General features: G+C 26.7%; 13 protein-coding genes and 1 long non-coding RNA gene across 43 annotated transcripts; 7 read left to right on the top strand and 7 right to left on the bottom strand.

The window, feature by feature from the left end:
• The first annotated feature begins 4,855 nt into the window (after positions 1 to 4,855).
• On the top strand, positions 4,856 to 16,301 carry LOC113549347 (feline leukemia virus subgroup C receptor-related protein 2-like). The gene is made up of 9 exons (XM_026950605.1): positions 4,856 to 5,316; positions 5,407 to 5,532; positions 13,402 to 13,739; positions 14,106 to 14,330; positions 14,488 to 14,629; positions 15,066 to 15,277; positions 15,407 to 15,510; positions 15,592 to 15,702; positions 15,796 to 16,301. Exons 3-9 carry the CDS (start codon positions 13,461 to 13,463, stop codon positions 16,073 to 16,075), a joined length of 1,353 nt encoding a protein of 450 aa, XP_026806406.1. The 5' UTR covers positions 4,856 to 5,316; positions 5,407 to 5,532; positions 13,402 to 13,460; the 3' UTR covers positions 16,076 to 16,301.
• Positions 16,302 to 19,713: 3,412 nt separating this feature from the next.
• Positions 19,714 to 22,105, bottom strand: LOC113550629 (protein mago nashi homolog). Its single transcript, XM_026952581.1, has 2 exons — positions 21,829 to 22,105; positions 19,714 to 20,950 (listed from the first exon to the last, which is right to left on the bottom strand). The coding sequence occupies exons 1-2, from the start codon at positions 21,869 to 21,871 to the stop codon at positions 20,550 to 20,552; spliced, it is 444 nt and encodes a 147-aa protein (XP_026808382.1). The 5' UTR covers positions 21,872 to 22,105; the 3' UTR covers positions 19,714 to 20,549.
• Positions 22,106 to 22,343: 238 nt separating this feature from the next.
• Positions 22,344 to 42,854, top strand: LOC113550627 (histone-lysine N-methyltransferase, H3 lysine-79 specific). 4 transcript variants are annotated; one of them, XR_003405033.1, is made up of 17 exons: positions 22,344 to 22,882; positions 23,773 to 23,813; positions 32,974 to 33,048; positions 33,149 to 33,212; positions 34,530 to 34,664; positions 34,740 to 34,925; positions 35,003 to 35,270; positions 35,334 to 35,440; positions 36,375 to 36,422; positions 36,614 to 36,833; positions 36,902 to 37,416; positions 37,490 to 37,699; positions 37,779 to 38,408; positions 38,485 to 38,828; positions 38,902 to 39,104; positions 39,956 to 40,062; positions 41,375 to 41,505. XR_003405033.1 is itself a non-coding variant. In XM_026952579.1 (17 exons), exons 1-16 carry the CDS (start codon positions 22,805 to 22,807, stop codon positions 41,764 to 41,766), a joined length of 3,516 nt encoding a protein of 1,171 aa, XP_026808380.1. In that variant the 5' UTR covers positions 22,346 to 22,804; the 3' UTR covers position 41,767; positions 42,542 to 42,854. The 4 variants fall into 4 exon arrangements, 3 of the variants coding, with proteins under 3 accessions (XP_026808380.1, XP_026808381.1, XP_026808379.1); XM_026952579.1 differs by lacking the exon at positions 39,956 to 40,062 and adding an exon at positions 42,542 to 42,854 and having other exon boundaries at positions 22,346 to 22,882; positions 41,375 to 41,767; XM_026952580.1 differs by lacking the exon at positions 39,956 to 40,062 and adding an exon at positions 42,027 to 42,166 and having other exon boundaries at positions 22,346 to 22,882; positions 41,375 to 41,767.
• A 4,078-nt stretch (positions 42,855 to 46,932) lies between these two features.
• On the top strand, positions 46,933 to 60,056 carry LOC113557736 (tyrosine-protein kinase receptor torso-like). The gene is made up of 8 exons (XM_026963293.1): positions 46,933 to 47,070; positions 51,053 to 51,089; positions 51,682 to 51,830; positions 52,306 to 52,534; positions 53,738 to 53,998; positions 56,055 to 56,932; positions 58,323 to 58,544; positions 59,578 to 60,056. Exons 1-8 carry the CDS (start codon positions 46,933 to 46,935, stop codon positions 60,037 to 60,039), a joined length of 2,376 nt encoding a protein of 791 aa, XP_026819094.1. The 3' UTR covers positions 60,040 to 60,056.
• A 45-nt stretch (positions 60,057 to 60,101) lies between these two features.
• On the bottom strand, positions 60,102 to 68,141 carry LOC113557727 (trafficking protein particle complex subunit 8). The gene is made up of 17 exons (XM_026963287.1): positions 67,994 to 68,141; positions 67,763 to 67,924; positions 67,572 to 67,685; positions 67,330 to 67,495; positions 66,401 to 66,800; positions 66,240 to 66,340; positions 65,920 to 66,174; positions 65,572 to 65,851; positions 64,652 to 64,837; positions 64,330 to 64,594; positions 64,078 to 64,232; positions 63,829 to 64,011; positions 61,908 to 62,339; positions 61,507 to 61,839; positions 61,146 to 61,444; positions 60,955 to 61,047; positions 60,102 to 60,465 (listed from the first exon to the last, which is right to left on the bottom strand). The coding sequence occupies exons 1-17, from the start codon at positions 68,139 to 68,141 to the stop codon at positions 60,213 to 60,215; spliced, it is 3,825 nt and encodes a 1,274-aa protein (XP_026819088.1). The 3' UTR covers positions 60,102 to 60,212.
• A 3,802-nt stretch (positions 68,142 to 71,943) lies between these two features.
• LOC113548140 (mitogen-activated protein kinase p38b-like) lies at positions 71,944 to 77,127 on the top strand. Of its 6 annotated transcripts, XM_026948860.1 has the most exons (13): positions 71,954 to 72,016; positions 72,085 to 72,195; positions 72,320 to 72,429; positions 72,906 to 73,042; positions 73,123 to 73,252; positions 74,366 to 74,424; positions 74,484 to 74,625; positions 74,696 to 74,858; positions 75,610 to 75,681; positions 75,774 to 75,853; positions 76,086 to 76,164; positions 76,223 to 76,396; positions 76,914 to 77,119. In XM_026948860.1, exons 3-13 carry the CDS (start codon positions 72,427 to 72,429, stop codon positions 76,970 to 76,972), a joined length of 1,098 nt encoding a protein of 365 aa, XP_026804661.1. In that variant the 5' UTR covers positions 71,954 to 72,016; positions 72,085 to 72,195; positions 72,320 to 72,426; the 3' UTR covers positions 76,973 to 77,119. The 6 variants fall into 6 exon arrangements, with proteins under 6 accessions (XP_026804658.1, XP_026804657.1, XP_026804661.1 ...); XM_026948857.1 differs by lacking the exons at positions 72,085 to 72,195; positions 75,774 to 75,853 and adding an exon at positions 75,914 to 75,993 and having other exon boundaries at positions 71,944 to 72,016; positions 76,914 to 77,127; XM_026948856.1 differs by lacking the exon at positions 72,085 to 72,195 and having other exon boundaries at positions 71,944 to 72,016; positions 76,914 to 77,124.
• A 223-nt stretch (positions 77,128 to 77,350) lies between these two features.
• Positions 77,351 to 78,190, bottom strand: LOC113548141 (NADH dehydrogenase [ubiquinone] 1 alpha subcomplex subunit 5). The gene is made up of 3 exons (XM_026948863.1): positions 78,050 to 78,190; positions 77,698 to 77,859; positions 77,351 to 77,638 (listed from the first exon to the last, which is right to left on the bottom strand). The coding sequence occupies exons 1-3, from the start codon at positions 78,071 to 78,073 to the stop codon at positions 77,465 to 77,467; spliced, it is 360 nt and encodes a 119-aa protein (XP_026804664.1). The 5' UTR covers positions 78,074 to 78,190; the 3' UTR covers positions 77,351 to 77,464.
• A 6,270-nt stretch (positions 78,191 to 84,460) lies between these two features.
• Positions 84,461 to 100,513, top strand: LOC113548137. 18 transcript variants are annotated; one of them, XM_026948838.1, is made up of 25 exons: positions 84,461 to 84,714; positions 87,833 to 88,029; positions 88,220 to 88,528; positions 88,621 to 88,758; positions 88,881 to 88,981; positions 89,042 to 89,190; positions 89,266 to 89,478; positions 89,548 to 89,697; positions 90,401 to 90,565; positions 90,630 to 90,842; positions 90,902 to 91,052; positions 91,615 to 91,852; positions 91,980 to 92,017; positions 92,087 to 92,169; positions 92,398 to 92,547; positions 93,789 to 93,828; positions 96,314 to 96,334; positions 97,404 to 97,546; positions 97,637 to 97,642; positions 97,728 to 98,030; positions 98,475 to 98,657; positions 98,719 to 98,931; positions 99,010 to 99,129; positions 99,211 to 99,351; positions 99,517 to 100,513. In XM_026948838.1, the coding sequence occupies exons 2-25, from the start codon at positions 87,869 to 87,871 to the stop codon at positions 99,586 to 99,588; spliced, it is 3,501 nt and encodes a 1,166-aa protein (XP_026804639.1). In that variant the 5' UTR covers positions 84,461 to 84,714; positions 87,833 to 87,868; the 3' UTR covers positions 99,589 to 100,513. The 18 variants fall into 18 exon arrangements, with proteins under 18 accessions (XP_026804639.1, XP_026804641.1, XP_026804643.1 ...); XM_026948840.1 differs by lacking the exon at positions 84,461 to 84,714 and adding an exon at positions 85,364 to 85,931 and having other exon boundaries at positions 92,090 to 92,169; XM_026948842.1 differs by lacking the exon at positions 84,461 to 84,714 and adding an exon at positions 85,365 to 85,931 and having other exon boundaries at positions 89,048 to 89,190.
• On the bottom strand, positions 93,835 to 97,785 carry LOC113548142. The gene is made up of 3 exons (XR_003404876.1): positions 97,619 to 97,785; positions 97,419 to 97,535; positions 93,835 to 94,558 (listed from the first exon to the last, which is right to left on the bottom strand). It is a non-coding gene; the product is annotated as an uncharacterized LOC113548142 (long non-coding RNA).
• A 2,096-nt stretch (positions 100,514 to 102,609) lies between the features above and the next one.
• LOC113554606 (ubiquitin-conjugating enzyme E2 N) lies at positions 102,610 to 104,255 on the bottom strand. Its single transcript, XM_026958526.1, has 2 exons — positions 103,681 to 104,255; positions 102,610 to 103,505 (listed from the first exon to the last, which is right to left on the bottom strand). Exons 1-2 carry the CDS (start codon positions 103,776 to 103,778, stop codon positions 103,148 to 103,150), a joined length of 456 nt encoding a protein of 151 aa, XP_026814327.1. The 5' UTR covers positions 103,779 to 104,255; the 3' UTR covers positions 102,610 to 103,147.
• A 1,252-nt stretch (positions 104,256 to 105,507) lies between these two features.
• Positions 105,508 to 112,023, top strand: LOC113557913 (GPI ethanolamine phosphate transferase 2). Of its 2 annotated transcripts, XM_026963454.1 has the most exons (14): positions 105,508 to 105,732; positions 105,803 to 106,092; positions 106,707 to 106,905; positions 106,974 to 107,183; positions 107,254 to 107,436; positions 108,067 to 108,218; positions 108,300 to 108,496; positions 109,191 to 109,387; positions 109,488 to 109,718; positions 109,789 to 110,110; positions 110,194 to 110,368; positions 110,469 to 110,760; positions 111,503 to 111,651; positions 111,723 to 111,945. In XM_026963454.1, exons 2-14 carry the CDS (start codon positions 105,917 to 105,919, stop codon positions 111,943 to 111,945), a joined length of 2,706 nt encoding a protein of 901 aa, XP_026819255.1. In that variant the 5' UTR covers positions 105,508 to 105,732; positions 105,803 to 105,916. The 2 variants fall into 2 exon arrangements, with proteins under 2 accessions (XP_026819255.1, XP_026819261.1); XM_026963460.1 differs by lacking the exon at positions 105,508 to 105,732 and having other exon boundaries at positions 105,917 to 106,092; positions 111,723 to 112,023.
• Positions 112,024 to 115,796: 3,773 nt separating this feature from the next.
• Positions 115,797 to 184,401, bottom strand: LOC113555377 (pikachurin-like). The gene is made up of 14 exons (XM_026959745.1): positions 183,842 to 184,401; positions 167,986 to 168,102; positions 162,410 to 162,661; positions 151,654 to 151,855; positions 151,439 to 151,583; positions 147,129 to 147,318; positions 144,180 to 144,316; positions 129,721 to 129,944; positions 127,220 to 127,319; positions 126,628 to 126,756; positions 122,158 to 122,393; positions 120,113 to 120,343; positions 119,327 to 119,430; positions 115,797 to 117,106 (listed from the first exon to the last, which is right to left on the bottom strand). The coding sequence occupies exons 1-14, from the start codon at positions 183,987 to 183,989 to the stop codon at positions 116,964 to 116,966; spliced, it is 2,358 nt and encodes a 785-aa protein (XP_026815546.1). The 5' UTR covers positions 183,990 to 184,401; the 3' UTR covers positions 115,797 to 116,963.
• Positions 184,402 to 189,957: 5,556 nt separating this feature from the next.
• On the bottom strand, positions 189,958 to 215,662 carry LOC113550390 (guanine nucleotide-binding protein G(o) subunit alpha). 2 transcript variants are annotated; one of them, XM_026952181.1, is made up of 9 exons: positions 214,913 to 215,662; positions 212,633 to 212,675; positions 208,620 to 208,770; positions 200,270 to 200,430; positions 197,713 to 197,841; positions 197,510 to 197,639; positions 192,844 to 192,997; positions 191,725 to 191,954; positions 189,958 to 190,921 (listed from the first exon to the last, which is right to left on the bottom strand). In XM_026952181.1, exons 1-8 carry the CDS (start codon positions 215,028 to 215,030, stop codon positions 191,767 to 191,769), a joined length of 1,074 nt encoding a protein of 357 aa, XP_026807982.1. In that variant the 5' UTR covers positions 215,031 to 215,662; the 3' UTR covers positions 189,958 to 190,921; positions 191,725 to 191,766. The 2 variants fall into 2 exon arrangements, with proteins under 2 accessions (XP_026807982.1, XP_026807990.1); XM_026952189.1 differs by having other exon boundaries at positions 189,963 to 190,921; positions 208,629 to 208,770; positions 214,913 to 215,660.
• A 16,186-nt stretch (positions 215,663 to 231,848) lies between these two features.
• LOC113560816 (cAMP-dependent protein kinase type II regulatory subunit) lies at positions 231,849 to 244,115 on the top strand. 3 transcript variants are annotated; one of them, XR_003406134.1, is made up of 10 exons: positions 231,849 to 232,117; positions 232,480 to 232,711; positions 233,974 to 234,065; positions 234,124 to 234,207; positions 235,582 to 235,688; positions 235,773 to 236,031; positions 236,101 to 236,259; positions 236,507 to 236,609; positions 242,339 to 242,557; positions 242,631 to 244,115. XR_003406134.1 is itself a non-coding variant. In XM_026966907.1 (9 exons), the coding sequence occupies exons 2-9, from the start codon at positions 232,492 to 232,494 to the stop codon at positions 242,467 to 242,469; spliced, it is 1,155 nt and encodes a 384-aa protein (XP_026822708.1). In that variant the 5' UTR covers positions 231,849 to 232,117; positions 232,480 to 232,491; the 3' UTR covers positions 242,470 to 244,115. The 3 variants fall into 3 exon arrangements, 2 of the variants coding, with proteins under 2 accessions (XP_026822708.1, XP_026822709.1); XM_026966907.1 differs by having other exon boundaries at positions 242,339 to 244,115; XM_026966908.1 differs by lacking the exon at positions 231,849 to 232,117 and adding an exon at positions 232,153 to 232,315 and having other exon boundaries at positions 242,339 to 244,115.
• The last annotated feature ends 44,243 nt before the right edge of the window (positions 244,116 to 288,358 follow it).

Genomic DNA, 288,358 nt, shown 5'->3' on the forward strand with positions numbered 1-288,358 from the left:
TTAATTATCATCATTGACGGCAACATATCCACTAATATTTTTTCTAATTCCTTTTTTAACTTTTACATTGTACTTACGTAAAAATTAAAAACGAATTTAGTAGTGTTTTACATATATCAATTATAACATTCCATTAATTTAAAGGTCAGTTTTATAACCATAATAATGATTATTTTATAATATTTTGTTCAGAAAGCAAAAATGTTACTTAGCAATTGAGTTGTTTCTTTTTTATTATTATCATAAAATTCTTTATGCAATAATGCAACAAAAATGATGACAGTTTATATAAATAGTTGTTCTTAAAAATCGATTTTTTTAATGGCTGCCAAACTGCCAATTTGTTAATATGTTTTTGTAGTAGCATATCAGCATTCTATTTTAATTCATCCGTTGTTTAACCACTAGTTTAAAAAACGATAAAATTCTTGAGGTTTTGGCAACTTGTATTTTATACACAATATATAATAGGTACCTATTATATATTGTACCTAGCAATAGTGTCGTAATCATATGAACACATAGACATTACATATATATTCAATTTAATACGGCTCTTAATAGTCAAAATTATCGAAGTATAAAATCAATAAAGCAACTATAAATGTCATATTTATACATGTACCATTTTATCCAGTACATACTTATAGTACTTGCACGAATATTATTTATTTTAATATTTATAAAATGTAAAGGTGCCTAATTTTCTAATAATTTTTTTATTACTATTATCAGCAGTCTACATTTTGTTATTATTCATAGAAAACTATTCATTATTATAATTAAATAATGATTTTTATAGCTATATTGTATAAAAAAACATATCATGAAATATAAGAAAACAGTTCGTTTCCGTTCAGAATCATTTTTCTAATATAAATCATTGAATTCAAATAAAATAAAATTAATATATCCATAATAGTGACCACACTCTCGACACTTAATGTACAACAGAAGCGATATATCCACTTGCCTACGTGTTTTTATAAATTATAATATTAATAACATGCAACCAAATAAAAAATAACGTAATTTGTTTAATATATAGATAAAGACAATATAAAGTACCCAAAATTCATAAATCACAATTTAATAGGATTTGTTTGAATTATTTGTTATAAAGTATAAAATATACACTACAACTAATACTATACTTACATACAATTAATGTTATATGAGTACAGGTTAGTGCATGTATAGGTATTATACTGATTAGTGATTAATGATAATTAGACAATTACTGTTACTGCATAAACGCATAGTAATAACTGCATATTGAACAAATATCATGAACTCGTGAACCATGATATATTTCACTTTTATTTTAAGCTGATGTTAATCAAAATTGATCACTAAGTAAATATCTACGAGTATATCTATAATATAGTTACATATACATCTCTAAAATTCATACAATTGTTAGAATAGATGCTTTTTACATTATAAAAAAACGAGAAAACTATATTTTATTATGTATTTTCAATGTTATTATAATAATTTATTTTACTATAAACAACATGGTAGGCGTCAAATGTATGGTATAAATAGTCTAAACATTAATTTAAATAATATTTTTTAAATATGATTAAGTACAGTAAGATATAATATGTTGAAGTTTAAAGCCCCCGTGTATATTTTATGTAAAATTTTCATTATTTTCCTAAATTTATTTTTTTTTATTTTTCCCAACTGTTGAAAAAGTATTAAAAATGTTTAACCTTTGACACCACAAAATACCTATTTGATTCACTTTCATACCAAAAAATATATTAAAATTGAAAATCTAAGCTTCTTTTATTGTTACAAAAAGTAATAAGATGAACAAATAACATTTTTAAAAAATATTGTAAAATAAATACAATTATTGATCCAATCGGTGTATAAAGTTTAAAGGAAAAAAATGTTTACGCAATACCATTTTTTGTTAATATTGATTTTGTTTTTTTGTTGTTATTAAAAAATGAATAACTAATAACTATATAGAAACTTGAATTTTTCATCAAATAATAAAATTCAAATTTTCTACATATGGCATGAATTTAATAATAGGTATAAATAAAATCAATCCAGTGTCAACAATCCATGCACAAAATCGCGATATTATATGCTATAATTAAAAGTATATACTATATACTATATACTACATATATATATACTACACACACATTTTATTAAAATAATACCTACTTAATTTATATTCTTTATCCACTTTCAAATAAAAACTAATGAATTTATTAAATTTTCTATTAATATATTTAAAAACTAGGTGATAAACACTAAAACTGTGTTATTAGTCTAGAGTTGAAATGTGTTTTAAATAAATTATTTTAATCATGTATTTGAAAAAGTTTAACCAATGTTTAAAAAAAAAACATTAAATTATATCGTAATCTTTTCTATAAAATAGGTATATATTTTGTGTATTGGTTACGGTTTATAAAACTAATATATAGGACATATAGGTACACAATTTGCAAGCAATATTTTTAATTGTATTAATCTTTTATATTATAATTTGAGTTAAATTTGTTTTTGAGCTACTGCGTTATATACTTTGTATAGTGTGTAGGTACCAATAATACCTATAATATAAACAAATTATTGTTTTAATTTTTTTTTTTTAAAGTTTAAAACAAAAAACCCTGTTTTAAAGAAATAAAACTTTGTTTTGTGTTATTTGTTATTATTTAGTCTATTTTTTCCAAACTTGAATTATTGTATACCGTATGCCTACTAAATTAATACACGATCATTTTTACAGCGAAAAACAATTGTTATTATTGTATTCAAATAATATGTGCGCTATTTAGCAAGCGCTTATAATTAATAATTATTAAAGTTCTGCTTGGTCCACAGACCACAGTAATAAAACATGTGATTGTGATATGATGTATAAATAACTATATTATCGTAAAACTTTAACTGAGATTTATCAATATCATGCCTCACGGTTCATTGTATGTTTCTATCATCATCGGATATGATTCGTACATTTAAATTACATTTTTTTTTTGACGTGGCATTTCTTTGTTCTCAGATTCCTTTATATTTACTTCAGTAATAAAATAACACGTACATGTAGAGACTATTTTAATTCGTTATACTGCACTATATGCTGTCGTTTGTTAAATATAATAATAAATTATTACTAATAATATAATCGTGCATCTAATATGAGACGGACAAAGTTAAGCTACTTAGTGCCATAAAATCAGTTTTGATTTTGAACCGATGTATAATGTATAAACGCTAATATTATTTCAATTATCGGCAAAATTTGAGTCCGTGTATAGTATAATACAAACAAATAAATATTTATATATATATATATATCGGCTATAAATTATTGGTAGGGAAGATGCATCTATTTAGGCAGAACCCGATTTATACGATTATGCACGAGCATACAAACCCAAAATGTCAAAAGTTTCCTTACTACTATATAGCAAAAAAAAAAATACATTTTAATGTTATGCAAAAAATATTAATAATAAACGTTTATTTTCTATAAGAATTTAAAAGTATTTAAACATAATATTACCTAGGTATAAAAACTCGCGTTCGTTTCTTCTTTAACGTAAGAAAAATTAGACTCTGTCGTAATAATGAAAATCAACTATGATATTACAAAACAATGATACAACTTTGAAGACATTATTGCTGAATTCGTAACAAAAATAACAAGAAAATAAGAATTTTAGTTACTTTGAAAAAATCATCGCGATTTACGGATAAACTTGTATTTGGTAGTACTTAAACTATACCTAAAATAATTTTTTTTTTAAATGTTGCCCTGTTTTTAACTTTACTTATCTTCTCTGTAAAAATACCTTAAAGTAAAAAGTGAACAGGACCACCTCTATATTTCTGTAAATAGAAATTAAGTATGAACGCAGCCTGCAGGTTTCACTTATCATTTATTGTTGGACAGGAATTGTCGCGCGTGTAATGAACTCGCCCTCGGTCGTCTGGCACTAGACCAGACCAAAAAGTATACAATCTTATAACTTATAAGTTATAACATACTTACTCATTTATAAAATATAAGTAGTGAAGTACAGTTTACGGAACAGATACACTGTAGTGATGGCGTGCTATGGTCAATGTGTACTCGTATAACTATGTATAGCTGTGAATCTCCACTACGTGTCGAATGAAATGTAATATAATTTCATAACACGAAAATGCGTATCGCGTGGGTAACTTACCCAACAACGTGATTTCGTAACGGCATCGGAACTGCGTCCGTGTGAGACACGAACCCCTGCACAGCAGTCGCAATGCGTACTGCGTAGGTAGAAACATAATGATATACAGATATAATGGTATGAGTGTATGACGTCTTGTTATTATTATTATCTTTATTGTTACTTTATAATATATATATATATATTTATATCATCATAAAAGAATAAAATTCATTCAATTTATAACTTAGCTGCTCAGACACCACGAAAACGTGTCTTTTTATAATACATCATGTCGTTCTTTTCTACCCCTCCATATCGTGAAATTATCGAGGAACGGACGAAACGAAATGCGGTGTGCATTCAGTATTTCCGTATAATGTATAGAGTATGTTGTAGCATCGTTTTTGGTCGGTTCTGTGATACTGATTTCTACATATTAACATGTTATATCAATTTATTGACGTAAGTACGTAACTGTTATACACATTTGATTGCATTGCAGCGTACACCGTACGAGTTGGTACACTTACAACTACCGTCTATCATCATTATTCATTAGTGATGGGCCGTAATAGTTTTTCCAATATTTCCCAAACACAATTATTCGTATAATAATATAATCCTATTTTTTTAAAGCTCGATGACTGATGTCAACAATATAGTAATATTCCTCGTGAATTACGATACAATGTTAATAATGATTGTAACGTGTACACCGCGGAACGTTTCTTAATATTTTTTATCTATTTTAATCAACAAGTCGTGCGATTACGAGAACGAGTGCAGTGCACGGAGTGGCGTCGGTGGCGAGTTAATCGCTGCCGGGCGAGTGGACTGTCTACCTGAACGACCCGCGGCCGTCGAGTAGCGCGCGCATCCCGCCGAAGTCTGTCCAATCCCGAGACGCGGTGCCGATCGGCAGACGTGCGACGTCATCGATTCTGCCGCCACGCCGCCGCCGCCGAACCGGTTTCAGTGTCGCCGCCGTCGCCGGAGCCCGGGAGTCGGCAAACGCACGCCGCTAGTGGAGCACCTTCAGCCCGAGTCGGTTACGTCGTCGTCGCCGCCACAATCACAACCACTGCAGGTCTGGTCTGCAGCGTCCGCGGAGTGCAACGAAGAACCGGTATTTTTTTTATAATATTATAATTTTTAATAATAATAATATATTTTATAATATTAACATTATTGTTGTTATTATATCATAATAATATAGTCCACGTGCATTACGCCGGTCATTCATCGATTGACTACCTATTCAGTATTCCCCGTCGCACACACCTGTACGCCACCGGGACCTGGACTAGACACATACAGCACATAGGTGTTTAATTATAACGAGGTAAACAAATATTTAAAACTAACACCTTAAATTATTTTCATTCTTGTGTACATAATATTATACACAGCACCTTCCATACCCCAATGTCCCCTATATCGCCTTAAATATTACCACAATTCATTGCGAGGTATGTATCAATAATGTTATATTTTATTGGTTTTTATTCGTTTTTATATCTATAACAATTTAAATTTTTAATTCTAATAGCATACATTGTTTATGGGTTAATGATGAAAATCCGTTTTTATCACGACACCGAACTTAGTACACGCTGTATATTATTATATTGTACTTACGTTTAATAAATTATAATTCTAGTGTATTGCGTACTGCCTGTAGGTAACTATTCAATAAACAAACGGTTTGTAACAAATAGGTAACGTATTTGGCGTCTAAAAAGAACACGTGATTGCATAGATAATGATAATGAATTATCAACAGTAAACATACAAAATAGCTATAATGCTTGCTTGATTGTGGCAGCCACAGATTTCGGACGAGACGCTGTGCCGTGCAGCGGGCGCATAATTATTTTTAGCGCTTCGAGTACGACTTACTGTGTCATATACCTACAGCGCCACCGCACTGCTCTCGGTGGGCATAATAATATAATATATTGTTATGCTTGTGTATGATATTATTTTGTTCGCTGTGCGCACGCACGGAGATTTTTGAAACGCCACGAGAATTTTCGTCTAAAATATGTATCCGTCTCAACATTAACATTATATTCGTGCAATCGTGCTCCTTATACCTCTAATATTATATAATAACGATTTATTGTAATTTTCAACGGTTTTATAAATATTGTTGTCTGTTGTCTGCTTGTCGCGATGAAAGTGCTGTAAATATCACTAGCGTAATTTTCGTCTTCCATCGTTGTCTTTAGTCCGTGAATGTGCTTGTTGTACGTGCGAAATATTCAAATTTTTATTTCCCGCCGAAAGATGAACTGTATAAACTATTTACAAATCGAACACAGTTGTGATACTGCATAGCAACACGGAGGGCTCAGTAGACGACGTCTTTCATCGCCACCAGTGTCATACCTAGTACCCTTTGATGAATAATTGAAAAAAAAAAATTACTTCTTAAAAAAAAGTTCGTATTAATAACACGAAAAAATCTAATAAATGATTATTTTATGACCGTAAAACGGTCGTATCATTCGTATCTTATATTATACATCAACTTACTGGCCTCTATAAACATAATATATTATGATGATTAGACACGATTATACGTAATAGTAGGTTTTACCTATGACTCGCGTGTTTTAATTGGTAGTTTGATTATATATTTTAAATTTGAATCTCGTACAGTATATTAAACTGTACATTTAACGATAGTCGTTCAGCGTTTTACAGTGATGGCGGTGATATAAAGTATTAATATTAATGTTGATCTTCGTAAGTAATTTGTTGAGTATTACATTTCTTCGATGATTTTGAATGTTTTGATTATGAAAATTATTTGACTATCGTTTCCTTAATCCTTTGGATTTTGAATTGTTTTCCGCAGGTAGATAAAAAACCAAGAAATAAACTTCATTGATATGCAGGTTTTCTTTTGATTTTAAATTATCGCGGGACAAAAAATACTTTTTATAATAAATATGCGTGTATTATATATATATATATATATATATATAATATTATTATCAATAAAATATAAAGCTTATCTATTGGGATGACAAGATCAACAAGCCACAAAAACATAAACGAATAACATATTTTTACAGTATTCAATCGCAATTTGGTTATTGTATTTAATTTATTATCTATAAAAATAAAATTCCTATATAGTATGATTTACTAATAATTTATCTTCCACGTATAATAGTACTGGACGTGGTAATTAAATAAAAGATAATATAAATTATTATTTAACTTATTTTTTCATTCTCTCCAAGATAATGGTGTACAACTTATAAATTCAGTCCTCATCATATTATAAAAATGTATTAAACATTAATAACGTATTAATAAATGTAATTCATTTTAAAGAATAAAATATTAAATAATTTATATTTTATCAAAAGTTTCACTATTATTATCTATATATAATATTATTTTATTGATAATTTAAATATTTTTGAACAATATGTATATACATTACGACATTCATTTTATTTCATATTTTATATTATTAAATCAATATAGTGACATTTAATGAATAATGAACTATAATTTATAAATTTATATCAACGACAACCCTGTTAACTATAATTTATAACAATAATCATGAATCGCAAAATAAACAATTTGTTCATAATTACCATGAAAAATGTTATTTTTAATTTTTAAATGCTATTATTTATAACAGACATTTTTCTGTTTCTTAATGGTCTATGTATACTGACTTCACAGCCTACTTTCTTCAAAATCGTATGATCTTATACATATATATGTAATGTCTAAGGTATGCAAATAAAAAAAACTATATACTTGAATTATAGTTTTCAATATAATAATACAACATTTAATAGATTACTGTCATCACAATATTCCATGTAATTATTGTAGGTTAATAGTTGAAAATTTAAATTAATTACATGTATTTTTACTACAAAAGTGATAAATTTAGAATTTTAGAATAATTGATAGAGCCAATTTGAAAAGAAACCCGTCAAAACTTAGAACTGAAAATATTTAGATGATTACTCGTAGATATAAAACAGGTCACTCATAAACACATGAGATTATAGAATCATGTGATGGAATATAATATTTTGTTTCGTGCACAATATAATAGTCATGGAGATTTATCTACATCGTAGTTACGTGCATTATCTAAATGATAGTTTTTATTTATTTTAATTTTTAATCATCAATTTAATATACGAGACATTTAATATATTTCGTATACCTACTATATGTCACCATAAACCCGCTTTTTCATCTTAGTAAATAATAAATAAGTAGTTTTAAATATTTTTCAAATATATGTTTGATATATTACCTAAACATTATAAACAAAATATATATTTTTTATTTTTCATTAAGTATAAATTTTATTACTAATTTACTATTTTACTAAATCTGTAAGAATTTTAATTGATGTGCTTAAATCATATCAACTTTTAATACTACTTGTGCAGTTATATATCTATGCACTATCCAAATTCATTCAAAATCATTATCAATGTATGTAAATATTTATTTATAATATGTTTCGTAAAAATTATTAAATATTACAATTTTTATTTCACGCATTATATACATATACTAGAAATTAATATTAATTTAATAATTGGAAGTTCATGGTTTAGTCTCCTGATTATTCATCCTGATAATTTTACAGTAAATAATAAATGGTATTGCAAATTAACTGCACGGAAACTCCTCCCATAAAAATTGAATTAGATGAAGGTCTTTTTTATAATGTGTATGATAATAATTCATAAATTGTTCACGTTTTACCATAACCCACATTCAAATTTGAAGTGTTTGCATCCGTCAAAATTTAAATTTCAATTTAAAATTTTCAACTCGACATACGAGTGTTGACCGTATTTCCGTCTATTTGAAAAATAAAATAATATATATATATATGTATATATCTTTTGAAAACATAAATTGCTTTTTATAGTTTGTCAGAGCTATATGTATGCCTACTACTCATTGCAATCAGTCATGTATATTTTTTGAACCTATTTTTAATTATTTATTAAATACTATACTTAATAATTTTTTTTCTTTTAATTGAAAAGTTAATTCATTTATAAATTTGTTAGAAATTAAGACGACAGAGGAGATGAAACGCACTTTTAAAATCAATTAAATAAACTACTCTAAATGTTAAAGTATATTATGCACTCCAATATATCAAAATACATGATGTATCATGTACGAACAACTAAATATTATCAGCTAAACGCCTAAACATCACACATAACATTAATTGAAAGACGCTAATTCTTATAAGTCAATAAAGTAATCTCAATATGGATTTGAACTTCGAGGTCAACAGCTTAAAATTGAAAATTATAGGAGTCATTCATCGCTCAAAGTTTTTGTTTACAAGTGGCCGTTGGCCGTTGCAATTGGCTCAGTTATGTATGTTTCAACATTGCACAAAATTATCTAAATGTTTTTTATTCTCTACGCACTTATAAAATTATAAATTAAGTATTAAACATTTAAAGATCCTAAATTTTACATTGAATAAAAAATAAAAATACCTATTCAGGTTACGTAAATTATTTCAATGATGGTTAAAAATTTTAAATGTATATGTGCATAAGTTAACGAGTGTACAATGCGCGTGATGCAGCGCATACCCGTGTGCAATATATTATTATTATACATTAAAATATTATATCATTAGATATTGAGACTTAAGTACTTACATAAAATGCACTTAATATACATTTTTTTCAAGCAATTAATAAATAACATGTAGTATGTTGTCGTTTGTTATACAAATTTAAATCAGTGATTGATGCCTATTATGAAAGCTATAGAAATTTAGTCATAGAATATAAAATGTATATTATAAACTGAAAATAGCTCCAACTACCTTTCAGCTATAAGCCTGACTAAAAATTAACATTAATTCAGTATAATTAATGGTTTCGATTTTTTTAAATTATTCAAACATAAAAATTAAACAAAAACATTGTTAATGATTTTTATTAATATACACACATATATATATTTATATTATAAAATTTCCAAATTCCAATGCTAATTTTTATATTTTAAAATCTAGTATTATCAATAACTGGTATGTTTGGTAGGCATATACGAGTTTTAGATATATTTTCTTTATACCAAGAAAAAAAAACATCACCAAATATCTTCTTTTTAACATATTATATAAGCGATAAATATAAAAAAAAACTGGACAAGCTTTATAGAAGTGCAAACTACATAGTATTGTATAAATCAGTTTAATCATTTAATTAATATGTGTCGTTGTATCAGAAGTGGTATGTATTTGAATACTCATAGACTATAATAACTTATATGTCTTTAATAATAATACGATTGATACGTATAAATTTTTCAGCTAATAAACTATTTAAAAAAAAAAAAATGTAAATAAAACATATTTTGAAACTGCCAACAATATTGTTACATTAAAAAATAAATATATTTAAATTCGGCATCATCTTAAAACTAGTAAATACTAAACTACTTAGAAACAATTTATTAAGCCTACTAAAGTATTAATATTTTCTTGAGTACCGTCAATGGTTGATTTTCTTCACTCGTTTTGTTTCACGAATGTATGTCTCAATTTGTTATTTTTTTATTTATCACACAAATTTATATACTCGTATATGTATATACTTAAATACATACATTATTTTTATTATTATAAAACTTTTAGAATGTTTAGATTGTATGGTTTTTTCTAAAGTATATTTATATAATATTATTATATATTTTATCTAAAGAAAATAATTAGAAACTTGTAAAGTACTTCTTCTGTAAAAATATTGTTATTTGCTCTATTTTATTACCGATATGATAAATAAACGAAAACAGTGCAACACAATATTAGGGGTGTAAGACGATGGTTTTCACTGTATCGCCAAGGCGGCTATTGTTATCCAATTAGCACTTAATACCTTTATTATTAAATTTTGTGAAATATTTTTGTTAATCGTAAATAGAAAAATTATTTTATTGACTGATTCTCTGTTTACAATGATTATGATAACAGAATAAATAATATTATATGTATAATATTGGTCATAACTCATAAGTTTAACACTAACATCAATGACTGACCATTTAACCATTGTGGTCAAAAATCTGCAAAATGCCCTCTTCTATAGTTCTATTAACTTATTGAAATGTATATAAAGATATAATCGAGGATATAACAAGCAATTTAATAATAAAACTTGTGTATTAAATCTCGTATGTTCGTATGCTTAATAACAAGAAACGTTTACAAAACAATAATGCTAACATAAAACATGCAGGCGTATAATATTATAATATATAGGTCTGTTATTAATATTATTTTTATGTTTTCGCAGTTTTAACTTTACATTGGTGTACTTTAATTGATTCAATCAGTTTCTTATTTAATATTATTAATTTTTTCTCAACGCTCTTATTTAAATATTTCATTTTTATTCTTTTCATTGCAATTAATTTTTTATTAGAGATACACCTGCTGATTTTAAATACAAAACGATATTTTATAGATAAATTAATAACTTACTGCTTAGTATTTGTTTTGGCATTTTCTAAAATATTCATTAAAATATATTATACATATTGTTAAGTATTATATTTAAACTAACGGTACTAAAACCGTTAACCTAATATCTTCATTCTAATTATTAATTATTCGTAATTTGTAAATATCGTATATAATTTTTTTTAACAAAAGTTATTCTTATACATAGCTTAGCAGTTGCATGATGAAAATAAAATATAAATAATAAAGTAAGTTTAGCTTAATACTTACAGATTATATTTAACATAATAAATGGAATAGAAAGATAAGCTAATTATACAATGTTACATAAGAAAGTTATTAGTGACTGTGGAATAATATGAGTACTAAATACAATTGTGAAAATGGTTTGAATAATATATGTATGTTTTAGATATTAGGTCAGAAAGGCATTTTGATAATACTAATTCGATGATCGGATTTATAGGTAAACTAGGTATTTGTCTTAAAGATTAAAAGAAAAGGATTGGTCTAATCAGTAGCGGATTTGATTTATATTCTAGGAGGGGGCAATATCCTTTTAGTCTAAAAACCACAGGGGAATGGGCCCTTAAACTTTGCATCTGGGTCTGATATAAGGAGTATTTGAGAATACACTAGAAAATGTTTTTCTTTTTGAATTAGGGATATGTTTGTGACCGTGGAAAATATTATTTTTCAAGTAGATAATTGATTTGAATACTAGATATCCTTTAAAATTGAACGTGCGTTAATTAGCGCAGATGGCATATTTGGTAGGGCTATTGTAAATTGTGATCAATTTTTTCATACAATAAAACTAAATTAAAAAAAAAAAAAATTTAATCATTAAGTCAAGAGCCACTAATGGGTGGCTGCTTAAATCATACCTATCACGTAATGTTTTTGTTTTTTTGTTGTTACTCTTATCACATAAGCTCATTGAACTAAACTGTATAGATTGCTTATACCAAATAAAAAAAAAAAATATTTAAATATAATAAAATAATTAAAAATAATAATAATAATATAATATAATTTTGAAAACGATAGTCACGAGCAACACACAAACTCAGTTCTAAGAATACCTATTAATATAACAATTTAAGGTATAATTATTATTTTTATTTTTTATTGACATACTAAATAAGTTTAAAAATATAATTATAAAATAAAATAATATAGCTTATGAATATATATATATACGACTCGTGGTTTATAAGGTTATATATTATATCATATTAAATTGTTAATTATATATTTGATTTTTACTACATCTTATTATTTTAATACATAACGGTAAAATACACTTAAACAATTTATTAATCTCTATATTCATATAATATAAACATTGAACCAATTTTTAAAATAAACGAAAGTCAAATAATTACAGTGAAAAAATAATTTCTATAATGTTGACAAATAATAATGTTGTAAATTGTAATACATAGAGTGGGAGAGATGTCAACCCTCCCTCTCTAAATTTTTTGGGAAATTACTATGTATATTTTTATAGAATAAAAATTGGTTCCTTCAATGAACTTTTTATTACGTAAGTATGAAAATCTACATCTTTGATCCTCTCTTCGCCCCCCCCCAAAAAAAAAAAATGTTTATGTATACACAGTACGCACCTGATATACAAGTAAATTACTATAAAATGTCAAGTACAAAATATCTAAAACATGATTTTGAAAAATTTGTTAACAGTAATATATATTGTAATCAAATTATGACATCGAGGTGAACGGTTTTAAAGAACAGAAATCATGTCCGGCGGCACGATGGATTGCGGTGTCACCGGAAATAATAACATACAGCCAATAATCACAGAATGTAAACTTTACAAAAGACGATGGCTAATGTTGATGCTATTTGTCCTCTGTTCGATGATCAATGCTGTTCAATGGATACAGTACAGCATCATATCTAACGTGATTATTAAATTTTATAATGTGTCAAGTTTTGCTGTGGATTTCACATCCATTATATACATGGTTACCTACATACCACTCATATTCCCGGCATCGTGGATACTAGAAAAAATGGTAAATATAATCTATAATTATTTTAAGTTTAATTGATAATATAATCAACGCCAATGATTCATTGGTATTAATAATAATGAGTACATCCTTAAAACATTTAAAATTTTTAAAAACTTTTACCACTTATTATCGAAGCATCCGGACAAGATACAGAGTTTTGCATTTTTTTACTCACTATTTGCTTAACTTAGCGGATTTTATCACTTACCAGGGTGGGAGTTGGTTGAAATTAAAAAAAATAAAATTTGACTTTGTATACAATATGTTTATCTGTTTTTGTGTTTTTTTCTTTCATTCGACAAGCATTTTTAAACGCGTTTTGACTTGATATAATTAATTTTCTAATATTATGTCTGCGTTGTATAGGGTCTTCGTGTTGCTATGGTAGCCGGCTCATTCGGCACGATGATCGGTGCCTGGTTTAAAGTCGCGTCTTCCAGTCCAGACAGATTTTATATGACCATGATCGGTCAAACGATTGCGGCTAGTTCACAAGTTTTCATATTGAACTTGCCGGCACGTCTGGCAGCAGTATGGTTTGGCCCATCTGAAGTATCTACGGCGTGTTCAATCGGAGTGTTTGGAAATCAGGTAAACGCCTAAATTATGTAATATTAAGTACAGCCAATAAGTCTTAGTTTATATACCTAGTATCATTTAACAACTGTAACTCTGTAAACGTAAAAGACGATGTACCTATATTATGTACACCGTAATTGATTAATAAACATGTAATTTTTTTTTTCAGTTCGGTATAGCTCTGGGCTTCTTGCTACCACCACTGCTGGTTGAAGATAACGATGATTTGTACGAGATATCTTCGGGCTTGTCAAAAATGTTTTACGCTACGGCTATAATTTCGACACTAGTATTTTTATTAATATACTTGTGTAAGTATAAAAAAACTATTGATAATATTTATTACGTCTCAATCCGCCGTCCTTTTTAAACGGTTTTTTCGCATTATTTTTAAACTTTAATTCGATATTATATTTTAAAAAATATTATGTTATTTTGTATTGGTGTAGACAGTGTGAGTATTTATAAATTCTATTATAATATGACATAATGTCTTTGTCTACACATAGCGTGAATCAAAGAAACGTGACAATTTATTGTACTTTTGCTTATTTTAAACTCAGATGGTACGAAAAATACTTTTTTTAATTAAAAAAAAAATATATAGTCATTTATATATGTCATTCATTTTCTAAGACCCTATTTGGCACCATTATACCATATATTACTTAACAATTAGCTATTATCATAAAATATTTTCATTAACTCCAACATAATATCTCATATAATCATCTCATCTGTTGACAGTCGTCAAGCCGTCACCCCCATTACCACCAAGTTTGGCACAAGCGAATCAGAGGGCAACTAATAATAACGACCCAAAAAACTTCATTAAGTCTTTGTGGAGACTAATATACAACTATGGATTCCTTTTATTATTATTGTCGTACGGCATGAACGTCGGTTCATTTTATGCCATTTCCACTCTGCTCAATCAAATTATATTAGAACATTTTCCTGTAAGTATTCAAGACACTTTTGTTCGATTTCGCTTAAGAAATAATTATCGATTATTAATATTATCAATTCGATAAATACTTATTATAAGATATGTATGTGTGTAACAAATAATTATTACCCTGTTGTAGGACAATGCGGTGGACGCCGGCAGGATAGGTCTAACGATCGTCCTTGCAGGAATGGTGGGTTCAGTATTGTGTGGTTTTGTTTTGGACAAAACTCATCTTTTCAAGTATGTTTATAAAGACGTTTATTTCTTTACTTATGATATCGCTATGAAATCATGCTAATATAAAATATTCTAAACATTTAGAGAAACGACTTTGGTGGTGTATGCTTGTTCGTTGTTCGGCATGATAGTCTACACATTCACACTGTCTTGCGGGCACATATCAGTTGTGTATCTGTCAGCAACCTTACTCGGGTACATGAGTGAAAAAAATAAATATTCATCATATTTGTATTATTAATGTGTAAACAAATAACAAACTATAACTTCGTGTTTATACATTCTCAGGTTTTTTATGAACGGTTATTTAGCGGTCGGATACGAATTAGCGGCCGAACTAACCTATCCAGAGTCCGAAGGAACATCAAGTGGAATGTTAAATGCAGTGGTGCAAGTATTTGGCATAATTTTCACGTGTCTTTATGGATGGATATTTAACGCAGTTGGAGACAAGAAAGCCAATTTATTTTTGTCCGGAACACTAGTCGTAGGAACATTTCTCACAGCCTTGATACCGTCGGACTTGCGGCGACAAGCAGCTCAACAAAAAAAATCTTTGGTTAATTAATTAATGATAATTTTACAATCATAAGTAATATATAATTTGGCTCAAGTATTTGTAATTTATTAACACCACACCAATATATTATAAATATAAATTATTTAAGTATGTTATATTGATATATTTTAAGGATCTGATGATATTCCATTTTCGCCTAGAAAGGAATTAAAGTGTAAGGTTTAAACCTATAAATATTCCGTATTTTATTAAAATATAAAGTATTTATTTTTCATTATTGAATTTTTTAAATATTATAGAACTACTATTATTACTTATTATATTGTACTGTTATTTATCATTGTAATAATTAAAAATGTATACCTCTTACAATTTTACCGTATTTATAAAAATATGTTTTTAAATTAAAATATAATTTTTTTACCTATTAACAGAATGACATAGGTAGGTAGTTATCAATATGTCTTAGTCGGACTCTATATTAAGTCAGCCTGATTATTGAAGGATATAACTTCAAGTCTTAAGTCTCCGAAAAAAAAAATGTTACACCACTCAGATATATTATTATTTATTTGTTGGTTTATTATTATTATTGATGTTAAGTAAATTAGTTAACAGGTTGATATATTTAGAGTCAAAATTACGATTTTGAGGACTTGAATAATTTAAAGTTGATATGTATAAGCGTGAATTGAATTTGGCTAATTGTAAAATATTACAATTTAAAATAATCGATATTAATTAATGTAATTTAAATTTTTTTTGTGGATTCATAAAAAAAAATTATTTTTATTTGTACTTTTGGCTGTACTGGTTATAAAGTTAGGAAAATTATAGATAGTTAAAAATGTTAATAAAACTTTTTAAGGTGCCTATATTTAAATTAAAATTAGGTATCGCTATAATAAGAAAAAATAAATAAGTAACTTTATAATCATATTTTATAGAAATGTATGCTAATACTAAGTTAATAAAAATGAACACATTTTTCTTAATACTAAAATCTGACATATTATTATGAAGAATAAAAATTGCAAATAATTAATAATGAACAAATTTAAGTCAATCAGGAATTTTTCTTGTCTTTTCTAGTTGCAAAACAAAAGCTATTTTTCTTATTTACGCCGTTCAATTGAAATCTAATGTATAAATACGTGTGCCAAAACTTAATATCGGGAAAGGACAATTATTCTGCTATGATTTTGTGTATAAATTAATTTTAATTTGTCCAAACTATATTCATACAATTTATAAATCCTAACATAGGTATACATAACATTTTAAATTCATAAAATTATTTATTCATTATATATTTACCTAATAATAATAATATTATAGAATTGATCGGAAATATTTATGAAATGCACAATGTTTACAAATTAAAATTTACTATTCTTGTTGTTGATTAGGTATATATTTTTTAAATGTATAAGATAAAAGCCGACAGTAGTTGCGGCACTGACAACAACAATGCGTATAATCAGTGGCTTACTTCAACAATATACAGCAAAGGTAAATAATGGGAATAGTAATAAACTAATAATAGTATGATGTATTTATTTAAAAAGTAAATATATTTATTTTACATTGATAGCAGGTTTAATGACTTTTATTTCCAGTAGATAGATGTGATTTTTTTTATCACATTATTAGCTGCCTGGCAGTACCTAATAAAACCTAATACTAGATTTCAGTATATCGTATACATATATAGATCAAAATATAAACACAATTGAACATTTTATATCAATTATTGTAATTATTTTTAATTAGAATGTTTATATATATATAAGCACATAATAGTTCTTACATTATTATTATTCCGTTTTCCGTGAACCGTTTCCCAGAAAATCTATATATAAATAAGAATGGAAATATTTTAGGTGAGATTTCTAAGCAATTAAAAACACATATTAATCTTATTTTGTATCCAGTCCAAATTACTGATTAGGTCCAAGTAATTTTTTATTGTCTATAATCAATGGCAACATTTTATTTAAGCAAAACAAATATTCGATTTTCGTTGACCGAAACACATTCATGTATGAGAGTCTAGGTATACAGCGATTTAAATGAGCTAAAAATGAAGCTACAAAAAGTCTCAAACAATCTATTAATATAACTTTAATTGAAAAAGGTCCAATACTACAATAGTTTTAGTCTGTAGAAGATAAAGAATGAAAGAATAGAGCATAAGTTTTTTTTACAATATAGATTGGTTTTTTTAAACATTTTCGATTTTTAATATAATATTGATAACATTTTCACTTGATTAAAATTTTAAAAATATAATTTAATACAAGGCACTTCCTTAATTTTATCAAAGCTAAAAGAACAACCGGTTTAATGCAAATAATAAATTTGTAAAGCAATTGATTTTTAAAAAATGTTAATGTTTCTAGCTAGGTACATAAAAATTTAAACAAGTACCTAGTTTCTGAGTTACTAAAATGTATAGGTACCTAAGGACTAAGGAATAAGAACTTACATAATTATATTTATGTATTAAGGATAATATAAATTATAGATTATAGTCTTCATCATAGCACTCTAATAGCAAATTTTCCACTTATTATATGTTCAGTAAGTTAAATAACTCAAAAACTACTCATTTAAATTTTATTTTAAATATACGTATTATCCTTAGCCGCATGCTAAATTCGATACATAACAATAAAACTAAATTTTGAAATTAATTTAATAAGTAAATATTATATTCATCACTATAAGAAAAAAATAAGTGAATTATATTAACTTTCAAGTATGCAATGCAGATTCAAAATTTAGAATTATAATTTATAACTAAACTAATTACTAGCTTATACTTTTACAAATTAATTCTACAAATCAATAAATGCACTTTAAGATTATTTAGCCACATTGGAATGATTTGAGGAACAAATATTATTACTACATAATATAATATGTAGAATGGTTTGTATTACTGTAGGGTGGAGCCCAGACAGCACATTAAAATATACACTCAAAATGTCAAAATTATAAAATTATATTTTAAATCTCAAAATGTAACATTAATAAACAGATACCCAAAATTAAGTATTACAATTTGTGAGCCTAAAATATTGAAACAGGATTAATTGAGCATCCATAATATATTAAAAAAAAAATTCCAAAAAGTTGAAAAATGTTTTTTTTAAACACAATCACTAGAAAATAGAAAATTAAAACTTATACTATAGTCTATAATATAGATGAGACATTTTCAACCATTTTCAAAATATAATTTTTAAAAATACAGCATATTTTAATATTGTGTTCAAATAATTATTAAGATTTTGAATTATTTCAATCCAATTTTATTTTTTTCATGCCCAAGCAGTGATAAATACTATACATATACATATTTTAAATTTTGTGAATAACATTATTTGTAATACATTATTTAAGTCATCATTATTCTTATTCATTAAGGTGAAAACTATATTTAAGTTTCTTACTTATGAGTAGCTTAAGCCTAAAATGGCTATTTTATTGCTGAATAAAAAATAATTTTTTTTTAATACCTAATAGTCCTAACTTAATAATTTTTATAAGATATAATATTAACATATAATTTTTAGAAAAATCTTCAATATTTATTTTTAATAAACTGTTTCAACACGGTGTTAGTTGTTTTGGGTGAGGCAAAATAAAGGTATATTAATCAAAGAATAAATATAAATAAATAACAGAGATAATTTTATATTATTATATAAAAATATAATATGATATATATGTTATCTCGACATATGATTTTTTTAACATATATACAAACTTGCTATGTACACTGACTGTACAGACGTTTACATAAACAATAGAACATAGGTACAATATTGCCAACATATTGAATACAAATTTTAGTCAAATACATACATAATTTTTTATATTAAGTTCCTAGCTAACCAAATATTTTATACTTTGTACAAATCACTATTTGCTGGTTGTTAATTTAAAATTAATTAAAATCCAGTTACAATTTGTGTTTTTAAATATGATCAAAAAATATCTGGCTAGTGTACGTATAAATAATATAATAAATAGTCCTAATACTATTTTTGTATTTCAATACTTAAAACTTTACAACCTACAAATCTGACAATGTCAAATATGTATAATATTATGTTAATAGGTAATCATAAAAATTAAGATTTTTATTCTGTTTTAAAATTGTTGTTTTATTTAATTTGTGGTGAATATAAAATGGAAAATATATCAAAATAAGTCAGTATTTATAAATAATAACTTACAAGTCAACTTAGATTACAAGCATTTTTTAAAATAATAATATATATAAACTATTAAATCAGTATAAATGATTCCTAGTGTTGTGATTTCTTTAATTTGTTAACAGTTTCAAAAACTTAAAATAATTAATATATAAAAGTTGAAAAAGGCTAAATAATCAAAACTTATACTATAATTAAACTGAAAATTAGGTCATATTTTTTAAGAACATTTAGATTTTTCTTTTTTATTGTAGAGCATTAAGTTAAATATTTAATTTATTTATCAAAAAATTGCTTTATGAAATTGGTTTAATCTTGAAATGCAATGATATTAACGAAAATACGAAACATTTTAGATCTTGAACTAAATAGTAAAATGTTCTAAGGCCTTCTGGGTCCTTGGATGTGTTTACATCCAATAATGATCCAGTTTTAGAAGTGGTAAATGATATATGTTCATCGTCAATAACAATCTCCAACTCCTGTCTGCCAACTCTATCTGGTGGTGGCCAAAGGGCATCATCTTCGTGCATTATCTCAGAATCGGATACAATCCGTTTGAGCTCATCAATTACTGGCTGGTGAACATATACTTCTTTACGGATCATTGTGTCATTTTTGTAGTTAGAATTGTTGGCATATCGGAGTTTACCATCGGGACGAAACTCAAACTCCAAAAATTCATGACCAAACTTTCCTAAAAAATTAAAATATTGATTTACTTAAATAAAACTATAATATTGGTTATTAGAAAATAATATACATAATAATAGTTTTAACACTTTTTTTAAAACATTATTATTTTATTTGTCAAGTAACAGTGCATTAAATACAATTATAAAATTAAAAAGTAACAATGCAAGTTAATAAATGTAAATGTATAGAAAAATAGGTACTATATTTTATGTCGCATACGTTTTTAAAATACACAAGGCAAGAGTTATTATGAAACTTATAGAAAAACAAAATTAATAAATACAACTGTTTTAAGAACCATTGTTTTTCTTAAAAAATAATTATTTTATTATTAATTGATATCTTTGTAGAAAAGTATATAGTATGTACCGACAATTTACGAACATATTAGAACTTACACGTATTTCATATGGCCATTAAGTTATTAGTACACACTTATAAAATGCAAAACTATAATGTTTAATGAAGTTGTGATTTTATGAACAATGTTATAATCGTTTTTAATCTATCACTACATGTCTACATATAATTGAATGCATGGGTATCAAGCATCAGATGAAAAAAAACCCACACATTTATAACAGTTTTATTGTAGTCATATTATCATCATGTGAATTATTAACATTCCACTATTTACTAACAAACCAACTTTTTTTCACAAAAAAAATTGGTAAAACATTATAACATGTTTAATCTCAGATCCAAACAGCATGATTGATTAGTATAAATTCAAGACAAGTTGCTTTACGACAATGGAGAAATTAAAATAAACAAATTAACAACAATATAATAATAGCTAATCGAACACGATCATTATTTTTTCGGTATCAGTCTTTTATAAGAAGTCTGCCGACAAAAATGCGGAGTAGTCTTTATTACCTTTATGTCCTATGTAATAACGCAAATAGAATTCTCCTGCCATTCTTAGCGCTGGGTACGTTAAAGTTTGGATTCTACAAGTTCTTCAGGTCTTCAGCACTCCTCGCATAAAAGTGGAAAGATTTAAACACGAGTTTATGTCTTCATCTAGGTAGTATTTGTTTGATATAATCGATAATGTATCGCCAGTTGGACTGTTGAATAATAAGATCCGTATGCCGAAAACACCGAATGCCGTAAACGAGGAAAACCGTAAATAAAGCGGCCGTAGAGATATGGAGGCTAGCAGTGCTGCCGGCCGATAAAACGCTTGATTTCCCACGGCGCCATTTGCCCGCGCAACGATATAACATCCCGCACGGAGTAATCAATACGGCGGGCTCGTGTTTCCTCCATGCCAGCACACGGCCGACCATTGGTGGCACCGTAAACGGGCTCGCACACTCACGCACATGTACACACACACAAACACATGACTACACATCGAGACGCACACCGTCAGACCGAAACGCCATCTTATGGCCAAAGTGCGTTTATTTGTGTTGGGCCGACGTACGTGACGGATACGGTCAGCGTGATGGTGGCGGAAGCGTTCGGGAAAGTAGCGTAAAATCGTCTTCGGGCCAGTCGGTGCACCATCGTCCATCACGGTCGCATCTCCTCGATATAGTCTTGCTCGTCGCGCGTTGTTTGTTGTGTCGTAGTCGTTTTCAATCATCTACCGTTCGTTTTATTCGTCCTCCCACCGAAAAATGTCGCGATCGCTGCCGTCCGTGTTCCAATCATCTCCGTTCCGATCGTCGGTTCGGTAGAGAGCGTCGCAATTTTAATATATCATCGGCCGTCGCTCGCCGCGGTGTGGTAGTGCGCGATAGCCTAGTGCGACCGTGTCCGTCGTTGGTGCAGTTTTAGTGCGTTATTAGTGGTGGTAGTTTTGGTGCGCGTTTCGTGTACCAGTATATCGAGCAGGGCCATCATGGAACTGCGGTTGCACAGCCCCGTGGGTGCCGATCCCGTCGTGTACAAATGGCCTATGATCATAGGCAGAGGATCGGTAAGTAACGATTGTGATAACATTGCACGCGCGGTATGATGATGGTGTAACGCTCTTCTGGGACGGCGGGGCTATGCCGCAGACGGATAAATAACAAGTTAACCACTCGTCGTGGGGAAGGGTACGCAAAATGATAACCGTTGTCGTTTTCCAAACATCAATATTTGTGGTCAGCGATACGCCGTAATGATGAAGACACGACCGATCCGTGATAATGTAATTTTGTGTATTGTGTTATGATGGCGGTTCAATGAACTCTGTCGTACACGTCCCGATAGAACAGCTTTGCTGTATTGTGTGTGTGTGTGTGTGTATGTATGTATATATGTAATTTTCTATTCGATATGATAGCATCATAATCGCTCGTTCGAATATTGTTTGAGGTATTCGATATTTGATTTTTTTCAAATCGATTTTGACGTTATGTGTTTAGAACAATATATTGTTGTTACATATTAGTTAAGAAAAACTTCCGCTAACGAGAGAACTTTTGGGGATAATAATTAGTAATGCTAACCGTGATAGGTAGGTATTGTGAACGATTCTACTGTCGAAACGCACATGAAGAAAGTATCCATCAATAACAATTATTGATTATAATGACTATTTTTGGTCAGCTTGATCATTATTAATACTACATTCTAGATAATATTATCGTAACGTAATAGGTATGACCTTTTTGGCGTTATTTGTTGTATCACGGATCGTTAGTACTTAATGTTAGCATAACAATTAACAGGTAACTCGTGTATGAATGGGTTTTTATATTTTGTAGGGGGAGGATATCTGGCTTCTGTAAGTTTGTCATTATGATTTCAGAAACCAATAGTGTAGTAATAGGTACTAAAATTACTATCGAATATAAACGATGGCATTATTTTATGTTTTAGGACAAACACGATGGTGCACTGGGAATTATAGAAACAATAAAGTGAGTAACAAAGTAACAATTCATTTTTACCTATATAACTTGCGATTTTAATTGCATACGTGAGTAAACATATTTTCAACTGTGATATTTTTAATAGTAAGCATACGCTGTGGTGTGTAAAGCAATTCATTTTGATTACCGTCAAGATAAAATCATTTATTTTTGCAATAGAGTAATAGAATTATTTATACAGTATTTCACTAAAATGTTCCCTTTTTAATTATAAAATAATCAATGTATTATTTTTAAATTTTAAATATGTGATGTTGGTTCAAATACTAATCATCTATATCTTATTTTAAAGTTTATTTCCATCTTAATTAATTTATTACTCATTAATAACCATCGTTTATCATTTATTTAAATACATATTTAAATATTTATATTATAAAATTAATAATGATAAAGAATAATATTTCCAAATTATATTATGTATTTATTACAACTATAATACACTAAGACTAAGGCCTATGAATACAACCCACTCAAGGCTATGTTTATACAACAGATTAAATATTTACTGGTTCAAGTAATTTAAATATGAAAAGATGTCTAATATTGACTGTTCTAGACATTTTATTAACAATAATGCATCATTTAGCATGTACTACAGAATTTAGCAGAATATCATTATCTACATTATCTGCTATATTTGGTACGTGCAGTTTCTCATAAGTCATAATTGTTGTCGTTTTTGTACATACTCATTTCTGCTGTAATATTTTCACAATTTTCTTCGTCGCGATATTTAATAAAAACAAATAGTTATATAATTATTATGTTGTTATTTTAAAATTATCACGTAATTTTAAGTATATTGATTATACTAAGTATCATATATTATCTATTATATTTAAATACTTTGATACATTGCCTACCAAAGCTGTTGAATATATAAAAACCAGGAAAAACCGTCGAATTTAGACGCGCGTTTATTGGATTGTATAATTATTTTAATTGATGGTCATAAACGCGGGAACGGGTTATTCACAGATTTCCGATACGTTGACCTTGGGCATGATTTTTCTACACTCTAAAAATAGTTTTTGTGTAATCATACTTCCTGTCGAATTCTTTTCGTGTGATTTGTAAAATTTTGAAAAATTACGCTTACAAGGATGATAATTTTTCCCATGTCCCCGGCCACTGCGTGTAATTGTCTGTATAGGAATGGTATGGAGAAGGAGATCATTACCGATTTATTATAGACACAGACTAGCAGTTTAGGAGGCCACAAACCGGTTGTATCATCGGTTTAACGAACTCTGCCATAGCTATTGCTATTATGATCTATCTCATGTGGTGATGGCATTTATATTTTCGCCGATCACCATCGTTAAAATATTATAATATATTAATTATTTTTATCATATGTTTCTAACCGTAATAAACTAATAACAAATGTATGTATAGATACGTAATTGACAATTGTTGATAATAGAGTAGGGTAACATAATATTATATGCCATTTTGGAATTTCTTTAGGACACTACAATTTTTTTTTCATTTTCTTCTGTGACAGCTGGGGATCAACATTTTGTAATATTTACGACCCTTTACTTTACTCCCACCCCTAGTCAGAGTCGTTTCTATCAACTATATCTATAACAATTCGCATTCCAATTATTGTGTGTTTACCTTATATCTACTACAAATACTACAATATATTTACTGTCCAGAAAAAAGATTATACTATTGAACACGTTTGTGGAGCTATATTATGTTATAAAATATATAATAATATACAAGGTACGAACAAAAATTACATGCTGGTTGCTGGACACGCTGTGGGTGAAAAAGGAGAAAGATGTACAAGGCACAACAATAGCACAGCGCGTACATTATTCGGTATAACAAAAGAGGAAGAAGACCAAAAAAAATTCAAAACGAAGAAGAAACCTTGGTCGGAAACAACCGGTGCTGTTGCATTTTGATATTATTTTACTCCGCCCCGTTCACTTTTTAACTGGTACAACGAAATTGTATGTACTATGTTATTTTTTACCTCCCGTTTTTCGGAGCATACGACAGACGTTTTTTTCGTTGTCGTTGCGCGCGCGTTCGTGTTTCCTTCTTGGCGCACATCGTTCAATCGTTTTGCCAGCCGGCCGGGCAGGAGAGCGATGACCGTGGTTGCTCGGGGCCAATAACACTGCTGGCATCTTTCAAGGACACGGTTTGGCGGTAACCCCCCTGATCAACCGGATTCGTGAATAAAAATACAAGATTCCTATTGTCTGGTCGACAAAAAAAAAAATTATCCTTTTATATATTATTATATTACAGTGGGTGGTTTTGCATTTTGACTGGTTTTTTGTTTTGGCGGGCGCACTTTATACCAGAAGAGTTCGTCCCGCGTGCTTTTACGTATTTTTCGTCTGCATTCGAATTATATCATTTTCGCTACGACTGTAACGATTGTCTCATGAACGTAGGTAGCAGGTGTAATTTTTGTTTTGTTATTATTTTTGACCCGTTGGAATTATTTACTATTTCATTAACCAAATTGTTATTAAAATAACTATTACGTTAGTGAAATAACTATTTAAAAAATAATAACGAACGTCCTTTCAAATAAACGTATGGCGAAGAACCTGGCTAAAATGTATACAATTATAAACTAAACATTCTACACGAAACGAACTAGATAATAATACTTCCTCAGACGTAATTATTACGAATAACCTCGTACACCTACGTGCTCAACAGTCGTCACGTGCAATTTTACTTTATTAGGTTTATTCTTATTTTGTTTGGAAAATTAAATATTCAATGAATACAAGAATGAATATTAATGAAGTTCATAAAATACTTATTTATTTTATATTAAATAACTGTATAACTTAATATTTATAATTATAATAAATAAATTATTTATTAAAATATTAGTTATCTTAAGGTTAGTCGTATATTCACGTTGATCAACTTGTTTTCTTGTTGCAAAAATGTTTTTAAAAAAAAATAATAATTTCTTTATTTAGATATACATAATTTATAACATAGATGCATTGATTTATTATTGCCTATCAAATTAATATGTACAATTTTGTTTTATAATAATTTTACAATATAATTATTTAAAAAAATAAAATAACATACAATTAATTGTAACTAATTAAAATATAAAATATAGTAAGTTTATTATAATGTTAAGTCAAAACTATACAAAATAATTTATCTTAAACGTCTATTCAATTTAGTATTTTATAACCCTTAACTGATTTATAAAAATAGTAGTTATCGTTCTATTTGATTAAATTTGCATTCTAACTTAGAATTGTTGCCTCAAATAGACAATAGTATAATTTCCAATAATAAATAGGTGCTTTTCAAAAACTTAAGTTAATTTAATCCCACAAATATTTGTTTTATTACTATGACCTACTCGTATATTAGCTATAGACTATTGCAAATTATATTATAAAACTAACAACTTAAAAATTTGATAAAATACTATACTATTTGCAATGAATCCCATTTCGAGTGTATCTGAATGTGACAAGATAAAAATTGATACTTTCGTCAACTTATTTTAGTATTATTTGTTTTTATGTTTCCGCTTTGAAATTGTATAATATTCAATTTATAACATTCAAACTTCAAACATCACATATTCAAGATTTTCTAACAATTCAGCATAATAATAAGAATGTAATTAGTAATTAACAAAATTAAACTTTTTACATTCACGTAAATTAATAGTTTATTTGTTTATTTTTCTAGGCAATTTCTAAAAACATAATTATTTGAACAATAATGCTATTGTATTTAATGAGATTTAATTACTTTTTTGTTTAATACAATTACTGATAACGATATATAATTTAATACCAGTTATTATAAAAAATAAAAAAATTATAAGAAATATAAATTAATACCTATAGTTTAAAATAAACACGAGCGTTGTATAGAAACTTTTAAATGTAGTATTATGCAAGCTTATAATTTTATATTTCAATACATACCTTCTTTTTTACTAAATCCTAATGAATGTTTCTAATTTTCTATTAACATAATATCATTTCACATAATAATAACAAAACCAAATAACTAATAAAATTATTATAACTTAAGTATAGATATTGTGTTTAGTTAAATTTTTTTTCTAATGTAATTTTAGATTTAAAACAAATGTAGAAGTGTATAGTTGGTACATACAGAACTTATTTAAATTTTTCATATTTAATGTGCATTTTAAAAATTTGGAATTTTGTAATTTATATATTTTATATATTATTTAACATTTTAATGCATACCTAATATGTATACATATTTTTATCGCAATTTATTAACATTTCCTTTTTTTTGTTTTCTTTTGATTAGATTGTTTAAAGCAAATAAAGTAAATATATAGAATTTGTTAGTTGAAACCAAGAACATTTCTAAAAAACTGTATATTAAATTTGAACACATTTTTACATTAATCAATTTTGTCTTGATACTTTCAATAATTTAGTCATTTTATGTAGATATCTATCTATAACTTTTACTGGTCTAGTCTTCGTATTCAAATTAAATGAATACATTTGTATTCCTTTTTTGCTAAACTATAATTTTTTTTTATCACGTCAACAATAATTGTAAATGTAGGTCAATTGATAAATATGTATGTATATTTAAAATAATGAAAAGATAAACTATTATTATTTCATATGTATACAATTCACGTATGTACTATGATTTGGGCTAGGCAAGGAAAGATTACCTAATAAAATTACTTGATATTATAATCTTATGTTTAATATTTATTTATTGGTAGGTATTTAAATCATTATTTATTTTTTATTAGGTATACCTATAATTATTACCAGTGTTCTTTTAGATTATTAAATATCAACATACCATTAGGATATTACAGATTACATATGTAAATTAAATGAAATAAAAGTCTATGAAAGGTGAAATCTTTTTTTTTTACAGCAAAAGACATTGTGTGTAGTTCTCAGGTCTTCTCTTCGGTTAATTTTTCTTCGTCTCGTTTGGTTTTTAATAAAATATAAGAATATTAGTATCATGTTATCAAATAACATTGAATGTCGTTTACTGTTAAACATGTTTAGTGTCGGTTCACATTCAGTTATAAAAAACGAGTATTTTCAACTAAGTATATTAAAAGTTTCGTAATATAATCACGTGAATAGACCGTTGATTTAATTAATATTTTCTTAAGTTTAGTAATGAATTTATAATATATAATTGTATATTAATCACATTCACTAGTATTGCAGTTTTTTGAACCAAATATTACATATTATTACGATTGTACTAGACGTTTTTAAAATAAAACTAGTTTTAAGTTGGACAATTATCTTTTCAAACCCTGTGGAAGCTGTCGATAATATTACGGTGTTTTCCGCGTAATAAAAAAGAGGTTACATTATTGCCATACGTTTTCATTTTGTGAACAATATGATATTATTTTTATCATTGTAAGCTAACTGCGTTCACTGTTGCGAATTATTATTGTTGTTGTTGTTTTCTTCGTCGTCGTCGGTGAAATGTCCTAGAAAACTTCTCTCCAACGTCGTGGTTTATAACGGTTTTTTCTTTTTTTTTCCGTGCAATGAACGCATTATTATTATATAGAAGAGAGTGCAGTGGCACCTGTGCTAATGGTGGTGGTGGCTAAGGCACTATGCGTAGTTCGAACCGGTTTTCTATGTTTCGTTACATAACGGTTCGTGGTCACAACTAACAATATATATGTATAATAATAATGGTAGTTATTATGGTATTAAGAATAGTAATACTAATAGTTATATGTATAATATTATACTTGTCCGCATCAGCGACAGGTATTATCCACTACCACTGCGGACAGTGATTACCACAGTTTCGATGATTACAACAATACTCTTATTTATTATCAATAATAACATATCGACGTTCATCTCGTCGCAAGCATGGAGGGGTCGTTCCACTCCGTCGTCACCTCAAACAGTCAAACCGTGTACGAATTGAAATATTATGACGTATATGAATCGATTTATCATAATTATTTTATAATATTGATAATAAACAATGTGTTCACCAGTATCATTACCTGCCCAGCCAGGCAGGAAACAGTGAAACCGTTGAATTGTGTGTGCGCGGGCCGGCCAAGAGAAAGGAAATCACGAGGTCACGCGCCGAGCCCGCGGGGCCGTAGTCGCGGGATGAGCACTGGCACACCACCACCGGCAGCAGCCCGATTACGCATATATTTGTATGTTATTTTACATTATCGATCGGCTACGAGGCCCTCGACCTCGGCGCTCGGAAGTGTCTGCGGACTGCCGCCAACAACCCCGGACGGTTGCGAGTATGTACAACGACAATACCGTGGCCGCATTCTCGGGTGACGTCACGAAAGTGTATGCCATTCTGTCGGCGAGGGTTAAAATTCCCCTCCTGTCCCCAACCCCCTTTCTACGTGATTGTTCGTTTAGTCGGGGTGCGAGCGTGGTGGTGCTCCATTTCGGTGATCACCCGAGTATTTTCGTCTTGTATAAGGGAAGTAACATTTTGTTGTTTTTATGCGTTTTGTGTATTTTCCAAGTCGAAATTTTCGGTTGTTTATTATAATTATTATATTTCTAGACGAATTTGTTCTAAATATCTTACCCTCCTCATTGATCGTATTTTATTGACGACAGATGGCAAAAATCAAGAAGAGATCCTTGTGATTTCCAGCGCCTGCGCTTCCCCTGCATTAACTGCATTATGTTTATTGTAAACTATCCCGTCGACAATGTTGTATGTATGCGCCTATACTTTAACGCAGACACGCAGTGCATATCAAAACGGCACGATCAATATCGATTCATGTGAACGATGAATAAAACTCGTTCATTGATTATCGCTTAAAACTCCATATTATCTGTATTCGCTAATAACTATTAAATAATTATTATATGTATCTAATACTAATATTATAATTAGATTTTATACTACGTTTAAAACTGTTTTCGTATAGTAGAATAATTGATAATATTGTTTTATGGATAATTTAAAGTATCCATTTTCACATTAACGCGAATAGAACATTATAAATTATAATATAAGACTATTATTATTGCCTAGTGACTAGTGTTAACTGTTTCATGTTTTTTTTTTGTTTTTAGTGTATTTATTAAACTCATTCTTATCACAAAAGTATTCCTAAACATCTTGTAACACATCAGTTTTTACTGGTGAATTAGCTAAAATTCTTAAGAAGACCTTGTGTACAAACATTATAAACTTTAAACTTCAAAATGTTATTAATTTAAATATTCTATTTTTTGGTTATGGAAACTTTTATATAAGGATTAAAGATTACAGTTTATTTTTAAAACGAATTTCCTGGTTGAAATGTAAAAATAAATATTTACGTTTTTATCTCTATTTTATATTCAGGGTTATCATTCTCTATACTTATTAGTTATTACAATAACTTATAATTTAATATTATGATGTACTAAAAACAAAGTTTTAATCATGTATGTTATTACTTATTATAATTACTATCCAAGATTATTTTAAATTGCTTTTCAATGTGATGAATGGAGGGTGACAATGGCAATTACAAATTATCTACTAAAAACTATTTCGTATGACCCACACTAACTCAAAAATCTATGACCAATATTGATACTTTGTGCACGTCATAATATAATGCATTGTATTCCTTCTTAATATTTTGTCACATTAAGTTTAATTACATAATGAAATAAAATAGCTCACCGACGAAATTATTTTATTTAACTAAACCATAAAACGTACCACGTGTCTCGATAGTGTGCTTAGCAAGTTAATTAGATATATTTAGTAGTTACTTGCCTTCCGGGTTTTTAATATATTATATTTTGTTCAATGTCACATGTAACACACCTGTTGCTGCGGTTTATAGCTGGATACAATTCTCGTGAATAGGAATTATGTTTCAGAAAATTATTTGCTGAATTCGTGTTTTCAAAATTATCATCTTGTGCAGACTATATTTTAACATTTTATATAGAGCGTCCTTGTAGCTATAATTTTTGTTATATGCGTAAATTATAGATACTTACAGTTTAGTGTATTATAATCACCATAAACTACAAAAACGTCATATTTTGAATATTTTACGTAAACCTAGACACTAGTCAATAAATATATCAAGATTTGTTTACTAGTTATTTGAAACTTGTATTTGTTTTATTAGAACATTCTAAAAAAAAATTTTAATGAGCATGATGGGACACGGTGGAAAAAAGTATTTTTTACTATTTTGCGGTTTATTGATGATAACATTTTTTTTTAAATATACTGCGCAAATCACTGTTGCAACTTTGCAAGGACAACTTAACGTTATCAGCGTCGTAATAGTCACCAATATTAATACTATGGAAAGAGGAAAAAATCTCATATTAACCTTGGCCTCGATTTTATGTTATTATTATGCATTTTGTGCACCAAGTTTACAAACTGCAGTAAATTATAAGCAAAAATAACAGTTACCATAATATTGTACTGTTATCACAATATGTTAATTCATACATTAATGAAAATAATACAGGCTTGTTTAACAATAGATACAATATTTTGAAGAATATTCAAGTGTATGATAATTGTTTCTATAATCTTAGTCATAATCACAAATCAAAAATTTAAAAATGAAAACTATAATTTTATTATTTTCTATATTTATTGAAAATAATTTGTACATAAATATGTACAGGTTAAAAGGAATTACTTTATAGTAATAGTTTTTGGCATGATTTTTCTTTCTTCGATTATTGTATGTATACTCTAAATACTAAATAACCAATTAACTACTAATTTGAAATTGTATTTTTATTTATTGAAGCTCACAAAAAAACTATTCTGCTTCAAATATTTTTATTTATTTTTTAACTTTAATTATATTAAAGTATAATATTATATTACAATCTATACATCATTTTATAATAAGCATGTTTGAGGGTTTACAATAGCTTCAAATATGAATGGAAACTAGTTTGTCATGATTCACAAAAATAAAATACATACAAAATTTAAGAAATATAAAAATTGCTTTCTGCTTATTGAATTAATAATTGTTGAAGAATGAAATCGATATACTTTGTAAAAGTTTGTTATTTTGGAGAAGTATTCTTTGCGTCTGTGATAACTTAATCCCTTAATCCTATAATTTATTTATTATTATTTTTTCTTATAGATTGGTGTCTGATGACTTCCCTGACATGAAGATTCCTCTAGAAAACAACATACTTTGCAACTACGACACAAAATCGTAAGTTATTGACTCATCTTGTGTTTATAACCATAACAATTAATGTCATTATATCAATTATCCAAAACGAATCATTTATTTATGTATTTTCTTGTTGTAGATATGACAGCATGAAGTCTTTGTGCGACAGGTTCAACAAGGCTATTGACAGCATGGTTCAAATGGTAAATAGAAAATTGAAAAAATATCGATTTTTTTCCCTGCGATTTGTATTCAAAGGGTTGTATTTTAAATGGGTGCCATTTGTTGTGGGGTGACAAAAATGTAGGGTGTTCGTATTCATCGAAAATGCAATGCCTACGTGACCTTATCCTTCTAATAATAAGCGATGCTGGTGTTCCACAATACCTAACTATAATAAATTTATAGTGTTTTTACAGTGTTGCCAAATTTGAGGGAAAAATCAAACTACATATCTGTTTGATATTCGAAAAATAAAATAATATATAATTCTATAGGTATCTATTTATAAAAAAAAAACGTAACTGATGTAATATTTGCTATTCCTAAGTAACCTAAGCCACTTCATTTTAATAGTTTTAGTAATAATTATTCACTGGTTATTACGAGACCCAACTTCTTCCTATACAGTTTTAATCGACGACAAAATATTTTATATAAAATTAATATGATAGTGATCATGAACGGCAGCAGCAAGCAGCTGTTCCCTTCTATTTCGTCTCTGGTAGACCCAGCAATCCCTACATTACATTGTAACGTAATTTACAACCTGCGTATTTGGCAGCCCCACCTGCCTTGCCAGATGTATGTTAGGCTATGGTATTTATATTTCTCCTTATTGTATATTTTGCTGTAAAAGTATACACAATATAATAATATGTAGAATGTTGGCTTATAAAATATTATATTTTAATTTTTTTCTAGAATGTTGGTAATATTAAAATGCGATTTTCTATTTGTGTGTAATACACTTGGATTACGGTTGTTAGAGAGTACACTTAACAGTTCCCAATGATTTTTCTTTTTTTAAATATAAGCCATTTTGGAAAATAAAAATGTGGTAGCCTTTACTGTGTATAACTAAAAAATAATAACTCACTTCATTACTACGCATCACTTAATTAAATATTTTTATGATCATTATAGCTTGTGTTAAAAAACTTAAAAAAATACTAATATAATTAAAAAAGGCTTATAAATTCTTTAAAATGAGATATTAAAAATCAGTAATTACTAATCTGTTATAAAAGCATTTAGTATAAAATTATTTTATAAGACCGAGGGGGGGAATAAACTATGTAAAAGTAATTCACTTTTATGTAAAATCTAGAGAATTTGTAAATGAAATATTCAGAGTAAAGTCCTCCAACTTTCTATTTCTATTATTTTTTTTTCAACTTAAAATGTTAATGCTTCCCAGTTAACAATTTTAACATCAATAATTATTAATATTAATATTTATAAATTTATAATCAATGTTAAAATAATTAAATCTTGATCAGAGCATATCATTTTTTCAGAATAAAGGAACTTCTTTACAAAAATTCAGTAAAAAAGCATCTAAAAATCTTCTCAGACACATAATTCAACAAGTTTATAATGTTTCTGTCACTGACCCTGATAAACTAAATCAATATGAACCATTTTCACCTGAAGTATGTATAATACATGTTAATGCTAAACTCTTAATGTTTAACTTTGTTGAATATACCTAATTGTTTACCTTTTAGGTATATGGAGAAACATCCTTTGATCTCATTTGTCAAATGATTGATCTGATTAACATTACGGAAGATGATATATTTATAGACCTTGGATCTGGTGTGGGGCAAATTGTTTTACAGATGGCAGCAGCCACTCAATGTAAAATATGCTGGGGTGTTGAAAAAGCTGATGTCCCTTCATCATACTCAAAAGTAATGATATACCATTACATTTTTCTTATATTAATTTTTATTTAAATTAATTGTGTTGATTATGTGTTTCTTATTAGTTTATGCATTTAAATTTTCAAAAATGGATGTCTTGGTATGGCAAAGAATGTGGTCAATATCAACTTGTGAAGGGCGACTTTTTGAGTGAAGAACATAGGGAAAAGATAACAAATGCAACAATTGTATTTGTGAATAATTATGCATTTGGGCCACAAGTAGACCATATGTTAAAACAACGATTTGCTGATCTTAAAGATGGAGCCAGAATAGTTTCTTCAAGATCGTTTTGTCCACTTAATTTTAGAATGTCTGAACGCAATTTAAGTGGTAAATAAATAAAATTAAAAAAAAAATTTTTCTATTATTAATTTATACTTGTTATTTTATAAGATATTGGGACCATAATGCATGTATCAGCAATGGAGCCTATAACTGGTTCAGTTTCTTGGACTTGTAACCCTGTAAAGTATTATTTACATGTTATTGATCGAACAAAGGTAATTAACATTTTTAATTTTCATGTTGTAATCTATGCCTTAATGATTTTATACTTATATTAACCATGAATATAATATAACTATACATTGTTGTTATACTCGCACTCCAACAAGCTATACTATTTTTAATCCTATAAAACTAATACAATTTTTTATAGTTCATATTTATTTCATAACTTTTTATTACTATAGTTCATGTTGTGTTAAACTGATATGAATTTTATACGATACTTGTGTTCATAAATTTAATTTAATACCGTAAATAATAATATGCCCATTTGAAAGATGAAACCTTAATCTTAAATATGTACTTAAATAATTTGTTTATTCAAATAACTTTAATTCAGCTGAAGAGAACTTATAGAAAAATACTTGTTGATATCAATACCAATTTTACTAACTTTTTACAAATTTTTATAAATATTATCAGATGATAAATAATTAATTTAATGATATTTTAAGAAATCCAACTAGGTTTTATAGTTTAAGATAAATTTTATTTATATCTTGATAAAATCATTTTTTCTCCATTTAATTAATTTGATCTCTTTTTAAGGTTTTAAAATTATAGTAAATTGTATTATATTAATGCTTAAATTTTGCTATGCACTACATGTTTTGACTAGTAAGGCATTAGTAAACTATTGTTTTGATAAACTTTAATTAATGATAAATATTTCATCAGTTGTATAAAATATATATTTGTTTATGTATATTAAATATGTATTAATCTAATTTTAATGCTATTTAATCTTTACTTAAAACTGTATTATTCTTATATTTAACTAGGTGGTGAATATTTTCATTATTTATTTTTAGTTTGTTTATTATTTCAAAGTTTACCAATGATTTATTTCATATTTTTTTTTTTTTTTTTTTTAAATGGTATTTAGTTGTTTGTATAAAGTTTTTTTTTGTTTTTTAATGTCAACAGCTCGAGCGGTATTTTACTCAAAATAAGCCTCCCGTTCCAAAATCAAGGGTAATTAAACAATAAAATGTCTCTAATGATTAAAATGAATGCTTATATTTTTAATAAACTTAAGAAACATTTATTTTACTCATTCAACTTTTTATTTTTTCAATCTGCAGTATTGTCCACTCACGAACAGCATTTACGAAAGGACATGCAGTTTTATTTTTTATATATTTCTAAAGTATTATTAATTTTAGGTGAATGGAGATAAACAAAAATTAACAACTACCATTTCTGTTAATAATTGTTCATCTGATGATACAGACTCATTGTTTAGTACTTTAAATGGTGATAGTGTAGATGGAAGTGCTACCAATGGATTGACATCGGATAAAACTATAACAAACACTAATGGACAATGCACATGGTCAGATATAGGTGGACAAAATAGTGAGGAAGAAAATGAGAATAACACAGGTACTTTTTTTGTGGTATAATCAAAAACATAATTGCATATTTTTAATGAATTTAACTCATATTTACAGACAATCATAGTAGAACTACTCGTAAAGTAATGAAGCGTAACACACCACGGCGGAGTCGTAGTTTCAAAATTGCTCCTACTTCGTATTTAAATAGATCACATTCTGAGACAACTGTTCCTGAAAAAAAGACTGTAGAAAAAATTGCAAAAGGAAAACGAGTTGTTTCTACTAATCGCAAACAAAAGGCTAAACGAAAGCCACCAAAACGTAACGTTAAAATATCAGCATCTTTAAATTTATTACATAGTGAGACAGTATTAAGTACCACACCGGAAGTATCGATGAGTATCAAGGAACCTCCAAAAGGTTGTGTTGATCACACTTTGACTTCAATTACGGGAGTGGGAGCTGGATATGCAGCTACTCATACTGAACTTCCTCCGCCCACTGGAGATATTCCATACTCATTGCAATTGCTTTTAGATGATTATAAAGAAGGATTTATGAACATGATTAATATGTTTAAGACCCAGAAATTCCGTGAAGATGTTGAAGCACAAATAAAAGCTGAAAGGGTAAGAAAAATAAAACATTTATTACTATCATATTATATATACAAATACACTTACAAATCAATTATTATTTTAGGAAAAAAAACAAAATTCAAACATGAAAATAAATCAAATAAAAAAACAAATTGACCATCTAATTAAAGATAGCTGTAGTCTATTAAAAACCCGTATGAAGGAACTTGATATTTATCCTACTAATACTACAGGCGATGTTTTGACAGCAGCTAAAGTAATAGTATTGCGCCATAAAGATCTACAAACGAAAGTGGCTAAAATTAAAAATGAAGTAAGTTGAAATTTTAAAACTAAACCTATTTAAAAAAAAAAAAATAGGTAAAATAATTTATATAATACTTATTTTATAGACAAATGTATTGGAGAATCAACATTGGGACTATTACTGTAAACGAGCTGCTGAAGTGAATGCTGTTGGTACTCCTGGACATTTATTACTACATCAAACTGATAATTCATCAGATCAAGAAATAAACACCCAACGTTTATTAATGACAGAACTTATGGCCAATCGAAAAAGAAAGCATGCTTTGTCTACAAATATTGAAGGAGTCAAAACTGAGATTGATAACTTAGAAAAACAAAACACAACAAGTAAGTTCAATAATTCTTTAGTAAATCAAATGTGTAACAACAAAAAATCAAGAATTCGTTCCCAAGACTGGCCAGAAGTGCCAGATATAGCTAGAATTGATGAAAAAAATCCAGAAATTCTGGCACAAAAAATATTAGAAACTGGTAGACAAATTGAAGCCAGAAAAATAATTGAAAATGGCAGACAAGTTGAATTATCGACACGGTATCAACGCTCAAATAAAATCTTTAATAGAAATTCATCAGATACCCCACTTAAAGTGCCTTTTTATGATGAACATGTCAAAGATCTCATTACAAATGCTTTAAATGAACCATCGTCTAAAGGACCAGACTATTCTGTTGTATCACCTGCTAAAGTTGCTTTACGAAGGCATCTATCACAGGTAAAGTAAAACAATTATAATATTATGTGCCATGTTAAATTGTATATTTACAACTAATCTGTAATATTGTTTTTAGGAAAAAATTTCACCTAGTCCACCAATACAACAACAAAATGTCATAACAAGAACAATTGGTGATGTACTAAATAATGAAATTGAAAGATGTTTGGAAATGGACAGACATAATCGAACACTAGAAATAAGCAATCAGTCTATAATTAATGCTGTTGTACCATTATCCATGCATAATAGAAACAATGATACCACCCAAGCTATAAATCAGACTTTACCTTCAGAAAAACGTTCATTTATGTACATACCATTACCAAAAGCTGAACTTAAACCATACCAAGAATCTTTATTTAGTGATGATACCCCTCCTCCTCATTTAACCACTCTCAAAGAGGAACCTGTTGAAGGGTAATTGTGTTAAATGTTAATTAAAGTATATTATTTTAGTGATATTTTCTAAAAATTATATTTTGTTTATTAGACTGGCTGCATCATTGCACGATCGACTATTAGATAATGATGGAGACGATAGTAATGGTGATGAAGGCTTGTCATTTAAAGAAGAAAAGACTGAATCCGACACTCAATCACCACATAGAACACTCAAACGCAGTTCTGAATCACCTGGCCCACTGAATGCTAAAAAAATGACACCTATGTCTGACAGACTTCCCTCAGAAGAAGGTATTTGATTTTAAGTATTTCATCCAAACTTGTTTTAGATTTTGGTTTTGGCGTGTAATTTGAATTCGTTTTCACATTCAACTTCCAAATAGATGTTTTATTTTTCTTTCAGACAATCGCCTGATTGTTTTAATATTGTATTTAGCTTGGCTTAACCTACACTTAAACATTTTCACAGACATAATTTTTATAGTCTTGTAAACTGTATTTGTTTTAATAATTTAAAAATATTAAACAGTGGTGGTGGCCATGTGCAATTATAAAAATAATTTTTATATGAGAAAATTAGATATTTATAATTTGATCTAGTACTATTTTTTTTATTATTATTATATTATCAATATTATTTTTATAATTATTATTATTAATATTACTATTGTGATTATTGTTACTATTATGAATATTTTATAGTTATTGTTATTATTATTACTACTACAACTACTACTACTATTACTACTACTACTAAACTACTGCAGCTACTGTTATTATTATCATTGATGTTATTTATAGAATAAATTTAAAAACTATATCAATTCAATAGTTTTATCTCAAGTGCTCAAGAGCCAAACTTTTAAAAACTCATTATCCTCTTGTTTTTAATACTCCCAAATATATGTAGTCTATTTTATAATGTATTATTTTAAAAATACTTTTGATCATTCTTACTGCTACAATGATTGTAATTAAAATATTTTATTAAATTTATTTTACTTTTTTTTTTTACTATTATCAATACAAAAAAAACAATGTTCAACCAAATACTAATGATTCTTATGGAGTAATTTATTTACACTCATTGCATGTTTTGCTGGTTTTTTGTTGCTTGTCACGCTTATTAATTTCTATTTTAGGACTTAATACTCGTACTCTAAAGTATGCTGCAAGAAGTATTATTTAGCTGTATAAATAGAGACTTTAGCTGGCCTAATGGAATTGGATTACATAGTAAAATATTAAGGTGAGTGCACTGCATTGCGTTGTACAATACACAATATTATATTTTGGCATGTTTATGTTGTTTGTACAAAGTAATTGTTTTATAAAATCGTATTCCTTTTTTTTTTTTGGTTTGGTGCACGTAAAATATTACAATAAAAATATATTTTTTTTAAGGTACATCCGCATTTTTTTGTTTTACAAGTGTGTAACAGCAATTTTCCTTAAGCTTTATTAGTTTTAACATTAGTGTGAAATGACCTATTATTAAACTGAGATAAAAAACATATATATATATATTTGAACATACATTTTCATAATACTTGAATTTTTAAGCGAGTTATCAATGAAAAATATTTCAATTTATTGTTTTTGCTTGAAAATTAAATATTGTAAAAATACTGAAAATGTTTGGTATCTTAAAGTTAGAAGGTATCAATTTACAATAATATTATAACTAACAAAGCTGAATGTAAATTATAGATGCACTTGTAAGACTTAGATAATAAATGCAAGTATGGTGTCCTCTTAAATATAAATAATATTTTATAATTTTGAAATTTGTTTGTTTTTTTTTTTTAACAAATAACTTTCAATGGTTTTTAATAATTAGTAGTTAATTAATTGTTTAAAATCACAATATTTTGTTCAACACATTTTAAGACATTTTTTGTAAACACAATTTTCTTATTTTACTTTACTTGTTTATCCATTTTTCAAATGTATACAGAACAAGTTACCTTATATTTATTTTTATACTGACACCTTCAACATACAATATTTAGTTTATAAAATTATAAAATCAGTTGAGGAGCAATTTAATTTTTTTTGATTAAATTTTAATTTGTTGAAAGTTCTGGTAGTTTATGCTGTATAAATTAAATATTTTTAAAAACAGTACCTCTTAAATTTGTATCTACTATACAACCATATTTTAAGTTATAAATGTATAATTTGTTTTCTTAACAAATTGATTTAGAAAAAAAAAATAATACTTTTTACAAATTTGTACTAATATGATTTAATATTTGTATTTATTCCTATAATAAAACAATATATTTGTTTATTTGTGAATCAATAAATGTCTAGTGTTTAGCATTATTGCATGCTTCTGGCTAAAATCTATCTAAACTTTCCATTTATAATATTTTCTATTTATTTATAAAAACCATTAAACTTACCATATTTAACAATATTAATTTTAAAATTATTAAAAAAACTAATTATTTGCCTGGATAAATCAATAATCTGAATATTTTAATCACAATACTGTAACTATTGGTTTTTACTTTATTGTTTAATCTTTATTTTACTAAAAATATGTCTACTTTTAGATGAAAAATGGAATGATCGCATCCGTGAAAGATTTGATAGCTTGGTAACATTTGCATCACTAGAGTTGGATAAACGGCGCCGTAATAGTTCAGATGCTGCTGCCGCTAATACTAGTCCTGATAGTGGTATTGGTCATGGTGATCCACCACCTGCCTTACAGCCACCACCATCACCTTCACCCCCATTTTCACCAGCTCCATTAGATGGACCATACAGCCCTGTACCTGCTCCTACAGTGACTGCTCCAAACATACCATTAAGATATCAACGACATACTAACCACAAAAAGAAATCTTTTCGTGATAAATATCGGTCCACTGGGCCTAAAGCAAAAACTTGGGCTGCCAAATGGATGGATGCAGAAATTCAAAGCACAAGCAATTTTTTTTAATGCAAGTATTTATTTTGCTTAAATTCCTTTTCCATAACCCTATTAGTTCAAATTTAAATGATTAAAAATTGTTAAAATAACTTTTTCTCACCAGTAACAAATTTCAATTAATCTATTATTATTAGTTCATCAATTAAAAAAATTAAAAATCCGAATTATGTGATAATTTTCTTTTTTAATACAAAGTGGGACAATGTTATTTATCATTCACTCAATATAATTAATATTCTTGACTTGAATCTAGATTTTTTTTAATACAGGTTCCTTGTTATTGTATTTTTCAACAGTACACATTTTTATTGAAGAAAAGTTAATAAATTATAATTATTATACTTTTAATGAATTTATGTTTAAGCAATATTTTTAACTGCCTTATAGTTTGATTTGTTTACCGATTGTTTGATATCATTAACTAGTATTTATTAATATTATTATTTATTCTTTTCTTTTCTTTTTTTTGTTATCCTATATTGATTTTAGAATAATAATTAATCAAATAAATAATCTATTCAAAATAAATATTCTGAATAGAAATTAAGTACTTAACATTGTAAATAATTTAAAAATGTGTACAGTAAATAAAATATTAATTAGGCATCCCAATACCATAGAAATAATGTGTTCTTTATTGTTTATTTTAATTTTTTTTTTTTTTTTTTTTTAATATTGTTATTAGTATAGGTACTTATAAATATATTTTTGTCATAATCTGTGTCTCCTCTATTTTATTTATTTATTTATTTATTATTTTTTTTTTTTTTTTTTGTCCGTATAGCTCATCACTGCCTTTATATGGAGGCCCCCATATTTATAAATATGTACCTATAGTTCTATAAATTAACAATTAGTATAAACAATTTATTTTTTTTTTTTTGTAAATGGGGGAACTTAGACTTTTTTCAGACATCTTTTTATAATCAATTTTTCAAACTGCCACTCGTTAAAAGTGTTCAAATTTAAATTGTAAACCATTTCTTTTTTTATTTATTGCAATTTGCATAATGTTTTGTTCCTAAGTTATTATATAGTTCTCCAATTTTGTACAGAATATTTTAGTGGACTTTTTGACAGATGTTATTTATTTCTTTTTATAATATTATTAAGAATATTGTACTTGAAGTACAAAATTATGTTACATACTAATAAAGTATTGTAAATACATGTTAAATATTATATTGTTTTGATGGTACATATTTTTGTTTTTTAGTTTGTTCTATCACATAATTTATATATATTCATTAAATTTAATTTAATGAATAATTTTTATATTCCTATAAGTGAAAAAAATATCCTTAATACAGTAGTTCTTGAACCGTTTTGATTATAGAACTTATACCTAGTACTTTAATTACTTAATTATAAGTGGGATGCAAAAGTGTAAAAAATAATATGCATACTCAAATATTTAAATGTCTTATTGCTATATAACTAGAAGGGGCATGTATAAATATTTATTAAAAAGAAGAGGAACTTGATTCTTCCCGTAGCCCCCTAAATTTAAGCGTTTCATGGTGATCAAGCTATTCTTTGACCTTCACAAGAATTACAAGACATATTGTAATTTGTTGCACTGATAATTATGTATAAAGTTTTTTTGTAAATTATATACCATTTTTAATTTGATTGTTTTCATTTCATTCAAGAAATGACTGAGCGAATTTACCACCTTCAAAGCATTATTATACAGTACATATGTAATGTACCCAGCTAGTGCAGTTATCGATTAATAAATCATTAATTAAAAATTTATCAAAAAGTGGTTCTGTAATAAAAGCTGTTAGAAATTATCAAAATATTAGTTTTACCTATGATACTATCACAAATTATATAAAAATATAATTCTGTGATACTACGATCATTATAACCGCGACAAACTCATTTAAATGTATAGCACTAGTCAAACATTTGCAATGACCATTTAAAACTAAAATTGTTAAAATTTAATTCTTAAGTAAGTCCTAAATTATTATAAAAAATAATTTAGTACTGAATTGTTGACTGTCTAATAACTGTCTAGATAGGTAGTGACCTAGCTGGATTATATAAAATTATTATCAAAAGGTCTTCAATATTATACTTTTTGTATAATTTATTTCAGAATTCACATAGTAAATTGTAACATTTTTGAATTGTTTATACTCAATGAGAAGATTTTCTTTAAGAATTCTATAGCTTCTAATACGCCAACAAATTTACTCAATTTTGTCGTAGAATAAGCGTTTATATTCATAGTTTAACTGTGTAATACTGTTGTTTGTTTTTTCGTATTTATTATAATGCTTTGACAGCTTTTTATAAATTAACAAGTGTAATTATTATAATAATATTAAAGATTCTAAGGGTACCAATAAATATTGATTTCATAATATTTTGGGATTTTTTTATATGTATATATAATTTTATGTTTATTGTTAAATGACACTTTTTAAATAAAATAAACTCTACTGATCTTCAACTGAGAGAATTTTCTAACAAATTAGATATTTTTTTTTCAAAATAAGGAAAAACAAATAATTACGAGAAAACTTTTCAATTTTCTAATTTTGTTTTACTTGAAAAATGAATAATTAAGAAAAATATTTATACTTGCATTTTCTAGACATGAATACATAAAACCAATATTTTGAGTTTTTTCAAAGTATTTCTAGATATTTTTTATTGGGATATTTGTTATTTATTAATTTTATAAAAATGATCTTTGTAACAGTATATAAGTTATTTAAATGGTTTACATTGACTTTGAGAATTGTATTTATGTATAGTCATAATATCACTTACCTGTTAATATATTAAATTAACTCTATGACCTGGTTAAGTTTTTTGAATACAAAATTATGGTTTTACCTATTTTTAGTTTTAATATTTTCTTTTTTTTAAGTTTTGCTCCTTTCCATATACTTTAGCCTATATTATACTTATACAAATCTTGATAATAAATTACTTATATTTAATTCAATCATTACACTAGCATAGCAGTATGACATAATACATATAATATTATGTTACAGTAAAATATGTTAAATTTATATTAACGTTATTAACCAGCAATTAACATTAATAGATAATAATGAATATTCTGCTAGGTTTATTATGTTAATTACTAAAGATTTACGTTAATTCTAAACAATATTAGTCAATTATATTAATTGTATTTGTATTTTTGTGTTATAGTTATTTATTTTCACATGATAATGAACTTATAGAATTTTGAATTGCATAATTTCCCAAACACTTGACAGGTGCATTTATTCATTTTACACTTAGGCTTATAGTGACATCTTTGATAGCCTTGTGAGCCCATAAGGTGCCCAATAACTAAGTGGTTGTAGTCACAGACACGAGACTAACTTATAGTAAATATTAGATATCTAGTCCGTGGTTCTATCTACTGCGACTTTAATGCTTTCTTATACCATTAAGATAACATTTTAATTTTTAACAACATTTTTCATCGCATATAGAGATATTGATGATTAAACCAAAAAAATAATAAACCACGATAATTACTGGTTTGTTATGTAACTTGTTATTTACTAAAAAATAACGTAATTTTGATATATCACATTATTTATTGTAACATATTTACTATATGATATTTAATTTTCAAGGCTCCGTATAACTTAAAATAATAATAGCAATCAATGTTGAGAAACATTGATTGTTGTGGATCATACCAGTATTTCATGATTATAATTACTGTACCATGTTTCCGTTAATCAAAAAATATAGCCCTCCATAACAAACGGTGAAGTAATTTGTTCAAAGTAACTGGTACAAATGATTTCATTCTATATAATTCAACTACACTTAAAAATATGTTCTTCCTCACATTATCACAAAATATTCGTCGCCGATTAAAAATGTTAGTAAGGGTTAGAAAACTTACAAAATAAAATATAAAAAATAGGGATTTGTTGCTGATTAATCTCTACGTGTGTTTTATTTTATTAATTGTTATAATTTGTGTTACTTATTATTTATTTATAGCACGAATAGGCAGTAATATATATTTTTCTATTAAATTGTTGAGGTGTAGTTCAACCATAGGTTCTATTAATAATAATGATTATTAATTATTACTCTATGATTTATGTATTACAGACTGTAATAATATAATAATCAATATTGAATATTGTGATATAGGTGTATTTTAATAATAATAATAAAAAAAACATTTTACTAATTCTATTTTAGCTTGAGCTTTTAATTCTGGGTTTAATTTATGATGTCCAATCTTAATTATATATAGTTATTACAATAAATAAGTGTGTAAATGAGTTAAATTTAAAGATAATGATCTAGACTTAACAAGTAAAATTTTGAACATATATTTGTATTCGTCATGAATTCATCGCAATGAAATTATGCAGTTAGTTTTAACAAAACTTATAAAAAAATTTATATAACTATATAAAATAAATAATAATATAGCTAAATTATAACGAGTTAACAACTAATAACTAGCTACCTAAACTTATAGCATTAAATCAGTTATTTTCAGATATTAATGTGCAGGTATTTTATATCTTATAAATTGATAATACAATATTTTCAAAGGAAATATGAAATAACTAAATAAGTAAACACATAAACATAATAAAATAATTAAATAAGTTAAAATATAAACTAAAATAAGTAATATTTTATTGTACTCAATATTATTGCATAAAAAAATTAAAAAATTTTATTATATAAAAAAAAAAGCTGAGCATGCTTGGTGAATCACTGTATAATGTAAATATCTACCCATATTATAAAATTTTAATAATATTCAATCTTACCCAAAAATTGTTTGCACTTATAAGACAAAGAAAAGAAGCATAATACATATTATATACCTATTATGTTGACTATATTTATACATATATAGCTATACTTGTTAAATTATGAAAATCAAATAAATTATTATGTACATACTGTATTTGAGTATACCTATATATAACATATTATAATATATCGATCTACAAGAGTTTTTTATTTCCATAATCTAAAAACATTACCCTTATTATGTACCCATTATTTTAAATAAATTCTTGTGTGCATTGTCGTATTTCATTATTGTGTAGATACACACTCGCATAGATATTTGAATATCGCTAAATTTACATAATATGAGAGATCAGCAGCATAGTTTAGGATTTTTAATGTCAGATTTTTCCATTCGGTATGTATGCTTTGATGTGTCTATACTTATATTGCGTAGCCCTACCTGCGGCTGCTGCAATCCAGCATTTTTGGAACGAAGATGAATTTTGTCAAAATCTGAACACAAAATATATCGATAATAACCGTGTTATTAAAATTGTAAGTACCTATCCTATGAATTATAATTTATAATTGACATTTTTATGACCAATGTATTAGATAAGTAATAACACTAATAACCGTAGTAAAGAATAAGTACCTATATCGTAATCACCCAATTTAATAATACTTATAGGTACTACTACATAAATGCTTATAAATACATTATTGCAATTATTTAATTTATTATATGAACTATATAGTATAACTCGTAAGTACACGTATTTTATTATAAATGTAATTATTTTTAAAACTATTTTTATTAGAATCCATGTGTTGATATCTTAAAACGCTTAAAATATGAATTATACACCAAAAAACTTATTTTCATATATTCCACCTAATATATTATTATGTTTTTTAAAAATCTTAAAACATGCAAAATAAATGGTGTCTATAATAGTACTGTTATCCCATCAAGATAATAATAAGTACACGGAATGACTATTTTAATTACATAATTAATAAATGCACTTAAAAGATTCATTAAAAATTAAAAATAATACAAAACATTATAGCAATTATATAGACAAATTTTCTGAATATTAGTCAAATGCCTTCTACATAAATTAATGTTCGTTCCATTAATATTTATTAATATCTATTATAAATTGAATAAAATAAATTAATATTATCAGTTTAGAAACCTTAAGTTTAGGCCAAAATGTACCCTTCTCTTTCCGACCAGTGTCGCTTTTCGGCCAAGACTTACAGTTCCTTTCAATTGATACAGTTTTCTTTCAAATTTATAATAATAATAACAAATAAACTTGAAAATGTTTATACTTAATTTTAAATTAATATTATACCAATCTATATTAACTTTTATGGTGTATCTTTATTTCCATAAAAAACCAACTATAAACGAAATTAAACTTATTGCATTAAAGACTATAAATTTATTTTTAATTTGACTAGGGTATAATATATTACTTAAAACATTTTATTTTAAATTATTATTATTTATTATTTTTTTCAGACAAAATTTGTCAAACAAATATCGTATAGTTATAAAAAATAAAACTTAATCTTAATTTTTGACATATTCATGAAGGCATATTTTTTCCCACAATTGTATGTAATAATTTTGATAATTAAAAATCACATTTATGAATATAAACATGTTTAATTAAATATAAAATTGTCAAATTCACTTACTGTTATAGGTAAAATTGTAAATTTTAAAGAAAACTTTACTGACCAAAACTCACCTTCCTTAAGTATAATACCGATTAAACCGCTCTGTTGTTACTAATGTTGTAAATATGATGTTTTTCTTTATTATACTTCAATTATTACACAACCTAGGTACCTATATTTCTACAAAAAATGGATCGCAAGTGTCAGATTTCCACGACCCACGATATCCAATTCAATTATTAGCTATATAGGTACTAAGATACCAGGCACGAGGCATCACATTATAATTTATAATCGTCACCTGCTATGTATATAAATATAAAATGTAATACATGATGCAGTATAGGGTAGTAAATATTTCTTTAAAACAAAGAAACATGTAATTCGGTATCATTTATTAATTATCTACCAGGAAATTTCCAGAATTAAGTGTTGGGTCGAGCTTAACTTTTAGCCACGACACATTAGTCAACAAATGAAATAGCTGAGAACTCGACTTTAGCGTACATCGCTACTACATTTGCGAGTAGATAGTGTAGGGCTTACAATTAGATCATGATTGAAGTATAAATTAGTCGTACCCTCGTATGAAGCTAAGTACTCTGCATGTATATATTATATAATATACTTTAAGTCGATAGGTACGTTGCAAGGCTTTTTGTCGTCATAACATTGTTTAAGAACGGCATGTACAAATACAAAATATACAATGATATTATATACAGTAACAGTATACGTCTATAACTATATGTGCATATTTCAATATCACTACATACATAGAAATATTTTGATGGATAATTAAAAGAGATACCTTATAAGTAATAGTTAAAGAGAACTTATACTTATTTTTTCATAATTTATAATAATTTTTATGGAAAATAACGACAAATTTACCAATTTGTCATTCATGTTATTTGTAAAAATATTTTTTATTGTAATGATTTAAAAACAATGTTATAATATATTAAGTATACTTTTATAAAACATAAATATTATTAATAATTTTTATGATTAATTGTTGCTCATTTTACAACATTAATAGGTACGAAAACCTATAGATATATTTTAATAATTGTTTTCAATTTATTAAAAAATTATCAAATCCTCAATATTGAATGTAATATGTATCCCATCATAAAGATTATAGTGTATACACTAAATACAAATACACTGTATGACTCTGTATCTTTATATATTGTGTAGATAAGTACTGTTCGTTTGGTACATACAGCAGACCGTGCATATATTAGGTATACATGGATATATTGGTATACGAGTAAATATACGTTCACTTATTATATTTATTTACACGCTTTTATGAGTAGGTATTTTATTATTGGAAAAATTGGCATGCTATCAGTTGGCCTCGAACTTCAAAGTATAGAAAACAATATTGCTCCTTGACGTATTTATATACGCCTTAGCTTTTATTGCTATGCCTATACTGCTTGGCGTAGGAAAACTGTTCACTTATTTAAAGACATAATATGTTTATATCTACATTATCATTTTTTTACAAATAGTTTTATGTATACTTATAAGTTATATATTATATAATACATGTATACCTGTGTACTCTATAGTTCATCGTAGCTTATAAGTTATAATATATATTATACTAAAAAGCATAATGTTAATCCAATTTTCTTTGAATTGGCTCTTACTAAATTTGAATTTCAAATAAATAAATTTAAAATTTATATTTGTATTACACAATATACCTTGTTGACATACGCTTATTGTAATATAAAAAAATTAAACCAAATATTTAACATTATATAAGCAAGATTTAGTAATAGTGTGTTTGCTGAACTGTTTATCCGTACATCAGCCATCATAAATCACATATTAATATATTATATCTATCCAATCAATATTTTTATAAATTCATAATAGAATTACTTCACTGACACATTTATCTACACATTGTAGATATATGCAATGCATAATAAATAAATATCTATTAAAGTCTACAATATTTTGTATTTTGTCTTAGACCATTGAAACGATTAACCGATATTAAAAGATGTATTATTTATTTATAGTTATTATTTAGTTATGAATTGATCAAATTGTTGTCCAAATGAACTTATGCTCTTTTAAATTGGTATAGAAACATAATCTAATACTATATAATCGTTATTTATCGGGATTTATAAAATTAAACATTAGGTAGGTATCTACCTCATTAAAGTAAACATATAAGATATGACTGTATGACAAATCGATACAAAATTAAGTACGATAAAATAAATGAAGACTAAACATTTCGATATTTTTAATCGTTCAAACATGAACTTTTGATATTCCGTGACAGACAAATGTAAATCATTCGGAAAAAATCAATATATTATTTATTTATTAGGAATGTCAAAACATGCATGTCATACAGCACAAACTTCTGCTCAACGTTACCCAGCATTTTTTTTTTTTTTTTTTATAGTGGACATTAAAGTTTTATTTTAAATGTTCATTATGCAAGAACAAAAAATTAACAAATAGATTTTTGTTGTTTAAAAAAAGTATAAGTGGTTAAAAAATTGAGGTCAAGACTCGTTTTTCCAAGATTATTTTAGTATTTAATTACTTACTCGTATATTATACTATAGTTTATAAATGCACGTATTATTTTTTATTTTCTGTAATATACCTTAATACCTAATACTATTATACAAAATAATTAAAATGCAAAGTAAATAAAATAAAATAGATGGATTTTAATTGTTTACACCGGTATACCATGTAATTAAAATGTGTATGAATATTATGACAGCTAGGTATATATAGATTATTGTGGAAAATAAAAATATAATGCAAAAGGTATTTTATTTCTTTTTTTCAGGCAAATATCACATGTAATGATACACAGCCAATAAGAGGTATTTATAATAATTAATAAATTTAATTTGATAAAATGTATGAACTTAATTATAATACTTAAGCAGATTTAATCATTGAAAGTTCAAACAAATAAAGCAGCGGAACACAAGTTATGCAAATTATCCCATGCGTTACTCTTTATTCCACTATAATTTTCAACTATTCATTAATCGTTAGTATACAATGAATAATAAACCTATGTCCTATACCTTTAACACACATACTTAGGTACCTATATTATGATTGAGATCATGAAAAAAAATATAGGTTACCATTAAAAAGTTTATTTAATATTATAGTACGTAGCACGCAATTTCATTAAAAATCTTATGGTTTATTATTGTGAAAATAATATGTTAGAATTGTATATTTACATATATTCAATTTTTTAAAAGGGAAAGTAAGTTCATAAAAGTGTAATATTTCTTGAAATAAAGAGTGTTTATTATTTTTAAATAACCACTCCAACTCAGTGGCGTATATAGGAATTAATTTCGGAGGTGGAAGTTTACTTTAATACGCCGCTGCTCCGACTATGTTTAATATTTTATATACCTAACTATAATTTAAAATGTATATTTAAATTTTTAGATGACATAAATATGTTAGATAATGTGCAGTTTTTGTGCCGTGAATTTGATTCACTAACCTACATTTGGATGTCGAAGAATAAAATTGACGGTACACAAATAATTGTGGAATTGATATCACATGATAAACTGGACATGCATTTTATAGAGGTATTTTAAAAATGATTAAGTTTTTTAACTTTTGAATTCAATACAATATTCTACTTTTAAGTATAGCAGTTAGGTACATAGCAAATATGGACATATATTTATGCATCACTATTTATATTTGTTAATTAGTTATAAAAAAAAAATATAAAATAAGAAATATCATAAATCATTAAAGTACAAAAATAATAGAAGGAAAAGATAAATGAACTATATACCTATATTATGATAATATGATGAATTTTTTGTATAAAGTTTAATTTTGTTTTTTTAAGTATATTTTTTAAACAGTGTAGTATAATATCAATATACCATATACGATATACATTTACATAACATTTTGGTAAAAAGCTTGTTCATATAAAGTTATACTACTTTTTAGATTTTGAACAAGTACCTATACTTTAAAAATATCTGGTTTGGTTTCTGATGGCTGCGTATGCCTATGTATTTACTATTTATACTATGCATTTACTAGGTGAATTCGTCGTACATTCGTCTTAACAATCTAAAGCCAAACACCGAATACGCTGCTAGATTCCGGAAGTTGGTCAACGGCACTACATATCATATAATAGATATGCCAATCTGCAAGACGTTGGATAAAAAACAAACTTTAGGCTTGGTGCACACGATTAACATTTCCAATTTTACCGTGGCGGCCAATTCTGCATTAAACACGTCACTCACCTGGACGCCATCGAATGGTATATTATGCACTACATAAATACTTAAAACACGCTTAATATTTAAACTATATACAGGTTATATGTACAAAAATTTACTGCGAGACCTAATAATAGCTACTGTCCGCGAGTATAATATTTAATAGTAGTTATTAGTAGGACTAGGATTTACGCAGTACAATATGCATTTTATTTACAAAAATATGCAAAAATAATTTTTTTTAAATATTTGTTAATATTAAAACATGCTATTATTAATTAATTATGTTTTTTTTTATTAAATTTTCAAATGTGAACAACCGGCGATTAAATCGAAGATTTATATTAGCTGAAACTCTTTTCTCCATCACACAATGTTATTGGAGCATATTTAACGGGACGTGATTTGTCCCGTATTTAAAGTAATATTAACATATTTTTCTTCCGTTTTATATTCACCATAAAAAATGTAATACATTTTTTAGAAATGTTTTAAAATTAACTGACAAATTGAATACACATTTACAAATTGTCTAGTTGTATTTGTATTACCTTACCAAAGTAACTTCACCAGTGACACTTTAGATAGCGTCACTAGTGTATTCCTATTTCACCGTTCAATATTCCAGAAATAGAAGTTATAACAATAAAATTATACTTATAAGTAATCTCAATAATCTGTATATTCTTCAAATTAAAAAAATCTTCGTTCGAATTTGTCCGGTAGTTTCCGAGATTTTTCTGAACATAAGAATAAAGCTTTGTTTTATATATTACATAAAAAAATAATATAGTAACAGGTATTTAGGTACCTATGTGGCTATATATTATAATCTAAAACATACAGACAACAGGTTATTAGGTTATAGTCGAAAAATGTCATCTACAAGTATAATTTCTAATATAATGTCATATAAATATTGTCTCTTTGATATACAATAAAAAGTGGTAACATATATTATATTAATAAAAATACAATTGTCTGGAGAAACAATTATTGTTATCTACATTCAGATATTCCTGTATAAATAGTTAATAAAATAGGTACCTAACTCCTGAACCTCGCATAGTTTTCTTTTCTTTCGTGTTCTATAAACAATTATAAAAGTACCCAAATGATGGATGTTTTACCAAACTCGGCCCTTGAGCAAAAAAATATAAAAATTCATTTTTGCAGTGAAGGTTAAATTTCACAAATATGCATAAATGTTTATATACGAGTTAGGTATTATTGAAAAATTATAGATATGAACTGTCGCTACAAAATCGTTTACCACGCGGGCCGTATAGAAGAAGGATTGAAAACTCATTTTGTGGACGTCATCAGAGAGCCGAATTCTGTAAACTTAAGCGGTTTGATTCCGGACAGGGAATACACGATCGCAGTACAGTCGTACTACAGAAACAAGTCGTTGATCATCACTGGTGATCCAGTGGAATTCAAATTCACGACGCCGTCATGTCCGGAAATCAACCAATTCAACTTGAATTTATTGGACTTGTGCCGTAAGTATATAGATACAATTATGTATTAGAAAAGTAATTATAGTAATTTATGGATTTACACAACATAAAAAACAGGACGATTTCTCGTGACGATGCACTTAGCCGTCTAAAAATATGTTTCATTGCAGCACATAATATTACATAATATGGTATCGCAATTGATATGTCACTATATTAATCAGTAATGGGGACGCAAAGCTCAATTTTGGAACAAAATATACTCGATCCATAGCTATACATATATTATATACGTATTAGGATTGTCATTTCCGCAATGTTATATAATCACCGTAGTCTGATGTCATCTCACGAACCATTACTGTATATATATATATTGAATAATTATTCTAGATTAGAATAAAAACTTGCCGCAAGTTAGTCAATTAAAAAAAAAAAACTTTCGGTTCGAGACTAAAAAAATCTTGCTATCCTTTAACAAAACTTTAAATTTTAGAGCGACGACTTTCTTTTGTTATAGTTTTTATTATTTTAAAGTTCTAGACAGTATTTTTTTTTCATAGTAAATAATTTAAGAATATAAAATTGTTTATTTTTGTCCAGCCCGCAAACTCTTTTTAATATTCGTGAATGTGGCCCTTGAAACCAAAAAGGTTGCAGCCGACAACTGCTATAACATCATATCACTTATATTATTATCAGAGCTCGGGACTTATAGCACTTAAAATCATTAAAATAAGCGCTTAAAAACATCATTATAAGCACTCAAATAAGCATTTAAAAAATTTAAATTCAAGCAAAATATTTAATAAAAAAAAAAAACTATATTTTTTTACGTGATAAAATATTAAAGTAGGTACTAGACATAATTTGTAACTGTGCTAAAAATAATATAATTAAAGATTACAAAAAATATTAAAACAAAATGATTAGGAAAAGTTTTCTACTAAAAAGATAAAAACTATACTTTCAAGCATTGGTGGTGATCGGGGGGGGGGATTAAACCTCTCAAACATTTTTGTAAACATAAAAATTTTGTAATTTCATTATCATATATTATATTCTTAAAAAACAAGAAATATAACACATAATAATTTTTATATTATAAATTTATTTGTATTATATTTTATACGAAAATTAAAATTATAAGTTGGAACACTGTCCTATAGTGATTTGTTTTATCGTCTGTCGAATAAAACAAAATATATAAAATTATATTAATTTGGAAATACAATGTATAATAATTGTTCACAGTTAAAAAAATAGTTATTTTTTGCTAAATTTTTATTTAGAGTGGTAGATTAGCGAAACTGGAGAACGGGTTTTGTTATTTAGGGTGTTGTTAGATTCACATAGTCTAGGAGAAGTGCTGTGAAGATTTTCAGAACTTTATCTTCAATCGTTAACTCATTGCAAAGCTATGAAGCTGAAAAACATAAAAAACTCGTTTTCGATAAAAAAAATTAGTGAATTAATTATAAAATTTAAAGTCCTGAAAATCTTTGTGAATCAATGTGAATCTAACAAGACCCCAAACAACAAAATCCACGCTCAGGTTTCAGTGATTTATCTCACTAAATGAAAATTAAAATAAAATCAATTATACATACATATTTAATACATTTTTAACGACTTTGGTTTATAAGAAAAATCGTAGTTCCCCAACTTTTTCAATGGATTTCCGCCTATGCTTTCGAGACATTCTGCCTTATTGTTTGTAGATGTTCCGAGGGATTTTCTGAAAAAAAACCATAAAAAGTAGAAAAACAATTCAAAAAAGCAAAAATAATCAGAAAAATTGGAAATAAGCACCTTTTTAAAAACTCGATGAAAAAAGCAAAAAAAAGCACTTTCAAATTTCATAATTTAACGTGTTGTAACATGACATACACTTCCATGACATTGTTATATTATAAGTCAATCCATAAAAATAAGCAAATGCTTTAAGTCCCGAGCCCTGATTATTATATAGATAGGTAACTATTTCATTAGATATTACACATATTACAGTTATGCATCGATACTGATAAAGACCGTTCGCGCGTACACACTACGCATAATATTAGGTATAATATCGTTATCGTACCTATATATATAGCCCCGGGGAAACCGTACGACATAAAGCTGTCAGAGGCGCTATCGGCGGGCAGCGTTTACGAGGGCAGATACGACGTGCGAGTGCACTGGAAGAGCCCGAACACGGACGGCCGGGGAGTGGACTACTTCGTGGTGAAGTTGGACAAGGAGGCGAAGAAAGTGTCGGGCAAGGACTACGTGGCAGCACTCGAGCAGCAGAGCAACGAGGATGAGGCGAAGAACGGGTCGTCGTCGGGCGCCGAGGTGTACGTGACGTCGTTCGAGAACGTGTCGCTGAGCGACCGGTACTTCGCTAGCGTGCAAGCGTTTTCGCAATTCGGCAACAGCAGCGAGACGATCGTGGAACGGAAGCCGCGCGCCGACAACGCGGCCACCGAGCTACACCAATCGCACTATCCGCCGTGGATGACCGTGACGCTGTTCGCCTCGTTGGCGTTGTGCGCGGCGCTGGCCGTCGGCCAGGTGTTGCACCGGCGCGCGGCGGCCGGATCGGACACGGGCGCCGATAAGGGCGGCGCGTCGGCGGAAGGTTACGACTTGGCCGTGCTCAAGGTGCTGGACGACGTGGACGTGCTGCTGGACGACGACGTGGTCACCGTGTCCGACGTGTTCCTGGGACACGGCCACTTTGGCGTGGTCAAGAAGGGCGCGCTGAAGATGGCCGACGGCCGGGTGTGCTCAGTGGCCGTCAAGTCGCTGCGGGACCGACCCAGCGGCCGGGACCTGGACGAGTTCCTGCGCGAGATACTGCTCATGCAGAAGGTCGGCAAGCATCCAAACATCGTGTCCATGATCGGATGTTGTCTGGATGCCAACAAGCGGTGCATGCTGGTCGTCGAATACTGTCCGCTGGGCGATTTGCAGACTTACCTGAGAAAGGTGAGATTATGCACGACGCGCATCGTAAACGCGCGGATCGGCGCTGACCTCTCGCGCACAAACGCACGTCGTCCGCCAGCGAATGACATTGCTGTCATCGTTAGGATTCAGGATGGATAGGTGTCATATGGTATACGTACACAGCCGCGGACGCCCGGTATAATGGGAGTTTCCCCGAGTGCATCCTGGGTTGTTTAGAATTAGGAGCCAAAAACAGAATTTGAACTGATTTGACTGACAAAAATATTTGATTATTATTGTTTATAAAATTATTTTGACCTACGACCGTTTTTTAAACGTTGAGATGAGTTCATTGATATTTTATAATATTTATATTTTTCTATTATTTATTTAATTATGGTTGATTTTTCAATGCGCATAATTCCACATAACCGATTCTAGAGATACGTACAGTTTGGTATTTTTGTCACATTTACCGATCTATTCTTTTATAACTATCTATATGATTAGAAGTTTATTGAATAAAAATAGTTGGTTGTTTCTATTTTAATTTCTTTTTTCTTTATATATATTTCTAATATTATTCACCAATAAAATAGATACTAGGGGACAAGTGTCGATAAAAATGTTAAAAAAAATAAACATTTTTTATACATGGTGTAATAATTTCAAAATAATTTAAATCTGCTTGACCTATTTATTGATACTTGAAATTTTCGATTTCATTACGGATATTAGACAAAAATGTGTATTTGAGCTTTTTATTAAGATTAGAATTTTAACGAATTTCAAAATGAAATAATATTTACCTACCTATAAGATTAAAAAAATGTAATATAGCGTTCCTTACAAGTTGTTTTTAAAGATACATAGGCACATTTTTTTTAAATAATAGATAAAATATATTTTAAATATAGATTTTTAAACGAAGAATAACAATTTTAATTGTGATGTTGAAATTCAAATGGGAATTTAAAACTTTTAAGAGCCTATGTAATTTTATTTTAATCATAATGGCATTTTCTAATATATTCTAATATTTATACCGTGAACTTTTTTTACGTTCTACGAAAATTAACAATAATATAAACATATATAATATTGTAATACTAATATAATAATTAATTATTAAAAATTTAATAAATGCAATGTTTTCCGCAAAAGTTCAATCAACCTACATTACGTTTATACAGGTAGTTGCTGATTAGTATACAATATACATATAATAAATTACAAATAGCCTATAACAATTTCTATGTAAAATATCTTAGGCTGATAAATAGTTCCTCTCTAAATCGTTTTTCGTAAATGAATACGAAATTAGTTTGTTCATTATAATGATCCACCGCCCCACTCACACTGTTCAGTGGAACGGTACCGCATTACCAACATTTTTATGCATTATTATTATGATAAATATTTTGGGTAGGTCAGCATCAAATCGTGGTACGCCAACGACTTTTACGTTGGTCGGACGGATCCGTCAGAGCTGACGGCTGTGTCGAACAGCAAGGGAGTCGAATCACTGCAGGACGTGTCAGGTCCGCCGCCGATGGTCTTCAACAACTGTTACTTGTATCACGGTGATGAAAACGTATTCCTCACGGTCGACGACTTGTTACGTTTCGCCAGCCAAGCGGCCAACGGCATGGTAAGGAATCAGCTTCTATTGTAATACATGTACCTATTTATTATTATTTGTGTCGTTTCGATACCTACTAAAACAACGTGATTTTTACAGCACACTTTACTCGTACACGAGTCCATGGACAGGCATTTAATATACTATCTACAATATTATTGTTCGAGCATAGGCGTAGTGTTCGTAATTTGAGGTGGTTAAAGCTCAGGTCTATATCAAACTCTTATGAGGCTTTTTATTTGGCAATATAAAACCTAAAGATCCCTAAAGAAAGTCTTAAGCCGGTAAAATCTTCAGGTTTCTCTTCTGGAGGGATGGAGGGAGGTAACTTTTCACTACTTGCGCCCATGTAACAATATTAGGTGCGAGATGAGAAACGACAGAAACTGTAATAATAAAATGTCTTTATTTAATAACCATCACAGTCTCTCTTTTTCTCTGTCTCCTGCGCGTGTATATAGATACAGTTTACACCATACATAGACTATAGTTTAGTAGATATCTAGTTTATTAATACTGATTCATTGTGTATAGATAAAGTCTATTTTAAATTTTTCCAACTACCCAACCACCAAATTTTACATACTGAACTGTCCTAACTAGCCACTTAATTTCTAATTCCTCAACTTCATTTCAAAATTGTTATCATCACTTCATACTAGGTAGGTAGTAGGTATATATTTGATATACAGAGTTCATACAATTTTCGATATAACCAACACCTGTGAAATTTTTAAACAGAACCTAGACGGCTAGATAAAAAACGTCGTTCATAAACCCATCGATATGCTACTTTATTAAATATTAATTATTAGTGGTTATTGAGTTCAGTACAATATAAACGGTAACATTGTAAACCCAGCAACAAAATATACGTAGTACATGATGGTGAATGGTGATATTGAGATGCTAAGGTCACGAAACTGCGAAACGCGAGTATCGTGATTAATCCCACAATACTAGCATATAACGGCTAACGTTCAATCTAAATAGATTATAAATAATAATATCTCACGGAATAATATTTTAATGCGATTTCTAGATGTTTTTGGAAAGTAACCGAGTAGTACACAGGGACTTGGCCGCTCGGAACGTATTACTCAGCGACCACCGCACAATAAAAATTTGCGATTTCGGCCTTAGTCGGGACGTATACGAACAGAACCTTTACCAGAAGTCAAACCGTGGCGACCCATTACCAGTAAAGTGGATGGCCCTGGAGTCACTCAAGTATCAGCTGTACACCACCCAGAGTGACGTGTGGTCTTTTGGCGTACTTCTCTGGGAAATCATGATGTTGGGAGGGTCTCCATACCCGACGATCAGTTCGTCCAGGATATACGAAGTATTGCGTAGGGGATACCGTATGCCTAGGCCCACTTTATGCTGTTACAGTTTGTACGAAGTTATGATAGCGTGCTGGCATTCCAACCCTGCCAACCGGCCGAAATTCGGTGCGATCAAAGACAAAATCGACGGTATAATAGAAAACCAATGCTCATAAAGTCATAATCACACATTTTTTACCAACTTTTAATTTTTTTTTTTTATTATTATATAATATAATATATGATTTTTTTTTTATTATTATATAATATAATATATGATTTTTTTTTTATTATAACTTTTTTTTAAAAATATAACATATAGATTAAGACCTAAGTGAAGTAGTAACAATTAACTCGCTACCTCAGATTTAGGGTCTTTAATTACTAATAGAGAAGAAGACGAAACAATTTGGGATAGGAATGCGTGTTGAGCGGGTGGATATGGTCGTGCCAGTATATCAAGTTTTGATGTCATTTTAAAACAACCTTGAGAAGCAACTGCAGCATATAAACAAATAGAGTGAGTCGCTGATACTGGCAATAAAAACGGCTTTGGGTTAATAACTCCGATCCAACAGAAATGTTCTTCATCGATATCTGACCTGAAAACAAAGAAAAAATGAATTAAATATGAATAATTCCATTAAAATGATAAAAACAACAATATTAAAATGTCAACAATAAATATAGGAACCTATATTTTTTCTTCATTATCATACCCCAAACTGCTGTCTATCTTGATGAACATTGTTTAACATTATGATTATTTATTATACAACTTGTAAATGTAAATTTCACATTAAAATTGTATTATCATTTTTTAAGAAGCACATTTAAATATTTAATAGATAAATTAAATTATGCATCAATTTTAATACTTGTAATCATTAAAAAAGAAATACCATCACATCACTAATTTTTCAAAAACAAAATCTATAATTTATATTTTTGTTTAAATTTTATGATACTAAAGTTATAATAAATCAACAAGTCAAGAGATATTTTTGTGAATTAACCTGACCAATTCGATTTTTTATTTTATTTGAAAAATTGATAAATATATAAGAAAAAATAACAAATATTTTACTTACTTTGAATAACTAGCTGTATTAGTATCAATTTTAACTTCAATTGAATGTTCAACACAATTCTTAAGTATTATAAGTACAGGTACAATACACATTCTAAAGTAATAAAAAGATAATTTTAATAAATTGTTATGACTTAACATTATTACTTAAAAGTTATAAGTAATAAAAAAAATTAAATACAAAAAACTTACTTTTTATCAATAAAGGAATGTAAAACAGTACTAGGATGTGAAAAAGCAATATTGAGCAACCGATTCATGGGTGACTCTAACAATCCTGTTACATCATTAGGTAGAGGTGTCCCATCATATGGATGTATATTCCGATCAGGTCCAAATATTTTTAATCTCCCTATTGGCTTGGCAATATTTTTTGATGCATCTAAACATCCAAATTCAGGCCATGCAACACTTAAATTTAATTTTGTCAAAGAAACCCTGTGAATGCCACATATAATTCTCAATTGATTTGAATGATCTTTGATTATTACCTGAGAATAGAATAATTGATAAAAAAAAATGAAACATAATAAAAATAAAAATATCACATTACCTGCCATAAAATGGCTAATACGAGATCAATACATTTCAACACCTCTGTCTGAACTTTATGTCTATCAAACTTCGGCATTTTGATTTCTTTTGATAATGATTTTGTTATTGAGACAAATTTTTCACACATATCATTGTGCGGAAATTGTTCATTATCAAAATTAATTTTAGAGATACCACTTTTATTTGTTCGACAAGCTTGTAAGAATAAATGACATGACTGTTGTTGATCCAAATCCTTTATACTTCCTTGAGGATATATTTTTTTAGATAGTGTCCATTCTGGACTGTACAAAAATACTTGTTTTAGTTTTACCTGTTCCACTTCATTTCCCTGAAATTATGGTGAAATAAAAACCTAAATTCAATTGAAAGACAAAAAAAATAATTAAAAAAAAATACCTTATACAAATTATGAACAATTGTTTTTAGATTAAGCGTTTCACTGTTTTGGTTTGCAAGTAATGCTGAAGCAGATAACCTAACACAAGGTTTTGCCGTCATAAACCAGCTGGCCCTGCATAATTTGTACTCTTGCTTTTTAGTTTCGATTTGAGATTCATAATAAAATAACAAGTCGAGACTAAATTTTTCTGTGTCTGGACTATTGAAGCAGAATTCAACAGATTTTTTTGAATTTGGAGGAATTTGAATTGATAAGCTTCGAATTTTTTTGTTTTTGCAAGACTGATTTGATTCTGAGAAAAATGAATCTTCAATTGAAGTTGATACATAAATTTTGTGCAATGGTACTACACCAGTATTTTCTAATGTTAATCGAATTATATTAATTTCACCAATTAACGTGTTAATTTGATTTCCAATAAAATCAACCTAAAAAAAAAATATATACCTATATACACTATTAAATTAAATTAAATTTTAACACTATATAATATACTTATAACAGTTTTGTTTTAAACATTGATTAATAATTTGGATTTATAACATTGATTGTATTTAATCAATAATTTAATAAATACTGAAAGATTAATAGACATATTTATTTAACTTTATGGTAGCCATACAATTATATTAGAGTAGTACAGGGATAAACAACTCAAATGATCTTGCAATCATTCTTTGGAAATGAATTATAATCCCATGGGCTGCATATATATATATATATATATATGCATATGCCTTACATATTCCTATATTAGATTTGGACCCAACACAAACAAATTAAAACAAACATATTTTGTAAAAGTTTGATAAATATCCTGGGCCATAAAATTATCCAAGGTAAGTTGTGTGTTGGCCACCCTTGATAAAGAACAATGTTTGAATGTGAATGATTTTAAACAACATTTGTCTTATTTATAAAACTAAACAAAATATTACATATTAAGTAGGATACTTAACCATCTAAACATACACTGTTTAATCACATTTACATGCATAGAATAAATATTTACCCCACAATTGTTTTTTTTTATTATTTTAAGATCACAACATAGTGGCTTATTTTGTGTGTAATTTTATTTTATTTATAAACTTAGAAAAAAAAATTGAGAACAGATAACCACAATGTAAATAACTAAATTATTCATTAATACTGATATTTATGACTTAGTACCTAGAATAATAAAAAATCTGGATCTGTTTATTATTTCAAACTTTGAAAACAAAAGAAGAATTATCTACTTGCTTAACTTAATTATAAAAGGTTTAAAGTAATAACTGGGTCTTGATTTGATTTGCGTAATTAAAATATGCACATATTTATGCTTCAAAAATGTATAATCATAGATATTAACAGAGTTTCAGGTCAGGCACTCAAAAACATTTTTACTAAAATTGTTTGAAAATTTTAAATTATATATTATATTATTATCATAATTATTAATATTTAATTCATAGTTTCTAATTATTAAAATTGATAATGAATAAATAATTATCATGGCTTGAAAGTTAATATTTAAACAAAAAATTGGAAAATTTAACAATTTAACATTTTTGAATATAATTGAAGAATTATTCTGAATTGTACACATACATTTACTAAAAATTTGTCATTATTATAATTCTTAACTTTGCTCCTCTTCTTCCCCTTTTTAATAATTATAAATCAACTGTTTTTGGGGCATCACTTTTTATATTTGTGTATTAGCCATGCCCATAAAACAATAATATTTAATTTATTATTTCTCATTTTTGAAATATGTTCCTAGTAAAATGTGTATTTTTATACATTTATTGACTATTTCAATATGAATAATCAAAAATAAACACATATTTTAGATTTTTAAAATTTTATAGAACACAAGTTCCAAGCCTTGGTTATAACTAATTTATAATGAACAGTTTATTTATAATCTACCTTCATTAAAGAAGTTTGTGGTTGAACATTGAACTGTATAGGACTCAACATCTCAAAACGTTGCCAACCATTTATTACTCTCTTGACTATGTCATCACTCATAATTGATGGAATCAATAAGCTAAACTGGACACCAGTTATAGTTAGAATTCCAGTACTTTTAGTTTTCAGTCCAAGAATAACCTGATAATACATAAGAAAATGTTTAAGAATGTCATTTAACACTTATTATTTGTAAGTGTAAGCTACTTGTGTTGTGCTGGAAGGTGCTAAAAGTAGTTCATCTAGCACTTGAGGTTCTACCAAATTTAACTCTTTATCAAAAGAATATGTCAATAATAAGTTTTCAATGCATAAGGATATGTTTAATGGATTTGATAATGTCATTTGTACTTGCACTAATTCTGTTGATACAAATACACATTGTACATTATAATATAAGTTAAATCCAATTTATCAAATTACCATCTTTAACTCAATAAAAAAGAAAAATTATCTTACCATCCACGTATAATATTTGTCTTATCATATCATTGCTACCATAGAAAGCAAAAGTTGGCTTAAATATTAATGGTGGTATTCCACGAGCTTCTGTAATTAAATCTTCTTCCATTTTATGCCACCTAGTGTCCAACAAGTCTTCATCAAAACTATGTTCTTTAGTTATTATACTGTCAGCATTCAACAATATTTTGATTTTTTTCTGATCAATGAGAGGTAGGGCTAAATCAATGACCGACGAGTCATTTTTCTCTGCTGCATATTCCTATAAAGGTTAATCCATTTGAGATAATGTATAAGTGGAAAATACCAATTATTATACCAATTTGATGTTCAAATAATCTCTAAGAATAGTGGACTGTTGTTCTGGTGGTTGACTTGAAGCTCTTGCCAGTAATTTGGAATATGCTTCAGAAGCTTGTTTCATATGTTTTAAAAACGTGGCTTGTCTACCAATAGCTGTTTGTATATGGTCTTCGGCTAATATCCAATGTGTATCTTCAAAGACCTATACAATATATAACAATAATTAGTACTTCACAGAAAAAATAAACGATTAAAATTAAAATTATATATATATATATATATATATATATATTAGATTTTAAGCTGTTTAATGAAATAGTTTTACAAAGATGCATTTTTGTTTGTGTAAGCATTAACTTTAATCTCCTATTAGAATTATAAAAATGCTTCAATCTTCAACTTTGAGGGTTATTGGTAACAAATTAGATCTGAAGGTACTTTAAAGGGTCAAATATTCACATGCTTTTCTTTACATATTCACGGTGTATGACACTAAATGGCATTATTTAACATTGTTCAAAAATGCTAATATTTACTCAGTATTACAATGAAACTATTAATTTTTTGTTAACGCCTCATTTTTGTAATTCAAAAAATATTAAATGTAAAGACTTGAATCTTTTTGCAATGACACAATATGATATTATTTAATATTTTTCATACATGACATTATAATATTTAGACAAATTTTCGTTTATTTATTCCATGATCTTATTTACACTATTCTCTATACATCAGTTTTGACTTGTATATAACTTATGCAACATATTTTGATGAAAATAGCTTCAACCTACTTTATCAGTTGTAAAGAAAAATATAGACAGGCACCATGCCTCCGCTCAGAATCTTTTTGTGTGCAATGATTAATCAATGAAGATAACATTTACCTAAAATCTAATTATGAAATAATTATATTAATTTATAATTAAAATCTACCTGATAAGCTTGTTGGTAACAGCTTAGTGACTGTTTTCTTTGTGCTGCTTTAGAATATCGGTGTCCAGCCAGAACCATATGAAAAGCATACTTTCTCAACATTGGAGGTTTTTGTGATTTCAGAAAAGCATATGCTGCCTGTTCTAAAAGTAGAGCACTGCGTAAATCTGAGTCTTCATTTGTCATCTGAATAAACATTTTGGCAGCCTCTCCATACATTTCCCGTCTGACTAGTAATTCACAAAATAGTATTGTAGCTCTTGTTGCAAATTGTGGAACCCTGTTTTGTATAAACAACAAATTAATTATTAAAAGTACATAAACAAAACTTTTTATTATACTTTAGACCTGCAAGTGTTCAAATATGTTAATACACTCTCATTGGCATATTCTATGGCTTTCCGATTGTCACATACACTAGGGCACATCAAAGCACAAATGGCAGCCATTTCAATGGCACCACTATACAACATCCAAGCGTTATCTGCACTAAAATCTCTTTTGGCAGCCTGGTATAGTGGAAAAGCGAGAGACCAGGCACCCAAAATCATATATAAATCTGCTAAACGTCGTGTTTGAAGTTCTGGTGAATCATTAGTGTAGCTAAATAAATAATAACACATTAAAATATTATTATGGTAAAATATGTCAAGTTTTTTTTTACTGACATAACTGTAGCTGGTACAGCTGCTGCAGTAGGTTTATTTGTGCTAAACCATCGTTTGGTAGCACTCAAAAGTGATCGACTAACACCTTTTTTGTTTGTTACCTATACAAATAAAAATAAATATAATAATTATCATATTGGATCAAAAATATTTGTATATACCGATTCATTTAAAGATTGTATTTGAGATTCAATGTAAGGTATTAGTGATCTTGAAACAAAATGTTTAGTCAAATCTCGTATATTGTTATGATCATTTTCATCTAAATAAGCACCATATATTTTTTGAATGTGCGTTTTTGATTCACCATTCAAACTTTTGTTATATTCTTGTGGACTTAATGGATGTATTAAAGAATTATCTACAGAATTCAAACTGTTTTCAAATTCTCCACTCTGATCTTGAGACTCTATACTATCATTTAAATTAAATGAATTATTCAAGTAATCCCATATTCCTTCAGTTAACTCAGTTTTAGGATATTTACACGAGTTTAATCTAAGAAGATGGCAACTACTGTGACCATATGCTGACTGTAATGTTTCAATAATTTTATTAGCTCTGAAATAAAAATGATAAATATTAATCTTATTTTCAAAAGTGTCAATAAATTACATAAAATGAAATTTCTTTAAAGTTACTGATATTACCAGTTCAGAATATAAATATCACTAAACATGTATGATAAATACATGTAAATATGCAAAGCAAAACTTAGAAATTTATTTCACTGCCTTAAAAAAAAAAAATTATCTTTGAATATCGACAAAAAATGTGCAAAAACAAAAGGTTTTTAACTATTATTATTATATAGTATAAACTATACAGCGATCTGCTGATTATACAGCAGAGGGTATGAGAACCCAGCCACACCATGCAATTTTTTTTTTTCATAGCTATATAAATTTAATTTATATACTATGCATACATTTGCAAATAATATATTACAAAATAAATGTACATACAATTTAATTTTTAATTTAAAAATTTACAATAAAAATATTTATTTATTAATTATATACATATTTTTATGAAACCCGCCCCCATTTTTTTTCTGTATCTGTGCTGATTCTTATGTATAATAACTTACATGGTCAAATCAGGATTAAGACTTTCATGTAAAACAACATAATATCTTAATATAGTGGTGTGAAACCATTTTGGTGATTGATTTTGATTTGGTAAAATTGATTGTTGAACTTGCTGTGTCAATATTGATACTTGTTCTTCATCAGAAGAGCTTATTACTATAACACCTGATTTATATAAGTTAAGAAATTATTTGGTCAAAAATGTATAGAATTAATATTAACTAAATTCTGTAAAGGATACATCCTAAGAAATGTTTAGTATATTCATGGTCTGAGACATTTTGAATTTGTAAAAATGTCCTTCTCCACTTAGTAAACCATGGCGTATTTTCAGGTATTGTGATTTCCCGTCCACCTGTCAAATAAGTTTTTAAATAAGTAGCAAATTACAGATATTTAAATTAAAATAATATTTAATGCATCAGTCATTACCAATTTTAACAGCAATGTTACTTGGTTCAGTTGTTACATTAACAGAATCGTGTAAGCGACTTCTTTCTTTGGTGACCGACAAGGGTTGACTGTTCATGTTTGAAAACTTTATTTGAAGATTTGGGACGTTTATTGTACTACCATTGGTGTCTTTGAAATTAACTATAAGTACGATATTTTAAGTAGGTACTGTAGTGGAAGTATGTGTGGGTATTTCATGGGTGTACTTACCGTCTGTTAGCCGAGCAAATGGATTGAGCAGATCACTAAAGCTCAGATTGTTTTTGCGACACATTTCTTGAGCCTTGTCCGAACACAAGACTGCTACGTGTGGGCAAAATATGCCACGAACAAAATCGTCGTCATCGTCGCAAGCCATTTTTACAGGATTGGCCGACGTAAATCAAAAGTTGAGACACACCAAATGTGTCCACATAAAATATGATAGAACTATAACCGGTCACTGATGTTGCCACCACCCGGGCTTCACAGTGTTAAACTTCAGTAACGATTCAGTCGACTCAACTACTCAAGAGTAGAGGATTTCGACTGCATCGGCAGTTCGGTAAGCCGAAACAGTTAACACAATGCCATATCGGAGATCGCGATGAGAAACGATCCGGTGACGGCTAAAGCTAATGGATAAGGATAATATTAAGCTTAGCTACTGACATTATTCAATATTATTGTGATATAGATCCACGGTGTGACGTCATATGCAGTTATGGATAATATCCTAATCATGGTTTTCAGATACCGTAGTAGAATTCGTAAAACATATGATACTCAATCGTATATTATCTACAACCATGGTTCCGATCAGTGGCAACCACACATTATCATCTTACTATTATTGTTATAATATATTTATTTATTTATTTATTTATTATTATTATTATTAATGTCAATAGATGATTAATTAAGCTGCAGCTCTGATCTATAAACTTATTACTTATATTACAAATATATACCGTGCATACTATAATAATTATTATTTTCAATTTCAAAAATCACCACTGTCTACCTTTTCGATTATTAACTTACAATTTATGACTGTGCAGCGTGCACAGTAGTACAGTACACGATGTTAAATTTGTCATGGTTTTCGTCATTCTGTATTGATACGTGGTAGTTGGCACTCACTAAATTAATGTAGGACAATCCCCTGTACATTTTAAAATCTGATTCGATCCTGTCTGCGTATTCTACCAAAATTATCTGCCTTATGTCAATTGTACCGACTATCTAAACCATCAGTTGAACTCCCGAAAAGATAATTGAATTTGTCTAAAAGTTTACTTGAAAACAACTTTTTCCACTATTTTTTTTTTATTATTTATTAAAATTAAAATATTTCAGCATATTACATGCTATTACAAGTTTGATTACCTACAAATTACAATTTTTAATTACAGTAAGTTATTGATCTTCATCTTCGCTTGATTCTGAAAGAAAGAGATCTTGCGGTAGACGTCGTTTTAAACAATGATTTTTTGTTTTGTTACCCAGATTGTAGAATCGTAAGCCATTGGATGTGTTTAGATTTGAGAGAAAATGTTTGAATTAGATTTTTATCCAGTCTCGAATTAAAAGGATTCCTGTATCATGAATTTGTCTATTCTTCATAAACTAAGGGGCTTTTAGACTAGACATATTCTCAAGAATTTGTTTTGAAGAATTTTAATTTTGTTGGTTTTAGTAGAAGAACACTATTTTTAAAATAGAACTCCTGACCCTTACAAAATTAGATTTCTTTATTTTGAATATTAAAAATTTTAAAATGTTTATGGACCATAAGTTATGGTTATGATTTATAAAATATCTAAAATAGAAATGTAAGAAAGTCATTTTCAAGTAAATTTTTAAACGAATTAAAATATCAGAAATTTTTTTGGATAAATATAGGCTAATTAATACAATTGGCAAAAGACTTAGGATTGATACTAAAAAACGAAACAATAACAATCAATGTAATTTACAGAATTATTAACGGTAATCACTAATTGGTATAAAACGACCCGGGAAAAAAAAGTTAATTTTGATAAAAAGTTATTGAAATAATAAATTTGCCGTCATAAATAAAATCATTTTTAAATGTATCTATATAGAAATTCGAAAACACACTTGTTGAAATAAACTTAGACTTTACATACAGAGTGATTCTTTTATCATAAAACACTTATTATTTCAAAAAGTCTTCATGTTTTTGAAAATATTTTTAACGTTTTTATTAAAAAATTATATTTTTAAATATTTTTTTTAAGTTTTTTACTTTTTAGAATGACAACATAGAGTTTTAATTTCATATTCCAAAGCACAATAATTTTCTGAGTATTTTGATACATAAAAATCGAATTTAGGGCGAATAGTTTATGAGTTATAAGTATTTATAGTTTTGATACGTGGTGGTACAGCGGGTTACCCCGCAAAATGTTTGTCCACTACTCCGCTTGTCTAAACCTTAAATACATATATATATGTATTTTTTCATGTTAAATATGTAATAAATAATAATATTTAAGTTGTATTTATTAATACAATGATACCTGTGGGCTGCGATAAACCAAATTGTATCATTAAAAATGTAATCGCAAGACGTTCACTGGGTATATTACGAAAAAAAAAAAATATATATGTTGAATTACAGAATATAAATTCAAACCATTATGTGAAGAATATTTAAGTAGGGAAAGAGATTATTTATCTATTTTTTTAATAGCCATAGCTTATACTATTCAATATCTATGATTCATGTTTATTATTATTTACTCATTTAACTTAACAATTGACTTATAATATAGGTACTTTAGTACTTATACTTAAATTAATATTTGGAATTTTGAAGTAAAATGCATTTAATGTTTTTTTCTTAGAATCATTATTAACTACACGCCGACTGCTGGAGTACTTCACTATGGCGCTATATTTCTTTTACTTACAATCACTGAATCATCTGAATCGCACATACACACACATACATTCATAATGATCACTGATTAATCGTTTGAGTTTCTGAGCATTTAGCCAAACACTAATAAGTACACATTTCCACGAGTACATTTAGAAAATTGCATAATATATGCATTATACATCTTTAAAAAAGACAATATTGAGCTTTTTTACTAATTATTAATTTATACCATTACTTAATAAAATAAAGAATGTGTTGTTCAATGTGAGCTATAAAAGTCATCTTTCAAATAAAAAATTGATTATCAAAATCCAACAACTCTAAAAGATCTGATAATTTTTCCGGTGAAGTTATTATTATTAATGTAATTTGCTTTTATTATACGCCATATTCATCCCTTAACAGGTATCAAGGTATAGATTAGTAAAAAACTATTTTATTTAAAATGGAAACATAATATATAATATATTATAAAATGCCTATAATTTTTAAATTGTTACAGAACTATGAAAAACTTGAAAAATCAACACAATTTTACATTTTACAATTCATTTAAATTTGAAATTGGCAGAAGTAGTAGTAGTGGTGGTATTATAGGTATTACTAAATTACTAAAATATAAAATTTATCCAAAACCCAATCAATGATTTCATAATTTAAACATGAAAAGGAAACAAAATGTTTGTCTTAAACAATGGATAAGATTTACTACACGGCCGAAACTAGTCAAGGGGTAACGAACAACAGTTACCACTCATTAATAGTGCCGATATCGGTAATTCCAACATAAAATTGATGTTCAATAATTAAACATATTAAATTGTAACGTCTACCTAACACAAAAAATCGACTGTTTAGTATTTTTTACTCTCCTTAAGTATTTAAATAAATAAGGTTTAAACATGTATGGAAAGTGACAAGTGTGAATGTGAAACGGTGTAGTCACCGAAATTTCATTTGTTCTGTATTTTTTCGTACTGCATAGGTAATTTAGCGCGTGTGTAATAACGATATGACGTTATTATTATATATAATATAGTTTTTCACAGATTTTAGACGATTACGATATATCGGTTGACGGTTTTCGAATAATAAATATAGACTAATTTTAGTAATAAACTTTGTAATAACAGTAAAACCACAGACTTTTCCATAGCAGTATTGAAGTCTGCGAGTAATAATAATGATAATTGACCTTCGAAATTGGTGATAGCTGATAACGTTGGTTGTGTACACGATTAAAAAACAGAGATAATATAATATCTTCAATAGTTCAATCGTGGTTATGTACTCGTCTAATATAAATACTGACGTATTTCGACATACGTACTATTATAACCCGAGTAAGGACAAATTAAAATAACAGTAACACTAACACTTACACACTAACACTCAAACACTGTAATAACAGGTATTCTACAAAGATAGTACTATATTTCCGCAATATCCTATAGCCGCCGAGAGTTGTTGTACCTACGATACCCGCCTACTTAATATTATAGCTATTGATAAACGATTATTGGTAATTACAAATTAATTAGTACTTATTTAATCACACGTGTTTATGGTGTATCATTTGTCTTAACGACCCTGTTTTATGAAATAAATAGTAAATGGCGTTTTAGAAATTTTTCAATTTGTTGTAGATGCCAGTTATACCACAACTCACTTCACTGTCCATGCCGTCCACGGGTCCCACGTCGATTCGTCAAAACAAGAGCGAAGCCTGAAGAAGTCAAGACTCTCAAGTGTTATGGTAATAGCAATTACTAATTATCAATTATTATTAATTAATAATATTATCGTTTTCTGATATTTTGTGGACATAACGCGCGTTATCAGCTGCAGGTTATCAATTTATCATAATGTTATATTGTAATATATCTTGATATTAGTAGCGAAGCGAAAGCCCACATTCAAACTGCGTTTTGCACCAATCACAGTCGACAATTCAGAAACATAATCTTGAACTTTTCTTTTTTCGAATAAAAAATTATTAGACCCACTAGCTATTCACTAAATAGGTAGGTGTTTAGGCGGCACAGAATTGCAGAAGCAGTCCGCACTCCCGAAGCTCTCCATCTTACAACTCAAAATAAACAAAGATGATTCAATAATATTCATTCGTATCTTGAGAGTCACGTTTATTTGATAAGCTTCGAAATTCAGTAGTACACTAAAATATTATTTCGGTACACTTTTTATGTTATGTTATAATATTATAATTTATAGTCAGGTCCATCTCAGACTACAAACCAGCGTTTCACGATGAAATATTACAAAATCGAAATTAACAAGACCGAATGGGAAGTACCCGATAGATACCAAATGCTCACTCCTGTTGGTCTTGGTGCCTACGGACAAGTTTGGTATTGAATATCACCAATTTTTTTTTTCTAATTTTCAACAAACCACATGATCTATTTTTTTTTTTACTTGTATTTTTTAGTTCAGCTGTTGATAATCAGACTGGGTTGAAAGTTGCCATCAAAAAGCTTGCCAGACCATTCCAGTCAGCAGTTCATGCTAAACGTACCTATCGAGAGCTTCGCATGTTAAAACATATGAACCATGAAAATGTATGTCCTTTTTCAATATTAATTTATAAATTGTTAAGATTATATTTAACGTAAATATACTTAAGTCATAGGCAATTTTTTTGATTTCAGGGCATGGGACTTGAAATGTATTATTGTAAAGAACCATGCTTTGATTATTTTAGTAACCAGTTAACCCCGATATCTGCTATCTGCTTATGATTTCGTTATTATTTTATACACTATGCATTTGTTGTCAAGTATATTCATTGAGTATTATAACTTTAAAATACTATACAATTGGATAACTTTATTACATAGTTTAAATATTTCATGTTTTTCTTTGTAATTATTATCTTGAGACACCCAATATTTAACTGGAACACCAAGTATTTAATATTAATTATAAACACAAGCTTTTTTTTTCCAGCAGGATTTGGGATTTAAAGCATTTGCTTTTTTTTTGCTTTAGTAGAATGCATAAAAGTTATGTCATATTATTACAATTTCAAACATAAAATCTTTTTTTTGCTTATTTTGGTACTAAAAAAAAAATGCTTTGATTTTACAATGATGTTTTTTTTTTATTTTTTTTTTTTTTATGCCTGTAATTATTTATAGTAAAACTCAATGTTATGAGTGGTTTCTGGTAGTAAATTATATCTAGTTACTTTAATTATTTTTATTTATTTTTGCTATCTATTTTGTCTGCTTATGGAACAATAAAAGTATTCATCATTTCTAACAAAAACTATAAGGGATTTCTAGTATATTAATTATTTTGAGCTTTAATGTCAATGTAATGAATACAATAACATAGATTAGTCAATTTATGTTGCGTTGTTTGTTTCTTTTTTGATTTTTCATATTCATAATCAGTAAAGTTGAGTTATTTGGAAATGCAGTTACATAACTGAAGTAATTTATAAAGATAAAAAGAAAGATTTTGAATTTGCTTTTTTTTCTTATCTTCATGTTTAAAAATTCTTTTTTAAAGTGCTTATAATGAAGTTTTTATGTACTTTTTTAAACACTTATTTTGATTATTTTAGGTGCTTTAAGTCCTGAACTCTGTTTATTAGTAAGGGAATATTATGTCATTAAAAAAATATTTAACCAAAATATTAAAATTAATTGTATATTCTTAATGTTTAGGTAATTGGATTATTAGATGTTTTCACACCTGCAAATACTATAAATAATTTTAATCAATTGTAAGTTTATGTATAATTTAAAACGTATGTATTCTTTATATTTAATTTTTTTCTTATAGGTATATGGTCACTCATTTAATGGGAGCTGACTTAAACAATATCATACGTACACAAAAATTGTCTGATGATCATGTTCAGTTTCTTGTTTACCAAATTTTACGAGGTTTGAAGTACATCCATTCTGCTGGAATAATCCATAGAGTATGTAAAATTGGTTTATATGTTATATACAATTGGTTATATCATTACTGATAGTATAAAATTTATTTAGGATTTAAAACCATCAAATATTGGCGTAAATGAAGATTGCGAGCTAAAAATATTAGATTTTGGATTAGCAAGACCAACTGAAAGTGAAATGACTGGATATGTGGCTACCAGATGGTACAGAGCACCTGAGATAATGTTAAATTGGATGCATTATAATCAGACAGGTTAAATTTATATACATATATATTATATATAATATATATATTAAAGCACATAATTATATGTATTATCAACTTATTAAGTTTAAATTGAAATGTATGTCTTATCTAATAATAAAAAGTATGCGTATGCATATAATTTTGGGCAAAAAGAGGAAGTCATACCCACATATATTGTCTCTGTCTTACAAACGTAAGACATAGCAAATTTGCGTTCAGCAGATTTAATTTTATGCTGTTAGCTTTAATATTAGAGTCAATTTACTTATCATCAAACTTAAAGGTAATAATATTATTCAGGGCATCTCATAAGCTTTTATTGATATTTTAATATTTAAGCGAGTTACGAACATTTTAAAGTTTTAATATTTTACATAACTATAATTCACTTAAAAATTAAAATATCAATAAAAGTCTATGGGATGCCCTAGATAATATTATTACCTTTAAGTTTAATAATAGGTAAATTGACTAATATTAAAGCTTATAACATAAACTTGATTCTGCTGAACGCAAATTTGCTATGTTTTACGTTTGTAAGACGGAAACAACACATGACGTCCTTTTAATTATAATAATAACAATGATATCATATGATAAAGATATATAAACACATTATCTTGTTAATCATTAATTTAATAAGTTTTTCTTGATACTAATAAGTCAAAAGTGCAAATATAATTTAATTTTAAAAATAAATATTTATGCTTCTTGTATAAATTATTAATTTTATATAATTGTTTATTTTTAATTTTAGTTGATATTTGGTCAGTAGGCTGTATTATGGCTGAACTTTTAACAGGAAGGACATTATTTCCTGGTACAGATCGTATCCTTTTTAAATAAGTTTAAATCTTCTTTACTAATTTACTATTAAAGAAAATCTAACATAGAATATATTTTTCTTATAAGATATTAAAGACATACAACAATTAAATTTGATTTTGGAAATATTAGGCACTCCATCAAATGAACTGATGCAAAAGATATCCAGTGAATCGGTAAGTGTCACACAATATCATATAAATAAGCTTATAATCCTTAACAGCATATAAAATTAGATGTGGATCATTTAACACGTGTATTAGTTTTGTGTGGAACACCGTCCCTTGAATATTTAAATAAAATTAAAAGCTCAGAGGTTTGTGTGTCTTATATTTGTTATTTATTTGGTTGTGGTAGTGTTTGTTTAAATCAATATGTTGTATTGTAAGTTTTTATATGGTATTTTAGGCAAAAAAATATATACAGTCTTTACCAGTAATGCTGAAAAAAGATTTTGCTGAAGTATTCAAAGGAGCTAATCCATTAGGTAAAATTTTTATTTAAAAATGATTGTACAAATTCTTAATAAATTACTTTGCGAACAGCAATTAAATTGTTAGAAGAAATGTTGGAATTGGACGCTGATAAAAGAATGACTGCTGAAAAAGCACTTGCACACCCATACCTGGCACAATATGCTGATCCAACTGATGAACCAAATTCACCTCCATATGATCAAAGCTTTGAAGATATGGAATTAAATGTAGAAAAATGGAAAGGTGAAATATTAATTCTTAATATTTAGTATTATTCATTATTTGAGTTTATTTAAATACAAAATTATTAATTTTGTCGTACTGACATCAAAACACCTAAAAAATACAGATTTTCAACAAAAATGATAAATTATTTTATTTTTAAATGTTTATGTATAGCCGCTTAACGAATTTTGTAATTAAAATAATACAATATGTACTAACTTATATTCTAAGAATAAGGTGTATGAATTAGATAATTTAATGGTCATCAAAAGTTATTATATACCTTATACATCTCTCTACATATTTTAATTAATATTTTTTTTATTGCATAACCTGAAATTCCTATTATTCCTTTATTAGCTTTTAGTTTATATATATTATTTTTTTAACTTTAATTATTGAATGTTAATTTATGAATGACATTTTTGTGTATACTTGAACATGTACTCATTTAAATTTGCCTATTGAAAGATTTTCACAAAAATTATATTTCAGATTAATAAAATAAATAAATGTTTTAACATTTATGTTATAGAACTTGTTTGGGAAGAAGTTGTAAGTTATGTTCCGTCCACACAATTAGAATCAACATAAGTCACTTCAGCACATTTTTGATGTCTTGTATAATTATTTTTGCAAACTATTGTGAAAAGAATGCTCAGCTTTATTAAAGTTTTATTAATGTTTATAATAATTATATTTGTAGATTAATATTTTGATTATTGTTATTGTTAAATAAATTCATATGTATATGAATTTAATTAAGATAGTTTAGTATGTAATTATTTACCATTAATTATATTTTATATATAAAATATTTTCTAACATATTTTTAACACGCATTGTTTTATTCTATGCAATAATTATATTTTTGTTTTCATTTTTTAAATAATACATGTTTTTTATTTCACATTATATTGTTAAATATATTTAAGTACACTTTACACATAGGTTATTTATTAATTATCCAAATAAAAAGCAATACTTTATGTTTCACTTTATTAATAAAAATCCCAAATTTCGCAGAATACATATTTAAAGTATCTAACAAATTGAAATCAAACTATTTTACAATATTTAAACAAATCACTTTGATGGAGGCCAGGTCCATTGGTCAGCATTTGGTTTGACAATTAACGATTCCCATGGTTTAAATGCCAACATCTGTCTAGACAAAACCAATTCATTTTCAGCCTGTACAATAAGTTCTTCAGCTTGTCCACAGTCAATTTTCTTTTCAAAATCTTCTACTGCTACAGTCTAAATGAAAAATGAGTAAGTTATAAACTTTATTTACAATTATGCAATAATTGCAATACTTCTTGAACGATTTTGGCTCTATTGCTAATTATTTGCTCAGTATATTTTCGATACGCCGCGTCCTCTGGCATCTTACGCAAAGTTCGCAGAATCTTCCCGTATAACACTCCCAGAGTGTAGTGTGGACTTTTTGCTACATTAAGTCTCGTGAGACCGGTTGTCTAAAAAAAATATTGACATTCATTAATAACATGAAATACGACTAATCTACATGGGCACATTGCTGATATAAGCATTATAGTATTATTAATAATTGTAATATTGCATATTTTTATAAACCACTTTAAAGCAGGTTCGAATGCTAATAATTATTAAAACGCAATTGTTTTTAAAAACAATTTAAACGCTTACCTTTTTTAAGTATTTATAAGACATTTTGAAGGACAATGAAAAAATGTTCAACGAGTTAGTTTTACAATTTACCTTAACAGTTAACACTTTATGGGAGTAAAAAAAAAAGCAAGTAAATCAGTGTATTATCACTTAGTATTATCACTTATCAATTTAAAAAACTGATAAAAAAAATACAAGACCAGAGAATCAGCTGCTATTTCAAATTTCAATATGCTATTATCATTATTATTAATTCTGATAGTAACCCGTAACAACTACAGTTTAAGTGTGGTTTTTAAGAGTAATTAATAATTATTACTCTATGATGTGGTTTAACTGTTTAAGTTATGACTTATGTACAGTGTTGTGATACGATTTAAAATATACTATATATATACCTAACGTAAGATCACATATTTATTAATTAATAAATTGGTTTGATTAATATTATTTATAACGTTCTTCACTCTACTTATTTTATCTGCACATTTTTGCATAATTTCAAAATTAATTTTGTTCAAGATTCATATAAAATCATTAATATTTTGCTTGTTATTGAAACTTATTAAATCATGTTTATTATAAATGGTTAAAGTAATCTTAGTATCTTACTAAATTGTTCATAAATAATATAATTATTAAATTATTACATAAATCATATCTCGCCGCTTATCGTAACGAGTATAAATAAATTGATTGATAAATCTATCCTAAATAGATCCATCTTGCAACCAGCAAAATTTTAAATAAATTATTGTATTCATCATAATATCGTTCGGCCGTTTGGGACTTAAGGATTTAACTACAAAGCATAGGTTTTTACCATAATTAATAATTAATATATTTCTCACCACTTGCCAATTATAATGATTAATGAATTTATCGGCATTAATACGTATTTTTTTCTGATTTTAATATCAACAATTAGCTTATAGATTTAATCCTATTTTAACTATTTGTAAATATATGTAATTATATTTATAAGTTATTTTTAAAAGTTGTATATCGTTTAAAAAATCTTTAGTCCGACTTGTACAGTTGTACTTATTATTTAATATTATGGATCATTTGGACCAAAGATCACAATTGGACGATTCAGACTTTACTACTATTGTGAATTCAATTCGTTTTCAGTAATAAAATAATAAAACAGACCTATTCAAATATTTTTGGTAATTTTTTTTATAAAATTAAAATCATTGCATTGTAGTTACTATTTTTTTTACACATACAGTTGTATATATGACAGAATAGTGTATAATTTGCTGATTATATAATCTAATAATATTATATAGAAATCTCGTGTCACAATGGAAAATGTATGTCGCTAAACTCCTCCGAAACGGCTTAACCAATTTTCATGAAATTTTGTGTGTATAATCAATAGGTCTGAGAGAGTTATGTAAACTATTTTTCATACCCCTAGACAATAGGTGTAAAGGGTGGCTCTACACAAATATTTTTTAATATTGGTTAATTGATTATAAAAATGCAACTCTAAGCAGGACAGTTATGTAAAATTGATATGCCAGAGATATCATCTATATACCAAAAATAGATTTTATCCTTACGCTAAATGTTAGCATTGTTATTTGTTAGCATTTTAGTCTATAGGCAACCAAATTTAACACGGGTGCATTTTGTACGGGCAACGAAGTGCATGGGAACAGCTAGTATTAAATTAAAAATCACGTGAGTGGCAAAGTGGTATTTGCAAAGTCTTCTGCATTTGCTATACAGCAACAGCAATAAATTGCTAAGTGAATTACATAACTTGTGGCCAAACCGTGTAGTATTACCTATTACCTAAATATTTATATGCGGCTATGTAATATACTATAGGTGGCTAACCATAGCCGCGTGAACTGAAGGACTTGGTAGACAAATGCCCTTTTGCGGGCCAATTCTTTTTTTCCGAATATAGTAGGTACCTATATGTAAGTAGTTAATTATATTTTGATTGACTTGATTCATGAGTCATGACTGATGTCTGATATTAATAAATTATCATTTAAAATACAATAACATTTGACACGAACCGTGTTATCATCAATCACGCCCTCTCACTAGTCCCACCGTGGATCCTATAACTAAATAACTACCACGATCAAAATTATAATATATACCTAATCGTACTTCTACTTCTTCTGGAATGTCTACTCTTTAAGAGTTTTAATTAGTTTTACTACACTGTCTCTATTTAGGACTGTGTCTCTCCAGTCTTTAACTCCTCTGTAGGTTTTTAGATCTATTCTTATTCCACTGCGTCAATCAATCTTTTCCTAGATCTTCCTTTAGGTCTTTTTTCTTGTAGTTTCCATCCCTGTACTACTTTGTTTCGTTTTATTTTCTTCTCATTATGTGACCTAATCACCTACCCATTATATTCTTTGTTATTGATATAGTTTGTTACTGGTACTAGTTTCAACATATCGTACAACTCTTTGTTATATCTCTTCCACCAGTTCCCCATTGTTTTACCGGTGATAGATCCACATATTTTTCTCCATACTCTCTTTTCGAAAGTCCTCAAGCTTATCGCTGTTTGACCGTCGTTAAAATATTAAATTTCGCAATCATTCTTGAGCGTTGGTCTAATAATAGCTATACATCTATAATAGCTATACAGAATCTTACTTTCATTTTTCTAGATATCACTTTGGACAGTGGCGGATTTTCAAAAAAATGGGGGGAGGGGTCCTAAAAAAATATGTGAAAATTTATTTTATAAATTTTATAACATATAAATATCTGGGTGGCGGGGTTCAGAATATACATTTCTATTGCTCCGGAAATGTTATAAATTCTGTTCTATACGTATTAATTTTTGATTCCTGCTCCCTGCTTTAATGGAATTCCGAATTAATAGCATTTTTTAAATGATATAGTTTTGATGTTTTGTTCTATTTATAGACATTTGAAATTTAATAGTTTTATTCATTTTTTTCTCAATTTATGTATAATATTTTTGTTTATGAATAAAATGTTTGATAATTTGATACGGGATTTTTCATGAAGAATTTAAGTCTATATGTATGTTTGTATTGTTTGAATTTAAATTAATATACTTAGAGTCACATTCATTTGTATTAGGGTTTGAAATTTAAATTTTATAATTATTTTCAAATATTGTACGTGTACAAATAGAACATCGTATACTTAAATAGGAAGTACTAAATATCTACTTAATATTTTCAATTTCGTATATTAAGTACTTATATTTTATTTATGAGACAACTGCAGCCTACAAGGTTAGACGAGTTACAATACATAACGTAATAACGTTACTCTAATTTATATATATATATAATATATAGTATAGTTAATAGTTATCTATATAGCTACAAACTGTAGGATGAATTATTTAGTGTAATACGGTTACAAATAGGTACACTAACTAATGTAAAATAATTGGAATAAGTCCAATTAAGGAATCTGCATTTAAATGATTGCCAAATTTATACAAACACATTTAACATCTTCATACATTCAATAAATAGGTAATATAATATAAATATGACAATGAAAATCGGAAATACAAAGTAAATAATGATGTGTAAGATAATATGAAATAAATATAATGCTATATATATAATATTTAGCCATGCAGTAGCCAATTGCAGACTACAATAATACATTAATATTTAATACATATATCTCACTGTAATTATTGGAAGGAGAACTTATTGTATGCTTTAACTACGTTTAATATTCAAAGTTCCTACCAACTTCACGTGCTATATTAATATATTATACACATAATAAAGATAATTCGTACATATACTATACAAATACAATTATACTTTCAAACATTTTAAAAGGGTTTAAAGCTATCATAAATCCATGAGTACTATTAATTATCTTTCTTCACAACTGTTCTCGATCGTCTACAATCCAAATTTTTTTAATTAATTCGACACTCAATTAGCTTAGGTACTTATTTTCTTATGAAACGTAAACAGATTATAGAACCATAAAAATAAATACCTATCAGTTATCACTATCGCAAATAAAAGAATAGTTATATTCTATACTAAAGACTGTCGACGAATAAGGCATTGGGTCCAATTAATTTATGGGGCTTTTTACTGAATTAAAACCTTGAGTTCAATACATTGACCATTTAATATAGCTATTATACATTTATACATAACTCGAGCTTCATTTATAGACACATACACCCATACAGATTTCCCATTTAATACTATTATGCTTCAAAAACTCATTAGGGATCTTATAATAAGTCTTTAGTCATTGTATTTTTAAATTAGACATGTGAATATACTTTATCAGAGCCGTGCCGTGGGGGGAGGCTAAGGGGCATGCGCCAATGCATAATGATAAATAAAATAGGGGCAAATATTTTTGATTTTTTTAATTTTGCCCTGGGCACCAAATCTTAACGGCACGGCTCTGTACTATATTATATTTACTCCACGCATCCCTAAGGGAGATGCATTCCGCATCACATTTGAAACTGTTGTCCCATAGCTCATTGATGACTCATTAAAGTGTTTGGGTTACTTTTTTCCATGTCCCCGTATGGCGTATGTATACAATATTATTTCAGTCTGTTTATGCAAATATTTTTTTACTATAAAAAATGTATATTTTAATCAATAATTTTTTTTTAATTTATTTAAATATATTCCATCTGTTTACAAAATAAAACAATACGTAATAGGGGTAACAATAAAATAAACGCGAATCACATGAAGAGGAGACCATTCATTAACAAAACCCCAGACGGCCAGACATACTATATAAATAAATTTGAAAAAAAATATTAAGTGATTGCCGACTGTCACTTACGTTTGATGATTTTTTTTTTATTCTAAATATTTACTTATTTACCATAAGGAAATATTGTATATCATTGGCATGAGTATAGGCCTTTTTTACGATAAATATGCAGTACGCTGATATAGTATTAGTATAGCCGTATAGGTAATACCACGCCCAGCTAGTTTAGCTTGTCTTAAAGACTTAAAAACTTTAAGAAGAATTAAATTCTTATAAAAATAAATATACACTTAGACTGTATATTAAGTTGGTAAAATTATTGACATGTGTTATCTACCTAAAATATGTAAGTATAATATAGGTTCTATATTACTATAATACATTGATATCTATACCTAACCTATACCGGCTATACTTATAAACGGGCTATATTAAATAGGTATAATTTACGCATCTATGTGTTTTTATTATGGTTAAGACTTATGACAACAGCGACAATTGAAAAATCGTTAAAAGAACGTTAAAAAACCTCCATAATCCGCATCCTCGTTTACCTACTGTGTGATGTCTTACAATATATGCGTATAAAATATATTATATAAATTGTGAAAAAAATTATTAGAAGGTGTTCGCGGTAATTAGGCCATTGCTTCTATTATAAAATACAAAAATTGTTTAGTTTATTCAGTAGTGATTGTGATTTGGCTCGTTGGTAATCAATATTAATTGTAGTCGTTCGTATAATAAATAGTGAAATAGAAAATAAGTGAAAATAAAATGTCCTTAAAATGTCGGACAGAGTTCATGTAATTGAAAAGAGAGACTGTAAAAAATGTAAAATCGCCAATGAATTCAATAGTCTACCAAATACATTATCGTCAACTATCGAACAGAAAGATAACATTTTGAAGTTCAACTTGTGAAAATATGAAAAAAAAAATGAGGATGACTCCTTGTTTTGTCGATAATGTTTATTAAAATGGTTTTTTCAGTGCCGAGATAAAAATATACCATTAAATGGAATAATTTTGCTTAAAAAAAAAAAAAACGAATATGCACAACAGCTAGGACACACTAATTTTAAAGTTAATATAGTGGTTGGCTTACAAATTGGAAAAAAGAAATGATTATTATCGTTAACGTATTTCGTCGATATAATATGTCTGCATTCAAATAATGATTCATCGATTTCAATTTTTTTTTAAAAATTCTAATAAAACCCGATATCTCAACTTTTTCCCGTTCCCCTTAAGATTCGACATAACGAGAATCTACTGTATATATATAGATACATATATTGTACGATTTATAGTGCCTTTTGCGTTTCGCCGTTTGTGCGAAACAAACTTCCTGGGAAATATATATACGCATAGTCGGACCTTGGGGCGATTTCTCTGTGCGCGCGCACAATATATACGTTCTCACAGATGATGATACGTACACACGGCCGCCGGTTAGCGCGAAGACCGCAAGACAGCGTCATCATCCCTCTGAGCGCGGCTGCCGCTGTTGACCCTCTCGGTACGCCGCCGCAGCATCCGATAATCACAAAAATTTGTCTCGCACATGCGCCCCACCGGAGTCAACAACACTACACGCACACGCACGCACATCTTACGTGCACATATATAATATCTAACGCGAATATATAAATAGCGTAATGCATTATCATGTATAATAACGCGGACAGCGATCTCTCCGAACGGCGTCGCGCGACGTGGCGTTGTTCCGCGTACACATGAGTACTGCACCATTTAAATATAACAAGTAATAACACATGACGTACGTTTTATTCGGTTTTAGTGACAATATTATGGTCGTACGTAATAACATTATAACGATACGCCACCGCCGACAACGCCGCCTCCTGCAGACGACTCACTACGCGCGGAATACCATCACATCGCAACACGTCAACGCGTCAACACGTCTAAGACGCGGTATATACCTATAATAAATTATATAATATACTATATACACGCACGCACACTTGTATTTATGTTATTATAAACACGACACTGTACATAGCTACTACACATAACGTCAAAACGTTAATTTACATACGCGTAGTAGGTATTATGTAATATCATATTGTGTGTGTGTGTGTGTGTGTAAACGATAAAAATATTATTGTATACATCGCGCTGAACATAACAATATAATATATACAAACTACGGCCACTACGCGATTGCCTTCCCGAGCGTACCGAGTTGTGTACAGAGCTATTACATTACGCGCCGGACAGCGGCCCTATACCGCGAGCTACACCGTCCCGCAGGGACCATAGGGTATATCTATGTATATGTTTATTATTAATCGTACGGCAGTGTTGGCCCTCTCCGGCCTCGTTCCGCGGAGACCGTTTAGCCGGCGTGACGCGTGTAATAAATAATAATAATATTACGAACGCGCGCGCCCGACGATCCCTGCAGGCGTGGTCCTCCCTCTTCACACCCCCCCACCCACAAATAGTTAGATCGATTCGTACAGCGTCCGCGGTCCCGTTGCCGCGCCGGGACGACGGGACGCGCGCTGTCCGTCTGTCGCGCGCGGTCCACGTCTGCCGGGCGCTCGACACGCACCGCCGCCACCACACGTCATACGTTATTATATCGCGCGACGTCCGTCTGTCGTGTCCGACCACTGCGCCGCCGTCCCCACCGACGATCGCGGCGGCGGCGGCGGCGACGTACCCGTGAGTCACGTTTTCCCTCGTTCCGCGGCGCGCGAGTGACGGACAATCAATAACCTTATCACAAGCAGAGCGGTACAACACACGGCGCTCTCACACACACGTACACACGCATACACGCGCGCGCGCCCGTTGACGAGCAGTACACGCAAACACACATACACGCACGTTCTGTAGTGTCGCGTACACGCGTATGCCGTGCTCGCTGGTCGTTTCACTGTCGTGTAGTTCGGTGCTGGCGGTACGACTGTCGCGCGACGACGACGACGACGACGACGACGACCCGACGGCCACGAACGCGCGCGACGGCGGCGTCCGCTGCTCCGATTTCTGCTGCTGCCCGTCACCGCCGCCGGGCCGGACTCGCCACTGCCAGTAGTCCGTCAACAGCGCCGTCGGCCGAGACCTCCGTGCTTGCCGTTAAGTTTAATGTCGGCAAAATATAAATCCATCTGTTTAGGAAGGTGAGCCCACTCATAGATTTCCGTTAGCGCGTACACGCCGCGTTCGTGTCACGTCGTTCAGCTCTCGCCGGCGGTAGTCGCGCGCGTGTCCGGTGACGACGGATTGCCACTGCTGCTGCTGTTTCTTCTTCTTCTTCTTCCTCTTATTCCTCGACCAGACGTGGACGACGCCGGACAGCCGCTCTGGCCATCCAAAGTGTTTGGCCTTAACGCTCTGTCCTGCTGTCACCGTTGGTGTTCTAGTTTCTAGCAGCTCTCACCGCGCTGGGCTGTTCATCGCCAGTGTCCGCTCCAGTGGCCGGTCACGTTAACCATTTCTGTTGTAACCCTCTAGTCGAAAAGTATTGTTCAACTTTTTATTCATCACAGTAGACCTTATGACATATCTTTGAGTTTGATATTTTAAAATTGATTTTACACTTAAAACAACGGATACATTTCAAGTCTTTTGATGCATTTTAGCATGATCAACGACATTATATGTTTCTAGTAAGAACGTTACAATGTTGTTACTTCTGACACATGTAGTGTATACCTAACTAATTTTCAAAACATTTTTGGACTTATTTAAAATGTGAGGTGTCATTTTATAGCACATTCATCACTATTTCTTATCGAAAGCATACCATTTTTCAATAGCTATTCGTTTGTCCAACAATTTATCAGTAATTACTGCCAAAGTGTATTAATTATTTTGTTGTATAATCATTTGCAAAGATAATATTTAATGTTAGGTATAATTGTTTTGTAGACCAATATAATCATTCATATTAAATATGAATATAAATATTTTTTAATGCTTATGTTATGATATATTGGTGTGGACATTCAACCATATTGAATATTTCGTAATTCAATAATTAACTTTTAGCCCATATCAATTATTATACATTGTACACATTATAATCTGTTTTTCATAATAATTAATAGGTGTAATCTACATTTTACACAGTTCAAAATAACTAGTGTTATAGCAATTTTATTAATTAAACAATCTGTATAATTTTATGAATAGAAGAATTATAAATAAACATAGGTATAATGGGTATGCATGTGCATATGGTTATTAATGCACCTACATGGCTATATCATACACGAGAATTTAATTTTTTTCATGAAATATTTCTGTCTTATCATACTTCTCTTATAACAAATATAAAAAATACAGTTCAATATCTAACTAAAAATAAAATGTAGAAATAAAAAAGTTTTGCCTTTAAATGGCTGTTTTTATTCATATTTTTTAAGTTATATACTGTAAAATATATTCATACGCTTATTGTAAACAGTAACTATAAAAAAAAAAAAAAAAACATTGGTTATATAGTTAGAATGATAATTTATTAATATTTATTAAAACAGAAAATATTATTTATTTAATGGTATATTATTTAATAGGTCTTGGATATAGTTGTAGTTAGATTATATATATATTACATAAACTAATATTGTTATTGAAATGACATCAATCCTATTGGTCCAGTAGTGAAATATTTCCATTTAAAATACTTATTTTGTACTCCAAACATGTACTCTAATGTATACAGTATTTGACTAAAAATATTGAAACACAATAGTGTCTGTTGGGTTTGCCGTATAAACGAATTACTAATTGATCTTTTCTTGAACTTCTAATGTTAGTTGTTAGTTGCCATAACAACTACAATGTAGCCAAATTGCATATGTTTCTAATAATGGCTGTTTTTGTTAGAAAAACAAATTTTAACATCCACCCAATATTGTTTTCAAATATTCTAGGTAATATTTATTTAACTCCAGTAAAATTCATAGGTAGTTGTTATATATTTTAGGACATTATAATAATTTATTATTCAAGTGCTGACAATAGTTTATTATTTTGTAAACTAAATTATATGTATATATTTTTTGTTTTGTTTTAGATTTCAGAAACGGTGGGACCCGTATTTTGAAAAGCTATGATAGGCTTGAAACTGGACAATGATGATTTATCAAAGATTTTCCCTAAGTGTCGCCCATCTACTGTACGATCTACAGACTTAAATTTAAATCCCCTTTGTGACGACGACACAGACCATGATATGGATTTGACTCAGTCAAATGAACGGCAAAGAAATAGGTACTAATTATGAATATACAAATAAGCTTAATAGATTTTATACTTAATACCCCATATTTTCCTGAGTCTCTTTATGAAAAATGTCCAGTTTAACACATTTTTCAATTATTCCCTTTGATGTTGTTTTAAATTAATTATTCTGTATTTAAATTTGAAGGTTAATTATAAATGACCCTGCATTATTCAATAGGTGTGATAACATACGTGGAAATGGTACTAGAAAACGTAGCATCCGTGGAATAAGAAAATTTCGAACTCGTAGAAGAAGTGACAGTGATGCTAGTCAAGATTCATCATTAGAAACTAGTATTGAAGACGATGAGGAAGAAATTAATGAAAACATGGACGAAGACGAAGATGATGAATCCGATATCAAAAACGCATCCAGTGAATCTGGAGGCATGTGTAATGTTGACATTGGGGCTGCTAACCGAACAAGAAACTCAAATAAAATCAACTCAGCATCACATCAATCTACATATAAATTGAGAGATTCAAGGTTTGTTAATATTATTTTAGTAAACTTTCTGAGAAAGTTGAAAATTTATGTGATTTGAGCTGTATTTATTCATATTTATGGTTAACTTATAGAATTATAGAAATAGCTGGAGGTCGAGAAGTCTATAGTCAAAGTCGAAGTAAACCTGGACGAAAAACCCGTCAATTGCCTTTGCCTGCAGAAGTCGATTGGATCAAATCACCTGGCCGGGTTTGGGAACTTCGCAATAGGTAAGTTATAGATTTAATTTGGTTTTTATTGAAGATTTTATGGTACCTTACTTTATTATTCATAGTTAAATATTATTATTTTTATTTTAAACTTAAACTTAATAATTAATTGTATTTTGTAGGGGACTCGATGTTTCAAGTACTGAATCTTCACGGGACATTTCTGAAGCCGTATTTTCTACTGATGTTAAACCTACCAAACATCAACGACCATTATCCTTAGGTATGTAAATAAATGTAAGAATAAAATGTACTTTATTATTTTTATTTACTATTCATTTAGAATTAGATGATCCAGTTTTGTTTGATGATATACATAATGATATGTGGGATAAAGTTCAACATGATGCTTCAATTGGGCACTATGGGATGCATCATCATAAAAATACATACCAAACTATTGATCCGTGTCAACATCATTTAAATTATAAAGTATGTATGGATTTTTTCTTTAAATTTTAATGATGATTAATATTAATTACTATATTTTTTTTATATTTTTTATAGACTAGTCAAAATGGCGATATAAATATGATTGCAAATAGTAATCGATCAGAAATATCAAGCACTGAAAACACTGATGGATTAGTTAGGTCTCAATGCGAAATTCAGACTAATGATTTTAATGGATCACCAAAACAATACAGGGAGGAAGAACAATCAATGCCATCTTTATTATCATCTCCTACACTCTATATGCCTCGACCAGGATTTCCTCAAGTATATTTGTAGTATACATAGTATTAATATTATTGTGTTTATAATCCTAATAATTTTAATTTTTCTTAGAGAGTGATTCAAGATGATTCTAGGTCTTCCAGTCCATCTCCAACAATGAATTTCGATTATTTGTATGAATTTTCAGAGACTAGAAAAGTTTTAGAGGAATTCTTCAAATCTGGAGCCGAAAATCAGGATAATCAACAGTTACAATTCCAGGTATATAGTAATATATATATATTTTTATGATATAAATTATAATGTTTTTAACTTGAGTGTATATTTAAATTTTTATTGAAAGAGTTAAATTATTTTGGGTGATTCACAAATCATGCTCACTCCCATTTTGTTCTAAAAATTTGATTTAATAATGAATTTTTTAAATTTAAATTTTTGGAATTATTAAGTATATCTATTCTAATTGTTGATATGTTTATGTCCACATTCCTAGTTGTAAGCACATTAGTGACTTGACCCTCATCCCTCTCCTATTACTATATAATTATTTATAATACTGTCTTGGTATATAGTACTAGGTCTAAGGTACAAATGGGAGGCAATAAATGCTCATACTGGAATCATATTGACTGTACATTTATGAAATTAAAGTATATTCAAGGACTGATAAAAACATTTAGTGTAGTCATAGGCACAATTAAAGAGCGTTTAGGGTGTATTTTGCATCCCCAAATACTTTTTTTAATATCACATTCAGTAGCGATTCAACACTATGTATGAAAAATGAAGAGCTTTAGCACCCTCAGTTTTTTTTTATTGAAATTACGTCAATGAGCGTAGTAATTAATACTTAACAGACTTAATTCTTAATAATTAGGATTTATTTTTACATTTTATTGTTAATTATTGATAATATTATATTCATGTGATGATTTGATGTTAAATTGATATATTTCTTATTTAGGATTTGGAGTATGAATTGCGACGAAGAATACCAGTTTCTGAACAAGGTAATACATATGTTGGTATGCATCTATCAAATGAAGATGTACACAAAAATTCACAGTTATCCCCACATAAGCATGATTCGTCATCAGATGGTTCTCGATGTTTAGCTGGAGTTCATCAAGTATGTATAATTATTAAATGACCGAGTTTGTTAATAATATGTTGTATGATTAATATTTCTTTAGAGCTGTGTTGGAAGGTATAGTCGTAATGTGACTTTATCACCTGAAGTAACAGACTGTGAAGATGCTGGTATGGGTAGTGATGGAGAATCATCTTCTATGGTAGATGGTCAACACTTAATTCCATTATGTGGTGTAACGTGTATCACCATGCCAGTCTTAGAAGATGGATTGTCTAGTGGTCATACTAGTGATACAGATAATAACAATCCAACTGTATGTAATATATATTTTATGTTTTATTGATTAATAACATATATTGTTCATGTACTCAGGTATTGTTAATGAAAAGACAAATTAGTGAGATTGAAAGAGAAATAATAGAACGTACAAATAGAGCCAGTAAATGTGATAGCGTTGATGCAAATGCAAGTGAGGTACATTCCAATAGCCAAGAAACAGGAATTCAGTTATTAGATTCACTAGGTTTGTTTTTCAAATAATCTTATAAAATTAATATACTAGCATTTTGATATTTCCAAGACAAATTTAAGTTGTATGTGGGGTTCTACCTAATTTAAGTTATTGAAAATAAAATACTAATTTGATAATATAAGAAATACAAAGAAAAAACAACTACATCAAGGTTGTAACTTAATAATAATGGATGGGTCAACTGATGTTTAAATTAAAACTATTTAAACTTGAATATTAATTAATTCTTTTTTTGAACTATCAAATTTTATAAGTTTAAACAAAATGTGAACTTAAATAATAGTAAAACAGTGTTAACACATAACAAAAATAATTTAAATTTAATTTCTGTCATATTCGAATATTTCAAGCTGATTATGTTTGAACTATTAAAATTATTTGGAATGTTTATAAATTCAAACTTAATATTAATGTGTTAGGGGAGTTCAAAGAGTTTGAGATTCCACCCCTAATGATAATATAATACAAACAGAATAATCAATTGTTTTTTTGGAATATATCCCGTTGTTATAAAAACAAATAACTTAGTAAAAAGCATATTTTTGGTTTTTAGTAAGACCTGATGAGAGTAGAACACCTCCTCCGCCAGCACCCACAGCACATCGTAGTGCCAATGAATCTGCTGATTTAGTTGAAGCTGCTATTCATGAAATAAGATCTAGTCTTAGACAGGCGAAACCATTAAAGACTACTAATGTGGATGATGATATATCTCCAGGATGCAGTCCTAGTAAAGATAGTACGAACTCAAATACTGCCAAAACTGAAGATTTGCCTATCTGGGTACCAAGGTAAAATTATAGTTTACTAATATTTGTTATCAATGATTCCAAATAAAATTGACTATTGCTGTGAAATATCAATAACATTTTTTTAAGATTTAAAATAATTTACTTATTACACACCTTTTTTTTTAAGGCATAGAGGTACTGGATCTGGACCTAGTGGCGACGAAGGTATTTATCTATTTATTATTTTCTTTGGATCATTATTTTTAGTTTTATTTCAACATGTTTAATTACTAGAAGAAGCTGATACAGACTTAGAAACTGATAGACTTTTAGGACAGCAAAGAACTGATGACACTGGATTCTTTGATGAAAAAACTGTAAGTTTTTAAATAAACTATAAAATGTATTTCCCTAACACTTTGATAACCCCTAGTGGTTTTATAGTATTTACTCAAGTGGCGTATATTGTTTGAGCAATTGTGACATGTGTTACTAACCCAGTCGGTCAATTATTTTAATTTTTGAAAAATAATTAAATAAATAAGCATTTAAGTTACAAAAAATTAAAAGAAAACAAATTAGTTTTGTATAAAATATCACCACAGGACTGGAAGAAGTCAAAAACACGGTCTTTGTTACCGTTTAGTTTGACGACATCATCAAGCAATACGTCCACACATCCTACACCCGTAGAACCGGCTGCTATAATTGAAAAACCATTCATCGTAACCCAAACCCTTAATCCTGCAAAAAAGGTTTGCCTATGTGCTTTCGACTTCAATTTTAGACATTTTAATAGTTTATTGATTTAATTAATTTTATTAATTGTTTGGTCATAGTTCTCTGTTAGATACTATGTAAGACACTATGATGGATTTTTATTTGCATTACACAGTTTTTATTTTGGCTTTTAGTTAGTATCTATATTTCTTACAACAGGTGATGTTTTTACAGTATGAGCTAGATACTAGAACTCTCCATTACTGATTACATACAATTAATTTTTTTGAAATTCATTTATTATTTCAAATATTTCTTCTTTTGTAATCACTGTAACTAGTTAATTATCTTAGAATTATGATAATAAGTATTATCATTTATATTATTGTAACTATTTAAAGTTCTACTCTTGTGTTATTAGTTGTTTTTTTTTTTAACTACTTTTGAAGTGACGTTAAAAAATCATTGAAATTAATCCTTATAAACTGTTGCTAAAAATAAAACAAAGAAAAGTACCTATATAAGCAAATATTTTTAGTTTCTAGAAATTATCATCTCAATTTTATTAAGTATATTTTACATTTTAACTTTTGTTAAATTAATGTGAAATACTTTATTATTTTTCAGTTTTAAGTATATTTCAAATGTATATGACAGAATGACAGATTCGTATTTTGATGTATGTTTTTTTTTTATTAAATTAATTAATTAAAAAAAAGAAAATAAACTATTATGCAATAGCTTAAAAATAATATCTTAATGTTATGTTGTTAATTGGACAATTCATAATTTGCTTTATCATTTTTGTTGATCAATATTTTATTGTTTTACAAACATAAAGATACTTTATACTTCAATATAGATAAGTTTATTTTATTATGATTACAGAAAAGGGTAAATTTTTGAAAATTCTAGAATAAATACGCATTGTTATACATTTGAAATATTTAAACCAAATTTCATAATATGTATTTTATATACAAATGAAAATATTTTTAAATGCATTCTAAAATATATTATTCATATTTCAAATTAATATTATAAACTCAATTTTATAATCACTTGTTGTTGGGATTTTTATTTTTATAGTATCTGCTTAATTCCATATGAATAAATGCTTTAAAAATGTTGTAATCCTTTAATTATTTATGTAGTATTATTTTTATGTATTGAATGAAGTGTTATTAAATTAAATTTTTGCTGGATTGTTCAAATTTCAAAGTAAAATTATATGAATTATTGATTTTAATGATAAAAAATACATTTTTTTTCATAGGAGAAAGATGGAACGAAGAAAAAAGCACGAAATAAAGAAGGTCAGTAAAATTGAAATGATTTAATAATATTTTTAATAAATTGTAAAAAACAATGAATAACCGCTAATATATTATGCCGCATGGAAAATTGAGAAGCAATTTTCAGCAGTATTCAATAATGATTTTGTTTCAATGCTTTTATTGCTAGTCAACACTTAAAAGGCAATATAATATTATTTAAACAATAATTATGCTTAACTAAAAAATTAACTAAACTTGAGGTTATGAATAATGATGCTTTTTTACACTTGCTATCAGCTTGCCTGTCAACAGCAAAGTACTTTGAGTTAATTAGTTAAAGTCTTTACAAATATCTTGTATTATACAAACATTATAACTATCATCAAATTATAAACTTAATTATATAATATTTATTTTTAGTTTCTGAGTGAAACTAGATGCAGTATATTAGTTATTCAATTAATTATGAATATATATTAACAATTTTGTGGGTAGAAAAACTACTTAAAAAGTTTTATCTTACTTAATTATACATTTAAAAATTTGTTATCTTTCTAAGACAACTGTTGAAATCCATAGTAATTCTTATGAGATTATAAAAATTCTACTTTTCAATTAAATATGTAGTCAAAAATAATACAATTAAATATAGATTGCTTATTGGCTATAAGTAAGGTGAAGAGCTGGGACAAGTGGTTTATCAAGTTCTGTACAATTAGGGTGTTTGGACGTCCTGGTTTTTAAAAGTTTCTTCCGTCATCCCGTAAACCTTTAAAATATATTTTTTATGATATGTATTACATTATATTAAAATTTATATAACTTATGGTAAGTTTTAAAATCAAATTCCAAATACAATTAACAATAAATTTAAAAATATATATCTTAAAATTACATAATTCATATTGTAAATTAAAATTCTTATCTAAATCATATATTTGTTTTATTCAAAATAATTTTTTCTTTATGAAACATATTTTATCTGTCCCGGTTTTCTCTTTAATTATCTGTTTACCCTATGTTCAATAGAAAAATATGATTTAACTAAAAGTTACATTGTATTATATACATTGATTAATTTTTAGATAAGTATTTTATAAGAAACTTGTCCTTCTAAATTGAGTAAATATATGTTATTTTATTTGTATTTTATTTATGGTATAATATAAAAAATTACTTTTTTGTAATTTTCTGATATAATTGATTAATTATTCACTTTTCCCACAAGACAGAGTAATAGAGAAAATTAATCAATCTATGTGGGAAAGTGTATAATGATGTGTATCACATGCCCCACGATGGAAATATTTTAAAACTTGATTAAGACTGTTTTTAAATGGTCTAAAATAGATAAAATAGTGTATAATTATTGAAAAATTAAATGTTAAAAGTACTGTAATTTTTTATCACAAGTCTTAATTGTATTCTAAACATATAATTTGGTAGTTTGAAGAAATACCATTTTGTATATTTGCCCCATAAATTGAAATATATATGTTAGCCACTAGTATATTTCTGGTATTTTTTCTTATAATATATATTATAAACATTAATTTATTTACTGAGGTTATCAATATCAATATATTAATATAGTAATCAGATAAAGTTAAACTTGTGCATTAAGTATTTTGCTTATCTCATTTGATATTACACATTAATTTAATCCTTGAGATTAAGAGGACGTTGCACCCGCATGTGTTGTCTCCGTCTTACACATGTATAATATTGAAAATATTAAATAATTGAAAATGCCAACAAGAGAACACAGATAATGTTCTTACCTAAAAGTTTAATAATAGCTCAATTAATTCACTTTCATATTAAAACTAAAAGCACACTATTGAAACTGGTGAATGAAAATTTACTATGTCTCATGTGTGTAAAACAAAGACAACACATACGGGTGAGACATCCTCTTAATTATTTCCACTGATTTTTTATTTCAATGTTTATATACAGGATAAAATATTTGAAAATACTTCTTTATTTTGATAATATACATAATTTTAGAAATGTACTTTTATAAAATGTATCATTTTAATTTTGAAAATATAAACATCTAAAATATTAGTAAACTCATATTTATCCTAACTATAGTAAATAATATAATAACAGAAGAATCAATTAATATTTTGTTTTTTAAATTTCGATTCCTAAAATTAGAATTTATAGTAAAAATCTTTTAATATAAAATATGATAATTTTTAACTAATGAATATTTTAAAGTAAAATTTTCAATAAATGGCTTAAAATGTTTCATTTATATTTTTATACGGATATTAAATAACAAAAAAAAATACACGTAATATACAAAAATTCATTCAATATCATTTTTAAATATTCTTTTTTTTTAAAAATATTTAATATGACATTGAAGATTTATTGATAGTCAAAATGAGTGAAGCAAGACAAATTCCTAAAACACCCAATATCATATCAGAACACTTTTAATTGTGTGTAAATATACTTTAATATATTATGTATGTATCTTAACAGCTTTGTTTTGTTTTTTTTATTCCGTTAGGAATACCTCAACACCAAACAGGTATGCTTTGATAAGAATGTATAATTATTTTCTTATAATTTATAATTTTATCTGCACGGTTTTAACAATATTTCACACTAAAGTTAACATGTATATGTATATATACCTGTATACATTATTATTATGACTAATATTAAATTAATTTCTTTTAACATTTTTATAATCTTTCATTTTTATAAAGTTATTTTATTATTGATTTTAATATTTACATTTTAAACACTTCTTTGGCCAATAATTGTTCTGCTTTTAATTTAAAGATCTTACTATTTCATTCTTAAATAATTTATTTTCCTGTTATTATACAACATACCATTTAGTTTACTGTGCAATTATGTTCAATTTTTGTCTTGAGATAGATTTGGATTTATCTATTTAATTTATTTATTTTTACTACTATGAGTGCATGTTTAATATGATAGCATTATAACTGTGAAGTTGTGTGTTGAGTAATTAATATATATTATTTAAACTATAATATTGTGAATGAACATAGTATATATTTTAGTTCTTAGATCTGTATAGTTGTGTTAAAAATAAAATTAACAATTGTTAATACTTACTATTAAAAAAGAAATTAATAATTGTTGTTCAATTGACCTAGAATGTACCGTATATTAAAAAAAAATTATTTCCATTTTGTTCTTTTGTTTTTTTTTTTATTTCATTATTCTAACACTAACAATTTTGCTTTTTTTTTATCAACTGCACAACATGGAATTAACACAATATTGCACTTGATTGCACGGTAAGTCCAATGAAACACACAACTTTTATATTCAATAAACACTTGCTTTAAATATGTTATCGTTGTGAAATCGTCAGCGATTAAATTTTAATTATAATATATAAATGCAAAATATTAGAAAAAAATAGTAATATCTAATTTTACATTACAAATTTTTAAATTTATTATATTTTAATATTATATTACCCTATATTAAAACCTTAAAAGACTAGTGTCTGAAATTGTATGAATGTGAAATTAAATTTACAACATTCAAAAAATACTTTAAGTATAAGTATCTAAAATTTGTTCTCATATACTTTTAAATTTTTACTTGGTATTTAGTTATGATTCACGAACCTGCAGTATTAATTGAAGGTGTTTTATTTCGAGCACGTTACTTGGGTTCTACGCAGTTGGCTTGTGAAGGACAACCGACAAAAAGTACCAGGATGATGCAAGCTGAAGAAGCAGTGTCTAGAATAAAAGTAATATAATAAATAATATTTTTTTATTTTTAATCTTTTATGTATTCAATTTATCTTATTTCGCTTCCTTACATTTGGATTGTAAAATAGGCTTTGGTAAGTTGGATGAGTAAAATAAATCATCTTTGTTGTATTAATAAAATAATAGTATTGAAATAAAAAATGTAATTTGTTTTGACAGGCTCCTGATGGTGAAACTCAACCAAGTACAGAAGTGGATCTTTTCATATCAACTGAAAAAATTATGGTTCTTAACACTGACTTGAAAGAAATCATGATGGACCATGCTCTTAGAACAATTTCATATATAGCTGATATTGGTGAACTGGTTGTGTTAATGGCCCGAAGACGTTGTTTTCTTACACACCAACCCTCCGAGTCCACCACAGAAACTGCATTAGTGCCTTCAAGTATAAATGGCGTTGACAAAACAGCCAACAACAGAACTCCCAAAATGATATGCCACGTTTTTGAAAGTGATGAAGTAAGATATCTAATATATCTGAATTAAAATTATAACTAAAATTTGATATAATACTAGTGATAATGAAATTTACCAATCATTTTTCGTCAGTTTTCTTTTTATTTATTCAAGTGTAAATTGACTGACACATGTCATGTACTATTGATATTAACTATGTAGTTTTCAAAAATAATTAAGACATAATTTCATCATTAATGTTGTATTTAATAAGCATATTATATTCTACTGAATATTTTTATGATTTTAATGGTGTATGTGTAGACATTCAATTTTCGTATCTATAAATATGTATGTATATTCAAAAATATTTAATACATATTAGTACATTTCTTTACTTATACTTATATTTCTAACAATTTTCATTAATAATTGACAATGATATATTGAGTTAGTAAACATGTTATTTTAGATCGGTACTTATTAAATTTTATTTATTATGTATAGGCACAATTTATTGCCCAATCTATTGGCCAGGCCTTTCAAGTGGCATACATGGAATTCTTAAAAGCAAATGGTATAGAGGACCACAGTTTTGTCAAAGAAATGGACTATCAAGAAGTTTTGAATTCACAAGAAATATTTGGTGATGAATTACAAATGTTTGCGAAAAAAGAGTTGCAAAAAGAAGTATGTTATAATTTGTTTGATTAATATCAGTTTACTAATTTTGTTTTTATTTTTCTGTCAGGTTGTAGTGCCAAAATCTAAAGGTGAAATACTCGGTGTTGTGATTGTGGAGTCGGGTTGGGGTTCCATGTTACCTACGGTTGTGATAGCCAACTTGGCTCCAGCTGGAGCAGCTGCACGCTGTGGCCAGTTAAATATTGGTGATCAAATTATTGCTATTAATGGTGTATCACTAGTTGGTCTACCTTTGTCGACCTGCCAAAATTATATTAAGGTACTGCTGAATTTATTTATAATACTGGCTTGCAACTTAATTTTAATAAACTGTTTTTCTTTTTTTTTATTTCTAAAGAATTCCAAACCTCAAACAGTGATCAAATTAACTGTTGTTCCATGTGCTCCTGTAGTTGAAGTGAAAATAAAAAGACCAGATACAAAATATCAACTTGGTTTTAGTGTTCAAAACGGTGTGGTAAGTGATAAAAGTTATTAATCTTATTATTTGTATTTTATTTTAATTAAATTATAAAGTATATTTTATTTTATGTTATAGATATGCAGTCTACTTCGTGGTGGAATTGCAGAACGTGGGGGTGTGCGAGTTGGTCATAGAATTATTGAAATAAACAATCAAAGTGTGGTAGCAGTACCACATGAAAAAATTGTGAACCTGTTGGCAACTTCAGTTGGAGAAGTAATTAGATAATGTTTAATAATTATTACAAATTTAATATTTTTAGAAATTTATAATATACTTTTGAAACGGATTTCTGAAAACTACAATTGTATTTTATGAAAATATATAAAATAATAATTTCAACATTGATTAAATATATTATATAATGTTTTTATTTTACAGATTTTGATGAAAACAATGCCAACATCAATGTTTCGTCTTCTGACTGGTCAAGAGACACCTGTATTCATCTAGTCTTAAAACATAAATAGTCTATACAATGAATGTAAAAATAATTTGCCATTATGAGTTTAATTTAAACTTCGAGAGGAAAAGTATATTTGTGAGATGTTGCAGTATAACTAAGTATAATGTAAACATTAGGTCTTGTATCACGCTGAACAATTGATACTAAGCCTGGTCAGTTTGTGGATTAGTTAAGGGTTTTTGCACAATTTCACAGGTATCTTCTCCTCCCATTTCCTTTTTATCATAATATTATTAAAGATTGAAAAAATGAAAGAATTAAATATGGAAATAACAATTTTCCAAGCATTATTTAATTTGAACTTTCAACTTATGTTTTCTGTTATAATTTTGAGCATCTTGATATTCAAAAACTCTAAATAATAAGAGATAACATCTACATGATGATTTTAATATATGTTGCATACACATTTAAAACACAATTTATCAAATATTGCCATATCACAAAAAAATATTATATTATTGTACTATACATTGAATTGTTTTTCTAAGTCTTATCAATCTAATTAAGGCCCTAATTTTTATTTTTTCATACATTATGTTTGTTTTTTTTATATATACTTTTATTTGGTATTTTTTTATTATTATTTTTTTAATGTTGTTATTGTTATTTTATTTGTGATAATTACCTTATTGCTAATGTATATGACATTGCTGTAGCATTGTATTAATTTATACTTTGACCAACAACATTGTAAGCACAACAGCATTGTCATCATTTGAACAACTCAAATTTATGTATAATACATAAAATGTGTCTACGGATGCATTAGCTGTGACAATTCTAATTCCTAATTATTCTAGTCATTTTCGTGAATGAACATGTTATGATGTAATTTTTAATCCTAATATTTATTGTGGTCATTAGACTTAAATATTATGTATTATAATAAAAATAAAATGAATATTTAAATTATATATATCTATATATAATGAAGTATTATATGTATAATGTTTATAAAATGTGTTTCTATTGGTTTAAATCTAAAGTATATATATACAACATTTTAGACTTGATGGTTAGTTCATCACTGTTTTTTTTTAGTTTTTTAATTTTGCAGGCATTCAAGTATTTAAGGTTAATAATATATAATAATTATAGAATTATATATTTTTACTTCAGGAGTATTGTAAAAAATAAATACCACAAGGTACTGTTACTTAAAATGTATATTCTAAATAATATTGATTTGGGCACGGTTCAATCTTTAGGCAGATAGAATGTGAGAATAATTTTAAAAAATCATACAATTTAACTGTAAATTGTTATTTGTTCCTAAGATATTATGAAAACTTAAAAAAATAATTAAGATTTCGATTTGTTTGATATGATGCAATCAATCAAATTTTAAAATTAAATTCATAAAAAATACTAATATAGGTAAGTGCAGTTAAACATATTACTACAATTATTATACATTAAGCTATCTGCTATAGAGGGGTTATCCTTCTCACCATATGTAATTGCACTTTCATCACAGCTGTGTAAACGCTAATAGCAACTATTTTGAATTGATATTAGATTCATTATAATATATGAAATTAAAATAGAATATTTATACTTGGTTATTTATTTAAATTAAATCAGAAAAAGTATAGTTTAAATTATATGTAATGAACAGGGCTAATATACAGTATTTATGCATTTTTTTTTTTTGTCAGAACATTTAATTCAATTCTTATTACTGGTAGTTGAAAATAAAAATTAATGACTAAAAAAAAAATAATAAATTTAAGTAATACATACCTGAACCATTAAATGATTTTTCCAGTCACTAATAATGTCAACGATATACAGCAACTGACTTGATATTTTGTAAATAATGTCAATATTATTGTATGCTGTCTTGTATAGGTTCTTTTAAAACTCTTTATCGACTAAATTATTTAAACTCTCTGTCTTTAGAATAATTAATAAACTTAATTCAAATACATTCCTTCTTATGAAAAAATAACTAATTCCTTTGAACATGTCTATGAATCCACCTATCTCATCACTTAGAATTAATATGTAAATTAAAATATTATGAGTCGTAACTCAAAAAATCAGATTATAATTTTAGTCAGTTCATCCTAAACTCACATGATATGGGTCTTGATGGCAAGGCTTCACAAGAGAATACTCAGAATCACCATGTTCTTTCACTAGACAGAGTACAGTGTTGTGCAGGGTGAGACCACCTTCAACACTAAAATATCATAAATGTGGAACACATGAATAGTTTATTATTCAAAAGCTAAATTCTTCTATTTTAGGTTTATTTCAGTAATTATGTAGTCTATTTTAGTCCTTGTTAAAACTTGATAAATGAGTTAATTATATTTTTTAAGTTCTGGTTTAAGAATCATGATGAGTTTTTTTCTTATATTTCACAAATATATATATATTTTTTTAAATAATCATATTTTAATTGTATACAAGTATGTTTTAAGTATACAACAATTATAGTACAAGCAATATGTAAACATGTTCACTGACAAGATTTTAACTCATATCAGGTTTACATAAAATATATTTAAAACATAAGTATTGTGAACTAATAATTAATTGTAATTTTAAAACCACAAGGTATTACAAATACTATATAAATTTTGATTAGAATAATTTAGACTCAAACAAAGTGAAGTGGATGTTATTAATTCTTATAGGCTTAAATCATAATAAATAACAATGTATTGTTCAGTAAAACCAATGATATAAAAATTGCGTCTTACAATCTAAAACCAATTATTTATATATTCTAACAATAAAATTATTTTACTGATATCCTCTTATAATGATAAGACTGTTAGATTTGCTTAGTCATTGTAGTTAATAAAGATTTAATACATCCAATTTATCAATTTTATTTTATTCTAGAAAAAATGAGCAAATGTAAGGTTAACGAAAAAAAATATTATATTTGAAGGACAAACAAAAATATATTTTTAACGGTAAAAAAAAACTAGTGTTTAGGATAGTGATTTAAACATTTCATTGGGTGCATAATAGTTTACTCAAAGGCTAAATAAGTCTTAAATAAATGTTTTATTCACACAAGAATGATGAATCTCAGCAATATAATAATAATAATAATAATAATAATAATAATCATAAAAAAAAATTGAATAGTAAAAGATTATGAACAAGTTTAAATTAAGATATAACTGATGAAAAGCATTACAACATTAAAATGAAAATACATGTTTTACATATATATTATATATATAAGTATATTACTAGTATTCACTGATGACTTAACAGTTCTATATTTCATTCAGTAGAATAGGCTAGTAAAACTTCCTACCCTTTTAAGTTATCATTGTAATTACATATCAAAGGCATAATAATACAATTTGAGGGAACAACAATATGTTAACAATTATATTCCATCATTACCATTTTCTATAATTCTTAATAAATTTCCATTAGTTAAAAGACAACTGTTGGAAAAAAAATGTATAGTATATTGCTCGATTTAGAATGGTTTTCATTCAGAGTATTTTATATTATTATAATTATTAACTTTTAACTTTATTATTATACTCCTCACTTAAAGCGTACTGTTTAGTTTTCTGTGGCATACATGCGTGTCCATTCCTTAGCATTACGTATGGCTTCGATTTCATTAACTTTCCATAGTTCAGCTACGTCGTTTGCTAATGGATCGTCTGGATTTGGTGCGCTCAACAACGCTTGTATAGACAAAAGAACGGTACGTATCTGCAATGCTGGTGACCATTTGTCCTTAAGTATGTCCAAACATATTCTTCCAAGTCTGTCAATATTTGGATGGTAAATTTTAGTGATGAAACGGACCTTTGGCGCTGACATTGGATAGTCTTCGGGCAAAAATAGTTCCAACTTAAATAGTCCCCCTTCAAACGGAGAGTCTTCCGGTCCCGTGACTTTGACGTGAAAATACCTGCGACATTAAAGAGAAAATATAAAAATAAAAATTTAAGTGGTATCGCGATACATTTTGTTTGCATTGATGGACGATCTATCGTAACATTGTAACAATGAAAAACGCGCACGTTTACATACACAATAAAAGTACATGGACAATTTTTAATAGACGAGAGGAAAACATATCTCACCTAGCATTGCCTTCGTCCGGCTTGGCACTTATGCCGGGCACAGGTTCCTGCATCAGACGTTGCGTCTCCTTGAGTATTCTCCGCGGTAACACAGACATAATAAAATTGCGCTAAAATAGGAGTGATGATCGAGTATGTATACCGTACTGTAACCGTACAAAATGTGGAATCGGCGGCGTCGATTTGTTGTAGCTGTACACTGGTGGCACAACCTTCTGTAGTTCCGTATGTAATAATGTACTATTATTTTCTTTCCTTACCGGTTGCGATGCGCGCGTGTGTGTGTGACGTGTGTTTGTTGTATAATAGTATTTTTAAATTATTATCATCAATAAAGTCGCGTGTGTTGGTTGGTGTTATAGACGACTACGACTGCAGTAACTGCACTAATGCACTATAGTCGACTATACGTCTATACTGCTGGTTGCTATTATTCACGAATAATCACAATTCACTATTCAGTATACAACAGCTAGAGAATATTATTATCACGAAATGAAAACATGTCGGCGGGGTTGATGGGATACCACGACGTACATCTCGCATACGAATGTTTAATGTTTAATACCGCGTCGACGATGGTAATAATAGTAATAGTAATAATAATAATAAATACTATTTTTTTTTTTTATAGTGTAGAGAGAGCTGCACAGTGCATCGGTAGAAGTGCGGAACGTGTGTCGTGTACACACACGCGCGATTAATGATGATAAAGAGAGAAAAAGTACACCAATAAAATAATAAATATACGACGTTATTAAAACATTTGAAGACTGGCGTTTACTTTAGTTCATATTAGCGAGTACCAAATGACCACTGGCGACTAGTACAGTAGTACCGTACCGTACTAATTAACTATACTGCGGTCTGCGGCGTTAAGCGATTAAACGTTTAAGACGATTATTTCGTGGCCTGCGATTCGGTAGTTACTAGTTTACTAGTTTAATCGCAACTTAAGTTAGAAAATGAATACTTTTATTGTCAGCGAATCGAAAAATCACAAATTCTCGAATCAGTCGAATCCCGCAAAAGGAAAAAGAAAAATTGTACCAAAATGGCGCGTGCGTGTAAAATTGGTTCCTAAACCATCTTGCGTGTGATGTTTGTTTGACGATAAAATATAAAACCATATATATTCAGTGCTTTATTTGGAAAAAATGTAGTAGAGGAATAGAGAGTAGAGGTACTAGAGCGTCTCTAGAATTTTAATACAACTCACATAACCACGGGAGGTTCATCCTAGGAAGAAAGGGTACGCTAGTGTATCCAAAAAATTAGTAGAGGTACTCAGCCCGCCTTCCCCAATACTAGCGTTAAGTACGATATGTACGGTATATTAATGTTTTGTATTAGAACTTTAACTAAATGTCTGAATAGACGTATACGTGAACGTAGTACGTAGTTGTAGTACTGCTAGCGCCTAGGATATGCGATTCTCTTGGTCTAGTACTCTGGTCGGTCAGGACTCACTGACTATTGACAGTAGATTGGAGTACTGGACTTTAGAGCGTAAAATATGTCAACTTTTTACTTTTTAAGGGATGACAGTCGACTAGTAATCATCAATCGGTTGTATGATCTATGAGTCATGACTATAAATTATAAAATATAAATTATGACTATTTGAGGTCAACAGACAAATATTTTCAATTTTGGTCTCAAAACCTTATAGGATTTTTTTACAGACCCTCAGGCCTATAACAATATAAATAGTATTCAAATCTTATTCTTAAATCCATCAACGGTTACGTATGGCGTATCTAACTTCATGGCAGTTAATCTGTGACCGGTGTAGTTTTCAGGTTATGTAAATAATTTTTGTTTTCATTTTTTGTTTTGCTTCGTCTACACTGCATAGTGCATTTACATTTTACGCTTTTTTGCACTTTGTGGCTCGTCTGGCTGGCGGCTGCGGTTTTGAAATTTGCAGTCGTTGTGACATATGTGAAGTTTTTTTGAATTTTACGTGCCGGCTGCTGAGTGCTGCAGTTGTGGTGCATAGCTATAATATTTTGGTGTGAACGATCGATGCATAGAATAGAGAAAACTATGGTATGAGTGTTCGGCGAACGTAAATTTTGTATGAACAGAAATGATTACATGTAACTAAAATACATTGTAGCAACAATTGGTGTTCATATTCTCCGCCGTCGCTGCTACAAGTCTTGTGAGAATCTGAGATCGATAGAAAAATGGTTACAAACAACGATTAACCTGTTCGTTTTCCGGTCACATTATGCGGTTGACAAAGCAGTCTGTCACTCTGCTATACCTATCGTCGTGCATAATTTTTGCCAATTTGCTGTTCCTCTATGGGTTCTTTTCGTTTGGCTACAACGACAGCCGTACGTCAACGCCAAATGATATCCCATCGACTATATGGCCGAACAAAAATGACTCCGAGCCTTGGCGGTAATTACACTACAGTTACCAACTACCAAGGCCGTGCCCATGAGGATTTAAGAATCCACCATTTCCCAAATTTTTTCCGAATTGAGCAATTAAGGGATAAAAAGTTTTTAAAATTTTTTTATAATATTTCTTAACTCTCTTGAAAATTTGTTTTGAGTACAATCTTGTCTATTTCTACCTAACCACTGATAATAGTGTCATTCCAAAAATGTGCACTTTCCTAGTTATACCACATTTCCAGTTTGTCAGTCCTTTCTTGAATTTCTAGATTTAAATTATTGAGATAAACATGAAAATCTAAAAACTTACCATCTGTAGTCTCCCACAAAATTGAGTTTAAAATGGGAGAGTACTTGAATAAATAATTTTTGTAAGATCCAGTAATATATATTGGTCAATTTAATGCAATAGTTAGATAACTTAAATGAAAACTAATAAATAATATTTAATAATAATCAGTGATTGTGACCTATGTTATAGTGTTTTAATTAAGATAGTATTGAAATTTTTTGGTGGAATTTTTCATTCCTTTTTGTGCTTCAAAAAAAGGAGATATGAGAAAAAATATTTAAAGTTAATTATATTATTTTTAATAATATGGACATTTTTTTTAGTTTTGACACTCGGCGCTTGTATCACAAGTCAGTGAATAAAGTTGTGTTGATGGTGATTGATGGAATTCGTTATGATTTTTTCACGGAAAGTGAATATAATGTATACATGCCATTTTCTACTGATCTCATAAAGCAAAACCGAAGTTGTTTATTTCGTACTAGAGTGAACGCACCTACAGTTACAATGCCACGTATAAAAGTATAGTTATAGTCATGTAGTGATTTATAGAACAATTTTAAATAAGCCAGTACATGTTTTATTATCAGGCTTTAACTACGGGTACAGTGCCAAATTTTATTGATCTCGTGCTAAATCTAGATAGTTCAGCTGTGCAACAAGACAGTATTATTTATCAAGCCCGTGCAGCTAATAAACGAGTTATATTTTATGGAGATGAAACATGGTTAAAATTATTTCCAAATTCATTTGTCAGACATGATGGAACTACATCCTTTTACATATCTGATTACACTGAAGTAATTCTATTTTCTGTAGCTTAATTTTATTAGACAAATGTAAACATACTAAGTGATATGTTTTCTTTAGGTTGATAATAATGTCACTCGTCATCTAGAAAATGAATTGAAACCAACAGCCGACTGGGATATTATGATCCTTCATTATTTAGGCCTTGATCATATTGGCCATATGGGTGGACCACGAAGTACATTGATGCCGAATAAATTATCTGAGATGGATAATATTATTCAGCGTATTGTAAATTACATGGTAAATTAATTGTAATAATTAATTGAAAGAGTGAATTGCTGAATAAAAATCTCCAGAATACCCTCAGCATTTTTTAATGAAAATGATTGAATAAATATTTTTTTAAATCTTTACAACATTATTAATTTAATTTAAATTAATTAATTTAATTAGGTATAAGTAATTATTATTTAATGAATATATCGTGTTTAAATATTATATTAATGATAAATTACTAAAAATTAAAATTTAAGTATTAAAAAATTATCAAATTAAAAAAATCAAGCTATATTTAATGTTCTAAATTAATATTGAATATGTTTTAATTTACTTTTATGATTATAATTTTCAAACATCAACTAATATTTTGTTTTATATTACTATATGTATAATTCTGTTTACGGAATGAAATTGAGTTGTTATTTTTTTTTAAATTGTAATAATTTATAAATAGAATAATTATTAGGAGGTATTTTTAAAAGCAAATTTAATTTATTGACTATTATTAATTATTTCATAATTTTATTTTAAATATTTTATGTTATTTATCAAATTATTTTTGGAGATTTTTTTTCGTAGGGTTTGATTTTATTCTGATATCCAAAAAAATATATAAAGTTGGTATTATATTAACTATTTCCAAATAACTAGGATTCTGAAAATTCTGAATTGCCATCTGTTTTAATTGTTTGTGGTGATCATGGAATGCGTGACAATGGTGGCCATGGTGGTTCCTCAACTGGTGAAGTAATGGTTCCTTTATTTGTTTATTTTAAAAATAAGATATGTGGCGGATCTATAAAGTAAGTTCAATCTTAAAAAAATTACTTTTTGGAAATATATAATTTTCTAATGTTTAAATATTACCCTTTAAAAAATACTAGAGAAGAAATAATGCAAACGGATTTTGTTCCATCAATTTCTGTCATTATGGGACTCCCAATACCTTCAAGCAGCACAGGAAAACTTATAAATAAAATTTTGCAAATTCTTAATATTAATGAAATTCTTTTTGCATATCATTATAACTCACAGCAAATGTATACAAATTACATTTCAAAAAAAGGACTAATGAATAAAGGTGTTTTTAATTAGACTCCTTATTATAACTATGTTTATAATCTTTATACGATGGCATTAAAATGGTTGAGATCGACGGATACTTGCTTTCTTACTGATTTTTTATGTTATTTTGTTAGTTTTTATAAACCAAGTATCTGTGGATCTAAAACTGTTTCCTATCACGTAAACATACTAATAGTACATAACTGAGTAGGGTTAAGGTTTATATGCATTATATTTTTTACAGTGTCCATAAATAACTTAATTTTTGTATATTTCAACTATAAACAAAAAAGTGCAAATTTATGGTATATTTAAATGAGAAAATGAGTTCATTTATCTTTGATGAAAAAATATATTGAAAGTACTTTAGATTTAATTAAAAAGTAGACTAAAAGTAATGATTAAGCTTTTTTTAAGAGTAATTTCATTCAAATTGTTCAAAATTAAATAATGAAATAAGATTCTTTTTAGTATAAAAATTATTGGTAAATTTAATAATTTAATATATTATATTTATTGCATAATATATCAAAATAAAATACATATTTTATTATTGATATTGCATATAAATTTTAGCCGTACTAATGAGCTGTTTCTTAACTCTTGCTATATACTTTGTACTATTATGAATGAATAAAAGTAATTTTATGAAAAATAATTTTTTGTACAAATATATAGGTATTATATATCTATAATTTGTTATCATTTAGCATTTATGAAGGATTATGATCATGCTATACTCTATTATTATGATTGGTTAAAGAGAGAAACCGCTTCGATTAATCAGGCACACCGTGTTATTTCATTATATGAATCTGCGTTGAGTGGTATGAGTAACTTTGTAATTGGATCAATAGCTAAATTTGACATATTTCTCATTATTGTCTCAATTATATTATCTCTACAGGTAAAAAATAAATATTTGTTTAACTAAGTTCATAAGTTTTTTATTCTTACTACTCTTAAATGACAAGTTTATTTTAATGATTAATATTTAATAATTTAAGGTATGGTTGTTGCTCATAGACTTTGACGCTGTAAATATAAAGTATATTAAAGTCAGCCGTTTAGTGTACTTAATGCTAATTCGTTGGGCTGTTTGTGTATGGTTACAATGTGATAGTGTACTTTGTGAATTTACTGCTACATTTAATTTATTGGTCTGTGTTATAATTACAATGTTTATTATAAACCTTGGTAGTTTTGATTGGCCACTTTCTACATTTCATAGATTAGAGGTACTGAATATTTTTATTAATTTTTTTTATTTTAGAATATCTTAATAAAAAAAACCATTACTATTTTCAGATGAGTGATTTTGATAATAATTTATTTTATGTTTTACCGGGTATATTAATACATTTATTAAGTCTATTTTCATCAAGTTATATCGAAGAAGAGCATCAATTGTTGTATCACCTTTGGACCGGTTTTTCTGCTATCCAAGTATTCAAAACTTTTGTAACACATAGTTACACAACAACTGCTAAATGGATAGTATCTATGATTTTGCATCGATTTTGTAAAAATCTAAATACTATTGGTAATCAATGGTCAGGTGTTTATAGTTTAGGAGATTGGTTTCATGAGTCTCAAAATAAAATTTATTTGACAACTCTAATGGTTGTAGGTAAGTTGTATAGACTATTTTTATAATATTATATCAAAATCAAGAAAATTTATTTAAAATTATTATCTTTGAAAAAATTTCAGGTCTCTGCAGTATATTCTATGCTTGTATCAATATTTACCGAGTCGCTAAGAACAATAAGCAATTTCATAGATTAAGTGCAATTATTTTAGTTTTATATTTTTGGACTTTATGCAGTGTTTATATGTATAGAGTTGAAACTAAAGAAGTGTCTGCACCATATGGGTATAATATATTGTAAGGATCATTAAAATGTATTATATTAATAATTTATATATTAATATATTATTAAAACAATAAATTACTATACATATAATTAATATATTATTTTTTTTAGAAAGTTACTATTTTGTTTGCATTCGTGGACCATAGCATGGTATTTATTGATTGGATGCCATATTTTTCTTGTTATCAAACAAACTAATCGAAATAGCAACAAGTTTAATAGTGCTGTTTGTTCAATGATAATCTTGTTAATGCTACGTTTGTCACTATTACTAAGACCTCATAATATTTTGATACCGGCAGTCTTAGTATATACATGTAAACTTCTTCAATTTAAAAGCTGGAATACTTTGACTACAACTATACTTTATTATTGGTTGTCGTTAATGTTTTTTTTTTATCAGGTAAATCACTTGTGTCTTAGAACTATATTCTTAACAATTTTGGTATAATATATGCAATTATTAAATAGAAAGTATTTGAAAATACTTCAGAACTATTTAATGTTCCACATTGTGTAGCTTTTAAAATATTATATATGTAAATTCACTTTACTCTTGTGTCTGCAAGAGAAATAACTTATGTTTATCTATTTATGCTTCAGAGAAGATTATTCATGAACTTTTGATTAAAAATACACTGTTGCTCTTTCATTTTGGCACTACGTGCTTATTTTCAATCTTTTATTATACAGAATTTGCATAAAATTTTTAGTAAAGCATTATTAGATCTTCAGTATTAATTGAAATTTTTCTTCCCATGTTTAAGTCTTGTACGTATCGTTGTATATTGCTATAGTAGTGCTGTTAGTAGTTATAGACTGTTGTGCTTTTGTTTCTCTCAGTTTTTATCATAACTATAGTTTCAAATTTTAATTTCAATAAAATGTAACATATTTTTATTTTCAAATTCTACGTTCAATAATTTTAGTTAAGTTAATTAAGTGTACTAAGTTGTTTAAATGATAAATGTTATTGGGTTGATCTTAAAAGCTTACTCATATTACTTTTCATTTAAATAATTAGTTATATATTATATTATTTTATATTATATGTATATGTACTGTAATATGTACAGTATGGCTAGTGTAAGCACTAAAACATTACTTATGCCTTATGAATAATATATACATTTGATAATTTATAGGGTAATTCAAACAGTGTTGGGACATTAGACATAGTACCCGGTTACATTGGCCAAACCACTTATGATCCTGTTGTTGCAGGAATCCATATTTTTACCCATACGTATGGTTTTCCAGTGCTGGTTTACTTATTTCTTGTTTTCGATCAAAAGTAAAACTCATAATATTTTTATTATAATCATATGTTTAAATTTTAAACTAATTAGATTTTTTTCAAATTAGGTTTTCAGGACTTCAGAAACTTTGTATGCTTAACGTTACTCAATCATGTGTATACAACCTTGTTATTTTATTATTTCGTAATCATTTATTTATATGGTCAGTATTTTCTCCAAAACTTTTGTATATTATAATATCTACATCTACAACATACATTTTTTCTGCACTCATTGTTATTCTATTAACTTTATGTAGAACTTCTATAAAAAAAGATTTAGAAATTTAAATTTGTGCATTTGTGAGATACTATATTACTTGTTATATTTTATTATTTATAACTATGTGTATTATTCTAATTATGATTGATGGCTCAAAATGCTAATTATAAATTATTTTTTTAATTAATTTTATTGTTGTTAGATCATTCTAATAAACATTGTATATTAAAATTGTAAGACTACCAATATAATATTATACTTTATTATAATTACTTTTTATACCACATTTGTCTTCAATTAAAGTACCTATTACACTGTCTAGGATTATTAATATATAAATAATTATTTATTGATAATTTTAAATGTGTTAAATTGACTGTTACATTATTAAAACATTCCAAAGAACTATCTAGTGTTATTCAATATTCATCTATTATAATAAAATTTGGTTGTTTATTATTAAGTAATATTTATTAAATATGTTTTTTTTTAAATTTTGTGTGTATTATTTTTTTTTTAATCTTATAAATGTAATTATTATTTTATTTGTATTAGTTAATAATTAATTAAAATACTAAATATGAATGTTACATTGTAACTATATTATTCATTTGTTATGTGATCATTTCAAAACAATATGAGACAAAATATTATTATTTACAGTGAACTTCCACATAATAGACTTATTTAACTAGATACATTTTCTATTTGAAGAAATGTTTTTAAGAACCATAATCAAATTTGAACTAAATTTATTCAGTTATATTTAAGTTTAACAAATTTCTTTATAGTGTAAATTAATTTTGTTGCCCTTTGACACTTTTTTCTATGAAAATCTCATTGAAGATAATGGTGGATTATAAAAAAAAAATGTATTTTTCTAAATTATATTAAAAATATCCTAGTATCCTAAACATGGTAGAAATACCTATCTATCATATTTGAATATTTTTTTAAATATTTCAAAAATCATCTATTAATATTATTAGGTAAGGTACATTAAAATCATAAATTAAATCATTAAAAATAACTGAATCTGATTTTATAGTATTTTTAAGAAAAATGCATAGGAAACAATTTAGTAAGATTATTATGATGAATTTATAATAATGATGTTGATGTACAGTTTAAAATTGTCAACATTTTCTCGGAAAAATAATTTAATATATACAAACTTTTTATATACATAAATAATAATAGTAAATTTACATTGAGAATACATTTTAATTGTAAAGTATATAATTTCTGAGCAACTTGTTGATATTTACATTACCTAATCACTCATTAATTACCGAATGATAAACCATTTTTTTGGGGGGGGGGGGGGCTTAGCCCCACTAAAATTGCGTTTATGTTATACAGGGTTTTGAGGTTACATAAATCAACAGTATAGTAATTCTTATACCCAATGTCCAACAGTAATTGTACATATAGTTGATATATTTATTCAATAAAATATCAAAATATTAATTCAATTATACAATGAAATTCTCATATTACAAGTTTCAATGGGTAATGAAATACATTTGTATTATACTCGTAGAAAAATGGAATTAAATAAATTTTGTAGTTCTCAAAAATATTTTGTTAAATAAAAACTGTTGTCAAATGGAAGTTTGTTTTAAAGAAATTTCACTAAATTATTAGAAGAAATTAAAAAAATAAAATAAAATCAATAAATAGAACAAGTAACGACTATAAAAATGTTGAAAAAACCCAATAATAAAGAAATAAGTCTAGATTATGGAGATTTAAATAATCTAGGTATAATCTGATTTAGACTTAATTAAACTTAAATGTTTATTGTTCAACTAGTTATTACTCACTACCTACTGAGAAAAAATATCAATAATACCACAACTATTCATCATATATAATATTAATCGATAAAATATTATCACTCTCATTTAATTCAAAATAAAATACCATTATAATTATAATAAGGTTTATTTTTTACACATACGTATTATAATATTTATTAGATTGAACGCTTTGTTACTAATGTTAGGTACTGTAACATTTAATGCTATTACGAAAAATATTATTCAAGTACAGAAGTACTAGTATAATGTTAGTGAATAGATAAGTAATAAGTATACCTATTTAGGTATAGTAAAAACATAGAACTTACTCTAAAAAAAGGTTATCGAACTTGGTTATATGTTTGATGAGTGGGGTACAGTGATAAAATAAAAGTTCTTACCTCATACAGTGACACACGAATATTCTTGAAATTCCTCTTGGACGTTTCTTAAACATTCCTATTCCTCACTACTTAATAGTAGGTAATTTAGTATTAGTACTATGGTAGCAGGCACATATAAATATATAATATAATGAAGTGTATACTTACTACTTAGGTACCTACCTACTAATTATTAATTATAAAGAACATTTTGTACAATAGTATTTTAATTTTTAACATATAACGTTTCTACTTTTTAGTCAGGTATTGACGAGTGTCAGCGAGTAAAGTATACTTATATATTGCTAACCTTTTATATTGTAGAACTCGGATAGTCGGACCAAAATATCTTTGGCGAATAAATGATTTTCTCATTATTTTTAAATAGGTAATTACTACCTAAATACCTACTGTTAAAATAAAAATAAAATATCTATAGATATATCTGTAAAAATAATTACGCTGTTTGCCACTTAAAAAAAAGTTATTGTCCTTTCTTCGCACAATATGAGTTATAGTTAATAACGAAGTAAATCGCTTTCAATGCTCAGGAGTGAAAGTTTTGATAGACGGTTTTGTGCCATCGTGGTTCGAAGCCTATTTTTTATAATCTTCATTTTTGAAAGTGACAAAACTTCACGGAATTATACCCATCGGCAATCAGAGTTAAATTTATTTTTATTCTATTGGCCACTTTCGACGAGACGGCGGGATGACAGTGCATTTGTAATTTTAAAGATTTTTTTTCTGAAGTCACTATTGTGGAGACCCCGGGGCTATCGCCCCGATTGCTCTCCCCTAAATCCGTCATTGGACTCTCGTCTCATTTATAAAATAATATACTTATATTATTATAAAGAATTAATTTTCTAGGTAAATATTTATAAAAATTTATCAAATCATATAAAATGTATCTATAAACATTTTCGCTTTTGGTATAATCATATGTATAAAATATATACCTAACCATGTGGCCCGCGAACCTATTTATGTTGGACACTACTGGTATAGACTGTTTAATAGGTTAGTAGTGTTATACGTAAACCCGTTAATGTCTAAGTCTAACTAGTCTAAATGTCACATTATTAACAATTTGTCTTTTCTCAAAGTACTCATCTTACTCTCTTTAATTTAAGCTACTCTGTATATTATATACATTTGAATTAGTGTTAATTAGGTAGGTACCCAAATGTTGGGAAGTTGAGTAAAGCTCATAAAGGTTACCCTTATGTACGTATATATTACGGATATTGTTATGTCCAATCTACACTGATCTAAAGTGTGTGAAATAAAACGTAGGTATACATTACTATAATATATAATATTTAACATTTTGTGGAAAGTTTATTTCAATTATTCAGTCGCTAATAAATAAATAATGTACACGGTGATAATCAGATACACAAGAAGTTCTTATCAATATTAATCTTTTGCTAAATAATAGACTATGTGATATTTTCAAATTAACACGTAGAATTTTTCCCTACATATATTTCTAATTCATAAATTATTTAATATTTTTTGGACATTTTAATTGACAAGTACGTTTGTGTTCATATATTGTACGAGTTACTTGTTTTTTAACATATAACATGTTGTTTTTTTTTTAGTTTTGTACAAAGTATAGTAATATATATAATTATTGTTAACAAGTGCCAATTTTATTTAATACACAGTTAAAAAATTAAAACAGTGTTTTTTTATTTTAAAAATTATTTTGTTCGATGTCTTAGCAAATTGAATACAATATTTTACTAATAATCATAAATATTTTTATATTATAATTGCACGATTCTATATAAAAAAAAAACACCAATATGATTTTAAGGGTTATTGTCTACAATTTTTATTTTCTAACTTTAAGATATGTACGTAAAAACCTTGTAATTTATGTTTTTGAAATATCTAAAATATATGCAACGCACGCAACAGTGATGTTGTGTATGATGTATGAAGATAGGAAAATGGATACCTACTAAAAAGTCGTCGATAGATATATTAGTGGCGTTACACCGGTGTAGAAAAATATTTTAAAAATTTCATCGTCCAAAATTGTTTAAAAAAAAAAAAAAAAAATAATAATAATAATATTAATTATTAAATAATAAATATTATCACTAGCTGTACGACTTAAAAACATATTATATTAAACATTGAATCATTTTTCGTATAGAAAAAATTCTTTTTCCAGAAATGTTCTACGGAATTTCGTTGTTTTTGCCCAGAAATTCTATATTGGCTGATATTGTTCTCGATATACAGTATTATTTACAATAGTAAGCTTTAAAGTGTAGGTATCAGTGTACAGAAAATGCGAAGGAGCGTTCGAATGATGATTACGAATAATATTGTTCGTGTTTGTTTCAAAACATAATATGATAATAACAATTATAATTATTATGCAGTTACTCGAGTCAAACGATGCGAAACAATTCGCGTGCGGGCGGTAGGTAGGTGAGTTTAGCCTACACGGAATATATAGGTCTTTTCGATAAACATCGATACATGGGTAATAAAGATGCCTACATAATAATTACCCGTGTTATTAAAACGATTATGATAAGTATTATGTTTTAAGACCGAACATTCGAACTTTTGAAGCTAGTCAAATAGTGGTTCTTCAATTTAACTCGTATTACAAATAACAATAATAATATTAATAATAATAATGATGATAATCTAAAACAGAATTTCCTTTAACTACAATACAAGACTAGATATCAAACGTTAGGAAAACACATTATAGTTAATATTTTTTACTTCAGTTGAAAACTGCGATAGGTATTAAAGTTTTTTTGTTTATGTTTTGTTGTCATTTTTACACGTTTATACGTAAGCTCAGTGTGTACACGCGCGCACGAGTGCTGGAGGAAGGAAATAATTGCGTACGACGCTCACGCTCTATGATATGCAAACACGTTCTCTGCCTGTGGACCAAGACAGTTTCACTTGGTAGTCCGTGTTTAGGATAAAGTCCGAAATGCAACCAACAAATCCTTTTCTGTATCTCTTTCCCGTAGATTTCTCCACGTCTTCCGTACCTCCTGCGAATTCGAATAAATCACAAACGTTACAAATGTATAAATATATAAATGTATAACATATCGTGTAAGTTGAGTTGTTTTATTTTATTTTTTTATAGCCAATTTTATTTATCAACAATTATAGTATATTGTTATATTATAAAATAAAGTACTTTATAAATTAATGTTAATTATATCTTTTATGTGTTATTATAATATAAAATACCAATACCTATCTATATACATTGCATCTATTAAAACAAACATTAGGTATACCTAAGTATTTACATATATTTTTTAATTTTATTGAAATGGCTATACTAAGGAAAATACTATTAGTTTTATTTTTTTCAACTAAAAATTTGTACATTTTAAATATATTATACACGTGCTTTGTGTCAATGATTATTTTTTTTATTTTTGGCACAAAGATGGTTGTCAAGAAATTTACAATATCATTAAAACACCACTACTTTCCTAACCAATTAATTGTTAGAAAAAAGTGGTGCTAAAAAGTTATTAGAATTTGAAGAAAGTTTAAGAACAAACAATAACACGAATTGAAATTACGTACCTAATTAATTATTTTTGCAAAACTTCTGATTTGAATATTAAGTTAACAGCTTTCATTTTATGTTTGTTTTAGTATAATAATAAAAAAAAATAGAATTTATATTTAAACAAATATATTTAAATATTAACACTAAATTATAATTATTGCACACAGATAAAAGAGAAAACTTTTGAGTTTTCGACACTAATAAAAATTTAAATTATATTTTATGTATGTATACTTTGAAGTATTTTTTATTCATTATATTTTATATAATGGGAGTTTTGAGTTATACATAATAGTTGGTACATAATTTATTTATAAGGCAATCTTTTATTGTAAGTAATAATTTTTGAATTGTGAAAGAAAATTATTATTAATTTAAAGTTATATTATAGTGATGAAAAATTGTAAATGTGAAAAAAGTCATCTACTATATCTACTACATTTTACTTATATTTTAAATAGTAAATACTACAATATAGTCTCTGTTTCACAAGTCATATCACATATTTGATTAATTAATTAAATACATAAATTATGTGTCCTAAAAAGTAAATAGTTATTTGTTTTGAAGAAAATTAAATTAATTTAATGATGTAAAATGTTGTTGAATCCAAAAATTGTACTACGTATTCATCACAATAGTTACAATAAAATTCTTTATGTTTTAACATGTTACAATAACTTTTTTATCTTATTTGTAAATACAAGTCAATTTTTTTATTTTGAGTGGTAAGAAATAAAAATATCACAATTTAAAACAAAATTTAGTGTTTGTACCAAACTTTTTAGTGAACTTAGTAAAAGTTTTTGATGTTTGGAATACATCTGGTCTGTAGAGTGTAGATTATAGATTAAAAATAATGGGTAGAATTTTGTTACACATTGAGCCGATAAAGTGTGTGGTTTTTACATGTAACTTAAATGTATATAATATGCTGACACTACAATGATATTGTGGCTCAACATTCAAAATATTTTATCGGTAAAGTAAATCAAGAGTTTTCTTGAAAATGTCTTGATAAAAAATAAGCATTTGTTGAAGGTCTGTATAGAGATTTCGAATAAGGTTCTAAATTGCATGATATTACTGGAGTTGTTGGCATATTTATAAATTAAAACTAATTCGTATTTATATTAAAATTATGTAACTATGTATGGTTTCACAATATTTCAAATGAATAGAAGAGTATTGTGATAAATGAGAATAAAAACTTAATAACAGGACAATATCGTAGAAATATTTTTATAGATTATTTACAAAGTAATTTTAATAGTATAATATATTGCTATTGAATATATTTTATTTGAATATATGAATAATGTTATACAGATAAGGGTGGCAAGGTTTAAAACTGTGACTAACACTGTAATATTTAGTGCAAAATTCAATTAGCGTATTACAAAATGTAATATTATTTCAGCTAATATTTTATTTTGGTGTATAACTAATAAATCTATCAAAAAAGTTCTTAAAAGTAATATGTACTATAAAATATAAATAAAACTATACAATTTTAAGACTAAATTATTTCAGTAATTTATTTAGGTTATTTATACTTAATAATATTAATATACTTAATAATATTCAGTATAGATGCTGAATTAAATTATTAATTCAGTATCTACACGACAAATTTTAGTTAATTTATTTTTAAAATGATATTGAATAGAACAAGACTTACCTAAATACAATCCTGTATTTGTGTTGAGTTGTTTTAGTCGTCCTGTTGAAATTGTTATCATTTTCGTACCATTATCTATAGTCAAAGCACTCAATCTCTCATCTCTAAAAAAAGTATTGTATTTTATTACATTATTTATGATATTAATTTTTAAATGAGTATTCTGAAAATGTGGATATAATATACACTTAATTTGCTTTTAATTATGAATTAATTTATTTTTATGTTTTATTTCGATTTAAAAAATAAATGTTGTAGTTAATCCAGGGACGTACGCAGGAAAAAGTTTTGGGGGGTGTTTTTGAAAATCAATTGTTGAAAAGTAGAACTTTTTTAATAAATATACAAAAAAAAATGAAAATATGAAAATTAGGTATACTTAAAATACTTTTTTTAAATACAAATATTGATATAACAAAATGAACATTAAAATTGAATAAGTAAATAATCATGCAAAAATCTAAGTATTTCGGGGGGTGTTTGAACACACCCAAAACACCCCCCCTCCCTTGTGTACGTCCCAGAGTTAATCAATTTTATATTATTATTATTATTAATATTGAATATTAAGTATCCACAAAAAAAAAATAAAATATGTATATAAATGAATATATATTTAAAATAATTATTTTATAATTTATAGTGTGCGTAATTTGTATTTATAATTATAGTTATAAGTAGAGGAAAGTTTTGTTTAATTATTTATAGATGAAAATAAATCACTTTATTCTATATTTTTATTAGCTGACATGTATGATGTATGTATTTAAAAATATTTCTACAAACCTAGTAAACTTCATTCTGTGCCAGTGTCCGTCGTTTATAGGTAATCCAGTAGTATTATATCTAATTACCGTTTCACCACTCCCTAAATCGTAAGTCACTTCAATACGACCATCTTGTAATCCTAATGCTAAAAAGTCAGCGGACCTGTCTGTCCGCCCGGTCCATAATATGAGTCCGGTGAGTGCAGTGGTTCGAAAGCGCATATTAATATCCAAATGTCCGTCAGTGATCCTAAAAATAATATATACAAATAAATCCATGTCCATGAATAATAATAAATGTATTTTAGAATTAAGTAAAGAGATAATATTCTCAGACATTAAAAAAAATATATAAATGATATATTATTTTGTATGGATAATGAATTTATATTTATTTTTTAGTCTTACGAGAGTACTTAAAAATTATTAATAATAGTTTTACTATTATAATACTAATTTATCATCAGTGGCGGCTCGTAGTAGTTTAGCACAGTAGTGCAATAAAAAAATTTAAGAACTATAATACATCACACAAAAAATTAAAATGATAAAATAATAATACAAAATTAAACACGTCGCGCGTCGTTGCCGTCCGATTTGAGCGACAAAATTCACCGCACATCATAAGCTTCTATAGCCGCCGCGCCATCGTGATAATATTATTATTTCTCATATATTAATATTATACCTATAGTTTATATGGGAAACCGGTATTTTTGTGTGCTATTCAAAATGTCGCACAAGCTGCAGCGTTGCATTGGCCTATATAGTTATCCATATACCCGTATAATAACATCTCGAGTTCGTAACGATATCGGATATTATAATAAATTATGTAAATAATTTTAATAATAATTAAAAATATATTTAATTGTTAATTTGTTAATGTATAATATACTATGCACTAAAATATGTACCTATTTATTTTGTAAATAATATATTTGTACTATAAATTGTTAATTTCTGTAGGGAGAGTGACATGCACATATGAGCCGCCACTGTTTATCATCATGCCATAGGTTGGTCGTGTTTAAGTTTTACATTTTTAAACTTTATTATAATATGATCCATCTAAAATGTTGAATGTTACATTAAGTGTGATATATGTTTTTAATTTTAATTTGATTAATAATATTTAATATCTATAGGATACACGGTGCGTAGTTTTCCATTAAGGGGATTTTAGACATGTCCGTCCTTAAACAAATCTAGGTGGAATAGTATTTAATAATATGAATTATTAAAATCAAATTATTGACAAAAATTAGACTCATTAAGTCATTAATTGTTGTTAGGTTTAAAAATGGATAATATTCTATATACCATTGAGTATAAAAATACAATTATAAGTTATTTAATTAACAATATAATTAATCAATAATACTTATATTTAATGGTAATATGATTCATTATGATTTGGGTATGTATGTTTTTTTTATTTTAAACGTTAAATGACTTAAGTGGTATATAAGTATGATACATGGTCGTAGGTATAGTAATTGTCAAGTGCGCACTGCACATATGAAACTCAAATGGTATTACTACTACATATCTTACATATTGTCATAGTACATAGGTGTGGTATACCGTATACCTAATGTTACTTTTAGAAGCTGTTGACATTATTGAGGTAAATTTGTATTTAAAGTGCGTTACTTATACAACTATGCAAAATAAACAAATTATCTACCTGGAATTTTCACAGGTTAGGTATTTATTTTATTGTGTCGTAATTTCTTTCCCCTTGCCTGTAGTTAAAATTAAGTTGTAATCACAGTTAAAAAATATTTTTTAGCCATTTAAATTAAAAATTGAAATAATTGGTTTTTATAAAATATGGCATGTTATTACAACAAATAAATACATAGAATATGAAAATATTTATATTTTCCGTTATTTTCTTAAAATTTTGTAAATTATGTATATAAATACCACACTATTAAAAAACACACACCTTTAAATGTGCTCCCCACCATTACTATTATCACGGTTTGACATATGCGATAAATGATAACATTATATAACTGTTATATTTTATCATAATAATGAAAATGTATAATGAACCTTTGTTGTACTTCGTGACCGGTGTAATGTACGAAAGACGTGCCGTCGAACGACACCTGATCGCTGTCGGACGAGTTACATCGTCTGTCGCATACACACTTGTACTTGTCAAATATCGGTACGCACTGCACGTCGTCGCCGCATGGTTTGGCCACGCACGGATGCGGGCAGTTGGCTACGTTTGCTCCAGACAAGGCTCCACGGACGATTTGTAATGGTTTATCATTGACAGTTACCTGCGTCAATACAAATTCGAAATTATTACAAATAACTACAACAATGAAAATGTTATCACGATGTAAAGCGGGCGAGCGATTATTATTATTAACAATATAATATAGGTATATATTATAATATATATAGGTAGGTAGTTAACTTACCTAACTTGACCAAACCTATTACTATTTTAGTACTTACATAAAGTTATTACTTATTAAAATTCAAAAGTTACTCGTTTGAATTTCAGTTTAGATATAGTAATATTTTTACAAATTCATCTGCTGAACAATTTATAAGAAAAGAGAAAATTAAGAAATATACAAAGTGTAACATTTTTCTATATTTAATTGTTTAAAATATTATAATTTTTTGGATGGGGTTTATCATAATATTTTATTAATTAACACAAAATATAAAGATGGGCTTTAACATGTTCAATTTTTAGAGAGCAATTAATTGCCTCACAGTTTACAACTTAGGAGGGAATGGTCATTCACAGAGTAAACATACCTAATTTGTAATGATTTAAAGTGAAAGCACTGACTTTTTTCACTAAGAGAAGTTATCAAAAAATTTTTATCTATCGACTCTTGATTCAAATATTTCATTAGCAACAGAGAAAATAGATCATTTTTTTTAACAGGTAACGAATATTAAACATCACCAAACCAAAATCCAATACCACTATTATTGCTTTATTGGCTCGATGGAAGAATAATGTATTTTTTTGTATAACATCCTTAATTTACACGAAAATTAAAATTGAAGAATCACTTAAAAAATGTTAAATTATTTTGTACTTAAGAAAATAGCAATCTTATGGTCACACCAAAAGCTATTGATAATAATATTATACATCTCACACTATATATTAGTTGCTGTTTTAAATATAGTGAAAGACATCTTACAACAACATGTATTAATTCATGTGAGTCTCGTGTTATTTGTATACTATGCAAAAGTAACATTTATGCAGTAAACCATAGGGTATTATAATGTGGATAAATAATTTTAACAACGAGACTTTGACATTTTAGTATTTTATTAGTATAGTATACAAGTATACTAAACTATTAAAGTTATAAACATGCCCACATGCAACATAAACAATAGTTTCAACACCTCCAGGCCTAGTTCAATTGTCAACCAGAAAATACTGTGTACACTACAAAAATATACTCAATCCAACACTAATGTAATAGATAATAATGATATACATAGAATAAAACAGCTGATGCACTTTTAGTCAATATACTCGACACTCGTAAATTAAATATTATTTTTAAACTAATTTAAATCTATAATAATTGATCCTCTACTCGTTATATTTTGATCATTGTTGTTTCTTAACTATCTAAAAATTATAAAATCATACTCCTCTAACACTCTCCTCATCGTATTACGAAATGTTAAAAGAAATTTCAAAATAGGTTTAAAAAGATAGTGGTGTTGTGACTCGTTTATATATATAAAAAAATAATTTAAAAAAAATATAATGTTCAAAACAATTAAAACAGACGTTAATTAATTATTTCGAATATAAGTTATCGTTCTTGTATAATAGAACTTTTGTAAATCAAAGTATAAAATAAATTACATAATCAAGAATATAACTAAATACTTACATGTTACATATTTCATAACATTTTTATTTTCATAGAAAAATTCTATTGTTAATTATTTATAAATTAATTTATATACTCACAAAAGATAAAAAACATTGATTATAATACCTACTTAAGATTTTAATTTAGTTATGTAGTCATTTGCTATAGATTAAAGTGATGAAATATTCAAAAAATAATGTAAGAGTACTTTTTAAATTATTGTAAACTTTAACTTAGTAAATTATTGATCGAACAAGTTATTTATCTAATTAAAAATTAGTACACAATTTGTACTACTAGTCGTGTAAATTTTTTAAGCAGTAAAATAATGTGATATTAAATTCATAGAGCTCAAAATTATATTATAAAATAAATACAATTTATTGAAGTAGGTAACACTAAACTGAAAATAAAATTGTTTTTAAAGTATCCTATGCATAATAAATCGAATGTATATGTTTATTCTATATAATTAAATATTCTATTGAATACTCGGTTAATAATACTTAACACTGATAATGTGAATAATTAAAAATATATAAATATATAAGTCATTATAAAATAAACATATTTATATTGATATGATAAAATCCATAAGTAACCAGTAATACGAAAAATAATTCAGCAATTATTTACCTGATACCTTTTCTGTAATATTATATAATGTATATATGTAACACAAGAAAAAATTATATTTGGTTTTAATTCACGGTACTTGTTGAAATGTAAATTGATTCAATTTAATATATTTTATTAATATAAATATTTCATTTATCAATCGCTTCAAAATGACAAAATGGTCGGCGGTAACATCTGGAATTACATTATTTGAAGTATACCTACTAGAAAATTATACAATTCACAAAACGAAAATAAACCAAAATCATGTGACCGTATTATATATTATTATTTATTTATGGCCAATACAAATTCAATTTTTAATCAAGCGTGAACCACAAGAATTATTTGTGCACTAAAATTACGGACATAATTAGCATTTATTTTGTTTACAGTTTTGTTTTAAATAAAAAAAAAATGTAATGGTATAAATATTAATATAGAAAAATAGTTGAAATTTTAAACATATCATACGTAATTTAATCAATCATTTATTATGCATTCATATTTTTGATTAGCAAGGAAAGAATGCGAAAAAGAACAACGTGTTAGTGCTAGTTCAAAGTTAGTCTATGATACTTCATACATACTAATGCTTTTATTAAGTGGTATAATTATATAATAAGTTCAAAATCCGGCATCTATTTTCATGGTGTAAGATTGATAAAGATATGAAGTTTAGACGTGGAGCTTATGAATATTATCGGCATTGTTAGATTTTATTGATATTTTATAAAAAGTAAGTGGACATTACGCGTGGTATGTTTTGTGTTTGATATAGCAATATGTAACAGTTGGAATTTTTAAAGATACAAAAACGCTAAGAATTTGCAAAAAAAAAACCATGAATATTTAAGTTTTCTCATGACATTAGGTTTAGAGTTAAGTTTTATGAAAAAAGTATTAATAAAAATTTCACTTAAAAAAAAGGATATCCATCAAGTTCATCATCTCTAGTTGCTCAAAATAAATATTTTTCCGTCATAACCTTAAAATATTAGACTTTTGGATAGATGCATCAGTATAACATAAGGAAAGAGTCTGCTGGGTACAAATATAAAAGAACATAAAAACACTTTATTATGCTGCATTACTGTAGAAAGTGTAACGTTTACTTGTGTTATACAGCAAAGTCATATTATATTGGAAAATATTATCATTAATTTATAACTTATTTTATTGTACTTATCATATGATCTTTATATTTTATCGTATCGCTTATATCTTTATTATAAATATTATAAAATAACATTGACGACTGTTTACAATATACAACGATTTAAATCATATGTAATTTTACTATAAATACAATTTCTGAGTTTAAAATTAACCAGTTGCAATATATTTTAGTATTGCATTTTTACATCAGTAAGTACTAGTATACAATACTCTGTACATTGCTAACGCTTGTGAATATTTTGAAACTCGTTTTTTGGCAAAAGAAAGTCGGGTTGAAAGCCGAAAAGAAATTATTATGTTAAATTGTAAATTATAAATTATATCCGTATTATTGGTCCGTGAAACATTTCATCTTTACTAATGGATAATTCAGTTTAAATTTAAGGGTTGAGTATATAATTTTAATATACCTACAAAAAATAATAGTGGAATTTATAAATGTGCTTTGTTAAAGTCTACGACGTACGTTATCTATCAATGAATCTTTAAATAAGATAGAAAATGTAATAACATCATTATCTTGATACTGATACTAAAACTTAGCGAGTTATTTGTTAAATAAAAAAATTTTAAACTATACATTTTTTCAAATAATTTTTTACTTTAAATAATGTTAATAGATCTAAAAAATGTATTTATGATATGTGTCAGACTTTTATTTTGATGAGATACATTTACAGTCTATATACATAATAATATTATAATACATACAAATTTACCATATATATTTTTATATTGTCATGTTTGTAATGTATTTTTAATAAATTCTTAAGGTTACTAGTTGTGTGAATATTATAACTAATAAAATACTAATAAATAATAATATTTTTGTCGAAAAAGTACAAACTTTTTGTATGCAGCCTCTGAACGATGTCCGAACCTTGATTTGTGTAGGTACTGTATCGAAGTCGGGTACACCTCCAATATACATACTTAACGGTAATGATAGTTGCGTAAATGCTCCTGATGATAATATCTGAATCAAAGTAATAAATTAATATCGGTTTAGGTATGAACTTATTAAAATATTTGTTTTTTAAATTATAGTAATGTGTATTTTTTTGTTTGTTGTATTTATGTTTGAATAATTGATTGTCCATTTATAATAATATATGCCTATGGATTTTTTGATGAATATTTCACAGTATTTTTTATCATGTATATATTTATTTATTGCTATTTTATGAAGAGAACACTCGTGGTGATTGTATAACTTTTTTTTATTAAACCCAAATTGTCGAATAGATAATAAAAATAAATTACTTCTCGTATATATAAATACCACAGACAATTGAATTTGAAAACACCTGCTATTTAGTGTTTAAATTTCAATCTAAAGTTTTTTATGCTTTTTATACAACATCCATACTTTTAAGTTTCCGTATTTATATTTAATAACCATAAATTTATAAGCTTATAAATATTCAAGAAGTTCTTACTTGAACTTCTGGTTGATTGTCCACACGCATAACTGCTAATTTTCCCGTTCGTGATATCCATAGTCTATGCCATTCTCCTAAAGAAACACTCCATGGACTCCTGTTCAAAGCATACAATTAAATTAGCCATTTTTATTTTTTGAAATAGTAATTAATTTAATAATAGTGTATCTTTTATTTCGTCTTTCTAAGTTCTGACTAGTGGTAAATATTGTACATGGCAATATTAATTGCCTATCCATGGTTAGTAAACCATAAATTCATGTACAAAAATAGGTCCTATTTATAATATCCTCAAAAAAGTCATAAGTGAAAAATAATTATAAATAAGACTCAAGATTCTCAAATTCATGAAAAATCTCATGGACGTTTGATAGTGTATAATATTATAATAATATACCTACTATATTATACTATATAAAATTTGTATATTAACGATATCTTCTAAATGAAGAAAATATTAACTTCTATATATTATTTTAAAAAATAACCTACAAATTAGACGCATGGTCTTATATCTTTTAGTATATACAAATCTGAAACCCCATCTAAAATTAAAATTTTGTCAAATTTGTGTTTTATGATGTATTATGAACTGAAATAATATAGTTTAAATCAATGTAGATCCTGTCCTGTATAAATAATTAAGGTTGTTTGTGTAAAACAGTGAGTATGTAATATAGTTTATGTTATTACGGTTTATGTTTATAATCCGTTCAGTTAGTTAGCCACCCAAATATATGCATGAACAAACATTTCTAAAGATTATACTATAGATAAATATAGTCATATAAACTTAATACTTCGACGATCCAACTATGACGTATACATATATGTTTTATAAAAAATATATTAATTCTATTCAATTAAAATATTAATTCCAAAAATTTGTGTACCTACTCAAAATGTATGTACACACACATAAATAATACATTTTTTTGTTTTAGAAAATAAGCTTTGCACGATCAAAATATAAAATAATAATTAAATCAAAGCTTATAATATAGTTATAAATGTGTAAAGAGATTTTGCGATATTAAAATTTAATTATCATAAAATAACAAGTTGTACAAGAACTTAAATTTTATCATAAATATTTTAACTTATTTTTTTCAATCATAATTTTTCATGATTTTTCATACTTTTGTTATTAGAATTATATTAGCATAATGTACTTAAGGATGAAAAAGAAAGCTCATCACAAAGTATCAATGAAAAATAATGTTAATAAACACATGTATTAACTGATAGTTTGTTGTATATGAATAAGAATTTTTAAATATTAAAAGCTTTTAGGGAATAAAATTTTCTATTCTACTAAATAAAATGATGTAGCTAAGTGTTTATGAGTTTTAGTCAATGAGTTCATAACATTATTTGATAGTTGAATAATATAATTATTCTATTGTTTACTCTATAGTATAAATTAAACATTTCTATTCTTTCAAAAAAATAAAAACAAGATTAATGTCTTTTATAATATAATTAAAAACCCTATTACGTTTTTATCAAATCTATAGCTATAAGAAACTAACCAAAATAAATGTTTTAAAAAATATTCAATAACTCAAGTTTTGAAACTTTTACCTTTTAAAAAAAATGTATTGAAGGGTGTTTAATTAGAGCTCCTTAGTGTCATAGTTTAATACAATACAAATACAATATATATATTTTATATTATATCTTATTTTATAAAGTCTCGTTATTGTATGATGTTCGTATAACAATATAATATACAATTATGGGATATGAATTACGTTTAAATCTATTGAGCAACAAAATGTAAATATAAATAATCAAAACGTAATTAATATGTAACAAGTAAATTATAATTAATTTTCTCTTTATGTTATTTATGCTAATCAAAAACCAGTTGAGTATTTATGTATTTCATTAAAATATTATCAAATACATATTGTGTAAAAATTGTAGTATCTAATAGTAATAAAAATAAATTGTTAATGATATTTTATCATACATTCCGATTAAATTCTATTTTATTAATTTGTGGGAATTTTCGCTATTATAAAATTAATCTTGAAATATCTATGTAATTATCAAATCGGCGGTAATTATATATAATTATGTTGATATGCTCGAGTAAATTATAGTTTATTATTACCCTTGATTTCTTCTGAAATGTTATAATAATGCAAGTTAGTTACTTACTTGGAAAATAATTTTTTTTTTTTAAATTAATTCGAGTGTAATGAAAATAACTGATGTATGTTCAAGAGCTGTATTTGGAAATAAATAATTTATTGCTTATCACTTTAAATTTGTATTATACAAATATTGTTTTATAATATACCATAATAATACCATAAAAAATGTTTTAATGATTACACGGCGTAGTAGATAGGCTATTTGACTACATTTCTGCGTTGGTACATTTTATATTACTTTTATTTTTTTAACATTATTTTAAATTTTACATCGAATACTTCTTACTATAGATTAATAAATGTATAAACTCTAATAAATTGTAATTTATACTATACCTTAATGATGCTGTTCCCGTGCCGAGATCGAATGTAAACTCTACATGACCATCAATCATATAAACACTTATGAAATCAGCAGAACCATACTTTTGGTACCCTTCGTAGAGTATTAGGCCGTCTATTGATTGAGTTTTGAAAACAATGTCTAAATCCAACCATGACAGAGCTGAGTCACCCAAAGCGGGATGTCTCAAGTAACTGGAACCATTAAATGATGGTACCTGAAACATTGACAAAGTTAAATATGAATTGTCATATTTTTGTTACTTACTAATACAGTTGAGTATTTTGTTTTTTTAATAATAATAAATCTGCTTTTACTTTTCTCATCCTAATTATCGTTAATATAGTAATATTATGTTTTTTTTATTGTTTTTACGTTATGTATTTGTTTTGAATATTATGTGGTATAAAATATATACATCGTATTTATATTTTTAAGGATCTCAATATAGGTAATGTCATAACAACATGTAATATCGATTAATTGTCATATAAAGTTTATTGTAATAAATAATATTACGGCATTCATAGATAGTATCATTTTTAATTAACAATTATTTATAATGGTAATTCATAATGGGGCAAAAAATAACCTCTGAAGGAAAATTTCATTATCTCTTTTCATAATCACGCCACTACAAAGTAAACATTACTTAGTTTCTATTAACAGGATGAATTGCTAACTATAAGAACCCAACAAATTCTATCATTCTTGATTAATGATTACTATCAATAGGTACGCAGTTTTCATGTATTCTAAAATGAATTAAAACAACATACTTCATTATATTATACAGATGGACATACACAATATATATTATCATACAGTTCTAGATTATAGTATTACACACTCCAATTGATTATCTTATATTATATCAATCATACTAGATAGTTTTATTAAATTTAGCAATTAACAAAATTACAATTAATATAAAAATTATTGAATTGTCATTTAGGTTATTGACTACTTGTTGAATTTTTGTTTTATGCGTAAACGATTACATATGCTTATGATTATTACGTTTTATTATTTTCATTGAGAAATGATATTTTATATGTAGTTAATAAGTGTAATGCATATAATTATACTCATTAAATGAACCACTAACGTTTGATGTTTGATAGAAAGAGTGGTTAGTAAATTGTAAAATGAACGAATATTGGTAAAAAAACTGTATTATATTTCGATTCCTCCCGAATAGTTGTAATAAAATTTAAGTTTAAAGTTGAATACATATTTAATTTATGTCTGCCCTGCCAATTATGTGTTCGTAATCTTGTAAGTCTTGCGAGTCTGATGATGATTTGTTGTTAGTTAAAAAAATATTGAATTATATGTGATCCTCAAAATTAATAAAAGTTAAAGAAAATCAAAGTAAATCAAAAAGTTTTAAGTGCACTGTTCGCGAAACAGTTGATTATAATATGAACAATTTTTCAGTATGATATAATTTTTAGAATATTTTAATGACCAAATATTTTGAGAACTTGATAGTGGATTAGTATAAATAGTAACTTTATTTAACTAAAGTTTAAAAGTATTGATGAACAAAATAAATAAAAATATGTATCTACATATTCTCGGTTACAATATGAATACTTTTTAGTATTTACTGAAGCAGAATAAAGTGCAATAATATTTATATTATATGCATAGTATGCATTGCGTACGAGATGAAAATGTAGGTATTAACCACCGACTATACATACTTCAAATATTTTGTTAACTATTTGCTTTTTAAACCTAAAGTATTCGTCGCTTTTCTAGTCAAAAAGGTTAGTAAAGTAAATACCAAGAATATAATTATTGCAGTTAATTAAAATTTACTCGGTTGAGTATAAAACCTAGTTACAACCGAAGAATTATATAAAGTGAAGTTATTATAACTATGCCATGTATTGTAGTCACTACCGACTACCGAGAACTGAGTAAATTTTGTTTGTTTTACAGTCGGTAATATTTATTCAGTACTTTAACTGGAATGTGACAATATAATAGAATTCGGTCATGTTATTCAGATCGATAGATCAAATAACAAAAATAACAAAACATTTAAGATACAGCTATAAATTATAGTAAATAGTTAGTGTATAATGTATATATAAATATTTGTACACTTGAAAGTATTTTTTTTTATAGAATCGAGGTTTTCATCTTAAACTTTTCACTTGGCCTTTCTTTCTCAGAGCGCGGTGTTGTTATGTGATACACACACACACACACACACACACACACACACACACACACTCGTACAGTTTATTATTATCTTATATTTTACGGTTATTTATTGAAATGCATTATTGAGTTGTAGGGTTAGACAAACGAAAAACGAGTAATAATAATAAAATAACAATAGTAAAATGGTATTACAATATATCATGATAATATATAAATTCTGCACATAGAGATGGCCACTTGCCTCGAGATATGGCGATATAACATTATCATATCTGTATACTCTGGGAAATATGCATCAGTCGCGGTTGCAGAAGGAACGCGTTTATACACATTTATTTTAAATCGTTGAGTGGTTGTACGCCGATCGTGTAGGAGAGAAGAAACAATTTACAACGAAAACAGTTGTCAGTATACTTCGTGAATTTACGCCCGGAGACTAATAAACATGTGGCACTTTCGAGGCGCAAATTTGTATCGTGTAAACACGAATAATAATATCTAAATTAATCTTTTTTCACAACGTAAGGCAATCTCTTTTTTGAAGGACTAGTGATTTCTAAAATGTCCTATTTACTATTTTTTTAAGTTTGCATTATAAATTTTCGCATGTTATAATTTTATTATTATTCGTTTCGATGATAAGTTTTGATTTTCTACCCAAGTTTTTATTATTATTAATATTTCAGTATTTCAGTATTTAAAATTTAAGTATGGACATTTTTTAAAACAATTTTAATTTAGTGAATTCACAATTAAAATACATTTTTTAAATGTTTTTTAAGAATTAGATAATTACCAATAAACGTTATTCATTTTTTTCAAAGATGTCAGAGTTTTAAAAAAATAATATAAAACAAGACTGATCTAGTAAAAACAAAAATTTATCACAATATAGTATGACATGGTATTTTGATGAATATTAAATATCGGCGCATACGAAAATCAGTATATAATTGTGTAAAATATTATGAATCTGTGTTATATTATAATAATATCAGGAAATAGCGCGTGAGCAAGCGGAGAGGATTCACGTGAGTTAGGATTGAACGGGACCGCTATACATCTCGCTATAGTTGGCAGACTTGGGGAAAATTCGTGAAAATACACCAGACCGCATGGCTTCACAGCCACCCTTTCCACCAAACGCCCACTGACCTCTGCCGCGTAACCGCGATGCCACCAGCACCAATGTTATTTATTGTTGTCATATATTATAATAAAATACAAACGTGCAGGTATTATATGCGTACCTATACTGGTGCGGTGGCATTTCCGTCCTCGTGCAGACACGTATATACAACGATTAACTGCGACACAGTACGGAAAATGTTTGTTGGATATGATTTACCTAAGTATATAATACTGGTGACTCGAAAATAGAATTATTTCGGATGTAATATTATTTACGACATAATATATACACATAGGAACTAAAAATTTGTACAATTTATCTTTTCAATCTTAATTTTTATCACGGAAATCTGAAATTTACAAAAAGATTCCGTGACTTTTATTCAAGAATTTATTTCATTAATTTATATTTCATTGAATTTATGTTATTTTACCGATGTAACACATTTGCGTGTTTGGCCTCCTAATCAAATTATACTTCGGAAACATATATTTTGAGAATGTAACATAAAATTGTGTAGCAACAAGTAAACATGATGGGTGTTAGGAATTGGTGTATTGGTATCTTGTTGATAATATTTATGCTTTATACGCTTCTTTGATGCCTATTGGACAGAATTATTTTTATTATTTTGCATCGTTTCAAAATTATTGTAAAATAACATATTAACCTACGATGGTCACAATGCTAGAATTTAAGTAACCAGGAAATACCACATAGGTAATAGGTATGATGAGTAAAATTTCGGAACTTATTATACATTGTTATAAAATATGCACATAATCTTATCAATATTTAATCATTTTAGATTTTTTAATATTTCCATCACAAATTAAGAAAGAGCAAAGTTTGTGGGTACAAAAAACTGTTTTATTGAAATACTGCACAAAAGATATAGTAAAAGCATCATTTGTCTCGTTTTTCTAATGTTTGCAAAACCACTTTGTGTGTTGAGAAAATGTATTCAATAGGTACCGATGAAAAATATATGGTTGTTCATCTTAAACTTTATATTATGTATCATAATAATATTTTATTCAAATTATCACACTAGAAGATTCTTCTGTTTTGTAAAAACAGTTATTAAAAAAGAAAATAAATTATGTAAAGCGCAACGCCCAACTTAGTATCATAGGTAAACATAACCACAGATTTTGTACTATAGGCAACATTATATTTGTACTCTTTTCAAAAAATATTGTTTTAATCTATAGTAAAACATATAAATTATACTAAGTATTTTTAAATTAAAAATAAATATGGTGTAATACTTGCGTATTGAATTCAATTTAATATTTTTCGCTTACTTCGTTGTACAATACTGATTTTACTTAAAATACAGATGTACACTCTACGAGGCGTTTTCGGACTACGTGTTAGGCATTACTGATCTCGAACACGGAAAATTGTGTGCTTTTCGTTGATAGCACGACGGCTGCAGCTGCGTCTTGTTTGGGCAGCACGTCGGCACTAAAATGGGTCTGTGTCATAATAGGAAAACGTCTAAACCGCGGGCACGTCATCACGGTTGTCGTCTTCTACGGGCATCGTTAATCTCCACGAAGACGCGACGGGTTTTTGAGTAATCTATACCTCACTACAACACATTGCGATGGCGAGCGAAAGCTCTCATCGAGTAAAAAAAAAACTTATTCAATTTCTAAAAGTTATGTTAATAGTTTTGTCGTGCTGGTAACGACAACATGACAAGTTGTATTTCGCCTTTCTCCAGAGTCCCCACCGCGGTGTAACCTATACACGATTACGACAAATCAAATTATGAAAATACTAAGATTTTTTGGAAATTATAATTTTTATTTAATCGGTATTTTTGTTATTCACTCCACAATAGCAGAGTACTCTATAAGGTTCCAATGATGGCATTTTTATAATCACATTCACAGTTATTTTTTAACATGTTCAAATCCTTCGTATACTTGAATTATTCATTTATTAAATTATATTTATATGATACTTAATTTCACTGAAAACAATCAGTCAATGCTTTACACACTTATTCCAACGAGTTTAATTTAGATCTTAAAATACTATTAAGTTATATACAATAGAATACGTTAATAACTGTTAGAGAACCATGTATAAAACGGTTGTATACGCGTCACTACACCGTCTTATTCCCAACAAATGTTCATAATACTCGCGTGTCGTATCGTATAAAATACTCTTTTATGATTGGCTTATTTAGCCACAGTAGTATAATTTGATCGTGTCCATGACAAATAAACATGATCATGATAATATAATATATAGTAACTATATATACCTAGTTGAATATATTTAACTTTTAATTGTGTATAGTAACATTCTGTTTAAACCGTTAAGGTACTGATTAGTTATTAGGAATTTAATATTCATTATATGAAAAAAAAAAAAATGATAATAGTGATCGCGTTGTAATACATCGTACTACACAACACTATTATTTGTGAGAACCCCATCTAAAAAGAAAAACATTGCTATTTTGACACTACACGTCGAGCTGTGAACCTATTACCTACTAGTCGAATAGAAAATATAATATTGTACACAGTTTATTATGATCACAAGGGATGGTAACCGTGTTAATTTCGTTCGTTGTTTAGTCAGTTTCAGAAATAGTACGTTTAAACAGTTTTTGTGGCGTATATTGCAAATGCTAAATTTGAAATACTTTATGAAGTGTTATAATGTTTAACACTAACCAGACATATCAGCAAGTGAGATTTGAAGTTTGAACACGTGTGTGTGTACGTTTGCGAGTATCAATATTTTTTTAGTCCAATGAAACGGTCATTCGAAAAATTATGTATTATGACACTATTATGACTCGTTTACGTACAATGTATTTATGAGTTTGTAAGATCCAAGCTCATTATCAAAGTTGATTAAGAAGTGGCTGTACAAATTTGAAATTGAATACGTTTGTAGTATTATAAAATAACATATAATTATTACTATATTATAGCATCGTCTAGGTTGTGCCTTATGCAGTAACGATTTGCGGCTAATTGTATAGTCTGACGGTAACTTTTGCAAGAGACGGCGCAGTACCGTTTGAAATAGACCTTTAATAAACGATTTTTTCTCCAATTTGTCCCACCATTAAGTTTTTCCAAATTTTTTTTGAGAATATTTAGTACGCAATAAGTTTGAATTTGTTCACTCATATTAAGAATTTGTTTGATATCAGTTTGAACTTAACATTTTCAGTTGGGGGGGGGGGTTAGAGATAGGTGGAGTAACGTTTGCTCAATATCTGAAGATTTTGTTTTTCGGTTTTTATAAATTCACGGTATGTATTAATAGACATGGACATTATTTTCATTGTATTTTAAATAAGTTTAAATGTTTAGAGAATTTTTGTTAGAACCAAATTAATATGTATGTTCGAAGAAATGATTTCACGTCAAAAACTTGTATCAGTTAAGAGATATAATCAAAAATTTAATATACACGACATAGGTTTGAAGTCATTTTCAGTAAAATGTGACATATAGCATGAACTGTTAAAAAAAATGTTACCTTCTTTAGGAATAGCTCATTTCTAACCTTTCACTTTTATTTACTTGAAACCATTTATAAAAATAATTTAAATAAAGTGGTTATAGTGAATATATTTATATACTTAGTTCTCTATGAAATAAAGTTTTAAAAATATTATTTAGTATTTATAAATGACCAATGAAACCCTGGTCATGGAAACAAATAAATAAATATATATTATAATTTAAATATTTTATATATTTTATAATTATCGCCATGGCAGCTAAAATCTGAATTATCATAAAATTATATCATCTATTAGAAAATGTTAATATTATAAATGCTTGGTGAAAATACCAAGTATATACACTTGTTTGTTTTTGAATTATTATGATACTAAAAAAAAACAAAACTGGTTTTGTGTAAAATTTCTCATTTTTTCAGTTTTCTCAATTATTAAAAAAAGTACTTAGAAGTTTTTATTTTTGACCCCCTCGTCCCAAATAACTAATTAGAAATACTTTCTTGTAAAAAAAGATATTGAAGTTGAAAATCTAAGCATTTTTACTGTTCAAAAATATGCTGCTAACAAAGAAAAAAATCAATATAAAATTAATAAAAAGTAAAATCATTTCGCTCAGAATCTAAAATAAAAGTAGGTAGTTGGTATATCTTTTTACCTATGTATAATTCAATCAATACTTTTCCACTACTAAAATCTAAAATATTGGGCCTCGAGAGATTCTCTCCCCTTACCATTTAATACAGCACAGCGTAGGTTTCGTTTGTATGTTGGTTGTCAAAGATTATGAAATAGTGTAGAATGTCGACGTATCGTACGTACTCTTCAGAACATAAAAAAAAGTGATTCGATATTCTCATGGTCGGGAAACTCAATAATAAAAAAAATAGTGACTTGCCGGCATTAAAATAGTGACATGCCGGTTTATATTACACAGACAAAGATGAAAAACTCTTTATCTTCAAATTTCTTAAAAAATCTGTAGGATAATTAAATATTATTGTATATAATACATGCATAGGGACGATAAATCGTCAATATTTGTAGTAGGAATTTCGGTTCAAGATTTAAAATCTTATACCTATATTAAAGTAGGCATATAGTATTTTATACACTATTTAGAGGTGACGGTAAACGAACGTTTTCAAACGTCACTAGTCTATTTGTATATACAGATGAATCGCTTCCTGTTTAAATAACAAATATATACTACTGCTATATATAAACTTTGTTTTATTTGTTTTTTGTTCAGTTCGAATCTCTACGATAGCGTATCGGATAAAATGTAAAGATACGCGAGAAAATCAACGAAAAAACTACGAAGTCTTTAATATTTAAAGACTTAGTTATATATAAAACTTTTTACGCTTTCATATGTGTAGCAGTAGGTGCTACTATATTATTTTTTTGCAATAATATGAGTAAATTAATAGACGTTTGAGACTGATGATTTTTGTATTTCTCTGTACTCATTTTTTCGTGTAAATTACGTATTTTTATAGTAATAAACCATATTCATTATGTGAACTGAGTGCAGTGTTCTGGGTATATGGTCATATGGACATCGTGTTCGTATATAATAATATATTTTATGATGGATTCATGAAATAAATAACATCATTGCTGAATACGTGAAATCGGCAATTTGGTTAACAACTTGACAAATCGGTGAAATTTATTTGCTGATTTCTTGAATTAGACAGACTTTTTTGTGGCAAATGCACAATTTTTGCAATACTTTATTCGATGTATTGTATGATGTATCAATCATTTTACATGATAAACACATATTTAAAATAATCAAATTATAAAAAAAATATCAGCCAAGAAATGTTTTATATAGAAATACGTATTTTATTTTGTATTAATTAATATAATAATCAGACTGCTCATAATTTAATCATCAACATACGAGAGAGAGTAATATTATTCGTAAATTTTTTTTCGTTTTCTGTTGATTCAATTTTCGTCACATAAACTAAAAACTTCATAAAAATGTTTCTCAAACTATGTTTATCTTAAAAGTATAATACTAAGTTCATAAAAATATACAAATTTTATTTTATAGTTAAATTAAAAATGTATAAAACTATCTTCGTAAATTATATGCTATTACATAAATAATATATTATAATACACAATTAAATTAAAAAAAATATTTATTCTAAATTTAAGGTATTTTCACATTATTCAACTAACCACTAACCTATTCACACAATTCTATGGTACATCAAAGTTATAAATTAAAAGTTAATAACATACATTTAGTACGATAATCCTCCATAATTTATTTAAAAAATTTGTATCGCCCTTGATAATTAGTAAATTGTAGAAAATACCCAAATATTTAAAAATATGATCCTTAAGTATACCTACTTAAAAAGTTTAAAATACTAAAGATCAGAATTTGAAAAATGTGTTATTAAATTGAGAGCATGCTTGATTAGTCACACTGTATAGTGTTTGATGTCAAATATTTTCGACATCTAAAGGATATTATTTTTTTTTTTATATTACAATACACTTATACCTATCTAGTTTATATTCTTCCATGCTATACGTTTTACATTGTTCAAGCTATCGCCGTATGAGATGATATACCTACCTAGCACCTAAGATAGGTGATATTTTTTTCCTTTGACGCCCTTCAATATGTTATTGTATTTCGAGGAAGTGCAAGATATATACTCGTTAAAAACGTTACTGATTTGATGTGTCATTAACGTGGTCTCTTAATTAAATTTTTTTTCCACAAAAATTGAGTTTCGTGCGATGAGATTTCGACGTAATTTAAAGTGTTTCCATGGAAATATAAAATGTATGATGGTTGTTGGCAGTGGGTGGGGTTAAAGGTCGTGTAAATCCTTTACACGATAAATCATATATATTATGTTCCCATGGAGACCTATTTAGTCGAGATGGGTTAATCTTTTGTGTTTGTGTAAATCAAACATTAAGTCAACGTTTTCATTGAAAATTAAAATATTTAACTTGTATCTATAAAATCTGAACTTTGGTATGTCTCACTTATCTATTGATGTTTTATGTTTATTTGTTTATTTTATGCTTGGTTAAATAATTTATTAACAATTCACTAGAATATGTATTGATACTGGTTATAATATTTGTTTGTTTAAATTATATATTTCATAGCTAGATTTTTTTTTAGATATAACACCAATCTTTAACATATAAACATTTTTACGAACATAAACTTATATATAGAATATAGATATATTAGAGTATAGCCAGAACAAGTTCTTAATCAAAATATTTATAAATGTCATCGTACTTTTTCAATGTATTAAAAATGTAAAATTCGTGATATTATAATATTTTAGAGGTACGGAAATAAGAAGTTTTGTTGTTTAAAAGTTTCTTATTTATTATAAGATAAAGAAATGATTTCAACAAATATATTTTGTACACTGAATAAACGAATAATGTTATGTCTTATTTACACCATAATATCATGCTTTATTATTTGTCAAAGTGTAGAAACACTAGACAATTATTTTGTAGTATTAATTTATATTCAACATTTTTTCTAGACCCGACAATTAGTTAAAAATAAATTTGTATAAGTATTTTTTGTATCGGTGCCCTTTAATATAGTATAAAAGGGTTAATGACAATAATAGGAGTTGCGTGTGGTATAAATGCGGTTTCGGGATTGCATTTATACGGTTATATAATAATAATATGTCCAATGCAGATTTACGTGCAACGGCGTCTTTGATAGGCAATTTGGTTATGTAATAGCATACGAGGACATACGTGCGTGCGTGGTATAACCGGGCCGGTTATGTAGGGGCCCTTTTCACTCGTTAGAATATCCTAATGTTATATGCTGTCATTTCATGCCCCACCGGTCGTTAAATGACAATAATGTAATTTAATAGCCATTTGGTATTAATTAAGCCATAGTGCCCGAATAGCGTTTTTGCTGTTTCACTCGCCATTATATAAATTAAAAACCATATTTTAAAATCAATTTTTAATTTGAACACAATAGTGGTTGTGTAAATGTCGATTGTATATTATATTATTATACAATAATACCTATAGGGACTATGTATCTATACTTATACCTACTATATTATTTTTAAATCTACAATTGATAAAACAAGTATATTTATTGTAAATATTACATTACCGAAGGTAGTATATAGCAAATAACATATTATCTACCTACATGTTATATTCTCCAATTGAAATGCTCGCTATTTAATTATATATTTATACAGAGTGATTCTTTTATCATTAAAAACTATTTACTATTTACTATTTACTCATTATTTCGTCGAGTATTGAATTTTTTTCATTATTTTTTTTTCATGCTTTTTTTCAAACTATATGAAATTTTTATTTGTTCACCCTTTTATTTAATAGTGTTTAATAGTGAAATCACTATAAACTTTTGATTTTCAAACGGTAACCTTTATTTAAAATGTACTAAATTAATAGAGCTATTTTTTGTTAATTTTTTAACGAGATATACCTTTTCAAAGTTGGGCGATTTTCGGTTTTTATAATACATCTTGTTTCATATCTCATATATGTAATAAACTTGTTATCGGCTATCGACGCAGTGATGAACTTTTTACCTGTAATTGCCGACGCCTCACAGCCATAATAACCTGTAGAAAAAACACCTGAAAACCTCAAATCACCCAACTTTGAGCAGTTATAACTCACTAAGGGTTAAATGAAAAATAATAATGTTAATGTTAAAATTTACAAAAAAAATAGTTCTTCTATTTTATGACATTTAAAATATAGGTTGCCATTTGAAAATTAAAAGTTGATAGTGATTTTACTTTATTATAAGGGTGAAAAAATAAAAATGTTACCTATATAGTTTTAGAAAAGCATGAAACTTAAAATTTTGGAACAGTCAACACTTTTTTTAATACTGAGTGTTTAATGATAAAAGGATCACTCTACAGTCTACATATATATATATATATATATATATATATATATATATATATGTTTAAGCCGTTTAAGATTATTTAGGTTATGTATTATAATATTATCGATTATGTAGAAGTTAAAAAGTTTTAATTATAAATAAATTGTGAGAATATGTTAACGAACAGCACTTTGAAAATATATTTATATTATTTTAGTCTAAAAATTAGACCAATGATTATTTTATATAATAAATCTATATTATATGGCTTAAATAAAATTAAAAATAATGTATATTTTATATTCATTAATAAGTATGCATTTTATAAAGTATTTTTAAGAGTAAGAGTTTATTAAATACTTTTTATTAAAAATACATTTTTAAATATTTTATTCTCTTGTATAAAAATAATATATTTCTTTCTGGTGCTAAAGTTAAATATTTATGAAGTCCACTATATGAAAGTAGTTAAACTGGTGATTACTAAAAAACATAATATAGATTTATGTGCATAATATTTAATGTCAAATAATCAAAAATGTTGCGTTTTTTTAATATAATCTACTTTTATAGTCTTAAAGTAATAATATTCTAAAATGGATATAACTATTAAATATTTCAATTTTGTAAAAATGCAAAAAAATAAATAATCTTTACAATTTGTAAATCATAAACATTAAAAATTGGGATGACGTTTTGATATACGGTTTTGACAATAACGATGGTGCGTAAATAATACTCGTATTCATTTGAGACCGGAAACTAAGAAATGGAGAAACTCATGAAATTCTCATATCCACAAAAGATTTCTTGTTAGGTTTTATCTTTGATACAAAAAAATCTTAGAAATGTTTTTTTATGATTTATGTTCAATAAAGATTTTTTCTTTCTTTAAGTTGGCTAAATATTGCAGCTCATGCGTCTTATAGAAATAAATACCTCATTAAGAATTTTTTAAGATAATGAATTTACGTGGCTGTTTTTTGTATTATAAATTTAATATGTAAATCGAAATTTTAATAAATAAAATTTATTAGTAGGCTGTTAGGATATTGGTAAGCATAGAGTTGCATAACAATATTATTTACCTATATTGTTATAATATATAATCAAGTACTAACTATAACACAACTTACAAACCTAACCTAACCACGACTAGGTATATAATATATTGTTCATGTTGAAGTCCATTAGAAAAGGTATGTGTTGAATTGCATAAAATTCACTACGATTGCCATAAATAAGACCAAAATACAATATAGCATATCACATTGCATAGGCAATTTTGTAAGCTTCTTATGTTCTTTCAATCTATTTGGTAACCCTTTTCAGACGAGTAAGCTTTTGATTTCCATACTATCCCACATAAAATTATTAAGAAGGATTAAAACTGGGTTACAATTCAATTGTTCAATCTTTAAATCTATAAAATCCAAATGCTTAATTTATATATGCCTTAATTTTCTCTCTCTATGTTAATAATAAGAGCATCACAGTTTCAATTACATTCCTTTGTCACTATTGATGTATAATACTGATAATAATGTTATATTATAATAAGTCATATGTTTTCAAATGTTCTACGATGCATAATTCATTATCATAATATGTTATTTACTTTTTTGTTAAAATAGTTTTTTGTATTTATAAAAGAAATTTACAATTTGCAGTATACACAAAATACCACAATAAGTAAATAAGTTAACAATTAGTGAACTAGACTTGAAAACGCGGGGAAGGGAACATCCATCGATACTACTTCCAAATTATGAACTTAGGGAAAGTAAATTAATTTAGACTATTTAATAGGTCATGTGGCCATTTAGGTTTGAAAAATAGATAGTTTTAAAGTAATGTGTGAGAGGAGTTTTGAATATGAGTGGATTTGCGTGGTTAAAGTTTGTGTGAAATTTATTATAGTGGTAGCAAACAAGTGTGGGTATTGTTGGTATGTTGAAATCATGATGTAAGTTAGAAATATTTAGAGTTGTAATATATAGTTTAGTATATACTCATAATAATATACTCAGACTTTACTATCTATTAAATAATTTGTTTTTTTCCAAAGTATTCGATTGAATGTATGGATAAATTAAAATTATTTTTATTATTAATTTATTCAGGTTTTGTAACTTTTTTTTTGGACTTTGTAAATAAATACAAAACTCGTATATTAAATTAACTGATATCGCTCATAAATAGTATACTTAAGATACAGAAAATCTTGTAACTAAAAATAAATATTAATCAAAAATATTAATTTGTACATACCTTGTTTGTATTTAAAGTTATTTCTTAAATAAATAAATAGTATATTATTGTAATAGTTAGGTATTTTTTTTTTTTTTTTTTTTTAAATGAATTTGATAAAAATATATGGTAATAATACACAATTATATATCGAATTTTTTTTATTATTATTAGAAGGAACTTAGAATCTTATCATAATATATTTTTGTCTCCTATCAGTGACGATTTATTTATAAAATGAATTGTCTAAATATTTAATATCTATTTTAAAATATTTAGTTTAATAAGGTATTTTTTATTTATGAATTTTGTTCACTATTTTAATAAAACAGTATTTATATTTTTAATATGTTGTAGATATGAAAGAAAAAACTTAATATTGTAAACAAAATTACATGTACGATGTACATATACAATCGGATATAGTTATATATATAATGAACACACGTGGTATTATTTTTGTGATATTTACCTGTAAGTCTAATATTGTTTCACATAAATCTCCAGTGTAACCAAGAGGGCATAGACATAGTGATGAATTGGTAGTTGTTACGCACTTGCCACCGTGTTGACAAGGAGATCTTGTACACTTGTCCGTAGAGCATTCCTCTGTAAAATTAAATTATTATTGAAATTGTTTAATTTTACTCATATATATTTCTGGCTTAGTGATATGAGTTATAAAGTTTAAATAAAACAAGTTCAGAAAATCAATATTTTTTTATTCGGTTGTATTCTATTTGAGAAAATGCAACCCTACTGCGTCTCGGCCAGTCCCATGTGTACTAAATTACAGTGCCATTTATCAAAGACAAATTACAAGGCGAGGTTTTCGATCAGAAACCAATACTTCAATGTCGTTGTTCAAGATACATGTAGCTATCGTAAGAACAGTGCTCTGCCTGAGGTTAATCGATCTGATTTCAAAAAAAAGTAGTAGTGCTAGACTTAAAAGTTGTACACTTTGTTTAGATGAAAAGTATTACAATTATTATATAATTATTATAATAAATTTAACACAGTTTTTTTAATAAAATTATTATTAAAAACAATAATTTTTATTTAATCACTGACATAATTATTATGTTTCATGTAGTTTATAGCCCATGCAAAATTAAATTAAAATGCTTATGCTATTTTTAAATTACACGAATAATGAATATACAAAGTGTAAGATAAAATATTATGTTAATGGTATAGTACTATGGTATGCTAAACGAGCGTAAATTTTTTTTTTAATTTTAATAATGATGATGAAATTGTATAAGTATTATAATTTTAATTTTAATTTAATGCAATTTGTAAAAATAAAAACCATTATTCTTAATTCTTAAATATTATATTATATGTTATTTAAAAATGTTCCGGTATAATTTAAGTGTTAAAAGCGATTATCATTTCGTTTGACTTACTAGGATTTAGATTTATGGAAATACCGCAAACATACAACAAAAGTTTTATATCAACTAGAACTATTGAATAACACAATTTACGGAGAGCGGAGTTAGCCGTGTTATGACTATAAATATAGCCATTTTCTCTCTTATCGCAAATTAATGGGAATTTGAAACTTTGACAAGCATCTTTACCCAATATCCTATAGGTTGCATATAATTTATTATTATGTAATCTATATAAAAAACTCATAGAGAATATTTGTTGCCCTATGAATATATTTATTGGATGATTTATAATATTAGGTATACGAATATATTTTACATTTTTCTTTAGTGTCATAAAAAATTAACTCAATTATTAATCAATATCGCAATTCGAAATAATAAAAACAAAAATAAAAATGTCATATTAAAATTATTCTCGTTAAGTAATTAATAAAATAAGACATTAAGCATTTTCTATTAGAATTTTTAAAAAGATTAAAAAAGAGGAAGTGAATTATGCCTTTTTTCGTCATTTGCCATGCCTTCCAGCCGATTAAATTTATAATAAGACACGGACTAACATCGAACAACGTCGACGCTGAAGTGGTTGACTAGAAAATTAATTAACGCGGTTGCACTAAAAGAAAGGTGGGAGTACACTGCTGTCCTCGACTTTCACCTCAAAAGCTTCTAGCTAATGTTTACTCAAAGACTTTTAGTAGCTTTTTTCCCTTTCTTTTATTGTTGTCACTTTTAGTTTAATATAAACTATATACAATATACATTAATAAACATGTACTACACGACATTTGGTTTAATCATATTTCGTTTTTCATCAACCGTCTATACTTCAAATACACTTATATTTCATTAAATCTCATATTCTTCATTTTACAACTTCAAATTTTATTAGAAGACCATTAACTTTAAATATTTTTTAAGAAACCAGAATTATAGGTTTAAGAGTAAAGCTCTTAACTATAATATACTTGCACCTCACAAGCCATAACTAAATTGCAATAATGTGTATGATAGTTATTTAATATACGTTATTCCTTAAGTTATATATAATTAAGTTTTACTGTAAAATTAACTGATCAAATAAGTCACATACTCGCTTGATTCTACTAGGATAAATATAAATAAAATTTGAAATTTTATAATTATTTATATGATACATATGATTAGTATTGAGATTAATATTAATTATTTTATATTATCAAATATATTTTAATTATATGATTTTTATAATTTTGAAGACAATACACATTAATGTATTATATATAAAAAAAAAAAAATTACAGCACCAAAATGTATCCATTACATATTTTTACGGTTATATTAAAAAAAAAATAAATAAATATGTACACGTTCAAAATGTAAATAAATTGTTAACCTTGTTGTTAAATTCAGCAATTAATTCCTGAAGACATTTTTATAATATGATACTTAGGTCTAAATACGTATAATTATAATTTTAAATAAAATCTTTAGTATTTATCAATTTTAACGTTCGTGATTACAATAATAGCCTAAACTGGTTTACTCAAAACTGATTTTATAATTTTGCTAAACATTAAAAAAATTATAAGCTGTTATTTTATACGAACAAAAATAATTAATGACATCAGCAAGTAACCCATATGTTTTATCCGGTATAATTTGCGAAGTTAGTGAACAAGAAGACGTAGATTAAGGAGAATGAAAAGTTTTCACTGTCCACAAATTAAACAGTTTTGGCAGTTTGTTTAAAGTTTTGTTAGAGGACCTTTCCCATTATATTATTTCCTTTATTTATATTTAGAACTGCTAAAAAGAGAACATCTATATGTATTTTTTTCATCGTTGGATTTCAAAAGTTCGGTCACGTTTTCCGACGTCGTTTTGAATATATAAAATTGCGTTTTTAATACCAATAAATAAAAAAATGAATAAATATTTTGTCGACGGTTATGAATGGATCGATATTTTTCATATTATGTTTTTTGGAGGTGGATGAGAGGTGGTTTAAGAAAGCTAAATGTGTAGTTAACACTTACCAACTTCTTGAGATTTGACTGTATCACCAGCAGGTGTTTCACCAAAATCGTATCTGTGGTCATTGGCTTGTAAGAGCCGAACACAACCAACAAATCCACGGTCTGTTGGAAAACGTTCAGCCAATCCAGATGTGTTACCTCGACCGCCAATAAAGACAGGCTCTCGAAACGTAATTCTCGAGAATAAACCCTAAGTTTACACATAAAATGTATTATTAGAAAGATGAAATTAGACTTATCATTTTTAACTACATTTAAATTAATTTTGTATTCATTTTTAATATATGTATAACGTTTGTAATGTTATTAATGTCTTTGAAAATTGTAAATACAATTTCAGTTGGGTTCGTCTCATGTAAATAAATGTAAATAATATATCATTGAAATATCTTTATTTTGGGAAAATTGTTTATTATTTTAAGTGCTTTGTAGAAGCTCGAGAAAGGTGTATTTGAATCAACTAATTAAAAAAAAAAAATATTGTACGGTGTTTGTATTGGTGTTAACTAGATAATTATTTTGAAATTTGCATTATAAAAAAGCTATAATTTAAAGTTGATTTAATTGTGTATGGAAACCTATAACATGGTTATAGATAATTGTAAGTAATAAGTTAAATATCTAAATAATAATAATATATTAGTAAATACTTATTAACGGATATACGGATAAATTGCACGAAATAAAAGCTTATTATCTTGATAACATTTTAAAATATAAAATACCATTTTAAAAACTAATTTTGTACTTATATTATATCTTATTTAATATTATATGTTCCAATGTATAAAACAAGTAAAATTATTTTAATATTTAAATATTAAATTTCTATTCAAGACCAGAATAAGGAGAAATGCGCCTAAAGCAATGATTTTATCTGCGTTCCAGTACCCACATTTTTTGTGGAGTAAAAGGAAAAAATAGAATTATTGTTAATGTATTTACATTACCGTCATAATAATTCGTCTGTGGTCCGTATACAATAATAATAATAATAATAATAAGAAGAATAGTAATAAATAATAATTTATAAAATGAAGTTACTAGGTACATAACATATAATACGCGACATATTAATATAAGTACTATGTAATCACACTTAGGTACTCTATATTCAATCCACTTATTATTATTAAAGATAATAAAAAAAAAAGAAGAAAGTATGATGTTTTGATTGAGAATATTATAGTCGATAGACAAAAATATTTAACGTTCTAAGTAATTAATTTGGTACTTATGGCGCCTTAACGCTAATCCGGTCCAGCCAATATTTATTGCACACGAGTTATAATATTTATATTTCTTAAAATAAACTATGGTTTGCAGTTAAATATTACAAAATTACAAAAAATAAAAGTACCAATAATAATATTTTAATTATGTTTATATTAATATCCATCCATATTGACCAACCAATAATAGGTCTATTAAATAAAATCGGATACTTTTGAAGTGTTGTGTGAAATTTATATCTATAAGATTATGTAAACAAGTAAATATTAATATTATTAATATAACAAATATATAAAATAGAAAAAACACCTTATTTTATTTTGTTGACAAATACTTGAAATTTACTGCCAGTCAAATACCACTTTACACTATTTTATACTCTATAATTTATGATATTACAGATTCCATAAAAGAACATAATAACTTTAAATAATTTGAATACCATTAAACGACAAATAAAACATAAAGATGTGCATTGTTCTAACTTATAAATTTATAATGCTTAAGTATTCAACTCTTGATTTATAGTTTTGAATAAGAATTTTTGTATTTAGTATTTTACAAATATTTTTAATGTAGATAACCATTATTTTTTGGTTATTAACCAAGTTAAAATAAGTAAATAAAAAAGAAAATTATTTGTTTTGTTTCGTTGTGTTTCTTTGTTATCAAATCAATGATATATTTTATAAAATAGGTACCTAATATAATTTTTAGATTCTTTGTGAAGTTGATTAAAGAATATTTATATATTATTTGTATTGGTTTTACAACGAAGTGCGTTTAGATATTTGTTTATTTGTTATAAAGCTTAAGAATAGAAAATTTGATGAAACCCATCAAGATCTGATTTTGAATTATTAGATGACGTATTTGTTAAGTATTTATTAGGTATCATAAAATTTTCAAAATATTTTGCCTCTATTTGAATTGTTTTGATATTTGTTTTTTAGTTTATTTTTGATTTGTTCATTTCTAGGTAAAAAATGTTTAAAAATGTAATAGAAGGTTTTTATAGAAGGTTCCTCATAAGTTTTTCTTAAAAAAATTTAAAAATATCGAAAATATATAGTCACAATTCTTTTTAAAAGTTTATTTGAAAATAATATATTGACGAAATTGAATAGGAACTTAAACAAAAAATACAAAAAGGGCCTTAATTGATTTTAGTTTTTTTTTCTGGTTCTTGTTTTAAATAAATTTTAAATAAATAATTATATTTAGATAAATCTTGGATAGTTTTATAAAAAAGGGGTGAAAATAGATTAATACTCTGCTGTACTGAAAATGTATACCTCTTTATTGAATAGGCACATTATTCAACGGAAAATAATTGTGAAGATGGTCTAACTTTTCGGTAACCAAAGTTACAAAGCAGTTATTTTAATAATAAAATTACAATTTTAACTGATGTTCATTTATATTGTTTTAGGTTTTGCCGATTATTTTAAAAAGTACTGAGAATTTTAAATTTTTACTTCCTAATGTACCAACTAGATCCACTTTTTTACAAAAAATCTTCATCAAAGTTGTTGATAGCAATTTTTATAGAAAAAGCTTTAGACACAAAAAAATAAAATAAAATCAACAGAAATACACGTTATCAATGTAAAATCAACACATTCATCGCATCGCTACGCTTAAAATCTAAAATGTTGTTAAAAAATTAAATAAATTGAATAGTAAATTAAATAATTAAAAATAAATAATAATAAATAATAAAATAAAAAATAAATAATAATAATTTAATTTTTTTAATTTATTAAATTCAATAGTTTAGCTATAATTTCGATTTTAAATTTATTGATTTACAATACAAAATAAATATATTACTGGATTATCATGATTTACAAAAAAACTAACAATTAGGTAATAATGGCGTGTATTAATTTTAAATATTATATATTTTTTCTTATTTTTGTAAGTATTAATTAGGTGCCAAATATTTTACGTCAGGTAGTTACGATAACTCAGGAGTATTAAAATTAATTAAATCTCGATTAATCTTTATTAGGTTTTGTATATTTATACTAAATAAAATGCATATTTCTACACTGATGAATAGTTGATAAATTATTCTACTTTATAATATAAGTATCTTTCTTTCTCAGTTTATAAAAAGTAATTTATACAATAAATATTTTGCCTAATTTAAGTAAATATAATTTTTGATATTGTTTACATATTAATTAAAACTCTAAAGTTTAAAATAATCAATTTTACTTTATACTACATCTAAAGAAAATATTCCTGGTAAACAAATACTTAAAGTTTTCTTATATATTTTTAGTCGATTTAAAATTTTAGATAATTTTGATAGAAAATAATTAAAAGATAAATTATTTATTGAGGTACATTATTATTTATTACATAGTTATGGAATTAAGCATATTAAATATTATATAATACGTTGTAATTTTGTTTAAAAATAATTAAATTAAAATAAATTTTTAATTCACAATCTTATGAAAATTTCGTGTAAATTAGTATAATGATTTCTATATTTTTAAATTGAAACTAAGTTGGAAATGTACACCCTTTTGGGCGATTAACATTTTTAAATACACAACACAAACTGATTATGTATTTTAATTATTAGGTTGTATAATTAAAGACGTATGTAAGTAATAATTTTCTTGTAGGCCTCAAAATTTCAACTGTTTAGGGATCGAAAAATGTTTAATCCGGATTATTTAGACACAATAAGACATAAATGTTTATTGCATATATTTAAAATATTTAAGGTATTATTAGCTTACAACACTAGTATATTACATTTAAGGACAAATTATAATTAAATTGTTAAACGAATGGACAATGTTATTCTATAGAGTATAGGAATGACACACCGACTCGGTACTCAAATAATTGATGTATTTATAGTTCTTTACATTTTATTATACTTGAAATAAAATTAAAAATATATTATAACCTTTTTGAAACGACCAATTTAAAAAAATGTATTTAAACTATTTTCTTTAGTTTATTTTTACAGGAAAAGGTTAAACGCGAATTCAAATAACAATCATTACAATATTTGTAATTTTACTTTAATTAAAATGTATAAATGTACTTACTTTTGATCTCCCAGCAATGCGTTTTCCACGATTTAATTGGATCCACGCATCCCATCTATGTCTATATACAGACAGCGTGTTCCATTGATTTAAAATAACTGTTTCTTCAGATTTAACTACTCCTAAACCAGATCCACAATCAAACCTGTAAAGAAACATTTCGCTTTTATTTATAATGTTACAACCACATTGTTATTGGCTTAATTTTGAATTACCTAAATTCCAAAAAGCCATTGTGAAGCAGAATAGCCATGAAATCTCCAACTAAATCATCTCTTTCAGCAGCTAAAAACAATATACCATCCCAGCTTTCTGGCCTGAATTCTAAACTTATTTGCACGTGTTTGTAAGCTCCTCGTAGTGGTGGAAATGATAACCAACTACGTCCATTGAATCTTGGATATCTAATTGGATTTGCTTATAAGAAAATTAAAAATAAATAATTATTATGGTAATGTAAAAAGTATGCATATAAATGCAAATTAAAATAATTAATTTTATTTCTTATAAAAATATTATATTAAACTAAACATGATATAAGCAAGTATTTTTATGATTGCATTATTATATTAATATTTTACACATTGAATTATTAATACCTACTCATTTAATCACTGAATCGCATTATTTAATTTTTAAATTGAAAATGAATAATGTGTTTAAAATCATAATGAATTCCAGAACAAACAAAATGAAAATATTGTATTACACCAAATGAACTTCTTCATAAACCTAAATGATTTTCAAACTCTTATAAATTCACTCATCTCATTTTTACCGCTAATCAACAAAATATTATAAAAAATATAAACTAATATTGACCCATACTCTCACTTATCAAATAATATACTCAATCAAGTTATATTAACTCACCAACTAGATTATCTGAAGTATCCGCTCATTAATATTAATAATAATAATAATAAACTATAAACATATTATATTTAAAATAGGAAGTGCTGTTGATAAACAGTTTCTCCATTCATGCCCGATAGTTTAATTGCATCATTATCTCGTATGAAATGTACTCATTGTGTACGCTACGCTAGTATTTATATTAGTATATTAAAAATATCTTTAAATAAATTATCGAAAAAAAATAATATTATTTGTGTTTATAAATGAATAAGACGTAGTATACACTGTGTAATGGGGGCATTTTTTTGAACCGGTTAGAAAATGATTACTATTTAGTAGGATATTTTAAAATAAAAGATTAAAAAATTACTAAAAAAGTTTTTAATTTAAATTTAAGTTATAATTGACTATTTAGAAGTTTTATTTAATATTTTCGATTATATTTAAAACTATTTTCTTTAATTAAATCGTTTCATCAATTTCATTAGATAGTGACGATTAATTAGTATATCTTACGAGATACCGAGACAGGCAATATTAATTGGTATAAAACTAAATATTAGTCGTTAAACAGTGATTAGATGATTTTTAATCGTTCTCAAAAAATAATTGTTATCGAGGGTATAAATATATTAATGTTACGTTAATGATATACATACATATTCTATGTGTTATAAATTATAAATTGTTATAGATATTTGTTACAATATAAGGTATAGGTAATATAATTTAAATTTATCCATAGTTTAAGTTATAATTAATACTGTTTTTATTTTGCCAAAATAGTTATTATTATCAATATTCAAATTTTAATGAATAATCTACAAAACAACATCGATTTTACTGTTTTCTTTACACGTAAAAAGCTACGCTGTTATTATCGCATGAATAACTATAGATTGCCCATCCACCTACCTATGTGTGTAGGACGGGTAGCGCACATATAAAATATCAGTAAGCCCTAATGGGTTTATTTTTGCAAAGCGCCTTTGTCCGGTCACCGGTGCGGTCGACACAAACATCCGGGGCGAATTATTGGGCGCGGTCACGCAACAATCCAGTAAGATGGTCACGCGAACCCCGAGCAAGCCAAAAAAATATTTGACACGCATCCAAAACGTTACCTGCAGTTGTTATTAGCATACAGTGCACGCCCCCAACTGAATAGACGAAATAGCAATACATATATACATAATACATATTTAAGTACTAGGGTATACGCACTTGTTATCCTGTGTAAGATTGTTTAATACGTGGTTAGTTATTAATGATTTATATTGTATATTTTTAAATGCAAATACATTTAAAACATAGAACTAGTAACGTTGAGTGTAAATAATATGCGTGTATTATTTTATGTAAACAAAATACACAGTATAAAACTGTATAATGACGATAAGAAAATATTTAAAATTAAAAGTATGTATATAGAGTATATGAACTGTTTGAAAAAAAAACTAAAAATGTGATCGACTTAAAAACTCTGTTACAAGTTTATGAGTATACATAGGTTTTTTATCTGTTCAGCTTTTAAAATTCTTTTATTTTTTTAAATATAATTAATAATAATCACAATAATTTTCGTTTAAACTATGTACGTTAAGAGCACTTTATATATATAACATCATAAATTATCATGTGTAGCTTTTATAAATTAAGACATAATCTTGAGATTTTTACTACGTTGTTAAAACAATGCATATGACAGAATACAAATTACAAGGCTTTGAATATAATATTACATTTAACGTACAAGACAACCCGTTGTTTTTATGACGTATATAGGTATCACATTATTATAACAAATACACGCACCTACAAGCTTCTTCCGTATCACGTCTTTGCTATATTCCATCAATTTCAATAATGTTGCAAGTTAAAGCTGACTATCTAAATCGTGCGATTATCGTACATTTTCCATACAATTTACTATAACGGTTATCAAATGTAAATTATTTTTAAAATCTGTCCAGGATACAGCTAGAGATATTGTAAGCAATAGTACTTTGTGATCTTGTCGTATTTATAATATATGTATACAAAGTCTTTAAAAATATTTTATGAAATCTAATTTAGGTTAATAAGTAATTAAAATAAGTCGAATGGTCGAACTGATAAAGTAAGATGTGCTGATATGGCAACACATTTACTATTTAAGACAACCACACGCCGCACGCGTGTAGTCCCTCGTTGTTGTGTGTACGGCAAACGCGGGGGTCTCGATAATACGTGAGTGTGTCATTTTCGTGGCTTAAATATTAACTAGTATACATTTGTGTTTGTTTGTTTCATAATAAAAGAGTTTCCGAAAACTATGTTTTATGTAATATGTTATACTGCTGTTAATTTTTTGGCGTCTTTACCTTTAAAAGTTCTTATAGCACAGGGATAAATATATCATATGGTCATAAGTTCTAAAAGACCCTTTGTAAATAATAAAAGTATTTCATTATGCCTCATTATAAGATGACAGTACCGGCTGAACTGTTTTCAGATATGGCCATAGTCTTAGAGCGTACGAAGGTAAGAAGTTTCAATTGTTCAAGCATATTTACTTGTGTGAATGATACGACTAAGCGGCGCCCAAATGTTAAATTATATATTTGATGTATTTATTACAGTGCATATTCAATGAAATAGTTTTTAATGAAGTTCAACCCTAAACCTTAAATAATTTAATACGTTAATAACATGGTAGTTGTAGACTGTAGTACTAACGTGCTACGTTTGATTAAAATTCATCCTAATTCATAATTTATAGAATATATATAAAAAAAAAGGAAAGAATATTTCTAGATATATTAGATATTTATACGTGAATAATATAAGTAGTACCAGATTTTTGAAGGGGGGCTAATCACAGAGGGGCGAATATTTCAAATTTCAAACTAATACAATTTCATTACATTTTAATATTTTTCAAAACAAATTTAATCTTTTGTAGTTTGTTTATTATTACACAAGTATTTACAAATTGAATAGTTTTAATAATTCAATATAGTTACATTAGCAATGATCGCATTTTTTTTTTTAGAGGATAACTGGTACATAAGTATAACAATGACATAATAGAGAGGAAACTAATTTTATACTTTTGCATGGGTAAAAAATATATTAAATCCAGTACTGATAATATGTACCTAAGTATTTCTAGGTTAAACTATTCTAATATAAGGACTAAGAAAATTTTAAAATTAATGAAATTGTACTAAGCTACAAGTATGTTAAAAAAAAACAGAGTAAAATATCATGGTGTACCTATATAATTATTCTACAATATTGTTAAAATTATCATTATTATTACGATTAATAAAATAAAATATGTATTTACATAAATAAATATTTTTGATACCCTTAGTTAGATTTTATATAAATATCATATTTTAAATTTAAATTTTATTTAACTGTCGTCGTTTTTCTAAACTAAAATTCATGAAAAATGATCATACGTCAAACTGATCCATTAAACTTTAGCATTATTGAACCATACCCGCGCCATACACACTATGTAATTTTTTTCACGTGATAATGCACTACTGCAGTTTTTATGTAAATCTTTTTTTTTAATTGCATTGGTTCACTAAGCTGGACATCAATGGGATTAAATTCTCATTTTTCATCACTTAAATAATTTTGGCCTGTAAAGAGGCTATTATAAACTAAATACATGGATTAACCAGGTCTGTTTTGTTTAGTATTTTTTTTATCTTACCAAAATTTACTATGATATTTACAATAACTATGTTACGATTTTTTGGTTTCATTTAACGAGTTAGATTAAAGAGAATTTACAGTTTGATCGAAAATTCTTATACCTATTTAAAAACATTAAATTTGATATTTTCCATTATATGTCAATAAATATTATTTCAAAAATTTAAAGACAAATTATTTTTATGCATAATTAATATTATTATATGCTAAACGTATATTCCTAATTGTGTAAAAAACGAGACTTATATGAAGATCTTAATATTATAAAATAAGTAATATAATTATTTTGTCATGAAATAATATACTAGGTCAGTCAAAAATAATAATAATAAAAAAAAATAAAGAAAATTACACGTCAAAAATTATGCATATTATTAATATTATATATTGCACGATATACATACATTTGATTAATATATTAATATTGTGGTACCATATATACTGACAGTTATTTTAGACCCCTCTAAAATTTGATGAATAACAATAATATAGGCGTCCATCTTTTATTATACAAAATAAAACTAATATTCAAATTTTGATTTTCAGTATTATTAAGCATACGTTTTACCAGGGCCGTATTACCACATAGGCTGTTTAGGCTAATGCCTTGGGCAGCAAATATTAAAGGGTGGAAAATTTTAACGGTCGAAACGAAATAGCTTTATTTTTTTTAAGTGGTAAATTTATTTCAGCCTATGGGCGGCAAAATCCTTAATCCGGCTCTACGTCTTAGGAACTATATTTTATATGTGTATTACAGTAATTTTTGGATCAACAATTTTATGTTTAAATCTTTTTGTAATAATGGTTAAATTCCAAGGGATTGATGATTTAAGATGAGAGGATAAATTATGGACTAAACAAATCGGAAGACAAATTAGCACACCTCTAGATTTACATACCGTAAATTCAAATGAACCTTAGTAGAGATTTGTTTATTATTGATGATTTTGTATGAATTGATTTAAATACGAAATAGATGTAAGAAGTTATTAAATATTTTTTGTTTAGATTTAATCGTTGAATAAAATGTCTATAATTTAATAACTTTCTATTAAAAATATAAAATGTTATTAAGATATTTGTTTTCACTTATATATTAACAACTCAAAATTATGTTAACGAAAAGATTAAAGACATAATAAACCGCTAAGTACATACATAAAATGATAAATTATCTAAAAGCAATAATTTTAAATCCGTTAACTATAAAAAAAAATCCACCATAATTTTAATATTGTATTATGCTATAATTAAGGTTAGGATGTTTATGACTTAGAAAATTCTAAAGATACATACTTTATTAAAGTATACCTTTTAAACAACTAAATACAATATTATAATAAATTGTATTATTTATTATTTATTTAATACATTATACTATATATTTTTAATTTTTAATATTATATAAATACAAAATATTTTGAGTTTCATGTTGGTGCGTTTGTAGAAATTGTGACACCAAAAATAAGACCAGTATATATCTATAATTATTGCATATATTATATTTTATTTATGACTATAAAAACATGTATAGCATACTCGAGGCTCATGTTTCAATTTAAGAAAAATGGCCTTTAATGTATAACATTAAAATTAAAAAAAAATTACTTGCAATAATAAAAACTGATAATAAAATAGTTTAGAATAAAAAAATTCTAACCAGCTCATAATTGTATATACTTACATATACACCCTACATATCGAATGTTATGTTACAACCATAACAATTAATAGGTATATTATTTTATGTTATACGATAATTTATATGTAATTTAGATGACATTTGGCTGTTTGGAATACATTTTTGCATATTGTACATAAGCAAAATCATGAGAAAAAGAAAAGCTATTGTGTTAACAACAAAATAATAACATAGTACAACTTTTGTGAAGTGTGGGTGTATTCATAAGAATGCGTGCTGCAATAGGTTTATTTGGAATAATAATAATATAAATATGTACCTACATAGAATATACATATGCTATATTATATAGATACTAATGATACTATTATATACTATTACACTACATATTTATATATCTGATGGCATTTAATAAACTTATTATCTATGAATGTTAATGTTACTACTGTTCGAGAAAGATATACATAAATGATAGTCATAGCTTATTACTGTTAAACGTTTTCAACTGTTTCATATTAAAATAGTATCGATTATATTTTGAATAAAGTAAGGGAGGAATTAGTCTTATATTTATTTTTCTAACCAAACTTTTTGTGGCAGTTAAAGTTTTTAATATTAGTTATATATAGCACAACTCTTAAGTAGAAATTGATAACACAGATGTTAGCAAAAGGAGTTTAGAAAAATTATTTTTTAATGTTATCGTAAGAATATCTGTTAAGTATCATCAGAAAGCTCTCATGTTCAGTCAAAACTTGATAATATTTGTAGCAAGTATAACTTAAAAACTTTTTTCGAATGCGTTCACTCTTTATTGTATTATTATTAATAATATAATTTAATATCGTATAATATTTTTATAGGTATAATACTAAAGGGAATTGTCAACGTTCTTTTGAGAAGAGAATTCTTTAATTTTGCTTATTTGGGCAAAGGTTATCTAATTGTATGCTTATTTTATAAACCTATTTACATCTTGTAAATTAAGATGATCGTAATTTTTTATTAATGCTATTTATTGCCATCTGAAACTTGCCATTTACATGATTAGTGACCATATGTGAATTATCTTGTTGTTGCATTTTATATTGTATTCTCCATATTAAAGGAGTCGCATTATATATTATATATTAAATTCAATTATTTAATTGCATCTCATTATTATGTCCTCAACACTATTATGGCAGTATATACGCGGTAATAAATACTTAAAATTTCTTCTCGTAAGAATATTGTGAAAGCTATTAAATAACTCTACACTTCCCCGTCATAAGGGACTCCAAAATAGTAGTTCAGACTTAACTTCTCAAGTGACAGATAATGTTACCAAAAATGCTATGCTTATGACTTATGAGAGTCATGTGGAGTCTATTGATCAAGCTTCGTTGTCTAATGAATTTAATATAAGTTTTGTTTGTGGTGACTTCAACATGTCTGATATAAATTAGACCAATAGTGATCGAGCCTTATCTATATTGGTAACATTACTGATGAAGTCCGAATCATTGTTGATTAGAGTTTAGTTTTCTTCGCTTCATGTAAAAGAACTAAATTCCCTATAGCACTGCGTCCCTTCTCGACTTGATTTTCACCAGTAGAGGATCTACTCAAGATTTTCAGGCTGTTGACACCTCAGTTCCATGTGACATATACCACCCAGCCATTATTATCTTCTAATCGTATTCTTTAGTCATCTTTATGCTTGATACCCAACACACCTATTATGACTTTAAAAATTCTAACCACGAGAGAATTATTTATAATTTAGAGAACATCGGTTATTGGTATTACGCCTTTAACTCTAGATCGACTGATCGATTAACTGTTTTTCTTCAGAAATCACTACTTGATAGTATTCATAAGTGGGTTCCATTACGTACTTTCTGCAATTCCACTTACCCTCAAAGGGTCTCAAACAGTCTAAAAGATATTTTCGCAAAGAAAATCCAAACTCATAAATTATTTAAAAGACTAGGTGGTTATACATAAATCAAAAATTTTCTTTCCTTTCATCAAATCTATCCATATCTAACGAAGCGCTAAACTCTCTATCAAATACTTGTGGTTTTGGTTTGGGTAGTATTTTTAACCTTCTACTGTACCACTGCGGTGCCACTCTCGAATTACCATACAAGTCACTTTAATTTTAAATAAGTCATTTGTTGAAGATGTCTTCTCTTCTGCCTGGAAAATTAATTGTGTTACGCCTATCTCAAAATATGTAAGTCCGACCGATGTTTCCAATTACAGACCCATCTCCGGCCTACTTTTCCTTGGTAAGTTATTTGAGTTTATTGTACTTAAAAAAACTCGAGCGCACTTTTTTATCAACTATATAATTTGATCGATATAGGTTTTTTTCAATAACATATTAGTATCAATAACCTTCAACCAGATCACGAATACAAGCCTATTAATTAAGCTCTACAACTCAATTCCCTTTCAGTTAGGCGTGATAAATTCAGTTTAAATTTCATTCGTGTTCTTGAAGGCCGAGTCGATGCTTCTAGGTTTCCTAAATTCCTTTGTTTTCGTATTTCTAGTAATACTAGGCTTAAGGGTTTTTTTTACCTCTCTATTAATAAATCTAACTTCTCCAAGAATGCCCCACTATCAAAAATGATGTGCAATGCTAACTTATTTTAATATTATAACTTAAAGAGATTCTATTTCTCCCATCCCTACAACAAATAATGTAATATATTTTATTTTTATTATCATTCAAGTTGACTAATTTTAGTCTTAATAGTCTTAAGTTAAACAATTATTATTTTCTTATTATATTGTATTTAAATATTAAACATATAATGCTATATTGTAAAAATCCGTTTGTAATTCTAATAAAATAAAATAAAATATTGAATATTTGGGGATTTCACTTTAAAATTTGTAAAATGTAAGTAGGTATTTTTATAAACATAATATTTTAATTAAAATAGATTTATTTTATTAATAATCATATTATTTAAGAATAATGAATATATAATATGTATATCATAAAAATAACTTTATCACTCTAGTATTAAATAAGTCTTGTAGCATTATTTAATGGTGGACAAATTTGGAAACGAATATGATAATTTCGTAGCATATTATAACATCACATTTTCATTAATGATTAATTAATTTATAATTAACTAAATTCGATTTAAAATTTTAATTTACAATATAAATAATGATATAACAATTAACTCATCTAAAATCATTTATTTTATTTAATATTTTTAATGATAAAACAATGTATTGCTTAAATCATAAAAAATCTCAAAAAAAGCTTATAAAATATAGTTACAGATGAAAAAAAAAACTACCATAAGAATCAATAGTAAATTATTTAATTGTACTCAATTTTAATACGTAAACGAATACGAAATGTGTAATTGAACACATAAATATTATGTATCTTTTAAAGAAGACTTTCAAAACCATTTTTTTTATTTCAAGTATAAATTTTCTATAAGAATTCGTATTGAAAATTTATTAAGTCATATAACTCTTAACAATTATTATATATTTATAAAAACACATTTTCAAAATATTATAATTTACGAAAGTTAACCTTTTTATTATGATAATAAATACAAAGTATGGTAAATAGAATATAGTGTATATATATATATTTATTGTGGGGTATCAAATTCTCATTTAATGTTTATAAATAGTAAGTTATACAACGTTATTAAATTATAATAAAAAAAATTACATATTTTATATACATTTTATTTATCTTATTTAATACTAGAATATTATTTTAAAAATATAATTGTGATAAAATAGGTCAATATTTTATAAGGATTAATAAAAAATATTTATTATTATACTTCCATTCATTAGTTTGATACGTGTAAAAGTTTTTTAATTAAAAATACAGCTTGAAAAATGTATTAACAATATTTTAAGATTTCTGTGATATACTATGTTTTAGTGTGTCTATTTTCATCAGTAATGTGATAATTTGTCATGTAATATGATTCTATTGAAGAAATAATATAGTAAGGAAAAACATTGTATAAAACTTTCAAAAATCAGATTTCACAAAAAAAAAATTCAATTTATAGTAATTTTATAACTAGAATGTGAAAATAAAAGTTTTCCAATCAGATTACTTTTATTTATGAATTTATTTAAGTAGCAGAATGCTCCGAAGAATTTAATACAGAATTATGTTATCAGTAAAATTATTCAATATATATTTTACAAAAAGTAAAAGAAAACTATAGGAATTTAAGCACGACCGCGACACTATAAAATTCAACACGTTTTTAACTATATAATTTTTCGATTTTTTTGGAATATTAAAAACTTTATACTCCTATTTTCAATAGTAAAAATTTGTTATTTTAATTGTTATGTTAATTTAAAAATATATTGATTAACTATGGCTGTCCGTTTGTACTCTATTCATATAATAAATTATTATGAAAATGATTTTTTTTTTGTTATGTTTTTAATTTTAATTTAGTTAACCTGAAAGTTTAATACATTATTACGAAAATATACCCAAACGATTTTACTTTATTTTTTTCATAACACTTAAAAATAGTTGTGTGGAATATATCGGAAAACTACAAAACACTATTTACCAGTAGGTAGGTAAAGAAATGTATAAAGTCACGGTTGCGATGGTTAGTGACTCAAACGGACTTCATATGTAATCTTTTTTTTTTTGAATGCAATACGTATGATTTGGTGGTACTTACTAGCATACATTTTTTAATATATAATATTTAGTTTTTTAGTTTTTTAATACTTACTGATCTGGCAGCTGGATCCAGTTTTACCAAACGGACATTGGCAAGTTTGTTTGTTTTGGCTATCGAATATGCATGTGCCTTCGCCGCAATTTCGAACGCACAAAGCCGGGGAGCCTGTCGCAGCGGATGTCTGAGTTTCGACATGTTTTACAAACCGTACGCTATCTTCGGAATCTACTTCATTGGAATCGACAAACGTCAGTCCGATATCTCTTTCGAACTCTTTGATCTTATCCGTTACTGAATCGTTTCCTATGAAATACATATAAATATATAATAATACGTGACAATATAGAACAGATATTATAATAGAATGATTCATCAAGCATGCTTCATTTTTTATTTTCAATAACGCAGTTATTTAAAATTTTATATTTGAATTTTTAAATATGGGTACTTATACACCTATAATATTTATAACTTAATACGTGAAACTCTTAAGATTTTTTTATACACTAAAGAAGTGTCCTGTGGAGATACAAACTTTTTTTTTTGAATAAACCCTTTTTAAACAGAAAATTATTAATTACATAATATTATGAACATTTTGACGTATTAAAATCAAAATATGAATGGATAGCTTAATTGTTTGTACTATAAGAAATAATATTAATAATATGTAGAGGTATTAATGGTTAAAAACTATGATTGTTTAAATATTTTAGTAATTTATATAAATTCATTACTTATGTATTAATATTTATTATTTATAAAAATATTATCAATTTTATATGTGTTATGTTACTCTGACAGTATTTAAGTAATGTACAATATACACATTTAAAAGTAGTCAGGATCTATGTTTAATAGAATAATAGGTATATAAATTATGTTAAATGTTTCGTGGAAGAAATAAAATAGAACCAAGGATAGAATGGTGAACTTGAAGTTTAACATTGTAAAGTTCACAATTCTCAGTAAATAAATGCTTAAAAATATAAATAGTAATTTATTTATTTGATCAAATAAATAACTCATGTATATTTTACTTTTTATACAAAAAATAAAAAATAATTTGACCTATTCTACCTCAACCTTGGTATAGAATGGGGTATGAATATGCATATTAACATTTAAACATCTTATAATTTTGAAATAGAATTTTTCTATTTTTATTTATTAATTATTTTTTGAACAATATTTACACATATATGCAATTCTTCCTCAACACTTTCAACTCCTGCACAGGAGTCATATATGTATGTTCTCTTTCTCCATTCCAAAAAACTAATTCATATTTCAGTGGACTTTGAGTATAATTTTCTACAGTACAGAAACTTAGCATCCGAATCATCTTCACTGAAGGTCGAATCTTTTCTCGATTTTTTTATGACTGTAAACTTTTATTTAATTTTTTGACGCGGTGTTAAATAGCTGTCTCTTTGCTGTTTTGTTTTTTCGATTTTCTTTCCTTTTAATTCATTATATTTTCAAAGACGTTTGCAATTCATTCTTATGGAACTATTCCGTTAAAATTGCTCTTTTGCTTTTTTTTCTTTTATGAATTTCTTTTTTCTGTTTGTTTCATTTTAGAATAGGTAATATATTTTCAGGTGATTCAATTGAAAATGTATTTAGTTGATTATGAAGCGACCAGGAACATTGTGGCTCATTCAAACAACTGTAGCTTGTGCTTCTGTGTTTCCGCGTTCAAATGTTGATCAATTACTTTTTTATTTACTTCAGTATCTTTTTCAACTGAAGAAGTACTTGGTATAATGTAAATTACAATCGATGGCAACAAATTTATATTCAGGTGCTTCAAAACCTTTCATTGCTGTTTTCATATTTACCGTATGTTTGAAAGCTACACTAAATAACAATGATATATTTCCTACAGTAACAATGTTTTTTGGATTACAATGGAACGATTTTGTAATTTAATTTTTATAATATATGTTTAATGGTTTCAAGAAAAAGTCGTTATAATATGCTTATGCATATAGTACATAAAGTTTACAGTGGGATAGAGAATATAGTAAAATAACTCTATTTTCTCTAGCTACATCAATTACGGGTGGATTTTTAGTGTGTGAAGAATAATCATCAAAAATTAATAGAACTGGATCTTCTTTTTTTACCTTCAAAAATTCAATAAATTTTATTCATCATTTTAAAAACAGTTTAGAATTAATAATCCTGTTTCATAACATTCATTCCACAATCCAAGATGAAGTCTAGTAAAATAATGGGGTTGATTTATTTTTCTAGGGAAAATTAACATTAGAGGGACATATCCATATGTATGTACCATTTTTCAAAAAGCATATTATTGTAGTAACCGTTTCTCAGCATACACCGAAAAATAAAACGGTAACCTACTTTTTCCTTTTAGTAGCTAACATTTTTGATTGTTCTTTTGGATTTAATGTGATACCAGTATCATCGCAGTTTTACATTATTTTCACATTCAGTTTATATTTATCAATATACCTAATTAATAAATTGAAGAATTGAGTACATAAATTATTTTATTTAAGTCCATAACATGAGTACCAGAAGTTTCTTTAAGTTTTCTTAATTTTGAATCTGGTTGTTTGAATAGAAATACCTTTCATCTAGTCCTGACCAATCATTCCATCTGTCTAATTAAACCAGTGTGAACAATCATTTTGTTTGGCAAGTCGGAACGCCAATTTGCGAATATCTAACATTATTAATTTAAAGTCTTTTTTCTATTGACTTCAAATAGCCTACCAAGTACCAATTCTAATTCTTGTTGTTTATTAAAACACATTTACATTTTTCATTGGTTTTATTTATCACGAAATTAGCATTTTCTTTTTTCTTTACACACCATTTAAATGTTGTGTGAGAAACTGCAAATCACTAAGCAGCTTTTTTGTAACCTATTTATTTTTTTTAGAGTAACAGAAATGCGTTAGTCTATATTTTCAGTTAATTATGTTTGCTACTATGTCTTTCGATCGTAATGACGTACCATTTTACTAAAATGACAAAACTTATTAAGAATAAAGCAATTATTTATATAAAAGAATATATATATAAGCAATTACTTTGAATATTTTAAAAACGCACAAAAAAAAATAAGCGGGATAGGATACCACATGCCTTCATAATAACCCACACTCTCAAGTTGCTTCAAATATATAGATACATTATATATCTTTAATCAATCTATTAAAAAATAAATATTTGTAATAAATTACGACAATCAATTATTAAAAATTTTACTATACTAATTTTGTATTGAACAAATATAACAAATTATTATAATTATTTATATCAATATTATAATAACAAAAAAACGTTATAAAGTGTAAAATAAATAAATTTATATATTATTTTACCAAAAATTATTGTTAAATAAATTAATTTATGTAATTTTGAAAGTAGAAAATAATAGCTAAACTCAGTATAGATATTATATTATATTAAGTAAGATTAAGTTGGTTTGTTATTTATTAAAAAACTAAAAGACAATAATAATTGTTAATTAAATATACTATTTTTTTTTTTATCTAAATAGATTTTTGATAAGACAAATTTAATTTAAATTTGTATGTTTATAATATATTTTATCTCCTTGCTTTGTCTGTTGAATAATTATTAATATATTTTATTTAATTTTCATACTATCTTTGAGGGTAATATAGTTTTAATTCGAAGTATCAAATGTCTATCATTTCTTTTATTTTTTATACTTGTTTTAAAAGCATAAGTGATGATCGAATTACCAATGTTCAACAAATATCACTTGCTCGTAAAACAATTGCAATTTAAGAAATGTAAGCAATCTCAATTTTCACAAAAACTTGACCATTCTTTTAAAACTCATGTTTGACTAAGAATTTATTATTAAAATACAGGTTTTTTTTAATGATTTAAAATATAACTAACTTTAATGGCCTTATAACAATCAAGTAACAATTCAAGTAGATATATAAGCATTTTTATAGTTATTGATATTATATATATTATATATAATTTTTTTGTGAAATTGATTGTGTATATAATCAAAATCACCACGTATACATTAATTCAAACGCGAAGTTGAGTTTATTTTTTCTTAGTTAATTTGAAAATAAAATTATTTTTAGTCCATTATTTAATTATGAGACAAAGAGAAAATTCTGATAAGGCCTAATTTGAATAATATTCACATTTTAAATAATTGAATACTTTACAATCATTTGAATTTACATTTTTACATAAAACCATTAAAAGCAATAAATTTACAAATTTTTTCTTTTAGATAATATTAGAATGTGCTTACAAGAAGAGAGAGGCATTTGATGAAGAGGTTATTAATCACTATTTTGTTGATAATTTGCAAATTAAATATACAGAGCTATAGGAAATTTATAACAAAATAATTACCGAAGGAAAAATTATATTATTATAAAAAATAAACATTCAAATCAGACAGTTAAATAATATAATAAGTGAATTTCGAGAAATAAATTGACATAATACAATATAAAATAACGAATATAAACATAAATCTAAACAAATAAAAATATTGAAAATATTACTAATATTACTTTTTATGATTAAAATATTAAAATGAGTAAATAATATTGGTTTCATAGTTAAATGTTGGCTTCTACTAAAATAATGTTTGAGTTAAGTAATATTAAAAATTCAAAAAATTGTATTTGATTGACAATAAATAAAACAGGTTGTATGGAAAGTGTAAAGATGATTTTTTCTTCAGAAAACAATTTTATTTCAACGACAATTGTTTTTTTTTTTTTTTTTTAAAAGAAAGTATTTCGTTGTTGCTAAGGTAGATAACGATTTTTTTTCAGAGTACCATGTTTTTGTGTCCGGAAATACTTTTTGTTACAGACGTTAAACATTAATAACAAGAGATTTTTTTTTCGTAAGGTTCCTCGTAAAATAAAACTCTAAGCTCACAAATATGAACAACATCATGTTTGATGAAATATGACACAGAATGTAATCTTTATTTTGATGAATATAGATATTTATAATAAATATGATTTTAAGTTATATTACATTACAAAATATATCATCTAATAGTATTTAAGTACCTTTTTGTAAGTAAGTAATTATCTGATTTTTAAATATATATTATCAAAAGAAGTTATTAATTAAAGATTGAAAACAGTGTCTCATAATTATTGTCTTTAAAGTTAACTTTTTTTGTAATTAGTCAGTATTAGACATACCTAATTTTGGATAATTATTGATCTACTTGATTATAGTTTATCGTAGTTTCAGTGTTATTAAAATATTTCTTTCTTTCTTAAAAATCCATAATAACTGACATATCAAATTAAAGTAGATACATATTTAAAATAATTAGTTCATTCAAATATTTTAAATGTTGAATTACTTATTTAAATTCAAATGCATCCAGAAATCTGATTTAGAGTAATATCTAAATAGTATATATTAGGCAAGCATGTATGTAGGTACTTGTAAGATAAAAACATGGTGATACATTTTGTTTGGATTTAGGTTACTGCATAATATATAGATTATAATATTACCTATTGTGCGAGAAAAAAAGTTGTAATTTAGATTATGAAATAATATTAATTATCACGATTAAGCTATTTATTGTATATTAAATTAAGTAAGCATACTTGTGCAAGTATAACCATCTTCGTGTAATGCAAATCCTGTTTTACAATCACATTCGAACATGCCGTCGTGAAGCTCGTAGCATAGTTGTTGACATGGACTATCGTGGCCACAACGTCCTAAAAAAAAAAAAAATGATATTATTCTATACAGTGATTTTAGTTTATTTACATAAATAATATTTATATATTACATTATAAAATGATTAATCGTCAAATGAAAAATTTGATTATACCATTAATATAATAATAAAATATAAATAGCGATTTACATTAACTTCATGTTAAATGCATATAATACTAGCATAAAATAATTTTAAAGTTGTTAAAAATCTTTAATTTGTACTCATTTCATGAAAAAAGAACTGCGTTGGTACCTATGTAAAAAGTTAATATTATTAATTATTTTTTTAAAGTATAAATTTAGATAATTAAGATAGAATTTTGTTTGAGTTTATTCATCAAAATAGAAAATAGAAACAAACCAAAATCTTTTTGCTAAGAAAAAAAATACACTTAATTATTTATTAAGTTTTCTAAAATAAAAATATGAAATTTGGAAATCAAACACAAGCTATTGAGGTGAGTGTCATCATATTTGAAAAAATTATAAATCAGGTTTAGAAAAAAAAAACTTTTCCAAGCTTATAGTTTTACTTACCTAAAAATAATCAAAAGAGTTCGTATAGGAATATGTGAAATAAAAGAATAAACTAAAAAAAAATACTGGACTATGAATATAAAATAAAATTTAAAAAATAATATGATAAAATATTATTCATATAATAAGTGGATAACTATTGTTAATATTTAAATAAAATAATAATAATTATATTTCTGGCTCAAGTTTTATACAATTATCAAGTTTACAAATAAAAGTTATTTATTTTAAATGAATATCTGCACAAGCCAATTGTTATATTTTTAGATTTTATACAGTGGAAGTCGAATGAAAACGTATGTCTATAAACTAAATTATATCTTCAATTTCATTGAACCAACAAAAACTATAAATTTTGAATAAAAATATAAATATTTATTATTATTTATTCAATCAATACAATTAAACCTATATAGTATATTTTAATATAATATTACATTAAAACATTATTTACAATATGATAAATTTCGCGTAATCTCATAAATAAAATATACTAGAAAGAATTAATTTATTGATCATACAGTTATTTTCACATGATAACTGTATTTCAATCACAAAATAAAAACCTTAAGAAATCAAACAAATATAGGCAAGTATACAATTTTCTAAAAATATAATACTGATAAATTGGTTACCTAAGTTTATTTTATTATTTTATTTTATCATACTATCCATTAAATATGCTAATATTGATTAAATCAATTAAGACCTTAAATAAATTAATCAAGTTTAAAAATAATTTAAAAATTTGAAAGTATAACTATTGTTAGTTTAACAACAAACGAGTATAGGCACCTATTGTATCTACGAGTATTGAATTCTATATAATTGACTTAAAATAATATGTTATTCTAATTAATATATATATATTTAAATGTATGACAAATAATAAAAACTCGACTATTAAATACCCTTCATTATTCACATTTTTTTTTTCTAGAATTTATGTACGTTTTGAAAGCTTACCAAATCAATAAAAGTATGAACTTTATTATTACGTTAAAATATAATCAACATTGAACCATAAATAAAGAAATTCATTTTTATATATTTTTTATCTGGTAATATATGCGAAGTAAAAACCATGAATATTTAAAAAAAAAAAAAAAAATAAAAATGAGAAAGTTTAAAAGTATTACATAGAGATATCAAAATGTAGAGATACATAATGTACTTAAGACTCTCTGTCGTAGTTTTTTTTTTAGTAAACAATTATAAATTATGGCTGTTTGAAATTTAACACATATTTTTAAAACTTCATTTTTAACTAAAAATATACGGCTATAGACGTTATAAATTTATGATGTACCTAAGTTAAATGTACACTTGGTTGGTGTAACATGCATATAGCTAACTGAATAATAAAGAAATGTAATTATATTTTGTTTGGATTATAAATTATAACAGCATCCTTGCAGTATAAGAATACAAAATTCTAATAGAATCGCATAAGTAATTTGTATACGTAAATTTTTATAAAAAAATGTAAAACGAATTTTAAAAATATATCAATTTATATACCTACAGTTATTTAACTAAAATCTCAAAAAGATCACACACATTTCAGTTAATGTGTGTCACCCTTTAAACTGCTTTTTTAATTCTTTTTTTTTTTGTTTTAAATCTAGTGGGATAAGCCTTTCCCCTTCAGGATTAAGTATTATTTTTACGTAAACAAAAAGCATTAGATTCATATAGGTGAATTGTGTATTTAAATTATAATCCTCCAAAAAAAATATTTAAAATAAAAATTTATGTTTAAAACTCTAGATTTTTTTTAACTACACGAAAATATAATCAACTTATATATTTTATGAAGTAGTTTATTATAATTAAACTAACTTAATATATTAATCTATTTAAAATAAATTTTCTTTGTTGAATAAGTTATTTTTTTTTTTATTTATAATTTTAAAATCAAAACATAAATGTTGTGTACTTTGTCATGAAGTAACTAAGTCACTGAAATTATTTTGTTAAATTTTAATTCAATGATAAATCATTGCATATGAAAACAATTCTGAGCAGAGATGATCTGTTAGTCTATATTATTAAGTATATTTTGTTATAGTTATTTATTTTACTATAAGTAATAAGTATTAAGTTGGTATGTTAGATTGAATTAGTTATTGATCTAAACATAGCATTTATTATATCATGAATTATTTAAATAGTATATACTTATATCAGTCGCATAATCACTTAGATGCGGTAATATCCGGACTATTGGACATTTGGACTATTTTTTTTAGTAAATACACAAGCAAAAACAATTGTCAACAGTATTTTATTATTATTTAAATTTGAGTATTTTACAATAGAATAGGATATGCAATGGAGAATTTTCAGATTGAAACTTTTTCCCTTAACCAATACAGAATTTTTATTTTTACCTCTCAAAAGTACAAGTAAGATTCTATTTTTTACTAGAAGTTATCTTCAAAGTGTACACAGATATAAAAAAAATGGCTGTATACGAATTGTGTCCCAGTTTTTCAATACGACTATACTAATTTGCGTCTTGATTATCTGATATCAGTATATTATATGAATATTTAAATCAATAATCGATATGAGAATTATGACTATTATCTATCGAATAATACTTTGAAACTTATAAAATAAATGTATACAATAGTAAGTATATTATGTTTTGATTATATGTCGTAAACCATCGTGTGATATTTTGTTTAAAAAGAATTAAAAATTATTAAAAAAAGGATATAGGTATATTTGTCAGAAGTTATTAAGTTAAAAAATAAAAACGAAATATTAAGCTAGTGAGCATAAACCTGTAAGTTATACTGTTAAAATATTAAATAGACAAAAGTTAAGCAATCATTTAAAACACAAAGCAATAGACGATCTTTATGATAAGCCATAAAATCAAATTCATAGGAAATTATTAAATGACATATCAACATTGAAATCTAATGCAATTAGTGTAGTTGTTAAATATTATCGGGACCCAATTCGTATGAAAAAGGAATCTTAGGACGCGATAATTCGTTTGTTGCGAAAAAATACACCTCATTGTTAAATTATTAATACATTCATCGCTCCACTCATTATCTAAGATTAACATATAAAGGTATTATAATATGCGGAAAATTGTTTATTTTATTCAGTGAAGTATTATAGAATATAATTCATATAGATGAAATTTGAATTTTATACCTAAAGTATTGTATAATACTTACTATCTACACGCCCTAACGGTTAACATGTCATTGGGAGCGTACTAAGCGCTTACCCGCATGGACGATCGATCTACTTACAAGTATAAAAATAATGTATCGTTCTTCGCATCGTTATATGACCAAAGAAAAATAAATAAAAATAAAGTCAAAAATAGATTCAACTTACATTTATTTTGTTGGCCAACAAGTTCAAGTCTTTGACTTATGAAATATTTCTGTTTAAATTGAATGGAGGTTTTATTCCTTTAATTGTATTTGAAAAAAATAGTGATATAACTATAGGGGTGGAAGAATATTTTACTGCTCGTCCGCCAATGGTCATATATCCGGACGTTAATGTATTGCCAACGTATAGCATAGTCACTCATACGCAATTTATTTGTAGTCTTGAAACATGAGATGAAATCACGAATCTAATAAATAATACATTTATTATCTAGTTTTAATACTATTACAATTTATTATTTATACTTGTCACTTCAATTATTAAGTAAAATTAACTAGGTAGTTAAATTAATATTTTATATTATTTAAATTACAATAATACAGTTATATATTTACAATTATTATATTCCTTATTTATTTATTTTATTTATTAAATAAATAATTTTATTTTAATTATTATTATTGTTATATCTACGTTTAAAATTATATTTACTTAACAAAAACATTTCTACGCTTCTTATATGATATCACGCAGGTATACGAGTTATCAAATTTAAAATATTTGTTAATATTCATTTATTAAAAACATTTTTACGACCGAAGTCCAACATTTCTATATACTACAAAAGAAAGTTTCTTGGATTCGATATTATAACAAGTCGCCAACATCGTCCGAGAAAAATAGTTAATTATTGCATTTAATATAACAATTTGTCTACCATATTTTTGTTACAAAAGAAGTTTGAATTGAAATAGTTATATTAAAACCTTTATAAAATCACCCGATAATCCTTTATCACATAAATTAAAGTTACCCTTAAATTTGTCACTCCTAAAGATAACTTTAACGTCTTAATTAACTTTAAGATAACTCTAACATCACTTAAGCTTGTATAAAAATGTTGTAAATCGTTTTATACAAATATATACGTAAATAAATAAAAGTATACATTCAATTCAATTAGATTAGAATTTATATTAGACTAATTCCATATAAATTAATGTAAAATTTTGTTTTTGAATAATGACCTAGATATCACATAAAATATTGAAGTTAAAAGTAATAAGTTCATTTATTTTCAGATCATTTTTCAGGTTAATTTTGAGCAAAGTAATAATTGGTGTTACAATGACGCATTTTTTAAATTGTACTATAATTTTTTTTTAGTATAAAGAGTGCTCTGAAATTTTGTGCGATTATAATAATTTTGGTTATAAATTTTATTTTAAGTTTATAGAAATAAGTAAGGTCGAATTTAAATTTCTTCATTAATTTTTATGATCTGACAAATTCACTTAAGCTCGTTCTTACCAATTTCGATTAACTAATAGTATTAATGAAAAAAAACGAGTGTCTAATACTTAGTAATTGTATCTTTAAGATTAATTTCTATGATATCGAATACCAATATTATAATTTAATAGTTATTATTTATTATAATAACTTATTCTATACATATACATATTGATCGATATTAAAATATGTTATACTTGTTTTCATATTTATACTATAGTATTATTAATATTAACGTATGTAAATACTGATAATAATAATTTGATTTATTCATTTTTTTAGCAGTGTATCATAGATTTGGTATTTAATAAATGTATACAGTTATCTGGGCCCAAGGGTAAAATTAAAACCGTGAGTTTACAATAGTTTCAAAGGGTAATAATTGATGTACCAACTGTTAAACAATACATTATTTATTATAAGCACAGCAGTTAGTAGTTACCCACAATGATAATAATTTACACGAACTAATATAATCGGTTATCAAAGACAAAATATGTAATATTAGGTATACTAGATGTTTAATTCCATTGTCAACAAAAGATTTATATGGATAAATAGATTACAATTGTTGATTCTAACTAAAGCAAATATTGTATAATGGATAAAGCATTACATTGGTTTTCTGATAATAGATTATTGTTTTGAATTTTTTGTCCATCAATTTTTAATTTAGAAGAAAAGTTTCAATAACTGTACTTATATGCTAAATATTTCTAAATATAGATTATACATTTAACACAAATAGTAGGTAGAAGGAGTTTTTTTTTTTACAAATGAGTAGTTTAGGTTTCCAGAATATTGTAAAATTATTAATAAAAGATGTATAGTAAAATCATTTTAACCAGTCATAAGTTCTTACTTACTTGATCTTGATAATTTTGTTATAATTTGTGAATAAATAATCAAATTAATCGCACGTATATAAATATAATAAGAGGTTATGATTTTTATAAACATTTTTACTATTTTTAATTAGGAGGACATCATCATGTGCAGTTAATGTGATTATGGAAGGGGGTCTATTAATTTCTTACGAACGTAGAAAAAACTATATAATTTGATGTTAAAATAAAAATTCATGTTTTCAATATAGATTTCTCATATGCCATCAACATTTGTAGTTTTATTCTAATTTTAGTAGATTATTGTATTAATATATACATTCACTCATATTATATTTCTTACTATAGTTAATATATAATTTTATTTTTTTTATTATGTCTATACATTTTTTTACGATTACTTTATAATCTAAAAATGCTTCATAAACAGAATAATAAAAAACGAACTCTACTCCATTGTTCTTTCAAACAATATGATTTGAATAAAATTTCATTAAAATGTATAATAGTAACTAGTAATACATACTAATATATATCATACAATTTATTATATTGTATTTATATAATTGAGTAAAATTGAACGCTTTAACTCTTTGCTAGGTATCTTGTCCATATTTAATTTTTAATTTTAAATATGTAGGTTATTAAATAATATACGTGTTCAATCCAGAATTTAAACCTTATTTATTCTTTAGTCGTTAACTTATTCAGTATAATTTTATTCCCTACCGTAAGGTAGAGTATAAATAAAAATGATATTTCTAAAATAATAACTGTTTATAACTTATAAAAAGATAGTATAAATAGGTAATTTATTTTGTTTTCCAAAATAATTATATACACTGTACAGTTTATATACATAAATAGCTCAGTGTGTATTACGATAATCTGAAAACTGTGTTTTATTAATTTATTACTCTATGCTAGTAAATTTATTGAATACTCAAATAACATAATAATATTGAATTATGATAAATTATGTGCCCAACATGATTAATAATGCAAGAATTCATAGTGACAATGTTTAGACAATGAAAACTCAGTTCAGAAACCAAATAGATTTTTGAGAACGTTTTAATATTCGCGCAAAATAATGTATCCAAATATTACCATATCTCATTTTCTCTAGGTAAGAATAGGATATAAATAAGTAAAATACTGTTTGAGTGTGAGTATTCAAAATAAATACTTGAAAACTTTTTACAAATTGTACTCAGAATATCAAACAAAAAATACGAAATATTTTCACTATTATTTTATAATATATTGTTATCTTAATACCGGGAATCCTTGACTAAAACTTATACCTACCTAAATAAATTCAGAATATATAACGTTCTTATACTAAATGCCGATCACTTTACGAGCGGAAGTCTATAATACACCAAATAGTAAAAGTAAAGTATAAAAATAAATTTTTCCTAATTAATAAAACACTAAAAAAAAAAATATTTGGATAGTATTTTATTAAACTTACAATACTTAATTAGAAAAATTATTTAAAATGTATACAGATAATAACTGTACAATTGTTATTCGTCATACTATAACATTGTATTGTACATACTATTTACATTATGAAAATTGACGATATTAGTTTAAAAAAAAAAATTCATTTATAGTAACATTTACACTAAACCTGATCTCATAAGTCCTGGTAGAACCACTGCGAGTGTATATTTATACTGACATTTAAGTTGGCCATTAAGTTAGGTTAAGAATTATAATACATCTAGTAAATCAAAGTATTTATACCAAATAAATAATTTCGTGTATAATTTTGAGTATTATAAATTTAATTCAAAGATAGTTAAATCACAAATTAGTAAATAAGGATAAAGTAACTATATAGAGTTTATTCAATTGTGTAAATTGTACTCTTCCTAATTAGGATAATGAGTTTATGTAGAAGAAAAGAGAATACCTGAACAAATCAAGCAGGTTTACAATATTTCATTCAAATATTTTTTTAAATATTTAATTTCTGTGGCTCTAATAGTTCTATTGGAAAACACATAACAATAAAAATAAAATATGTAAATTGAAAGTAGAAACATGTTATTGAGTTGAAATCGTAAAATTAAACGAGAAATATATTTTAAAGAAAGGTTTAAAAAAAACAGAAAATAGTACATTGTTTTTTCTAAAAATTGAAACATGGAGATTTATTCTTTGTGAGTTTTAAATAATTCAATTGACGACAAAACGTGTGTCTTGGCACAAGTCTTTAACTCGTACAAACAAATGAGTTCAAATTGAAAGATCGTAAAATAACGGTGGTGGCGGCAATGATGACGGAAATTAAATGCTTTTGGACCAAATCCATTTTCATTAATACCTCTTTGTTCCCAGCCTCGGCCAAAATATCTAACTTATATATCTTCTTTATCTCGTTCCATCTACCACTACTACCGTTGTCAGTAACCAATCGAATTCAATTATTCCTCATCCCCCTTCCCCTAATCGTAAACGGGTACGGCCTAGTTCTCTGTAAATCGGTATCATATTGTTCCCTATAAATCGGTATGTGTCGTATATCGACTGGCGGTACTGCGTTTTATATCAATAATATTGTGTTATATTTTTCCTTGTAATTTCAAGATAAATTTTCGAAACAAAAGTATGATGTACACAATGTTATTAAATATGCATATAATATATTGAGTAATATTTCACATGCAACTATAGGCTACAAAGATAAGCATAAGTGTGACCAAAGTGGAGACCGTAATTGTGTATAGATGTGTTCGGAGCGTTCTACGGCCGCCGCGCCGTTGAGCAATTGTTGTTAATCAATACACAAGTTGCCGCTGCCGCCGCCGCCGCCGCCGCCCTTTGTCACCCACCGCCATTGCTTTACCGCTGTTGATAGTATCCACGAAACTGCGGAAGGGTGTCAAATATCTGTATATATATTACGTTGAGCACACACCACTGAGTTTGCAGGCGACCTTCTGCCCGAGTCGTGTATTACTGCCGCCTCTAAGGGCATATTTTCTGTAACCCCCTACTGCAACAATACTCTTATCTTGTTCACCACCTACAAATTTTTTTAGATGTGTATAATTTATACGGACCTGTTGCACAAACGTAGCGTTTTATCCGGACACACAACTTTTCCCTATCCTTATGTTCCCAGAAATAGATTCAGAGTTTGCAGCGAATAACCATCATATTATCCAACATTACATATTATCCAACTAATTCTACAATTCTACAAATTATACAGTACGAAAAAAAACATCGAGAAAAAATAAGTTAACTACATATGTTTATAAAATATATTAGATTCCTAACAAAAATGAAATATTTTATATAATAAAAAATAAGAATATATCATAAAATAATTTGATCTTAAACATTTAAGGAATTTAGAATATTTATACCTATGCTCAAATATTTAACATTAAATATTAATATCACCTTAAATGTAAAAGAAAATCAGAAAATACTACAGTATATTTTAAACTATATGCACATTCCAGGTGATTTATTTTATTGTTCGAACATTCGTCAATTATCTCTTGATTATCCAATGATTTCAGATAATAAATATTTTATTTAGATAGTTTAAATAGAATTTACGTCAGGTATTTGAGTACCCGGTACTTGGGTAGTTAAATACTCATATCTAAGTATAAAATTTAAAAGTAAATCCGTATGAATTATTTAAAATGTATATAACTAGTATTACGTAAACTGTTATTAAATAGCATTGTTAAATTTTAAAAAAATTAACAAACTAACGTAATAATACTTTTGTATATAATGAATTACCAACCCATAACTATTTCGTTGAAAAAAACTTTAAGAGCCCTCTCATAAATCATTTCTATTATAATTTAAATGTATTGAACCTAACGGTCATTAAATAACACATTCTGACCATTAACCAATTGTAGAGTTAATGGTAGTATAATGTATTAAAATAATATTAATGAAAAATGTATTTTTTACTTTAAATAAAAATCATTAAATAAATCTGATTCTGTTATATTATGATATAAATTTTGAAGTGATAATAATCATATGAAATCAAGTTATTTTTTTAAAGACGTTTTAATATTTTAGTTACAAAATAAATTCATGAAACTCGTTTTTTTTATTAGCAGAATAAAATTTATGATGTTAGATTTACAATTTGATTGAATTGATTCATTTTCAACCCAAAGTCAAGAATTTTGTCTTAGTTTATACTTTTATTTTTATAATATTTTAATTTTTAAGTAACATTAGTTGTATTAATAATATAAAATTCTATATTGACCCGTAATAATATCTAGAATCAAATAATTTATATAGCTAATCCAATATAATAATATAATGCGTTATTGTTTCCATTTATATAGTACGAATATTATTAATAATAAATTAATATGACAAAGTAGTAGTTACAAATTCAAAATAATAAAAAGTTTTGCCTTATAATAAATTATTCAATATAATATTATACCAATATTTATTTTAGTTATGTATTTGTTTTAAAAGAATAATTTATTTGAAAGTTTTAAAAGTTAGTTGAATATCACAGTATTTTTTATTAAATTTTAGATAATATAGCGATGTACCATGTAAATTATAATTATTTAATTCTAAATTAAATTTACACATTTTTTAATAAAATATTGTCTTTGAAAACAATTACCATAATAGATTTAGGAATCTAAGTATAGCAAGTACCGATATTAAATACACAATTAATGCACAATAATTATAATGATGGTAAATTGATGAGTTTGAAAAAACTTCCTTCTCGAAATATGAGTCCAATGAAATGTATTAAAATGAGTTATTCGCATATTTATGATAATTATTTTTTTGAAATTAAATTTCTCAGTGGATGTAAAGTTTATTTAATATAGTATTACACTAATTAAAAATGCTCATAATCCAGATATCTAACACACTTTAAAACGTATTATTGCATAATACTTATTACTTTGTAATAAACTATAAAAATTTAAGTATTCATTTATTAGCAGACTTATTATAAAGTTATGTGTCAAATATTAAATATATTTCAAATAAATTATTATAAAAATAAAATAACTTAAAATACTTTTATAATAATATATTATAAGATGATTATACAAAAATGAGTTATTATAAATGTTGTATAAAAATAAAATACTAACGAGTATCTTATTATATTTTTATAATACAAATATTTATACAAACATTAATGGACGAGTATATAAGATAGATTGGTTTTATAATTTATTTAATAGATTAAAATAAACTTTTATTTCATGATAAATTGTAATACAGTTTTAATATTTAATACAAAATTGTATGTGACGGTAAAGGGCTTGCTGCTAAAATCAAATAAGTCCAGTTTTTTTTAGAAAATGTGCTTTTTCATGAAATAAAATAAAAATAAGAATTTCTTACAAGTTGATGTGTTGGTGAGACAACCAGATTAGTCCGTTATATATATATATATATGTATAACAAATAGTAAGTTCTTATATAAAATGGACATATCTGGTTTTTTTTAATACAATAATCAGATAAGTTTGAACTTGTTTAATTTTTGATACATAATATAATATTTATATTTTAGCATAATGAGTAAATTTAAGTAGTATGCATACATTCTATAAATTGGTTTATGTAAAGTATAACTTAGTTGATTAGTTCTATTTAAAATAAAATAATTTATTTTTTTCATGAGAATAAAAATAATAATTACAGGGAAAACGTAGAAGTATATATGGTCAAATTTATTACATTTTTATAAAATGTATTTAGACTATAAACGAACCAACAGTGGTGTTCATATATGTCCAATATATTTAATAGAAATAAAGAATTCAAAATTGTAAGTAAGTATAATTTAAAAAAAAAAAATTCGAGCTATAAAAAAATTTGTTTAATCCCTTTGAAAAGTTTTTGAAAGTGGATTTGTTTAGCTTATAAATTATTCCTTCATAATAATGTTTTTTTACAAAACAAAATCAAACTTCGAGTCAATTGGTGTCAATAATCAAAGTATGGGACATAATAAGAGTCATAACATTATATTAAGATAATTATATCCACTCAAAGAATTAAACTTTAATCACCTCTTAAAATTCTAGAAAGTAAAATTGCACATTCTCGTTTATAATGTTTATATTCTACTCAATTTTATTTTATTTATTTATTTATCTAAAGATATAAATGCCAATCGTCTTTTTATATGTATGAAATATCAAACAATATATAAAAATAATTATAAGTTATAATATTAATTTTAGTACCATAAATAAAAAAACGATTATCATGTTTTGATATACGTTTCATAACCACATAAAATATATAAACTGAAGAAAAATCGTAAAAATAAAACTAAACTTTGTCAAATTATATTGATTTAAATACAGTTCTTCCACATTAAAGATTTTCCCCTTCAAAATTCTTTTATTTTTTTATACATAAAATCCATTTAATTTAACTTCTATTTTTTTTTAAATTTTTACTAAAAGTTATTTTAAGTAGGTTTTTTAAATTAAACTATTTAACAATATAACTGACAGAGGCAATTATATTCTATCATGAGACAAGTTTATATATATATTATGCATATACTCCACTATTGTATTTATTACATTATTATTTAACACTGAGTAAAAAATTCTCTGTATTCAATATTATTATGTTTTATCGATATAAATCTAAACACGAGGAAAAAATAAAAAAAATGAATATCTTCTCAAACTAATTCATGTTTCTTCGTAAAATATTTTATATTGATTTTCATTTAAAAAAATATAATGAACAAATTTTTAATAAAAAATCATATATGTGCTCATAAAAATATTAATTTCTAATAATTATTATCTTATGTACGTAGTACGTATGGAGTAAAAAGTAAAATACGAATAGCTATCTATTTAGTATTTAAACACTAAAAGGTTCAATAGGTAGAAGGTACTCTATGGTGTTCGTTCCACTGAAAACCATTATCATATTATGTTTGTGCGTGATGTGTATTGATTATTATACAAAGAATAGAACATTTTTGTATGTTACATTTTTACATAATATCACATTGTAATAGTCACATGCATTTTGAACTTTCTAACTTAAATTTCGATTTTCGTTGTATACATTTTAAAATATGAAAAGGATTTAAAAATAACACATGTATTCAAAACTGCAATAAGAATGATTGTTATCGTACATATTATTATATGATATTTAAGTCTTGTTGTTTTTTTTTTACTTAACTAATAACTTATAAATACAAAAACGAAATTGTTAAGTTTAACGATTGCCTTAACAAAATAATTTAAAATGTAAGTATATGTAAATACTTGGATTATGTATAACAAAAACAATATTCAATTTAAGATTTATTAAATTAAATGCTGTATTAATTTCAAAGAGGTGATTTTAAAGTTATACAGTACATTGTAATAGTGCAAATGCAATATGTATTATAATTAACATATCCATATATTTTAGTAAAAATGAATTGAAATGTAATTTAAAATGTATAAAATATAAAAACACTATACGTACGATTAGGCATATTGTTTTATTTTTATTTAATTAATTTGTTAATATATTTTTTTAGTTGAGTACTTGTGTTCAGCCTGGGATACATAAAACAAGCTGAATTGCTAATTATTGCAATACCCCGACAAATTCAATTAAAATACCCTTTTTACTATTCGTCATAAATTCATAAGCGAGAGTGATGTTCATTAGTACACAGGTGACTAAAAATAAATCTGTTGAACGAAATATTAAATCAAATTAATAATCAATGGGTTTCTATAGTTAGGGTTGCTCTCTAGTGTCTATCATAAAATGACTAACACGCGTAGAAGGTCACAGATAAAGCTTCTACCTATATATACTAAAATTGTGGCTATAACGTGTATATCATACAGCATTCATTATTTGATTAACATAATAACTTGTTTCATTATCATATTATACATAAACATAATACATATATTTTCTTTATGTTAAGTGTTATCAATTTTCCCCTAACATACGTGTTTTGTTTTACTGTCATTTTTAGTGTTAAATCTACTTTATACATAAACTATATGTTTAAATGAGGTTTTCAAATTTTCCTCAAAACTTTGTATTGTAAAAATAAATTACAAGTAATGTTCGCCGGAGATGCATGAGAATTTAATATAATATCTACTTTATTTTATGATAATACAACGATTTACTTGATAAATCATTTAAATTTGTTTCATAGTATTCGTAATAATATCTCACCTTATAGTTTATTTAGCAACCTAACTATTAAATATCTACCTAAACTACTAAATAGGCAATAATAAATTACAAGTATTTAAAAACATAATAACATAATATATTAATATTACGAACCCCATTATATTATTAGCAATACAAGCATGTATTCATTTTGCATACACAACACGCCTTGTGTAAACATTTTACATTGCGGCTAAATAATATAAAACTCACGTAAAATAATCTAGTTTCTTTATGATACAATTAATTTCATAGGCATTACAAACATTTTGTTATCTTAAGCTCATACAATGTGTTAACTTTAATATCTTTAAATTATTACTATTTTTTTTTTCATTTTATAAAGCAATATTTTTTACAATCAAGTAATTGTTTTAGATTCTGAGCATAGCAAAAATATAATGGTCTTATTAATGTTTTAGGTATATATTGGATTCTATCTATATTTCTTGTGCTACGAAATCTATTAACGTTTTGTATATGTTTCCAAAGATTATGGTTATAATTTTTAAATATTATTCAATTAGTCTTACACATATTTATTAGTAATTAGTAAATTACGTTACAGTTTTAATAATGAATACCTGTCAGTGTATTTCAGAACTGAGCAGTAAGTTTAAATACCACGCTCACATATACCTGAAAGATTAACTACCATTATTAATAGATGCTTTAAAAATTGGAGCAATTATGACTTAATCATGTAGGTACCTAATGGGTGATAATTTCCCAGTTTTTAATAAATTAAATGTTTTTAAATAGTGTTAAATGTAACACTCGTTACAATTTGTGAGACACATTAACAATAAAATTTAAAGATAATTATTATTTTCAAATGTTAAACACTTTTTAAGGGTGGCTGTATCTCAAAATGACCATACTTCGTGTTAGCCAATGTTTGCGATAGTTGTATGGTACCTAATCTATCAATACGATGGTAGTTATTCGTTTCTAGATCAACGTTTAATAATAATCGTAATTGATGGCACGCGAGTGACTAATTCAAAAAATTGAACTAAACAACGGGAAGACAAATGCTTTAAAAAAACTTCAGTTTTGTTAAAAACACCTTCAAAGTTTCAATATAAATCAACGACAATTGTACGTATTAATACCATAAAGTAATCTCCTATTTACGGTTTTTTTTCATACTTCTTATTCAACTCACTAAAATTACAGTAATTGATATTTATATGTTAATAGATCATATAACGTAAGAACAGCTTAATCCACAAACCAATATTATCTTAAAATAAAAACAAAATGAAGTATTTAACTACTAGTGTTAAAACAAATTATGTGCGCACAATCATTTTAGAATGTTTGACAAATTTGGTTTTAAAATATATTATTTTATAACGGTTTCTAAAACAAAATTATGGGATAAGCGATAAGCTATTTTGGTGCTTCTGGAGCTTTTAGTTTTTTCCCCATTAAAACCATTATCAAATGTTATATTTGATAAACTTACCTTGAAACGCCGCTTCAAACTGTAACGATTTTTCGACGGCCGACAACTCGCCGCCGATCATTGCGCCGACCGCGACAACGACCGTCACCAACAACACCGACGACAACCGAAAGTCGTACATACTATTCACTGTACACTGCACCGGCATAGACTCAGTTGGAGATGAGGGGTCACTCTATTCTCTGTCAAACATTCACGCGGCCAATGGTCGTCGCCCTTTTCGCTTTTTTTCGGCATCACGTCTCGTCATCGTTCACCGCGGCTTATTTTAGTTTTTCAAACACTAACTTTAATACGCACTCGCACACACACCCACGAGGACAGACAGATACGACGTCGCTTATAACGCTCTGATTTTATTATTAACTCATTGCGAACGCACCACAACGAATTGTAATTGTACTTGTGATATTGTTTCGTCGGCGAGACAAAAAACAAAAACCCGAGAAAAAACTACCCCGTCGGGTGGAACGGCGGCGGTGACGACGACGACGACGACGACTACGATAACGAAAACGACGCTACTCTCGTCACGGTGCTACGGACGTTTGGCAACTGTGTGTGGAATTCTCAGTCCTCGAGCGGGAGAGGCGTATTATCATTATTAATATTATTATTATTTTTGACCGCCGACGAACGCACCCACCCCTGGTGGTTAGAAATCGTGTGTTCGCGCATTGCGCTATCTATGTGCTGAGGTGTGACGATCACCGAGCCTGTGCGTCCGGACGTTTTTAAGACCGAGTCAAAGACGCTGCAAACGGTTCGGTTCGGCGGCAAGTGTTGCTAAATTGTGACAACATTACATTAAAATGTAAAAATATCTTTCTGCCTATTGTAATAAATTTCTAATAATATTATGTCTACGTCTACTACACTACCACTATATTATATAATACTACAGTGAATAATCGATAATATAACGTAACATTTTATATATATGTACGTCAATTTGAAAGTCCAGCGGTAAAGACGCACAAACTTTCTTTGGATATAGGTACCTTATGTGGCTAATATTCAGTAGATCATAATATAACACCCTAAGACTTCAACAATTTTGAAAACGAAGAACATTTTTAGATTTTCCTTTTAACCTTACTATATCTTATCGATTACAATATTATAAAAAGTTTTCCATTATAATTTACACTATAGATATCATATGGAGTAGACTCTCAGGGCTCATTACAAAGCACATAAACTGAGTATATTTTGAATAGCTGAAAAAGCTTGATGCACTCTTGAAAGATATTGTTTTCTTTCGCAATGTTTTACGGGCTTAACCCGAAGGCTGGAATAAGTCTATTTCGAATTTAATGACTAAAAGAAAAGTTAGATTTTGTTTCGAGTTATTTATAGTAATAAACTATATAATACGCATATTAGTGGACGTTACACTCCGAGCACACACGAACGACTGCAGACAATAGTGGACTGTTAATGATATCTTATGATAAGAGTGATCGTCGGATATTGTGCTAGAAATCCAACAAATATGCTTTGAGTATCTATATAATTCATAATTTTGTTATTGATAATATATTAATCTGTATATATATATATGTGTGTAAGCGTGAAAGGTACTTTTTAGTTATTTATTTATTTATGTATAATAAACGGGTATTAACCCTTTAACAATTAGAATAATTATAAGTACAGTTCAGCTTATCTTATAACAGAATTTGGATACAAAAAAGAAATACAAATTATTATCGTAATATTTAACAACTAAAGAAAGAATAAATACATAGTACAGTAAAACTCATTAATTAATAATAAATGGTTACATAAAAACAAAAAATAAGAATAAAAAATAATAGTAATATTTAAACAAGAGAATTTAAATCTAAAGCAAAATAAACATTTTGTCTAAATACAAAACGCGACATACTAAAAAAATCAACAAGATCCATTTTATTGTTATTCAAAGATAGAGCTCTGAGGAAAAACGAGGTTAACGAAGTATAATTATTTTTTGAAAGAGAAACATAAAAAAAATTAGATTTTCTTAATACGTGAGTTTGTACATTAAAACCAATGTGGGATAACAATTCAGGAGAATAAATAAGACCATTTAATAAGTCATATAAGAACATAATATCCCCAACATTTCTCCTCAAATCACAAGACGCGATCCCCAATTGGGAAATCTGCAATTTATAGATTCTCTTGTGATAGGTATATTTAATCTGAAGCATACATTTTTTAAAAATGTATACTGAACATTTTCAATTAGACTGGTATATGAAAAATAGTGAGGTGACCAGACAATTGATCCAAACTCAATATGAGACCTAACCAGGGAAAAATATAAAGTTTTTAAGGCATTGGTATTTTTAAAATTTATCGTGCTTCTATTAATAAAACCAAACATCTTAAAAGCTTTTTTAATAAAAAATCCATATTAAAATTGTTTAATTTTAATCCCTAAGTCTCTCATGGAAGAAACTATTGTAACTATATAACTATCAATCAAATAATTATAGGTGACTATATTATTCATTCGAGAAAACGTTATCACGCTGCATTTATTTATATTTCATGGAAGGTGATCAACACTACTTCATTCAACAAATTTATCTAAATTTGACTGCAATTATAATGCATCGTTTGTTGATTTAATAACTGAAAATAGTTAAGCATCATCAGCAAATAAAAAAATATTAACTGAGCTATCAAAAATAGATAGTAAATCATTAATAAATAATATAAATAAGAGGGGTCCGAATATGCGCGTCTACCAACGATAGTCAAACTCAAAAACATAATAATATTATTTTGATTTAAATTTTAAATTTAAAGCATTTTATATAATGATAAATCAAAATAAAATTTAATAAAATATAAAATTAATAATTCACGAGGTAGAAAATTTTGTGATATGTTTATAGTATTTCAACAAAAGGATTATCCGTTAAAGAACTTGATGCCATATGCACTGCAAAACAAAAAATAAAATAGCTATTGAGATATTGACGAAAAATGTTTCCCTATGTTTTTTGTTTCATCAATTAGCTAATCCCCACAACCATTCAATATTCTGTTGTTGAACGTCTGTTGTCGAATCTTAAAAATTGTATGTGTGGTTAACTGTTAGGTGATTGAAACCAACCTTTTCTAATTCTTCTGTTTTATAACCAATGCGTCCATGCCAACAACCAGAATAGATGGCCATCAGCTTATCTTAATATTATTTTTGATTACATCGAATATTGTTTATACAGTCCTATCTTTGGCCTAGATCAAATAGCATTCTTTTGTCTCTCTACATATGCTTCTAAAAATCCATTATTAAATTAAAATATAGATATATACGATATAGATACAAACATCAGCGTAACTAGGGGGGATTTAGGGGGGCTTAGCCCCTATATAAGGTTTTACTTTTTAGCCTCAATTAGCCTTCAAATTATTTTTAACTTTGGTTTTCTAGGTCTCTAACCCCTATAACTACTAATCCTAGTTATACCCATGGGTACAGATGTAAGTAAGTTATCGATAATACGGACTTTTATATAATGTATAAACTTTTATTTATTTTAAATACCAATGTACCGTTTACTATTATTTTAAGTTTTTTGGTAGTGGCATAGCGTAGTGCTTAATACGAATTAATAACCATGGGTAATAAATCATATAATTAACTTTAACAATTGTTGGAAATAATTGAATACAGATGACTATATAAAATATATAAAATGTTTTTACTTTTATATTATTAAATTAACGGCAATTTTAATCGTAATATACCTTATAATATAATAATAAACATTAGAATACTGAGTACTTGGTTAAACCCAGGGGCGTCATTTTAATTTTTTTTTAGTACGCATGAATATTTTGCAGGCCACTATTTATTTATTTTTCGACTTATTTGAAATTATTGTGATGTGGCCGAGCGGGCTATGTAGATGTGTCTTGCGGGCCAAAATTTACAATTTAGAATTTTAGATACGCAAATGTATACCCTGCATACCGTAAATGACGCCCCTGGTTAAACCAAAATTAATGCCGCATCAAAGATTCATCTACTAAAGTTAAAGAACAAGAATGGTTTAATGGGATTTTTATGGACGCAATAAAAAAACAATCTGAAAAAGATCGAACTGAAAAAAAATTAAAAAAGAACGTTCTAACATTGTATTTTGTTAAATTAATGTGTTATGTAAATTACGAAAAAAGTAAAGTGGACATTAATTAAAATAAAATAATTTTAACGTGAATGTATATTATTTTATTTCTTTTAATTAGAAATTCGTTTAATTTTTAATTATTCCACCTAAAAGCTAAAAATGTTATAATTTTTAACTATAATTTGATATTATATTTCGAGATTATAGTTGTATTTTGATTGTCTTATTTAAACAAAGTACGTAGTTGATAAATATATTTAAAATAATCCCTGGTTAAATTTATTTTAAATTAATTACTATTATAACCATAAATATGCAAAAATAAAATTATATTCCATAATTGACAAATCTCCTATTTATATCCTATTTATATTAGCAATAATTATCAATTGCCTTAGTTTTATAGGTTTGTAGATCATTTGTGTTGCATATAAGAGTATAGAAGTGAACTTATAAACGTGTATTAACTATTAAGTAAGCTGCGGAACATTGAAGTTAATTAATGACAGTCGAGTAAAATAATATACATTACCAGACAGTAAATTATTCAAAAGTTTTATACTTAAAACATATTGATGTTACATTAATCAATACAGCCCTTAGCCTTTTAATTAGGTATAAGAGTTTAGGTAGGTACCTAATCATCAAGTGGATGAAAAATATTTACTAAGGATTAAGTTAATCTTAACAATGTATGTTAAAAAGATTTTAATTTAATTTAATTTTAATAATCTTCTGTATGGAGATCATATACTATAGTCATATACTTATATTCATGAATAGAGTATGCTAATGCACAACATAATATTAATTGGTTTTTTCTTGGTTAAAATTCTCCATCAATTTCTAAATAAATTACACAAAAACCTTACACTTATCTAAATTTAACAGTAAATTTATCGAATTAGAGCATCCAACAAAGCTATTTAAATTGTATTGTGATTTCAGGTAGCTTAAAAGTGTCGTTAAATTTAATTTAGGTATTCTAAACCCTTATGACTAATCTATAAGAAATAATGAATGAATAATAATTATATAAAATACATATAGGTATTTATATAATTTAAAAAACGTAGACCATGGTTGCCACTATTCTCAAGCTACCATTATGGCATCTATAATCTAGATACTACATAACTTTAAAATAAATTCAAAATATCTTTATGCTTTATGTTTTCATTACTACCACTGATGATACATTATAATATTCTTCATAATTAGTATCCATTATATTTTAATTTGTAACTAGTATACATTTGACCATGTCAATAAAAAAAACCTTGATTTGGAAAAACTTAAAATTATTTTAATCTAAATTTTTGAAATGGAAATATGAATGCAATAATCTAGTCAAAACTAACTTTGTTTTTTTTTTTTTGTTTTTTAATAATAATTCAATCAAACACATTATAATAAATTATAAAGATAACGATGTCCAACCTTGTACGGAGACAATTTTATTATTATTAATATAAGTAGTAATTATTATTATTATTTTATAATATTTAGTAATAATTTTGTAAATATAAATGTCTATGACTAGAACAGAATTTGTTTACAAGGATTTTCTTTTTAAACATTTGTACAAAATAAACCTATTATATAATACTAAAATAAATAATAATAATAAAAAAAAATTATAAATACATAAAAACAAAAATGGGTAAATAAATACCTAAACATAATTTTATGTAATTTTGCACTCAATAAGAACCAACAACTTCAATGTGAAACAATATAATACGATCATTAGTTCCTCGCTCTATTTGTTTTTAGGTAGAGGAAACAAGATTTGTACAAAATGGGAAAAAGTGGTTATACTCATGGTTTTTTATTTTTATTTTTGTTAAACTCCAAAAAAATTGTATTTACACTTACATAAAAAGTGGGCTTCATTTTTAATTATTTCTGTCAAGCCTTAATAACAATGTATTTTCATTTTATTTTTTATTCTTAATTATTTTTAATGTAAACAATTTAAAAAAATTGGTTTGAATAAAACATTGAATAAAAATCACTGTGCCGTAGTACAATTAGTTATAGTAATAATAATTATAATGTGTAAATTTTGTATTCACATTTACTGCCCTAAATTAAGTTTCGTATATAATTAAATTTAAGTGATTAAAAGCTAAACAAATCTAGTCTACGATTTTTTTTTATATTTACATAGAAAACAAAATTTGTCTATATAATGTATAGAATTTCAATGCTAGAATATTATGGCTATTTAATTAAATTTTTACAACAATTTTCATTTATTTTTGAATTATTATAATTAAATAATAATAGGCACTGAAGAATTTTCATTAAATACTCGTGAATCATAGCGGTTTATCGATATGCTGGTTTGATTATAATATTTGATTAATATATTGACAGTAGAAAATTGTGCGCAAATTGTTTTAAGATTTTTTAAAGTCTGATTTTGTTCGTTAGTCAAAATTTAATTGGTTTACGTTTGGTCCTCACGTATATTATTTAAGTAGGTATATACTTATTTGAATTTAAAATTGTTAAAATTGTTAAGTAAACTACTGTGCAATATTAAGCATATGAATTGGTTTATCATATACATGATTTTTTTATACCCATCTTCTCAATTGATACAAATTTGTTCTGATAAAAAAAAATTATAATATATAGATAATATTCAATATTGTTTATTTTATAAAATTATTGAAATGAAAACTTTATATAACATTATACCTATTCTTTTTTAAATATAATATACGAATATATTTTTAAGCTAATTTTAAAATTGGTTCAAAACTTAAAATAAAATAAAAAGGATAGGTAACACGTTTATGGTACAATTTTTTTTTAGGTAATATGTGTGCGTATGTGTATTTCATATTGTACGATGCGTCTCCTTAAATTAACATGAACACCGAAACTGGCCATTTTGGAAATGTGTGCATTGAATTTCATGTATTTAAAATCAAACCTGTAAACATAAAAACTATTAAGCTATGCTAAATGAAACAATTAAGACAATATTTAATTTATTATTGATTATTGATTAATATTAATATGTAATAAAGTTGGCTCAATGATAGTGTATATAACAAGTAATGATTATTATTGATTTAAGAATTTATAAAGTAATACAACTTTATTTAAAATTAAAACTATTAAATTGCTTAATGTAGAAAATTATACTAATTTAAAAAATATAAATGGATGCCTAAATAATGAATTGAACAATTTAAATATTTAAAAATTAATAAGTATTAGTTGAAAACACATTGGTTGTATTAATGATTTAAGAAATAATGCTAATAATTACAATAAAGCGATATCGCCAATATTTGATTACAAGTGTACGATTGAAGTTTTACAAATGAGATTTGTACTGTTCTTTCGAAATAAAGACACATAATAAACTCGGTGTATTTCAGACTTTTAGAGATTCATTTCTTAAACTTAAAAAACAAAAATTTCACTTTATAATTGTGTATATAAAGGTGTCTATACGTTCGATGTTTTTGGTAGATAGTAACAGTTAAACGGCTCGTTATGAAACGATTAATATGTGTATTATTAATCAGTTGATAATTGGTATTGGCTCCGATAATAAAGGTAAGTAAGCAAGTGGTTTTACGGTATTTATGCTCGCAGTAATTGAGAAATTGTAAGTTTTTATTATGGATCAGATGCGACAGACACGCCAGCGACGTTTGATAGGTATAGTAATAGCTGAACGGTTAATGCATTAGCAACGGCTACCACAATAACCGGTTGACGGACCTTTTACGCGTGTAAACTGCTTATACGGCGCTGCGGTGTGATCTAATACAGTCCGCATCCTCTTAGGTTGTTGGCAATGATGACGTCTGTAACGGCGTCGAACACGAACTGTATGTTATTGGTGTCTGTCGCACATGTCATGTGACAGTAGATCTCTTTGGTGGTGGATTTGTTCTTGGCTTCGAACTGAGCCTGGATATAGGCAGCGGCTTCTCCATACTCCTGGGCACCTGGATCACATGAAAAATTAGAAAATTGCAATTAGTACATTTGGCGGTAACACTTTTATACAATTATATTATGTTGAGGTACATCAACAGACATTTTAGCAGATAGAGGTGGAATGTGCCGCGGGGTGTAGAAGAAGATTAAGTAGGCAATGTCAAAACTTTGTAGATAATTAATATTATTCTTGATTTAAAATAAAATTTATATTTAAAGAGTAATATATTTTTATATTAAAATATGAAGTTTATTATTTGGTTTTAAATACACCTGTTTATTTCATTGCATTTTTGTATAGATTAAATATTCATTTAAAACAGAATTTTGATAGGTAGAAAATAATTGTTTAAACTTTTAACATAATTCAAATGATTTTTAAATACAAACAAATAATAAATTATACATAAATATTCTCCCAACCAAAGTTTGACACTGATTTTTCAATTATGTATTCTTTGGAAGAATCTGATCAACTAATGCACCAATACAAACTAGAAACGTAAAATTCAAAATTCAAGGCCATACAGGAAAATGGTTCATTATTTAGGGTAGTAACTATGGAATACGACTCTGGAGGACAGCAGATTAACGTTCTTTATAAATTATACAGCGCGTAACAAGTCAATTTGAAAAAAGTACAAAAATATTTTTTGAATTTATTTAAACACTAGTATCTAATAGTTTATTTGACCAAGAAAAGAAAATTGGTAAAATGTGTTGATCGTGCCGGAAAGTATATAATGGAAATTATAGTATAAGTTTTTTTTTCAATCGATATCTAATTTTTAACAAACAATAGTAACATTATATTGAAATGTATAAATGTGAATAATTTGTGATGGTCATCTATGATATCATTGCTAATTAGTAATTACTATACATAGTTTAACGTACCTGCGTATTCTGGGAAACATATTGTGAGCGGTGATTTCTTGATTTTCTCTTCGAACAAGTCTTTTTTGTTCAGGAACAATATGATAGACGTATCGGTAAACCATTTATTGTTGCAAATTGAATCAAAAAGCTTTAAACTCTCTTGCATCCGGTTCTATAAAATAAGATTGATTATTAAGCTTAGAAGAGTATCATATGGTACAGCTGAAAATATCAATATTATATATATATATGTAGTTTTGTCTCGAGCATTTAAAATTGATATCCTATTTCCGTTACCAATTTTATTATTATTTATCATACATATAGTTTTAACCAATCAGTCATGATTATACATTACACATGGTCTGCCTATTGCACATTAGAGCCATACAAATGTCAAAACGCCTAAATAGTTTTCGGGTCAATCACAGCTCTTGTTCTGTTGTTTAGTCAAGTTTCTTCAGAAATATATCTAAATTTTAAGCCCACGTACGACAAATTTAGATGCGGTAACCTGTATACAATTAGTAGACATTATTTTTATAAAATACAATACAAATAATAAAAATAAAATGAAATTTTGATTTCTTTATTATTTATTGTATATATGGTGATTCATCAAGCATGCTCACCCCCCATTTTTTTTTCAAAAAGCAGTTATTCAAAATCTGTTTTTTGGAATATTTTTGATACTTTTTTACTATTCAATAATAATACTGTGGAGACACAAACATCTGTTTTCAAACAAAATCTTTCTTTTCTATTGAATATTTAGCAGATAATTTTTTTTTAAATATTAATACATCAAAATCAAAATTTGAAAGAGTAGTTTTTAAGTACTTAATTATTGTCTACTTAGGACAATATAGGTCCATGATAATTGGTCTGGAAGACGTGGAAACTATGGTGATTTATAAATGTTAGTAATTAATATTAATTAATCAACTGTTATAATTTTCAAAAATGGTCCAATCATATAGACTATTACTTGATTATTATATTAAATACTAGATCAAATAATTTGATCAACCGTATCTTTTTGAGAAATCATTTTTGTACTAGTTTTGCAGTATAAACATTTAAGTAACTGAGAAACTACTTTTTAAAATTTTAAATTAGGTCGTACATACAAATTAGAAAAAAATTATTCACCAAAAAATTTACAGTAAAAAAAAGTGGTTCTCGTTTAATAAACAGAAGTTTGTATTATTTTACTCCTAAAGTACTACAAAAATACTAATAATTTAAAAAAATATAGTCAGTCTTTAAGCATATTTAAAAATTCTAAAAATTAGAATTCGGATAAATACATTATTAAAAACTTTAATTACCTATTAAATTATTGGTTTTTCTGAAATAATGTAGTGAAAAGTTTTTACATAATATGACTAAAATAATTAATATATTTAAATCGATAGAGCTTTGATAGAGCTCCAAACAACAATTTCTTTAGACAATAATTTTCTTTTTATTACGCCAGACAAAGTAACATAAGTACTTATGACAAGCTTTTAAATGTTTAGCAGTAAAATATGAGATAAGGATTCAACTACAATTTTCATCACAAACTAGTTACACAGAATTTGAACTAAACCATACATCCTGTCATTATTGTAGTTTGACCAAAAACAGTCGAATCTATGTTGGCTAATCGTAGTAGTAAAAAATACTAGATCTATAAATATCTAATTGTTTGCGGTAGGTACCCGAATAAAAATTCTGAAATTGGTAAATTCTTAAAATACATTATTTATACGTGTTAAGATAAAAAAAATAAATTCATTCATTAAATTACTTAGTCACACAATGCACTATTGTCATACATAACCGTAAATCACTTTAATTCTAAATTTAATAAAATTTATTATTATAAACTGAATCTCTAAATAGTATTTATAATATTTTTATTATCTGTTTAAAAAACATACTTTAAATTTTTAACGAAAGACACTAATTGCTTTTTTTTAAAAAAAATATTAAATAATATGTACAATAACGTTAGTAAAAATTACTAGTAAGGTTTTTAGAACATATATAACAACATTTTAATTTATTAAATGAAAATAAGTCATACATTGACTCTGGTGATAAACTTTTAGAGACCATTTTGTCAATTATACTTATTTATTTTGACTAATAGAAATATAAACATTATACGTTAACATTTTGAATTTTCAAATCAATAACAGCTAGGTGATATAATTTATATGTTCATTCTTCTTATCAGAATCAGTAATAAAAATTGTATACGCGCGTTAACACACAACTCAAACACGTAAATAACTAATACTTGATTAATAAATTTAATAAACAATATATTATGCACTCAAAACTGTGTCCAAATTAGAAGCAATAATAGGTAAACAATTTAAATTTCATGATATTACGTTGTTAATAAACGTGTGTAGATTTTAAAATGTACAATGTATATATTATTTAATGAATGAGAAAATATATAGCAAAAAATATTTAAATTAAAAATGGTAATGACTTTAACAGTTTTTAAGTTTATGCAATAATTCAGGTTTGTAGTTTTATTTTAATTTATTAAAAATATCAGCATTAGCATGTCATGATCATGTTAAGTTAAAATAAGCAATCTACACGCACTATTAAAATGCTTTAATACCTACTTGTTGATACGTTATTTTGGACAAAAATCCATTATAACATTTTTAATTTATAAAGAACTTTGTTGTAATACAATATTTGGAGAAGCTCCAACAGTTGCAATAATATTCTTTTTAATGGTGATTATTTGAGCCGCTTAGGACGTCATTTTTGACAGTAAAAGCAGCGCATTGCTCCATCATTTTATTTACTTCGTGTTTATAGGTCAGTACTTAAACTTATATTGTTGTTGCTATATCGTAGAAAGATATACAAGGTAATGAAATTGGTACTTGTATCCATTATATATTTTATTATTTTTATATTTTTATTATTGCTACAGATATTGTAAAATAAATCAAATTATTTTTCCAGTCGGACGATTTGATGTAGTTATCTGATTTATAACCAGTTTCCGTTTTTATTGAATATTTATAAATAATTTTAATCAAATTCTACTCAGAAACTTAATTATTTATAACAATAATATAAATGCATACAATATACAAATTATATTCAATCATTAACATAAATATATATACAACTTTGTTAGAAATCCATGATATTCGTTTAGTGTTTTTATTTTTTTATTAATAACTAGGAATTTATATTATCATATATTTATATATAATAGACAAAAAAAATTTTAATTAAGTATTTCGGAATTCTCAGCCTTATAAGTTTTTCTTTATTAACTATTAAAATTTGTTGATCACAGTAACATTTAAAATGAGTAAAAAAAAAATAAATATGATTTACGATAATTTTCTAATGATGTATATGATTGTTTTTGTAAAAGTATAATAAATACTATAAGTATTTGAATTAAGCACTATATAGTAGTTATGTATGTATAGTTCAAAGGTTGACCGTTTGTGTAGGGATGGTGTGGGTATCGGAGAGAGGTTGTATCGATCGGGTGTAGTGTTGCCTTGACGACGACCAGCGCCAGAGTCGGAGATAAGATCTTCATACAATATAAATATATATATATATATATATTGTATGAAGATAAATATATTTATGTGTACGCACGCATATATATACAATTTCATGCATATACAATATCTGGGTGACTGGGCACATGTATACAGATTCCGATGTAGGTGATACATCGGTATTATTTAAATGGTTTTAAGTAATATATAATTAGTCACGAGTGACAAAGATTATATTATGCGTACATCAAAAAACTAGTTTTTGTTTATTTTATTTATGGTTTTAATTTTAAAATGAAAACCAATAAATATTATAGAATATATTTTAAAAGAAAAGAAAAACGTTTTGTAGTAATGGCATGTGTTATAAAAAGCAAATTATATTTATAAGTTTTTACAAAATCCAAGAAACCATTACATATATTAAATCTTATTTCCCATTGGCATAATTATTATACATTGAGTATAACAAATTTATGTTTCATCGATGGATGGTCTGTTAACATTTAAGACACTTGACCTTTATTTTGTACAAACTTTACAAACATTTATACGATTGTAAATGACGCCGAGAAACCTATATAAATTTCTTGCCTAGTCCAATCAAAATGTATAAAATATAGTATATGGAATAGAATTTTGTTCATTAGTATAACAAATCGCTATAAAAAAATACTCAGTTGGTCACCTGCATCCAGTATATACAATTTCTATACAAAATGTCATCTTAAACATCCCTAATTAAATAAACATACTGCTATATTATAATTTATCTATGATTTTGAATTTAAGACCCTAAATCAAAGGTAAAATATACAATGAGGTAACGGGTAGACCGATAATTTAAGTAATATCGACATCAGGTGGGATAGATCCATAACTACAACGGTTTTAATTTTAATTGGCCTAAAATATCTTTGGGTAGACTACGATGAACGCAACAAACAACGAGGGGTCAAAGTTCAATTAGTGTCAATGTAGACATCACACGATTACTATTAAATGTGACAATATATTAATGATCTCGTTTATGTTTGTATGCCTGTGTGTCATTGTCTCTATTTTTTTTTTCATCAGTCCGAATCGATATCAATAAGAAAATATAGATTATAACATTTTGGATATTTAGTATTTACCGTTGTTTCGTCTTCGTGGAGCACTTGATCGTACTCTGACATGGCAACACAAAATATGATCGCCGTAACATCTTCGAAGCAATGAATCCATTTTTTCCTTTCTGATCGCTGACCACCAACGTCAAACAATCTGTGATAATATGAAATGAAAATTATTATTTTAAATATTTCAAATACTAGCTTTTATCAAAAACTAAACTCACTTGAAATTAAGGTTTTTAAACGAAAAATGCACTTCTACAATACCAGTGGTTTTTACTCTGGTACGCAATATATCCTGTTCTGTGGGCTGGTAATCTTTGGACCCTAACCTATCCAGATCGTCCAGAAAACTAAACAAAAATTACAATTATTACTACCACACTCATATGCAATGTAATATAATATACTACAATTATAATATAAATATAAACACCTACTCATATATTAAATACTAAATAGAACAACTAACACCTATGATCATTATAACCCCTGATTGATCGACTACCAAATATTGTATTAAATAAATTAAAATATAGGTTATTTTTATTTTTAATTATGTACTTTTTATTTTGAAATTATATTTTTGTTATTGTGTTAAGCGTAATTATTTATCAAATAGTATAACCAATTTTAATAAAACTATAAAGCAAAATAAACAGATTTTAGATTGATTATTATAAAGTATTTTACCAGTTTAACATAGGTACCAAGTAAAAAAAAATATTCATCAGTAATCATAATATATAACGAATTATTTTCGTTTAATATGAATAAACAATAATATATCAATCCTATTTGGAAAACGTTATTTTATAAAATGTTTGTATTTTAAAATTTACTATCATCGGACACTATGCTTAGCACAGATGTAAGGCGATCACACTTTTTAATAATATGTGCGTCTAAAAGATAATAAACATGTTTATTGTAGTACACATTTATATCCCCTAAATAATTGATAATAAGTATAAAAATTTAATAAGGTATATTTTATCTATCGATCTATGTCTAACATTGTAAAATTAACTTTTTTTGAAACACAGTATAATAACTTCATAATTTCTAGATTCTTTTTTTTTTTAAAAATAATCGACTGTGTATTCTATTAAAATAATATAACCTAATTTATGTAATAACGCATGATATCAATGACCAAGATTATGTGGATTTAAGTTACTACAGTTAGGTTAAGCCAAGTTAACCTAACCTGACTGTACGTTAATTTTTCTCTGCGAAAATAATAATTTTTTACTGAGTGCAATGTAAAAATATTGTGGTTTATGCATGTATATTTTTAAAATTACGTAAAAATAGATGTTATCTGAAACAGGTAAGTACGGTAATGGTTTTTTTCGTTCGTACACCTATTCCGTTTCCCACAGTAACACGGCGGCGGTGGTGGTGGTATCGATCCACTGACGTCATCGAGGACCACGCCCGACTAGCAACTAAACTAACCGTGCACCCCTATATCCAATATTGAGCTCAAAGTGCTCAAACAGAACGGCAGCTGCTATGCTGTGGACCCTCGAAAGAATCACGTTAACGTTTTACAAAGTAAACAAATAAAATCTGAAATCCTCAGCTTTCTAAAGGAATGATATAAACGTCCATTAATTTCGAATGAAAATTAGAAGTCAGCAAAGTTTGAGTATACATATGATGAAAATTGAAAAATGTATACGTGGGCAAAAACCAATAGAGATCTACTATAATTAATATAATAATACACCAGAAAATAAATATTCTACACGTATTTAATATTTTGAATTCAATGCAAATTATTTCTAGTTGGATTTTATTTATTCGTTTTTCTATTTGAAATAGTGTATATTTCTATAACACTCCTTATTACTATAATAATAATTAATTAATACGCAAATTATTTCTTTTGAATTATATGATTATATAACTTTTATAATAATATATTGTTATTCAAACGATTTATCAAATTGGTAATTATTATTATAAGGTGTCTTATTTGTATATATTATAGATAAAAATTGAACTGTAAAAAATAAACTCTTTTTGGTATTTTGACGCGTGGTGCTATATGCTATAGAAATATCAATTAATTCCTTACAAATAACTTAGTGCGGTAGAATAAAAAAATATTACTACTAAATGTGGAATTTAAATTAAAATCAAACTTAAATTTAGAATTAAATCATTTCTAATACAAATTACATTATGATTTTGTATATATACAAATGTAACAACAGAATAAAAAACAATTTTCAATTAAAAAGTCTTCTAAATAAATTTTTTGAATTTTCAAAATACAATGAATTCTATAACACTGTTTTGGTCTGAAATGTTTTAAATACTGATAGAATGACAATATTAACTGAAATGTCAGTAATATTTTTGTAAGTTAACTTATAAAATATGATTATGTATTTATTAACACTGATTATTTTAATAAATTCATATAACTTTGATTAATATCAACATTCAACGTATAAAATACGGCCCTTCTACAGGGCTTGGCCACACATTAGTATACAGAAATGGTTCTTTAGTATGATTTAATCATAAATGTATTTTATAAAAAAATTAGTATAATTAATTTATGTAAATAAGTATTCATTACATATTTATTTAAGTAAATATAACTTAATGAATATTGGGAAAATTATAATCTTAATACATCTTTATAACTAAAAACAATATTTTGAATGTTTATTTTTTTTTAAATTCTGAGTTTTAAAGATCGATCTTAAAATAACATGTACAACTATATTTAGTAAAATAATTTTAAAAAATGTATCAATTTACTATTTAGCAGAATCGTTGAGCTGATATTCATTTGACCGAGAAAAGCACATTTGCACGCCAGGATCGGCCCACAGTCTCTTCATAGCAGTCAACAATTCTTCCGAAAATGGTTCAGTGTCTTCCATCCTTTGTATTACATCCAACACCATTTTCGCATCAGTCTGCCAAAAAATAAAGACAATTAATGAATATTTATGAATTACAGAATTATGTTATTTATAAATATTAGTACAAAATACGATCTGGAGATTGCTTATTATTCTAAGTAATTTAATATAATTTTCAAATTTTGGTTTTGTAATTTTTTATTTTTGTATGGCACTTAATGCTTGCTTATTCTTTACCTAGTAGTGGAAATATTAGAGAACTCATCCATACAAAGAAGGGAGTTGATCTTTCTCAGTAGGTAATATAAGTTTAAATTAAATTTTTTAATGAATTTTTTTTTTAATTTATGTTAAAATGTGTTACATAACTTGTTTTAAGTTTTACACTAAAAGGAAATAAAAAGTTCAATACATTTTATGCAATTTCTTATAAAATTATTATTAAATATAAATTATACTTTAACTTTTTTTTAACCTGAATTAATCGCCTGACGACCATCCATCGTATTCAAATTTTGGTGTCCGAAATAAATATTTCAAAATTATACGTAAATAAACAAAAAAATAAGATGATTTACTTAAGAGCTTTTATTATCCTAAAATTCACACATTGTATTTATTTTAATGAAATAATTTTGCTATTAAATTAATTCAAATATTAAATGTCACGGTGAAAACTCTTAAATACATTTTAACGATATTTTGAAATATTTTGTATAGCTCTACATTACACTTATAATGACAAATCGATGACATAGTAAAATAATAATACAATACAACATTTTAATTATAATTTTTTAAATTTTCTTAAACATAAAGGCCACAAAGAAAAATTGGCCATAATAACGTAAAATTTTTATATTTAAAACTACCAACATTTGATTGATCAAAGACGGGGCTATAATTTTTATGACGTGGTAAGGTGAGACAATACTAAACTAAGTTCTGTCAACAAATATAATAAAATATACTAACTATATATAGTCAACTAATGTTAATAACTATATATAGTTATAAGTGTATCTTAATTTCTTATATTATATAATATAAGAAATTAAGATACAAACAGGAATTAGAAAAATTTAGTTTCAAAATAGGTATATTCGTATTATTAGTTATAATTTAAATGTATTAGTATTTTAATTTTTAATCAACTAATTATTCATTATTATAATAATGATTATTATTGTTTTACAAGGATGTATTTTAAGATTCAAGTAATTTTCCGATCGTTGAAATTATCAAAGTTATCGAATAAATAATGGGGGTCATTCAAGGTTTAAAACGATTAAATATTGATAGTTACATATACCTGCCTAATAAAAAAGATGGTAAGCAAAAATATTAACAATATGTATATAAAATAAAAACAAACAAATATATTTGTTTTAACAGAAACATGTTATATAATATATTCATAAGGATTTATACTATACAATATACAGTGTAAGCTATACACACATTCTATATTATACACTATAAAATTAAATATCATTTTTATGTCTCAATTACATAATAATATTGCTAATAACCATAACCAAATATCGTAAAGTTTATTTGTTGATTTAAAACGAATATATATATTAATTTGTTTAAATATTAAAAATACTTATTGCAGTTATAAAACTGAATAGCTTCAATATTTATTATACATTATGTCTATACGTCTATTATAATGTTGGTACTATTTAAAATCATATTTTATAATTAATTTAGATGTGTTCGATCGATTATTTATTTAGATAGATATAGATATATTCATTTTTTTTAATGTTGTTTTTTTTATTTATGTACCAAAGGCTTTTATATATAGTATTATATAGAATTTATTAATATATCATAAAGTTACATTAAATTTTACAATAAAATATTATATTTTAAAAAATATTTAAATTTTTTTGAATATCATTAGTAGCTTTTACTAATTATTAATAAAGCATTTTATAATCAAATACTTAAATAGGTTATCATATAATGCTGTTTAGTTTCTGTTATTTATGCATATAAACAAATTTTAATCTTAATATTTCATTGATTAGACTTACATTAGTGTCTAGGCTATAAGCAAATTAAGACAATTTTTTTTTGAAAACTAAACAATATTCAAAAGGTTAGAAAAAATAATTATGAGAAGTTGGAAATATTATATACTTCAAAACCAGCTTAAGATCCTAAATTCATAAAAAATTAACTCTAATAATTAGTAGATATACTAATTGATAAAAAAAAAATAATTAATTTTTCCATTTTTAATAATGCGGACAAACAAACAATATTTTAAATATTCAAAGCATTCATTTTATATTTATATCTTAAATTCTTGCAATTTTTTTAACCAATTATAATAGTCTTTAATATTCATACAAATAACATAGGTTTAGATCATTCTCGTAAACAAGATACAAAAATTACGATGGATTTTTTTCAGAAATCAATATTTAGGATGGTAAAAATCATCTCTGTGAATTAGAAACTGTAAACACATTTTATTTTTTGTAGTTTTTTTGATTCTCAATAGTCTGTTTAATAGCAATAAATGGCCAACACAAATTAGCAATCTCAAATATTTACTATTTATAAGTAACCGAAATTTACTATAAATTATTTTAACTATTCTATTAGAAATTAAATGAAATATAACAATAAAATATATGAGATATCGTATATTAAATAAGTTAAGGAAAACAAGTATTTAAACTAGGAGTCTCTAACAGGACAGTTTTTAATTTTTTTTTAATCTATTTATTTCATAAAATAAATATTATAATTTATATGATGTAACTGCCTATATACATTTTTATTACTATTATTAATTATCAATAATTAATACAACATTTAAAACCTTTATCACTATATAAATTGTACACATTTATAATATTAAGTTATCTTTATATTTTATTAATGAGTATCTAATTCTTTTTACACTTATCAATTAGACATACAATATATTTTTTGTAAAAACAAACGTAAAAGTCACAAAATTAGTTTTTATTATAATGTTAAGTAATTTAACAAAAACCTACTAATACTATGGCTATTTTGGCATTGAATTGAATATTAATTTATTAGGTGATAAATAATGTAATCGAACTTGGTAATGTACACAGTTTTAAAAAAAATATCAATGGTAGTTACTAAAAACCCAAAAAATATTATGTTCTTGTATATTATATATAAGTAATGTACTATAAGTAATTATTAATATTATGGTGTTCAGTTCAATAGTTAGTTCCCAAACATATTTTCTATTACAAGTAAAACATAATTATACTTTCATTTTAACCGTATGTATTCAGCAGTAATTAGTGTTGTACGATTAAAGAGATTTTACACACACTGAAAACTGTTGTTTGTAGTCTAGTAAATAACAATACTTGTAAATTTAATATTATATTGACTATTTATGTGAGAATACTGCCGGAGAAAACATCGATAGGATCAAAATATAATATTTTGTTTTTATCGATCATTTACTAATTTTTCATGCATTTATTACTAATAAGGCAAACTTATTTAATAATATAAATTACATATAACGTTAAAGTATTTAATTTACTTTTGTTATATACTTGTGTTTGTCGTACGCTGAAGATCTCTATGTAATCTGAATTCTGATTGGTTATCACAAAAATAAATAAAAATATTTTATGAAGAAAACAAAAAAAAAATTAATTGTTTATGACTAGTGTTTAACAAGCATTTATACACCCCAGTACCCCACTTATTCATAATCATAGACTAGATGATATTTATTTCAAAATTCAAATAAGATGATTAATTTTAATTTTTAAGATACTTCTAATTTCAACGTTTCATTAATGTAGGAAATAGTAAAAATGTAAAAAACTTTATTAATAAATACAAAATTAAAATAGTCTAGATGAATATATATTTTTAAATATATAGCGATTTGAATAATTTCTATGAAATCGTATTTAGTGTTTTTTAAGTTCAATATAAAAATAGTGAATTTAAATAACATAAATCTTATCTTATATTATTGGTTTTATTAGTTACTAATATATATATTTTATAATAGAAAGATTTAATTCAATAACGTATCTAATTTTATTTTACAAATTGTAAGATTAACATTTTTAAATCGTTGTATATTCATAATTCATAAAAAATGAATATGATAATAAAAGTAATTATTCAAAATAATATTTCTTTTATAACTCAGTAATTGTTTAATTATAATATTAATAATATTTGGAATTAAAAGTTTTAGTTCAATAAATTTAAATTTAATGTATTCGTCATTGAAATAAAGAATTAAAAAATATATAAATAAAACTAAAAATGTTATAACATTTTATGTTTTATTAGAAATATATTATAATTAGTTTAATTTATTATTTTAACAAAGTTATACCGTTATATTTTTTTTTTAAGATATGGGTACAACGTAACCCTTATTTTTTACTTATACCTATATATCGAATTGTTATATTAACATTTTTGGAAGGATCATTGCCTTTTTTGCTTATGTATTTGTAATGTTTAAATCAGTTCAAATTTAATTAATCAAAGCATTGTCTAGTCAAGATAGACAAATCTTCAAAAATGCTTTAAAATCATATTTCAATAATCATATATAAAAAAAATTATTACACTACACACAATTTTATAACAGATTAAAATACTATGATTTCATTATAATTCATAACAAATATACTTATTTGTGTAAATATGATTATTGATTTACATTTTATAATACACTAGCAATTTATATATAGTATAAACAAGAAAAAGGAAAGCAGATGCAACTGTAAACTTATATAAAGGATTGTTTTCTCAGTTATGGTCAAATAAGATAGCTGTATTAAATAATAATGATCTATTAATATCTACTTTTACTTTTTCATTGTAAATTCGATAGTTTATGAATTATACTTTTTGTAATATATCTAATAATTAATATATTCATTTTTTATTGTGTCTTGTGAATATAACTCAAATTTAAAATTATGCTATAAAAATCAAATTTGTATTTACTAGGTAAAAAATATAGTATCTAAAATTAAAATATTAATATGAATTGTGTTAATATCATATTGGAATATATAATCAATTGTAATACATCCACACAAGCTAAAGTATGTTAAAATTAAAAAAAACACCGTAACTTAATTTTTTTCAGATAGGAACGCTTGGAAATAATTAAAAAATTGTCGTTCTAATTACATCATTGCGTGAATGTGGTGATCTAGTGAAGCCCTTATGCCGTGAATTATGACGTCATCGACTATCAACCATGTAGCATTCATATATTATGATATTTTTATTGTTATTCACAACTATGTAAATTTCTTATCGTATGACAAATTGAATATACGCGGTGACATATTATTAGAATTTTAAACTATACATAAAATAAAAATGGATAAATATATTTGGTCATTTTGTTTTTATACTGTCAGTAAATAAGTTTTCATTTGTATCATGAAATCTTGTAGATAAGAGCATGGAACTTCTATCACGAGTATACATTAAATTATTAAATTTTAATATATTCTATTGAAAAATATTTCCTTTATTTATATTTATTATTAAAAGGTATTTTCTACATTTGAAATATTATTGATTATGGATTAATATACTTTACTACTAAAAAAAATGTAAAACAATTGAAATACAGTATAATATATAATGTATAGACATATCATGTATATACTAGTTATCAGTAACCGCGATTGATATGATTTCTTTTAAAATTAAACTTTAAAAAAATGTATAATGCATGACTCATTATATCAAAAATAAAAGCATTTTTGAAAAAAATATTTTTTACATAATTTTTATTGAAAAGCTATATTTACTTTCGAAACTGCATAATATTTTTTCTGAGAATTTCGACGTTTAAAAATTGAACTTTGATGAAGTAGATAAATTAGTATTAAAAGTATTAAGGTTTAGACGAGCAAAGCGGTAAAAAACAGTGGCACAGGAGTATACCTCAAAAAATGTTGGTCTACTACTTCACTTATCTAAGCTTTTAATATTAAATACATTGAATCTAATTAAATACTAATTAACTACTACATCATTTTAAATTCAAAATTTATATATGGTTATTCTTAGATAAATATTTTACTTCGAAACTTAAAATTAAAAATATATGCTATTATTCAAAATAGTAAACGTTTTAAAGATAACAACGATTAAAATAGGTAACTAAAATTTTCGAAATAATCAGTGTTTATTGTCAAAATAATTACCTGGAAATTGGAATGTATTATAATATTAAGTATTGGTACATAGTCACATAGATACCTAATATTTAGTTTTCATTGTCGGTTAATTAATTAACGACATTAACATAAATTTGTAGTGTTTCATAAACAAGTGGAGGAAAAAATTAATGTAAGACCTAATATTAAGTATCTACATTTTAAATTTTTATTTTAATCATTATAATATAGAATATAGATTATAACTTATAAGTTGTAAATATTATGAATTACACCATTCACCAATTAATTCGTATTTGCCTTCATTATTCTATTTTTATTCTACAGCCGTTTCAACCCGTATATACTATATACTTCTGGATTATTAAAAAAAAAAAATGAACGACAATATTATTCGTACTTTCCGATTGCGTGTGAATTATGATAACCAAAATTAGGACACTACATTATTATATACAGTATACACTACCTATAAAGCTATAACATTGTCGCTACTATCGGGCCCTATATACACTTCCCCCGGCATGCGATATCGCGCGCGCGCGCGCGCGCGCTACACACCCAATTCAATTCATTTCCGAGATTGCCACCGCCAGCAACTGTCGCTGATCGTAGGTCAAATTAATTCGCTGTATTACGTGGGTGTACAACGTACATTTATATGTATATATATATATTATGTCATATACGATATGTATGGACGTATATATATATATATATATATATATATATACAATATACATCCAACGTTGTAGTAATCACGTCGAAACGTTAATTTCCCTGTGGGAAAACTTTGAACCTAGAATTTTAATTCGCCTTGGTCGTGTATAAACATAATATATATTTTAACAAAATAATAATCTAGTATACAATATACCTATTATAATATAATGTTTAGGTAATATCATATTGTACAATGATTAGCTCATAAGGAACCCAAAAAATCAATAATAATAGTCCGTTACCGGACATTTTTCAACTTTTTTCGTTTTTCATATTAATCAAATCATAAGGGAAAAATTAGTATAGATAGATCACTATAAATCATATTACATATATTATGTAGTCACGAGTATTGGTGCGTCACATAATTATTTATTTAAATAAAAAATTATAAACTTTGGAAGCCATTATCATTAAATGCACAGTGAACGATAAAACTAAAACTATTTAGGATCGATCAAATTGATTGAGTAGCGATATGTAAGATATGTTTGATAAATTTTAATGAACTGAATTAACTATAAATTTGATGATTTTAGATATTGTGGCGCCACATAAAAGTTTAAGGCTATCTCAATACAGTTAGTAAAATAAATTAAATTCTAAGTATAACCTTTTTTTACCTACGATTTGCGTGCGTTCCATAATATGACCGCGTGTTATAACCAAAGTCCAAAACGTATTATTATAATTAACGTTATTAAAGTTCGTACCTAAGTATAATAGTGCAGGTAGTATTATAAGTACTAATTCTATTTTAATGTCCGTAAAACAAGTTGGTATAAACGTTCTTTTCTAGTTATATTTCCTAAAATGTACGATACAATTTGAAAAAAAAATTATCCAAAATTAAATTAAATAACTTTTAAAACCATTCAAGTTTACATATAATATAAATACGATAAAATGAACATATTATTTAATTTACCAGGTAGCGATTACATGGTATGTACTTGAAAACACCGTCTTGTTGATAATGAAAGATAACGATGGGATTAGAAAGATAATTACATGTTGTCTAACGACTGCGCCGTCGAGTGGTTTACAATGATGGAGAACACTATTTTGTGTTATAAACAGTGAATTCTTTGATGAACAATGTGAAATAACAGATGTCAAACATCGCTTCGTTAATTTTCGCTTTCTTGTATAATATTAATTAATATTTTACATAATATTAGTTATTGTTTTATTAATCTGATATTAAATTATACGGACGATTGATATGATAGGATAGGATATGATTATTTTTTCAACTATTTGAGCTCAAATAGAAACTACAGAAACGTACTTGAATTAACAAATCGTTTAAAAGAAAATACTTGCTTTTCTTACCTCCCGTTCGTTGGTGCCGAATCCAATTCCGAGATTTGGCATTGCTCTCAATATGGCAACCAATGATTGAACCGTATTACTGAATACCACGGGCCTGTATTGTTTGAAGTCTTCTGACGTAAAACCGCTCTCGTGAATAATTCTGAAAAACACAAGTTAGTTAAAAAATTATATTTTAATAAAATAAAATAAAAATCTAAAATGTATATAATGTATATAATTGCATGACAGAATTATAATAACAATAGTATAAAATAAACGCTATATCAATCTAAATTATATAATTTCATGATGAAGGATTAGGTATGACTATATAGTAAAACGCTATATCGATAAGATTAACATGTTTTAAATTATATGTTTATTTACTATTTTTCTAAAAATATTCGGTTGCATGTAAGTAACACAAATGTAAAAAACAATTAATAATAATACGATTTTTACTGACACATTAAGTACAAAAGATGACAGTTTAAACATGCTTCAATCTTTCATATTTATGCTGTTTGTATTGCTAGCTTTTAAAATATTATAATTTTTATAAATAATATATATAAAACATCGTTTGTAACATTTTATGTATTCTTATATGGTATGGATACTTGTAGGCTGTAAGTAATTAAATTTATATATATAAAAAAAAAAAAATATTTGAAATGTTTTTTAGAATGTAATTGCAGATAATGGATTCTTGGTATAAATTATAATTAGTAGGTAATTAAATATTCGACACCCTATATATACCCGCAATGTAATGCTTTGAGGCCCGTTAAATGGCGAACTTTCTTGTCAAATAGGGACATACTTCCTTACAATTTCGCCATTGATAAAAACCTAATAGCAATACATATAGGTATAATCCAATTTATTCATTTATTTTGGTTACTGTCATATCACATTTTAAATTTCAATAAATAAATTATTAACTCGGATCTTTTTAATAGTAGAACGGTCAACCATTTTACCAACTTCAAAGCCAAATCTACAGCTATCTATAGTTAAATCATATATTTGTGATTATAAATTAAAATAGGTTGTACCATAGATTGAATAAAGAATGTATATGAATAAACAATAAACTTGAAATACATAAAATATACTAAGAAGTGTCATGATTTTTTTATATTTTTGTTTTTTCGTAGCGTAAAATTTGAAGATATTTTACCATCATAAATTGGATTTATAAAAACATTAATACGTTGCGACATAATATTATGTCTTTCAAAAAAATCGTCAAAGTGCAATGACCGCTTTTTGGTAATAATATTGACATTTTGCATAATAGATATACTACAATAATTATAACTTGTAATGGTGCTTAGACCCCTATTATTTACCATGGTACTTTTTAAAACCGACCATTATATGGCATAGCTTTAAATTATTAACGAAAACAGCAAAACATAATATTATTGTTGTTAAAATTGTTTGGAAGTTGATAAAATATTAAAATAGATATTTTCCTCATTGACGAATGATAGAACCTCAACAACCCTATCGAACTATAACAATTCACAATTTCTATAAGCTCTTAATGATTAATCAAAAATGTTAAAAGTCTAATTTAATTCATCAAACTATGATTATTATTATTATTACATATTATAAAAATAATTATTGTTTTTCATTTTTAATAGCTGTTTTTATGAATTAGAATTATGTTTAGTAATATAATAAATAATAATATAATATAAATCATGTGCAATAGCTAGGTATATATATTATATTTTTAATTGCTGGTATTTTCTTGTTAAATATATATTTAAAAAAACTCGCCATTAACAACTATAACATTTGCATTCCATTGCATACACTGCAGTGTATATATTGGAGATCGTAAATATCAATGTATATATATTTTAAAAACATTTTAGTATTTTATGTCGATCCGTCTGCAAGGAAACATATGGCATTACAATATTTCCAATGTGAGAGCAATTTCCGGCATCTATAAATACAACATTGTCGTAAGCTTTTCGGAAAAAGCCACGTTCCAAACTATAGGACTGGTCATTGATGTGCCGGTATAGTGGCGGCTGTCGGTGGCGTTTGCGTGCCCAGCGAGACGGGTGCGCGTGGGAGTATCGATCCTGCACGGCCACCGACGCCGAGGAGTCATCAAACCATGTTTTGTGGTACACATTAACATCGTTGCTTTTAATACTGGGGCGTGGTCGGTCTCGCCGTACCTATATAGTTGCGGAAATTTGTATTTTTGCAAACATCGCACATTTATTATAATTTACGGAAAAACGTTCCATTGCATAATATACAATCGTGTTGATGAAAGTAACGACATTATCAGTTTATTTATAATTATTATTGTTAAAATTAACTTAATATTATATTATGCATTTATTAATTTTTATGGTTATTAATTATTATAAACTATCATTGATAAATTACTAATTAATAAACATTTTGGATAATATTGAAGGTTTTCAAACACATCAACACATTATATTCTGAAAATAAAAAACTATGAAACATAACTTCCGCGTGGGTAAAAACAACCCGCTATTTATGTTTATCGAGTATTTTTAAAATTTTTATATTTTAATTCAAAAATAGTTTTTAAATTATTAATCATCCTTTAAAGTTTAAATACAAATCCAAGGATCACAAATATTTTTTTAATTTGTTTTTAAATTTTAATGTTATTCAAGATTTATAAACATAGATATATATGTTATATTATTATATATAATGTATATTTATAGATACTATACACTTAATTCTGGAAATATATGTTTATTATAAATTAAAAAATGAGTGTTCTTAAATCATTTATACAAAAATAATAAATCCATAAATCATACCTGCATATTGCCATAGTATAATACAAATTTTGAATATAGTTTGTTTTAATTACATTTTAAAGATAATAATTTTTGATTATAATTATTATACATTAAAAAAAAACAATTAGCAAACGGAAGTACCCCCAGTTGTTCAAAAGCCTTGTTACTTATTATTTATGTTATTATCATTACAAATACAACTAATCTGTAATCGATTATACTTTAAACCTTACCCAGTTTATCAAATTATTTTAAATAATACTAAACAAATACAGAAGTACCATACTATATATTTATATTGTAAAAACTTTATACTTTATGTAAAACATTACACATGTACCTATTAATTATTTGCTCAAAAAAAAATATTATTATAACACAATACAAATTATACCTGCTAAACATTTTTTCAAAGTCTATCATATAATTTTGAATTTCTCATATTCATATGTACATTTTACCACACTAAATAAATCAATTTACACTTTTAACAAGATCAATATTAACCATGAGATTAATCTTAGCAAATGATAAATGACGACGAAATATTATCTCTTTAAAAACTATTTGAAAATAAACCGTTTTACACACATAAGTAACCTCGCTCGTCATATTATGAATTTTTTCAAATGCAATTTTGCTCGTCATTACACGAATGTAACAATTATAATTTTGGTTTATATGTTATTTTCTGTTTCGTTCAATCTAATTATTTCTTTATTTATTGACGATATGTAAACGCTCTTAAGCTTTGTTTTTGTGATATACGGTTTAAAAATTGCTGATAATATATAGGTAGATGTTATTATTTCATTTCAATTCAGTTTAGTGTATTAAAGTAGGTAATGAGAAAATTTAATTAAATTATCTAAATATGATTATACATAAATGATACAGGTAAGGCGTCGAAAACATTTCACAGACTTAATAAAATTCATCTCACCTACAAATACCAATGAGCTACAACTAAATGATACTCTACTCGAGTATTTGTTTATGCTAAAATGCTAAATACCACTTGTAAAATCATATTCAATTATTTCAATTAGTAAAACATTACGTACCTATAATTATAGTTATTAAAATAGAAATATACTATGAATACATATACCATTAATATTATTGGAAATTGTATTCAGATTTTTTATATGAATAATAATTTAAATGAATTAATAACAATATTTAATTGAATATGAAACTCACTTCATCTGTTTGACTATTGTACTTTTCCCTGATTCTCCAGCACCTGAAACAATAACATTAATCATCCATTTGTTGGTTTAAGATTTTATGAGTACATGTTAAGCTTGATTAAACAAAAAATCATTGTCCCTCCTATACTTATAGAATAGGTCATCGTGTTTTTCTATAAGATTAATGCATAGAAAACTAGAAAAAACGATGGTCCACCAAGTATATAATGGTGTTTAACCCATGTAGAATGTTTAACCTTCAATAAACTTTTAATTTAGATATTCTTCTATAATCGACTATAGGTAGTAAGTTATTGTTGTAATCGATCCAAAATACGATAAAAAGAAGGTTTCATTGTAAATCTCAGAAATAATAATTTGTAATTCGGTTCTATATGATGACATCATCATTATAATATAATGACCAAATCAATTACTAATTGTATACAATTTTAAACAGCGACAACCGGTTGTCAGAGCTAGTGCAACGTATAATTACAACACAGTAGCGTCAGTAGCCATCATGCAACGAAACATTATTACTATTATTAGATGGTATTATTATTATTGTTATTATTATTAGAGAAGATCGTATAATTTTATATACATATCGCTTTGCCCAACGTATAACATTTTTCTGGTACTTTGTGATGTAACGTCCATAGAGTATATTATAATTATGTTTATCTATACATTTCCAAACTGACGCGCGTTCGGTATATTTTTTATCTGGTTTGTCTTTGAAACAATTACAAGTATTTACAACGGTTATAGAAGAAGCGTCATAAAAACGTACACATTTTGGGCCACACCAAGTTTGTGTTCTAGTTTTTTTTTACTTTTGATAACATTAACATGGTTTATTACATGGAAGTAACGAAAATTAAAATAACCGAAGAGTGTGCAACGATACGATTTATATTATTATAATATTTATACTTCGAAAACGGGCGTGTGCATAGTACTACCCATAAACGTTAATCTCGAATTATAAAAATATATACACGATGGTTTTAAGCATATTTTTCGTTTTCGGTGACCAATTCCCGCTCCATCCCGGCCATAAAAAACTTCAATGTTTACGAGAAACTCGAACGTTAAAAAATCTAGTACGCGCTTAATATCACACACACACTCACACTCACATGTACCTATACATATAGATGTTACTATTATCCGCGGTGTGCGCCAAAGGGTCGGTGGCGGCGGTGGCGGAAAATCGATTTCTCGCGCGTGGCGGTCGACTACTGGGAGGGGATGAACGACACGGGAGTGCCACTTCTGACAGAAACCGTCCGTCCAACACATCCTTTATATTATATATAATTATAATATTATAAATCTACGTACACGCGCGCAAGGTACCTATATCTATACATTACAGTATTATATATTATGCTCTCTCGATGAGAATGAAAGGTTATTAGTGGTTTGTTTTTGATCTCCCTCGCCATCATCTTCTCTCGTTCGACACCGACACAAACCATTCTCGAGTCTCGACACAACAACAGACAGGATCTGAACCCTCACGCATCGCCAAGAGGATTCAACGACCGGACCACGGCTGGCGGGAAAGTGCAGAGCGAAAAAACGACGTCAAGTAGTGTGCACTTGTGGCGACGGCGGAGCGTGTATAATCGTCATAGTCGTTTTCAGGTACATAACGACGACGTTAAAAAAGCTCCTCCACCCGGTGTCGAAAGGACGTTACAACCGCAATGTGTTAAAACGGGGAAACACGAACTCGACAACGTCCGACCTTCAGACACTTGCCAGAAATAAATAATAAAAAATTTAAGAACGTCACAGCAGACACACGACCCAAAGGGACACACGACGGCACAGATACTCGTCGGGTTTCTGTCGGAACACCAAAATAATCACACACACGCACAGGGACGGGTATTGGGTGGGTACCTTGCCAAAAAGCCTCTCTCGGTCTAGTCCCCGTGCATGCGACCCAGAGTGACGATATAGCACCGATTGTGTAGTATGTGTGCGTGTATGTGTGTGGTCCTGTGTGGCTGTGTTCATGCGACGAAAGTATGACAGTCATAATAATAATGCATTCGACCGGAAAAGTGCATTTCGCATGTTTAAACAGCTAATAAGTATCAAAAAAAAAAAAAAAATAATATTATTTAAGCGCGAAAAATAAAAATGAAAAATTCAGAATAAGACGTACGCACGCCGCCGTCGACAAGACGTCCGCGTCGTCATCTCCATCGGTGAAGGGGATTTTCCTGCGAAAGGAACGTCGCCGCTAGGGCGGAGTATGATGTTTGCTCACCTAACAACAGCAGTTTTATGTCTTTGGCCGCCTGCAGGCCGTCCTCCCTGAGGTTCCTCTCGATCTGCCTGCTCCGGGCCAGGGCGGCCCGTTCCTCCGCCGACATAGCGCAGCCCATCTTCCGGCCGACTTTCGCTAGGGCTGAAATCTTAATGCGCGCGGCTATTATACGCGCCGGGACGGAATCGCACCACCGACCGCCGTTAACCGCAACGGTGCCGTACCGGTATTGTGCCGGTCATCGATACCATCTTCTGCAGTGCGCGGAGTAACGCATATTGTGGTAAATATCTTGAGGCTGCAGGTGTCTGTTAAGACGACGGCGGCGGCGGCGATGACTCGAGGGCTACCGCACCCGGTGAACAGGCCGTCGGCCGCAAACTTTCGGACGCGAACTCTTACACACCGTGTGCGCCGGTAAAACTTTTTCGCACGCACTCGCCGATAAACGCAAAAAAACTCGCGCACTGTGGAAAATACGACTCCTTACGGGGGGGAGGGAGACGAAAAGTAATCCAGGTACTTTGAATGGGATACCGTGTGTCCGAAGAACCTACGACAACGGCGATAATGACACGACCGGCGACGGATTAATATAAACACCGAACTGGCGCGCGCGCTCGCGGCAAATTACAACAAATAATAATATCGAACCGGAGGCTACAGTGGTTATTCGGGAGGGGACCGCTACGCGCTTGCGAATTGCGACTACGAAAGCGGTTACAGAGCAAGCGCAGACCGCGAACTGACGCCCGTCCGTGTGCGCGCGCGCGGTATCGACTATCGAGTAATCGGGCGAGCGTGTGTGCGTATGTGCGCGCGTGTACCGCGCCCTTGTGTGTGTGAGTTGCGTGCTCGTGCGGCGTGCGCGGAGACCGGCAGCTGACCGCCTCGCTCCGGGTGTGACCAACTTGACGGCCTGGTGCGCGCCACCGTGGTGGCACAACTGCCGGTGGCAGGGATCCGCTCGATTTCGTTTCGGCGCAACACCCACACGGGCTTTCAGCGGCGACCCGTGGACGGCCGGGCCCAATGGGTGGACGGGTGGCCGTCGGCTGCGGCGGCTGCTGCTGCTCAGACGTTCCAGCTATAGCTGCCGGCGGCGTCCTGGCGACCGTCACCGTCGATTTCGCTTTTTATTCGTCATCCCGTCGGCCGTCGTTTTACGCTGTCTTTATATTATTATTATTATTATTATTATTACGCCCGCCGCCCCCGCCACCGGTCATGCGCATTACGTTTTCCGGTTGTCTATGATGTACGCCAAACTATAGAAAATCTATCTACCCATCTACCTAACTTGTTTCGGTTATCCGGCGGGTAAATGGCTATAACTAGACGAAGGGATATATTACCAGAGAAGAGTCGATCGCTTTTTAGTTTTCGTACTAATCTATTACAACCCCTATTGTTGATAAATTTTCAAAATATATGACATACGAGTTTAGTATTATTTTTGTAGAAAAAATTCCTCGTTGATGGATAATATTAAAATAAATCAATCATAACCAATAATATTACTATATACATAGTATACTTATCAGTCGATACTTATCGAATATGTTTGCTGGTTCATTATATAATTTATCCTGATTTAATCACCGCACATCATTAATGTCATTTGGACCACACAAAGTATACATTTGTGTGCTTAAAATCCGATATTATTATGATTTAGCCCACAAATTAAATTGGTTATAGAATGAAAAGCAGATAAATTCTAGACAGGATTTGAAGCCCACATATTTTTATATTTTTATTCGCATTAAAATAATATTTTTATTACGCTATTGGAGTACTGCTATATTATATTATTACTTATTGACAATTTTTTTGTAATTATCCATAGACCATAGTATTTTATTTCAATATTAAATGGTGTTCTATAAATAGAGCCAATAGAAGTTTAAACTATAGGTAAAAGAAAATTCTGGTGGTTCATCATTTTATTCATTAGTTTCTAAACCTTCTATTAATAAATAAAGGAGTTAAAGATTTTCAATTAGTGGCATTTTTTTGTCAATTGAACTTTCAACTACACAAAAAAAAACTGTTGAATTCATTATTTTAATAATAAAATCATGTTTTGAATATTTTTACTTTTCGATTTTTAATATTTTTTTTTTTATTTAAGTTAAGCCAATTGCTTACAATAAAATATTTCGATAAAATAATGAAATCATAAATATCGATACCATTTACGACCAGAAAAAAGGAAAAAAAAGAGGTTTGAAATTCCAATATAAATACGGCTGCTTTATTTGACTTGATTACGCTGGAAAAAAAACAATTGTATTAGATTTATATACTGTGTACAATAAACGTTGAGTTGTGCTTTCCAAAACTGGTGTCGTGGTTATATATTATAAAGGCTTCGTCGTTTGAATAAAAAAAAATATATTGTAATCTGACTATTTCATGAGACGTGAGAGTTTTTTCTACACTGAATTCACTGCTTAAGCGAGTTTATTCTGTACTTAAACGCGTCAGTCTGATACTCTTAGTTGTAATATTATTATTTATTATATATATATATAGCATTATAACCATATAACCATGTAGGGTATTAAAATACTTCAAACTTGAAAATTTCACTTGTATTAAAAAATTGAGTAATATTCCAGTTATTTTTATTTAGATTTTTAAAGTGTCTGCAACAAATAATAAATTATAAAATTATTTTTATTTTCATTTTTATCAATTAAAAATAATAATTTAATAATGCCTATAATATTTGGAATTGTGATCAATGGATTAAGCATTTCTTTCTTTCTTTAAATTGTTTCATTTATTAACTAAAGTGGAACCTCTCCACTGGGAGTAATAACCCAAAACATGTTTTATATATATCTACTAAAAATATTTATGTACACCTTTGGAATGTATTGTTAAAGATCATTGGTCATTACTCATTAATCATTATAATAAAAAATCTTTTGGGTGGTCGGGTGGGATAAAAAAAAATATATTAATTAAAGATCAATTAATATTTATTACAAATTTATACTTCATTAATTGTTTTTTTTTCACAAATTAAAACTTATAAGTTCTACCTAACTGTTAAAATTAAAGTGTAAATTTAATACAATCCAATCTTCATAAAATAAATATTATTTGGTTTTTCTTTCTTAAGTATTTATAAATAGTATATTATAATAATTTACAAATTGCTTCTACAAGGCTAAAAATATATAATAATTATAATATACTTAAATTTTTTATAGTTAGTATTTTATTTGGATTAAAAACTAGTATACATTTGTATTAGGATATACCTACATATATTTATACAATACTATAAATATAAAGGTTAAATAGGCGTTATACCTAATTTCAGAATCCTCATCATATGTATAGTATAATTATAATATATAGTATAATTTTTTATTATAAATGAGAGATGTATAATAAGAGATGTTAATTTATATAAGTATTTTGAACTTATACATTTTTTTAGTTTTAATTTCATAATAGGTTATGGAAATTTTTATTTTTATTGTATGATATGTTTTTTATTTGTTTCCCATGCTAACTACTTTATATTTCTGCGGGTATCCTTGATGAAATATAATATGAGTACTTAATAATTTATGAATAATTATTTAAATATAATAATTCAATTTTAAATTTTCTAGAGTAATCATCTAATCATACATGGAAATTTTTGTAAAATACTAAGAAAACATCGATGGAAATTATTTTTTTTTAATTTTGTATTATATAATAATATTATGTAGCTATACAAACAGTATTATCATTTTATTTAATATAGATTAATTGTTCATGATGCGGACGTATTGACTCAAAAGATAATTACGCAATTTATTAGATATACAGATATATTATTAAAATAACTTATAATAAATTGTATAATGTTTTGTCAAAAATTAATTCTACCTACTTTATTACTATTTACTAAAAGTAAAATAAATAAATTATAAATTAATATGAGTAAGTAATAAAAATAAAAATACTCAATATAATAAAAGTTGGTAGACTTTCTCCGCTCAAAACTGTTTTTAATATGCATAAGTTTATTTTTGAATTCAATTTTAATACATACATTTCAGTAATACAGTGGTCAGTGACCTAACCAATGACGAGATCGGAAGTACATTCAACACTTATTTACTATATAACAGAGTGAATACCCCGAATTTTTTAATTTATTTCTTACCTATTATTCATTTTTTACTTTGAATAACACAAATAATGAAGTAATTAGTTATGTATACCTTTAGATTTTGTAGATACCTACTGATTTAATTTAATTTATACGTTTGCATTTTAATATTTTGGAATAATTAAAATAGAGGTATTTATATTATTTTAATGGTGACATACTGATATTGCTGTCACCGTTCCTATATCAATATGTTAATATATATATTATAAATTATACATTTTTCGTTTGTGTATGTGTGTTGGTATATACAGGTGTTGTGAAATTGATGTAATATGTATTTAACCGTTTAGGTTTAGATAAATTTGAATAGAATTTAAGTATAATTGTAATACTTCAACGTTTCAAATATCTGCAGTAACCTTACAATTTGGAGTCAATATTTTTTTCAGTAATTTATAGCATGTATATTATTATTAGTACTTTTATAGTTATTATTTTTAGTCATTTATTACTATAATAAATTTAGGTAATTTGTTGTATTAATATTTTCTACGATCGTATATAAGTTTTTATTTGTTTGTATAATACTTTGATAAACTGAAGTAGAAAATTTAAAATTAAATTATTACAGTGTTTGATGTTGACGTATACATTTTAATATCCATATGGCATATACAATCACTAAATACAGATATTGAATATGGGTACTCAATAATTATATTATTATCATTAAAAATCCATCATAATATATTATAAATTAAATGTTTTCACTTTTAAATTTTAATAAAATCATATATTATATCCTATTCAACATTATTTATTGATAGAGTTAGTGCTCAGTGGCACACTCGGTGATGAAGAAACACATAATCATATTACATTATTACTAGAATAGATGTACATGGTAACTGATAAGGTTTGTGTTAAAATGGTCGATTATTTTGAGATTTATACGATTATTATATACCTTGATGAGTAATGGCTAGTAGTTGGTCGAACAATAGTGAACCGTAGCCTTTGATCCATAAAAACGGTAAAAATAATAATTATTGCTGTCATTTATTGATGTTATAAAAGTTAAATTGTATTATTTATATTTTACTATTAAAATAAACATATGATTATATGTATCATCTCAATGTTTAAATTATTTTTCATTATACTTATCACATATTTTTGTCACTTATTTTATTAAAATGTAATACTTTCTATCTCAACACAAGCTATATTGCTTAAAAAGGTAGATAATCTTGTAAATAACTTATTGTATTGTATATATTCTGTAAATTATTATAAGGATTAAAAAAAAAAGACTGCTAGACGCTTGTGTCATCTTACATACATTCTGTATTACCACATGCAGAATCCCACTATATAGTATATAAATATAACTACATTTTGATCACTTTACAAAATGTGTAAGTTTCTCTTCCCACCCCCCTCGAACAAAAATCCTTGGTACTTAATTAATGGTTATATTTTAGGTCTACCGGAGTCTATCATCTTCAGTAATATTTTTTTGGTAATTTTTATTAGTGGTTATAAAGTTGAAAATATTTTTCATGGCTTACAGCGAAACGTGTGCGTACATTGTACAAAAAATATAATTGGCATTTTTATAAAAGGTTTATTAATTATTATAAAATATAGGTTATAGATTTGATAACAATTAGCATTTTATAGTAAACTTATATAAAAACTTTTTTTCTTATAGTGAGACACAGTCTGACTGATCAGTAGTCAATCTCAAAGATCCCAAACGATTGGCTTAGTACTTAGTAAGCCTGTACAAATTAGAAGATACATTGTTAGTATTTTTAGTCCAGACAGGCACCTATTATTATGACTACAACATTGCAACATTGAAAATTTTAATTATATTACTATAATACTATAAAAAACGTAACGACGTCGTCTCAGATTTGAAATATGTCTTTAGTTAAATTAGATTTTATTATACTAGCACAGCGCATACGTATAAAATAATATAAATATTTTCTGCGAGCTTAACTTTCAGGGATGGCGTTAAAGTAACGCTTAGTTCATCGGACAGATGGCATGTTGTGTTATTTGCCATCTACTGCCGGTAAAATATTGCTACACAACGCGCATTAATGTACCTTCTTGAATTATTTTATCTGATCGAAAAAATAATAACTATACAATAATAATACGCATAACACAACTCTCAAAGTCTAATGCATATTAAGTAATAAATCAAAAATGTTATAAAGCATCTTGGAACAATGCATAGTGCGTAGGTAAATATATAAGGGGGTATCGGACGACGAACGTATTATTATATAATATTATACACCTAATACCTATTACAATATACGATAGGAATATGTATTGCACTTGACTAAAAATCCTCCAGAAAGTGAAATATGAATGAGTACTTCTTTTACCGTTTTTAGAAATTGATTATTCTTTATTCTTTACTATATGAACCAATATTATTATTTCGTACATATACTACACACAATATAATAGTGTCCAAATGTCGTTATAATAAAAGAAATACCTGCAGACGGTGACATTTTTTTTATAATTTTTATATTTTATAACACAATCATTGTAGAAAAGAAAAAAAATGATTCAAATAGACAACTTGTTGTAGAGCTTCATAATATTACCACTACCGTCTATATGGTCTACACTATATCCGTTTTATTTATTACTGATCACTAATTGTCTTATTAACACTACTTAAGTTTTGTGATCTTTAGCTATAAGTATAATATTTATTATATAAATAATATAATTACGGCAGCATTCCTACATTATTTAACCGTGAAATGTATAATTGAGAAGAATGAATAGAATAAAATGAAAATGTTAAATCCCAAATGGGTATTATTCAGTATTAAAGAAATTGTTAAAAGTAATTTCATATATTATACATTACATTTAAAGATAATAAATTGCTTATTGAATATTATTATATTACAATATTGTAAGCCTTTTTTGAAGTGTTGTAAGCTTCCGCAAAAAAATATAATTAAGTAAAAAATATTCTACTTATGATAAATATATTATGTATTAATATTATATTTTGTGTATAATATAATATATTAATATAATATGCAGATAAATCTTTAAGAATCTTGTGAGGGGTGATTCGATTACATTTTAGGGCCTTGGTGGCCTTTGAACCATTTGAGAATTTTTAATATTTATACCACTATTTACAGATAATAAGATTTGAGGCATTTTAGTATATTTATATAAAATGTAGGTAATACATATGATTGTAATATCTTATTGTCGTTTAAATTCTTAATGGAGTTATAAATACTTATAATATCTGCAACACATGTTTTTTTATGTGTGTCATCATGTTTTTAAGTAGAAAATTTAGTTCAAATCTTTCGCTTCTGTGAGAAAATTTTATCTGGTTGGTTTCCTAACTTAACATTTATAAGAGGTATGTTGCTTAATAACTAAAAGAAAATTAATAACAAAAAATAGAAAGAAAATTAAAATATGTATATACAACAATTTTTGACAAAAATGAAATTAATTTTTTATCAAATATTTCTAATAGCATATTTTAAATATTATATGATATTATTTAAATATTGAGCTATTGATTGATATTTGAAATTTTCTACTTTTTGGTATTTATTTTAATATTACAATTTCTAGATAAAAAAAAATGTTAATTAAATAATAAGTTTTACTCATAATTTGTGTTTAACATAGTTAAAGAATATCGAAAATATATAGTCAACACTTTTGGTATTATTAATATAAAAATTAAATGCTATGTTTTTGACAAAAAATAATCCAATATATTGAATAAATAAAATACTATTACAATATAACCTCTTGTTACATAAAATCTCAATTTAAATAGAAAAAAGTTTAAGATTTCAAAAAATTCGAGGTCTCGATGATCGATAGATTAATAATTATTCATCGAAACTTTAAAATACTATATACTATCTATACAAATAATATACCTAATGCCAAAATAATCATATTTTAATATTTTATTCATCATACATACTATACCTACATACTTCTCCTGTATATTACTATTGCTGTATTGGATATATCTACCCAAGTCTATGAACATCATACTCATACTGCAGTGACTATTATAATATAAACTCTTACTATATAGTTACTAATGTCGTATTGAACTGGTATATGGCGGTGGTAATATTACTGATTACTGATTAGTGAATAGTGATTACTATAAAGTGAATCACAATATTAGTCATAAGTTAAAACTAATAACATTGTGTATCATATATCTACATCCTGTTTTACTGATGACCTAATACGATAATAATCAGAAATTTATACAACGAATTATGTCCTGTTAAAACTTCATTATAACAGGTATGCAAATATACAGCACAAAAACCGAAAATAAACTAAGATAATATTAAGATATGCTCAAAAATGACATTAAAAAAACAAAATCAATTTTGATAGGTAGTTTAATAAAATTATGATTTGTATATATAAAAGTAGTATATTTGCCAAAAAATATTAATTAGGTAAATAAAAAATGAGCTTTATAAGCAATAAATATTGGTATACAAGAAGTTAACATTCCTCAAATAAAACTATAATCATAGTTTTGATGATTGATAGCAAACCTATACACCCAATATCAGGAATCAGTCCACCACTTTATCATTACTAGAAGCGACGCTCCTAATGATTCATTGTTAAGCACTTATGTCCCGGCGCTATTCGTCTAAAACAAGTTTGAATGTAGAAATCGAACCTTCGACATCGCAGGACATTATTTAAACTTAGAAGACATGGTATTGGTTATTGTGTATTTGTGTGCATGTAAACGATTAAACGATATCTTATCAAATACTCAGTGATAGTAATAATTCATTATTCACCCACATATATACATAAATATAGCTTAAAAATGGTCCGGTTGAAGTGTTAAATTATCGAATTAATTGTATATAAAAAAAAAAGTAATTAGGTATGGATGTAGTTAATAACATAGACTGATGAACCCATGAAATATGTATTTCTTGTAGTTAAATGTGATATATGTATGTATATATATATTCTGCATAATCTATACAGTCTAATAATAATGGTCCACGTATAGTTCAAATGATACTTTTCAATACAAAATTAATTATATTTATAATAATAAACGTTAGTATTGTATAGATGTAAAGCCAATAGTGTTAAAAGCTTAAAACAATATCTCGTATTAATGTATTATCATATAAGGCTTAAGCTGATATACGAGTTTTTTTAGGATAAGTAACGTTTCCCTTTTTTTATATCTCCATAATTAGTGCTGGAAAGTGGTGTTTTAATTATCATACATTATGAAAAAATTGCATTGCATTTAAAAAACAATTTTAACTTTTAAGGTAAGTTTTTTTTTACTACAATAATTTTTATAAGTAATTTAATAACACTTATTATATGTATATAAAAAAAATAACATGAATAATAATACTGTATAGATTGAATATCAAACTCGGCTTCTTTTACACCTTTGCCAATGCGATTGCGGGAATAAGTATATGATAAAATTATATAATAATGTATTGATATGTAGTTATTATTTTTAGTTTTTATTAGGTACGCACATATATATGTGTATTATATTAATATAACTAAAAACGCATTATTCGATAAGTACAATATTAAAAAAAAAAATTACTGTTAAGTTTAATATATTAACTATATCTGCTTATTTAGTATTTGTTTATTTTCTAACTTTTTAATTATAAAAACTGTATTATAACCACTTTTAAAAAAATTTAAATGCAAATATTTAAATTATTTAAAAATAAATTGATAATCTTAAAATGTAATTTTAATTTTTATGAATAATTAATTTAAGTTCTATTACTTTTTAATGACTAAAATTAGTAAAATTAATATCAATACTAATATACGTATAATATAAGTATTAGCCATTAGGTACAATATTTTATAAGTTATATTAATAAAATAATAATATGTTTTATGAGTAATAATAATAATAGATGTTTTTTTTTATTTTATAAAATGTTTCGTGTATATATAAGTTTTAAAGTTCATAACTCTACTCTACGTTTTAAAAGATAATAATAATAATAATAAATATTTTAAATATGTATACGTATAACGTATTACATATACACATGTAGACACTAGACACTTTTCTATATTAGGTACGAGGTACCTATTATGTATTCATATATATAGGTAAAGTTTATAGGTAGTTATACAGAGAAAAGAATTTTTCTATTCATAACAATATGAAAATGTATTGATGTTTGTTAATTGTTGTATATTACATATAAATTTAATAAACTTAATGTAATATCAATTTTATCAACTTGTTGTGGATCCATGGTCAAATTGCGTACTCTTGAAGTAACAAACGTGTTTAGTAATTTCATATGTATAAAATAAACATGTTATATACTTTAAATGTATATCTATAAATTACAATATGGTTCTTATACAGTTTATACTTTAATACTTATATCTAATTTATTCACATATTATTTCGAGTATAATAGTTAAGCTGTTTAAAATATTTAAACAAGGTGATTCTTTTTTTTGTGTAAAGATAGTATATTTTCTAGTTAATACTTGTTTTTTAAAAAAGTCATACAAATATGATTTGAGGACATTATTATTTACAATACCAATCATGTCTATTTTATTAGAATAATAGAGAATTCTTATATAGTTAGAATTATAAATAAAATTCTCTATTCTTATTTCATATTCTGTCTTTACTTCACCTATTTATTTATGAATTTTAAACATCTAATGTAAAATTATAGATAATAGTATACCTATAACTCAGATATTATATTAATATTTAATATAAAACATGTATTTAAAATATTTTTAGGCAATATGGATTATAGAGGCATAAAGATAAATAATAGTAGTATAATATTATACTATATCAGCGGCGTAATTATGGGGGGGGGGGTTGTGAATATATCCCCCAGACGCTTTTTTTTAGAATAACTATAATTAAGTTTCCGTAAACATTTAGCTTAAAAAAAATTGAAGATCAGAAATATTTTAAAATAAGAAATAAGAATTCATGGATATTATCATAGTTGAGATTTTTTTATTTATTTTACTAATATAAAATTACGATAGCTCAACAATTACAATATATGACAAGAAAATTGTATAGCTCATAGTTAAAAGATAACAATGATAAAATCTACAACTTACGACTCTTGTTATTATTTTTAACTAAAACTTTTTACAAAAATAAATAATATGAACGTGGTATAAACACTGGTAATGAATAAAAACATAATATTATTATTTATTCTGTGATGGTATAAGGAATTAACTATTTTTCGAATATTATATTACTGTAAACCTTGAACAACAGTGCAACACAAATGTCTAATGTCTATTATGATAAAACGAGTAATATATATTATTTTTGTAAGTTACATAATAATTATGAACTTTTACTAACTTAAATACTTAATAGGAATGCTTGAATGGACTTACGATATTATCAGTGCATCGGGACATTAAGTTGAAACCCGATGACGTACTGGATATTTTGGCGAAAAAAAACAAAAAGGAAAATTGACTTGATATTATAATTTATGAAAAATATATTTAATTTAATTTAATTGTTTACTTTATTGTATTTTTGTTATAAGAATTTGAAGTTCAAATCATAACACAATTCGTCAAATTCACGAAAATTTTCAAATTATTTTGTAGTTTTGTATTTATATAAAGTGTTGAAATTTTATAGCTAAGACTTGAAAATTAAATTCAATACTTCCCATAAGTCATAACTCATAAGTATATCGAGCCAAAAACAAATCTAAAAAAATATTGAAGTTTAATTTTGAATGAAATTAATTTAAATAAAGTTATATTTACAACAAAAAGCTTATATACTGAACTAAACGTACTTCCTATTAAAAAAATATATTTAAAAATAACAGCTATATTCATAAAAAAAATCATAATTTATTGCAACCAATAATGTATGAAGCCAACACTAGATACGCAAAAAACCATTTTTATATAAAAAAAAGTAAAAAGACCACAACAAGCAGACATTTTGAAACAATTGGTACCAAACTATACAATAAAATACCATCTTATATAACAAACCTCCTCCCAATAAACTTATTTAAAAGGAGCATTCTATAGTGGCTATTGGATTCTCCTTACTAATTAAATTTATAATGATATTTTTGTACTTATTTTCAATTGTTTAACTATTATAAGTTACCTAACTCAAATGTATACGCCTTAAATCTTCATACGCTTATTTCTTTTTGTAAATTTTCGTTTTAACTATATACTTGTAATTTATATGTAATTATTATATTTTTGAACTCCTGGGTCCCCACACAAGTCATCTCAGTAAGGCCTAGTATTCATATGTATATGAAATGAAATGAAATAAATAAATAAATATATTAAATATTTTCAATTTATTTATGAAACGAACTGAGAGGGATAACTTTTAGAATGCAATAATTTAACACATTCACTACAGTAAAAACTAATATATGACGAGGAGGTAACACTATTGACTAAACTATATCTATTTGAAACCTACTATAGCTAGTAAAATGTAAAATAATATAATAATTTATAATATTAACAATTTGTTTTTGGAAACAATGTAAGGTACATTTTATTTTTTACGAGATATTTCAATATTTGAATCAAAAGCGTTCCAGAGCCGATATTAAAATATATTCTTCATTGATATTCAAAGTTCAAATACCATATTATTGGAAATATATTCTTTTTTGTTATACAATATTCTTGCTAATCGGTATGGATTTAAAAAAAGCAAAATTATGTCCCAAACCCCGTCTTTTTTAAATAAACACGGAGACTATATCAATACTTTTCCAATTGTCCAAATAAAACAACTAAAATAACAACAAAATCTGAACATATTCTGTCACGAATAGTGAATACTGAATAGGTAATAGGTGTATAATGTACCTACATTAAACACGCACGATGCACATATTCTATGTATAGATATATAGTAGTATATGTATACCATAACTATGTAAATATATTATATTATTAGGTATAGTCTACAATATACCTACAGTTTATTTCGTTTTTAAGTCCCGTAAATGAAAAATTATATGTATAGGGTTAAACGAGGATTTTTTGGAAATAATTCACAGATTTATACTTTAAAAATCTTTAGTTGAATAATTTACGTAAAATGTGATTAGAATAAATTAAATGAACCGTGAGCAAAAATGTACTGCAGCATTAATGTAGGCTGTAGTTTAACTAATTACTTTAGTTAATATACATGAAAATATATCGTGTAATTTTTTAATTAGGTTATATACCAGTTATTGAATGGTTTGTAATATAAAAATCATTATGTACCTACGTAATATATATTTAACTTTAATTTTAAGATAAATATCTATATACATAATATACATTAAACATAAAATAATTATTGAATTATGCCTACCTACATAGAAGTAACGACAGGTAAAAGAAACAAAAATGTGTAATAATTACGAAAAGATGAATTTTGTCGGGCGACAAGCTTTATAGGTGGCAGCACGTGACAGGGTGTCACGCGGTGTTTTATTGAATAAAATGGAAATCAATAGTTTTTCCGGGATCTGGTCGCCGCCAACGACGCTGCTGGAGAATAGGGACCCTCCTGGCTCCTGACGTAAGCTAGCGTCAGCGGTGGACCTGTTATAAAAAAATTCTGTTTCCTTTTTTCTTTTCACTCTTCGTAAAACCTATATACATTGCTCGAATCAAACTGTTGCGTCACCACAACCATTGCCAAATAGACAGAATATAAATATATTATATTGTTATATAATAATTACAATATTATTTGTATTAAATTATACTTGGAAATCTCATGTTACAAATTATTATTCTATTTATAGGTTCCGTCACCAAGTTACAACTTTGTTTGATTTTATACTAAGATAAATTTACCAGCATTTTAACTTTTAGAAGTGCTACTTATTATACCTACATATATACTTACACTATATAAGTACTGTTTATTTTGTACTTTTTTTTTATTTTTATTTTTTACTCATGAATAAAGACAAAAATCGAAATAACTAAGAATTAATTTTTTCATCATTCGTGCTTAAAATCGTTTTCTTTTGTTCTTTAAAAACTCAAAATCTATGCTCGGCGGAAATTTATAACTATATAAGTATGTAACTAATATAACATAATATATTATTATAATGTACTGCTTGGATTTATATTCTATATAGTCATTATTGCCCGGTGGAGTATTGTCAAAACTTAATAGACAATTAGTAAATGAGATTTATCCTATTACACGTGTGGACTCTAAAACTGCTTGCGGAGGAATAGCTAGTGTTTCCAGGAAATAATGAAAATAAAGTACATAAATATTTATTATAATAGGAAAAAATTACCATTTTGTTAAAGCTTAAGTATAAGATCATGTTAGATAAAAAAATATTCTATACATATTATCTTTGTTTCCTGAATTCTGTACGTCATAAGTCATAACTCATAATAGTAATAGTTATAATGTGGTGTAATAGGTATACAACGTACAAAATGAGTTTTGTAAAAATAATATATTACGTGGAAAATCCTAACAAATTCTCTAAAACTTAGTGTATATATATTATAAAAAAATATAAGTTGTTATAAAAATTAAGAAGTTAATTAATTATGTATCTAAAAAATATTATTTGCATCAACTATTTTAAAATTATTTAAACTTTTATTGACTGAATAAAATATATTACAGTGTATAATTATCTAAGCTAATGCTATTATAGATCAACATTTGTCGAGGGAAGGATCTATATTCTAAAATTTATTTGTTGATATATACCATAATAGGTGCTTAGATACTTACGTTTTTAATTATTATTTTTAAATTGAAATATATTCCAATTAAATGAATAATTTGTTTATATTTATATAGATTATTTATTACTGTATAAAATATGCGTTTATTTTCTATATTTTCTAAATTAAATTAGTATTTACAACACGGCGGTTCGGTGGTATATGTTAATATATTATTAATTATAGCGGCTTGTACCAAAAACTAGTACTTATATAACAAAACAATAAATATTAGAATATTTAGTAGATATATTAGTATTCTTAGAAATTTATATTTTATCTCTTAAATATTTTTTAAATTTTCGCATGAGCAACTTTAAATCACACTGTATATTGGTGATCAAAATAAGAAGAAGGTGGTATACTCGAAAATGGAATGTGGTAAAAATAAGTAGGCTATAACGAAATATTCTCATGAATTTGCATCTGTCAAATCATTATTTCTAAACGATTTTTAATGCACATAGTAGTTGGTATAATGTACCAATCATCACTATGTCGCATCATTAAAACGGTTGGTAGTTTGAAACTTTCAAAATTATATTTTTAATGACTTTTACAACATCTACATAACTTTATTTGCTGCCTACATTAACAAATGACAATATTACATCCTCATATAAATATTGCATCAACGTACCTACCGCAGGGGCGGATCCAGATCAAGATAACAGGGGAGGGGGCGATTTTTAAAGAGCACACATTATTTTTGATAAAGTATTTATTTAGGTACATACATATGTTACTGTCCACAGTCTCGTACAGAACAAAAAAAATATTTTTATAGTAGATAATAGTAATAAAAAAATATATCACTATAATTTTGTTACCCTTGAAATATAATTACGTCAAAAATTCAAATCAGGGACTTAAACTATTTTTTTTTTGAGAGAACGGGGGGACGACGATCGCCCCCCTCTGGATCCGCCACTGACCTACCGGCTACCCTCACCAAATACACCAATCCACCCGACCATTCGAACAAGTTAGACAGTTATCTCTTTGATAGGTACCCGTACCTACTTGGGTACGGCACCACTGAACTTGTACCTTTCTTAAAACTTTAAAACTCGTTACTGTATACTTATACTTATACCAAAATAATATAATATTATAGCCATGTATAGGTACGTTTTCCGGCGGCTTTTAATAAACATTCTACCAGCAATTGGCAATTAGCGAAATGGGTATAACGAGCACGGTAATTAATACGTACTGTAAAAGTAACACAATATCATATTTATAAGTATTAAATTATTATTACGCCGTCGCAGCTGCAGCGGGGGCGGCTACGGGGGTGGAGTATAAAACATAAGCGTACCTACTGACTAGGCATGTTATTATTATTACACGCGGTGTATTACAGAAATTATTATATTAAAAATATATAGTACACAATAATAATAATAATAATATGTGGCACCCAATCGGGACGTGGGAGTTGGTGCGTGTAAAATGTAAATACGCGCACGGGTCTCGACCGTCAAGCGGCGCGTCGGTCGGCCACTGCCGGCGGTGAGTTGCTCGGCAACGTTGCGGACGGCCGCGGAGCGCTCTCACCATACGTCCGCTTGATAATAGAGAACGGTGTCTGTCGCTCCGTCCGCCACCACCATCGAATTAAAAAATAAGGATATCGATAGTACGGAAACACACTAATAATAATAATAATAATAATATTATAATTTTTATTATAACAAAACAATATTGTTAGATTATATTCTATAATAATATATTACAATATCGGTCGTCGCCTGCCGGTGACGGATAGCGTTCTGTTTCGCGGCGCACATCACACGACGAGTCGCGCGCGCGCCGCGATGGTTCGCGATCAAGACGAACGCCGCCGTCTGTTTTCGCACGATCGCGCGGATCTCGGCCGTCACTGATAGCTCGCGCCGCCCGACCGCCGCACAGCGCGCGCGCGTGTGTGTGTGTGTGTGTGTGTGTGATTGTGTGTGCGCGCGCCTGCCCGTGTGTGCGCGCGTATATTTGGTAGTGCGTGTGCGTGTGTGTGTGTGTTTGTGTTTGTGTTTGTGTGTGTGTGTGTGTGTGTGTGTGTGTTTGTGTGCGCGTTATCTTCCGTGTGCCGTTAGTGTCGTAATATTGTAGCTGCGGGCCCAGCGATCGCATCGCCGCCTCCGCCAACGCCGCCGAACGGTCGACCCGACCAAGAGATTCGTCGAACCGACCGACGACATTAATTGTCACATCGTGTCGTGGTGAGTATGCCGTAGGTGGGTGTCGAAGGCCGACGCGGCGACGGCGTGTTCCGACGCTGCTGATTATCATACCTAATTATTATTATTTAGGTAGTATTAAAAAAATATTATCGTTTTCGTTATTGCAATAACAATATTATACACAGCCAAGGACACGACGAATGCTCGCGGCTCGCCACACGATCCGTGCCCGTGTGTGTACGTGTGTTTTTACTCGGGACTTGCCTCCTACTGTCTTGCACAACTGCAAAACGGTCGTTGATTTTTCGGGGACCGTCGGTGCACTACTTGTCCACCGACGACGACCGTCTTGACCGACCGACCGACCGACCGTCATCTGACTGCGTTGTGTGTTTTTGCAGGAACGAATAAGGATGAGTACCAACAGCGATAACGCCGCTAGGCTGAACGTGCCGGATGAGTTGAGAGAATTGCTGCTCGACTTCACGATCGGTTACTTGCTCGAGCAGCCCAACAATCTCATCGACTATGGCATAGAGTTCTTCGAAAAACTCAAGAACACCAAGTCGTCCTCCAGCACAAAGCAGCAGACCGCTGGAGATTTTAGCGACGAAGACGACGCTTCAGACATAGGTATGTAATATCTCGTTTTGCTTTTATAGTTTTTATTTCATTTGATAAGAGTAACCTTATCTTCTCGTTACCTTGTGAATAGATTAGCCTGTATAACTGCTCTGCATATAACTCATGCTAGTACTATACTAGTTTTTAAAAAATTAGTCATATTATTTAAATATATTTTTTTTTTTATCCCCCTTATACGATTTGAACCCATATTAAAACACGTCTTCTTGTTTTGAAAAACATCTTTGACAATCCTTCTCGTAACAGGAATGATTTTTTATTTCTCAAATAAATATTATGATCAGAGCTCAGAACTTAATGCGTTTTAGTTTACAAAAAAGAACTGTATACCCACATATTAATATTTATTTGTAGGTACTCTAGTTTTATAATTGTAGATAAAAATGTAATCTTGCATTGGTGGAATTCGGTTTTATATGGTCTATAATGTATTTTATATTATTACTATCAAATAACAATACCTACCTACAATACATACTTATGAATACAAAATCCATGTTACAATAGTCTTACAACTTGTAATAAATGTATAGCACAAGTTATAAAGGATTATATATTCTTTATTAAAACAATTTTACTTTATTAGTTGGTGGTAGATACAATGGCAATTTTTTCCATGAATATTATATGTAAATCTGATTGCGAGTCAATTAATTTAACATACACAGTGTTTAATATTTTTTTCAATAGTATTTGCTTATTTATTTAATATAATATTTATACTTACCTAAACATTTTCTGAATGAATTTGTATTGAACATTTCAGTATCAGTAGATATTATTACACAATAAGTAATAAAATTCATCATTAAAATAACATAATTTTCATTTATACATAAAGTACCCATTCTCTCAATACACGCCACACATATGTATATTAAAATTAATTTTTCATACTTTTTTTTTTCTCTTTGTGTCATTCATTTATAAGTTTTCACCATGAGTTGTATGAAGATATTTAGATTAAACAAAAAAGGTTGTTATAACTTAATTAATGCTCAAAATGATCAGTATATATTTCAAGTTGAAGATCATTTTGTCGAAACTACTAAATGTTTAAAAACGTCGTCTTTTAAACTCAAATTCAAATCTAATGACTCTTTTTTAGGACCTTGGTCATTAAACATAGGTAATCATTTATAATGAGTAATTTTATTTATTATGTTCATATATATATACATTTATTTAATTAAATATGACTACTATTTAATTTTGTTTAATTAATTTTCTCTTTTTTTTTTTTCATGTAGAAGCTCCACCAACACGTTATAGTTCTAGACGTAAATCAGTTTTTGCAGAAACATATAATCCAGAAGAAGATGAAGAAGAAGAGGGACCAAATGTATTAAATGAAAATTTGCTTATTTAATTTAGTTTATTAAAATAAATATTTTTTCTAGGTTGTATTTCCTAAATCTGATGATCAACGTCAAGCACTTGCAGCTAGTGTTAAAAATATATTCATATTCAGGGCCTTGGATCCTGTAAGTCTGATAGTTCATTAGTTTAATCACCATAATTTTAAGAATATTTTTAATTTTGATTAGCAAAAAAGGCTCCAACTTTTGAAGTACTGGTCAAAAAAATTTAACAGTTAGGTTGTATATACATTTTTTTAAGTGATAATAATTTTTGAAAATATTTGAAATTTTTCTAATAATATGTCTTACAACATTGTTAATTAATGAAAATGTGTTTTATGTTAAAAAAATGCAATTAACAAAAGGTAAATAAATAAATGTTTATTTTTCTACTTAAAACAATGTAATAATTTTGGCGGAATAATATTTTTTATTATTATTTATAACAATAAACCATTTGGACAATTTGAATTAAATTTATTGTTTTGGTTTGTATTTACATTTTTGATAAAAAAGAAGTTAACTGAAGTGATATAGTATATTTAATATTATTATATCATTAATGTCACTATGAACATTTTATTTTATCATTAAATTTAACTTATATTTGGGAACTTTTTTGGCAATATGCTGACAGTACTTATAAATTATATATCCTATAGTACAATATTATAAATGAATAAGATTTACATTTTTCTATGTTGTATAGATTTTAATATTCCTTAGATACTTTTATGATTGTTTCTATTTATTGTTTCTTTGTAACAAATGACAATAACTGTGATCTTTTCACTTTCTTTAAATTGTAAAATTAGAAAAAAACTAATTCTTTAGTAATACAATACTTAAACTTAAGTTTGTTTCTATAAAGCATCATAAGTTTGGGCTATGGTTTTATTCCATTCATATATATATTTAATGGTTTTGTTGATAACACATTGAAAAATACTTCTTTCTTTATGTTAATTTTTCAAAATATTTCAATAAAAACTACTCATATTTTGTTTTTAATTTTTACAATAGTATTCAAAATCATTATTTTAACATCCAAATAAATCAATTTAGTAATACATTGAGTGTAGTGAAAAAACATGACACTTAGTAATCACAATATTGTTTTGTAATACCTAATTATGACGTTAAAATTAATTGTTTATAATATATAATTAAGGTTTATGTAGCTTTTATTTATGAAGAAAACATTGACAAAAATGCTGCAATAATATATAATAATAATAATGAAAAAAGTTTACCGATATTAGTAAAACAAATTTTATGTTTTTTTCATTCTGTCATTTTTATTATACTTAATTAATAAAAAAGTACATATAGTTGAACAAGTTAAGTTTTGTATTGTATTTTAAAATTTGAATTTAAAAATATTTCTATAAATATTAATAATACTATAAATATTGTTTTTATTCAATTTTGTTAAGTAGATATTAATTGTAAAAAATTGTGATTTTGTTTTCTTTAATATTATTTATTTTATTTTAGGAACAAATGAACAATGTGATTGATGCAATGTTTGATCGCGAGGTGCATGCTGGAGATGATATTATTAAACAGGGTGATGATGGTGATAACTTTTATGTTATCGATAGGTAATATTTAACTATCATAATAAGTTTCCTGACAAGGAAAAAAATAAATAACAGTATTAATTATTATAATAATAACATTTTTAGAGGTACATTTGAAGCTTATGTCACGGATGCAGATGGAAATGACCGTTTGGTGCATACATATGAACATAAAGGTAGTTTTGGAGAACTTGCATTACTTTATAACATGCCTCGAGCAGCAACTATTAAAGCAAAGTCAGATGGCCTTCTGTGGGCTATGGATCGTCAGATATTTAGACGTATTGTATTGAAGAGTGCATTTAAAAAACGTAAAATGTATGAAGAGCTCATTGAAGTGGTTCCTATGTTAAAAACATTACAAGTAATTAACAATCATGAAATTGTATATTATAAGTATTAATTTAAACTAATTTTTGTTTTACATTTTCAGTCATATGAGCGCATGAATTTGGCTGACGCTCTAGTCCCTAAATACTACCAAGACAAAGATTGCATTATAAATCAAGGTGATCCGGGTGATGGCATGTATTTTGTAGAGGAAGGCATTGTTAATGTATTAGTAACCAGTGAAACTGGTGAACAAATTAAGGTTTGTTTAAAATTATAGGTGGGTTCTTTTCAAACCCTTTATCACTTCAAACTTTAAAAAATTCAAACAGTTATAAATTGGATAAAAATCTAGTTTTGAATCCAAACAGTTTAAATATTTTGAGAATATTAAAGTTTAAGAAAAATTTTAAACTTGTGAAAACTGAATTTTTGACACATTCTTATTTAAAAATAGATATGAGTTATGTTTTTGTTCTTAATTTATTTTATTTATTCATTTTCAATAGGTTAATCAAATAGAAAAAGGTGGTTATTTTGGTGAACTGGCTCTTGTCACACATAAAGGTCGTGCTGCGTCAGTGTTTGCTGAAGGCAAAGTCAAACTAGCATGTATGTATTTTATTATATTTCAACAGATACAAATATTATGGAAGCTTGATAAATATTTTTTATATATTGCCTATATTATGTTGGAAATTGCTCATAAAATAAGACATACATTGGGTAAAATATCTAAAATAGTTGTAATATTATATAGTTTCTTTCTATTTTTTATTTTTTAAACATGGTATTTGTTATTAGGAAATAATGTGTTCAATGTGTTGTGGTGAATTAAATGTGATATAGTTTAAGTATATCTAAATCTGATATAGGTCAATTGAGATGTATGTATTATGTGTATTTTATTAAATTAATTTTGAATTATTGAATCAACAGTAGGCAATAAGTAACATTTGGTATATAAGATCTGGTGGTTAATTCTAAACTATTGAATTGACATTTATTTTTTTTTTAATAACTGTTATTTAGAAAAAATAAATTCTTTTATATTATGATTTATAGTAGGACAGCATAAGTTTTTTTTTTGTTATCCAACATAAGGTGTTAATCTATTAAATAATATAATACAAATTGATATTAGTATATCACTAGTTTTTTCCAAAATATCCAAAAATAAAAATTAATCTATTCATTCTTTGCAACAAATATAAATATTACTAAGGAATATATTATAATTAAAAACTCTCTTTTGCTGTATAACGGGTTTAGAATTTATCTCGTAATTGAATATGTCACAAATTACAATGGATATATTAAATTTTAATTCAATGATAAATTGTGTAAGAGTTTTAAGTAAAGGCAACTGGTGGATCTATAGTTAAAGGCAGTTTATGTTATGTCATATTTATAAAGTTTATGATTAATAATTCACAAGATTTAACCAATTTTTATTTAAAACCTCCCATTGGTGGTTTAAATGTATTTTACTATTAACTAATAAATCAATACTAATATGTTGTAGAAAGTTGCAAATAGGACATGGTATAAATAGCTTTGATTAATTAATTGAGAAATGTAAAGTTATGTCATTCTATCGACTCAAGAAATGATAATGTTTGATTATTGTCTCAGTGGTTTGCATCTTGACCATGTTAATCAAATTAATGATTTGGAGTTTATTTATATTCTATCGTGAAAATGTCTACCTCATATTGATTACATCGTTAAAGCTGTGAGTGTACTTGGTTTTATTAGATGAGACCCCTTAAGATTTAACTCTCTGTTCTGTATTGTGTACATGCGGTATCAGAGTATGGCACTATTGTGTGGTCACCATATATTAAAGGTGATAGACAATGAGTTGATAAAGTGCAGATCAGGTTTCTAAATAAATTATGCTGGGTGGGTACTGTTTAAATATAGTTAATAACCCAACGATTATCAGCCTATAAATTAGATACTTGGTTTTAAATTACTATCATCTAGATCAGAGTTTCTCAACTTTTTTTATTCACATACACATTGACCTCTTGCCACTGCTCTGCATACTCTCGAGGTGAGACTCTATTTAGAAGTAGAATTTGTTTAATATGTTTTTTGATTTGTAGTCTTTTACTGTTGTGGTATGAGTATAAAATAAACATTAATGTATGTTTTCAGCATTTTGCTACTACCGTCTACTGCATGTGCATATGTCACATAACACGAAAAAAAATATTTTTGTTCTTTCACAATTATAAACATTACAAAAAGAGTTAAAGAAATTCCACTTGTTTGATTGTCTGACATTAATTTTGAAAACATATTAAGTAGATTGGACTGTTTTCTTGGTTTGCTCTTAAACAAATTTCAAGTTATATTTTTAGTAAATATTCTATAATGAATATTATGATTATTTATTTATGGTCACAAAAATGAAAAATTTAAATTTATTTCTGATTAATCATAGAAAAAAGGCATAAATATTAAAATCAAGTTGATACAAGTATTTTTCTTATTCTTCTGTGTATGTATTGGTCTAAATTCTAAACAGAATATTTGAAATACAATTTTTTCTAACTCCCTTAGTAATATATATTTATGATTAAGTATCCATTTTTTAAATTTAAATTCAATATTTATTCTAGTATACTGTAGTTCTTAACTTTACTTATATTTAATATACACATTTAAAAATTATTAGTTTTGAGTTCTTAATGTTGTCTACTATTATAGTTTTTATGGCTTAACTATACTATATGGTATTGATGGGTGTATACTGTATAATATATAGTAAAATATGGTATGAGTATTAGATTTTGACTGTATCTTCTACAAAAATATAGTATACACACATTTTATGCAAATTGACAGTTTATCTTTGTAATCAGATATAAATTTTTAAAAAATATTTTAATTTCAACTTAGTAACAGTTTTAAATGTAGAGAATTTTAAACTGTTAATAATATTATACTATTTATACTCTAAAAACGCCTAATGTTCTAAAGTTCGTGTTTTTCCCAACTATTAAGAAAACTGTTGAAAATGTGTTACTTTTGAATCCCTAAATATTAACTATATTCAAGTTTTCCTATTAGAAAAAAATATTGAATCTAAAATTCATGCAATTCTGTATTTTAGTTACGTTCCTGACATTTTTTGAGATAAGTAGATTTATTTTAAAGAAATATTAACATGGGATAACTAGGTTAATATAATTGTCAAAATATTGATACATTAAGTCATTAAGACAAAATAAATAAATAAATAAATAATATTTGTCAAACATTTGTGACGGCATAACACGTTTTATATCATTTTTGCACACAAATGATCATTTACAAGCACATTTATCCTCACGCTTAGGAAGTTGATTATATTAAACCCTTTGAAAATGCCTGTACCAGTTTTTCTTAATTTCAAATTGTGATTTGGAAAGTTTTCTCAAATTTGTATATCGAATTATAAAATTGTGGCAATTTATAAAATAGATTAAAATTTAAAATCATAAATATACTTAAATTAAAATACTTACTCGAAGTAACATCAAACTGATTCGCTTGGAATAGATAAAGACAAAAGCACCAACAATTATTGTTAAGAAATCAATTATTATCACTATTCACCATAAAATTAGAATATTGTCTAAAAATCACGTTTATAATTATTAGAGTTGATTCAATTTCATTAATTGTTATATTAATACCCCCAACGCAAGTCTAATACATAAATTATATGTTCCAACTGTCCCAATTTTCGAATTAATTTATTTTTATGCGCATCAACGATCGCTATAGTGCTTTACACTCGGTATTCGTTTATATTTCTTTGATTTCAGTTTTATAAAAAAGGAAAGTGATATTGCATAAAATTCTCTTTTTTTAATGGTAATTTTTTTTTTTTTTTTATAACCAGGACTATAACCTAAGACTAAGTAGTTCTTTTCTGCTTGAAATGATTTCTAACAATTAAACAAACTATGGACGTTTAATGTCCTCTTGCAAAGTAATTTTCATACCTACTCATTGTATTGATAGTGATTAAAATGCATTGAAGATTGTTTTATTCCTTTTCTTCACAATTTTGCTTTTTTTTTTTTATACTGTAAATATGACGTGTTCTCAAAAAGAATTTTTTTGCATATTTATACCATTTGCTGAGCATCTTTAGTTTAATATTTATTTGGCCATAATATAGTTAGGTTACATTACATATAAATTATTTTGATAATCATTTTTAGATTGCGATAAAATTCACTTTCGAATTTCATACGATAGCACATTTCTTGGCCTTCTAATAAACTTGGATCATATAAAGTTATAATCTATATTCGAAGAAGTGCTATCAGCATTTATTGATATCATGCAAAATGTATATTGAATACTTATTATGTATTTGAGTTCAGCGGTTCATTTTTAATGGTTTTATTCAGCCAAGAAAATCAGTCACTAAACTAATATAGATGTTTTATTTTATTAGGTATATGAATATGCATCTGGATTTGAGAATTTAAAATGAACAATATTAAAATAGTACGATCCCGTATTGCTTTATGGTGCCGACCGATATTGTCTGTTCCTATTTCTTACCCTACATCCTTTTAAATGTTGCTTACGTGAATTTACACCAAAGAATTTCATTTAAAACCGCCTGGAACAACCTAAATTTCTTTAACTGCGTCGAATTCTGTAGGAATGTTATAATAATCTCGTCAACAGGACTTGAATCCTACCTATTCATACATTAAACAGTAGCCGAGCTGTGCCAGAGGGGGTCATAAAATGATATTTTTGTTGTGTTACTGTTCGAGTGAAAGTTAAGAAACTGGAACATTATTAAACGAGAGGGTTGTTTTCTGTAATAAACAGATTGTTTAAATAAACCCTTTTACGTGAATATAAAATAAAAGTATATTTTCTCTGACCGAACACAATATAAATTAAAACATCGTGACAAGGCAAACCTCTTGAGTTGTTAATCAATGTTTTTTTCCCACTGTTGGTGGTTGTTGTTGTGGTGTGTGTTAGAAGAACTGGATTTTAATAATGTGTTTTAATTGATTTTTATACTTTACAATGTCCTAAGAAAATCTCGTAAATAATAAACACGTTTACAGAATATAATTTGGAATTTAACTAAATTCGGGTGACTTAATTATTGTTTTCAATCGATTGAGTTCTTGTTTTGCTATATTATTGTTTAAATAATAAATTAAGCCATAAAGAGCTGTATTATATTTGTTGTCAAACACCATCAGTCACCATAAAATGCCTATTAATTTCAGTTTTTTATAAAAATTAAATGAACTTGGAGATAATTATGTTTTTCTTTCTATTAGTTGCATTAATCTTTCGTCAATAACTTAACGTTTTATTTCCAAAAATACGTTACAAACTTACAACTATTCTGATTTAAATTCTAAAAAAATATACTAAATATTATACCTCTTACTTTTTATACAATTTAAGAGACAATAGCTGAGCCATACTCTTTTCATATTTTTAATTTTATGAAATGGACTTTATAAATGTCAACACAATTGTTAAGTTTAATTTGATATACTAAAATATGTTAAAATAACTTGAAAAAATTATTTTTGTTTTCTTTTTTTTCAATACTGTGTAGGATACAAATCGAAGTAGTTATTGTCTAATATACATACTATTGAAATTGTATCCATTAAATATATAATATTTTTTCATGATCACCAAATAGATTTCAAACATGGGTATGTGAGTTTGTAAAATAGTCCCCTCTGTAAGTTTACTATACTTGTATTATCTTGCTGATAATTTATGACTAACATAGTAAAACAATAATAATATAATATAGCTGACATTCAAATTCAAAAGGTGTTGTTTATAAAATGTTCTTTAGAATTTATTAAAACGTGATCCAACTATACTGCAGCAGTAATGCTCTCGGGTATATTGATCAGTTCTGACAACTAACAAAATAGGGAATCGATAATAAGGGTTTCTTGAATATATAACATTTAAAATATGAGTATTTTTTTTATTCTTATAATAATTTATGTTCACATTTATTGTATTTTTTACACTTAAAACTATAACAAGATTGTTTAGATAATAAATTTCTGGTTTGAATTCACTATGATAAAATAACTTACTCTTGGAAGTTTCATTTTTGTATGTAAAGTTGTTGTTATATCTAGAAAATTAGGTTTTAACGTGTTATAAGGTCTGAAAATAATCAGGGTGAAACAATTGTGCCAACAATATTCATGGAAAGCTCGATAAGAGCGCAATATTTTGGACAAATGCCATGTTTTATAATATAAAAAAATTATTGTTGTTGAGCATTGTATTTTACGTATTTATTTTTTGTTTTTGTCTAGTTTTGGACGTTGATGCATTTGAACGTTTGCTGGGTCCATGCATGAACATAATGCAACGGAATATCGAGGACTATGAAAATCAACTGGTGAAAATCTTTGGCTCCAAGCAAAATATGACTGATGTCCGATGAATGGTTAACGTTTGACCGGTCGCTACGATTGTGTTGTACATCCATTGACCATTTGTAGTTGTATTTTTTCTTATCCTAACGATGTTTGGTAAATCATTATTTATTATTTTTCTTAATTTACCATTAGAAAATATTATATATGAATATAATTTAAACTTTAGATACAGTTTCATAATACAAACAATTACAATCAAACAAATTGACATCCCTTTTTGTATACATAACGTGTATATAATATAATATATAATAATTATATTGATATGATAATCTTTTTGAACAACTACATCATAACCTAAGATATAAACGACTGTATTACTTCAATTTTATTGTGCGCTTTGATATGAATGTTAGTTGCGTGATGACATGTATATTATATAATACGAAGATGATTAATACTAATATATCTACAAGAGCTGTATTTTTAGTCGTACATTTTAGGTTTCAAAACGATATAATACTATGATAAATACTATTGTTACTTCGCGGTGTTATTATTATCACGAGGAATGATGAACACAATTTGGTTTTTCAATTTACTTTGTTCAAATGTCTATCTGGGGTAAAGTTTTCTATTCTTTATATAATATAATAATAATTACAATGCAGTACGAGAGTATTTGATTATTAGAATTTAAGCAGATTCTATCTCATCTCGACCAATAAACTTTATTTAAGGCGAACTTCGTTTAATTGTTAGGTCGTTCAATATAAAAACTAGACATACGTTGCCGAATCGTTTCTCTTTTATATTACACAACAAAAATCGTATGCTGTATCCGATTGATCGTGCGTTGAGTAGTTAAAATAACTTTGGGATTTCGGGCGAGCCACAGCTCTTAGACAGACTACATGTTTTAATGTAATTTTCCACTGACATTAAGTTACCTTTTTTTTAACCTCAAATGTTTGTCGCGATGTTCACAATTTTTCAATTTGTTTTTATTTATCTCTTGCTAGTAACGAACCACAAAAACTCCTGAAACACGCTCCCGAACGTAATTTCACATTGTATGAGAAATATGTACCTATATGTAATGCCACGACATTAATCTTTGTGCTACTCCACCACCTTAAACGGATTTTGTGTAATTCAATTATAAACATGTATGCCTCGCTTTTTTCTTTTTAATATTAAAAAACATTCGGTGACGGAATGATTCCAAGATGACTGCCCTGTAATAACCCTGTTAGAGATAAAATGCCGTTTTAAAAACTATAACCGTGTACCAAAACACCTCTAGGCCATAATCAACTAACCCCAATAATATTATTTTATTTAGGCGGTAGGTGATAAAAATTTAACAAAAATAGCCATATAATAATATATATATATATATACCTATGAAGACTTAATTTAGATGTTTAATTCATAATGTTAGAGTCACAATTATTATGATTAATAATTATAATATAATAATAATGTTTTATATAATATATAATATCCGGGTGCAATAAATGTATAGGTTTTACATTTATCTATACATTATTATTTATAGGTAACCCAATAATTTTGTTTTTGTTTTGTGTTTTATGTTTGTTTTTATTTTGTCTTACTCTAGTTGTTATTTAACACACCCATCGTATTAGGCACGTAAAATATTGTATCGTAGTAATTGTTTTTTTTCTATCGTATTAGTGAAATAATATTGTAGTCAATGATTTAATCATAAAGTTTTGTTTATTTATATATATATATATATGTATATATATATATTGTTTATTTTTTTTTTGTTGGTGGTTGCGATTAATTATTATGTTATTATGTGAGCCTTTTTATCCTTCCTAGAGTATTATTACCATGTGTTTATTTTTATTTTTATTTTGTTTTAGTGAATATTATTAAAACGCAAAGTTTATTATAGGCTATTCCAGTACGATAAATAATATTTAATAATAATAAAATTGTATTTACCATTTTTTAAGTAATAATTAAATATAATATTGAAAACTGCACAACTGTTGGTCGTTTCATGTTTCTCCGTAATTGTACGAAATCCTTTTAAGTAATCCTTCTCAAATACAACATAATATTATTATGCGTACTGCGTGATGATAATGTATACCTATAGTATATATTATTATAATATACAATATTACAATAATGTACAATGTATATATTTTGTCAATATATTATTCGTCTCCCTTCGGATAATCATAATAATAATTATATACCTACGCAGAATATTGTAGATTTATTAATAGGGAAGAATTGTGAACGTGTTTCAGTCCGTCGTTAACCTATATCGATAAATTCTACACTTCTAGTATGTATATTAAGTATTAAGCAATATAATATGTATATATTTACTTGCCCTAGTTCATATTATATACCTATCAGGGCTACTGTTTACCCCAACGCGCCGGAGAGGAGTGGGGATGTCCGTGTGTCCTTCGTCGTTATTGATAACAATTATTAATTGTGTTTGTGTGTGTGTGTATTCGTTAAGTTAAGTTAGGTACACACTCCTATGAAAAGGAAAAAAAATTACCCCATTGGAATAATGTTATGTTTACATTGTAAACGTATAAAGACGCGTATGAACATATAGAGCGTCCTTCGTATTCAATTATTAAATTTTAATCCATTACGTACACATTTCTCCATACAGTTAAACTCTACCTCTTTTCCACGTCTTTTACCCTCCAAAGATGTAGGTAGGTTCACGACAACAGGTAATCGCCGCTATATTATTATATGTCGTGAATGCATACAGAATTTCCATTTATGAGCTGTTCCGCACTAATTTTCCATGCTTGTGGTTTAAGATTTTGTTAAAAAATCTTTTTTAAAATATTTAGAACTTAAAGTAATATTTTAAATTTGAAGACAGAATATTATTCTATGCGTTTGGGCGTATATTATTTATCAAATATTAAAAAAATATTCTAAAATTAATTTTTTAGATAAATAGGGTATATAGTAGACTATAGTGATTGAATAATGATTGACGAATAGTATGCATTATATTATTATTATAATTTTGGTTAATTCGGCTACTAAAATTATCTAAACAATTTGTAAGAAGGTGACGAAAAAAAAATATAGTAGAGTGCTTATACGTAGTCTTGATATAACTGCAGTTCTAGTGGATGCATTTCAATTTTATTTATTTTTACTATTTTAGAACTTATGATATATTACTTTGTACCTAATTTTAGTTTAGTGGCCATCCATAATGATATTATTAAATATGAATAACTTATATACAATATAATATATCGGTTTGAAATTCAGTGATAAAATGACGGAACAAATAAAAATTACCTTGATACATTTTCCGTCAAAAGGCATTTGTTTAGTGTTTATTATACTTTTGAGTTGGTAACGAATAAAAACAATGTAGACCATTGGGTAAATAAAAAGCTAAGAAGTAAAAATATTTACGGCACATTAATCGTGATTGCTTTTTATAACTGTCTGGTGGCGTAAAAAACGATAAAATAATCATTCTTAAAACACCGTTTATTAACAAAAAAAAATTCCTTTGAAAACAGTAGAGGCGTCAGGATAATATTAATTGTTAACAATATATACATAATATACATTATGACGTCGTTGTATAAACTTCAACTAATCAACGTCTTGAAAAAAAAACCCTAAGACACCACTTCTCTTGAATAGGTACCTACGCTACTCAATATATACTTATAGGTACCTATATAGGTACTTATATACCTACACTGTTCGTCGCGTAAGTATCTACCTACTTTATTAGTTATTATAATATTATTATTGCGTAGGTTTAAGCCGTAACACTTGTATACACCCCGACCCTACTTATTGTAGTCCGAAAACTGCCGGTTGCTCGCCGACGACGCCTTCAAATCCGCAATAACAACAATATTCTCGGTGATGTTTTTGCGGAATTTGCCGTCGAGGCCGAGTATAGTGCCATACGCAACATAATATTTTTATAAACGTCCTTATATTTAAATCAAATTTTCCATCGCCGGACCAATGGCGTCGTCCGGCGTGAGCGCCAAAAACGAAACGTAACGTGTACAGTTTTATTGTACAATAATATTTATACGTATATATATATATATATATATAGGTTGTTGGAGGGCGGACAACGATAATATTAAAACGGCATATTTTTTCGGGCGTGATGTTATCGTACAAAGCGTAGTCGTTTGACGTGGTACTGCAGTTGTGTGTGTATATATATATATATATGTATACAGAACCGAGTAATTGCAATTGTGCCACCTTTATTTGTTATACAGGGTTAAACTTGGGTGATTATTTCATCGTCAATCGGTCGTATCTTGAACATTGCAATGGATGTAAAAGATGTATTTTTTTTTTTTTGAATTTCGGGAACAAACACGTCTACGTAATAGGTACTGATAATCATAAAAATGCGTAAAATAATGTGTTTAAATGAATAAAAATTGTTTAGAAATAATTTTAAAAAAAAAATTGTATTTCGTGAGGTATTGCTTGTTACAGAATAAAAAAAATGATCCTGTATATTATTATATTATGCATTAATGCATGCGATAATGTTTTCCGCTGTGCGAGTTTTACAATGTTTTGACTTTCGAGTGATGTTCTCTTTAATTTCACAAGCACTAGTATCGCGTGTCACATATACCGCCTCGAAAGTTTCCGTTTGTAATTTCTTGTGTGAAAAGAAAGCACAAACCTTTTGCAGTGCCACCTCCGCCACTACCACTGTCTTCATCGTCGTAATAGAGATGTTTAAACGACGATAAAGTATAAGTAACCGTTTTGAGTGTGTAAATCTATATGTATGTGTAGACTGTAAGTATATAAATATAAATATATATTATATACTTTTATAATATTATATACGGACATACGGTATAATAGTAATAGCATTATTAATCAATAATAACATATGATTCCTATATACATATTATTAATAAATATTATACAATAATTTATAATCACGTTTTTAGGTGACATGCAATTTCTCGGCTGAATCAAATTTGTAACTCTCTTAGAAGACGTACGCGTAGTAAGGCTATTAATTTTATATTATTTTTATAGCGATAATTTGTATGCTTATTTTTTTTTAATGGTTTTCGTAAAAAATAATAATATTGAGTAATGCTTAGTATTTAAAATAATTCGCTAGTTAAATAACTCCTAACTATAAATGTGTGCAACAAAAAATATCTACAATAAACATCAATAATTTATTAAAAATACTTAAACTAATAAAAAATAAAAATAAATAAATTGGAAAGCACATAATTGCCACGAATACTTCTAATAATACATTATTATTTGTAGGTACCTATTTACCGTATAATTGTAATTAATTATAATATTCGAAGAAAATATATCTATGTTTCATTGAATTGTAATTTTAGTTATTGGCTATATCAATAGATGAACAGGGTATAAAAAACAATATCCCCGAAATTGATTGTATATTGCATTAAAAAAAAAATTAAATAACAAATAATATACTTATTTATTTTTAATGAAGATCTAAAAGATCATTAATAATGTATAATATTTTAGTATTATATAATAATGAATCATTATAATTAAACACTTCTTAGTTCTTAGTATATATTTATTAATTTATTAGTTTCTACATATTAATATATTATAGAAATGTTGGTAAATTATAAAAATTGAATAATTATTTAAAACAAGCTTGTCGGTGGATTAGTGGGTTATAGGTATACTATAATACTATTATGAATAATACAACATAATACAACATTACTGTTAATTGTCATGTACCTACTATTATACCTATTATTGGATGTACACGATGCAATGCTGAATGGTGCATCGTGTATGTATCATATTATTTGGATATAGTTTCAGGATAGGACGAAACGAATAGCGCACAGAAACGCATATATTTATTTTTGTTGCACAGGAACATATAGAGGGAAAATGAAAAAAAAATGAATAAATACCGAGTCTTGTAATAAAAAAATAAACAATAACGATTGTTATTACTTATTGCATACGTTACAACGAGGGTGGGTGTTGTGAATTTATTTATTATTATTATTATTTTTTTTTTATCAACTATGTATACATATATTACACTATATATTATTATATAGTTACAGTATCGTCATACAATATTATAGGTATATAGTTAAAAATGGATCTTGCGACTTGCGAATATTATTATTATATTTTTTGATTGCTCCGAATTCTCGAAAATAGCTACGTACGTATGCATATTATAATAACAATATGATGGTGTATCGACGTTTAAGATCAATCGACTGATATTCGATACGAACTGTGAACAACATAATATAGTACTATTATACCTATTGCGCAGTACCACTGTCGAAGTGCGAGTCCCAACGGTGGTGTTTTTCACTATCAATAACTTACTTTTCGACTAGTTTTGTTCCTCCGAAAGCTCATTTTTGCGAATCATATTACTAAAACGTATTGCTAGGCAGGTCTCATTTATTAACTTTTCATTTTTTTTCAGCGAATTACTTATGTCAATACAAATTCACGCAAAAATAATTAATATAATTTTTTATTGCAATTTAATTGTTATTTTCATAAATTTAATTTCAATAAAAGTTTGTATGACAACTTTTCAAACACACCTACCTACATTTTCTTTATACTGATATTTTAAGTGGAATTTAATTAGTTACTATATTAATAATGAAAAAAAAGGTTGCTAAAATGTCTAAAAAGTACGTTTTATACAGGTACGTACTTGTGTTAGGTATATGATTTCCTGAAAAATAAACACAATTTTAAATTTTGAGAGCGAATCATTGGAATATGTAATGACGTGTGTTTATTTTATTGTTTGTGCTCATCATCAGTTTATTGTGTGATTTTATGTTGTAATTGAAACTTTTCGCAATCATGTATAGTGTATACTAATCTTTATACACAATAACATTTTCAAAACATTTAGATTAATTTTAAGTTATTTAAACCACGATCTTATCACGCCATTCTAAGCTCAAGGACTGATCCTGAGGGGGGGGGGAGTAATGGACTAAGGCCCCCGCAGAGTTCATTACGAACACACACATAGTTTACATTTTTTAAAGTATTATTTAATCTTATCAGTGATAAAATTTATTTAAAAAATAACATAATCAACATTTCGGTACTTATTGCTATTGAATCCTGCGATTTTTTTATGAATAAATTATACATAAAAATAAGAACATTATAAAACTATGGTGATACTTTAATATTTGTTAAGTATTTTATCATTTTTATATGTAATGTATATATTATATTTATTGTAATGTATATTTTAAATGATAATTTAAAAATAAACGCAATCGATGAATATGGTATTTAATATATAATATTTAAAAAAATTAAAGATAAATATTTGTGTTGCGTAAAATTTAAATTAATGCTAAATCATTGTCTGGATCTGTCGTTTAAGATGAGTCGGTATTCGGTATTGAAATAAAAATACCAATAATATCAATAATATATATATATTTATTCTAATATTTAAAATAAAAATAAAATTACCTACCTACAATTATTATAAGCACAAGCTTGTGGCGGTAGAGAGTTTAAATAACATAATATGAGCAATTTAACTACCTATAAGATATAGAAACAAATAATGTCTATATATTATCTATTATATGTACTATGTATAAAAGAAAAAAACATTTTTTTTTTATTCCTTATTCTTATAAATAGACATCTGTATTTTTTATGCTTTTAATTATATATGATTTCAAGTCGTATGTATAGAATATGTATTTTTTTATATGTTTAGACATGAAGTTTTAGTTTTTGGGACTTAGATAGTTCATGAATTTTTGACCAAATGATTTTTTAGAATAAACTATTTTAACATCAAACACTCTATTTTCTCTTTTCTCTCTTTTATTTTTCACATACAGGAAGGATTTAAAGTTTTTAATAATAAATAAAATAATTATTTTCTTATATACACATTCAACTACGTGTAACACATCAAATAACTTAAAGTTTTCTTTCGTTGAACCTATTAAAGTATTTTTACATGAGTAGAGCTTAATAATTTTACTTTGTAGAACTTTTAGTTGTCTAATTACATTCTGATTTAGCCACTCCTCCCCTCTCCAGAAAATAAATCAATAAACCATATTGAAATATTTCCTGAAATAACTTTATAAATAAAATTGTTACATAATGTACGTGATATTTTTGGCAAAAACTAGTTCGATTTAAACGATTCATTTAAATATTATATTGATATAGGAATAAAGGCTTGGCACGGTATTTCCGCTCAAAATCGTTTTTTGTATGTAATGGTTTATGATGTTGAATTCAAATTTAACATTTCCATTACAATACAGTCAATGTAGTCGTGCCTATGTTCTCCGATACGTAACAATTCTGCTAATGATCAGGTACACTCGAAATCTAAAAACTACCTATACCTACAGTAGAACGACTTTTCTGTTTAAAAAAAAAAAAAAAAAATGTATGTTCCTGGATGGCTATTAGATTTGATAAATACATGGTATACTATGTAAACTTGAATTGCATATTGAAAACGTTCGTATCGTATGAGTAGGTATATCTACTAATAACTCCAGCTACAGAATAACTGATTAACTTCGAGGAAAGGTAATTAATTTAAATTTATAAATAACAGTAATTACTTTTTCATTCTATTCAGTTTGATAAATAGTAGATATATATATTTAAGTATAATTATATAAGTATAATACACGGATTTATGCAATATTAAAACTTTAAAATCATAATATGATTATAATATATATGTTACGTATCACACATGATATTATTATACGTTGCCCACTTGAACTCCGCAAGCCTGAAGTGTTTGCGCCGGCAATTATAATTTATAATTTATATTATCATTATTATTATCAGTGTGCGATTTGTAATTTAATATTGTTCTCTCCGTCAATACAACGCTGCGTCGTCTCTCTATAGAGTGGAATATGGGGACAGCTGCAGCCTATTTACTCTCGTCGGCCGTGGCTGTCGTCGACTGGTACACACCCACGATTATAATTTATTTCAATATATTTTGTAAATATCCAGTCCGTACGTATATATTGTCGATATTAATATTAATTCCGTCGTTCAATCGTGAACGTGACACTAATAGTCTGTTTATAATTGCGTGTGCAATAAATACAATTAATACCTGTGTGCCTAGTGTAGCGACTCTAATTACCGGTAATATCAGTTCTTTTTGTGTTTATATTTTAACGGTAACACTATTATAGTAGTTCTTCTACTTCCACGAGTTACGACTGTAATAGTCAAAAACAGCCATTTTAGTTCGGCTCGAATAGTCGTAATATATATTATTTTGTTTATGCACAAGTGTACCTATCTATATGGCTATATTGTTAATATTTTATTTGTCGTATCTGTATTCTATGGTTTTGTGACGAGTGTAGAGAATATTTGGCTATAAAACTGCAGCACATTGACAGTGTGCGAATGACTCTATGCTACCGCTTTTATATAATTTATATTATATTGTGCCGGAGAGTCATATTGTCCGTTTTATTGTTGATCCTATAGAGTAGAGGGCAAAGTTCTTATTTTAGTATCATATGAATTTATTTGAAAATTGTGTATTGTCATATCGATTATGGCCGTACAGCAACACATACCAAAAATACTATATTATTGTTCCTGTTTTTAATAGATAACAATAGTATATACATAAAACCAGTTGTGGTAGTGTTTATATTTTTTAATGTATTATGTTTTACGTATACTCTAATAGTAAAATATGACGAGTATGACTAAAATTATTTATATTGATACCTAATATACATAAATGTAAATTACAATTTCACTCGTGCAAAAGAGTTGGATTTTGAGTCACTACACGAGTGACTGATGGTTGGGTCAGTATATCATACCGATGCCCGTCATCTTTGTCGGTCATCAGTGTTAACGCCCCCTCCGCGCACGTCATTTCACACGATCGGACATTGGGATGCACACTAAGTCCGGATTTACCTTTGCGACTACTTCGTTCGTCGTGTTATGTGTCTCGTACAGTTGTATTATATCGTGATTGGCTGTTGTAATCGTGGTATCGTTCGCTAACCATGATCTACCTACAAATTTTCAGGGTTGGCTGAGCTCAACTCTTGTACACGAGTACACGACACGACAGATGACGAGGCCGTGAACCCGGCTTTATTAAAATTAAATCACCGTCGCGTAACAGTGTTGAATAATATACACGTCATACAAATATATAGTCTCATAAATAAACGAACATAAACATATGCTTCGATTTGTGTGTGTCGTTCTACGGATTTTTAGTCGTTTGTCGGCTGCCGACCCGAAAAAAAAGTTAAGATATAATAATACATATTTTTTCACGGTCAAACGAATTAATTGCAAAATGTATATCATTCTGTGCAAACTCTTTTAATTGTATTGGAATTAATGCAGTAAGTGGCAACTAGTATGTTAGTTACAATATAGTGGTAATTCGTCAGTAGTGTAGACAGTAGAGTTCGTTGCGATGTATTCTTGTGATATGCGTACAATGAATCATATATTTTTAATCACCTACATTTTTTAACTATCAATCGTGTACGTTCGTTAGGACCAAATTGGACGATGGTTATGAGACATTTAATGATTTAATCTATTTTTACTCGTATTTAGGCCACTACTTTGTTTTCCATCTACAATTGTACACATGCATAGCACGAATAAAAATAAAATACCGACGAGAGAACACAGATTAAGTTCTTTGTTTTAAGTATAAGAACGTCATCTGTTTTGTTTAATAATAGACCAATAGTTCACTCTAGTACGAATATATTAAGATTATTAAGGTAACACAAAATTTGAAATTTGGAAAAGCTGAAGGCAAATTTTCAGTCGTACATTTAATAATATTATTTCATAAGACGGAGTCAACACACGTGATTATGCGAATGTGACGTCCTTTTAAAGTCTAAATCAAAATGTACCGCCCGGGAGTGCAATAAAATATTAATACAAGCGTAGGTACGGTAGTTAACCTTTTACTCCGTACGTCCCAATATGTTGCGACCGAGCGACCGTATTATGAATATTTTATATTATGTGTATATTATAGTAGGCCAGTAGTATATGTAAGAACTGAACTAAATGCATTGTTTACACTAATATTACAATGTATTTAATTCGGGTGGTCAGCACTCGAGATTACTGAACTAATAATACTCGTGGTATTATATGCATTTCCTTATAATCTATTAAAAATGGGAATAAAATTGTATTTTTGGTACCCATGTAGGCGTCGTGTGTTGCTTGCACTATAATTAATAGTCATATACGTAATTCACAAAAAAATAATAAAATGATATTGATATAATAACCTTAACTATATAAATGCTCAACAGTACCTAATAACGATACGACTCTTCGTTCCACCAGTACAATACTATAGATAGTAAAATACCTATAAAAGATCGGTAACACGATATAATAGGCACTCATACAATCAAAGTCGTGCAGTTTTTCTGGCTAAAAAGAGTTTCAGTTGCCGATATTCTATATTAAGTATACAAATTGTATGTATTACTACTTTTATTCTATTCTATTTTTTTTTAAATTTCTTGTATTTTATATATTACGTTTATTCTTTATATTACTCAATTCTTGTCAGCTTTTCGACTTATAATTAAATTGTTCACTATAGGTTATATAACTCTCTACCACTACCACAAGCAAGTGCTTAAAGGTGGTAGATATTTTATTTAAATATTAATTAAATAAAATTACTTACTAAAAAAAATATATATTTGTATAAAGGTTTTCATGTTTACGAATATAAATAAAATAATAAATTGCATGATAATTCGAATCGAAATATATTTTGACTATTAAAGTCATAGGGGTATAGAATTACTTTTAAGTATATTAAATAAATACTAACAAATAATAGCTATTTTAGTCAATTAGTGTTTCAGACCTCTACACTATATAAGCGCAGATATTTATTATTTTATTAGGGAATTATAAAGGGTCTATCAGAGTTGCATTTACGATTGAACGATGAGAATAATATTAATTTCGAAATTCTACAGACCGAACATTTATAATTAATATTGAAATTAATTATGATTTCGGAAGTGCGTGTACCGGTCGACTACAATGGTCAAATGGTCAATTGTTGGCACATCTTCCATTGAATAGAGTGGCGCAAGATTGTATATCTTTGTGTATATACACCCATAGGTACAGGGCCACTGGGGACAAAATACTATGATAAAAATCGGTAATAATAATAATATAAATAATATATAAATTATAATATATAATTAAGTACAAGATTTGCAAAATTTACGATGGAATAATATATGATTTGCAAATTTTAATAGTATTTATTCGGTTATTACTTATTAAATAATAATGCTTTAATATTTGTTACAGGTACAAAATAAAATAAAATTTAATATGTTTATGATGAATACACAAATTTATTAATACATAGTAAGTCTGCTTACTGCTGAAGTCATTGGTAGAATCTGAAACAATTGAGCTTAAATTTGTATAATAATTTATTAGATTTCTGATCTGGGAAATAACTAAAACAATCGTGAGATCAGACAAAGTTATGATGGATAATGATTTAAAAAAAAAAATTGGACAACCAGCAGGGCAGCAGAAGAATCTAGCTACATCTAAATGCTGAAATCCTGAAAGTATTTATTGATTTTTGTTTAATAGAGTGACATAATATAATATATATTTATAAAATTTTCAAGTATTTCAAAATATAATTTTACTCTTTTGATGCGTATAGTTATTTATTAGTTTTTTCTTATGCGCAGCTTCTACATTTTCATATACATACACAGTACACGTGCATTGTTGATTGGAGAAATGGTACTATAAACTCTAGACGGAATCTTTTATTATTCTAATATATAGCTTTTTATTAAACTTATGATAAAATGGTTGAAAAGAGATTAAAATTGTATCTTTTTTTTTGTTTTTGTACACTACTATGACATAGCGTGGGCTACGCTTTTTCTCAACTTACGCGAAAGACACTCTTCTGCATTAATTAGTGTTAATATAACAAAACGCTGAAGCCAAAATACATCATATAAAAATAAATGGGATAACTTATATTTTTTTAAGTCAAAAACAAATATAAAGTATGATCAGTATAATGGTGTTTAATAATTAAATTTAAATTACTCTCTGTTAAATTAAAAACATAACAAAATGGATCTCGTTATCTCCTTAAAGAAGAAATAGGTACCTAAATAAATAACAGATATGCAGAGATGAGATTACTTTTAATAAAATAGTTAATATACGAATATTTTATTATTCAAGACAACTTATGTTAATAATAATCATAACAAAAATTATCATTTAGGTAATGGCCTCATAAAAAAAAAGAATACCTTCAAAATAAATTATACCAGTTGTTTGACTTGCATAAACGATAAATATACCTTGATATTTGGTGGTGATTAGTAATTAATCATTTGTTATTTGTAAAAATACATATATAGAGAAATACACAATAAGTAGACGAGTTGGCTGCCTGACTGGTGGGAATGCATTGGATATTCAATTTGTTTTAGAGGCGAGAAAAATTTAAGCTATACAGTAATCAAAAGATATCAGTAGCGGTTATATAAATATTTTTATAACAACGTCCCCATTCATTATCAGAGTTGATAAAAAAACTAATTGATTATGAATTCTGAAGAATTTAATTGAAAAATTGTTTTTAAATTGTTCCATTAAATCCTATCGATTTTTACCAGTTTATTCATATTTAAAAATTTATTTAGGTAATAACATAAACTTATGTAAATAACATATTATATTTTAGCCAAATTTATTATTTATTAAAAATTAATAATAGAAAATATTAGCTATATAAATACCTACAGTAAATGTTGGTAAATATTTGTGTTTAAAAAATATATAATTATTGAAAAATGAATATACTAAGAGTCATTGTACGTTTGAAACAATAAAAAAAAAATAATACTAATGAGCACAATGTCAAATATTTATTTGTTAAAAAAGTAATAATCATACACTAAAACTTCTGTTACGATTTTTAATTTTTGAACATTTGGCAATATTATATTATCAATGTTATGGTCAATTTTTCTATGAAGATGTGTAAAATGGCCAAGTAGCTTAACTAAATATTTATTTCTTATTTGTTAACGTAAGTTACGTTATGATCAGACGTGTAATGCAAATATATCGATGAGGGGAAGAATAGTAAAATTTTTCCCCTTGGCCAATGGTGCATAATACCTAAATTCATCACTGTATGCCTACATTCCTGATATCTATATGTTTACAAATATTTTTATATTAGCTTACTGGTTATTATATAGACCTTTGTGTTACCGGGTGACCCATAAAAAAACAACATTTTTATTGTATTGTTATATTGCAATAAGTATTAGTAAAATAATAATATAATAGTATAATACATGTATTTAAATATTTAAATTTTATAACATGCCTGTGATTTGACTAAAAATACCTATCATGTATTCGTTTATAAGTTATTACCATTTTACCAACTAATAAATAATCAATATTAAGTAGGTAATCTTTACAATTCCATAAATTAATGATAAATTGGCTGATTAAGATTGTACGTTATGCTTTTGTAAATTATAGGTACAGTTCTAAATTGAAAATCTGAAATGAAATACCCAGAAACATTAATACTTCAGAATTTGGCGTTTTAAACGATAATATTTATTTCTTATCTTATTTTAGTGCTTTTATCAACTAACGTTTTTCCTAGTATGTCTCCTTTAAAATGTAAAACTTTGATACTATTTGCATACTCAATAGTCATCAGAATTTGATTTTCAAAAATATTTAAAAATATTTCTCCTGCAATTAGACTATATAATAATAATAATTATTTTTTTTATATAATATTTTAAGCTTTTTATTTTGGAGTATTAGAATGTTAGGACAAAAATAAAAATGCTTAAGACCAGTATAACAGTGGACCACTAACATAACATTATTAGGAATTTAGATAGATACTTACATGGCTATATTAATTTTCAACTATTTTCCATGTTGTAAAACTTGTAAATGAAAAAAGAAATTATTATTTTTATTTGTATAAATGTTGGTAGATATATAAGAAATAATAAGTGTAAACAATTATTATTCTATACCCGATTGATATGGTATTTAATGACTTTATAATATGTCTTGAGAACGAAATATATTTAACAAGGGGGAAAGTAAATAAACGCTCTGTTTTGTAGTGCAGGAGTTGAGTGTATAGATTACTGTAGTCTGTAATGGATGTGTTAAATTTGAATTGAATGGTCATCATTATGCACAAAAAAACAATTTTTAGCTGAGATGGTCTGTCATTCTATATTATTAACTATGCTATGTAATAGCCAATAGGTATGTATTGTCATATGTTTATATAATTATATTGATATTAATTATGTATTAATAGTATTAACTATAAATTGGCAATGGATGAAAATTAATCTAAATATTTTGAAAATGTCATTGCGCTTAGTAAATTATTACAATAGATGTAAATATTTCAAGTCTCTACAAATGTTTTTGAATTACAGCAAATAATTAAAATCGTTAGTCTTTGTTTAAATATTCAATTTCGTAAATATTTCAAGGTATTGAAATTTTTATACAAATTGTTTTCATATATTTATTAGATTTTTGGGTTCCAGTTTCTACTTAGGAGGAAAATCGTCTTACATTTTCAATGTTCAAAGCTGTAAACCTTATTATTTTGTTTTTACAATTATTAAGAAAATTATTATAATTTTTTTTTACTTTTGGCCTCTCTTTAAGTACTAACTAGATTCAATTTTTTGCCAGAAAATATATAGAAGTTTGAAAATCACAGAGCATTTTTAAATCTTCAATTGGTAATGACAGACACAAAAATATAATATATTTTCGTATTTTACATAGAATTATGTTTTATTTTATAGTTTGAGGTTTCCATCCAATGCATAATCCAATAATATAGGGAATACCCTTCAGAGGCGTGTACCTAACTAAATGGTCTGCGTGAATCATTTTGGCACCAACTGCCAAGGATATTTTTGCACCCATAACGAGGGATAGGTTTCTCCCCCTTCACCGCTATCCAAAGATACGTTCCGGTAAATCGTTTATAACTCGAAGACCTCTCATATCACACGTGTCACGAAGCGTTTACGAGTCGTTGTTGACGGCCATGACGGCGCACCTGCAATTGTGCAAGTAAGTACGTAACATTTTCGTGTGCCCAGGGACAACTATATTATAATACGGTGCACATGCTGCAACTATCCTTTGGTGGTTATGATGTAGCCTATATAAAACGCACCACAGTTAGAAGTGAAAATCTTAAATAAAAATATGTTTTTAGCGATGCTATTGAAAAAATGTTCAGCAGTCAATGGACACTAATGGAATATCAATAGCGTCACGTATATGATATAATCATAATGTCACATAGTCTATATTATCTATACTCATAAAGTCGTAACAATATGTATAATTTTATTTATTTATTTATATATAATTAACAGTTAATAACCCTTTTTTTGTGAGCAATATCAGGTTTACACTTATTAAGTATTATACAATAATAATGAAAATACAAATACAAAATAATAATAATTTGACAACGATAAATGAAAAAAGTTACAAAGAATCAAACACTAAATCAATAATAACATAATAATGGTTATTAACTTACAAATGAGTTTAAGGCTAAATTTATTATATTTCTATTAAAAACAATACGCGACACGAAGAAAAAATTTACATGATCAGTAATAAGATTTGCTAGTTTTAATGCTCTAGGGAAAAAGGAAGTGGAGCTATAATTATTTTTATGAAACGGTACATGAAATGAATTTGATTTTCTTAAACCGTGATTTGTTATAATAAACAAAATCATAGAAATCAAATCTGGGGAAAATACATGAACATTCAACAAATTCATAAATAAACATAATATCTGCAACCTTTTTTCTTTCCTCGCAAGATATAAAGCCTAATTCACTAATTCGCATATTATATAAGTTATTTGAAATAAATGGAACATTTAGTTTATAACACAGTAGTTTTAAGAGTTTATGTTATACATTTTCATTAAGACCAATAAATGTTATATAATTAGGTGATTATTGAACCAAAATTAAGATGACATCTAACAAGCGCAAAAAATAAAGTTTTCATGGCATTAATATTTTTAAAACTAACTGTATTTCGATAAGATAAAACCAAGCATCTTAAAGGCTTTTTTAGTTATAGTATTTATGTGAGAAGTAAAAGACAAATTGTAATCAATAATAATCCATAGGTCTCTAGTTGAAATAACTCTTGTAAAGGAAAATGTATCAATTTTGTAACTAAAACTAATGGGATTATCGATGCGTGAAAAAGTAATAACATTACATTCGTTGATATTTAATGACAAACTATATTGGCGACTTGATATTATAAATGTATCCAAGTTTGCTTGCAATTTTAAAGCATTTTATGGAGAATAATTCATGGAAAAAATGTTTGCGTTATCATCAAATAATCGTATATTGACAGAGTTATAAAAAATTTAGGGTAAATCATTGATAAATATTATAAATAAAAGGGGACCTAAACGGGAACCCTGAGATATACTAAAACTAACTGAGAAGTAGACGGAGATATAATGTGACGCTTTTACCGCTTGAGTTCGACAGTTTAAATAAGACCATACAAATTTAAAAAATGTCTATTAATTCCAAATGTAGTTATTTTTTTTTTAGAAGTAAGTGATGTTTAACCTTATCAAAAACTTTTTGAATGTCAGTATAGATTGAGTCTAGTTGAACACGATCATTTAAGGCTTTAAGTATTTTTGTCTGGTAAAGTAGAATATTAGTGGAGATTGACATTTTTTGGTCTGAAACCAATATGTGAGGAGAAACAATTATGGACAATTTTTTAGTTATTATTGCTTAAAATATTTTGGGAATAATAGACATTTCAGATATTGGTCTATAATTAGTAATATTATGTCTATCCCATGTCTTATGAATCGGGGTCACAAACGATTTTTTCCAATAATCCGAAAAATAATCCAGATTCAGTGATTTATTGAAAATAAAATGTAGTGGTTTTACAAGTTTATTATTACGTATGTAATTCAACTATATATCATTATACTATTTTAGTATATTCATCATAAATTGTTTTAGATTAATTAAAATAATAACATTCAACGATATTAAAATTGTTTATATTAAAAATTAACGTATCGACGTGTTTAATGAGTATTACAATAACGTTAATTTTACATGGGAGTTTTGGTGTGTTTCTAGGTCCAGGTCAGTTTAATTATTCATAATTTTTTCGTTTAAAAATAGTTATTATGTATGAATACATTTTTTGTTGATGTTTTGTTTGAACATATTATATTAGTCATATATTCACATATTTCACTGTTATTAAATTCATAATATATTCGTTTAAAGCCCGTTGAGAATAAGTTGATTTTTGTTATATTCATGACATCCGATTTAGGTAGATATACCCGTAGTACACGCTTTTGACGTGATTTTTGCCTTTTACCGTACCACATTAAATACATTAAATCCATGTTTCTAGTATACCTATACTGGTTATGTTTAATGTTTATGCATAAGTCATAAGTTTTTTTTTTAAATTATTAATAATAAAATTATAATCACTTATCCGAATTGTCCGTGTTGTTATGAATTGGCTTTTTAAGTCTTGTGTTAAATGGCTTGAAATGATCGTTCAGACACTGCAGTAAATAAACTACAATAATAAAAGATAAATAGAAAATAATTATTAGTTAAGTTAGTTAATGTTATTTTTAGAAGATAAATTGGTAGCAAAATCAAAGCAAATTAAAAATAATAATAATAATAATATGTACATGTTACTATGTTAGGATAGTTATTCTGATTAATAACAATTCTTAGTACTGCTGTAGTGATTACTGAAGAAAAAAATTGATGTACAATACAGAATCCAATACACAGAATTAGATGTAAATTAAACTTTTACTGTGAGGGGGAGGGGATTTAATTTTAATTTCTTACTTCCATGACCATATTCTGGAAATACTTCACTCTATTAACATTTATCGTATGATATTCCAGGGTAATCAAAACTTTTAATTTTTTTAAAACATTTTTTTTTACATAGTCTGAAATAATTTTTCAATTTATATTAGAACACATAGTTTGGCGGGTAAACAAATGTTTTTAGTTTAATATATAAATGTAAAGGTCTAAATAAGGTGATATATAAAAATTTAAAAAAATCAAAAGTTTTGCACTTTATAGTATGTGGTAAATATTGTTGTGTGAGTGACAAATTGACAGTCAGAAACTGTGATTTTCTCGGAATGCTATAAGCTGTAAATATTTTGAGCGGAGTATGATATGGTGTGCTTACCTCGCAAAAGAAATGGAAATTGAGCCAAAAGGAACAAATACATATACTCATATACTCAACTACTTAGGTATTTACGCTATAATCGAGTCCCTCCCGTTGCCAGACAGGAATATTAAATTCACTACACCGCGGGTATACTCATTTTCAGAAAAAAATGTTCACCATCTTCTCTGACATCGGTACGAATTCTAAAACACTTAGTATTCGGTGGGTTCGATATGCGAAAACGTCATTCGGGTTTTTACGTAATTATAATTTAATGAGTCGGTGAATTGTCGCAGTCGGTTGGGTGATAGTCTCGTTTCCGTGTACGGACGTTGGCATTTTGACGTAATAGGTGTTTTTTTTTGTATCATTAGTCAGGTACGGTTTTAAGACTGGGCGGAGGGGTAAATCTACCAAGTTTTTTTTTTAAAGTGTTTGAAATTTTGCAGTATTTTAATATATTAATATATATTATCAACTATTATAAACTAATGAACCAAAAATATTTACTCTGTACGAGAATAATATATTTTATTATCTAGCAGGGTAATATTTTGTATGGTTATCAATATTTGGTAAAATTCTGGCCCCGAGAGGAAAAATTTCTTAATCCAATCCATGTGTGCCTTTTTTTTTTTGGGGGGGGGGTGGTGGAGTACTTGCCCTATCTGAAAAAATAATATTAACTTATAATTTAATATATATTATCTTGATATAATATCACCTATAATGACTTAGACATTGTAAAACGAAAAATTGTACGTGTTTCAGGAGTGGGAGTGTTGCATATTGTGTGTTACCTGTACTTGCTCACTAATTGTCTAATTATTAATGCTTTAACAAGTTTAACAGTTTTAATATTGTCTCCTTTACTCCCTATAGGACATATGTTGTATGTGTTGAGAATAAACTTTCAAACATATCTTAAATTATATAATTAGAATTATTACTTTTTTAGTTTCGCGATAAAATGGTAAGTAGTTATATTAGCGCCATAGTAATAATTTTTTTTTTTAATTTTTAATAATTTTTACATTTAACATAACAATGTATTTGTGTAAGCCATAGATAAATTTATTAATTAATATCATTATATCAATATGTGTTGGTAACACAAAATTTAATTTTTTGTTCCAATATTATTACTGACCTTACGCTGATATAGTTGAAAATAATTGAGATTATGATGTAGCATCCAAACACATTCAAATGATATACATAATGATTAAATTAGAATCGCGTTCACAGTAAAAAAAGATCCACTTGTAAGTATTTCTTATCTAAAATCCATGCTTATCATATTATTATTTGAAATTTTGAATAGAAATTATATCATGAATTTACCTTGAATTATATAAATATGTATACTAATGATATAACTCATAAAAAATGTCTATACATATACTATAACAGCCAACCAAAAAAAAAAAAAAGATTAGAGGAGGAGCGTTCCCTCAGTGCCCCTCCCCATGCTACAGCACTGACTTATACATACCTTACTAATAATACCATGGTATAGGTAATATAATTATTAAACTAAAACTACACTACTGATTTAACCTAAACTATAAAATGTAATTTATTGATACTCAACAATAGATGTGTACACAAACATAAAATTGTTCGTTCGGCCATTACGAGAGAAAAATTGTAATATTATTAGACGTTCTAGTCATATTATACACTTATAATATTGTACTTCGCGATAAAAAAAACGTATAAAAAGAATATATACATTGCAATAACAATACAATTACAGGATAAAGTGGAAAGTGAATTTTAATGAAAAATAATAATAATAAAACAATAATAAGAAATAAGAATTTGAATAACTCGCAACCTGTTACCCTTTTATAAATTGAATTTAATAATATTTTATACGTTATTAAAAAAAGTAAAAATTTCCATAAATATTAAAATATTTATATTTTGTTTGTATTGCCTAAATTACATATTACATATTTTTTGTAATATTTTACATATTTTACATTCAACTATATAGTCATGACTCATGATAATACATTTTATTTTCCTCGTGGAACGGACTGATGTATTTTAAACAATTATTTACAAAACGAATAAAATAAGAAATACGGAGTGCGAAAAAAATCATCGTTATTCGGAATGCGTGTGTATATATATATATATATATACGTAATATATAGCTTATAAATTCTGCATCTCAAGTCTATGAAATTTTTTTTCCCATCTCTTCCGACTAATGGTATAGTAACGCGGCGGAGAGATATAAAAATTCATAATAATATATAACATTATAGTATAGATATAGGCGTGGCGGTGTTTGGCTTGTTATTACGATGATTGGCTATAATATTTTTAGTGTGTTTTTTTTTTTTTTTTATATACAATTTTCGTAAAATCATCTCAAGTCCCCGTGGTCGGCTTGTATCCCTTCGCGCCGCAGATTAGATTGAAAACGATGTCCCGTTGAATATTTCATCTCAAGAGTTAAAATGTTATAGCAACAACCTTTGTTTTACACGCTTCTTGGCCCGTAAATTGCATTCTATATTCTCTGTCAGAATTCTCTCTCTCTCTCTCTCTCTCTCTCTGTTTCTCTCTGCGTTTGTTTATTTCGCCTTCTCGCTCGTTTTCCTACTGCAGCCACCGCCCGAATACGCCATTATTGCGTGATTGCTATGTATATATATATTCCGGTTACGCGTGCGTTCTGCAAATGCAGGTATTACCAATTTTCGTGGACTGCCTCGGAAATGGGTTGTTTTCACATATCATCACAGCGTGTAGCTATAATATTATCGCACGTATTTGAGAAATCTGTGAATATTTGGTATCGTTGTTATACGAGAAAAGTTTGCGCTTCAATTTTTCGACTCGCGAATGCGCGTATTTTTATGCGTTCGTTTATCCGTTTCTATTCGGCTAGCGTATTTCATTCTGTTTCATATATTATATTACTTTGCATCTGCAGTTCGGAAGAAACTCTAACTCAACATAGTCGAAAAACCGCTCGTGCAATTTCCGCCGAAACCGAATTCATTATCCATATAGTTTCATTCCAGTGTGTACTTCTTCAGAATGCCACATAACCTAATACGTTTTAGATATTTTCACGTTTTTTGTTTCACAATTCAATATATTAATATGTTATAATCACATAGCCGTAAATTGACTGTAAGGAGTTCGAAGTTATTGAACGTTTTTTATGAGTAATTAATAAAAATAGAACAATAGGTAATATTACATATTTATATTATATTTATGCGACCGGTTTAAATACAAATTCAATCGTGCATACTGTAGAATTTACAGTATACAAGCGATTCGACTACGACACAGTGTAGATCATATTTTAATTTAATTGGCTACTTTTCTTATAAATTTAAGCAAGACAGAGTAATCACGAGTTTATACGTTAGAGTTGAATTATTTTTATTGGAAATTTAATGCTTTTACTTATTTTTATAGTTATAATTGTTTGCTTTTTTATAATATTCGAGTGACGTATCTAGATAATGAATATTTAATGGCTATTAGATAAGTGGTAGGTGGGTCGTCGGGTGGATAGATTTTATGTGGCCTATGGATTGTTTTATATTCATTTCGTCTTTACCTATATTATAAAATACCAGCATTCCATTCTTTTATAGTCTGTACGCATTATTAGGGAACTATATTTTCATATATATATACTCTTTGCCTTTTAGGTAAGTACCTATGACTATATATTATGTTGGTATGTTTGTAAAGTGACCATTTTTTGTCCATAATTTGACTAAATTATGTAACTAAAAAATCCACAGTAACAATATTGGTTCAAGCGTATGGTGGATAGCGTTTCTTTAAAACCACCCAAGTTTCTTGTTTGTGTAAAAAAATAAGTCATACAAATTTAGAAAATGGTCATATAAATTCGTACGAATTGTATTCTTAATATTTGTTGAATTTTGAAATTTCTATGGTGGGGGGTAGGGTAAAATACGTTCATAAGATATGAATTAAATATTCATACAATGTATGCGCCTATAGAATATTAAATAACACCCGAATAGTCTGGGAATTTAATAAACTTCAGATTGAAATGATTTAAAACAATATTTGATTACTAATAACTGAAAAAATATCGGAGATTATTATTCATTATTCTACCGATAGAGAATTGCTGGTTTATTATAATATAAAATGCATTCAATACATTAAACATAATATATATATATTATGGGCATGTGCAGGTCACAGCCACATAAAAAGTGGCTTGAATTTAATATAGCTATCAATGATTATAAGCATTTAAAATTTGTGGCTAAATAATTATTTTCATAACTGTACGCGGTGTGGTTGAATTTATACAAAAGCACTACACGATAATATTATATATTATGACAGTTTAATATACATGTTGCAGACTTGCAGTGTAGCGGTGGCATCCGTAACATAAGTTTTTGATAAAAGACTTTGCGAAGACCGCTTATGTGATTATCGACCAAATCTTAAATTTATGGCTAGCTAACAAACTAAAGGACAGAATAAAGGAACCGATGCACATCCTGCTATCCCTAAAAATGGCGTCATTGGTCTGAGTACCGTTATATTTATAAATCACAAAAAACACGCAGTTAGAATGAAAAAAATACGCGCTTAATTAACGTTCGTTACCGTGTTACGTGAAAATGTTGCATGAACTGACGTAAGTAATTATTATATCTTAAGTTTTCATCGCTCGGACAGAGAGGGTGCCGATTGATCGGTGTTGGTTGGAAATGGATACAAGGGGCTCGTCATAGAGTTTATTACACCTGACGTTTAAGTTTTACGGAAACGATCATTTCATTGTTACGTTTTTGCCAAAACTTCTCGGTGAGGTAAGACTATGCGTATTTTAGTATTTTACTACTTCGAATCACGATGCCACCCTTCATTCAATGCCAAACGCACACCAGAACTGAAGGGACATGTCAAGAAATACCTACCTAAATTAAAAATATCTAGGCAAACCCAAAGGATTTAATCTCATTTGGCTTCTTTATTCTTGTTCATATACAATAAATAATTTGTAAAATATTTACATAAACAGTAAAAATATAAATGAAGAAAACTCGGAAACCATAAATGTGTTAATTATTAAGAATATTAATTAATAACTAGGTATTATTATATCAACCACTGAGAAAAGTTATTATGTCTAAATAATTTAATTAATTAATTAATTATGATCACATAATAAATAAAACATGGCAAATTTTCGTTCATCAGAATTAATTTTGGGTAATTAACTTAAATATTAGAGTGATTTGATATGTTATGCACTTATGAAACTTAAAGGTAAGACCGTTATATGTATTTTTGAGTCAATATTTTACGATATTTAAATATTTAAATGAGTACTTATTTTTAAACTGTTATATTACATATATAAAATAGTAATTTAAAAAACTACCAAATTATTAAAATACTAAATTAATAAGTTAATAAGATCATAATATATTTAAAAATTCGTTGTTTTACATATTAAACTAAAATCACAAATATTATCTTTATACTACTCGAGTAGTAAAAACAATTTACTATTGATCACAAAATTAAGATAAGAATATTTTCATCTGCAATTTTATTTAATAGCCATTTGGGTTTTTATGTCCGCAAAAATCGTGATTTGACTGTATTATCCTCTTCGTTGTTTTTTTTCAGGGGATATTGTGCATGACTTTGGAATTTGTGTAGAATTTAAATCGTTAACTCAATTCCAAATTTTACTTAAGCTAGTTGAGCTTTTAAAGCTTCAAATACAGCTATAAAATATAATTTTTAGTACGCGCTATTCAATACACCTGTCATTTTTATTGTTATGTAGACGTTTAAATAAGTAAAATATACACATAAAATCAGGAAACCGCTCTGCTGTCAAGTGTTTAATGTCACTCAGTAGGTCATTGCAATGGATGAGGTAAATTTTAATGATAAATCGTATATTATACACACTACACACGTTGGAAAATTACTCTGATCAGCCTTTATTTTAAAAGATATTTTATTATAGACTATTATTGCAATTATTTATTTATTTTTATAGTTATATAATAACTATAACTAGTTAAAGTATACTTATTTTAGTATTACCAATGTAGGTTAAACTAATTAGTAATTTTTGACCAAAATAGATTTTTACCCGATTATTTTGAAAAGTATTAAACATCTTTACTTTTGATCCCGCAAAGTAGCAACTAAATCGAATTCGCTAAACGAAAAACCACGTTGAAGTTGAAGATCCAACATTTTTTTTTCTTCTAAAAAAATTATATGTGAATACAAAATAACCAATAATAAATATATAAATAAATAAATAAAAGAACTTTTATCGATGTAAAATCACACCGTTTAGAGCCTGTACAACACACACAATATATCGTTGTAAAACCAATACATTTACCGCTTCGCTAAGAATTGAAAATAATGTAATTCACTGGAAGTCTAAGATAATTAGGCTATGATTATAGCACGTATATAAGACTTTAAAAATTGGTGATTTAATATAAGACCATAATTTATGTTTCATAGTTGCTTGCGTTGATTAATGAACCGTCATATTTTAAATTCATTGTTCTTACCGTAAGGCAGTTCTGAACACGTGTGTTCAAATACTTAAATTTCAAATTAGCATCTTTATATTTATACTGTAAAATATTATTGTTGCCATTTTTTCCCTAACGAGGATTGTACGTTTTCATCCGCTGTGTAATATTTCAGATAAAAATTCAAGTGGATCGTTAAACATTTCAATAAATATTTCGGAATAGGATCGAATTTTTTTTTCAAAATGATTTCGTGTTCCCAGTAGTTTTTAGCGATTGATAAAATATTGATATTCACTCCAAACTACACGCATACTGATTACTTAATACTTGGCAGTACCACAATATAGGTACTATATTTTTATACTATACAATGTTAAAATTCAAATCAAAGGGGGAATTCAACAACATATCTCATTATTACATTAATAATAGTAATATAACCAGGTGACCGGTGGGTATATTTTTGCTCGTGTACTCGTATGATAATTAAAACTGGCTATAGGCAGCCTACTTGAAATTATGTAAAAAAATGTTTTCAAAAACATGAATACTTTTTGAAATAATGAGTGTTCTATGATAAAAGAATCAATGTATATTGTATTTCCAAATTAATATAATTTTATATATTTTGTTATATTCGAGTATTTGACAGACGATAAAACAAATCACTATAGGACAGTGTTCCAACTTAAAATTTTAATTTTCGTATAAAATATTATACAAACAAATTTATAATATAAAAATTATTATGTGTTATATTTCTTGTTTTTTAAAAATATAATATATAAAAATGAAAGAGTTTTTTTTTTTTTGGGGGGGGGGGGGGGTAAGCCCCTTCAAGCCCCCCGATTTTTGCCAATGTATAGACTATATTATACGATATTATTGTGTCTATAGTTTCAATTCAAAAACTGTTGAATGTTTTATAAAATTGCTAAATATATTATGCTAATAATTATTTGAGTTTATTATAATGTACATGATATTTTAGTGCCCTTAATATACATCTGTTTACTGAATATTTTAGAATTTTAAAAACAGTTTTTTTAGTACTTGTGTTTGTGATATAGAAAATAACGCCAGGTATACAAATTACAAGGTACAATTACATATATATAGGGTCATTCACCAAGCATGATCACCTTCCAGTTTTTCTTTTAATAATGAATTTATTCAAATTATGATACTTGACATTTTAAAGTATACTCATTTGCACTTCGTTGCCCATAAAAAATGCATTCGTGTTAAATCAATGAATAAATAATATTTTTAGTTTTCTGATTTGTGGTATATAGATGATAGTTCAACTTTATATTGTTGTCCCAAACAGCGTAGTCCGTTCAAATTTTTTTGAATATTTAAAAGCAGTATTTTTTTAAGATTATTTTTTGCTCGGTTGGCCGGCGTTAGGCTAAATATTTTTTTAAAAGTGTTCTTTAAAGTTTTTATTGATTTTTAATATTTCTTTATAAACTTATTATTCGGTTTTATGATCATGGGCATAGATGTATAAATTGTTTTCTGAGCTTACACAACAGCAAGCAATATAGCAGTTATCTTTGTACACGTCGTTGCCCATTAAAATTACGGCTCTTATGTGATTCAAATTTCGTTCAAATCGTTATTCATTTTTGTCGTTCACAGACAACATGGCGTTCCTTTTATACCTTTATATACGACGTACGTATTTTACGATTGTTTTAAAAATTAATAACTTGATTGTTAATCAACTTAAAGAATAGGAAACTCTTTTGAAAACGTCTTCATCACCTGAACGAATGTTCGATGCTACATAATTGTATTTTGGTTTTAATGCACCTATCAGTTCACTGAAAAACCGTTAACTTATTTAATAGATTTTTTAATTATTATTTAAATTAATACAATATTGATAATTATTCTAGTTGTATTAAGCTCGACTTTGTCAGAGAAAAAGTTTTACTTTTTTTTGCATCCAATTTAAATTTTATTTTCATAGACAAATGGCGCCACTGATATATTCATATTTTAGTGTTCAATATTCCGTTGATGGGTGTTGAATTCATACAACTATGCTTAAAAAATGTTTTTTAGTGTGTTCCTTCATTTGAAAAAACCGCATAGACGCATAGTGATCGGATGAGTGGTTCCCGAGATCATTGACATTTAATATTCATAGATGCGTTATTTAAGACATGTTCATGTCAAAATTTCATAGAACACAATTACAGCACCACTTACCGGGTACAATTGTGAATCTAAATCATTCATGGACCCACTCACTATGAAAAATAGGACGGTACATTTTTCGGCAGTTCGGATGGAATATTTTTTGACTAAAATATTTTCTACCCATTTATTTTCGGCTGAAATATTTTCTGATATAGCCCCTTGAAAAATGTCATAAAATTCGGTTCAGCCGTTTATAAGGAGTTTAGTGACATACACATATACAGAATAATTATATATGTTAAGATAATATATGGACCATATTTTGATTTACTAAAATTGTTTTTTGATAAAATTAAAGAGTGGTGATATAAATGATAACCAACTTGTTTACTGTAAATTGTTAAGCAGATAATATTTTTGAAAATGTCAATAAATATGTATCAAAATTCGAACAATTAGTTTCTGTGTTAATAAATCTTAAGTCTAATATAGGTACTGTATTAGGAAAATAAATTATAACATAAAATCATAAAATGTTGATAGATTAAATTAATATGAATTGCTTTTATTTAAAAAACCATCATAGCACCTTTATATCTTCCAAACCTATATATATTATCATTTACCTATTATTCTTAGTAGGCAGGTATACAAAGTTGTTTACATTTTAAAAACTTATCTACATAATAGTTTTAAAAAAAGGAGAAATTCTAATTTTTAAAAAGAAGTAGTATCGCTACAAGACATCTCTTAAATTATATAAAAAATACAAATTATAATATGATAAATAAATAAAAATATGCACTTTTAGTGTATTAAACATTCAAAATTAGAATTTAAATGTAAATTATTTTGTAAAAGAAAAATATAATGTTGAGTATGCTCTTGATGAATCACTTTAAGTATTTGTGTTGTATAAGAGTGCATCTCAAATAATTTTTAATTTTTACGTTTATGCGTAATCCAAGCTCACACAGACACAACCACGGACGGTCACATATTATAATAATAATAATATTCTAATTGCATACCTATGAAGTTTACTGTATAATATACAAATGTAGTGTTTGGTTTTTATTTTTTCAAACTATAATTAATATGTACACCCTTTTCGATATGTCTAGATTCCGTTTTGATAAAGATTTGATACATCAAAGACTATAGCACATCAGATTATAGGTACTTTAAAAACAGTAAATGTTTAAAATAATTTATTAGCCGGGACTGTACGGTGTACACTCATAATTTGTCAAACTTGTATAGCAGCTTATAACTTAATGTTATCGTGTCGCGTAGAAAACGTCTACAGGTTTCCGTCTAATGAATATTGTGGAAAACTTAAATACTTTATATTAATACAGTAGCAAGAGCATTATACATGCGTGAAACTATGAGGGTAAGGTACTAAAGCGATACTCTACAGGAAACACCGCGGTTGATCCGAAAATATTTACATTACGTTATAATAATAATAATGTACGATCCTTGTAATATGTTGTAACGTGTAGGTAGATACGTACCGATTAACTATACGTTTGGCCAATTGAATAAAACACCAGTCGTTATAATATGTCTCCGTGAATTATTAATATTAATGTGCGTATATGAAGGTATATTGAATACGTTTGTATTTGTATTTATTTTTTTTTTGTCAGAACAGTAATATTAATTGGTCAGCGAACAAACATCCCAACGGTACAACAATAATGCGAATAACGGTCAACGAAACAAATATAGACGTATTGAATTAAACTCGTACCCACTACCTTGTACTTTGAAAATAATTTTAAAAAAAAATCATGGTCATCAAAATGATTATGATATATTGTTTTAAATTTATTTTCTCGAATAATAGTTTATTGATAATATTGACTTGTGACTGTATTTTCTTTTATATTAAAAAAAAAAAATTGTTCTATGCCATGGAATTTATTGAAATATAATATAATATACTCGTACGAAATAGTAAATAAATATTCAAATAAAATATATAGGTATACTTGGAAAAAGAAAAAACTTTTTTTTTGTTAAAATTGTGTTTATGAAATACAAAAGAATAGTTTTTTACAATAGTAATTTATACTAATGCAACACTGCTATTTATATGTATAAACAAATTTGAATTAATCTAGTTTATTGTAAATTATGTTGAAATATTCAGTTAATTAACTTGTAATTTTATTTTGAATTGTTTTTATTTATGATTTTGTTATAATTACTTAATTATGTATGCAATTTTATATTGCATTTTGTTGACTAAAAACTATTTTGTATTATTAATAATTTAGTTTATTAGGAAGTTAAAAAGAAAATTCGGTGAAATGGGAACTGACCAACCAATAAAGCTTAGTAACACCGGAATTTGTTAAAATAATTTTTTATATAAAACTTAACATGTCTAAGTTATTTTTAAGTATTCTATATTTTAGATTCTAAACAGGACTAAAGTAATTTATCTTCGGATTATCCATAGATACAAATTTTGATAAAAAAATATTATGCACCCGTTTTAAATGTAAAATAATTAACAAGTAATATTTATTTTAAATAGGTATTTGTATAGATATATTGTACTTAAAGTACATCATGAAACGTATAAAATAAAGAAATACGTAGTAATATATTTTATACGCGTACCTAATATAAGTTAAGATGCTTTTTATTTTTAAATTGAATATTATATTTCAACAGAGAATTTAGAACAGTATTATAGAGTACCTATTTCGTATATTTTAGATTTTGGCTCGGGTTTCTATCACTCCTTAATGTTATTAGTGTTCTTTTAAAAACTTAAATCTACATAAAACAAATATATGTAACTCGCTGATGCACAGAAAAACTGTTAATACGAGAGGTTTGTTTGTGTTCTTTTTTAAAAATACTATGGTTTTTTCTTTTTATATTAACAAAAAAGAAAAAAAGAAAAGGTTATTCAACCTGTCTATACTAAAATATATCTCTAATATAAGACATATAACCATAAAAATTTTAAAAGAATGTGTACAGAAAATTAAATCATTATACTTGATTAACTACGACTTCTTAAATTATTGTAGACCAACATTTTGTGTATGTTAAAATGTATTATTAAATTTATGGTAAAATGTAAAACGTGTTACAATGCACTCACACCACTATAGTAATAATAATAATATTCAGAGACGGATTTACACAATTGCCGCCGCATTAACGAGAAAACGTATTTTTAAATATTTATTTAACATAACTACTAAAAAAAAAATAATCACAAAGACTGATACTAAACAATAATTATTGGATATGTTCATAAACTGTTCTAATCAAGAAAATAGTGTACCAATACAATATTAATTAAAATATAATCTATCATCGTTTTTTGAATAAATTTGCCGCCCTAGCCAACTGCATACTTTGCTTGACGTTAAATCCACTACTGATAATATTATTCTTTCGCTAGCGAGATCATGGAGTAGTGCGTACTTTTAATACTGTAAGCTTACGCCGCCGTCTACATCGCCGCTGCAACCGTCCGTACCCGCCGTCGTCTTTCACACGGGCTACGTGATCACGTCGTAGCAATGCTGTGTCAAAAGCGTCCGCCGCTGCAACCATCCGTATGATAAACGAAGTATCTATACACAAAATCGGTCATTTTGGCTTTGTTTGATAATTTTTAATTAAAAAAAAATTTCCACAGCTAGAGAACGCTGGAGTAGAAAATCACTTTTCGTGAAATTTAGCGTTACGCAAAATCGGTGAGAAAAAAATATATCTGTACACAGCTCAAAAACATATTGTACTTATATAATGATTATTTTTTTTTTTAAAATAAGGAAATATTTTATCCGTATTTTTGTTTTTCTGTAATAAGAACGTTAACAAAATTAAACCTAAAAGAGTTGAATTTTGTCACAAACTAATGACATTACTGTAGAGCTGAATAAAAATAATTAAATTAAAGAAGAATTAGATGTACGGAGATAACAATTATTTTTTTTTAAAGATAAAAATGGTTCGGACCGGCGGAAGTGTTAAAAATAATCTGTATACGAGTATATACACTATTATGGATTTAAAAGGCGACCAATGTTCAATGAGATTATAATTATTTTTTGTACGAAAAAATTGCGTTTAAAAGAGATGAGGTGATTTTTAATTCTGTTTATTATAATAATTATAAGTCAACTGTAGTATATTTATAGTATTTGGACGTATTATTAAGAAGTCGAATGTCAAATGTCATTTCCGTCATCGTCTTCTCCAAGTCTTTACCTATAGTATATGGTCCTATTTTTAATGGTATGACGTGGTGGTGTAAGTTTGTTTACTTTACATATTTTACATATACAATAAACATACATATCTAATGTTATCTGTTAGTAATATATGTGTTACCATCAATTATGATATTTAAACATTATTAAAAATTGACAGTGTTTATGGTAACTTTGACAATTTTCTGTAGATATTGATATTAATGGCTATAGCCTATAGTTGTTTTAATGAATGTCTAATTTAGGTAGACAATGTCATAAATACTTAAATAATAATAATAATCTTTTTCTTTGATTAGGCGTTATTGTTATTGACCATGACCATGTAATCGAAGACTATGTGAACAGGACAGTAATAACTTACTAGTAATTATAGGTACCTTTAACAACAAAAATAATACGTGATTAATATAATAATTTAAAGACAATGGAATATATATAAATAATGTATAACTTTGATCTTAGAAGAATTCATATAATTATTTACTTTATATTATAATTTATTTGGACATAATTCATGATCACACACAGTACCGAAACTGCTGTAGAATTTTGATGTGCAAAGCCGCTTAGCTGAACGACAAGTACATTTATTAGATTTGCATTTAATTTTGTAGTGCAGCATCGTTGGAATACTCGAGACCCCGTAACACCGTAGTAAATGGACATTCGTTGTTTTCCAAAATATAATAATCTAAAATCGAGGATCAATAACACATAACATTGTCTCTACGAAAATCGGAAATGTCATAGCGATTAGCTAATATATTAATGTATCAGAGAAGAACAATTGTCTGAGTTATCAAGTCAGAGCTATAAATATTCACAAGAAATAGCGAATAATATACTTAGGTATTTTACTAGTAATATTTAATAATGTTTTTACCCTTACTCTAACCTAACGAATTTTTACAGTGAGATATATATATATATATAATGTAAATATGTTATACATGACGTGTACAGTATAATACGTTTTTGTATATCATAATATTATGTTCTTATAATATTATGTTGTTCGTCTATACTCGCCGTTACTTATGTTGTTACGTGTATGTCTATTGTATAGTAAGTTGTCTCTGTTTATGGAGAGTATCGGTGTCGGGTCGAGCGAGTTCGAAGACCGATACAGTCACTACTTTTCTACGCGTATTATTCCAGTAATAGGTTTTGTAGATTGAGCTCGCGCTGACGCTTTAAATTGTTTTAAAAAGAGGCGCGAGATTTAAACAATGGATACCTACACGCGTGGGCGGCTACGATATTTTAACACCATACGATTTCGTGCTTAGATCTCGTTTAACCGAATATCGGGCATCGTAACTTATTGATATACACTTTACAAACCACGTGTAGGTAATGAAAACCTTGTTTGTTATTAATATTCAATTACGGTGCGTGGCGTAGTAGTTGTTTCACGGAGGTACATATAATGTTGAGGTTGAAATTAAGGTGATTGTCGATCTAATGAACACACGCTCAGTGCGTGGTGTTTATAGTTGACTAGTATTTTAGAATCGGATTTGATTTAATCTCAAACTTCCGAGGTTAAGTGTAACTTAGGTAGTTGGGTTCGAGATTATAATTATACGTTGGTTTTGGGTAAAAATATTTTAAGAAAATTATGTGTATTTTATCAAAAACAAAACTTTCGGGCAATACATCTAATAAAAAAGTCTTTTCTAATAAAATGTAATATTGATCGTGATTAAAAAAATAAAAAGACAATTATCATTTAATCATTTGTCATTATACAGAACAAATTGAGCATTCTGTATATTAACAAAAGAAATGTTACACTATAATTAAAAAATATTGTACGCACATATAGACCTTAAATATAATATCAATACAAACATATTTAAAAATCAATCAACACGACTATTTGAGTGATTGATTATTTCGGTCAGGTAAATTGTATATTTATATTCTACTTTCGTTGTAAACATGTGTAATTTTTATTTAATTTCTGGAAAATTCAAGTTCATTTGTCCAAGTTCTGCATATAAAAAAGTAATGCCTATAAAAATTATAGTATTTTATTGTTATATTTTTTTTTTATTAAAAAGACAAGATATTTTTGATCGGGGATAATTTATTTCAGAAGTAATTTTAATTAGAGATATTTTCACCAATGGTTGATCATTCTTACTACTGAAATTCAATATTAATTACTAATTATGTACTAATTCATGTAGAATAAAAATTGTACTATGACAAAGTTTCTAAACATTTCAGCTGGGCCAATATTGCTAAAAAATGCTTTGGGGAGTAATGTAACATTTGTTACACACTACATTATGATTGACTAACATAAAATATACACACTCAACACTTTTTACACATCCGAATTATTACTTAATATATTGAAATGATACAAGGCACCAGTTCGACACAGACTACTAACGCGAGCGAACTTAGCAATACAATTTACAACTATTTACCAAACTGTAAAGTATATTCTAAATATATCATTATTATAGATATTATACCACCAAACATTTCTTATTATTAATAAACACCTCATGCACAGTATCTAACCCCCCAGCTATGGAAAACATATCTTTAAGGAATAGAAAATATTCTCTATAATATTGAAACAAGGTACCCCGATCACGTTACATGACATTCAAGATCATAGAAGATACATTTTTACATTTTATTGTATATACAGTGGAATAGGGACTGGAACCTTAATGAATTTTACGGTTCTGGTTTCGGTTAGGTTCCTAAAAAAACTAAAATTTCGGTTTCGGTTTATTTTTGGTTTCTAAATTTGGGTTTCGATTTCTTTTCGGTTCCTAAAAAATGAAAAATACGTTTCCTGTTTTGGTTTTATACTTCTGTAAAAAAAAAATTGGTTGTGTCAATTTTTTAAAAAATATTATAAAATATTAGCAGTGTGTGTCATTTGGTATCAATTATGACAGACTAAATAAGTAAAATAATTACTAAACATTATTAATGTTAAGTACATTAAAATTTAAACATAACCCCGTTTTAAATAACTCTTTTTGTTTTGTTTTTATAATTTTTATATCTAGTTAATACTTTAATTGTTATGTATTATTTACTATTTACCACTTATTGTATCAATATTCGGTATTTCAAATTTTAAAATATCACCAAATTTTTATTTATTATCACCATATACTATATCCATAGTATACTTTTTAATCTATGGAAAACCGAAGTTAATCGTAAAAAACCTTTACAAAAAAGTAACGGTTTCGGTAAGGTTCCGGTTTTTAAATTTATTTAAATTAGGGTTTCGGTGTGGTTCCGGTTCTTAAACCGGTTTTTTTCGGTACGGTACCAGTCAAAACTTGACAAATCTAGTAATATAAATTAATATAAATTCAAGTTAGATACCTCGAATAATACATATTTTGAGGCGAATTTTTTTCTCCATTCAACTTCGAGTTTTCACGACTCAACTGTATTATGAATAAATAAAAGATTATTAATTATTACAATGTGGTTATTATAATTTTTTTTTTTGGGGATAAGTAGAAGAAACACTATATGTAATGTTATTATAAAATCTGCCCGCAGGATATTCGTTAACACGAGATTTCATTTATCGTTCAAACTTCTTCCTGGAAAATCCATAAAAGGTTAGTATGTAAAGCAAATGTTTAATCTCATATTATAATAAAAATAAGGTTGAAGTATGCCTTATTCATATCCTGGATAACAATTATTAGATTATGGAAAATTAACTTTAACAACGTACAATTTCTTACTGAATAAAGATTTTATGAAAATATTGAAGTCACAATTTGTACAGTTGAAGATACTCTCGGTAATCAGGTTTTTCTAAAATGTTTGTAGTATTTTAGTACATATTAAACTAATCTAGGTAAGTATAAATATTATTATGCAGTCGAACAAGTTATTTTTTTATTAAAAATAAAAAATAAAATTTAAATATTTTTGTAAAATGATACAAAATTAATACATTTGGAAAAAATAAAGTTATTACATTTTTTTTGTATCATAATTAATACGAGTATACACACTATAATTACAAAAATGTTAATTACCCGGTATTTCACGTTTATCATTTCTGTGATCTACGAGTAAAATTAATAAAAACTTCCTAAGTTAAGCATTGACTATTTCACTTACAAATCTTTTTTTAGTATTATACTTCACTACTAGAACTTGTAAATTATAATGCATTAGAAACACTAATTTTGTCGTAGGTCAGATTTAACTATGAATACAATTTAAGTTTTTGATTTCCAAATTCCCATATTAAATGTGTAGAAAATGTTAAAAATATATTAGTCAATACTTTTAAATTAATTTGTTCAGAACTGTTAGGTGTGTAGGTTTTTAAAAAAATATATTTGTTCCTCAATTCTAGAACTAGGTAATTTTATACATTTTATACAGTACAAAAATCTAGTTATGCATTGCTGCATTAGTTGATCTTGTTGACATGTACAAATTGATTTTCTTAATTTTAATATTTTAAATAAATTAAGTTCGATCATATTTTTGGTTTAAAAATTTATTTTTTCCTGTTTTTTTTTTTTTTGAATTTACCATTTTTATAGTCGAAATAAAAAAAAAACTTGTTCCGGAAGAAAAAATAATTAAGAAACAAATGTTTACAAGGATTTTGTTTTTAAGCCCCGCGGGCTATCCCATTTGGTCCATAAATGTGTCCAAGTACTAGAATACGGGTATTTTTTTACGAATTCATGATGGTTTTTGTTATCTTTTTCTCGGAATACAACCACCTGTAAAAATATTTTAAATAAAACAAACGATCAGCATTCAATCGTTCTATATATTATTAAAGTTCGGCAGAATATACCGAATAAACGAATACACTCTAATATTTATAAGTATTTCGTTGTCGTACGTACCAGGAACAATACACATAATATTCTTTTTTTTAATACGTTTTGATTTCCCATCTTTTTTCATCGACTAAATATTCAGCTTTAAATAATAACCACACCAGTGTTATGATAACACTATTCTGTGGGTTGGAGAGAGTGGGACAGTCGAATATCGACGATACGCTCATAATCAGCAAATATAATAGTCACATTAAAATATACAGCATTACTGGGTAATAGAGTATAGTTGCACAAAACATTCATTTGCCAGGAACACTATGGCGAGAAACACAAACTTAGCTCCGACGGAAAACGTTAGAAAGACAATAAATAGGTATAATAATAACAATAATAATAATATCGGAACGTTTCTGCTCAAATATATCAAACTTGTATATAACAGACTATAATGTGATATAAAGAAGAAGAAGAAGAAGAAGAAGAAGCATAACGGTAACGGGGCCGTTTGAAATAAATCCTCTCAGTGACGCACCTAAAACACCCCGAAAATGATATTACTGTCGCCGTTATTATTATTTTAGTCCGGTCGTGCACAGAGCGTTATATCATCGACGGAGCGTATACAGCACGTAGCGCGTATAATATTTTCGCGCTTTGGCGAGTATTATCGTCGTTTTTTTACCGGTCCGCGACTGCCGCAGATGACCAGAATCGTGATACACACACACACACACAGATAACTATTATTGTGTCGTCGTCGTCATCATTATCATCATCCTTATTATATTATATTGAGACATATATTTTTATACGCGGCGTTTGTCTTCTGATCGTTGTCCGGACGTTTAACTATATGATGCGTTTTTCCGTTCTATCGGTTGCTCTCTGACCGCGAAACCCTTTATTCGAAATCTGGTAAGCACCGAGGTAGTTTTTCGTTATCTCGACAACTGTCTACCGCCCGATGCCGTGACCGCAGGCTCGATACTATTCCGTTATCTCGACTGTACCATTCAAGTCGATTACCATTTTTTATCTTTTATTACCTATATATAATAGTTCCCAATAGATATAGTACTATCACAGGTTAAGTTTACCCCATTCACATTAGTATCATAATAAAACGTCGTTATATTATTATAATCAGCTAATAATATCAATATCGGTGAACAAAAATTATGATTTCATTCAAACATTAGTGTGGGTCAACAATTAAAATTATATTAAAAAGTTAAAACGTTAAATTATCACTACCTATATAGTATATAAATATTATTAAATATAAAATGCGGTAAAGTAGGTACCTAACCGCTTTGCTGCAATACAGTATATTTCGGATATACCTCGTAATCGATTAAGTCACTGTAACATATTAAGTGTTATCGTGTTAAATAATTGAATTCAAAGATATTATGGTAATTTGTTTTGAATTAAAACAAAATAAGAAAATTTGATTATAGTAGATAACAGTTTTTACTTTTGATTTCCAAAAGCACAAACTAGATCCAATTTACTAATAGAGATCACCTTCAAAGTTTAAATCTAAGTATTTTTACTGCTTCAAAATGTGATTACAGAAACACACAAAGTACATCATTGTAAAACCAATACATTAATCCCTCTGCTTAGAACTTAAAACAAATATATGTATTAAACATATAATATATAATAACGTTTATAATTCAATTTTTTTGATGATGATAATAATTGGAAATATTATTTAATAAAATATGAAATTCCTATCAGTCTAGGTCGTGTATATAGAAAAATATCGATTTTTGCCGGATAGTGTCTTGATGTTTCTTGTTCTATGTTTACTCGAGTTTCAAATGCGTTCTATCCCTTACGACATATAAACATGTTAAAATGGCTCTAACATCGTAATACCTTCACAATATTTTATTCTGTTCTTCGGCGGAGGAAAGCCGCAGAAGGCGTCTAATTTGTTTACACATAATTTGAATGGATGTTATTTTTTATGATATAATGTTAATTTCTACTGAATCTATTCAAAGTTTACGTGTAGTTCCGAGTTTCCGATTACTATTATGAGGTATACTTATTATATCGCGATGCCACCGTCATATAGTAAACACGTTAGACATGTTAACAAACAGCAGTTTTTGCTAAAAACCAAGTTCGTTGGAATAATAACATTTCAAGATAATAAAATACATTTAAAAACAGTTTACGAGAATTTTAACAAAGACGTTGGTCTCGTTTTTCAAGTTTCTTTGCCTGTCCCACTATAAAACCGCCGTTTCTACGACTTAGTGTTTAGCATGCCCTATCAACATCCCTAAAAATTTGCGTCCACATTTTATTCCAGTTAAAATTTAACGCTTTTTTTAAAACGTTGCTGCATTATTTTATTTTTCTACTTACAATACGCATATACAATATATACAATATAAAAATTCCTTTCAGATTTATTTATTATATATTTCGATATAGTTATTTCAAATTCTGTCATTGTAAACGAAAAACGATTCTGAGCAAAAATGATCTGTCCGTCTATATTACTAAACATATTACGTATTTATATTGTTATAATTATTTATTTTATTACTAGTTAAATAGTAGACTGAATTAATTTTTGTTTGATTATTTGTTCATTGATTGTATAAAATATAATATAATCCGTAGATAATTAAAATTTCCACAAAATTATCATAATATTAGCACTTCCGATATAATATAGTATTATTACGATTATTCTTGAGATATTTATATACATTTGCAATTTTGCAATTTGTTTTTTTTTTCAATAAATTTTAATAAAATGTTTTTATTCAATCAAAAATTTGAAAATTTAATACAAGTTTTCATCATGAATATTTAAAAATACAATTTATATTATGCGCAATTTTATTTTTGAATATTTGAATATTATATACTTAGTATAGTTAATAATATAAGATGACAGACAGATCCGTTTCCATTTCCGTTAAGAATTGTTTTTTGCATATCATGATTGATCATTGAATTCAAATTTAACACATCCATTACACTGTAATGATTACAGTAATCTATAATCAATGACGAGCTACATTCGACTCCTGTTATACATTAGAGCAGTTATAAATTCCCTTTTTTTTCAGCTTTATAAAAAATTAGTTAGTCAGACTTATTATTTTGTTATTAAGTATAATATTAAACAGATGTTTTTTTTTATGAAAGAGGATAGTTTTTTAGTAGCCATCTAAATAACATTTAAAAGTTGCTGAAATTAGTAATTGGTTTCAGAACGGAAAAAGTTGACTGGTTGAAAATTGTTGGTATTACATTTAACGAAACCTAAGAATTTTAATTTTCTATTTTTATAATGTAAAAATATGTGTATTATAATATGGTAAACTATATTAAACGAAAAATAACGTTATTCGTTGGTTATTCCACTTAACACTAGTCACTTATATAAATTGCGGAGGTATGTAGTAATAATTCAACATTTCAAGTTATTGCATGAAATATAATAATAGGACATTAGGTACTTAACATTAAGATTTAAGAATAATATATATGTATACTATACTTAACTAATATATTAATTTGGTCGTATTTGGTATCACCTTAATTTTATGTTTATCAAAAACCCGACTAAAAGTAATTTCTTATATAAATAATATGCATCACGATACTCATTGGCCATGCGTCTAAAGTGTACTATAAAGTTAGTCTTTACATTTAAAAAGATATTTTTCATAAAAATGTAGTCATTGAAATATTTATTCTTTAAGCCTAGTTTATATTTATGTACTATGATATATCAATTATATTTTTGTTTGTTTAATTAGTTTTTATTAAATATGTATCTCAATTTTATTAATTTTATATTTCAGTTAAAAATATTTAAATCAGAAAAGCAGAATTTTTTTGTATAAAACTTTACATGCAAGTTTTAGTTACCATGATAATTAATTAGTTATCAATGATTTTGTTAATTTATTAATAACAATATAAATTAAATTATAATATTATATAATAATAAATAATTAAATAAAAAAATACGGAATTTGAAAAATTGATTAATAAATCATTGAAGTAAAGGATAATATCAATCGTGTTGATGTATTAATAACGTATTTGATAAGATACTAACGTTGGTATGCTATAAAAATATAATACTGTTTTTTAAAATAAATAATCGTGTATATATTATGGGGTTTATATTTTAAATAAATCAATACTTATTACTTATAACAAAAACAATTCAAATAAAAAGTTTATTTTTTCAAAATATCTACATATCTATAGATTATTTATATTTCATATTATTTGAACTATTGTTTTTGTATTTTATGTAACTGATACTCATCTAAAAATTAGTGCACCTATTTATAGTTCTTAGTTATTATTTAAATTACAATATTATAAATAATTTATTATGATTTTCCATAGTTAATATGTATAGTAAACAAAATAAATGTTTAAAAAAAATTAACAACCTTACCTACATATTTTTAAATCATTGACGAATATTTTCCACATACTCAACATTTATCCACATATTATGAAATATCATGTATATTGATACTCGAATACATTATAAAATTAATACAAAATATTTCTATGAAGTTTTTGATTTATCAAATCACTGAATATCGATAATATTTAAGTGCCTAAACTTCCACGCCTCAGGTGAATCTAATAAAAGAATTAAAATAATACTCTACTGAATTAAACACGGCTTTTATAATATTTTTTTTTTTTTATAGAATGTCGAGATTGGTGAATTATAGAAGCTTATTTTATAGTACGTACTTAGTTTTCAAAGCCCTAGCTATTATAGGGATTTGGTTTAAATTGTCTTTCATCAATTTTCCATTTATTGTAACTAATTTTATCCTTAATTTTTTTTAACAAAAGAAAGACAACATTTTATTTTTATAAAGCATTATCATATTGTGTTCATCATAGAGCTTACCTAGTGTAAATTTAAAACCAAAGAAAAGTGTACTTATATGTATTACAATTCTGTATAAAAGTTTTAAATCGAGATTGGCAAGATCAGGTCATTTACTCATTACGTCACTATTTTGAATTGCCTACGTTCCTGGCTGAAATACTGATAATAAGTGGTATTATTTACAAATGTTTAACGTTTAACATTTTCAAACGGTTAACGGACTGTACAAAAATCCAAACAGTGCTTCAAACTTTATTATGGTCATTTATTTTTAATGACTGTTAGAGATACAGATACCTATGTACTATATATAAATTGGATATAATGAACATGCATGCTATTTTTTATGTAAAATTATATTGTACAGGTGCCTACAGAGAAAAGATACCTACCTACAGAATTACATTATATCAAGACCAATTAGTAAGTATAAGTTTTAACGACTAGTGATATATTATATCATTGAATAGGGATTTTAGCTCATATATTATGTACAATGATTATAGTATATAATCAGTATATATTGCAGTATACTTGAATATTTCAAAGAAAATAATCCTTGTATAGAATTCATATCATAATTTAAATTCATGCATAAGTATGTTCTGTATATTTTTTATTTGAAATATTTTATCACTCAGAGATCTTTCAATCCAGAAGTCAAATCATTTGAAACACGTTATGCATAAAAGAAAAATGTAGTTTATAAATAATTGGTCGTTTGCATTAAAATTTGATAAAAATGTTTTACTAAGAAACTATTGCAATTTATAAATTAAAGTGTAATGCTTTTCAATGATAGGTACAGCTAAATGTTTGGTTTAAAAATGTGTAATATCTGTTGTGGGTGTAAATATTTTATTTTTAAATATACTTATTATTCATGTTTAAAATGTTCGAACATTTAAATATAATAATACAATTATAATAAATTATAAATTGTGGGTAGATTTATCAAAATTTAGTTAAATTAAATTAATTAAACAAAATCCACCCCTTGAAGTTCAAAATTGAAACATATTGACTGCTTTTATAGATGAAATAACACGAAGTAAACAAAAAAATTAATTAATTCATAAAAAAACATCACTGAAAAAGCAATGGGTACATTTATCACTCCCTTCAGATTGTAAACCAGTTTAATTATAAATATAAATGTGCAAGCCCGGATTAAGATAATTTTTGGCCCAGAGCTAAACAATTTTAGGGGCCCATAACTATAGTCAAAATATTGGTGACTCACAAATAAAAATATTAAAAAAAAAAAAAATTATATTTATAAATGTATTTCTTACTTTTTTAAGTATAAAAATAAAAATATTATTTGTATAAATAATTATACATGTTTCTTTTGATACATGAAATATACTCCTATTATTATATTCAAATATTTCTGATATAATCAAAAAAAAAAAATCTACTATTCGCCAGGGGCCCAATATTGTTTGATATCCGTTTTGAGCCCTGGGGCCATGCCCCCTTGTCCCCTTTAATCCGGGCTTGTAAATATGTTAGTGACAACTATATTAAAAATATAAATATGTTCATATAAAAATAAAATATTTCGAACTTTAAATAAAAAGAATGTTAATATAGTATAAAACATCTATATAAAATCTATGATTTGTGTTGCCGTACCTACATTAAACGAGCATAACTAAGAAGTTTATTTTTAAATTTTTAATAATTTTTACTATTTAGTACCAGTGCCACAATTTGGTATATATTGGTGGGTGTGCAAGTAAATATTATAGGGCCCATTTAGCCAAGGACTTAAATACGTAATAGATCCTTAAAAAATATAACGTTCTGTTTGTAGCTTTATACATTATTGTACACAGATGGATGAGGAGCAAAATGACCAGCAGCTTTTAGAACAGTCTATTGGTTTTACAATTACATTACTACATTAGGATAAATTTGGGAAGTTGGGAAATTAGGAAACATCAATAATGTTTTGTATAAAACTATTAATCTTAAAATATGCTTCTTGTACCATTACTTTTTTTTGTGCTTATTGTATTGTTGTTATAAATGTCACTACACAAGGTGATTTTTCAAACATGCTCACTCCATTTTTATGCTTAAATTATGCATGTATTCAAATTCTGGTTTTTTTTTAAATTTTTAAATGTAATTATAGACGATATTTTCGAGTACTTATATTTTTCTTAACATTAAAGAAGTATTCTGTATTTCTGTGGCGATACTAACTCTTTTTTTTTTAAGTGAAATGTGAATAAGGTAATTTTCTGAAAATTTTGACGTATTGTAATTGAAATTTGAACGAAAACTTTCGGAGTTATTTATTATACTTTAAATACTAAGGAATTAGGAAAATAGTACATGTTTTGAAAACGGTCAGGTGCAATATTAATCCATAAGCATTTAGTAATAAGTAGTAATTATTAACGAATAGTTTATATTGCATACCGAATTATAATTATCAAAATCGTATCCATTTACAAATTATTTTTGTATAATAGATTATTATCCTTAATTCTTAGTATTTAAAGTAGAATAACCCCGGAAGTTTCCATTCAAATTTCGATTATAATACGTCAAAATTTTAAGAAAAATTACTTGATTCACATTTTGCTTTAAAAGTTATCTTATAATATATAGTATACTTACATGGAACATGTTGTGGTGGGTGGCGTGGTGCGATAAACTATTTGGCATTAATTTTATACAAAATCCTTCTAATTTTAGATAATAAAAAAATAATTTAATTTCTAAATACACAGAACTGTTATTGTTAGCATTATTGAATAATATTGAATAATAATGCTCCTATAGTCTAAACATTTTTCATTCTGATCAGACATATAATAAATTGTAACCATAATAATATTTAGAAAAAAAGTTAGTTTTAAAAATTTAGAGCACAGCCGCCCGGGCCCAGGGATTTTGTGCACCCCTAGCACCCCCGGCAGTTGCGGTACTGTTTAGTACACTAATTGATTAGATGAAGTTTCTGTTCGTAGGTCTATAAATAAATTTTCTGATATTAGAGAGAGATCTCCGGAAGCCAATATTGAAAAATATATTATATAATTTAATCAATTTACTCCCATTAATGTGTGTGTGACTGTGTGCGTGTGTGTGTGTGTGAGAGAGAGAGAGAAGTTTAACAACAAAGATAACAATGTTTTTAGAATAAGATTTTATACATCATACTTAGACACCATCATAATATGTATAGGTATTTATTATCTCTATCTAACAATGTCTGTTATTTGACAGCTCATTTCAGTATATGGGAAACGCACAATCGATATGTTAACAAATCTATATTTATAATACACTAATCCAATATAGTATTTTCGAATAAAACAATCACACATACTACACGAGTATTCTCCATCCATTCTATTTTAAGAAGATTGTAAATATTAAATTATTTATTTTTTAAAATATAATTTATCAATCATAAAATCCAGCACTCAATTTATCAGCATAAACGGCTACTCGTTATTTAAGCAACTCAGGACATCGGGCAATATCTCGGTTAGTGAGTCACTTCTATTCCTTCTATACGATCATTTCAAATATCCGACCTCAACTTTTTTTTAATTTTAAAATTATGTATACTACATTTTTGAAAAATATCTGAACATAAATAATATTCTTAAAACATAATATTATTAGCATATAGTATCTATTTAATATTCAGTCAATTGCATTGAGTAATATACTAATATCTAATTAAACACTTATTCTGATACATAATGTATTCAGTAAAATAAAATTTGTTTTGGTGTCATTTTTATAAATCGATGTGTAATCTTTGAAGAGTTTTATAATTAAATGCATACAAG

This window comes from Rhopalosiphum maidis, chromosome 1 (genome assembly GCF_003676215.2).
Source record: "Rhopalosiphum maidis isolate BTI-1 chromosome 1, ASM367621v3, whole genome shotgun sequence".
NCBI classification, from domain to species: domain Eukaryota; kingdom Metazoa; phylum Arthropoda; class Insecta; order Hemiptera; family Aphididae; genus Rhopalosiphum; species Rhopalosiphum maidis.

What these genes read in the sequence shown, in the direction of transcription:
- LOC113557727 (XM_026963287.1), bottom strand. Translation starts at nt 68,141, where the DNA reads ATGGCTTGCGACGATGACGACGATTTTGTTCGTGGCATATTTTGCCCA. An exon ending in TACTAAACATTTCTTAGGAT is followed by an intron (nt 67,496 to 67,571) that starts GTATCCTTTACA and finishes TATATAAATCAG; the next exon opens with GTGTTATAGTAATAAGCTCT. An exon ending in TACAATCTTTAAATGAATCG is followed by an intron (nt 66,341 to 66,400) that starts GTATATACAAAT and finishes TTATTTGTATAG; the next exon opens with GTAACAAACAAAAAAGGTGT.
- LOC113560816 (XM_026966907.1), top strand. Translation starts at nt 232,492, where the DNA reads ATGAGTACCAACAGCGATAACGCCGCTAGGCTGAACGTGCCGGATGAG. An exon ending in AACTTTTATGTTATCGATAG is followed by an intron (nt 235,689 to 235,772) that starts GTAATATTTAAC and finishes TAACATTTTTAG; the next exon opens with AGGTACATTTGAAGCTTATG. An exon ending in AAACTGGTGAACAAATTAAG is followed by an intron (nt 236,260 to 236,506) that starts GTTTGTTTAAAA and finishes CATTTTCAATAG; the next exon opens with GTTAATCAAATAGAAAAAGG.
- LOC113557736 (XM_026963293.1), top strand. Translation starts at nt 46,933, where the DNA reads ATGTATGCTTTGATGTGTCTATACTTATATTGCGTAGCCCTACCTGCG. An exon ending in CACCTGGACGCCATCGAATG is followed by an intron (nt 52,535 to 53,737) that starts GTATATTATGCA and finishes GAAAAATTATAG; the next exon opens with ATATGAACTGTCGCTACAAA. An exon ending in GAATTTATTGGACTTGTGCC is followed by an intron (nt 53,999 to 56,054) that starts GTAAGTATATAG and finishes CTATATATATAG; the next exon opens with CCCCGGGGAAACCGTACGAC.
- LOC113550390 (XM_026952181.1), bottom strand. Translation starts at nt 215,030, where the DNA reads ATGGGCTGCGCTATGTCGGCGGAGGAACGGGCCGCCCTGGCCCGGAGC. An exon ending in ACGAACGGGAGGTAAGAAAA is followed by an intron (nt 200,431 to 208,619) that starts GCAAGTATTTTC and finishes ATTTTTTGGCAG; the next exon opens with ACTGATGCGAAAATGGTGTT. An exon ending in CTCAACGATTCTGCTAAATA is followed by an intron (nt 197,842 to 200,269) that starts GTAAATTGATAC and finishes ATTTTTGTTTAG; the next exon opens with TTTTCTGGACGATCTGGATA.
- LOC113555377 (XM_026959745.1), bottom strand. Translation starts at nt 183,989, where the DNA reads ATGCCGGTGCAGTGTACAGTGAATAGTATGTACGACTTTCGGTTGTCG. An exon ending in AGATGGTTATACTTGCACAA is followed by an intron (nt 162,662 to 167,985) that starts GTATGCTTACTT and finishes TGTATTTCATAG; the next exon opens with GAAACGATTCAGTAACGGAT. An exon ending in GCATTGCTGGGAGATCAAAA is followed by an intron (nt 147,319 to 151,438) that starts GTAAGTACATTT and finishes GTGTAAACTTAG; the next exon opens with GGTTTATTCTCGAGAATTAC.
- LOC113557913 (XM_026963454.1), top strand. Translation starts at nt 105,917, where the DNA reads ATGCGGTTGACAAAGCAGTCTGTCACTCTGCTATACCTATCGTCGTGC. An exon ending in CAATTATATTATCTCTACAG is followed by an intron (nt 109,388 to 109,487) that starts GTAAAAAATAAA and finishes TAATAATTTAAG; the next exon opens with GTATGGTTGTTGCTCATAGA. An exon ending in CTACATTTCATAGATTAGAG is followed by an intron (nt 109,719 to 109,788) that starts GTACTGAATATT and finishes TACTATTTTCAG; the next exon opens with ATGAGTGATTTTGATAATAA.
- LOC113549347 (XM_026950605.1), top strand. Translation starts at nt 13,461, where the DNA reads ATGTCCGGCGGCACGATGGATTGCGGTGTCACCGGAAATAATAACATA. An exon ending in TCGGAGTGTTTGGAAATCAG is followed by an intron (nt 14,331 to 14,487) that starts GTAAACGCCTAA and finishes TTTTTTTTTCAG; the next exon opens with TTCGGTATAGCTCTGGGCTT. An exon ending in CTGTCAGCAACCTTACTCGG is followed by an intron (nt 15,703 to 15,795) that starts GTACATGAGTGA and finishes ATACATTCTCAG; the next exon opens with GTTTTTTATGAACGGTTATT.
- LOC113554606 (XM_026958526.1), bottom strand. Translation starts at nt 103,778, where the DNA reads ATGTCTGTGTTACCGCGGAGAATACTCAAGGAGACGCAACGTCTGATG. An exon ending in CCGGACGAAGGCAATGCTAG is followed by an intron (nt 103,506 to 103,680) that starts GTGAGATATGTT and finishes TTAATGTCGCAG; the next exon opens with GTATTTTCACGTCAAAGTCA.
- LOC113548140 (XM_026948857.1), top strand. Translation starts at nt 71,959, where the DNA reads ATGTACTCGTCTAATATAAATACTGACGTATTTCGACATACGTACTAT. An exon ending in ATTATTTCCTGGTACAGATC is followed by an intron (nt 75,682 to 75,913) that starts GTATCCTTTTTA and finishes ATATAAAATTAG; the next exon opens with ATGTGGATCATTTAACACGT. An exon ending in ATAAAATTAAAAGCTCAGAG is followed by an intron (nt 75,994 to 76,085) that starts GTTTGTGTGTCT and finishes ATGGTATTTTAG; the next exon opens with GCAAAAAAATATATACAGTC.
- LOC113548141 (XM_026948863.1), bottom strand. Translation starts at nt 78,073, where the DNA reads ATGTCTTATAAATACTTAAAAAAG. An exon ending in CTTATAAATACTTAAAAAAG is followed by an intron (nt 77,860 to 78,049) that starts GTAAGCGTTTAA and finishes TATTTTTTTTAG; the next exon opens with ACAACCGGTCTCACGAGACT. An exon ending in GAGCCAAAATCGTTCAAGAA is followed by an intron (nt 77,639 to 77,697) that starts GTATTGCAATTA and finishes TTTTTCATTTAG; the next exon opens with ACTGTAGCAGTAGAAGATTT.
- LOC113550627 (XM_026952579.1), top strand. Translation starts at nt 22,805, where the DNA reads ATGGAACTGCGGTTGCACAGCCCCGTGGGTGCCGATCCCGTCGTGTAC. An exon ending in GTCTGAACGCAATTTAAGTG is followed by an intron (nt 35,271 to 35,333) that starts GTAAATAAATAA and finishes TTATTTTATAAG; the next exon opens with ATATTGGGACCATAATGCAT. An exon ending in CAGACTTCCCTCAGAAGAAG is followed by an intron (nt 39,105 to 41,374) that starts GTATTTGATTTT and finishes GTCTACTTTTAG; the next exon opens with ATGAAAAATGGAATGATCGC.
- LOC113548137 (XM_026948838.1), top strand. Translation starts at nt 87,869, where the DNA reads ATGATAGGCTTGAAACTGGACAATGATGATTTATCAAAGATTTTCCCT. An exon ending in GTTTGGGAACTTCGCAATAG is followed by an intron (nt 88,759 to 88,880) that starts GTAAGTTATAGA and finishes TGTATTTTGTAG; the next exon opens with GGGACTCGATGTTTCAAGTA. An exon ending in AATACCTCAACACCAAACAG is followed by an intron (nt 96,335 to 97,403) that starts GTATGCTTTGAT and finishes CTTGGTATTTAG; the next exon opens with TTATGATTCACGAACCTGCA.
- LOC113550629 (XM_026952581.1), bottom strand. Translation starts at nt 21,871, where the DNA reads ATGGCAGGAGAATTCTATTTGCGTTATTACATAGGACATAAAG. An exon ending in TTATTACATAGGACATAAAG is followed by an intron (nt 20,951 to 21,828) that starts GTAATAAAGACT and finishes TTAATTTTTTAG; the next exon opens with GAAAGTTTGGTCATGAATTT.